Genomic DNA, 245,037 nt, shown 5'->3' with positions numbered 1-245,037 from the left:
GTGAGTGGGTGGGTGGGTGGGTGGGTGGGTGGGTGGGTGAGTGAGTAAGTGAGCGTGTGAGTGAGTGATCCACGTCATCGGGGTACGATGACACTACACGCCATCACACAGTGTTGTCATTCGATCTTCATTTAAATCAGACATGAGGTATTGGGAACCTGCTGTGGTAATTACATCTTTACAATTCGGTGTAAAACTGAGGAATACTCCAGCAACATAACAGCGAGCTATGTATAACAGATAGGAGGTATTATGATGTGAATAATCTTCACGAATGCTTAGTTTATAGTTTAAATAGTTTAACCGTCATTAACTTCATTTGGTCAAGCTCGTGTTTGATGCCAAATAAACCCCAGACATGCATCACGTATGAGAGAAACCTGTCTCACTAAGGGGGCGGTGAGATAGCCAACGCCGAAGACTCGGGTTCGATTTCCCACATGGGTACAATGTGTGAAGCCCATTTCTGGTGTCCCCCGCCGTGATATTACTGGAATATAGCTAAAAGCGGCGTAAAACCATACTCACTCACTAGAGAGACCCTTCCCAATTGTGTCTAAAACACTTGTCCACTTTTTCGTGATCTTACTTGTGACACTAAGCTGCAGAAGTACCTTTTATTTTGTAAATCATGATCAATGTTCAAATATTGATATAATTTTCATGTTTCATTTTCACTCCCAACAATTGTGCATTATTTGTGCATTTTCAACTTCACCCAATACTCTTCACCCAAGGGTAATTACTAATTAGGATTTAGACAACATGGCCAAGTGAGTGTTTTTAAGTTTTATCTTATTTAATACGCTTTTTTTTCGGATGGAATATTTCTCCGCCAACAATGACCTCAAGAAATATCGTTTTAAGTCCAGCGCCTGACTATAAGCGCAAAGGGAGACTACTCTTGGTACACTGTTATCACCAGGCACGTTGAACATCTCAAAGCACGCCTCCATGATGCATAGTGTACCCGTCAGCATTGAGCAAAGAACCAGTCCCGTCATTTAATCTATTGAAATTTAACATCGGACCAATAAAATTGAATGATTATACTAAACTGTTTAAAGGTTCCACGTCTACCGGTCAGTGTGACCTTTTTAAGGCAAGAATGTAGACACTATCGATCTCGCTAAGTAGCACAGCGAAAAGGAATAAGTTTTCTTCTTGATTGAATAAAATAAATAATCACGTATCCTCTGGGAATTGGAACTTTTATTGAACGTCATTCTGTGATGATGCGGCTTGATAAACCTTGATGTTATTGGGATTTACGCTTCTTGTGATCAAAGTGAAAGAGGTTTGTTTTTTTCTAAAATCAAAAGGAAAATAAAATATAAGACTGAATTGGCGTGGTGTTTTGGAGCGTGGGTGAATTTTGTTTTCTTTAACGTTGCGGTATTTCAGCTTTATCTCGTCAACCAGAAAACAATCGATCTGGGTCGTACAAACAGGTGGTTGATATTATGAGCAACGGCCAAAGCCATATGCGATGTTACACACTGGTCTGAAAATGTTACAACCAATCCATATTGAACAGATATCACAACAGTGAAGATCCGGGTTGGAATAGGTCTTTAGCAAACCATGTTTGTAAGGGACTAGAATATTGCGGCGTTCAACAACAAACACACAAAACAAAACCAACAGCATGGTTTAATAAATACTTATCCCGCCCTAGAATCAGCTGCAGGGATCGGTTGCACAAAGGGATTGTAGCTACGACCATTGTAGAATCCATATTTTAACATAGGGATACAACAGTACAGTCGCAGCGCTGAGCTCGCTTTGCGAGACTGGCCCCAGTCTTCGATGTATTTTATTGTATTGCTCAAAAGGAAGTTCGACCTTACGGTACTAAACGTGAGGCAACATTTGAGATTTGAATGATAATGATTTCATAAATCATCTGAGTACTCTGAGATTTGTCTTCTTACACAAAATATTATTAACGAAGTGTTCCAGTTCATCAGAGATCAGAGGTTTGTTCGCATCGGCCATCCAGACTCAATTGCTGCCATTCGGAGTCCGCAATCAGCTGACCTCATTCCCCTCAGCAGGTCCCCCATTGGTCAGACACCCATTTGACAGACAGCTTAAAACATCAACTTTTATGGTTGAGGGCACATATGGTGTGTGATATATTCCCTGAAATTCGAATAGACTAGTCCTGATGTCTAACTAAGTGTCTAACTTCTAAAAAAAACACAAAAAACAATTTATATAAATCAGTGTTTATTGTTGAATTGTTATAGCTTTATACTATGGAAAATATTGCACAGTTAAAGGATGTTTAATACATAACATATACATAATATATAACGATCATCAATCTGTGGAGTGAGTATGGTTTTACGCCGCTTCTAGCAAAATTCCAGCAATATCACGGCGGGGGACACCTAAAATGGGCTTCACACATTATACCCATGTCGGGATTCGAACTCGTGTCTTCGACGTGACGAGCAAACGCTTTAACCACTAGGCTACCCGACCGCCCCTCCACCAATCTGCGTAAGGACAGGAATAGTCTTGAGGGCACTGCTCATGCTAGGGAATGATTGTAGGAGATACGCTAGTTGGACCATCTCCGTGTGACTGTTCAAACAGCTGGTTCAGCTGCCTCAGTTGAATGCTTTTCGACTGTGTATACTACTCAAATAATGATACGGATGTCTTATTATTACATTTATCATGTCTTCAATGCACATATTAAGCTGTGTGGTATGAACCGTATCCTTAGCAACTATTGGTATCACCCGAAAAATGGATTGCAAACACCTTTAGGAGTTCCTCCCTTAGAGGGTCTCCAGATTTCGTCGCCATAGTGGGACCCAGTCCAATCTCATCGTCACGCCTATCGGAGGTCTGACCCGTGAAGATCCGGTGAAAATCATCAAACGAATTAAGACAGATGCAGTCGTGTGGAAAATAGTATCATACTAGTTAAAGAATATCAATACATAAACCGATACCGCCAGTGTTCCTAAAAACCTTACGTGTTCAAACTTATTGATTTTAGGGAAGAATAATTCTTTATTCGGAAACCGTCCACTGATTCTTGTTAAAGAGTTTATTGAACAATTCCCCTGGGATTACCTACAAGAATCAATTTAATTTAAAATGCATTTTATTTTGGTTAGTACATGTAGCTCATTAATGCACACGACCCTATGGATCCGGGGTAGAATAGGTCTTCAGCAACCCATGCTTGCCGTACAGGGCGACTATGCTTGTCGAAAGAGGCTACTAACGGGATCATTTGGTCAGGCTCGCTGACTTTGTTGATGCATGTCATCGTATCCCAATTGTGTGTATCGATGCTCATGATATCTTTCACTGGATTGTCTGGTCCAGAGTCGATTATTTACAGACCGCCGTCATATATTGCTGAGTGCTGCGTTAAACAACAAACAAACTCACACATACATCACAGGTCTGTGTTGAAGTATTGGAGTGGGGAGTATCCTTATCACGTTCAGTGGCCAGTGTTTCAACCTGAACAGAGCGATGCACGTTTGAAAATATTGTAAATATAGGTTTGTTGTTTTCCGACCCACCCATCAATAATCCACCTCTGCCATCGCGGCCTGTTAGTGATAAAGTCCAGGCCAGTTACCAGTGACAGAAAAAACGTGAGCAAAACTCCCACTTCCTAGCTTGTTGCATTCTGTGAGGGGTCTGTCTGATTTGATTATTCTCTTACGTATGCTTAATAATGTTAATAATTAACAAATGTTATATTTGGGACAACGCTTTCTATTTAAAGTACAGGTTCTCGTACTTTTTGGGTTGAGTCCCGTCCGGGATTCGAACCCTCACTGCCAGAGTGAGGCACCTAATCTCCAGCACATAAAGTCAGCGATAACCTGTACTTTACATAGAAAGTGTTTCTAAATGGCATTGTGTTTTTATAGCTTTCGGCCATGGGAGCCGTGCCAATTTACACTTGTCAGAGGGGTACACAAAATATGTGATCTAGACTACCAGTTGTCGGACTTTCATTTCTGGGGAAGTCTCGGTGGCTGAGCGGGTTAGGTGCCTCACTCTGGCAGTGTGGGTTCGAATCCCGGACGGGACTCAACCCAAAAAGGTACTAGAACCTGTACTTTACATAGAAGGTTTTATCCCGAATATAACATTTTTTACATTTGACCACTTTCTGAATGGCATTGTGTTTTCAATGATAATGATTGTTGTATCAGTGACAGATTCTACGTAAGGTTAAAAACCCGAACGAAAATAATTGTTCGAAGCGCATAAAATCACTACAGAACATGTAAGTATTTATTTGCCATTTCGCACTATCCAGTTGTCTCAAAGACACGACACAGCATGGCTCGTATTGGATCCTTGGCGATCCATGTACCCATCAAGTCATACCAAGGCATTGAAGTGTCAAATGTTGGCTTGAGATAGCCTCATTGGCTGATAGTTTATTGGATTATTGGATTGTATGATGCTGGTTAAAAAAATATAAGTCCAGCTAACCATGTCATACTTCTTAAGTCAGTACGACAGAGAGACCCGGACCCGGTTTAAAACTTAAGTGATACAATAACGTGTCATTAAACCTCCACCAATCAATGACATTGTGCTATTACATATGTGTGAAGATCCGGGTCAGAATAGGTCTTCAACCCATGCTTGTCCTGAGAGACGATTATGCTTGTCGTAAGAGGCGACAAACGGGATCGGGTGGTCAGGCTTGTTGACTTGTTTGACGCATGTCATCGTATCCCAATGCTCATACTGTCAATCACTGAATTGTCTGGTCCAGATTCGATTATTTACAGACCGCCGTCACACAGCTGGAATATTGATGATTGGGGCGTTAAACAACAAACAAACAAATAAATAATGTGCTACTAATTAACGTTTAATGACACCATCAGTACATTAACGGACCGTTAGCGTAATGGAAGTTTGTAGGCAGTGCCGTATTGACCAAGAACACCGTATGGCGAGGTTAGTTGGACTTAGTTAATTGTAGTTCATTGACGGTTTTGTTCAACCCACTTTAATGCCTCTATCAACTAATGAAACATTAAAACTTCAGTGAACCATTAGGGTTTAGTGTACCAAATAATTAATACGTGATTGTTACATCTGGTTACTGTGTTAGCTTATTCAATTGCATCTAAACGTCACACACACACACACACACACACACACACACACACACACACACACACACACACACACACACACACACACACACACACACACACACACACACACACACAAACTAACACATACATACATACATAAATCATACGCACGCACGCACGCACACACACACACACACACACACACATACATACATACATACATACACACACACGCACGCACGCACACATACATACATAGATACATACATACATACATACATACATACATACATACATACATACATACATACATACATACATACATACATACATACATACATTCATACATACATACATACATACATACATACATACATACATACATACATACATACATACATACATACATACACACACACACATCGAAGTCTCAGCGAGAAGAGAATAAAAAAAACCAAACCATTATTTTCATTTTGAGGGATTCTTTTTATCACCTCAGTGACACGTATTAAATCATGCTAATCAAATCAAATAATTAATGCGTGATTGTTACATCCGGTTACTGTGTTAGCTTCATTAATTGCATCTAAACGTTGGTGATATTTGCATGTAAAAGATTTCTTGGTGTAAAACCCAACACATCTAGCGCAATGGTTAATGGAGAATGTGGTAGATTACCTCTATTCATATATTCACAGCTGAAAGTTCTGGCTGAAACTCCTTAAATGAATTCATCGAGATACCCTAATGTTACAATATGATGATGTTATACGATACAAATGGAAAGACTAATTGAGTAACTTAAGTGAAAAAATGGTTATTCAATAGTTGTTTTGGAAATGCTTGGTATGATCAATTTGTACAATCTGAAAGTGTATTTACCATTTCTTTTCTGTTAAATCATATTTATCTGCAATCGTGGGCATTTTCATTGACATTATCGAATAAATGTTTACGTTATAGAATGTTGAAAACTCTTATATATACTGAACAGTATCTTTTTTATGTTAATATAAAGAAATACCGCAATTCATTGGCAAGATTTCGATGTTCATCCCATGATTTATGCATCGAGAGTTGGAGATACACAAAAACTCCAAGGTCAGAAAGATTATGTGAAATGTGTAATAGGCAAGATATAGAGGATGAATGTCACTTTTTACTTGTAAGTCCATTGCACTCCAATGTGGGAAAAAATTATATTCCTGTATACTACTTTAACGATCCAAATATTCTGAAATTCCGACATTTTTTAAACAGTCTAGATAAACTAATAATGCAAACGTATCCATGTACATATTCCACGCACTGTAATATAGAACTAAATCTGTAAATAATAGTTAAGATTGTGTGCAACATCTCTGTCACATGTTCTATAGGCCTGATGCCTCTTAAGTACTTGAATAAAGATTGATTGTTGCTGATTAGCCAGAAAGCCTTTTGTTTGGTACTTTTTAAATACATACCACGTATACATATGGAGATATCGTTTCTGTGCATATCATTATCCCCTTTTTGTGTGTTTGCGAGCCTGTGTGCATGTCAGCTCTGAGAGGTACATCCATTTCTGTTAATCACCTAAAATAAATTGACGGCCAAAAGAAACAAACAGTTCTTGTCGGTTTGCTGGAGGATGTGTTCGCTATCGAACACGGCGATCCGTGACATCCCAGAGGTGTTCTATGGCGGACGGCAATACGTTGACGTTTTTGGCTGCAAGGAAGATCTGTAAGATCCGGGCTGTATGGGGTCGGGCGTTGTCTACCTGTTGTAGAAATGGTAGGACAATTAGACGAAAATGTCGTCCATGTAACGCTAAGCTGTCAAATTTCTGTTAACGCTGACCAGTTGTGTTCTCTCCTGCCAACAAACTTGACACCCCCTCCACTATGCGGCATAACCTCCTGAACACGACATGCCACTCCATTCTCTCCTTCGGCAGTAAGCATGCTGTCTTCCATCAGATCTGAGCAGACAGAACCGATTTTCATCAGTGAAGACAATCCTATGCCAATTAAGTCGTACAATCCGGGCTCATCGCAATCTTTTACGGCGCTTTTGCGCTGTCAATAACTGTCCTCTGTAATGTCTGTAAGCCCTAATTCCTTGAGCCCTGAGACACCTGGCCACTGTCTGTCGTCTAACCATATGCCCCAAGGGATTCGTCGCTGATGACGTCACTGTCAGGAGTTGATTCCGGAGATGCAAAGTACGCAAGTAAAGGTCTGCATTGGGCGTAGTTACCCTGTTCGTGGCCTGTCTGATGTCTGCCCGGTCTGTCTGTAACGTTAGGTTAGGTACAGCAAAACGGGAGCTACCAAACGTTCTAGCAACGTATCACAACCAGGGCCCGCTCGCCTTTTTCGTGCGTCAATCATGGCATTTTTTTGGGTGTTATTTTTCATTTGCGAGAGTGTCCGACACGCCTTCCGTATCATTTATATACCCTTATTGCACTTGTGATTTCGGCTGCACAAACGGCACGTGTTTCCCACTTTTTCGCATTTTCTAAAACTCTCTCTCTCTCTCTCTGAATAAAGATTTAGAGAGAGAGAGAGACTCTCTCGCACGCACGCACGCACGCACACACACAGACACATACACGCACACACAGACGCACGCACGCACGCACGCACGCACACACACACACATACATACACTCACACACACACACACACACACACACACACACACACACACACACACACACACACACACACATACACTCACACACATCGAAGCCTCAGCGAAAAGAGAATTAAAAAAAACATCCATTATTTTCATCTTGAGGGATTCTTTTTATCGCCTCAGTGACACGTATTAAATCATGCTGAATATTCCCCCTAATCCCACGTGTGTATGCTATATTAGGAGCAGTGGCGCAAGTGTTAAAAAATAGTGATATTTCTTATCTCTGACACGCACGGAGACGGAACACCGTTACAAAAAGCCCGACAGGAGCTCGAAAATGTCCCAAAGCCACGGTGATCAAGACTGACATGTGACTACACACAAGTAACGCAAGTAAAGGTTAGGTAGATATTGCAAGATCAATTTTAGTCTTTAACACGTCCTGAATATTTGATATTTTCACAGCCTATTAACATTTCAACTCTGCAGCGGAAAATCAATGCTGGTTTCGCGCAACACAACGTATGCATGCTCTTAGCAGTCTATTCAGAGAGACAGGATGTATGGATTTTGTTTTGTTTGGTTGACTTTAATGTGGTACTTATTCCCCGATTATTGTGTTAACGGGGACAGTTATATCCAAAACACTCCGATGTCTGTCGCAGACGTTTCCACCCTCCATTGTGCAGTGCTGAGCAATAGGACATGATGATGAAGACAGCCAGTGTTAATTGTATGTTGGAGGGACTCGGGTGAGCAATATGAAAATACACCTTAGGGGATAATAGGCTTCATGTTGGAAACACCATGCTCCATCAGTGACGTTAAATTAGTATTCTCGTTAAATTAGTACCCCCCCCCTCTCTCTCTCTCTCTCTCTCTCTCTCTCTCTCTCTCTCTCTCTCTCTCTCTCTCTCTCAGCATTAACAGATCATGATCTCATTATGTAGTGATCCAGGTGTTAAAAGCTTTTACGGTTTACATTAGGAGCACCAATATTTGTACATGAACTCGATTAATACCTGCATGTTAGAACATCCACTGAATTAATAGCACTGAATATCCCTGGCCCCACAATGCGATGGACCATTGTGTGAAGTAGCAATTATCAGCTCACCCAAACAACGAAGCCGTAGTTTATTTGATGGTACATTTAAGTTTATACCTTATACCACAGTCACACATTTATATTTAATCAACCCAATTACGTACATAATAACATTGTTCGAAACGCACTTAACTGATCAGATATAAAACCATCAAGTCATCCAGAATTTGATTGGTTGATTAACACCCGTGAATGCAGATGGATTTCAGCAGAACTGTATGTTCAAATTTACGATTGCTTTAACCCTTCATAACCCCATGAATACATAACCTTCCGTGTACCCTTAGAATATATTCATATCGACTGCAACACTGTTTCTGTCCCACTTCTTGCCCTCTGCTGACAGCTAATTTCACGCATCAATGGTGGCACATAACAATGATGGCTGTATATTCCCGTCAGTGTTCACTGTGAGGTCGTACCTCCATGTACATACTTGTAGCCCCGAAGCACAGTTCACTGCTATGTTAATACTGTGTAGAACTAATAGTTGGGCAAACGCAGAGTAAGGTCGTGTGTATGGAGCTTGTAGTGTGTCGGGCATGTTGAATGTGAGGATGTCGTACTTTATGTAGTTTTATGCAGCTCCAGCCTTTGGTATTTACATTTCGCCACTTTTGAGGTACAATCGAGCATGAACTTTCTTCCAAGGCCTCAGTAAAGCTTTCAAAAAGTATTATTGTAGACAGATGAAGAACATTTCCAAATTTGACGCATTAGTGGTAGGCATAATGTCCGATGCAATTCCCTATTTTGATTTGTACCATGTGTTCCCGTGGTTTTCAAGTCAACAATTGACTTGCCTTTGCATGTATTTGTGATGGGTACTACCGGTTGGGTAGGATACGCTCACCTTTTCGCGAACACTTGGTATCATCACTATTTGATGGTGATTCATAAACACATGATCATATTGTAGTCGGAATCCTACACTCGACTGGCTTTTGGCAAATATGTCTTAAGCATATGGAAAGTGTTTTGTTGCTTTTATTTACTCCGAGATGGCCAATGAATGTCATCCCTTAATGTCTCGCTTATATATCTGTATTCTGAGAATTACATGTTCTTGAAGGACGTATTGTCTTTCATGGTCAGATATCAAATATGCGGACAATTGTCCGTCAGATAAACCATTTGCAGAGAAAAATGTCTCTTACTTGTGAAGGATGAATGTGCAGGATTGTCCTTTTTATTTCTCTGAATGTTTTAGTTTATATTTTGCAAATAAATTGCAGAATGTGTGCAAACATGCAACAGTTTATGTTTTAGTTTATCATTGGGTAATTTTGACATGTGAATGGCAGATTTCAAAACTTGCATCATAATTCAATGACACGATGTAAAACAATAAAGTAAACAGTATAACAATAGTCATTATCAAGCCTCAGACTCAAGATAGAATCATACTCAAAATCTCATAACACTTTATTACCCAAGCCAACGGATTCATCATATGCATTACATTTGCATTCTCAGCTCCCTGGGGAGTGTACACATAATAAAGGATGCGTTAAAAATGCATATCTGTATAGTGCAGAATATTCAACAGACTCAGAAATTCAGTCGTTGATTTTGGTTTAGTCTGTCGCATAACTTATGTCCCCCATGGGAGGTGAATAACGTATTACTGGCTTATATAACATTAAATTATACAGTAAAAACACCAGTACACCAGTCAATACACCATGCTCTGGAGGTGACAGCATAGTGCATGAACAACCATGTATAATGGCTGAAATATGACGTCATCTCCATAATCGCTATTAGTGGCAGACCTTAGATTTATAAATTTTACATTACAATATCATTTAGTAATGAGAGCCACGGTCGGCATATGTTGGGAGATTTTTACAGTCAGACAAGCACTTACTGTTCGTGGTCGATAAATATCTGAAATGACACCGATGGTCAAAGACTTTGTTGAACCAGTATGTCCCGTTGTGAATTAAGCATGTTTCATCCGTTGTATACAGCCACTTGATGCATCCCATTCGCAGTAATACCCCACGAAAATAGAAAACAGCCCCACTCAGCTTGTCCCCTAACATGACAATCAGTGTCCAGAATTGTCAGATCAATCTATTTAAATATACCAGATGCAATGTGACGTCAAGACAGTGTGATACATGATTGTTACATGGCATCAGTCCACGACTGCGTCAGACAGGACTAGAAATGGCAGAAAAGTACCTTTCCAGGTGGCTATACATAAGGTGAGTGAGTAAGCTGATGGGTAGGCATATACGCCGCTTTTAGCAACACTCCAGCCAGATCACACAAGAAGTCGGGTTCATGCATTGTAACCGTGTAGAGAATCGATTCTGGGGATTCGGCGTGTTAGGTAGGGAGAAGTTACGTTTCAGTGTTTTACATTTGAAATGAAATCACGGAAAAGTATATCATGGTCAGGATATCTAAACGTCCCCGACAAGTGTCTAAAGACGACAGCAACCAATTCCTACATACTCAGGACACCCCACTGAGAGTGTCACTCACGCCTTGTTCGTTCATCTTGTCCGTGTATTTCTTCTCCAGACTTTGCATCTTCTCCTCGCATTGGGTGATGAGCTCCTGCACCTTGCTGGGACCTGCGATGAAGAAAATATGCGTGGATGTATAGATGAAAGGCGCCAGAAATGTGTGTGTGTAAAATGTAATGGCAAAGTCTAACGAGGAACTCTCTTTAATTAAGTCCCATTGGATCCGCTCCTATTGCCTCCATAATTAATCGCCAGCATGAGGCGATATTCTCCCCGCAAATAACGTATCTCACACTATTTGTCAATCAGCATTTTACAAGGGAATATTCACAGCCAATTGATGAATCTCTTTCATTGAAAGCAAGATCTCTAGTCATTTGTTGAAACTGGCTTTCTAAACCCTCTATCCCGATGTACGTTCCCGGAGCCAGTTTTGTAAAAGTGTAAATACGACTGTCTGAGGAGTCGGCTTAAAAGAGCTAGACTTTCTTGTATTGACTGATATCTCGCCATTCCTCCAACAGTTTGAGTGAGTGAGCACGATCAATTTAACCACCTTCCCTCCAACAGTTTGAAATAATGAAAAGCAGATCCAGACTTGTGTACAACAAGGGTATGACTAACGCTTTTGTGATATATTTTATATAAAATACACCATTACTGAACGGGGATTTCCACATCACAAAATGTACCCTCCTTTTCCATGAAGCTGTATCCGCGCTTGCGTTTGGAAATGATGGCATGCCTTTTCTGAACCAGGCATATAAAGAAAGTTACTTTGATGTCATAAATAAAGATGTTCTTGTTGCGTTGTGATATTTCTTTGTATGAGGACGTTTCGTTGATGCTTCGACTTGATGACGAAAACATTATTTTGAGAAATAATATCCGCTCATTCCTCCAAATAAGGACTTACTCATCATGGTGACATTAGCGAATGTCTCCGGGCAGTGCACCAACAGTAATCTGTTCCCGGACCTGTGGAAGTGTTGAACATACCCTGAAACAGATACGGAATCATGTTAACAAGGAGAGGTCATCAAACATAAAGCAACACATAAAGAAACGGTGTTAAGTTCTTTACAATGATTGCAGTGTTTACATTATATGTCCCTAATGCCAACGCCCATTGTCCATTGACACAAGAAATGGGCTTTACACATTGTACCCAATTGGGCAATCGAACCCGGGTCTTCGGCGTGATGAGCGAACACTTTAACCATTAGGCTACCCGACTGCTCCCTTAATGAGATATTGTTTTCCCAAACTCGATGCATGTCTGGTGCCATAACCTTGAGCCTCACGTAGTGGTCCCTTGGTGATTATTGGTGTTCTTCATATCGGAAACGTTTATGCCGACCTTCAAGCTATGAACATGCTTCCAGATATACTACTCTACATTAATGTCAAAAGGGTTATCAGAATAATTCACTGGAAGTTACAGTCTACACCCCTCCTAAAATAAACACCATCCACCATCGTCATACCAGACAGGATCCCTGATGACCCCGTACCTCGTAAACACATCATACATGACTGGTGAATAATGTTGACCAAATGTGGAATTATTCCATGGAATAGCCTCCCCACATTTCCAAAGATAAGCTGTTTTGATTTCCCAATACAATTCTAATACCTAAATGTTCCAATGCTAACAATGGTGCCCCAGTAGATGAGATGGCAAGTTCCAATGACCCATGCGCCAAATGTTCACACAACCTTGTGATGAACAGGACATGACGATAAACCACTGGAGATTCAATTAGCTGCCGAGAGCCTCATCGATAGAGGAACACGGTCAGAACATCGATTGTTGAATGTAAAAGCCTTGGTAAGCCACAGGGCAAAAACAACAGAACCAGCACTTGAAACACACTGTTCAGGTTTTCAAACACCTCACATGTATGTTTTGTGTATCTTTATGATAACTCTCTTATGATATTGATGCTTCAGTTTCTTCACAGGAATCCGATTTTCTAGTTTAACTGTTAAAAGTATATCTTTTTTAAGATCAAACATCAATCTATCTATGTACAAACTCTATTTAGAAAGGGGGTGTTTGATGGTTAAAACGTATACAAATTCATTATGTGAATCAGAACTTCGGGTCCTGTGGATTCTCTTAAGTGGGGTATATACCAGTGAGTGAATTGGGTTTGAGTGAGTGTAAGCTTGTGTGGATGGTTTGCTGAGTAAGTGAAAAATGAGCTGTGACATGACATACTGACTATAGTATTATGAAAGAATCGGGTGGTCCTTAACTTCTGTTGAGTAGTATACATTTAAATCCGTAATCACCAATATCACAGGTGGTGCAAAGTGAAATTGATCCTCAAAGAAAACCCAGTGGTCAATATCATGAGCATCGATTCACGTCCTCGGGATATGTTGATACACATATCAAACCAGCCCACTGAGTAAGATAGCTGTTTCAACGGCCAGTGGATGAGTGAGTCAAAATTTCCCATTATATTTCAGCCCTACGGTGAGGAGAAAGCCAAGGGAGACAACTCCAAATAGAAAGAGACACACTTGAAGGTGCTAAATTCGCACTGCAGCTAGTCCATGTAATGCTGCTTATTTCCAAGTTTTAATGACTGATACTTCCTTTTGGTTAAACAGTGAAACTCTTTCGTCCGGAATCCGTTAATCTGAAAACTTGAAAGCTGAAAGGACCTAAATAAAAGCCATAAGCCCTATCAAATATATGCTTTAAAATATTCTAGTCTACATACAAACCTCTACAAATGGCCAACATTCTTTTCAGTTTCCAGCTCGGCCAATAATCAACACCAGCAACTAAAGCACGTATCATTTCAATAGCAACAGGCCTGAAACCTACCATTTCCAGGCCTATTACCCTGCCAAGTAACATTTGATAGTCCCTGCCTGCTGGTTCAGCGGATCACGCACTTCTTCTACGAAGTGGACGTCTTCATAGTCCAGAAACGTCTTGAGTCAATAGACTACCTGACATTAGATACCAGTCATCATTGCAGCACCAGACGCTGATGATCTGTGGTTGTGTGGACGCATACTCCGCAGTGCTAACTTTGGCGTCTTCAAAGAATATATCATAGGCTTCTGGTTTCTTTCAGGGGGTCTTGGCTCTATTAAATTGACAGTCCTTTGAAGATTGAGTAAATCATCTGAACACTATTATATATATATTAAAAACTATTAAAACTGTGTTCAATCATACTCCACTTATTTAATTATTAAATTTGCTTTTGTAGAATATATAGGGTCGGTAAGTTAAACACAACATTCTCTATTTTGTTTTTATGTGAAATATCACAGGAATGAAGTTTTTGATCCGCATTTAGAAGTTGAGAGAACGTGAATTCGTGACATTTTTTATGGATAGCAACTTCTATTATTTTTTGTCGGTCAGTACAAGGCTGCTATTCATACAAAGTGTAATGCATTCATATCACAGGAATGCTAAATCTGTATGTCAAAGCATCTTCCAGAAACAATCCACTCGCTGGTCATCCTCATCCTCAGCTTCATCTCTTGTAAAATGTGATGGACAAAGCTGCGGTGAGAGTTCCATGTGTTAACCAACGGGTGAATACCAACCAATGCAGCATGCATACTTCCAATGCAAATATTAGACTCAATTCTCCTATGACCGAGTGTCGTGATTTGGTATGGGACGTTGTTACTGAACTGTGACTTTCCTATGAAACTGTTAGACCCGAGTGTTGTGATTTGGGAATTAAATCAAGTACATAAACGTTATGTTCCTGTGCCATGTGGGAAAAAAGCGGTTGAAAGCATGCACAACATTACAATGAGTCATTAAACTTATCTCAGTTAGACAGGGTAGACATTTATGATTTTATGTATTCATAACTTGATTATCAGGCTCGACGTTAACAAGAACGCTTCAAACTGGAATTGTTATTTTTACTCTTTCCTGTTTATTTTAGTCGTAATCGAATTAATGTAGAAGTAACAGGGCTTATTAAATGGTCTTTGTCCACACCAGACATTGCACAGGCCGCATGGAAATACAAATTGCTTCAGAGTATTGTAATCTTGAAACCATGTTATTTATGAAAATGGAATGCAGGGAAAATGTTTCACAATCCCGGAGATGAATAAATATGTGAACCGATATGCTTTCTCTCGAGCTTCATGAGATGGACATTGTGCCGCAGATGTTCATTGTCTTTGTGACATACAATGTTTCTAAAGTGGACAAAAATGACGTTGGTATTTCTCTTAGCAAAGAAAAGAAAACATGCCAAAACCTTATATTAACAAACCAATAATCAATTTTGAGTTCGCTCCGGAACAATTATTCGTTGCACAAAAGACACCACTTACTTTGCAACCATGACAACGAGATTACGAAGTTAAGAATGTTGTTCCAGTATCATTACGCACACAACTTATCGTACTACTTTTCTTAACTTAAATATTTCCAGTTACCTTGAAGGAATATGTTTTCACATAACATATATATAACATAAGAATAAAAATGTCAGTTGATGCTACATACATATTTGTATGGGTTATTCTTTTTAAACAAACCATCAAGTACAAGTATTGTGCGTCCGTTTCTATTAAGTTATAAAACGATGGCGTCCAGATCTTTGATTGATAGACGCTTTCCAGAGCGTTACAACCTCCCGATTCAGCTCACTACCAGGATGACGCTGAAATCGATCAATAGTATTGTTAACTCAATCAACACTTTTTCAACACATTTCTTAGTTCCTACACTGCTTGTACATGGGGTTTAAGATGTACTTGAAAGAAAAAGGTTACAGTTGAAACCTGGTCAGCTTGCCAAGCCGACGGTTATCGAAACAGATAAGTCATTTGAAGTCAAAATGAATACCATGCACTTGGGCGTGGTGTTTGTCAAAATGAAATTATGACTAAAATTGTTTGATAGACATTACCTAAAAGTTGACGGATGGCAAAGTAGACACACGTTTTTGGATAACAAAGTCTTTATTTGAAATTACAATTAGTTCAGGAAACTCTTGGAAAATCGTTATTCAAATATATTGAGCCTAAAACATAAATTGCTTGGTTTGAATAATTTGATTAAATCATTCTGAAACTTATGAATGTCAGTCACTCCTAACACAAATACATGTAATTGCATGTGTCGAAAAATCGATTGGTAAGATACTCTGTATGGTACAGTAACCCCCGCCACCGTGCAGACATCATGCTCATTCTGTAACATGGCTTTAGGCCCTAAGTTGGATATATCTTCCACACTTATCCCCATAGCTGGTCATCTTCAGCTACATCTCTTGCAAAGTCTGATGGACAAAGCTGCGATGAGAGTTCAATGTGTCAACCAACGGGTGAAGACCAACCAATGCAGCATGCATACCTTTCATGCAGATATTAGACCTGATCCTCCTACGACTGAGTGTCGTGATTTGTCCTGATCTCAAGCCTACAAATGTCACGTCATCAAGTTGTTGTGCCACGTTGGTAAAGAGCAGCTGAAGCCATGCACAATAGAAGCCTTTAACCTCTCCATATATACGTACTCCACACGCGATCTGTGGCGATACAACCAAAGACAATTTACAAGTATTTATCTCTCAGTGTAATCGAATTCAACGATACATAACTGCGTTAGAGGTCAGTTACCGACAGTAGGGATACTTTCTGTCATCAAAGCCCAATCTTCATGCCATGTCATGCCGCCTTTGGACGTGTCTTTACACGCTGATTATTTTTACACCTATTTTTAGCCCTGACGCACAGTTCACTGCTTTGTCAATACGGTTGTGTAGAACTATTTGTTGGGAACACGCACAATTACATCGAGTGTCCGGGGCTTGTGATGATGTGATGAAAGTGGTGATAGTGTGTTTAATGTCGTGCAATATTCTTGCAGCTCCAGCCTTTGGTATTTACATTTTACAACTTTTGAGGTACGATTAAAGCATGGGCTTTCAACCAACGCAAAGCTTTCAAACAGTACTATTGTAGACAGGTGAAGAACATTTCCAAATTTGACGCATCAGTGACAAGAATAATGTCCATTGCAATTCCCTATTTTGACTATGTTCCCTATGTTCCCGTGGGTTTCAGGTGAACAATTGACTTGCCTTTGCATGTGCTTGTCACGGGTGCCATCGGTGGGACGGGATACGCTCACCCTTTCACGAACAACTGGTATCATCACTAGTAGATAATGATTCATAAACACATAACCATGGTATGGTCGGAATCGTACAATCGATCCTGCTTTCGGCAGATATTTCTTGTGAAAAGGAAAGTGTTTTGTTGCTTTTATGGACTGACTCGGAGATGGCCAGTGCAGGTCATCCTTTAATGTCATGTATATATATATGTATTTGTGAGGGATGAATATGCAGGATTGTCCTGTGAATTTCTGTAGAAATTTTAATGGCCGATTTCAAAATGATCTTAGACCTTAGATTTATAAATTTTACATTACTATACATTTAGTAATGAGAGCCACGGTCGTCATATGTTGGGAATTATATTCAAGTAGACAAGCACAAATTGTTCGTGGTCGATATATGTCTGAAATGACTGATATCTCGACATTCCTCCAACAGTTTGAGTTGGTGAGCGAATGAGTGAGTATGGTTTTACGGTGCTTTTAGTAATATTCCAGCTATATCATGGCCGGGGACACCAGAAATGTGCTTCACACTTTGTACCCATGTGCAGAATCGTACTCGGGTTTTCGTTGAGACGAACGAACAAACGCTCTAGAAACTAGGCTACCCCACCTTCCCTCCAACAATTTGAAATAATGAAAAGCAGATCCAGACTTGTGTACAACAAGGGTATGACTAACGCTTTTGTGATATATTTTATATAAAATACACCATTACTGAACGGGGATTTCCACATCACAAAATGTACCCTCCTTTTCCCAAAAAAGCTGTATTCGTGCTTGCGTTTGGAAATGATGGCATTTCTTTTCTGAACCAGGCATAAAAAGAAAGTTACTTTGATGTCATAAATAAAGATGTTCTTGTTGCGTTGTGACATTTCTTTGTATGAGGCCGTTTCGTTGATGCTTCGACTTTATGACGAAAGTATCATTGTGGGAAAGTTGTAAAAAATTGTAAAAAATTAGATTTGTCAAATTCACATTGCGAATCTAAAGTTGCGTAGTATATTACCCCATCAACCAATGGTCCGTTAACTGGTGATATCATCTGAAATTAAATCCCCTCCATCAAACAATTATTCGCAGGTAACTGATAGTATTATCAACAATAGAAATTGCTTAATATCAAGAAAATGAGATTATTATTATTTTAAGTTATGGCCTAATTACAAAACGTCTGACTCCTTGCTTAAGTTATCTTTAATGATCAGAAACAAATCACACGTTCAAAAGCCTAAAGTGATGAAGGCCTTTGATGGGAGCCACGAGCACAGGTTTGTGCTGACTAATCAAGAAACATAATCAGGGGGACAACTGATATTCAAAGCCACGATCCTAGGTTTCTGGCACACCTAAGGGACGCAACTCCAAATACGGAAATGAAAACCAAAAACCAATGAATGCAATCATCATGACATTAGAAAAAAAGATCTCCAATATCTCACTTTAGGCCTAAGGAGAGGTCCACTTTGGGCTTAAAGACGATTTTACATTGGGCCTAATGAGGTCAAGGAACGAGTTATCATTGTTTGATTTGACCTATGTCATGTCCTTGGGTCATCATCGGCTCATTCCTCCAAACAAGGACTTACTCATCATGGTGACATTAGCGAATGTCTCCGGGCAGTGCACCAACAGTAATCTGTTCCCTGACCTGTGGAAACAGATACGGAATCATGTTAACAAGGAGAGCTCCTCTAACATAAAGCAACACGTAAAGAAACGGTGTTAACACTTGTGTGTATTATTACCGCTATATCGACTTCATGATACGATGTTTCAAATTCTTTACAATGACTGCAGTGTTTACATTTATATGTCCATGACGCCAACACCCATTGCCTACTTTAAAATGTCGACTGGAAATGTTAGAAAAACTGAATTCATTTATAGCCTGTTCAACGAGAGATAGAGATCACATGCTTAAGGAGAGAATGAGTGTGTATTGCTTTACGACGCCTTTAGCAATATTCCAGCAATATCACTGCGGGGAACACCAGAAATGGGCCTCACACATTGTACCCATTCGAACCAGGCTCTTTGGTATGACGAGCGACCACTTTAATCATTAGGCTAACCCACCGCCCCCTCAGTGAGAAAGGTTTTTCCCATACGTGATGCATTTTCGGGGTTTATTTGGCATCAACCACGAGCTACACGCAATGTAGTCCCTTGGTGATTATTTGCATACTTCATATCTGAAACGTTCATCCCGACCTTCGTCCTATAAACATGCTTCCAGATATACTGCAATACATATTTGTCCAAAGAGTTGTCACAAACTCCCAGAATAATTTACTGGAAGTTACAGTCTCCATCCCTCCTAAAATAAACACAATCCACCATCTTCATACCAGACAGGATCCCTGATAACCCCCTACCTCATAAACACCTCAGGAAAATACATGACTGGCGAATAATGTTGACCAAATGTAGTTCATAACGAATTATTCCATGGAATAGCCTTCCTAAATTTCCTATTTCCAAAGAAAAGTGTTTAGATTTATCAATGAAATTGTAATACATAAATGTTCCAACACTAACAATGGTGCCCCAGTAGATGAAATGAGTTCCAGTGACCCATGCGCCAAATGTTCACGCAACCTTGTGATGAAACAGGACATGACGATAAAGCACTGGAGGCTGAATTAGCTGCCGAGAGCCTCATCGATGGAGGAACACAGCCAGAACATCAATTGTTGAATGTTAAAGCCACAGTAAGCCCCAGGGCGAAACAAGACAACCATAACCTCTTCTAGCACACTATTGAGGTCTTAAACACCACACATGTATGTATTGAGTATCTTTATAATAACTCTCTTATGATGATTGATACTTCAGTTTCTTCACGGGAATCCGAATTTCTGGTTCAACTTTTGAAAGTATATTATTTTTTAAAGATCAAACATTGACCTATCTATATACAAACTCTACTAAGAAGGGTTGTGTGTGTGTGTGTGTGTGTGTGTGTGTGTGTGTGTGTGTGTGTGTGTGTGTGTGTGTGTGTGTGTGTGTGTGTGTGTGTTTTGTGTGTGTGTGTTTGATAGTTAAAACGTATACTAATTCATTATATATATACCAGTGAGTGAATTGGGTTTTGGTGAGTGAGTGATTTTGTGGGAGGTTTGGTGAGTGTGTGATAAAGTGAACGATCAGATATTGTTTTACGCCGAATCATGGCGTAAATTATGGAGCTGTGATATAGTAGTAATATGAAAGAATCGGGCGGTCCTTAACTTCTTTTGAGTAGTATACGTTTAAATCCGTAATCATCTATATCACAGCTGGAAAACTGCAAAGTATAATTGATCCTTTAAGAAAACCCAGTAGTCAATATCATGAGCGTCGATTCACGCCTTCGGGATATGTTGATACACATATCCAACCATGCCACTGTGTTAGGTAGTAGTTTCATCAGCCAGTGGATGACTGAGTCAAAATGTCCCAACAATATTTCAGACAACTCCAAAAAAAAAGAAACACACTTGAAAGTGCTAAATTAGCCCGGCAGCTAGTCCATGTTATGCTTCTAATTTCTTATGACACAAACTTCTTTTGGTTAAACAGTGAAACCTCCTTAGTCCGGAATCCGTTAACCTGGAAACTTGAAAGCTGAAAGGACCTAAACAAAAGCCATATATGCACTATCAAATATACTCTGAAGAAATAGTCTCGTCTCCAAACAAACCTTTACAAAAGCCCAACATTCTCTTCAGTTTCCAGCTCGGCCAATTATCAGCTACATTAGCAACCAAAGCTCGTATCATTTCAAAAGCAACAGGCCATTTGCAGGCCTTTTACCCTGCCAAGTAACATTTAATAGTCCCTGCCTGCTCGTTCAGCGGATCACGCACTTCTTCTTCGAAGTGGACGTCTTCAGAGTCCAGAATCGTCTTGAGTCAATAGACTACCTGACATTTTATACCAGTCATCATTGCAGCACCAGACACTGATGATCTGTGGTTGTGTGGACGCATACTCCGCAGTGGTAACTTTGGCGTCTTCAAAGAATATATCATAGGCTTATTGTATCTTAAAGAGGATCTTGGCTCCATTAAAGTGACAGTCCTGTGAAGATTGAGTAAAATCATCTGAACACTATTATTATATATACATGAATCTAGTAGTCAGTGATTACCTAAGTTCCAGAGACAATGCCCTTCCTTCACTCAAGTCAGTAAGGACTTTCTTTTATATCGGTTGGTTTCCGAATTTTTCTCAGTGATGTGACTGTTCAATTATTTGTTTGCTTTTGTAGAATATATAGGGTCGGTAAGATAAACACTACATTCTCTATTTTGTTTTTATGTGACATATCACAGGAATGAAATCTTTGATACGCATTTAGAAGTTTAGAAGTGTTGTGATTTGGGAATTAAAATCAAGTACATAAACGTTATGTTCCTGTGCCACGTTGGCAAAAAGCGGTTGAAAGCATGCACAACATTACAATGAGTCATTAAACATGTGCCACTTATCTCAAATAGAGTTATGATTTTATGCATTCATAACTTGATTATCAGGCTAGACGTTTACAAAAACGCTTTAAACTATCCTGTTTTTCAGTCAAAATCGAATTCATATAGAAGTAAAACGGCTTATTTTATCGTCTATGTCCACACCTGACATTGCACAGGCAGCATGGAAATTCAAGTTGCTTCTGAGTATTGTAATCTTAAAATCATGTTATTTATGAAAATGGAGTGCAATGTTTCACAATACTGGAGATGAATAGATATGTGAACCGATATGGTTTCTCCGTAGCTTCATGAGATGGACATTGTGCCGCAGATGTTCATTGTCTTTGTGACATACAATGTTTCTAAAGTGGACAAAAATGACGTTGGTATTTCTCTTAGCAAAGAAAAGAAAAAATGGCAAAACCATATATTAACAAACCAATAATTAATATGAGCTCGGCCCGGAACAATTAATCGTTGCACAAAAGACACAACTTACTTTGCAACTATCACAATTAGATAAACAAGTTAAGAATGCTGTTCCGGTATCACTACGCACACAACTTATCGTACTATTTTTCTTAGCTTAAATATTTCCAGTTATCCAGAAGGGGGCGAAGCGGTTGACCGGCTTTCTGTATTCAGAATAAAAATGCCAGTTGATTATACATACATATTTGGAAGGGTTATTTTATTTAAAAAAACCATCAAATACAAGTATTGTTTCTATTCAGTTGTAAAACGAAGGCGTCCAGGAGCCTTACAACCTCCTGGTTCAGCTCACAACCAGGATGACGCTGAAGGCGACGTAATGCGCCCGCCGACGTAAATCAATTCACCAATAAATATTGGATCGGTCGCCGGGATCAGTACGGTGATGGGGACAGACCTATCGGTCTTCAACTCTTAAAACAGTAACCTAGGTATTGGCTATCGTATTTTTTCAGTTAGATTTTAGCTTGTAGTATGATCAATATTATTTTATACTCAATCAACACTTATTCCCAAGTGCCTACACTGCTTGTACATGGTGTTTCAGATGTACATGAAGGAAAAAACTTACAGTTGAGACTTAGGCAGCTTGCCAAGCCGACGGTTATCGAAAAAGATAAGTCATTTGAAGTCAAAATGAATACCATGCACGTGGGCGTGATTTTTGTCAAATAAAATTATTGCTAAAATTGTTTGATAGACATTACTTAGAAGTTGACGGATGACAAAGTAGACACAATTTTTGGATACCAAAGTCTTTATTTGAAATTATTACTAGTTCACGACACTCTTGGAAAATCGTTATTCAAATACATGGAGTCTAAAACATAAATGGCCTGGTTTGATTAATTTGATTCAAATTTTCTGAAACTTATGCATCTCAGTCACTCATGTGTCGAAAAAACGATGGGTAAGATGGAACAGTAATCCCCACCACCGCGCCTACATCATGCTCATTCAAACATCCCCATAGCTGGTCATCTTCAGCTACATCTCTTGCAAAGTCTGACTGACAAAGCTGCGATGAGAGTTCCATGTGTCAACCAACGGGTGAATACCAACCAATGCAGCATGCATACTTTCCATAAAGATATTAGACCTGATCCTCTTATGACCGAGTGTCGTGATTTGGGATGGATAACACATTCAGCGATACATAACTTCCTTAGGGGTCAGTTACTGACAGTAGGGAGACTTTCTGTCATTAAAGCCAAATCTTTATGCCATGTCATGTCGCCAGGGGACACGCTGATTGGGTCTTACAGTTCAGTTAGATAACAGTTTCAGTAGAAACACTGTGAAGAGAGGATACTGCCTTTGACAACGTGGCGTTCCTGGTTCTAACACTTCAACACCCTTTGAAACGGATATTGCATTCCCTTTTTAGGTAAAGAATTATGATCTGAGGCGGTTTTGTGCATGTTTCATTGTACAGTTTTTACTTGTCAGATGATTGGACAATAGCGCTCTGTTGATCGTTGATGAAGTCTGTTGTCGTTGATGTAGTTTGATGTCGCTGATGTAGTTTGTTGCTGCTGATGTAGTTTGTTGTTGATGATGTAGTTTGGTGTTGCTGGTGTAGTTTGTTGCTGCTGATGTAGTTTGTTGTTGCTGATGTAGTTTCTTGTTGCTGATGTAGCTTGATGTTGCTGTTGTAGTTTGTTGTTACTGATGTAGATTGTTGTTACTGATGTAGTTTCTAGTTGCTGATGTAGTGTGTTGATGTTACTGACCTGTTTTGATGTCACTGACGTCACTCTCTCTTTCACTCTCTCTCTTTCTCTCTCTCTGAAAGGTTAACACGGGGTATTCCGTACGACAATCTCTCGCGTCTATGGCATATACATTTGACGGAAGGGACTTTGCATAGCCGTTGGAAGTACTGCCATACCATCTGGGCCATCTATTACACATTCCAGAATGTTCTTTTGTCAAGAGTTCAAGATTTAAATCGAGAACGTTAAAATATTTTTTTCGGAAATGGAAGTCGCCAGTTTAAAACTCGTGTCGTGTAGCTCGAGAAAGCTGCTTTCTGATTGGCTCATGTCGACTTTTTGTCACTAATAGTCATTTCATTGGTCAGTCAAAGTTCACGAAAGGTCGTTCTGACATGACCTGTAATGGAATGTCCTCAGATCTTTGTTTTAGTGGTAGCGAACACAAAGACCTTGTTTTAATGAGACTGTCAGTTTCTTTGTCCAATTTTCTTATGGTATTAACCGCGGGCCGTAAGTTGCAAAAAGAACAAGCAGTGTATTGACAAAAGAATCACGAACAAGAACAATGCACAGCATGTTTCATTCAATAACCCTGGATGACTGGGGAGAAAGGAAAGCTCACAACACAGTCTCAGTGATATCTTATTTATTTCCGCATCCTGGCGATATATGTTCGTCACGCATGTGCACAAGGTTACAATACAATATTGACCAATATAAGCGGAAAGGCTTGTTTATTCTTATGTGTCGTATTTACTGTAAATATTAAGGGAATTTGCCAATTAGAGAACAAAAGCTGTCATTTTAACAATTTGGAATGGCATCTACAAATAAATCCGAATTTACATTTTATAAATGTACTACCCTGACAACGGTGACCAAGTTCAGCTCAACGATTGTACCTGTGAGTGGCATTGAATACCATCTATACCTTCTCAAACACTTATATACAAATGATATATAAACACCTAAACAACATGAACGTAATCCCATAAATCACTTTGCATGGACAGTGTCCATCCATCGCATCTACTAGCCTCATCAATGCTATGGTCACCGTGAACGTAAGAAGAGTCCTACTCGCTGGTGCCTAAGTTAATCTTTATCTTTGTGCCTGCATACCAGTACGGGGACTGGAGAGTGGTGTATGACGTAATCACTAACGCTGCCCATCAAGGCACGTCGGAACTTGCCGAGTCCGCGAGTTCCAGTGACGATGAAGGTGACATTGCGAGACGCTGCACATTCTACAATGGACGGACCTGGCTTCTCGCCGTCAAGGCGAGCAAAGTCGCCCTTGATCTGAAAACAAATAGCATAACATGAACCAATGTAGACTAATATTTATTCTCAGAAATGCAGTTATATTTAAAAGTATACATCTGTAAAATAGAACGAATAAAATTCAAATGGAACCCAGAAGAATGCTTAGTTTAGAGTTCAGGCAATCAAGACTTGACAAATCATTCAAGACTTGATTGTGATTCAGTTTTTTCCTTAATTCCTTAGGCTATTGGCGACAGACAAGAGCAAAGAAAAGAAGTGGCTTAGTGGTTAAGGTGTTGTCAAGTCGCGGTAAAAACTTGAATTCAATTCCCCACATGAGTCCAATTTTGGGCGTTTAATTTTGTGAAGATTGCGGTGTATATGCAGGTCAATCACTTTTAAAACTCGCTCGTTAATGCGTTTTGTCCTTTCTGATATATATATATATATATATATATATATATATATATATATATATATATATATATGTACAGTCATTCTACAGAAAGAATACATTGTATTTTACTAACATGCAAGATCGAAGACGGATAATGTAAACGACGGGCTAGTGAGTTAAACTTTTACGTTGTATTATTACACGACGAACAAAGGCATTCATACTAAGCCCCCTCATCGCTGTTAAACTTATTCTATTTCAGGCTTGTCTCAGTGGAAATATTGCATTTCTCATCCGTTTTCGACAATCCCCTTTGCAACAATTTAACACTGTGGGAGAATATTGTAATTCGTCACTGTGATAGCATCAAAAGGAATTGATGCAACGTTTATGTGAGTTGATAATTGTAAGTGTAATTGTAGAATCGACAAGGAAAAGCTATGAAACTCAACATTAACAGAACACAATATCTCACTGTGTATAGGGATCCAGGTGTTAAAAGCTTTTACAGTTTACATTAGGAGCACCAATATTTGTACATGAACTCGATTAATACCTGCATGTTAGAACATCCTCTGAATTAATACCTCTGGATGTCCCTGGCTCCACAATGCGATGAACCATTGTGTGAAGCAGTAATTATCAGCTCACTCAAACAATGAAGCCGTAGTTTATTTGATGGTACATTTAAGTTTATACCTTATACCACAGTCACACATTTATATTTAATCAACCCAATTACGTACATAATAACATTGTTCGAAACGCACTTAACTGATCAGATATAAAACCATCAAGTCATCCCTCAAGAGTTGTTCTGATTACAGTAGCGAATGCAGATGATTCCAACATAACTTAGCCTTGCGCCAAGGCTGTACTGAAGTCCATGGGCAAAAAGTAATTCTATCCTTATAATATGCAAGTCTAGAAATGTGGACAGAACAATAAAGATGCCAGTCTCTTATTGGGACAACTTGTTCTTATTATATTCATGAAATCAATAAATTATGATTTGAACGAATAATTATTGCCTTAGAGACTTGTGCAAGTCTAAATATAACTGTATGTTCCGAACTACGACTGCTTTAACCCTTCGTTAACCCTATGAATACTTCCGTTTACCCTGAGAACAGATTTGTCTGATAACACAATCCTTCTGTCCTCCATCCTGCCCTCCACCGACAGCTCACGCGTCAGTGGTGGCACATAACTCTGTTGATGGCTGTATCTTCCTGTCAGTGTTAACTGTCAGATCGTACCACCATGTACATATTTGTAGCACTTGGTATTTACATTTCACAACGTTTGAGTACAATCAAGCATGCTCTTTCGACCAAGGTTTCAAAGAGCGTCATACAAGATAAGATTACAACTTTCAAGGCCTCAGCAAAGCTTTCGAAAAGTTTTGTGGTAAATATGTGAATAACATTTCCAAATTTAACGCATAAGTGACAAGCATTATGCCAGATGCAATTCACTATTTTGACTTGTACCTTATGTTCCCGTGGTTTTCAGGTGAACAATTGACTTGCCTGGGCATGTGCTTGTGACGGGTGGGGCAGGATACGCTCACCTTTTCGCGAACACCTGGTATCATTACTATTTGATGGCGATTCTAAAACACGTACGAATCGTACAATCTGTTATTAGACAGGGATTTCTTACGAATATGGAAAGTGTTTTGTTGCTTTTTGTTCCGAGATGGCATATGAATGTCCCCCCTTTCATGTCTTGTTTATATATCTATATTATAAGAGTTACATGTTCCTGAAGGACGTATTTCATGGTCAGACATCAAGTATGAGGAAATTTTAAGTTAGATAAACCCATTGCAGAGAAAAATGCCTCTTATTTATGAGGGATGAATATGCAGGGTTGTCCTTTTCATTTCTCTATATGTATTAGTTTATATTTTGCAAACAAATGCCACTATTTATGTTTTAGTTTATAGTTGGGGAATTGCCGATTTCAAAACTGGCCGATTTCAAAACGTGTATCATAATTCAATGATACAATGTAAAACAATAAAGTAAACACAATAACAATAGTAATTATCTAGCCTTAGACTCCTGATAGAATCAGACCCAAAAGCTAATAACATTTTATTACCCTAGACAACGGATCCATGTGCATTAATTTTGCATTCTCAGCACTCTGGGGAGTATACACATTAAGGATGCGTTAAAAATGCATATCTGTACATCTAATAAATTCCTGTTGTTGAAATTGGCTTAGTCTGTCGCATAACTCATGTCCCCTGGGAATTGAATAACGCCTAACTGGCCATATAAACATTAAATTATACAGTGAAAACAACTACGGTAAATGCACAATGTATTGGAGGTGACAGCACAGTGCATGAACAACAACGCTTTGTGTTATCAACTCTCCATGAAAGTCGATATTAGCGGCAGACCTTAGATTTATAAATTTTACATTACGATATCATTTGGTAATTTGAGCTACGGTCGGCGTATGTTGGGAGATTGTCACAGTTAGAGAAACACTAACTTTTTGTGGTCGATATAAGTGTGAAATGACTTCGATAGTGAGAGACTTTGTTGAACCAATACGCCTGTTCTGGACTAGGTTTGCGGGTGTGCTTGTCGTATACAGCCACTTGATGCATCCCAGTAATAACCTACGTCAATGGACAACAGCCCTACTCAACTTGTCCCCTAACAAGACAATCAGTGTTCAGAATTGTCAGATCATTCCACATAAATACACCAAATCCAATAGGCAGTCAAGGCTGTGTGGTACATGTCGTTACATGGCACAGTTCACGACTGAGTCAGTCAGGACTAGAAATGGCAGACAAGTTGGAATTTTCAGAACCAATGTTTCGGTCGAGTCTACATTACCTCTACTGCAGGTGACTATTTCAGGGCGGGGAAGAATAAGTTATGGGTGAGTGCGCTGAATGGCTTTAACGCTGCTTTAGCGATATTCCAGTAGGATCTCACAAGAATTGGGTTAATGCTTTGTAATCATGTAGAGAATGGAACCTGGGTATTCGGCCTGACGAGCAAACGCTAAAGGCACTAGACTGCACCACCTCCCCTTAAGAAGGTATTAGTGGAATATAATTACGTTCTTATGTACTTCAATGTAAAAAAGTAAGTTTTCAGAAGTTGGGAAAAGTGATATTTTCATTGCACTGATATTTCACTGCAAATTGGCTCCCCTTATCGGGGTCATTTATGGGGTCAATATCAGTTCTTGCCAATCAATTGAGACTGTTCCTTTTGCAAAGGGCAATTGTTGTTACTTGAAAGTAAAGTACCAGCGTGTATTCTTTCGCTTCCAACTTCGGACTTCAGATTTCAAGAATATTTTTTGTTGAAGTTGATTTTGTATATAATCATATCTAAATGTATGAGAAAGAATGTGCTTTGTTACTTTTGTTTATATTTGTTTAGGTTTTCCAAACACGGAAACACTTTTTAAGTGGCAAGTACAAGGGGTGGTGAAACGCCCCTGTGTGTCAGGTAGGGAGAATTTACGTTTCAATGGTTTATATTTGTAATAAAATAATGTATTTTCCGTTAGACAACTACATGAAAAAGTACCAGTATATCATGATTAGGATATCTAAACGTCCCCGACAAGTGTCTAAAGACCGGCAGCAACCAATTCCTACACACTCAGGACACCCCACTGAGAGTGTCACTCACGCCTTGTTCGTTCATCTTGTCCGTGTATTTCTTCTCCAGACTTTGCATCTTCTCCTCGCATTGGGTGATGAGCTCCTGCACCTTGCTGGGACCTGCGATGAAGAAAATATGCGTGGATGTATAGATGAAAGGCGCCAGACATTCGTGTGAGTAAAATGTAATGGCAAAGTCTAACGTGGAACTCTCTTTAATAAGGTCCAATTGGATCCGCTCCTATTGCCTCCATAATTAATCACCAGCATGAGGCGATATTCTCCCCGCAAATAGCGTAACTCACACTATTTGTCAATCAGCGTCTTACAAGGGAATAGTCACAGCCGATTGATGAATCTCCTTAATTGAAAGCAGCATTTCTAGTCATTTGTCTTACTGACCTTGTATCCCGATGTACGCTCCCGGAGCCAGTTTTGTGAAAGTGTAAATACCCTTGTCTGAGAAGTCTGTTTTATAAAACTAGAATTTCTTATATTGACTGATATCTCGACATTCCTCCAACAGTTTGAGTGACTGATGAGTATGATTTCAGCAATATATCACGGCCGGGGAGACCAGATATGGACTTCATACATTGTAAGTCAACCAACGAGGACAAACTTAAAATAACTAGAAAATCTGATATTCAAAGCAACGATCCTAGGTCTCTGGCATAGCTAAGGGACGTAACTCCACACAGACTTGGCCATCGAAATACGAAAATGAAAAACAAATGAATGCAACCATCATGATATCAGAAAAAAGGATCTCCGCTTTTCACTTTAGGCCTAAGGATTGATTTCACTTTGGTTTTTAGGACGGTTTCACTTTGGGCTTAATGAGGTCAAGGAACGAGTTATTATTGTTTGATATGACCTGTGACATGCCCTTGGGTCATACTCGGCTCATTCCTCCAAATAAGGACTTACTCATCATGGTGACATTAGCGAATGTCTCCGGGCAGTGCACCAACAGTAATCTGTTCCCGGACCTGTGGAAGTGTTGAACATACCCTGAAACAGATACGGAATCATGTTAACAAGGAGAGGTCATCGAACATAGAGCAACACGTAAAGAAACGGTGTTAACACTTGTGTATTATTGCCTCCATATCTTCATGAAACGATGTTTAAAGTTCTTCACAATGATAGCAGTGTTTACAGTATATGTCCATGACGTCAACGCCCATTGCCCACTTTAAAATGTCGACTTGAAATATTAGTAAAAATGCAATTAATAGAGAGCCTGTGGCGGGGGATACGAGAAATTGGCTTCACACATTGTGCCCATGTGGGGAATCGACGCGAGTCTTCGTCGTGGCGCACGAACATTTAACTACTAGGCAACCCCACTGCCCCCTTAATGAGAGAGATTTCTCCCATATTTGATGAATGTCTGGTGCCTATTTGCAGTTACCACGAGCTTCACGTAATGTGGCCCCTTGGGGAGTATCGACCTTCATCCTGTGAACATACTTCCAGATATACTACTTTACATAAATGTTCAAAGAGTTATCACAAACTCCCAGAATAATTTACTTGAAGTTACAGTCTACACCCCTCCTAAAATAAACACCATCCACAATCTTCATACCAGACAGGATCCCTGATGACCCCGTACCTCGTAAACATATCATACACGACTGGTGAATAGTGTTGACCAAATGTGGAAATATTCCATGGAATAGTCTCCCCACATTTCCAAAGATAAGCTGTTTTGATTCCCCAATAAAATTCTAATACATAAATGTTCCAATGCTAACAATGGTGCCCCAGTAGATGAGATGGCAAGTTTAAATGACACATGCGCCAAATGTTCACACAACCTTGTGATGAACAGGACATGACGATAAACCACTGGAGATTGAATTAGCTGCCGAGAGCCTCATCGATGGAGGAACACAGCCAGAACATCGATTGTTGAATGTAAAAGCTCTGGTAAGCCACAGGGCAAAACAACTAACCAGAACTTCTTGTAGTACACCATTCGGTTTTTATACAACACACGTGAATATATTGAGTATCTTTATAATAACTCACTTATGATGATTGATACTTTCTTCAAGACCTCAGTAAAGCTTTCAAAACGTTTTATGGTTGATATGTGGAGGACATTTCCAAATCTTACGCATCAGAGACAAAAATGATGTCTTATTTTGACTTGTACCATATGTTCCCGTGTTTTTTCAGTTGAACAAGTGATTGGCCTTTGCATATGTGTGTGACAGGTGCAACCGGTAGGAAATGATACTCTCACCTTTTCGCGAACACCTGGTATCCTCCCTATTTTATTCATAAAAAACATGCCCATGGTATAGTCAGAAACATACTATCTACACTGCTTTATACAGAGATTTCTATTGGATATGAAAAGGGTTAAAGGGTCACTTTATTCACAGGATTCGGAATTTCGGATTTAACTTTTGAAAGTATATCATTTTTTAAGATCAAACTTAAATCTTTCTATATACAAACTCTTCTAGAAAGGGGGTGTTTGGTGGCTGAAAGGTATACACATTCATATATTAAGTTTAGTGAGTGAGTGAAAAAGTAAAAGAGTTTACACCATATCATGGCGTAAATATTCGATTTTATGAGCCGTGACATATTACACGAAATACTGACTATAGCAATATTCAAGAATCGGGTGGTTCTTCAGTTCTTTTGAGTAGTATACGTTTAAATCCCAAATCACATGTATCACAGCTGGTAAACTGCAAAGTGTAATTGATCCTCAAAGGACGCTCAGTGGTCAATATCATGAGCACCGATTCACGCTCTCGGGATATGTTGATACACAAATCCAGCCAGGACTCTGTGTTAGATAGCGGGTTCATCAACCAGTGGGTTAGTGAGTCAAAATGTCCCATCAATTTATTATCCCTACGGTGATGAGACAGTCACCAGAGACAACTCCAAATATAAAGAGTGTTAAATCACCCCGGAAGCTAGTTCATGTAATGCTTCTAACTTCTAATGACTAAAACCTCTTTGCTTAGCAGTGAATCCTCCTTAGTCCGAAATCCGTTAATCTGGAAACTTGAAAGCTTAAAGGACCGACATAAAAGCCATAAGCACTATCAAATATACTCTTAAGGATTATTCTAGTCTCCATTCAAACCTCTACCAAAGACATTCTATTCAGTTTCCAACTCGGCCAATAATCAGCTGCATCGGCAACCAAAGCACGAATCATTTCAAAAGAAACAAGCCTGAAACTGCCATTTCCAGACCTATCACCCTGACAAGTAACATTCAATAGTCCCTGCCTGCTCGTTCAGCGGATCACGCACTTCTTCTACGAAGTGGACGTCTTCAGGGTCCAAAAACGTCTGGAATACTGTGCGGGGGTAACTTTGACGTCTTTAAAGAATTTTTCATTTTTTTATTTGGGGGTCTTAAAGGGGTTCTTGGTACTATAAGGTGACAGTTCTGTGAAGATTGTCCTTTTGACACTATTATTATAAAAATATGAATCTAGTAGTCAGTGATTACCAAAATTACAGAGGTTATGTCCCGCTATCACTCAAGTCAGTAAGGCCTTTCTTTTTATATTAGTTGGTTTCCGGAGTCGTTAAGATAAGGACAACATTCTCTATTTTATTTTTATGTGAAATATCACAGGAATGCTAAAACTGTATATCGTTTACATGGGAACAGAAATCCCTGCCACTACGCCTACATCACGACCCCACTGCATTCACCATATACGTGGGATGCATCTTCCAGAAACATCCCACTTGCTGGTCATCCTCATCCTCAGCTTCATCTCTTGCAAAGTCTGATGGACAAAGCTGCGGTGAGAGTTCCATGTGTCAACCAACGGGTGAATACCAACCGATGCAGCATGCATGCTTTCCATGCAAATGTTAGATCTGATCCTCCTACGACCGAGTGTTGTGATTTGGGATGGATAACAAATTCAGACTTGTCCTGATCTCAAGCGTACAAGTGTAACGTCATCATGTTGTTGCGCTACGTTGGTAAAAAGCGACTGAAAGCATGCACAACAGAGCAAAAGCCATTGACTTATTGATCCCTCGTGATACAATCAACGTCACTTGCACAAGTATTTGTCTCTCCGAAATATACGAGAGCAACATTGAAGGTGAGTTAAGGACGTCACCGAGCTGTGACTTTCACATGCAACTATTAGACCCGATCTTCCTACAACTGAGTGTTGTGATTTGGGAATTAAAATCAAGTACACAAACGTCCCTGTGCCATGTTGGCATATAGCGGTTTAAACCATGCACAACAATACAATGAGTGATTATTAAGCACGACATTAAAAGTGATAAAGCATGTTCCACTTATCTCAGTTAGACAAAGAAGAAATTTGTGATTTTGTATTTCTAAACCTGATTATTAGGCTTGACGTTAACACAAGCGCTTTAAACTAAAAATTATTATTTTTACTCTTTCCTGGTTTTTGAGTCAAATAAAATAGAAGAAAGAGGGCTTATTATATGGTCTATGACTACACCAGACATTGCCCAGGCCGCATGTAAATATATGTTGCTTCAGAGTATTGTAATCTTAAAATCGTGTTATTTATGAAAATGGAGTGCAGAGAAAATGTTTCACAATCCTGGAGATAAATATTATGTGAACCGATATGCTTTCTCTCCAGCTTCATGAGATGAACATTGTGCCACGGGTGTTCTTTGTGTTTGTAACATACAATGTTTTTGAAGTGGAAAAAAATGGCGTTTGTATTTCTCTTATCATAGAAAAGAAAACATGTCTAAAACTTATATTAACAAAACAACATCAATCACTTTGCGCTTTCTCCGAAACCATTATTCCTTGCACTTACTTACTTTGCAATCATGATATTGTCAGATAAACAAGTTGAGAATGTTGTTCCGGTATCATTACGCACACAAATTATTGTACTGGTTTTTTTACTTAATATTTCCAGTTACCTTGAAGGAATATGTTTTCACATTCACATTCATATATACTGCATTTATTACTGCAAGGGGACGAAGCGGTTAACTGCTTTCTGTATTCAGAATAAAAATGCCAATTATGAAACATACATATTTGTTAGGGTTATTCATTTAAACAAACTATCAAGTACAAGTATTGTGCGGCCGTTTCTATTATGTTGTAAAACGATAGCGTCCAGATCTTTGATTTATAGGCGCTTTCCGGAGCGTTGCAACCTCCTGGTTCAGCTCACAAGCAGCATGACGCTGAAGGCGACGTAATGCGCCCGCCGAAGTAACTCAATTCACCAATAAATATTGGATCGGTCGCTGGGATCAATACGGTGATGGGCACAGACCTATCGGTCTTCACATCTTTGTTGAGGAATAGACCTCATCGATCTCTTACCAACGTTGGTGCCGTAGCCCTTAGAACACCAGGTTAACACGAATGTCAAATAGATTTCACGACCGAGATGTAATGAAGTCCTATATTTCTAAGCGGACAGGGACATATGATGAAGCGCGTTCATTTTCTGGAACAACAAAGGGTTCATATCGGATTGTGACGAGTAATACCACTCAAGAAACTGGTTCTTCTTCAAAGAACAAACACAAAATTGCAATTTACAGTAACTTCGGTATTGGCTATCGTATATATTCAATTCCAATTTTAGCTTGTATTATCATCAATATTATTTTTAACTGAATCAACACACATTCCTTTGCTGAACCCACATAGGTAATTGCCTAATTGTTTATACATGGTGTTTCAGATGTACACGAAAGACAACGTTTACAGTTATGTCTTAGGCAGCATGCCAAGCCGACGGTAATCGGAACAGATAAGTCATTTGAAGTCAAAATGAATACCATGCACGTGGGCGTGGTGTTTGTCAAAATGAAATTATTACTGAAATTATTTGAGAGGAATTTCTTAGAATTTGACGGATGACAAAGAAGACACAATTATTGGATATTATTTGAATTATTACTAGTTCACGAAAATCTGGGAAAATCGTTATTCAGATATATTGAGTCTAAAAAATAAATTGCTTGGTTTGATATATTTGATTTAATCATTCTGAAACTTATAAATCTGAGTCACTCCTAAAACAAATAATTGCATGTGTCGAAAATACGATGGGTAAGTTACTCTGTATGGAACAGTAATCCCCGCCACCGCGCCTACATCATGCTCATTCTGTAACATGGCTTTAGGCTCTAAGTTGGATATATCTTCCACAAACATCCTCACGGCTTCAGCTACAAACCTTGCAAAATCTAATGGACAAAGCTGCGATGAAGGTTCCATGTGTCAACCAACGGGTGAATACCAACCAATGCAGCATGCATACTTTCCATGCAGATATTAGACCTTGTCCGAGTGTCGTGATTTGTCCTGATCTCAAGCCTACAAATGTCACGCCATCATATTGTTATGCCACGTTGGTAAATAGCAGCTGAAGCCATGCACAGCAGAAGCCTTTAACCTCTCCATATATACGTACACCACACGCGATCTCTGGCGATACAACCAAAGACAATTTACAAGTATTTATCTCTCAGTGTTATCTAATTCAACGATACATAACTGCATTAGAGGTCAGTTACCGACAGTAGGGAGACTTTCTGTCATCAAAGCCCGATCTTCATGCCATGTCATGTCGCCAAGGGACACGTCTTTACACGCTGATTGGGTTTCATTGTTCAGTTAAATAACAGTTTCAGTGGAAACACTTTGTAGAGAGGATACTGACTTTGACAATGTGGCGTTCCTGGTTTTTACACTTCAACACCCTTTTAAACGGATATTGCATTCATTTTTTAAATAAAGAACTATGATCTGAGACAGTTTTGTGAATGTTTCATTTTACAGTTTTGACTTGTCAGATAAGCCTTCTGTTGATCGTTGATTAAGTCTGTTGTTGCTGATGTACGTTGTTGTTGTAGTTTGATGTAGTTTATATTGCTGAAGTAGTTTGTTATAGGCTGTTGTTGCTGATGTAGTTTGTTGTTGGTAATGTAGTTTGTTGTTATTGATGCAGTTTGTTGTTGGTAATGTAATTTGTTGTTGCTTATGTAGTTTGTTGTTACTGATTTACTTTGTTGTTACTGATGTGGTTTGTTTTGTTTGATGTAGTGTGTTGTTACTGATGTAGTTTGTTGTTGTTGATGTACTTTGTTGTTGCTTATGTAGTTTGTTGTTGCTGATTTAACTGGTTGTTACTGATATAGTTTGTTTTCGTTGACGTAGATCGATGTTACTGATGTAGTTTGATGTTGCTGACGTAGGTTGTTGCTGATGTAGTTTGTTGTTGCTGGTCTTGTTTGATGCTGCTTATGTAGTTTGTTGTTGTTGATATATTTTTATGTTGCTGGTGTAGTTTGATGTTGCTGGTGAATCTTTTGTCGTCGATGTAGTTTGTAGTTTGTTGTTGCTGAGGTAGTTTGTTGTTACTGATGTAGGTCGTGTTTCTGGGGTAGTTTGTTGCTACTGATGTAGGTCGTGTTGCTGAGGTAGTTTGCTGTTACTGATATAGTTTGATGTTGCTGATTTTGTCTGTTGTTACTGATGTAGGTCGTGTTGCGGATGTACTTTGATGTTACTGATGTAGTTTGTTGTTGCTGAGGTAGTTCTGTTGCTAATGCTATTTTCCGATTCCAGGTTATACCGTTGTTGTTGTCTTTATGCTTCGTATATACTGATGTATAGTTTTCGATACTGCAATGACACGGATTCATAAAGACCGCCGTGGTCTAGTGGTATCGCGGAAGGCCGGTTCGATCTCCGACTGCTTCACATTCCAAAAGGTGTTAATGATACTTGTTGTCGACATTAAGGGGCTTAAAACATGACTGGTCGGTTCAGGTTAGTATACTGTGTCTGCTTTTGGTATTTACATACAATACCACTGACGCTCAAATACATGTACACATATCCACTGTTGTCCTGAGTTCCGTCACAAAATACAATGCAGTCGGGTAGTCTAGTGGTTAAACCATTCGCTCGTCACGCCGAAGACCCGGGTTCGATTCCCAACATGGGTACAATGTGTGAAGCCCTTTTCTGGTGTCCCCCTCGTGATATTGCTTGAATATTGCTAAAAGCCGTGTAAAACCATTACCACTCACTCACAATATAAAATTTGGCAGTATCCCTTTACAATGTTGAGTGGTATATAATCCATAGCCATGGCGCGTTCGACTGAACCCTCTTAGTGGATTTTCACATTAAACGTCAGCTCTGGGCACAATGGCTCCTCTCATGATGTGTCACTGTCATCGCAATATGATTGTGCAACTCTCTGGGGTGTCTTCTACATCAAGGCGGTGCATTATCTACTTTTTGTGTGGCGCAAATTGTGTAACGTGAGCGGTCCTGATGTTGAATGTTTGCACCCCGGAGCGAGTGGGCGAGAACACCATACGGTCGACTATCAGCGCGATTCCTCTTTTTAACCATATCCATAAACAATAACCAACGGCCTTCGAACAGGCCAATCTTGATGCAATTGAAAAATGTCATCCAGAGTCTTGTGATGATCACCATTATCAAACGATGTCCGCAGTCAAGATAACTCTGATCCAGACCATCAACATGGAGCAAAGAAGTTTTCTAGCATACGGACCTATTGATGTGTTACCCAGAAGATAAAGAATGACCAGCAGCCTTCGAACATGCCAATCTTGATGCAATTGTAATATGGCATCCAGAGTCTTGTGATGATCACCATTGTCAAACGATGTCCGCAGTCAAGATAACTCTGATCCAGACCATCAACATGGAGCAAAGACATGTTCTAGCATACGGACCTATTGATGTGTTACCCAGAAGATAAAGAATGACCAGCAGCCTTCGAACATGCCAATCTTGATGCAATTGTAATATGGCATCCAGAGTCTTGTGATGATCACCAATGGCAAACGATGTCCGCAGTCAAGATAACTCTGATCCAGACCATCAACATGGAGCAAAGACATGTTCTAGCATACGGACCTATTGATGTGATAAAGCACACATGTGTTACCCTGAAGATAAAACCAATGGTCATTTGCACGTGGTACCTTCAGAATCAGGAATAGGAATACGTCACAATTCAGCGTAAATATTTATCTAATGTAAAAGTGGAACACAAACATTATGAAAACCAAACTGATAATATGTTTTCACAACAGCAGGCGAGGACAGGGCGAGTCTCCCGCTAAAATTGTTGCCGAAAAACATAAACATATCAAATGTAAATATTTACAGTTAGGAATGTTTTAGGAAATTGTCATATTACTTATATATATCGCACGACGCATATCACTATTCATTTGTGAGACAAAGATAAATTTTGAATTTTAAAAGTTTGGTTTCAGCCTTCTTATCATTACTCCTGCCCATGTCCCAATGTAATCTTCTCAAACCCGTGTGTGTGTGTGCGTTTGTGCGTGCGTTTGTGCGTTTGTGCGTGCGTGCGTGCGTGCGTGCGTGTGTGTGTGTTGTATAACGTCGCACTCAGCGCAATATACCTGTTTTGGGTTTTTTCTTCATCAAAGGGTTATATCATAACTTTATTATCAAAGGTGGCATAACGCAACACAACATTACGCATATTGTTTAATAAACTGTTATGGATTCAAAAAGAAATATTTCAATAGTTAATTTGACACCGATCTTCCGTGTGTGTTTGTAGCCAAGGTTGACTACAACACGTCCTCAAATCATACACTGCTGTTTTCCCTACAAAATTTGAAAATCAATCGTTTGATTGTCCAAATTAAGAATAGTTCCGTTAATTCCAAGAGTGCATTAAGTTAAATAGGGTTCACAGTAGTATCGGCATGAATAATTGACAACCACCTGTCGATTCATGAAATTTAATGGATTTTTTAAACAATAGTGTGACGTCACAGATGTTTCAATATTAACTTGAAAGGCCAACTGGAAATTGGGGTTTATCTGTACCCTGTGAATGAAAGTTGCAAGGTCCTCACCGACGGGGACGTCGTTGTCTGAACTTAATGAGATGAGTAGACCACGCGTAGACCATGATTAGACAGGAAGTAGACGGGACGTAGATGATAACAAGTTCGGATCACGATATAATGCTATAATGAGTAAATTTGGTGGTTTGTTGTTTTACGCCGCACTCAGCAATATTCCAGCTATCTGTAAATAATCAAGTTTGGACCAGACATTCTAGTGATTAAAATCATGAACATCGATCTACGCAATTGGGATACGATGACATGCACAGCGAGCCTGACCGCCCGATCCCGTGAGTCGCCTCTCACAACAAGCATAGTCGCCTTTTACAGCAAGCATGGGTTGCTGAAGACCTCTTCTAACCCGGAACTTGCACACTAAGTGATTGAAAGGGAATTCAAGCAACTATTGCCATTGGGAAATTACAACAAGTTATATACTCGATTTTCGCATTCAATACGACTAAGTCACTTGGAAAAACAACGCGTTTCTTAGGAAAATTGTGAGAGGATCTAATTTCATTAATGGGTTTTTATATGGAAATAGGCGGTGCATAACGCGATCTGGAATTGATCCCCAAAACTGTCTTTATTATGTCCACTTGTAAAATCTTCATTAGAAATAATCTAAATGTTCGAAAAAACACGATGTTGCTGGGAATCCGCGGAGGGCGTGACGTCACTGTACATTGACGCGTTTATAACGGAGGGAGAAAGCAGTCAGTCGTATAAACACCAAATGGAATGGGAATATCTTTCAATACAATGTTCACCAAGGCTTTTAACAGCTTTCTCCTCACCAAAGAGATACTCTGTTGATGTGAAATGGTCCATTTAGATGTAGTCAGCTGACAATGTCAATGTGATATATCAAGAACGAAAATTTGACCTAATATCCCGGACATTGGTGCCTCCAATCTTACACATCCTTCACTCTTACAGCTGAACGAATCAAGTGATTCTGGTTTGATAATTCATGAACACGTATGCATGTCCATGATCATTCGTCACCACTCGACACTTTCCGTAACGTACCCGGAATGACACGAGCGATTACGAATGGTCCACAGCCTGAACATTAACGCACATCCGTGTCGCCATGTTCTCTGCCCGTTCAAGGCTATCGGTTATTTGTCTACGACGTCCATATTCCCAAACCTAATTTGCAGTGAAAACAGACACCACTTTGCAGTATAGTGTTGTATACAATGGTTCAGAACATATTCTGAGTGGGTTGTCTAGACGAGGTGGTGGCGAGTGTTGGGAATGGATCGCCGCTACACCCATTTGCATTATAAACACTCCCGAGAACCATTCTGACCTAAGTAAACCCTTTGTCTGCAGGAACACGGAAGACTAACATATTGCTAGTTTGATGTCTGAGTCGCGAAATATGAGGAGAGGAAATATTGTTTATCATCCGGAAACGACACAAGAATTAATGTAACATTCCTTTCCTTGTAGAATGGTAGAATGGTAGAATGCACAAACTGAAAAAGGGGGAACCGAAATGGAACAAACCCATTCTGTCCCAGCCAGATGCCATTCAAAGTTTGGCTGCCCTACGCGAAAGTTTGTAGTTATCCCCACTGACAGGGCTTCAAATAACAACCATTATATGTAAGCATCACTACATGAAATGTTTGGTCATAAAAATTGGTTTAATTAACGTATCAAATAATGCCACATAGAAGGCCTGTATGTTAATAGAGGAAGAAATCTGCCCAAACTATGCATCAGTTACTGTACTGTCATCTTTTGACTTGGCTCTAAAACCTGAAGACATGACCATAACTCTTTTGTATTGGATTCCATAGCTCAATAAAAAAACTGTACCCCAAAAAATATATTTCTAGGTCCAGCAAATCCCTGTCTCAAAGACTAAACGTAATCCTCAATACAATCAGGGGAGGACGTTCTTTATTTTCACAGAAAGTATTTGAGACAAGCGGAATTAATATCATGTGGATTCCAAAAAACTCAAATGATTTGCTTGACTTTTTACAATCTCAGAAAAGAACCAGGCTGAGTTCTGACAAAATGTTTAATTTGTTCACACCACTATCCCAAATGAGAAATTTAAGGAAAAACTTCATCCCTTGACACATGGGGAATTTTTTTTCAAAAAGTGGTGACACGTGTATCTTCAGAGGTTCAGGTCGATTTGTAAAAAATGAAAGCCGGGATGGATTCTCCACATGGATAAAATGTGTGAGGCCCATTTGTGGTGTCCCCGCCGTGATATTGCAGGAATAGTGCTAAAAGCGGCATAAAATAATACTCACTCAGTCACTCAAACTGTTGGAGGAATATCGAGATATCAGTAAAAATACCATACTCAGTAAACCATACTCAATCACTCATTGTTAACATCTATAAATACCCAGACCCCTTCCTCTGATTTTCCCATCTGAACTGGAAATAGGAAGACCAACGAGACCGCCTCATGTTTCATATTAAGATCTATGCATAACGATTCAGAGTGATAAAACACTCTCCGCAAGACTGTATGACAAGACAGATGACTTCAACTTTCCAATGGTCAACTTTCCCTATATGTCGAGCAATATTCCAGCAGCTCCAGCCTTTGGTATCAACATTTCACAACTTTTGAGGCCCTATAGAGCATGCTCTTTCTAGGTGCAAGAACTGCACTGTTAGCAGTTGGAATGAAACGTTTTATGAATACCTTTATCGCTTATTACCTGCTTGATCACTCAGTAATATCGCTGAGTATATTTTGAAATGCAAGGAAACTTGGAGAAATATAGAACAATGAGTTCCACTATTCCACATTCATCCAGATAAAGTCAAAACGCCATGATGAAAACCTACTAGCTATTGCGGCCACTATACCAGTATCAAGGGCCACTGTGCGTGACAGAGTCGTTTAAATCATTCTGGGGATGAGAATAATGATCTACTCTACAATCCGACGAGATATAGTTATTTCATGATATCATGATTACTGGTGCACCAGCTTATTTTTTAGGATATTAATGCATTTAAGCTTAATCCAACAGAGAATTGCATTGTCTTTTCGCCTCATGGGGATATCTGGTTAGAATTGGTCCGCAGCTATCTATGCTGGTCGTATGAAGAGACGGGTGGTCAGGCTTGGTGAATCGTTGAGTGTGTGTCATCGTACCCCGACGGCGTGATCGTTGCTCACAATATCAATCATTGGATTCTCTGGCCAGATTCAATTATTTACAGGGGCAAGGGTGGCCCAGTCGTCTAAGGCGCCGCGATTTGCTGTGCAGAGTTGCGTCCCTTTTGGCAGGCCAGAAACCTATGATTGTAGGTTCGAATCCCGGTTCGCCCCGATTATGTTTCTAGGTTTGTCAGCACCATACCCGTACTCGTGGGTTTCATCGAAGTGGGAAACGTCTGAGACCTGCATCACTTCGGGCTTTCCTCCCACATTAAGCTGACACGCCGTGATATAACTGGAATACTATTAAAAGCGGCGTTAAACCCAGCTCACTCACTCACTCAATTATTTACAGGCAGTCGTCAAAAAGTTGGAAAATTGCTGCGTGCGGGCGGCTTTCAACAACAAACAAACAAGCTAACGGCTTGTTTCTCTCTCATAAGGTATTTGCAGTGGGTAGTCAATGAATAGATCAATAAAGTTGACAGTCACAAGCATTGTTATTTCAGGAGTTGCCACAGCAGACATACAGGAACCATGGTCCACGTTCAAGCTGTCGCGGTGCTTTGAGAACTGACTGATGGAAGTGTCAGAGGAGAAGTAGTTCGCAACCATTATGATTAAGTGTTTTGAACACTCGCGAATGATGAAATACGTTTTAGATAATAGGAATTGATAACCTGACTTTGTATTCATTGAAACGAACAGCGGATACGGCGGATCAAACGCACGCTAGGGGAATGATGACATTAAGTCTTTATATCCCAAATTAACATTAACAAAACCTTTAATTATTTATTATTTGGGATCAGAATTCGAATTGGCGTAGCTGCAGTTTCGCAATTCTGATACTGGTTGTAGTGTTACCGTATTAATGGCAATTCTCGACGAAGTCCAGGGTTCGATTTTCCGGATGAGTATAATGCGTGAAGGCCATTTATGCTGTCTCTCGTCTCTCTGTTGCTGGGACATTGCAAGAACTGGCTGAAGGCAATCTCACTCTTCCTTTTAAACGACTTAGTACGGTATAAAAGTTACAAAATGTGGAATTATATTTTAAGACTACTTTGGGTGTGATCTCAAATCGGCCTCAGCTTCTTTTCAATCCTCTGAATAAGTTGTAGCTACTCATCCTTCTCACGTCAACATCAAAACAATCTAATAAAAGTCGAACTATTTATTTCTGTAAAAACTGTTGAACATTCCGCTAACCACGTTTGCTCAATACGAGGTCCTTTTGAAAGACCGAGAAAGATCGATTTTAGACAAATCAATTTAGTCTTGAACGGCATCGGTTCATCCTTATGTACATTCACGCTGATAAAATCTGCAACGACTTTTCACAATCTCCTCGACGAGCACAGTGTTTACATTGTGAGAAGCTAGAGACAGTTACTGAGTCGGACCACTGATTAGATTTAAATAACCGTCGACCGACGTTTCTAAGTAATAGTTTTGCATCTACATAGAACAGAATTTCTGAAGACTATTTTGAGGAAATTACAAAAGAAAACAAATAAGATATCCACTATTCTCATCATTCAACGGTTTCAGGAAAATAATTGACGTGGACCACGTGTCTATTGCAGCTTTCAGGGGAAATATACTAGCCACATTAAGAAACTGTGCACGGAGAAAATATAGATATAAGGGCACACCGTCCATATATGAAATATAGGTTTGAACACAGCAATTATTGGAGACATTCAAACGCTCATGCACGTGCAATGCGATATGACGTCATTGATGGGGGCCTATGGACGTGCAATGTGTTACTGCACGTGCATCCTGTGCAGCTGTACACAGCATGTGCAACTCAAACTTCGCTGTCACTTTGGAAAGCATGATCTGTGGTCATTCGAAAATTCAAAACTTCTCAGGCGCAGACACAAGCATATCACAAGCAAATCATGCCTAGATTGACAGCTGCACAGCGTCATGAAGCCATCGGAATGATCCGAGCGGAAGTGAGGCAACAACAGGTGGCAACACAATTCCAATGCCATCGTCACACGATATCGGCATTGGTGAGGCGTTATCAGAACACAAATGACGTTGCCGACCACCCACGTTCAGGACGTCCCCGAGTAACGACGCCAAGGCAGGACAGATGGATTCGAGTTACACATCTCCGACACAGGTTCCAAACGGCAGTAACGACGTCCTAGACAATTCCTGGACTGCGCCGTATCCATCCCAACACTGTCAGGAATCGTTTACGTCAGTACGGGATTCGACCACGACGCCCTGCCATACGTCCCATCCTGACACACCATCATCGAGTCAACCGTCTAAGATGGTGTCGAAATCATGTTCGCCAACCTCGAATATGGTGGAGAAATGTTGTCTTTACAGATGAATCGAGGTTCAACATTTCCCACAGTGACGGGCGCCAACGTGTCTATCGGCGTTTGGGAGATTGTTATGCACGCAACTGTATTGTGGAGAGGAATCGTTTTGGAGGTGGCTCTGTGATGATTTGGGGTGGGATAACAGCACGGCACCGAACCCCTTTGGTGATTGTTCAGGGCAATCTCACCGGTGATGGCTACAGAGATCAGATTCTGAGGCCTGTGGTCATTCCTTTCCTGCAACGTCATGGCCCGGGATTGACATTTCAACAGGACAACGCTCGTCCTCACACGGCTAGGGTCGCAATGGATTTCCTTCACCATAACAATGTCATGTTACTGCCATGGCCTGCAATTTCTCCAGATGTCTCCCCAATAGAGCATGTGTGGGATGAAATGGAGCGCCGTCTGCGTCGTCTTCCACATCCTCCAGATAACGTCCGTGACTTGGCACAGGATTTGAGGAGGATATGGCAGGCCATTCCCCAGGCCTTCCATGCCCATTTGGTGGACTCCATGCGTCGCCGATGCACTGCTGTGATTCACGCACAGGGTGGTCATACCCGTTATTGACTTTGTGACTTTGTCGTATGACCCCCTACTCCATTTTGATCTTCTGACGTCATCGGAACAGATGTTGTTCAGGTCCCGTTGACATTTTCTTATGGTCCGATCATTCAGCTGCTACAGCGTCTGCATCATTTTGTTCTTGCTGTGTTGTATTTCAATCCAGAATATATTTTCTCCGTGCACAGTTTCTTTATGTGGCTAGTATACATTGATGTAATTAGTAATAAGTAAATTCAATATGACTCCAACAATGCCTCAAGAAAGAATCAACGAAGTACAGCGTTGTATTAAACACGTTTCTTGCCGAGTAGGACGGTATTTCAGGGGGAAACAAATCACATTACTTAATTGTACATGGAGCAACGAACCAACACATATCTCATGACTTGGGGGGGGGGGGGGGGGGGGGTCGGGTAGCCTAGTGCTTAAAGCGTTCGCTCGTCACGCCGAAGACCCGGGTTCGATTCCCGACATGGGTACAATGTGTGAAGCCCATTTCTGGTGTCCCCCGCCGTGATATTGCTGGAATATTGCTAAAAGCGGCGTAAAACCAAACTCACTCACTCACTCACTCTCATGACTTAGGGGCGCTGCTCAGAGGCGCCAGAAACAAACACAGCCACAATAACCCACTGATAATTCATGTGTCGGGAACTGTGTCAAACATATCATGAAGTACGACCTTTGCTCAGAGTTAACTTCTCAATGATAATTCATATGTAGAGCACTGAGCCACAAATCGTATCACGTCACCAGTGAAGATCCGGGATAGAATAGGTCTTCAGCAATGAAAAAAAATTACTAGTATGCTTGTCGTATGAGGCGACTAACGGGATCAGGTGGTTAGGCTTGCTGATTGATAGTCATGATGTTAATCACTGGTTCAGACTTGATTAATTACAGACCGCCGTCTTATAGCTGAAATATTGCTGAGTGCGACTTTAAACAACAAACACAAAATCGTATCATGTACAATCACGGGATAATATAATTCGAGAGAAATATTGAAATTCAATGCTTGTTCAAACACTCTTAAGATTTTTCCGCTCAATGCCTGTCTATATGCGTCTATATGGTCGGACTGTCAGTGTGTGGTCGTCATCGGAACAGCCCTTGGTCTGATAATTGATGAGCGTTCGATGCGTTCGTTACCAATGCAAGGCTTTGGGGGCGTTTAGCGTTCAGATCAGGGATCGGTTATTTGATGAAGGTTACAACATTCAAGGCTACAGTAAAGCTTTCACAGCATTTCATGGAATTCATGGGGAGAACATTTCCAAACTTGCCCCATCAGTGACAAAAAATTATGTCACATTTAATTCCTTATTTTGACTTGGAACATATGTTCTCGTGTTGAACAATTGACTTGAGACTTGTGTTTGTGACGGTTGCTTTCGGTAGGGCAGGATACGCTCACCTTTTCTCAAAACACCTGTGCCATCATTATTTGATAGTGAGTGAGTGAGTGAGTTGGGTTTAACGCCGCTTTTAACAGTTTTTAACAGTATTCAAGTTGTATCACAGCATGTCAGCTTAATGTGGGATGAAAAAGCCTGGGGTGATGGGGGTCTAAGACGTTTACCACTTCGGTGAAACCCATGAGCACGGGTATGGTGCTGACAAACCTAGAAACATAATCGGGGCGAACCGGGATTCGAACCCACAATCATAGGTTTCTGGCTTGCCCAAGGGAAGCAACTCTGCACAGCGAAGACGACTGGGCCACCTGTGCCACCCCTCTCCCCCATTATTTGATATTGTTGGAATCGTAAATAGATTTTTAGTAGATCTTTCTTATGTTTATGAATATGGTTTCTCTTGCCTTTAGTTATTTATATTTATTAATATAAGTATCAATATTTCGGGCGACAGAGACTGAGTACCGTTTTTGTCGTCTGCATTAGCCGCCGTGATATCAATTGCTTGAATATTGCAATACGCAGCGTAAAACAATACTCACTCTTCAGTTTTACAATACAGCTTTATCATCACTTAGGAGATAAACATACTGTGTTTTCAATGTAGAGCTAGGTTACCTGTAGATTTTGCAGTGTAAAGTAGAACAACTTTAATAGTTTGATTCATATGTGCAAATTGTGGAATATGAAACTCAGCTTGAATACTTACTTTAAAAAACCTATTCACCTGTACAAGCTGGTAATATTAGTAATAAAACATTTATGTTTTCATAGGGGCGGTCGGGTAGCCTAGTGGTTAAAGCGTTCGCTCGTCACGCCGAAGACCCGGGTTCGATTCCCGACATGGGTACAATGTGTGAAGCCCATTTGTGGTGTCCCCCGCCGTGATATTGCTGGAATATTGCTAAAAGCGGCGTAAAACCATTCTCACTCACTCACTATGTTTTCATAATGAGTAACGCTGCATACCGACTTGAAATGACAGATTAATATTTAATAACTTGGAATATAACACACCCTTTTGATAACGAATACTGTCCATACATCAAAATAACAAAATCACCTGTCAAAACACTTTAATATGAAATTATAATGACATTGTACTTGTTGTACACTTTGTATATTGGCACATTCAATAGTACTCATGTAACACCGGTGGTGGTTTTATTTGAGTAATAAACTTGTGTAATTAATTGGTGAAATATGATCCTGCTCAAAAGCTGTACTCAAGCTGACACCCATGACGTCATCGCCCGCGCATACCCGGTAGACAACAAGCTGGGGGCTGCAAGAGCACATCCCCGTCAACGCCGGATGGTTTGCCCATTGGCTATGTTGAGGTGGATGTCCTCGTAACTCTCCATACCTTAACAATAATGAAACAGAGGCCCCGCAGGAGCCGAGGCCAATTATTTTTAAGGAATGGAGAGTTACGAGGTTATCCCCCTACTTAAACACATCCCTACTTTTCCATTCTGATAAATCATTCTCCTGTGGATTTTTTTTGGAAAAATAAACCAGAACTCTCAGAAGCCTGTATTTATTCTGTGTGAGTCACCCTTGCGTGTTGCACGAGGAATGCTGTTACTGTTGCACGTGCACCAAGCTCCGTCGCGAGTTGATATTTACAATGCATGGTACATGGCTCTTCATAATTTTGCGAGGTCCTAAACCAGTATTACCAATCGTTTGCACGTTGTAAATACATGCTGATGGGTATTACAGTAAATAAGGAGCCCTGAACAAGGATACATATGTTGACCTGATTATTTTCTCGTCAAAGGTTTATCTTATTGCTGTGCATTTGAAATTTTTTAAAGGTAACCTACTGTAACACAACATTACATATAATTTATTATTTTTGAGCTTTTAAGGTTTATGCAATTCCAAGTATTTATACTCTTCCAAGTGCAAATTAATTACAACATTGTCTTAAAAAATAATGGAGCGTTTGAACAATAGAATGACGTCACAGATATGTTTTAACAGCAGAAGAAATGTAATAGGCAAGGTCGTGACAACCAGTCAGCACATATAGACTGACAAAGTCTTAAGATATAAATGTATAACTGTGCAAGAAAAATCCTAAGATTGCTTTAGTCCAAGATTGTTCGTAACAGGGCCGTTGCTCAGAGGCGCCAGAATATTTCTGTTGGAGATTGACGTTCCATAGGTCATCCTTCTTGAAAGGGAATTAGTAAAAATTGTATCTACTTCGCTGAAGTGTATTGAGATTGATTACAGTGACCACGGTCAGTAATGCATATTTGATTCAATCTTCTGTCCTGGAAGATTCACGCGATCTGGCAATCTATGCTGTCCGTCACGGCTAATGGCGATTGTCCGTAATACAAACTCTCCCGTAGACAGAAGGCCACGTGTAGAACGAATATTAGGAAACATCGTTCGCGATATATATGAGAAATTAAGTTGTCAGTACGTATAGACACAGAGGCCACTGTCTGACATACATCATAAAGTCAAGTCCTAGATCTCCATCGCAGATTATTGAATTATGAGTGCGTGAGTTGGGTTATCATGCCTTGAAAAGCAGACCAGTTATATTAGGGTTCGCCAGCGTGTGTTGGGGTGGTTTAATGAAGGATAACATAGTGTAGATGTGTTACACTGTGGAGAAACCAGCGAGCACGGCACGGTGCTGACAAACTAAGTGTCATGATCCCTGCGAATCTTTGATTCGAACCCACAACCATCGCATCCTTGCAAGGCTAAGGGACACAACTCTTCACTGTGATCTGCATGGTTCAAGAAACGGAGATGAGATGACATTTATAATCTGATTGATAAGTGCAGGTTACATTTTTACAAGTCTTCACGAAAACTGAATTAAAATCATTCAAAATGAATGGATTAGTTTGATGAGCATGTCTGTTGCAGTCTAATTAAATGCACATTTTCGGATTATTATTATTAATATTACTTAGACCGTTCTAAATTTGAAACAACAGTGGCTAAAATAATGTCTGATGCAATTCCCTACTGAGTGAGTGAGTGAGTGTGGTTGTACACCGCTTTTAGCAATATTCACACATTGTACCCATGTCGGGAATCGAACCCGGGTCTTCGGCGTGACGAGCGAACGCTTTTACCACTAGACTACCTCCCCCCCCACCCCCCCACCCCCCACCCCCCGCCTCCCACCTACTTTGACTTGAATCACATGTTCCTTTAGGTGAACATTTACCTTGCCTTTGCATGTGTTTGTAACGGATTGCGTCAGTCGAGCAGGATGCGAGTCATGAACACATGCTCATTACATGGTCGGAACAATACAATCGACTCTGCTCTCAGCAGAAATTTCTTATTATTTTGGAAAGGGTTAATTTTATTTAATTGACACTCGAAGAAAATAAAGAAAGGCATGTTTTGAAAAATCGATGGCCAGACGGTGACTGTGTGTTTAACCCTTCGACGTTCTGGAAAGTGTTCCTCGTTATTATTATACGTATATCGTCAACGCCAGCTAATAATCAGTCTTGTTTATATGTCAAAATCGGGTGGTCAGGCTCGCAGTGATTGACATCATGAGCATCGATCTACGCAACTGGGATACGATGACATGCATCAACCAAGTCAGGTAGCCTGACCACCCGATCCCGATAGTCGTCTCTTACAACAAGCATAGTCGCCCATTACGGCAAGCATGGGGTGTTGTAGGCCTATTTTAACTCGGATCATCACGGGTCTTTGCAGATACGGGTGAATTTCCAACATGTGGTAAAATAGTCATCTTCAGTCAGGAACCTGATCATAGTTAATTTGTCTCTTAAAATAAAGAATTCGGCCTTTTTCAGTCAGTTTTCCCCTACCACTGTATTTGAACTTGTAAGTGAACAAAAGAGGCTAATTGTCAGCCTTTGGAACGTGTCTGATAATTTCAATACACACGTTAGATTCAAACTGATTTTAGGAAATATAATTTCTCTGAGTAGGATAATACCGCTTTTGATTGTTCCACACCAAAAGCAGCTTTTTTTACTGTTATGTTCCTGTTACTTGTTCAAATGAAATACAGGCTGTGACCGACCACACAGTACAAGGATAATAGTGGTTTATTCTGTACCCGAAACATTAAACCCTCGAAGATTGTATAAACCATTTACGCTAATAGGGTGATTTGGTTCTCTCGACTGCAAGAATATTTCATGCTTGAACGTGTTTATTTCTGACTGATTTGCAAAAAAATCTATACATGTCTTGAAATATTCACAGAAAGTCTTAAGTGGTATCTTGACTGAAATACCAGTATTGATCGGTGTTGTCTGTAATACCAGAACTGAAATTGCCTAAATGCCTGTTAGCAGTCTCGCCAACACTAAATAGAACGTTGTAAACCTTCCAACGGCATCGATTACATGTAACATAGAAATATAATATTTGCGAAATACCTCTTTCCACAATCATAAGAAATATCTTCTAAGATGCAATTTACAACCAAATTGCCGTTGAAAAGAAACATACACTTGAAAATTGAATTTCACCTAAAGATACAAACGTTATCGAAACGCTACTAGTCTGACAACAGGCGCCGAATCTCTGCCTACTTCAGGTCAAAAACACAACTATGATACCCGTAGCTAAGACATCACCATCGAATAACTATTTCTTGTTTGTTTCATTTTTAGACATCACGCGGGACTTATTGGCCCCTATGATCTGCTTAATTTTTGAAAAAAAATTTTTTTTACAAAATTTGTTATGCAAATAATCAGATGAATTCATATGAAATATGAACATACTTTGCTTTTAACAACACTTAACGTATAGGTGAGACTAAAATGTTTCAATATTGCTGGATTTTTTGGTCAGTGTATCCAAGCTTAGGAGATACTTTGTTGTTTAACTCCGCACTCAGCAATGGTCCAGCTCTATGACGGAGGCCAGTATATAATCGGACCAGGCAATCCAGTGGTTGATATAATGAGCATCGATCCACGCATTTGGGATAAGATGACATACATCAACCAAGTCAGCGAGCCTGACCACCCGATCCCGTTAGTCGTCTCTTACGACAAGCATAGTCACCTTTTACGGCAAGCATGGGGTGCTGAAGACCTATTTTAACTCGGATCATCACGAGTCGTTGGAGATACAGGAGAGTTTCCAACATGTGGTAAAATAGTCATCTTCAGTCAGGAACCTGATCATAGTTAATTTGTCTCTTAAAATAAAGAATTCGGCCTTTTTCAGTCAGTTTTACCCTACCACTGTATTTGAACTTGTAAGTGAACAAAAGAGGCTAATTGTCAGCCTTTTGAACGTGTCTGATAATTTCAATATTTTAAAGTTGATATTTTCATTGGGCAAAGAAGGATCCCTTAGATGTGAGAGCGTTGTGGGAATGGGAGGTGTGTGGGTTGTTGGGTCGTATAGAAGGATGCGTCCATTGTGAACATTGTACCCAAACTAAGTAAATTGCGACATACCATTTCTAAACATTGTCGTTATTAAACCAACAGGTAACGCTCGACGTACATATTGATACTTTTCACAGATGGCCCGAGCTAAAATTTAAAATGAAGTAACATATGTCGAGTAATCGATTTGAGGTTGTCGATTATGAATTTTCTAAATTTAGAATATCAAACTCGTGACTATTGATTTTCATTTCAATGTTTCCTAATGAACTGAAATGCAGCCTTGACGGAATGGATGCTGTGTAAACATGGACTTATTGACCATTGTCATCATTCATAGAGAGCCACAGGCACTGCCAACATGTCATTGTCATAATAGCTATGCATAGTGTTTACACATGGATCGTAATTTTAAACTGTGGCACACACAGCGAATATTGCTCCTGCATAAAATACTTCGGCGAAATAGAATCCTCTGATAATTCCATTAGTCTGAGTATTGTTCCAGAACCAGCAATGGATATCAGAGTATTGTTTCAGATACAATATGTCCTCTTTTTTGTTTGTTGTTTAATGCTGCATCCAAAGATATTCCAGCTATATGACGGCAATAACATGTTCAGCGGCCCACACACGTATGCCATTATGAAGTTGTGCGTTGGACCGTTTTGAAGCGTCGAAGATGGTATTGCTTGCTATTACTTTATAGTGTTACATACAGAATTGTATAAGACTATTTTGTAGTGCCAGAGATGGTATTTTATAAACCGTATTACCCGATATTGAATTGGGTTCCTGACACCCTCGGGTAAACCCAGTTACCAGCTCATCTTGCAAGCTCAGGTTTTGAAGCGGTTCTCTTCCAAACCTAGGTTTTGAAATGGGTAACTTCTGGAATGTTGGAAAATCATGCCTCCTCGTTTTGGGTTGAAAATGGAAAGACGCAAGATGACCGAGTTACTTCCACAGATGTGTTGGACCATTTTGTACTCTCGATTTGGTATTCTAAAATATATCACTCATCGATTTCTGAACAGGGTAAAACATGTAAAACATATGGTATCCTTGAAATATATCAGTCATCTATATCAAAACATGGTAAAAACATGGTGAAACATTTCATTCCTTTATTCATGGAGTATTTGTCTCTGAACGTAGTGACCATCTGACTCCTATTTAGATCTCTACATAAATAGTGACGAAGACCTATCCACAAGACTGTATGACAAGAGGGATGACTTCAACTTCAACAGTCAGCACTCCCTTCATGGGGACCAATATGCCTCTGGTGTCTACTTTCACGACTTTTGAGGTACATTCAACCAAGCTCTTTCTGCGAAGATTTCAAAGTGTTCCATCCTCTTCATGCTCAAAAGATGTTTGCTCAAGGTTACAATATTCAAGACCTCACCCTTGAAATGCTTTCAAAACGATTTATAGTAGGCGTGGATGACATTTCCAAGTTAGCCGCCTCAGTGAAACACATCTTTACAATTCCCTATTTTGCCTTGCCTTGCATGTGTTTGTTACGCGTACGGGTGCCACCAGTGAGCAGGATACGGTCACCTTTTCGCGAACACCTGGTACCGTCACTATTTGATAGTGACTCATAAACACATGATCCTGATATAGTCGGAATCGTAAAATGGACTCTCATTTTTTACGATCTTTATGATATGGAAAGGGCTTTTAGCAAAGTCATATTGTTGATCATGTTTGTTGTTTATCATATAGCACGAAATATGCCGAAACAAGGCTCGAGACGAAACAAATCCAAGTTAAACAATACCGATGGCAAAAGGCTAAAAAGATAGTCCAAATTTATCATCGTTGTTACCATGGCTATTGTAGCATGAGACACTGAACAGATATTGTCACATGATTTCCATATATTTCTGAAGATAGGACGTCAGATGGTCCTAGTTTGTAAGCCATATTCGAACGTCAGAACGGTTCCTGTTATTGCAATGTCGCTGAACAGAAAGATGAGGTTATTGCGTAGCTGGGCGTCGCGGAGTCGCGCGGAGTCTTCCGGTCTATTTGATGTGCAATACACTGAGGGACGACATTATCACGTTCTTGCGATCCCGACCTTTGGAATCCAGCATGAATTACCAAAAAAAAAACGATATCAAATATGAGATTAGATGCGTAGTAAAGGTTATAATTCACATTGGAAGTAGTCAATTTCGTTCTAATGAGTATTTCTCATCATCCTCGAGGCGCTGCTTTCAAGGTCAATTCTGTGGTTTTCCATTTTCTAGTTCCTTAAGGCTGTGCGTGCTCGTCTGACAAGCGATGGTGTCAGTCTTCATACAGAACGGCTGAGCAGTCTGGGATTTGTGATCGTTTAGTACATGACTTAGTTGGAAAATGTAGGCGACCAGGATTTGGATATTTTCCAATGCCTACCGAATATTCACTGTCAAATCAGACAGTTTTGAATACAGACGTTATAGTAATAGTTTGTCAAAACAGCGTCACGTTCCATATAATTTTATTTGTTTGCCGTTTAACGCCACACTGAGCAATATTCTCGCTATATGCCAAAGGCATGTAGGTAATCGAGGCTGGTCCAGACACACTTGATTTTTTCAGTTGCCAGGCAAAAGGAAGTATACAGCTATGTTTGATGCTGGCTTAAAGTGAAACATACAACAATCTCATTAAAATCAGATCTAAATCTCGCTACGGCTAAACAAAGATCTGAGGACATCCCATTACGGATCACGTCAGACCGACCTTGCACAAACTTTGACGAACCAATGGAATGACCAATCAGAAGGCAGCTTTCTCGTGCTTTACGGCATTAAATTCAAATTGGCGACTACGCATCGAAACATATTTTGACAAATTCTCGATTACAAATTTGAAACCAGAATAAAAGATTATTCTGGAATGGCTAATGGTTCAGATTGTATGGCCATTTCTGGTGTCCCCCGCCGTGATATTGCTGGAATGTTGCTAAAAACGGCGTAAAACCATACTCAGTCAGTCAGTCAGATTGTATGGATTCAGTCGTTAAACCCGTAACTATCGTTCGGAATACCCTGTGTTAAAGTTTTCGAGGTTGCATGATTTAGAAATCACATTTCGACTGTCACTTTCATAATCTGGTAAGAGACGCTCTGATTGTTCGGATGAAAGGTCGTTCTGACGTGACCCCTAATGGGATGTCTTCAGATCTTTGTTTAGCGGTAGCGAGAACTAAGGTCTGGTTTTAATGAGATTGAACAAACAAGAAATGGTTATTCGATTCGTACCACGCCTTCTTGCAATGATGACACACAATCAACCAAGTCATCGAGCCTGACCACCCGAATGGACTCGAATAGTTTCGTTGTAGTACTAATGTGAATTAGATTTTTCTGCGAAGTTCTATTGAAAATATATCATTCATACTTGGTTCCACAAACTTTAAATGACTTATATTAAACATCACAAATAGCAGTGTACTCTTTCGTACGATGGTGACACCACTACTTGTCAGACGAGCAAACAGCCTTGAGGAACTAGATAATGGAAAACCACAGAATTGACTTTGGCAGCAATGACGGGGTAGAACGCATCGAGGAGATGAGAAATACTCATTTAGAACGATATCGACTACTGCCACTATCAACCAGCCTTTACCTCGAATCTACGTCTCATATTGGAAATCGGGAGAGTTTGCATTTTGGGCTGGTTTCCAAATTTCGGGATCTCGGGAACGTGCAAGATACATCAGAGTATTCAACGTCTGATATTAAAAACTCGCTTTTTCTTGCTGGTACAATTCACATAGTTAGCCCTGATTTGATAACCTTGGATTAGGATTCTTGCCGTGGTAGACCCGTGTCATTTTATGCATACAGGGAAGGTTTTTGAAAGGATAATATTCGAAGGGTTTCGATCAAACGGGCATCGTAACACACGACTTGATTGATAGGATCTACTTTTATTGTGACTATTTCGCTATTATACAGCCAGCCCATCTCAACCTCACGTTCCCTCTGTACGAGGTCGCAGATCTTTTATTCCAGTATTCAGATTCAATGACATAGCATGTAGCAGTCCGAGGGGACCATGTCCATACTTGAGACGCTTGCCAAAAGAACCCAATCTAATAATTCATCAGAAGCTAGATACGAAATCCTTCACTTTTGGCATGTGTTTGCATTTAATCCAATTCCAGCAGGTTGACATTAAATCGAAAGATATCCCGACTGCAGTTAAAATATTTAAACCTCACGTTAAAAACCTTTTCTAAAAATAGAACCGTGAGGTCACGCTTACAACTTCTCTTTCAAGTTTAATGGTTGTGTTGTATCAGATTACAGAGTAGTTTAAAAAATCATTGTAGGTAAGTAAGCATCGTAGAAGCAGAAACAATTGATCTCTGGAAGAAATTAAAATTCCTTGCCAAAATAGACGATCGGAATCCGACTAATTATTACTCAGCTAGGCACGAACTTAGTCGGATCCAATATTGACTTAGTTTAACCAGTCTTTGAAAATCCGCTTCAACGAGATCGTTCCTATGTGAGTCCACAGATGTCTGCATGCTGTTTATGCCCGATCCATCGTAATCACTCTGTCGTAAATAAGTAACGATGATCGACAATCGATGGCCCACAGGTCAAATTGGGTTCCATCTTCATGTTTTGTATTGATTTCACATTTAGGGTGAGGGTGACGTCTACCAGGAAGTGATCAAACGCTAGACAGGGAGGCAGGGTGCCATTTGGCTCGTATATTTGAAGGTCGTGAAACTGAAGCTCAATACAAAATGGATAATAGCTATTCATACACTGTCATTGTTTGGTATAATAACGACCGAGCAGAAGTTCTGAGAGTATACTTTACAAGAGATTATGATTTTCTGTGCAGTGAAAACCCCAGATTTGTTTAAGGTATAATCATAGTATTAATGGCGCGCGCTGCGTGCGTGTGTGCGTGCGTGCGTGCGTGCTTGCGTGTGTGTGTGTGAGGTGAGGGGTCACTCACGAATAAACAGGATTTTGGTTTATTTTCTTCCGGGATTCAGCCCTACGTTAGTTAATCCAGCATGTCGTGTGTGATACTACTATCGAACACATGGCCTCGATGAAAGAGACGTCAACGCTTCAAGACCAAACGTGCTTCTTCCAAGCAACAAAGATGCAGGATGAGACTTACATTCAATGTGGTTTGCAGCCTAATCGTTAAATTGCCCGGCACAAGCTATTATATCAAAAAATGAAGTGGCCACCCCATGAAACAGACACCCTCAATGGAACTATATCACATCTTTGTGCGTGATGTCAGGAACCAAGAATAAAGGACGTCTAACACAAATTGGAATATCTAAGTGGTTTGGCAGAAACGCTATGGTTCGACTGCAGAATACTAATAATGCACTTGAATTGGTTGGTATGGCTTTACGCCGCTTTTAGCAATACTGCAGCGGCATGATGTCGGGGACGCCATGACTTGATCTAGAATTGCACTCAAATTAGAAATGGGTGTTCAGGGTGATTTTATAACCACTTGGCAACCCCGTCATGAACAACGACAGACTATATACTGAGAACAGGTTCTTATTAGGCTGGGGATTATAATCTACATACATGCTTCAGATAACGTTGCTTGCCCTCAGATTTTACTTTTATTGTCAGTGCGTGGCTGTGCCTCGTCAGACAAAAACATAATCTGCATGTTTCCAATTAAGTTTCGATTTTCTCTCATCTGAATACAGGTCCAACAGAGTGGTAATTTAGTGCAATGCTCAGTGAGTGAGTGAGTGAGTATGGTTTTACGCCGCTTTTAGCAATATTCCAGCAATATCACGGCGGGGGACACCAGAAATGGGCTTCACACAGTGCAATGCTCAGACGAAACTTTTGAAAAATGTTGGAGTGCTTGCATAAAACTGTTGATTTACATTTGTCAAATGAAGAAAGAACTCCGAAACCGTCAAAGTTCACGTGTATCGGCACGTGTGATTGGCATTCTCGGAATGGAATCTACTAGATATGCCTATTTTCTTACTGTTTGAGTATGCGTGTATCTAATCTCATGTGGCGTCACTACATACATAACGCAGATTGATTTGGACATGAACGTTCGTCAACGAGAAAGCTGGTTAGGTTTTTTGACAGATTATTCTAAACGTGTCTTGATCAATGTCATTAAGTTCTGATTGCTGCATAATTTATTTAAAATGACGAAGAAGGAGTTTAATGAAAACTTTCAAGCATGCCTTCTATCACTCTCTTGAAATGACACGTCAATACCATCCAACAATGACTAGATTATCCAAGTGATGAGTGAGTATTAATTGTATTTGTAGTCAACAAGCGACAGCATTTCTGCCAGGTGTGAATTAATGTTTTAGTCCCGAGCCTTGAGGACCTTACAACATTAGTTCATTATGGACAGATCATCTGACATTACTCGTTGCCAAAAGGGTATTCTTTTGTAGCCCTTGGTAATTTTTTTGAGAATACTTAGAAAACAATACATTACTCGACTACTGACGCCGACATAAATTCCTTTGTGACATCGTGGACAATGATTGACTTCATCGTTATGAAGCAAAAACTATATATGTTCAGTGGGAATTATTGAAACTAATTTCACCTATATCAATGTCCCATGGGTCAGCATGATAAATTTTCTCGCCTATCACGAAGAAGGACACCAAAAATGGACTTCACTCAATGTACATAAATCGGGAAAAGATGTATGTTACGTTAATGTTATTTGTTTTAATGAAATACAGGATGTGACTGACAGCACAGTACAAGGATAATAGTGGTTTGTTTTCTACCCGAAACATTAAACCCTCGAAGATTGTATAAACGATTTACGCTAATAGGGTGTTTTGGTTCTCTCGACTGCAAGAATATTTCATGCTTGAACGTGTTTATTTCTGACTGATTTGCAAAAAATCTAAACCCGTCTTGAAATATTCACAGAAAATCTTAAGTGGTGTCTTGACTGAAATACCAGTATTGATCGGTGTTGTCTGTAATACCAGAACTGAAATTGCCTAAATGCCTGTTCGCAGTCTTACCTAGAATAAATAGAACGTTGTAAACCTTCCAACGGCATCGATTACATGTAACATAGTACTATAATATTCACGAAATGCCTCTTTCCACAATCATAAGAAATCTCTTCTAAAATGCAATTTACAACCAAATTGCCGATAAAAAGAAACAAACACTTGAAAATTGAATTTCACCTAAAAATACATACATTATCGAAATGTTACTTGTCTGACAACAGACGCCGAAACCCTGCCTACTTCAGGTCCAAAACACAACAATGATACCCGTAGCAAAGACATCACCATCGAATAACCATTTCTTGTTTGTCTCATTTTTAGACATCATCATATATGTGTGTATACTTTCTTTTGCCCGTCAGTTTACGTTAAAATATGAAATGGATAGATCTATGTAAGACTATTGAAGCCTAATCAACTAAATTAATGATTTAATACTGCACTTTGAACATACTTCGGTAGGAATACCTTTTTACGTTAGTCATTCGTTACTTAAAGCGGTAATCTGGAATAAACTATCATCGACTTAGCGTTATACTGATAAGAACAAGGACATGATAGAGCATAACTGAAGAATCGGGATCGATTGACCACAAGAGACAGAGTATGACGCGGGAATTATTGGCCCCTATGATCTGCTTAATTTTGGAAAAGAACAAAACTTACAAAAATCGTTATGCAGATCATCTGATGTACTCATATGAAATATGAACATACTTTGCTTTTAACAACACTTAGCGTAGAGGTGAGACTATAATGTTTCTATAACGGATTTTTTGGTTCTCAGGAGGCGCTTTTATTAAATATGAGGATGAGTCAGTGTATCCAAGCTTCGGAGATACAACTTTGTTTAACGCCGCAATGAGCAATGTTCCAGCTATATGACGGAGGTCTGTAAAAAATCGGATGAGACAACCCAGTGATTGATATCATGAGCATCGACCCACGCATTTGGGAAACCATGACATGTATCAACCAAGTCAGCGAGCCTGACCACCCGATCCCGTTAGTCGTCTCTTAGGACAAGCATAGTCGCCTTTTACGGCAAGCATGGGGTGCTGTAGACCTATTTTATCTCGGATCATCACGGGTCGTTGGAGACACAGGTGAATTTCCAACATGTGGCAAAATAGTCATCTTCAGTCAGGAACCTGATCATAGTTAATTTGTCTCTTAAAATAAAGAATTCGGCCTTTTTCAGTCAGTTTTCCCCTACCACTGTATTTGAACTTGTAAGTGAACAAAAGAGGCTAATTGTCAGCCTTTGGAACGTGTCTGATAATTTCAATATTTTAAAGTTGATATTATCATTGGGCAAAGAAGGATCCCTTAGATGTGAGAGCGTTGTGGGAATGGGAGATGTGTGGGTTGTTGGATCGTATAGAAGGATGCGTTCATTGTGAACATTGTACCCAAACTAAGTAAATTGCGACATACCATTTCTTGAGAGGGTCGTTATTAAACCAACAGGTAACGCTCGACGTACATATTGATACTTTTCACAGATGGCCCGAGCTAAAATTTTAAATGAAGTAATATATGTCGAGTAATGGACTTGAGGTTGTCGATTATGAATTTTCTAAATTTAGAGTATCAAACTCGTGACTATTGATTTTCATTTCAGTGTTTTAAATTCATCATGTCATGACCCCAGCTAGTCCATGCCGCACGTGGTTTTCTCTCGCACGCTTTGAGCGAATTCCTTTTATACCGCGATACACTGTATTGTTTCATTGTAAGCTATGTCGATGTTTTCTTATTTGTTTTCTGGTATTTCTTGAATTTAGACCGTTCATAAGTTGAATAAAACACGCCTCTTCGTTTTTGGTTGAAAATGTAAAAACTTTAGCTCGGGCCTTTCCCTCCCTAGCGGTTTTACTTTTTCAACCAAAAACGAAGAGGCGTGTTTTATCCTACACGTAAGGCACCAGATGATAGAGTTACTTCCACAGTTGTGTCGGGCCATTTTGTACTCTCGATTTGGTATTCTAAAAATATATCACTCATCGATTTCTGAACAGGGTGAAAAACATGGTAAAAGATTTGGTATTCTTACAATAAATCAGTCATTTATTTTTAAACATGGTAAAAACATTGTGAAACATTTCATTCCTTGATTCATGGAGTATTTGTCTCTGAACGTAGAATCCAAACTAAGTAAATTGCGACATACCATTTCTTAACATTGTCGTTATTAAACCAACAGGTAACGCTCGACGTACATATTGATACTTTTCACAGATGGCCCGAGCTAAAATTTAAAATGAAGTAACATATGTCGAGTAATCGATTTGAGGTTGTCGATTATGAATTTTCTAAATTTAGAATATCAAACTCGTGACTATTGATTTTCATTTCAATGTTTCCTAACGAACTGAAATGCAGCCTTGACGGAATGGATGCTGTGTAAACATGGACTTATTGACCATTGTCATCATTCATAGAGAGCCACAGGCACTGCCAACATGTCATTGTCATAATAGCTATGCATAGTGTTTACACATTGATCGTAATTTTAAACCGTGGCACACACAGCGAATATTGCTCCTGCATAAAATACTTCGGCAAAATAGAATCCTCTGATAATTCCATTAGTCTGAGTATTGTTCCAGAACCAGCAATGGATATCAGAGTATTGTTTCAGAGACAGCATGTCCTCTTTTTTGTTTGTTGTTTAATGCTGCATCTATTTGCCATTACTTTACAGTGTTAAATACAGAATTGTATCAGACCTTCTGTGGTGGCAAAGATAGAATATTTTAAGCCCTTCACCGTATCGCCCTATATTGCATTGGGTTCCTGACAACCTCGGGCAAACCTAGTTACCAGCTCATCTTCCAAACCTGGGTTTTGAAATGGGTCACTTCTAAACCTGTTTTGAGGTTTTACAATTAACGTTTCATAACCTTGCAATTCTGTGATGATTAGTTAAAAGTCACAATATGTTTTGAATCGAACTTGCAAACTCAAATGTCTTATTAAGTTTTGTAACCCACTGTTGTCCCACTGAGCTACCGAGGTAGGTGATAAGCAGTTGTTAAATTTATCATGTCATGACCCCAGCTAGTCCATGCTGCACGTGGTTTTCTCTCGCACGCTATGAGCGAATTCCTTTCATACCGCAATACACTGTATTGTTTCATTGTAAGGTATGTCAATGTTTTCTTTTTTCTTCTTCTGGTATTTCCTGAATTTAGACCGATGTAAAAATTTAGCCCGGGCCTTTCCCTCGCTAGCGGTTTTACTTTTTCAACCAAAAACGAAGAGGCGTGTTTTATCCTACACGTAAGGCACCAGATGATAGAGTTACCTCCACAGTTGTGGCGGGCCATTTTCAACTCTCAATTTAGCATTCTAAAAATATATCACTCATCGATTTCTGAACAGGGTAAAAAACATGGTAAAACATTTGGTATTCTTACAATAAATCAGTCATTTATATCTAAACATGGTAAAAACATTGTGAAACATTTCATTCCTTGATTCATTGACTATTTGTCTCTGAACGTAGTGGCCATCTGACTCCTATTTAGATCTCTGCATGAAGAGTGACGAAGACCTATCCACAAGACTGTATGACAAGAGGGATGACTTCAACTTTCCAACCGTCAGCACCCCCTTCATGGGGACCAACATGCCTCTGGTGTCTACTTTCACGACTTTTGAGGTACATTCAACCATGCTCTTTTTGCGAAGATTTCAAAGAGTGCCATACGGTTCATGCTCAAAAGATGTTTACCCAAAGTTACAATATTCAAGACCTCAAGCTAGAAATGCTTTCAAAACGATTTATAGTAGGCGTGGAGGGCATTTTCAAGTTAGCCGCCTCAGTGAAACACATCTCATGCAGTTCCCTATTTTGACTTGCCTTGCATGTGTTTGTTACGCGTACGGGTGCCACCAGTGAGCAGGATACGGTCACCTTTTCGCGAACACCTGATCCCGTCACTATTTGATAGTGACTCATAAACACATGATCCTGATATAGTCGGAATCGTAAAATGGACTCTCATTTTTTACGATCTTTATGATATGGAAAAGGCTTTTTAGCAAAGTCATATTGTTGATCATGTTTGTTGTTTATCATCTAGCACGAAATATGCCGAAACAAGGCTTGAGACGAAACAAATCCAAGTTAAACAATACCGATGGCAAAAGGCTAAAAAGATAGTCCAAATTTATCATCGTTGTTACCATGGCTATTGTAGCATGAGACACTGAATAGATATTGTCACACGATTTCCATATATTGCTGAAGATAGGACGTCAGATGGTCCTAGTTTGTAAGCCATTCGAACGTCAGAACGGTTCCTGTTATTGCAATGTCGCTGAACAGAAAGATGAGGTTATTGCGTAGCTGGGCGTCGCGGAGTCGCGCGGAGTCTTCCGGTCTATTTGATGTGCAATACACTGAGGGACATTATCGCGTTCTCGAGATCCCGACCTTTGGAATCCAGCATGAATTACCAAAAATATCCCGATATCAAATATGAGATTAGATTCGTAGTAAAGGTTTTATTCACAGTGGAAGTAGTCAATTTCGTTCTAATGAGTATTTCTCATCATCCTGGAGGCGCTGCTTTCAAGGTCAATTCTGTGGTTTTCCATTTTCTAGTTCCTTAAGGTTGTGCGTGCTCGTCTGACAAGCGGTGGTGTCAGTCTTCATACAGAACGGCTGAGCAGCCTGGCATTTGTGATGTTTTAGTACATGACTTAGTTGTTAAAGGTAGGCGACCAGGGTTTGGATATTTTACAATGCTTACCGAATATTCACTGTGAAACCAGACAGTTTTGAATACAGATGTTATAGTAATAGTTTGCCAAAACAGCGTCACGTTCCATACAATTAAATTTGTTTGCCATTTAACGCCACACTGAGCAATATTCTCGCTATATGCCAAAAGCCTGTAGGTAATCAAGGCTGGTCCAGACACACTTGATTTTTTCAATTGCCAGACAAAAGGAAGTATACAGATATGTTTGATGGTGGATAAAAGTGAAACATACAACAATCTCATTAAAATCAGATCTAAATCTCGCTAGGGCTAAACAAAAATCTAAGGACATCCCATTACGGGTCACGTCAGACCGACCTTGTGCGAACTACGCTTTGAAACATATTTTGACAAATTCTCGATTACAAATTTCAAACCAGAACAAAAGAACATTCTGGAATGGCTAATAGATGGTCCAGATTGCGTGGATTCAGTCGTTAAATCCGTAACTATCGTTCGGAATACCCTGTGTTAAAGTTTTCGAGGTTGCATCATTTAGAAATCACATTCCGACTGTCACTTTCATAATCTGGTATGAGACGCTCTGATTGGTCGGATGAAAGGTCGTTCTGACGTGACCCCTAATGGGATGTCTTCAGATCTTTGTTTAGCGGTAGCGAGAACTAAGGTCTGATTTTAATGAGATTGAACAAACAAGAAATGGTTATTCGATGGCAGTATATATGATACGGGTATCAAAGTTATGAGTAACGTACCACGCCTTCTGGCTATGATGGGGGCGGTCGGGTAGCCTAGTGGTTAAAGCGTTCGCTCGTCACGCCGAAGACCCGGGTTCGATTCCCGACATGGGTACAATGTGTGAAGCCCATTTCTGGTGTCCCCCGCCGTGATATTGCTGGAATATTGCTAAAAGCGGCGTAAAACCATACTCACTCACTCACTCACTCTGGCTATGATGACACACAATCAATCAAGTCATCGAGCCTGACCACCCTAATGGACTCGAATAGTTTCGTTGTAGTACTAATGTGAATTAGATTTTTCTGCGAAGTTCTATTGAAAATAAATCATTTATACTTGGTTCCACAAACTTTATATGACTTATATTAAACATCACAAATAGCAGTGTACTCTTTCGTACGATGGTGACAACACTACTTGTCAGACGAGCAAACAGCCTTGAGGAACTAGATAATGGAAAACCACAGAATTGACTTTGACAGCAATGACGGGGTAGAACGCATCGAGGAGATGAGAAATACTCATTTAGAACGATATCGACTACTGCCACTATCAACCAGCCTTTACCTCGAATCTACGTCTCATATTGGAAATCGGGAGAGTTTGCATTTTGGGCTGGTTTCCAAATTTCGGGATCTCGGGAACGTGCAAGATCCATCAGAGTATTCAACGTCTGATATTAAAAACTCGCTTTTTCTTGCTGGTGCAATTCACATAGTTAGCCCTGATTTGATAACCTTGGATTAGTATTCTTGCCGTGGTAGACCCGTGTCATTTTATTCATAAAGGGAAGGTTTTCGCTATTATACAGCCAGCCCATCTCAACCTCACGTTCCCTCTGTACGAGGTTGCAGATCTTTTATTCCAGTATTCAGATTCAATGAAATAGCATGTAGCAGTCTGAGGGGACCATGTCCATACTTGAGACCCTTGGCAAAAGAACCCAATCTAATAATTCATCAGAAGCTAGATACGAAATCCTTCACATTTGGCATGTGTTTGCATTTAATCCAATTCCAGCAGGTTGACATTAAATCGAAAGATATCCCGACTGCAGTTAAAATATTTAAGCCTCACGTCTAAACCTTTTCTAGAAATAGAACCGTGACGTCACGCTTACAACTTCTCTTTCAAGTTTAATGGTTGTGTGGTATCAGATTACAGAGTAGTTTAAAAAATCATTGTAGGTAAGTAAGCATCGTAGAAGCAGAAACAATTAGTCTCTGGAAGAAATTAAAATTCCTTGCCAATATAGACGATCGGAATCCGGCTAATTTTTACTCAGCTAGGCACGAACTTAGTCGGATCCAATATTGACTTAGTTTAACCAGTCTTTGAAAATCCGCTTCAACGAGATCGTTCCTATGTGAGTCCACAGATGTCTGCATGCTGTTTATGCCCGATCCAACGTGATCACTCTGTCGTAAATAAGTAACGATGATCGACAATCGATGGCCCACAGGTCAAATTGGGTTCCATCTTCATGTTTTGTATTGATTTCACATTTAGGGTGAGGGTGACGTCTACCAGGAAGTGATCAAACGCTAGACAGGGAGGCAGGGTGCCATTTGGCTCGTATATTTGAAGGTCGTGAAACTGAAGCTCAATACAAAATGGATAATAGCTATTCATACACTGTCATTGTTTGGTATAATAACGACCGAGCAGAAGTTCTGAGAGTATACTTTACAAGAGATTATGATTTTCTGTGCAGTGAAAACCCCAGATTTGTTTAAGGTATAATCAGAGTATTAATGGCGCACGCTGCGTGCGTGCGTGCGTGCGTGCGTGCGTGCGTGCGTGTGTGTGAGGTGAGGGGTCACTCACAAATAAACAGGATTTTGGTTTATATTCTTCCGGAATTCAGCCCTACGTTAGTTAATCCAGCATGTCGTGTGATACTACTATCGAACACATGGCCTCGATGAAAGAGACCTCAACGCTTCAAGACCAAACGTGCTTCTTCCAAGCAACAAAGATGCAGGATGAGACTTACATTCAATGTGGTTTGCAGCCTAATCGTTAAATTGCCCGGCACAAGCTATTATATCAAAAAATGAAGTGGCCACCCCATGAAACAGACACCCTCAATGGAACTATATCACATCTTTGTGCGTGATGTCAGGAACCAAGAATAAAGGACGTCTAACACAAATTGGAATATCTAAGTGGTTTGGCAGAAACGCTATGGTTCGACTGCAGAATACTAATAATGCACTTGAATTGGTTGGTATGGCTTTACGCCGCTTTTAGCAATACTGCAGCGGCATGATGTCGGGGACGCCATGACTTGATCTAGAATTGCACTCAAATTAGAAATGGGTGTTCAGGGTGATTTTATAACCACATGGCAATCCCGTCATGAACAACGACAGACTATATACTGAGAACAGGTTCTTATTAGGATGGGGATTATAATCTAGACATGCTTCAGATAACGTTGCTTGCCCTCAGGTTTTACTTTTTATTGTCAGTGCGTGGCTGTGCCTCGTCAGACAAAAACATAATCTGCATGTTTCCAAATAAGTTTCGATTTTCTCTCATCTGAATACAGGTCCAACAGAGTGGTAATTTAGTGCAATGCTCAGAAGAAACTTTTGAAAAATGTTGGAGTGCTTGCATAAAACTGTCGATTTACATTTGTCAAATGAAGAAAGAGCTCCGAAACCGTCAAAGTTCACGTGTGATTGGCATTCTCGGAATGGAATCTACTAGATATGCCTATTTTCTTACTGTTTGAGTATGCGTGTATCTAATCTCATGTGGCGTCACTACATACATAACGCAGATTGATTTGGACATCAGCGTTCGTAAAAGTTAACATCAACGAGAAAGCTGGTTAGGTTTTTGACAGATTATTCTAAACGTGTCTTGATCAATGTCATTAAGTTCTGATTGCTGCATAATTTATTTGAAATGACAAAGAAGGAGTTTAATGAAAACTTTCAAGCATGCCTTCTATCACTCTCTTGAAATGACACGTCAATACCATCCAACGATGACTAGATTATCCAAGTGATGAGTGAGTATTAATTGTATTTGTAGTCAACAAGCGACAGCATTTCTGCCCCGTGTGAATTAATGCTTTAGTTCCGAGCCTTCAGGATCATTCAACATTAGTTCATTATGGACAGATCATTTGACATTACTCGTTGCCAAAAGGGTATTCTTTTGTAGCCCTTAGTCATTTTACTGAGAATACTTAGAAAAAAATACGTCAGTTACTCGACTACTGACGCCGACATAAATGATTGACGTCATCTTTAATAATTTGAGACACTTTTGCTGTGGGCATCTTCACAGACAATGAAAACAATGGATCATTTCACTACTCAATCATTATGAAGCAAAAACTATAATGTTCAGTGAGAATTATTGAAACTAATTTCACCTATATCGATGTCCCGTGGGTTAGATTATCAATTGTCTTACCTATCACGAATAGTGAGTGAGTGAGTTTGTTGTTTAACGCCGAGCACTCAGCAATATTCAAGCTATATGACGGCGGTCTGTAAATAATCGGACAAGGCAATCCTGTGATTGACATCATGAGCATCGATCCACACAATTGGGATACGATGACATGCATCAACCACGTCAGCGACTCTGACCACCCGATCCCGTTAGTCGCATCTTGGGACAAGCATGGTCGCCTATTACAGCAAGCATGGGTTGCTGAAGACCTATTCTAAAGGTGAATTTCAGATGAATTTAAAACATCTGACAAAACAGTCATCTTCAGTCTGGAACCTGATCGGTCTGTAAATAATCGAGTCTTGACAAGAACGACACCAAGAATGGACTTCATTGTACATACATTTGGAAAAGAACCCTAGCTTTTTACATAACAAACGACAAAATGCTAACCTACCTCCCACTTGGCACAGTAGGATGTGTTCATTTTATTGAAATCAGTTGACATCTTTCCACACCCAGGCTAACCAACCTCCCACTTGGGCCCTGTAGGATGTCTTCATTTTACTGTTACTTGCCAACATGAAATTAGTTTACATCTTTCCACACCCAGGCTAACCAACCTCCCACTTGGGCCCTGTAGGATGTCTTCATTTTACTGTTACTTGCCAACATGAAATCAGTTTACATCTTTCCACACCCAGACTGACAGGCGGTGTTTTAATGCTATTTTGATTCTGGCCCTACAGTCTGTGTTGCAAATCTCACTCCAGAAGCAGATACACCAGCATGTAGTGTTCAGGAGACCACGAGGAAGGACCAGCACAGCCCATCGATATTCCGATCAATTTCTGCTATTTTTATGCCAGTCCAAATATACATTCTCACACCTACGTCTTCCTAACCCCAGTTCAGGTATTCCGTGCAGATATCATATGCACATGAAATATGCAGAAACATAATATATTTTTTGTTTTTGTTTAGCGCCGTACTCAAAACTATTCAAGTTACATGACAGCGACCTGCAAATATTCGAGTCTAGACCAGACAATCCAGTGATTATGACCAATGATCCAAGGTCGGGGTACGATGACACACAATCAATCATCGGGCCTGACCACCCGATTAATTTTGTCGCATACTCTTAATACCCGCACAGGTTGCTGTGGACCGTCACTAACCCGTATTCCCAATGGGGACAACATTATTATAGGTATAATATTGGTATAATGCTGATAATACTGCGAATTAGATAATGGAGGGGGCTACGGGGCTCGATCCCTTATCTTTTCCCTACAAAATATCCTCTATCCGCCTTTGGTATATCCGATTGCTGACAGGCCTGCCTAGCCTTCTGTCTCCTGCTCCCATCTACCTGGCGGTTCACATTTTGTGAGATTTTCTTATAAGATGAAATTTATTATGTATCACAATGCGGGATGGAATGTTCCTTTGCAACGTGTCCCTCGATTAATAATTCTTAAATACATTTATCTGATTGGAGTTATGGATGTTGTGTAAGGTAAAAACAAGCAAGAGGCTTGTGTATTTACACTGTTGTTGGGTTTCGTTGCTGCACCTTTAGCATGTATTATTTCTAAACACAAGAAGAAACGAAGTCGATTGGATCGTTAGTACAGAGCTCTTTGGATGTGGTTCAACTGGCCACAGGGCCAGAATCTATGGACTGAACATTGATGGCACATGGCTATGAGTCATCAGTGTAGGCCTATGGTGAGGTGAGGTGAGTTACGGTGAGGTGAAATGGGGTTTACCGCTGCGTTAAAGATTATTGCACTCAATATAGTGACGTGAATCAACTTGTGTGTGTGGCCGCTAGTACCAATCCGGACGAATGTCGTTATAATAGTGCTATCCCACTGAGATATCATGCCGCAGTTTAACATGGTTATCCAACTCAGACACTGAACTGACTCCGAGCCGAAAAGTCCTTGTTTTATCCTCATAATGCCGAACGCCAGGCAGGTGATGGCAAGTACCATCTTTAAGGTAGTTTGGTTTGACGAAGCCGGTGATCGAACCACGACCTTCTACTCTCCGGGAAGACGCGATGTCAACTAGACCACTGTGTGTGTCCTATGCTACATACATGTGTTAGACATGTATACGATAGACCATTATAGTTCATATATATCACATACTGATAACACTTATCTCTTCGCTGCACATATGACCACAGCCCACGTGAAATGAAACGTGACTTTGTAAACCCACTGATTGCCCTTGATATCCTCATTCACATCTGAACCACAAGAGGCTTACAACTTGGACTGATGCTCATACTATTGACCACTGGTTTCCTCACTAGATCCAAACACATACCACCTCAAGGCACACATCATTGACACTAGTGTAACACTAGTCATACAATGACTGGTCTAGAAGTAGAAACTTTGCATCTTCTTTGTTTGTTGTTTTACGCAGCAATCAACAACATTCCAGCTATGTGACGGTGGTCTGTAAATAATCGAGTCTCGACCAGAAAATCCAGTGATTGACATCATGAGCATCGATCTACGCAATTAGATTAGATGCATCAACGAACCTGACCATCCGACGCCAGTGGTCGCCTCTTAGGTAAACAAGGGATGCTGAAGACCTATTCTCTAATCTATGGGATATTGTTATGTAACATGTGTGAGTATGTTTCATGTCATGTGGATACCCTGGCCAAGGGTGACGTGACGAGATTACACTTCAACCACCCCACAATGCACGTTTACATTTCCGGGTCACATCCGTGTTCATTGCATGTACTACGCACGTAATACATTTCACTGTCGTACATTTCACATGAAACATCTGTTGCATCATGCATTTGCCCATCGACCTATTAAAGGGTTAATAGTGAGCTCACAAATACGCTAACGCTTTATCTCAGTGTCATTCTGGAGTACTTTGTCCGTCTCATTTGAGTCGAGCTGTATCTCCGAAGCTCACAGATGTCTCTAACTTTATCTAGCCTGTATCACTTGACTAGCGTATGCCCACAGCTGCACGTATGATAATATTAATTCATTTTGAAATGTTTACACCTGTTTACCTACGTTTTCAAAAAGACATAATATCTCTACATTCACCTGAAGTAAACCAGACCAGATGTACATTTAACATACAGTCTCTGTAAACACATCTGATTACTTGATAAAGGTAGAATACCGTTTACTTCGAAAATAAACATCTGGTATGTTTATTATCATACAAATCCGAACGGGAATGGTTTCATTGGTATCACAGTTAAGAAAGAACACACAAGTTTAAACACATCCCATCTCTCCAATTACACCGAGGCAAACCAGGTGCGGCTCCATTCATCAAGCACGATTACCTATGCGTTCGCCTTCTCAGCCACTGCAGGCGTGTTTCCTCGCCGCGCATTTCACAACGTTCTTTTTTACACATGCAGACAGTGTGATTATGTGTGGGGTAGAATATGTGTGGCTGTACTTACAGTTGAAGGCATATTCCGAGAATTCGCTTCCATCCACGGCTAAAAGAACGAGAGGTTCGGATGAGGCCATCTTACCGAGGCGCTGGTCACTGGTTGTAGTGATCGCTCTGATCGATACAGTGGAACGCGCTGTCGCTGGATGGCGGGGATACGAGGAGAGGGGGAGGATGGGGGATGAGGCGTTGCTGGGTGGCTAACGGCGACGATGAGAACTACATTATGGTTGTTATGGGAATGAGGAATTCGTAAGGTTGTAGAAACGACAAAGTGGTTCCGTTGAAGATAAAAACTGGTCAGACAAAGATAAAAACTGGGTCTGTCTTTTATCAGTGTTTTCAGAGTTTTTTATGGCGAGAAAATGCGACATGCATATATGCATCACCGTTATCTGTATATCGACTGTCAGGAAGGGCATGCCGACATAGGTTCCAAAAGAAATTAACCTCGTCAATGATTTATTTATACATAAGTAATACATGGTACAGTACAATGCAGGACTCTATTGATACATAGTACGGTACAATGCCGTACTACATAAATACATGATACAGTACAATGCCGTACTACATAAATACATGATACAGTACAATGCTGTATTACATAAATACATGGTACAGTACAATGCCGTACTACATAAATACATGATACAGTACAATGCTGTATTACATAAATACATGGTACAGTACAATGCAGGACTCTATTGATACATAGTACGGTACAATGCAGTACTCTATTGATACATAGTACGGTACAATGCCGTACTACATAAATACATGATACAGTACAATGCTGTATTACATAAATACATGGTACAGTACAATGCCGTACTACATAAATACATGATACAGTACAATGCTGTATTACATAAATACATGGTACAGTACAATGCAGGACTCTATTGATACATAGTACGGTACAATGCAGTACTCTATTGATACATAGTACGGTACAATGCAGTACTACATAAATACATGATACAGTACAATGCTGTATTACATAAATACATGGTACAGTACAATGCCGTACTACATAAATACATGATACAGTACAATGCTGTATTACATAAATACATGGTACAGTACAATGCAGGACTCTATTGATACATAGTACGGTACAATGCCGTACTACATAAATACATGATACAGTACAATGCTGTATTACATAAATACATGGTACAGTACAATGCCGTACTACATAAATACATGATACAGTACAATGCTGTATTACATAAATACATGGTACAGTACAATGCAGGACTCTATTGATACATAGTACGGTACAATGCAGTACTCTATTGATACATAGTACGGTACAATGCCGTACTACATAAATACATGATACAGTACAATGCTGTATTTACATAAATACATGGTACAGTACAATGCCGTACTACATAAATACATGATACAGTACAATGCTGTATTTACATAAATACATGGTACAGTACAATGCCGTACTACATAAATACATGATACAGTACAATGCCGTACTCAATTAATACATATTACAGTACAATGCTGTATTACATAAATACATATTGCAGTACAATTCTGTATTTCATAAATATATGATACAGAACAATGCAGTACTGCCTAAATACATGATACAGTACACTGCCGTATTACATTGATACATAGTACAGTACACTGCCGTATTACATTGATACATAGTACAGTACACTGTCGTATTATATTGATACATAGTACAGTACACTGTCGTATTACCTAAATACAGATACAGGACAATGCGGTACTTCATAAATACATGATACAGTACAATGCTGTATTACATAAATACGAGGTACAGTAGAATGCCGTACTACATAAAAACATGATACAGTACAATGTCGTATTACATATATACGTGGTACAGTAGAATGCCGTACTACATAAATACATGATACAGTACAATGTCGTATTACATATATACGTGGTACAGTAGAATGCCGTACTACAAAAACACATGATACAGGACAATGTCGTATTACATATATACGTGGAAGGGCACCATGTCTCAGTTCATTTAAAACATGGTACAGTACGACACTGTAGTGTGATAATGTTCTGCTGAGTAAAATACCGTACTTCAATATCTCATGTAGGCATGGTACAATACAATTTGAATTGTGCTTACGTGACACAGGGTTAATAAAAGTACACACATATTTTAGTGTCTGAGTAAGGGAGTCGGGCTGCCTGTCTTTAAAATCTCTGGCCAACGTTGCATACACAGGACCAACTATAAAGTGAGTCAGCGTGGGGGTGAGTTAACGCCGTTTCTAACACTACTTCAATCACATCACAGGGTTCGCTTAATGTGGACAGAAACTCAATATGGCACGCAAGTTGTAAACATTTAACACTTCTGAAAATCAGTAAAGATGAGAATGGTACTTCAACCCAGAGAGAACCTCAGAATGCTTTCTGTGTACGTTTGTAGTGAGTGGTCTCTCAAGTTGATTAGGCATTGAGAAGGCTCCTGTATGTTAATTGATGGTCAATCGGAAAGTCACGTCTAACCGTTATGGGCGGTATGTAGCTAACTGCGTCTAGACCATGCACATAGCCAAGCTTCTTACAGACGGTGGATCTGACTGCCAGTGTGTTTGACTTACCGTATTCGACGTAATAAGCGCTCAGGGTGCTCTCAAAATTAGTAATAGTGGGCTCTTATTAGAATATTATTTTGGTGAAAAAAACAGAGTTAAAAGATACATTTCGTGGTTTATGCAGACAGCCTGAAATGTTTATACGAGAGATATATTTTTCCAGAATTTAATTGCCCATAATTAAGGGTGCATAAAACACACGAGTGCGTATTATACGGGAATAAATAAGTCTTGTGTAAATTGATCAATCGGAAGGGGTGCTAATTTGGATTGTTCACTAGCCAATATCTTAGCAAATAGCGCCGTGGGCGCTTATCATAGCGGGGCGCTTGTTACGTCGAATAAGGTATACCCGATGTGAAGTGGGTGTAAAGACAGCTTGAGTTGAAAATAATAACTGGAATGCTTCCGGAGCCACTGGTCGAGGGGCAGATACTAGTATCGGGATAAGAACGGTATATAACTGTAATATGATATCGGTTCTCTCTTTACCGAGTTTATCGGGATAAGAACGGTATATAACTGTGTAATATAATATCGGTTCTCTTTTTTTCTGGTTAATCGGGATAGGAACGGTATATAACTGTGTAATATAATATCGGTTCTCTCTTTACGGAGTATCCGGGATGGAGAATATCCTGTGAAATACCCTTTTGTGTGGCGTTAATTGAAGATCGATCCGAGGTTCCGCGTTTTGTTTATGTGTTTCTTAATGCCGCAATAAACAATATTCTAGCTATATGATAGTGGTCTGTAAATATACGAATCCAGTGATAGAAATCATGAGCATCGATCTAGGTAATTGGGATACGATGACATGCATCACCCAAAACAGCGAGCCTGACCACCCGATCCCGTTAGTCGTCTCTTGCGACAAGCATGATAGCTGAAGACCAATTCTAACCCGGATCTTCATGGGTTGGTAGTACAGTTACCGCGAAGTGATTGTCTTTACCGAGGCATGTGTTCATGTTCCGGGCAAGATACGCTCAGAACCGCACGTGCCCCTGATGTTACAAGTACATAAGCTTATATTATAACTACCTAAAATGTTAAGTGCTTGGCAGGTATTCGTGTTTTGAGCCACAGGCCCTAAGGCCAAATTTCACACCACCCACCAACCCTCACACACACCCCGATGTTAAATGGCTACTTCTTTCAAACAAATTTGTAATGTTACAATCCAGATATGTATTGATAATGAAGATAATTACATTATCGCTGTATATAGGACGTACATGACTTATTTACCTAACAAACCTGTAATATTACATCATAGGTATAGGTACATTTCTGGTGTCCCCCGCCGTGATATTGCTGGAATATTGCTAAAAGCGGCGTAAAACCATACTCACTCACTCACTCACTCTAGCCTTGAAACAGACTCTGATTGATCAGGAGCAGTGGTAGCCTAGTGGTTAAAGCGTTCGCCCGTCACGCCGAAGACCCGGGTTGGATTCCCCACGTGGGTAAATGTGAAGCCCATTTCTGGTGTCCCCCGCCGTGATATTGTCGGAATATATATAATGTTGGTAAAAGCGGCGTAAAACCTCACTCACTCACTCACTCACTCACTCACTCACTCACTCATTCACTCACTCACTCATTCATTCACTCACTCACTCACTCACTCACTCACTCACTCAACCACCCAATACTCACTCACTCACTCATTCACTCACATGACCAAGTCATCTATATAATTAGTTGGAATATTACAACCAATGTGTTTATTGTATAATGAATAGCGCTGAATATAATGAACAACGCTGTACACAGGCTTGGAATTACTAATGCATTTGTACAAACTTGAAATATTACATAACCCAGTCCTTGCTTTTATTTCATGACTACTCGTGTGTATAAATACACATAAAGTAACAAAACGTGCTAGTGTGGAATGATGGTTTGAGAGACAGTTGTTCTCCAAACAAGATAATTGTAATCACGTGCAATCATCATGGGTGAAGAGGGAATGTTTCGATATGTAGGTTAAACATATAGCAGCAACGTGACGTGTTGTTTGCATTTGTTTTTACCTTAGCAGCTGTGTGCTGACCTTAAATCTCTGTTTGCTGTAATAGTGGACTGATAAGAAAGACGATGACGTTGCAGAGGGAGCCTTTTTCAAAGAGTGAGTGAGTGAGTTCGGTTTAACGCCGCTTTTAACAGTATTCCAGATATATCACGGCGTGTCAGCTTAATTTGGTAGGAAAGCTGGAAGTGATGCAGGTCTCAGACGTTTACCACTTCGGTGAAACCCACGAGCACGAGCTGACAAACCTAGAAACATAATCGGGGCGAACCGGGATTCGAACCCACAATCATAGGTTTCTGGCGTGTCCAGGGGACGCAACTCTGCACAGCGAATCGCGGCGCCTTAGACGACTGGGCACCCGTGCCCCCTTTTTCAAAGAGAAATTTTAAACCATTTCGGATAAAACATACTGTGTTTTGTTATTTGTAGATTTGATGGTGGTGGTTATTGTAATCTGAAACCAGTGACTATCAGAATCGAGTATTTTCCAATTTTAAATTGCCCCCTGGAAACGTTTCCCTATTATTTTGTGCCTTTACCATAGCTATCCTCAAATGCCCCTATTATAACCCTTGTTTTGTAAACAGCATATCTGTGTTCATGTTCACCATTGACCGTTCACAGGAAGTTGGTGATTATATATGTGAACAGCTCAGAAACCAGTGGAAGCTTTAAACTGATTGTGAATGTCATTATCACTCAACAAAGCAGGTGGCGGCTCCCTTTTCTCCTTGACAGGCATGTTTCTGAAACATTGTAGCGTTGTTAAGATCTGAATTCATTACAAACTGCCTTTGAACCATTAGCTGGGAGTCTTGATTGCTGTTCAACATCAACATGACTTAACAATATCTTGTTCAAAGTGTAGTAATTGAGAATTATCATCATATTTTACTTTGATATTTTCTATGTGGAAGTCCAGCATTTCATATTGGTTTTCAGTAAACTTCAGATGACACCACCTTTCATTTTTGACATATTGTTCCGAACCTTCAAACAAGTGATATAAGTACTAGTATATAGATGGTCACCAGGTCTCGTGACAAGTGTTCCATGGATTAAGGTATGAAGTTTTCCCTTAAGCTTGTCGTGTGGAATAGTGATGTACAAAGATAAAACATCAAATGATTTTTACATAATTGTATTGAGGTCTTTTCCGAGATAGCACAGAAGCAAATCCTTTGGGATTTTGAGAATTCACACGGTATTTATACAGATTGTCTCAAATACTGTGAATACAAGAAAATCCTCCTTTGATTGCATTAAGGATTATGGTTAATCTTTGAGACAGGGATTTGGTGGCACATTTGCAGGACCTGTAATTTCTCTCTCTTTGTACGGAGTTGTATAGAGCCTAGGGATCCAGTATCAAAGAGGGATGAGAATGTTTCAGGTTTTAGATAAAAGCGAAAAGCCCTTTCCATATTCATAAGAAATCGCTGCTAAATCAGAGACGAATGTACGATTCCGGCTATATAATGAGCGTGTGTATATAAATCACAGGTGTTCGCGAAAGGGTGAGCGTATCTTGCCCCATCGGCGGCACCCGTCACAAACACATGCAAAGGCAAGTCAACTGTTCACCTGAAAAATATGGTACATATGGTAAATCATGTCAAAAGTTGCTAGTACCGATGCGTGGTTCTGGCCGATTTCTTCCCCAGTAAACAGACTGGCTGTTATCAAAACATAAACATGACCTAATTAGTGACCGATATTTAGCTAGCTTTTTTTCTTTCAAGACATCCCTCAGTAATGCTTAGTAACATGTTAAGCTGTACGTATATTTGGGTTTCTAGATGTATATGTATTTGTGTACCATGTAATCGGGTGAAGGTGTTACCAACGCGAGTCAACGTCACCTAGATCAGTTTCGGGTGGACAGGCTCGCTGACTTGGTTGATGCATGTCATAAATCCCAATTGCGTTGATCGATGCTCATGATGTCAATCACTGGATTGTCTGGTCCAGACTCGATTATTTACAGACCGCCGTCATATAGCTGGAATATTGCTGAGTGCGGCGTAAAACAACAAACCAACCAACTGTGTGTGTGTGTGTGTGTGTGTGTGTGTGTGTGTGTGTGTGTGTGTGTATGTATGTCTCAAGAACCCGCGCAAACATGGCATATATAATATGGTGAATGTAGGTTGATTAACGTGATTGATAAGAAATGCTTACTGTCTACCATGGCAACACGCTGGCTGCCATGATGCGGTCTCCGTCCAGAGGTATAACTATTCACCAAAGGTTTGGTACGGATATCATAGTGGGAGATCATGCATCGATACAAAACAATTTAAGTGTAAATGAGGTTGTCATGGTTTTGGTTTTGTTTTCCGTCGCACTATATAGTGCTGAACTGTATTAATGGAATCTGGACCAGACAATCTGGAGAGCTTTACATTCTGACTTCTGTACACTTTCTTGTGAGTGTTTACGTAGGTTTCCAATGTGTGAAGCCAATTTCTGGTGCCCCCCACCGTGATATTGCTGGACATTCCTAAAAGTGGCGTAAAACCATACTCACTCACTCACTCACATACGTGGGTTTCCCGGCGAGTCTGGATGCGTTTATCTGTAAGTGAACTCTTGGTGCCATCACTATTTGATAGCGATTCATCAACACATGATGAAGTCGGAATGGATGCTGCTTTCAGTAGATATTTTTTTATGATTATGGAAACGGTCTTGTCGTTTTATTTACAGAACACAGACGTTGTTTATCACAAGCAGACGCATCTCTCCCCAGGACAGGCTGTATCCATTTACAACAAAACTAAACAGTATGTACCTAATAATCTGTTTACCACTAAAGCCAAAGAGATTAAAATTGTGTAGAGGATGAATGATTCGAGCCATCTTGAACACTTAAAAATCTTATTCTTAACAGTCAAACGATATGCATATTCAACATGGTGTGGTTCTATTGTCACGACATGCAACTCTTTGGGGATTAGGACCTGATGAAGAAATAGCCTTGAAACGTCACAAGAAAGAAGTATTAGTCATAACAGTTTTGTGTTTACGTGACTAAACTTCTTAGTGTCTATCTGACCGCCTCCATGGTCGAGTGGTAGAGCGTCCAGTCGGGGAGCAGAAGGTCGGGGTTCGATCCCCGGTCGCTTCATTCCAAAAGACGTTGAAAGGTTGCTCTGGTTGATACCCTGTCTGGCGCTCGGCATTACGGGCTAAAACAAGGACTGGTCGGCTCGGAGTCAGTATACTGTGTCTGAGTGGGGTATTCATGTTAAAACTGCGGCATGGTATCTCAGTGGGCTAGCACTATAAATCGGCATCAGTCCGGACTAGCACAAGTAGCCACACACACATGGGCATACACGCCGCTATATAAGTGCAATAACGTTAAACCCATTTCACCTCACCCCACAAGCACAGACACACACGTACACACACACACGTACACATACACACACGCATACACACGTACACACGTACACACACACACACACACACACACACACACGTTATATAAGAGCAATAATCTTGAACGCGACATTAAACCCCATTTAACCTCACCTCACCTAAATGTCTATCAACAAAAAAAGTTAAAATGAAATTCAACCTACCCTATCGACACGTGCAATTCATGTTTGACATGACACGTACGTAGAGGTATGCGGCAAACAACAATAAAAAAAACACATAAATACGCGCAACTTTAAACATAGCGTTCTCTTCCCTAAATTGTGACATTCGAAATCGTCATCAATTATCGAATACATGTGACATGTTCATGATGCACGCTCTCAAGAAATAAAAGACAAAAAATAAATAATCTCATTTAGAACACAGGAGTCTAACAAGTGTAACTTTGCGGTGGTTTGTAATGAGAACCGTTTCTAATAAATCACGACAAAGAATGGAAGCCGTTGAGATAAATTGCTAGTTTTCAACGAAAATAGCTACAGATGCTGTTGCTATGCAATTTAAATTATTTTGGAATAACGATAAGACATTTACATTACGGCATGAAGCGAGGGGGATGGAGTGGGGAGGATGGAGTTTGACGATGGTTATCTAAGTACAAACATCTACACCTGTTCAGCTCTCAGAAATATCTGCCAGAAAGATTGTTTCTCAGTAGAAGCAATGTTTTTGCACTGATATAGTTCCATTGACTTCATAATAATCACATCCATTGTTTGGGTAATCACCGTAAAATTCCAGGATTGTTTTCCGACAAGTGGCACCGAACCAGACTGGGATCCCTCCTGAGTAACGGTAGAATTATTGATCATCTAAAACCGGTCTTTCAGCAACCAATCAAGGAATGTTTGTCCCCAGCAAATCGATGCTAAGCCTCTGCCTGGTGAACTATAGAATCGGAACATGGGTGCTAGAGTGTTGTTTATTTAAGATGGGAATTAGCCCAACAGCGTTATGAAATTCATCTAAGTGGCTGGATAGATGTTGGTGTGCAGTTTTCGACAAGAGTTCTGTGGAGACCAAATTAAACAGAGGTGATTGCAGTTCTTGGATTCCACTTACCATTATTAGATCAGGTCACAGTGCTCTGCTACAACATCGTGCTCCGTTGGTGCGATGAGAACAGGAGTGAGACAACCTTGCCTCCACACATATCTGGGTAATCCTTATAGACAGTTCACACTGACATCGAGATGGTGGTACCAGTGGCGGTGGTACATATGTTAGTCTCTCTTTCAGTTGAGATGGTTTGTCTGTGTCAAATAATTCAATCTAGTGTTGGAACTATTCAAATCAGTACCATATAAATCAGAACAAATAAGTGCAATGTCAAATCAATATACTTTCACTTTGGTTTTAAATAAGTCTACTTGCTCTATCAAATCAATACGCTGGCAGATCAGTATTATACAAATCAGTAGTATTCACAACGAAATTTCATGTTATGACTTCAGAACTATATGATTATTTTTTGGTTTAACGCCGCACTCAGCAATATTACAGCTATATGACGGCGGTCTGTAAATAATTGGGTCTACACCAGACAATTCAGTGATTGACATCATGAGCATTGATCAAAGCAATTGGGATTTATGACATGCATCAACCAAGCCAGCGATTCCAAGCCACCCGATTCCGTTAGTCGCCTCTTACGACAAGCATAGTCGGCTTTTACGGCGAGTATGGGTTGCTGAAGACCTATTCTACCCCGAATCTTGACGGGGCTCAGAACTATTTGAAAGCAGTAAGATTTTTTATCGGTACAAAGCTGATGCGCAAACGAAACGATACCTCTCAGTTGCTTTTGTCATATGTTAATTTAGCGATATTATATCTATAAAATGAACCGTCCTTGCCCTTTGTCAGCACTCAAAAAATACTTCTTCATGGTTTGATGATTTAAGATATAATTTCAATTAAGACATTAAAAAAATAAAGAGATAAACAATGGCTAAGACACAGCTGCTGGGTGTCAAAGACATCTTATCTACATATTCTGCAATTTGTTCAGGTACAACCAAAGCAACATTTTGTCTATTTTTTTTAATGAAAACACAGTGCAGTCCGCGCGTTTCCCATCTGCAACATGTTGGCATGCTTTCAAACAGCCCTCCCACCAAATCATGCGATCTCAAATTTCTCCATTGCAGCTCAAGGAGTGTCACGATACGTCACAACCAACTAGACAGCGTTCATCACTCCTCTTCTTAGAAAGACAACTTTGGCCCCTAATGCACTGAATAACTACAGACCAGTGTTGAATCTACTGTTCCTTTCCAAGGTCATCGCGCGAGTTGTAGCAATCCAGCTGAAAGATCATATACTTACTACCAAACTGGATGGTATCACGTAATCTGCTTATCAAATAGGCCACAGCACCGAAACTGCCTTGGTCGGAGTCAAGAATGACGGTGCAGCAATTCTGGTACTCCTCGACCCTTCAAGAGCGTTTGACATTATTATCATGACATCCTACTCAACATTCTGCAATATCGCCTTGGAATTAAAAGAGATGTTCTGGAAAGGTTAGTGGAAATTCGTCGGCAAAACAGCAGCTGAAATTTGGAGTACCACAAGGATCGTTGTTTGGTCCTATGCTTTTCACAGTATATACCCTACCAGTCGGAGTCATCGCACGTGGCGGTGCTGTCCTCCAGAAATAACTACGCAACTGTAATTAGTTGTGTGGATAGCATCAGGGAATGGATGGCAACACACTTCTTGAAACTGAAGGAGCTATTGGTCATCTGCTAAAAATTCTCGCAAACTCATATTTTTGTCCCTGACTTTAGCATTGGAGAGAGAGTGAATATACCCTGATATAGCCTCAGAAACGTCGGCGTCATCATGGATCCGCTCTACAGCTTGGATATGAAAATCACAACCATGTGCAAATACCCTTCCCACTCCATGACATATACCGTATTCACAACCACGGACAAATCAGGAGATATATCAACGTCGAGGCCACAAGTTGTTGATCCAACCTTTTGTCGTCTCCAGGTTTGATTATTGTAATTTGGTCGATCAAAGAAGGGTGCGGAAAAGCTACAGCGTGCTCAGAATACAACTGGAAATATTCTGACAAGACCACCTAAGCGAGGACACATCACTTCAATATTGTCTGAACTACACTGGCTATCAATCCAACAAAGAGAGCAATTACTAATCACGCTGGTTTACAAGGCAATGCATGGTTTGGCTCCTGCTTACTTACGGGAACTGACAGTACCATACAAGTTAGAACGTCCTCTCCGATCAAAAGATTAACATCCGCTCGTGGTACCAAAGTCACGGACCAAAACACGTGGCGCATTGCTATGGAACAATCTGTCACAAGACATCCGAGAAACAGAAATAGACTCTCAAGACCTGTCTGTTCATGAGAGCCTTTGACTAGATCAATCATGGTCTGTCTAAGCGCATTGAAGGAGTTGTTAATTGGAAAATGCGTTGTGCAAATTGTTAATTTAATTTAACATTGTCAATAGCAGACATCTTGTTAGAACAGACGCTTATCTGCGGGTGAAATTGTTAGTGACACATGTATCAAGAATTGTCAAAAACGCGCTCTACAGATTCTTAATTCATTTAAATTTAACATTGCGGATATCAGACATCTCAAGACAGGAGCAACGCATCTCTTCGTAAAATCATAAGCAATATCAAGACTCACTTTGTTCTAAATACATCTGCTCGCATTGTATCCGAACTGGCAAATACTCAAATATTACATCAATTTTGAAACATCTGCACTGGCTGCCACTTCAGGTGATAACAGAGTACAAAATCATATCTCTGACTTACCAAAGCTATAAGGATAAACACATGAATATATCTCTGAGCTCTTAAAGAACTATACACCTTAAAGATCTCTCTGTTCTGACAACAAACTTAATCCCTGCAACCAGATTGCAATTGGTCAGAGAACATATTAGCCTTTAGTCTCTACACTATAGAACCAACTGAAGCATGTCAGCCACCATTCCATCTTTCAAGAGTGGTCTGAAAACACATCTGTTCAATACACACTACGGCCTGAATTTTGTTCATTACATGTACAGTAAACTACGTTTATAACGAACACGCTTAAAACGAACTGACGGATATGACGAACGTATTCTATTGTCCCTTTTATTACCTCTGTAGCGCTCTGAGCATCCACTTGTTAATGGAATTTAGCACAAGAGAAATGTATTTATATTATCTCTGAAAATCAATTCATGTGCTTTTTAGGCACAAATGTACAACATTTTAAACATGGTAGGGGTCATATGGATGCAAATTAATTTCTTACCCGGTCTTCATTGAATCAATTATTTTTTACAGAAAATTGACGAGCCACAGATTACTTTTTACAAACTATCGCAGGAATGAGTGATGGTAAATTGGACATAATCAAATTTAACAACAGTTCTTTCAAATTGTAATTACTTAATAACATCCGCTCGTTCGCCGAATCCGTACATGTAGTATGGGTGTGGCCCATCGCTGGCGTCTCGAGATTTGATATTGATGGAACGTTGCTGAAAGCGGCGTAAATCCTTAGTCACTCAAACTGTACAATCGATATAATAGCCCCGCTGTTAATGTTATTTTCTGTAGTGTGGCCACAAGGTATGATACGGTCTCCATCATTTCCGTTGTGGTCAGTGTATGCATGTGGCAGCTGGACACACTGACGCGTCAATGTCCACCGCTCTTCCCCATGACCCGATCAGGACAAGAGACCATTGTGTCATATTGATCCTCGAGTCTTTATCTCCCAAATCACGGCTTCAGCTAATGGTACAGATTGATGTCTGGAATCTCGTTACGGATAATGTTCCAGCTTTCTGCTGTGCTATAGACAAAGATCAGATAATGAACGAGAGCCAGTACAATCAGGCGGCTTATTCGGGCAGTTGTCTGGCTTCACGTATCATGACAGTCGGTACCACAACACAAGTATTATCTTCCTCACGATCATCTTCATCACATCATCACTATAATAAGATAACTATTATCATTTCAGTCATCGTTGTCATTTACACCATCAAATTTCAATGAAATCATGTTTTATCAAATATTCTTCATCATTAAAATGATCAGCATCTTCATGATTATTGTTACATCACCATAATTATCATCTTCATAATAATAATATCACTATAAATATCTTCTTGTAACAATAATCACATGACCAGAATTCCTTATCTTCATGATGTCAATCAATGGATTGTGTGGTTCCGTCTTGATTATTTACAGACCGCCGTCACATAGCTGGAATATTGCTGAGTGCGGCGTTAAACAACAAACAAACATCATCGTAAGCACATCACTATAATTATCATCTTCATCACAATAGTCATATCACTATCAACACATCACCAAATCAGCATCTTCGTCTTCAGGGGGCGATCGGGTAGGCTAGTGGTTAAAGCGTTCGCTCGTCACGCCGAAGACCCGGGTTCAGTTCCCGACATGGGTACAATGTGTGAAGCCCATTTCTGGTGTCCCCCGCCGTGATATTGCTGGACTGTTGCTAAAAGCGGCGTAAAACCATAATCAGTCACTCACTTCGTCTTCTCAAACATGACTATAAGAGAAGTATTCAAATTTACCGGGAGGCATTAAAAACGCCGTCTTACATTCAGACCAAGTTATCTTATTCAGACCAAGTTATCCTAATTAAAACTTGTACATTCGTATATAGCGTACAGAACGTTCAATCAGAAAATGCATTCAGGAACACGACACGGCGTGATTCAGCTGTGGGACTCGGAATCAAGTGAAGACGTCTGATGTCTGCAGTCGAGAACCGATTACATAGATGCAACAGATGTTTCTATCTCAACGTGGACTCTCAACACTCAGGGCAACATGACTACCACAAACCTGCACTGTAGTTTTGCACCGAGCACCAAGTCAAGATAGATCACTACCGACGGTGGCCTTACGCTGTGGACTTCCCGCATTCAATACGCCGATGGGCTGGTTCAACCCAAAACTAAGTGGTTGAATTTAGCTGAGAAATGCCCAAAGAACGGTCATTGCATTTTTAAGTACCTGGTACAGGTACACTGCACGTGTAAAAAACCTTGCAGTCGATTGCGTTTTGTCGTCCATGGCGTTTGTGTTAACATATGTGCCAGTTCTGAATACCTATGGCTCTAAATACTGATCTGTTATTGTTACACATGCTCACACATTTCATGTTCAGCGACAAGAACCTGACACACCTACCAATTGTAGCGTTGATTATGCACCCATGTATATGTTACACGGAACACAATTGATATTTGTCGTCAATGACGAAGCCAACACTCGACAGGAGATTGAGTCGAAAATGGACAGAACGTGCAATTGTGTTGGCATAACCAAGAGATGAAACGCCATTCATTAGCATAAGTGCCACAAGGCATCATCTGTATTAGAGGTGGGAGGATCCTAGATAACAGCCAGCAGGACCGCTGAGTACCTTAAGTGATGGGGTTATTATAAACCCCTATCAAAGCACTGTACTCCAGTCATTCAATCGTTGAGGTGGTTCAGCATCATTATGTGTACAATGAACAAATTAGCTTGTTGTAGGGGACGTTAAACCTTCTATCAAGACCTGAGCAAACCTGGTGTGGTCCAGTCGTCTAAGGCGCCGCAGTTTGCTATGAGTTGCGTCCCTTAGTTGTACCAGAAACCTTCGAATCTCAGGTTCACCAAGATTATTTTTCTACGTATTTTAGCATCGTATATATAATCGTGGGTTTCACCAAGCCTCGAAACCTGCATCATTCTGTATCTTATCACACATTAAGCTCACATGTTGTGATATCATTGACATACATTGACAGCGGTGGTAAAAGAAACGCATCTAAACAAACGGATGGAGTAGCATTGTGATCAATGGATTAGATAGGCATATGGTTACTTCTCGTATGGTTACGTTGTGTCCATTCTTGATCCCCTGCCTAGATATTTACTGGCGAGACAACATTGTGTACTTGACAAGCAATGCAGACAAGCGATGGACAAAGATGCACCCTTTCACACAGACAAGACAGACCACACATTGAACTACCCAATCCTCATTAGACGGATCCTCTGTGGGTACTTGCTTCAAAAGGCCAAAAAGGTTGTACACATGATCTTAAAACAAACTTCTAAAACGTTCGGTTGACAAGACAAAAAAACCAACAATTCGACAAATTCGACTCAAGATGTCACGAACCAAAGGGAACGTGAATCCAAAATGTGACCTTGATATGAGCATTAGCCTTCAAAGCTGTGGTCATTATTCTCCCGAGCCTTGATATTGTTGCAAGCAAGGCACTTGAGGAGACATCATTATGAGAAAGCTATAAGCATTTTTTATTCGTCGCTCTTTAGTTGTCGGTTTATCTCGTGATGGGGAAATTATTTATAAAAAAGTTGTCAGCCTAGAAGATTACAAATGACAAAATACGTTGTCCTCATGGATTTGGTCATTACCATATATGTATCTAATTCAAGAAATAAACCCTAGGACAATTACGTTTTTAACGTTAAAAAATATCCTACACTTGTGCAATGCATTTTAATCAAGCAGCGACTTTCAGGAACATACATTATTCCATCACATTGTCCAAGGATGCCTTGTGTCCAGTATGATTGGCACCAGAGAGAAGTCATCAGTGTATATACAACTATAATGCACAAGGTTCTTTGCCGTGATGAATGCGTTATACATAGCACTTTGTGTAGGAACAACCCCACCTTACCTCCTCCACGTTTTATCTCTGGTCTTAGTGAGATCATTGCAAGACGGACGCGATTTTCTCAGATGGCGCCATGGATATGGTGAAATCGTGGAACGCTGTTAAATTAATTTACTTGAAGGATATATTTAGCATGCATATACGTACATGAATAGCTAACGGAGGATAAGGTTTCTTATTTCTAGTGGCCCTTTACACGACCAGCATAAGTGAGTGAGTTATGTTCAACACCTTCCTTGGTGGCCTCATACACATGTAGATGCACTGTAACAAATGTACGAATGAGTAGGCGAGTGAACGAGTTATAGGTTTAATGCCGCGTTGAGATGTGTTTCAGTTAGATCACGTTTCAGCTTAATGTTTTCAGCACATCCCGAAATAAAGCGGTTCGTAGTTGTTTACCACTTGAATGAAACATGACAATGACTCTGACAAACCAAGAACCATAATCTAATCTGGGATACGAACCACCCAGAATCAGCGGATCCTGGTACGGTTCCCACTCTACACAAAGAAAGCCCCCAGTCCATCTATGCCCAAACGACCATCGGGTATCCATAATATTCATCAATGTAACCATGGCGTTTAATGTGAAATCACAGTGGCCATTAAATAATTTTGATGGCAAAAAGTTAATCAAGGCAAAGACGTTTACCACTTCAATCTTCATTCAGAGAATATGTTAATGTCGCAATCCCCATGAACTATTACTTCCGCAGATTACTATCTCATGTAACTGCAATGACTCAGTTGTCATGAATGCTTGGTTATACTCGTAGTGGTTCTTTATCACAAGCTGGAATTGTTATGTTCATCGGAAATATCCGTCTCGTATTTTCATGGTTTGCGGTGCTTTCCTGATCAGAAACAGCTATATTCAGCAACACTACCTGGCGAAAATAGAAAATCAATAATATCTAATCACTGAGATTTCATCAGTTGATGACATGTTACAGGCTGCTTTGAGAAAATTACCAAATATTTCGACGTCCGAAAAAAGTTCATGCTTCTTGAAACAATCGCTTCCTGTCAACAAAATCAACTAAAAAAATGATAAAAAGGGTTTTGGCCTATCATTTATTTTGTAGCATAATATGTATACATGTAGTTAAAAATGTGTGTCAAATTCATTATAGGACAAAATCCGTAGTGTATGTTATGTTTATATCATTGCGCATTTTTAGCACAAAAACATTATACAAGGAACTCTTTTACAGCATCGGAATTCCCCTCTGCCCCAAGAACAACAAGTGGTTGGCAGAATGACGTTATTGCCACCATACACAAACCATTGCCAAGACGTAATGCCATTGTAACGTTGTGTATGTAAGTCACCGTGAAGCAGCGAACATGACAACGACCGCGCATTCAGTGATGATGCAGTAATTGCTTAAAGCATGTCGTAATAATACCGTCAGCATGAAAAACAGGCAAAAACATGTGTGGGTAAGCACTAAGGATCACTTATCCTCCCAAAGGAAAAACTCATAAGGACACCTGGTAAATATACATTACACGGATACCTTAAACACAATATCACGAATAGGTAAAAATATGTACAACTTTTTGGATAACAACTTCTGGTTTATTGGATATTGTGACGTTTCGATGTAGATTCTTACACCGTTTTCAAGCTGGTGTGACAACAATCAAGTGCATGACATGTTGTGATACGCAGCGGATTAACATTGACAACAACAGGTAATAGATAACAAGTAGCCTACAGATATTTGGATGAAGACACTGTACACTAAGAATAACAAATAGCAAGCAGGTAATGAAGCACATGGGTAATGAAGCAAGATGTACCGTAGGGATATATACCTCTCCTCACTTGGTTGTAGTCACTCCAATGTAAGAATCTACATTGAAACATCTATATATTCAATAAGCCAGAAGTTGTTATCCATAAAGTGTACGTTTTCTTACTTACTAACCATCTTCTAGCTGCCAACCAAACAATTACGAATAGGATAAGAGCGAAGGACATCATATGTTCGCCAAAAGGATAAACATGGCGTGATCAAACATTTTCGCCCAAAGGATAAGGATGGCGTCATTGAAGATGTTCGCCGAAGGATAAGCATGGCGTACTAACAGAAATTCGCCAAGAGGACAAGCATATCGCAAGAAATAATGACGACCACGTCATAACAGTAGACGTTCGGTACAAGTGCGTGTCAGGCTGACCTTGGACAGTGTGTCGATGACCTTGTCCATAGAAGCAAAAGGTTGCGGCTTTAAACCCGGATAACGTTGAAAAGATAATGAAGTCAGTTTCAAATTAGTGACACCATTGATTCTTTTAATTCCAGCCTTCATGGGACAGGCACGAAACAGTGAGCAGGTACAGTGACACAACCACCAAGCCTTCCAACCATACAAACCAACGATCGATACCTGGATTTACATCCAGATTGAGTGCTGAAATATATCCATAATTAATACTTACAACTAAATGCGTATTCGGAGTGGGTACTGTTATCCACGGCCATTAACACAAGCGCAGGTCCCTTGTCCTTCGACATGCTCTTCGGAGGCAGGCTTAATCCAGACACTGACACAGATTCTAAAAACACCCTGAGTTCCTCGAGGTTTTCTGTAGCGTCCAAGACGATATAAACAGTGTTTGGAGCGCAGATAACTCAATATCGCTCCCACAGTCTTACCAGTAAACATCCCACCTCTCTCCGCCTTGCTGACTTACAGGCATCATCAGTGCAAGAGATCCTCCTGTTCGTTATAGCGTCTTCTCCTAGATACAGGTTGTATCACTTAAAATAAACACGTTCGCGCATGTTTAAGCTGGTTTGATGTGTATGAAGGATTGACAGGAAGATGTGTGTTATATCCCTGAGATTATTAGATTATACAAAAACATCCATGTTTCAGACTTGCCTGTCTGTTTACTGGAGAATTTAATTAAAAAAATGTGAAGCACTTCAAAAGAACGCGAATAGATTTTGTGAACTTCTCAGAAGGGACATTAGTCGTGGTGATACGGGCTCTGAAGGCTGGAGGATTAGGTTGCCCTTTTACAATCCGGAGCCTTGAACATGCTTCAAGTTTTTGTGAAACGTAAGATTGGAAAATAGATAATGCTAATATTTATTCAACCATGCCACGCGGCCCAGGTGGTGTTCGCTGTTGCATATTTCAGCTGCCTGGGTCTGTGGTTGTTTTGAAGCACGAATTCTTGATCGTTATTCGTTGGCACCACGCACTCGCTCGTTGGTTTCGCCAAAGCAGTAAACGCCTGTATCCGCCCTGAGTCTAATACTAGGCTGACATGCCATGAGTTAAATGACGTGTTATGTCAGCAGTATCAAACACACTACAATCATACGGCCATATTTCCAGGATATTTTTACTTAATACTTTTTGAGATGCTGCCTTCTTTGGAATGTGGTCCTTTTTAACATTATTCAAACCACATACAAGCAGATGACAATATTCATCTGACAAAGAGTATACCGGTACAACGGCACATGCTTACCCTTTTCAAGAACACCTGGTGTCATCATCAATTTCCAGTAATATATTCACATAAGTTACAGTACTATTTTGTCTTTTACGCCAAATGGATTCTGTTTCGGAAGAAAATCACAGACTGCACCCTAGTTGAGAATAAATACTAGATCTTCCGTGTGACAACGCTTTAACCTCAACGTTCTTTGAGGCACTGATGCACAGCTTACATACCTAACCATACACTGCAGAGGCCCAGGGTCATAGCCATTAATGTCTGTCCAGTCTGTAACATGAGCGCTTTCCAGAACGGATGCCTCTCGCTGTCTCATGTCAGAGAATGTTATTCCTAGAGCCATTTACCCAAGCCAATGTGACATAGCACGCGTTGGCGTGTTTATTTTAGGAACATATTAACACCTGATTCGCAGAAAATGTGGTGCTACTTTTTATGACTAACATGCTGAAAGAAGCCATTCTTTACCAAGCTTTGCTGACGTCTTCATGGTTTTTTATAACATTTAGCTTTGTCTAGATTAGGGTCGTGTATATGTAGGAGCTATAGAACGAATGTAACAGGGAGTCGGTTTTGATTATTGATTGCTTGTTCTTTAACGCCGCTCTCAGCAATATTCCAGACGGGTGTGTGTAAATAATCAAATCTGTACCGGACAATCCAGTGATTGATTTTGTGTGATATTGTTAGGTGGTGAGGTGAAATCGGGATCGAACTCCGGACCTTCCGCTCTCCGGGCGGATGCTCTACCACTAGACCACGGGGGCGGTCTTGTGGAATATTGTGTAGGGTGACATGCATGAACCATGTCTGCGGGTCTCATCACCGGTTGCTTCTTACGAGGTGTGTGTGTGTGGATGGTTGGGGTGGTGGGGTTTGTGTTATATTTCAGTCACCTTGTGGCGGGAGGGAAACACAAAGTGATGAAGGCCTTTACCGATGCTCTGAACACGGGCATGGTGCAGACACACCATGCATCATCACACTCATAGTGAATCCGAGATTCAAACCCGCTGTCATAGGATGATTGCCAAAAGTGACAGTGTATTTCTCTTGATGCTTAATCTATCGTATACGTTTGAGAATAATGAGGTATAGAAGAACATTGTGTCATGTTCATGGCAAATAAATCTGTAGAACTTGCTGTCCTACCCTATCTGTTCACTCTGCAACAGGGTGGTCAGGTAGCCTAGTGGTTAACGCGTTCGCTCGTCACGCCGAAGACCCGGGTTCGATTCCCGACATGGGTACAATGTGTGAGCCCATTTCTAGTGTCCCCCGCCGTGATATTGCTGGAATTTTGCTAAAAGCGGCGTAAAACTCTTAGATCGACATTCCTGAATATTGGACCAACAGCCAGTCTCTTAGATCGACATTCCTGAATATTGGTACCAACAGCCATTCTCTTAGATCGACATTCCTGAATATTGGTACCAACAGCCAGTCTCTTAGATCGACATTCCTGAATATTGGACCAACAGCCAGTCTCTTAGATCAACATTCCTGAATATTGGTACCAAGGAACACTCACCACGCTCAAACTGCATTTACCATCAACTGACATGCACGATCCAACCTGAAACATAGAAATAACCCATTCTCCACTTAACTGGAAGTGACCAATAACAGTTCTGAATACTGATACAATTAGAAACAGGTTTGTATAATTTTGAAGACTAGATATTTTTTTTCTGCTACAACTGCAAAACCAGAGGTTTTCTTCTTAAAATCCTTTAACCTAAATATTGTTTTGGTAAAAACACATTGCGACAGTGTAGGTTTTGTGGCAGACACTTTTTTCAACATTAGATCGCATAACTATAGTACTGCATTACCAGACTTGCGGAGAAGAGCTATAGACGTGTGTGTGTACAGTGGCCTTGAATCTTAAGGAAGGTCGCCCGAAAGTGTATATACCAGTAAACGTATTTTAAGGGTGCCATTACCGCATTTCATGAAATCACATATTAGTTCACCATTTTGAGAAATTACCTTGATAATTATTTAAATCATGACATAATTAATCAATATTTCAACATTGTTCCACAGAATGCCATTTCTTAAGACTTCGAGGTTTGAAAAAACATTGTTGGCGACAGTGGCGAGCAACCTTCCAAGCTGTCCGGTCTGAAAGAAGCTGCTAAAGTTCCCAGCTCTCACTGCCTTTGTTCCCATCCTCGGGAAAGACTGCTGCATGGAGGATAGGGTGTCAAGCAACAAGACCTTCAGGTTCTATGGAGTGTGAGCTGTAACATATGTGGAGGTGCCCCTTATACAACTCAGTGAAGAAATGATGAAGCTTCGAAATAGTCTACTCGTGTTTTGTTCGCGCGTGCATGTTTCTAAGTACTAATGTTAGTGGCCAATACTGGTTATAACGAATGTCGGGACAGTGTCCGACTGTCTCAGTGGCCATTGTCAGGTAGTTGATGACCACTGTGCGGTAGTTCGAATTCCGAGTTACCAATGTCAGGTGTTCACTGTCTGAGTGACCAACGTCACGTAGTTCACTATCTGAGTGACCAATGCCAGGTGTTCACTGTCTGAGTGACCAACGTCAGGTGTTCACTGTCTGAGTGACCAAATTCAGGTAGTTCACTTTCTTTGTGACCAGTGTAAGGGGCTCACTGTCTGGGTGACCAACGTCACGTAATTCACTGTCTGAGTGACCAATGCCAGGTGTTCACTGTCTGAGTGACCAACGTCAGGTGTTCACTGTCTGAGTGACCAAATTCAGGTAGTTCACTTTCTGAGTGACCAGTGCCAGGTGTTCACTGTCTGAGTGACCAACGTCACGTAGTACACTAAGTGACAATTTGTGAAATAGTCTACTATCTTAGTGACCATTGGCAACCATTCCACTGTCTGAGTGACAGATGTCAGGAAGTTCACTTTCTGAGTGACCAGTGCCAGGTGTTCACTGTCTGAGTGACCAACGTCACGTAGTACACTAAGTGACAATTTGTCAAATAGTCTACTATTTTAGTGACTATTGGCAACCATTCCACTGTCTGAGTGACCGTTGTCTGGTTATCAAATATCCAAGAGACCGCTGTAAGGCAGTCCGCTGTCTAAATAACCACAGTCATATAATCCACCGTCCAAGAATCGATGGTATATGGAGGTATATGCAATTGCAGGGTTCCTGAAGTCACTGAGTCTATTCCATTAATGTTCTTTAAAGAGTAAAGTAAATATTTACATTTCTGTTCCAACCCAACAACGTAATTTGATAGCGACAGAAGACGTATCCCGCTGGTACACCGGCTCCGGTAGTTCTTGAAGACCTGTGAATCCTAACAGCAGTTACAGCCCCAATGGCAATTTCCAGATTAATCAAGCAAGCTATTGAACCAATGAGGGATGAGACATTGAACCCTGGATGCAACTATAAACTGATTTACGACATAGCGGCAGCTCCTTTCCTGTCACTGAAATGCCAGTACGTAGTCCAATGATTCCCTTATCCCATCCTTTCCCCAGAGTGATTGGAATCCATCCCCGTAGGCAGCATCTTCAGAAGAGCGCAAACGGCAAAACACGAGACATAAGCTGGGCACCATAAACTGAAGATGGTCTTTCTGTAAATGTGCTCATGTTATTGGGAAGATCATTTATAACAGGACTGCTTGACCGACTATTCATGAGCGCATTGAATAGAATTAACATTCTTTGATGCATGTCAAGCGTTATGACCTTTCCTGACTACAGATCACGGTTTGTTAAACCTCCTTTCTGAAGCGGCTTTCTCGAAGTTTTTTTCCGGAAGAAAACCATGGATATAATCAATATTTCGAACAAAAAAGATGCCTGGCTATGGATTCCGTACCCCTTCCCGACTCTGTAGTGTTTATTGCGGTAATTCTGCTTTTTTTTTCTTCAATATCTCCTTGCTTAACAATATGATAAGGTCCCGTTCTGGTTCACAAGATCATTTTTAATAAAAGGCAAAAACCTTCGATTATGTTTATAGGTTTGTCAGCACCATACCCGTGCTCGTGGGTCCCACCGAAGTGGTAAACGTCTGAGACCTGCATCACCTCGGGTTTTCCTCCCACATTAAGCTGACACGCAGTAATATAACTGGAATAATGTTAAAAGCGGCGTTAAACCCAATTCACTCACTTAAATGTTGTTACTTGAGCAACACCAGTTGGAGAGTTTGGCAAAACAATGCCTTGGGAGTGATTTTAAGGGGTTTTCGGGAAGCGTTCTTCTAATAGATGAACATAAGTAAGCCTGTGACTCAAACTGATTTTAGGTAACAACACTTGGGTGGTTGGTTTCTTGTTTAACGCCGCAATCAGCAATATTCCAGGTATATGACGGTCTGGACCAGACAATCCAGTGATTAATATCATGAGCATCGATCCACGCAATTGGAATTGTTGACATGCATCAACCAAGTCAGGGGGCCTGACCACCGATCCCGTTAGTCACCTCTTACGACAAGCATAGTCGCCTTTTATGGCAAGCATGGGTTGCTGAAGACCTACTCTACCCCGGATCTCCACGAGCCAAATAACACAGTTCGAACTCGTGATTTTTTAAATTTTAGTTTACTAACTTGCTGATTGTTCGATTTTCTCTTTAAGGTTTAAAAATGAACACTTTTGCCTCTTCTTTACTGATCATGTCAGTAGTCAAAACACTTCGTCACATGATTACAACGTCGCATTGTTATAAAGAAGTTGTATATCCAGAGATATATATCCCTTGTTAAAGTGGTGACGGTGACTCCTTTTGCTACTGTTGGAATGGCTAGACCTGGGCAACCAATCGCGCCATCAGCCAGTTTAACTTCAGTTGGGACATTTCAAAGAATAAAAAGCTTATACAAGGGACTAAATTCGGCCACTTACAAGAAGGGTCTAGGTTGTCTTTAAAGGACTTCAGTGCCTGCTTACCAGTAATTTCCAGTACCACCAAACAACTTGGAAGAATTAGGAGCTGCTCTGGACACAGCATTGGACCAGATGTGAATCACCTCATTGACAGTATGCCAAGACGGATCATCCCCCTTGTCGACAGGCATGTTATTAAACTCTTTGATGCAGTAGATGAAATTCATCCCCATGTGACTGTTTCTGATTCATTGTAGTCTCGCACCATCTGGCATGCGCATGCGACTCAATTTGTTTACTCATACACGTAGTTTTCGACGTCTCCTGTCAGGAGTAAAATAACCCAATCTTAATCTAAAGATCTGTTTTGGGATTACAATAATAGTGTATATTGATATCCTACAGCGAAGTAAAACATGTTGGTCCTTTATGAACCTATTGTCTGCTTACCTCACTTCTGTGGATATCTGGGGGCACGGGTGGCCCAGTCGTCTAAGGCGCCGCGATTCGCTGTGCAGAGTTGCGTCCCCTGGGCACGCCAGAAACCTATGCTTGTGGGTTCGAATCCCGGTTCGCCCCGATTATGTTTTTAGGTTTGTCAGCACCATACCCAAGCTCGTGGGTTTCACCGAAGTGGTAAACGTCTAAGACCTGCATCACTTCGGGCTTTCCTCCCACATTAAGCTGACACCCTTGATATAACTGGAATACTGTTAAAAGCGGCGTTAAACCCAACTTACTCACTCACTCACTCTGTGGATATCCGTGCGTCTTAGGATAGGGACCGGTGAAGATCCGGGCTAGAATTGGTCTTCAGTGACCCATGCTCGCGTAAGAGGCGACTAACGGAATCGGGTGGTCAGGCTCATTGACTTGGTTGATGCATGTCATCGTATCCCAATTGCGTTGATCGATGTTCATGATGACAATCACCGGATTGTCTGGACCAGACTCGATTATTTGTAGACCGCCGTCATGTGACTGGAATATTGCTTCGTCACACACACTTTGTTTTGTGTGCGCTTCTGGTCTCTGTGTTTTGGTCCAGTCACATTCACATTGCACCTTCCCCGCTTCCCCACCCCCCACGTACCCCTACTCCCCGCCCTCCCATCCTGGCACCCCAAGCCCCTCGCCCACTCCTCCCCAAGCCCCAAAATGTAGGTGAAAAAGAATCGTTTCGGGGTAGGTTTTTATATTTTTCAGAATCAAGACAGTTGTTTCTGTGTCCAGTTGTGTAACGCATGTGGAGTCTGTAAGATGATTATATGTTCTCTTCTGTCAAATGTTCGCTCAAGAAACTGATCGACATTTTCAAACTGTGTGTGAGTCGAGTTTTGGGACACTGAAGCTCCATCAGTGAAGGAGTGGACGAGCTGATGAATAGGGTTAGAGTAGGAGTGGTCGACCTGTTGAAGTGTGTCAAATGGGCGAGCTGTTGAAGTGGGTCAGTGAAAGAGTGGGTGACCTGTTGAAGTGGGTTAGTGTCAAGTGGGCGAGCTGATGAAGTGGGTTAGTGTCAAGTGGGCGAGCTGATGAAGTGGGTTAGTGTCAAGTGGGCGAGCTGATGAAGTGGGTTAGTGTCAAGTGGGCGAGCTGATGAAGTGGGCTAGTGTCAAGTGGGCAAGCTGATGAAGTGGGTTAGTGAAAGAGTGGACTAGCTGTTGAAGTGGGTTGGAGAAGGAGTAGGCGAGCTGATGAGTGAGTGAGTGAATATAGTTTTACGCCGCTTTTAGCAATATTCCAGCAATATCACGGCGGGGGACACCAGAAATGGGCTTCACACATTGTACCCATGTCGGGAATCGAATCCGGGTCTTCGGCGTGACGAGCAAACGCTTTAACCACTGGGCTACCCGACCGCCCCGCGAGCTGATGAAGTGGGTCAGTGAAAGAGTGGGCGACCTGTTGAAGTGTGTTTGTGTCAAATGGGCGAGCTGTTGAAGTGGGTCAGTGAAATAGTGGACAGGTTGACGGCATGGAGAGAGTACTCAATCGGATGTTCGCCAAAATCCGGAAACCAATTTTTCGATGTATGCATTGGTGTTGAAGGACATCAAATAAATCATATATCTTTCTGGTTGGTTTTAACTTAATGCCTACTTGGAAATTTTTTTAAGAACCAACAAAAACAAAATCAAGAAATTTGTTGACTGCGATATTAAGGAAGTGGTCCGCTGCAGGAATATTCTTTCGCCTACGCGTGCCACGATGCATAGGAAATCAACAGATCACTATGCATGTAATATGTATTGGAGTGCATCAGCGGTTGAGAGATCAGCTGGTGCCAGGATTCGCTGAACGTCGGATTGAATCGCAGATTCGTTCCTCTTATGACTCTTGGCGTGTCAGAACCATGTGGAAATCTTCTACAATGTGCACCACTTCCACCCCTGTTATCCTGTCTTTCGAGGTGAGGTGAAATGGGGTTTAACATCGCGTCCAAGATTATTGCACTCATATAGCGACATGTACGTGTGTGTGTGTTTGTGTGGCTGCTTGTACTAGTTCGGACTGATGCCGATTTATAGTGCTAGCACACTGAGATACCATGTCGCAGTTTAATATGAATACCCCACTCAGACACTGTATACTGACTCCGAGCCGACCGGTCCTTGTTTTAGCCCCTTAATGCCGAGCGCCAGACAGGGTAATCACAAGTACCATCTTTTAACGTCTTTTGGTATGACGCGGCCGGGGATTGAACCCCGGACCTTCCGCTCTCCGGGCGTACGTTCCACCACTAGACCACGGAGGCGGTTCCCTGTCATTCGACTAAAATGCAGCTGAATGAGCTGACACCCAAACCCCCAGTTAACGGAATAAAGTTCACACGATAAATATGTGTCATCTAGGCGCTAGGCAACATTGTAGGCACGGATAGCCATTAAGTCTATATCGCCGTGTTCAATGTGAAGAGTTCCCTCCCTTTGTCGCACCAGGAAACAAGTCATCTAGGGTTTAAATCCAGGTTATCAACGATTATGACCCTTCGTCCGTCAGTACGTTACCGCCATTGTGCATTTCTAGACAGCATTGATTGTTTGTTGTTCCAGCTATATGACTGCAAATATTCTAGTCCATACCAGACAAACCAGTGAATGATATTAATAGCAACATCTCGCGCCGTCAGGATGCGGTGACACACACAGTCAACCAAGTCACCCAGTATGACCCTACGATCCATTACGTCGCTCGTACGGCCAGTTAGGCTGCTCGGGAACTAGTCAAACCCGAAATGCCTACAAGGGTCAACAAGGTGTTCCATGTCAACGACCTGGATAATGTGTATGTTTCCTCCTCAAGTTGTATACCGTTCTAGTTTGAAACCTAGCTCACTCACTCACTCCTCTCCATTAAGAAACATCCACAGTTGCACAACAATTTCATGTCCATCCGTCAACTATCAGTCGTCTCAGAAGGCGCTACCAAGCCACAGGCAGGGTGGAGGATCGGCCACGCCCAGGCGTTCAACGGGTGACAACAGGACGTCAGGATCGCTATATTGTCATGCATATCCTCCAACGTCGATTTCAGACAGCTGTACAGACTGCTAACAACACTATCGGAAGCAGAGGAAGATCCATCAGCAGTCGAACTGTGCGTCGACGTCTTGCTGCAGTCTTCAAATTATATTCACTCAGCATATCAAAGGGCGGTAGGGTAGCTTAGTGGTTAAAGCGTTTGCTCGTCACGCCGAAGACCCTGGTTCGATTCTCCACATGCGTACAATGTATGAAGCCCATTTGTGGTGTCCCACGCCGTGATATTGCTGGAATATTGCTAAAAGCGGCGTAAAACCATACTCACTTACTCATAGCATATCAATTTATCATTTCGGATTAACGGAAATGAAAACAGATTGTGCAACCCGTTGACGACTAAAACAAGAAAAAACACATTAAAAAACGCCAACTTGGTATTACGCAACTAACGAACCTGTCTGAATAACAGTAGTGATTCGATTGATCAGTAGGCTGACGGGGATCGATATATCGATCCAAAGGGGCGGCATACTACTGACAAGCAACGCGGTACATTGAATTTTCATTACAGATCAATAATCCTCAGCCAGTGAAATATATATCAATAACGATGTGAGACTGATAGCTAAACGTACGTCAATATGTATACAGTCAACATTAATACATTTGTATTTGGGCATTGTGAATGTATCCGTTTGTACACGTAGTGATTCTTTATTGTATTTGTGAGTACTATTTGACGGATGATCAACACAATGCACAGTAAAACTCGTTTTTGTAACTGCTCTCAATTTGATACTCTCTCTCTGTCTTTTCTCTCCCTCCCTCCCTCCCCTCTCTCTTTTTTCTCTCTCTCCCTCTCCCCCTCTCTCCCTCCCTCTCTCTCTCTTTCCCCTCCCCTCTCTCTCCAGTCTCATTAAAATCAGATCTAAGTTCTCGCTACCGCTCAACAAAGATCTGAGGACATCCCATTTGGGATCACGTCAGAACGACCTTTTGCAAACAGAAACTGACCGACAACTGAAATGACTGACAAGAAGTCGAAATCTGCCAATTAGAAAGCAGCTTTCTTGAGTTTCACGGCACTCGTTTCAACCTGGCGACTTCCATTTCAGCCTTCGCTTGAAAAATATGTTGACATGGTTCTCGATTAAAATTTTGAAAACTGAACGAACAAACATTCCGGAATGTCTAATATATTGCAGAGATTGTAGTGCTTCCCACATACTTTGCAACGCCTCCTCTATTCAAATGTTTATCCCAAGGAAGCGAGAGATAGACGACATTTTGACGGAATCAGTCGTTCAGGCCGTAACTGTCGTTCGGAATCACCCTGTGTGAACGTTTTCGAGGTTGCATGATTGGAAAACACATTCCGACTGTCACTTTCATGATCTGGTAAGCGACGCTTTCATTTGTCGGATGAAAGGTCGTTCTGACGTGACCCGCTCTCTCTCTCTCTCTCTCTCTCTCTCTCTCTCTCTCTCTCTCTCATACCATACTCTCTCTCTCTATCTCTCTCTCTCTCTCTCTCTCTCTCCAGAATATTTAAGAAGGCGTGCTGATAATCAGACGGACACCGACAGAAACATCCCATTGATGATATGGTATGAACATAGTCATTTCTTAATTTGATAATAAACCACTTTTCGAATTATATGCTTACTCCTTCATCAGGTGAAGAGGTAAGTGTATACACCGAAACCTTGTGTTCCTCGTGACAAAGAAGTACTTATACTTATTCATATATTTGAGTGCAAACTTCATTGGTTTTTTTAACTCGAACGACTGAATGCTTATCGCAGTGATTGAGATGCCGTGCTATTTTTAGACGACCCATGCTGAGCATATCATGCTACCGCAATGTACAGTGTAACTTGATACTGTGTCGTCTGCGTGCCTCAATTTCCTGTAAGAGAGGAGCGCGGCAGTATCTTCACTGTGTTAATCTACCATTTTGTTTGTGAGGGAAGACATCACAACTCTTTTCGTTATCTGATCGACTAGGTCGTCTACTGTGATATTGTCTTTGTAAAGCCAACTCGAGTTCAACACAGGTTGGCGGAACGATCAAGCCAAGAAAAGTAGGCTTGAAATGGCAAAGGTGGAAACTAGGCCTTGATGTAATTAAAAAATCGCACAGGCGAACAGCTTCAATAGCAGAAGCGATGTCATTTGATTGTGACATCATGGTAACAGATGACGTCACAATGTCCTGTAATTTATTGTAGCGACTGTGTTGACGCAGCTGGCAGTATTGTTGTCGGAGTGATCCCATGCTCCGTTGTTAGGGGCCATCGCCCCACCCTAAAATGGCTGCCACATTCCTCTCGCTCAATAACCTTGACTTCAACAATAGTGATATGTTCAAAAGTTCACGGGTATATTATGTGCGCTTCTCTATTTTATTCACTTTCTGTATTTGTTTAAAACACGCTTATTGTTTTACTCTTTCTGACCATAGAACATTAAAATCAAAATTTTATTATCCATCTTAACATTGCACACCATTACATCGGACATTGATATACCCAGGATGTATTCTTATCCGTTTATTTACATAACATCAAGTCTAATATTTTTCAAATTGTTTTATTCATATTCCATGTACACGGGATTACACTATTTATAAATCGCAATTCCTTACAGTTTAAAGACAATAATAGCACAATAGATAAAAGGTACCTGATGACCACTTGTACTAGACACCTAAAAGTAGAATACTAAATGTGGTCTCGTTAGAGTTGTCTCCCTTAGATTACATATCACAGGTTCACGCGCCGGTAGCCGTTTCTCACTCACATGGAACTATTTGTGTTGTTTGGTGCCTGGAAACAGATAATCAATCAGTATTTTATGTCTGAAAAATGTGTAACCTCTTTATTGGCAGAGTGCAACATATATGTAACAGCAGAACAAAGGAAAGTCTACTTCCATGTTTGATGGTGGATAAAAATATATATAAGAAACGGTTATTCGATGGGGATGTATTTCATATCTCCCCCTTTCCTGTCTGTCTGTCTGTCTGTCTGTATGCCTGCCTCTCTCTGTCTCTCTCTCCCCCTCTCTGTGTGTCTCTGTCTCTCTCTTTCTCTCTCTCTCTCTCTCGCCGAAGACCCGGTTTCGAAGCCAATTTCTGGTGTTACCCGCCGTGGTATTGCTGAAAAAGCGGCGTAAAAACATACTCTCTCTCTCTCTCTCTCTCTCTCTCTCTTTCTCTCTCTCTCTCTCTGTGTCTCTCTCTGTCTATCTATCTCTCTCTGTGTCTCTCTCTGTCTATCTCTGTCCCTGTCTCTATCCCATAACACATAATAACTGCCACCTCTCCAAGACAACAAGAAACCAAACCCAATCAAATAGCACCAAGAGATGGAAACATCTTTGATCAGATCACATATCTTTAATGTTATTTACATAGCGGCTAAATTGGTTATCGGAAATGGCATCTGCCACATGTTCTTTATCCGAGGCTGGTTAATGTAGTCAGTCGTTAATCAGAATACGCTAACAAGGGTCCTATAATACCATGATACAGACATCCTTTGCAAGCAGCCAAGTCATAATGACATTACCGGTGTTAACGTCATTGCCAGGCTGAGGCAGAGATTAAAAAAGGTAATATTACTTAGCACCTTTTCTGAAGTCTATATTGGCTATGTCTGGGATGACCACTTACACAATAAGGATCCGAAAGACTTAAGCCTTATTCTATAATAACACATAAACTTCCTATCGGTACAATGTGACATCGTGTTAACGAAAATATAGTTAGACAATATAGTTATGTACGTTTGCTACTTAATTTGTACGCGAACTTGCGATTGTGAACAAATAGATTATTTTACGTTGTAAATACGTTTGTATGAAGGAGATAAGAGAGTTCAGTTTTCTAATCATTTCTCATCATGTATTAAAGTCTAAAGGGATGCACGGCGTCGAAACTTGCTGTGCAGAGATGCGGGCCTTAGGACTGCCGGGATCCGGTTATCGTGAGTTCGGGTTCTCGTGGGTTAAAATGTTGAAAACCCATCCCACTGTTGACTGTCTGGTTTAGGTAATGTTCCAATACATCATAGTGTTGACACCAAGAATGGGATTCACACATTGTACCTATGTGCGGAATCGAACCCGATAATCTGCTCGACGAAGCAATGCTTAAACCACCAGGCTATCCCATCACATAAGTTTCAAATTGATTACTTCTTCTATAAACCCGTGACGATCCGGGTTAGAATAGGTCTCCAGCAACCCATTCTTGCTGTAAGAGGCGACTAACGGGATCGGGTTGATGCATGTCATCGTATCCCAATTGCAGAGGGTGCTCATGATGTCAATCACTGGATTGACTGGTCCAGACTTAATTAATTATAGACCGCCGTCATATAGCTGAAATATTGCTGAGTATGGCGTTTAACAAACATTTTTTTTCTATAATATGTAATTAGTATGAACAAGTTCAGAGATTTAGTAAACCGCCGGGCAAAAGAAAGTATACAACACAACATTTCATCAACAAATACAAACATTATCAAAACCTTACTGGGCTAAAACAAGAGACAAAACACACTATACAAAAGGTCCAAAAAACAACTGTGATACTCGTATCAAATACAAAACCCTCTTGTTTGTTTAATTTTTATCCACCACCAAACATGTTTGAACACTTTCTTTTGAGCATTTTAGTACAATTACATTCATAGCATATTAACATACAGTGTACATACATTCAACACACCAGTACCTAGGGCTCTTTGGCTGAGAAGCTCAACATTCTAACCGTATTCTCCCGTGGCAAATTGTGTTTAGTTATTGGTTGAATTGATTCTTTAAAATGAGTAAATTCATTTGGAATGACGCGACATCTGAAAACTCCCCCGGGATTTATTCGTTTGGAGTGAATGAGGGAATAAGTGGACTGGTTTTAACGTCCCTAAATGTTTCAATTGTGTCACCGCATGCCAACATAATTGCGGAGGAAAGCCCAAAGTGGTTTGGCTTGTACCATTAGGTGAGGAAAGCTCGAAGACCCGTTTAAATGCTCAACCAATAATTTTGACTTTTTATCGTGGTTGTGCTAGAAGTTTGGCAGCCATGATTTCCTTCTTTTCCATGATATGACACTTTGGCTCTGTCAATCCTACAAGTCTAATATCATGCTGTAACTGTATTCTTGCAGGAATGACTATCTCAAGAGCTGGTGGTATGACAGAATGTCACAAGACTTCAACTCTCCATACTTGTACTGAATTTATCTGATCCTGTTTTGATTTCAGATGTAATGATTCTTATTTAATAATTAATGCATACTTCTGAAAATAGTTGCGCCAACATTTTTCAGGAAATGAACGCCAAGTATCAACTCTGTACCACTATTGCAAACAAAAGCATCAGCATCATACGTCCTTTTTTCCAATGCCTTTGGTAATAATAGTTTCCCCAAATAGTTCACGTTCCTCTACATTTACTGCTTTGAAATCCAATCGTCAGAACTGGTGCACAACTAACCGAGTTTAAAAATCCTTAAACATATCTAACATATCTCCTACCCAGCGACTCCGAGATGTGAATGAAGTACAAGCAATGGAATTTGTATATTCATAAATGGTAAAGGGCCATGTAAACACAACAACATCAACACGTTTGATGTCCAAAATCCCACGTCCATTGAGAGCAGCACCAACACAAAAACAGTGGGCGATTAGAACAGTGAATTGACTTTACCTGCAATAGCCATGAAAACCTGATTTTTGCGAATATTGCTCATCCGGTAACACCCCACTCCCCGATTGAAAGAATCTAGACATCCGGCATTTGGCTTTTGCCCAGTGGAGACTGGTGTAAGTTAATTTGTAGTACATGTCAGTGGCAGCAAATGATTGATGTGCTGGTAAAATGTCGAGGGCTGTCGGCGGAAGCTATTATTAGAGTTATCTGCCCCTAGTTATGTTAAGGACAATGCCAGGCTTGATCGTTCGCGACGATTCGGGATGGGACAGTTTCTGAACAGCTGGCTGTACCTATAAAAGAGCGAGAAGAGGTCGATTCGAAGCCTTTTACAACCTGACTTGATTCTTATCTGCTGGGGAAGTGCGCGATTGGAAACCTATTTGACAACACCGAATACTTGCCAGCTTTCAACATTCTTCTGGTGTCAAAAACGGAGAAATGCCTGTTTCAAGACAGTGGCACAAGTTCTGAACATTCGTGGGTGCACCAGGCTACGTTCTACTGATGCCTCTTCTTTTACCCATTGTTGGGTGATTGTAAACCTAAAACTGTGTGTTTCAATGTATTTATTGATTATTCATTCATCTTGTGTGGCAATTTACTGATTTCTGATTTAGTTCTCTACGTACCGTTAATTTTTGCGTTTCGACATGGAAATCTCCTCGTAACACCGACAAGTCAAAACGTTGGAATTTAGCGAATAAGCAAAATTGGAGCGACTTAAACCTGTTATATTACTGCCCCCAATCGTCTTATTTTATTCAATTCTACAATTAATTGCACGTAGCTATTCAATCAGGCCTGGTTAGATTAATATTGGCAGAGATCAGTAATTGTCATTGTTGCTATATACAGTTTTCATGTTTGCATTACTCCTTTATACCTGATGGTGTTTTTATTATAAATGCATCATACATGTTCAAAATGCATACAGGTGTATGGAGCTGAAGAGTGAGGGAGTGAATATTGCTCAATGCCGCATCAGCGTTGAATGAAAGATTTCAAAGAATTACGTTGTGTTACATCTTTGCAGTTAAAGTAAGCATGATCTTTTTATCTTCATCATGATTTTGATGTTTGGCCTCTCAGCAGCATATCCACGTTCGCTCACCGACTCACTTATTTTGTGGTGTGTTGACATAAATATTACCAAAGACCCTGATGCTGTTGAAATAATCCTCAGGCAAAATAAAAACAAACATGTTAATTTTAAGGGTTTTTATTAATACCTGGAAATTGTAGAATAACAATGTTCACCAGTAGCAACCAAGCAATGTCTAGCTGAGAGGGCGGTAGCGAGAGTGCTCAATAAAGATGTATGTTGGAATAAAAATGTAGCTCATTAAACGTGGAAGTTCTGTAGAGCACCAGAACCTTGGCTCCGAATGCCCACGAGTATGAAACGTGGGGAATGGGCCTTCAGGTGTACCCTGAATATCTGCCAGTCAGACACACTTATCTCCCTTGTAGGATTTTCTGTGTTAAGGTAGTAATACTAAGAGAGGGATTTATGAAGTGGTTAATTAAAACAAGGATGCCATAAACACTATAGCAAGTCGACAGAACTGTAAGGCTCCAGGTGGTCTGGCCTGAGCAGTACACTAAGCGACCCTAATGTACAATGTGTGAAGAAAGAAGATTAAAAATTAAGAAAAACTACCAGTCGAATCTCAGATATTCTCCAGTAAATTAACAAATATTCTGTGAATTAAAAAAAATGACAAACAAAAAGCATATATTCTGGATGTGGAATCTAAAGTTAACACTACCGACAAAATCCTGAGATACACGAGTTAAAATGATCAGCTGTAATGAAGTAATCACCAATATAAGAAGGTATCATGTTAGTCCAGTCGCGGCCATTATTGTCAGAGTCACGTGACCTGTACTGAAATACAACCAGAAGCATGGGGTGATACGGAGGATGTTTTCTTCATCAGCCACGATGGAGACTGTGTGAATACACTTCATCTAGTACTCAGTACAAAACCGACTCGACCAGAAGCCACGATAAAACATGAAGAAAAAAAACTCACAACAGTAAGGTGCATAATATAATTCCTTATTTCCCAGGCTACTTTATGAAAGACTTTGTGAAAGACAATTAAGTGCAAAATGTAATCAAATACATATCAAATCTACAAAAAGAAAAACTCACAGTTTAATGCATTTTATGAGAAGTATGTTTCACTTAAGACTACTGTCAAGGTCAACAGCGGAACATGATCGTCTTCCCACGTGGTTGGCAGACTCTAAATTAGCTAAAGGGGAAGAGTTGGAGCAGTATAAATTAGGCTAAGATCTTATAAACCATTCTTACCATACAGACCATAACTTCATCCCATACGCTGATAGCATTCGTCTCTGGGAGAGGATGAAGATACGTGACAATCCCACACATACACAGTGGTAATATCAGTAAAAATGGTACAACATAGTTTTCCATTAGTTGGCATGAAAAACACTCTACCACCTACAATATAACAAGTGGTCTTATACTTGATACTGTTGTAATTAGAAAAATTGCTAAGCAAACCTTTGAATGAAGGATGATGGTATGTGAAGACCAGTTGAAAACTGTTATAAACATTAAATAACACTTGATCAACTATCGGTAACATTAGTCGGTATAACCGCTTTGTACATGAAGACAAAGATATGCAATCACAAATAGTCTACAATATTTTGTTTGTTAGACAATGAATCATAACATGTCATTGAATGTCTTTGTTTATACACACTGAACAAAAACAAGTTAAGGATCATGAATATTGTGGGGGATAATTTTATGAAATTCTGTGCTCAATCGTCAATACTGAAAAATACATACCCCAAAATATTCATGATCCCTTTCTGATTTGTTCAGTAAAGATGAACCGAAAGTCATTACGACCGTTTATTAGATTAAAGGTGATCCGAATAAAAGTTACTACTTCTGACAAAAATACTCACATTTATATACTGTAAAGGATGGAGCCTCGCTATGGGTATGTGAAAATGTCACTTTATACAAGTGTTACTGTACTCTGCTCGTTATGGTAATTTCTTGTACAAAACTAAAAAAAAAACGCTAAAAGAAAACATTGATGTAAAATGGATAATTTCATCATATATTGATAAACATTGTTCAATCATAAGTAGGTGGGTGTTTCGTTCTCTATGATACACATACGGGTGGTCAATGTAAGAAATGAGAATATTTTGTCCCTACCATCACTGAAATTAACAGGATATATTGAATGTCTCAAAATGATGGTTACAATATAACATAATGTACGAAAAAAAGAATAAACGAGTTCAAGAAGATTAATAAAAGCAATAAAAATGAAGCTGGCATGGATATAAACCATGAACAAATTTAATAAATGTAAACCAAGAAGCATATAAAAAAATTCTGTTTTGCTCCAATTCAAACATGGGGCGATCAAATTCCAGAAAATAAAAAAAATCCGAACAAATGTTTCTGAGTATTAAAAATATGATGCAAAATATATGAAATGAGAATGATACCAACGCCCATTACACACTGATTACAATTTACTTACTGGCAGAGGTTACACACTTGCGTAATCAAGCAACCATAACTTTAAAATCCGTGATTGTTAAGGGCAGCTATCAAGCGTCCAATACAAGCGCTGCACGTTAGATCATAGTGTTATTTTGAGCGTCTCTGGTTGTTTAAAACTGGTAGTTGTAACACTGGTGACGCGTGAAGAATTCCACGGTGACGTATTTGGGTCACGTGTTACTTTAGGTCTTCCACTCTAAATCACTCGCTTGATGTCTTCCTCTAACTACAGTAGTGTTCTATTGCTTAACAATTTTCGTATCACAAGTGGTGTTGAGGACTGAATAATGCCTCATGCCGATTCAATTAGTGTCTGTATGGTTCCAATGGTAACTTCGATCATTTTTACCATGAGAATATACTTTGAAACCTTACTTATTTTCCCTGATGGTTTACCAGTTTTTACCACTTTGAACGTAGGATTATTATGTCACTGGAGTTGTATAACGTCTTCATTTCTTAAAATAATTGAAAAAATAATTTCAATAAATGCCATTTCGTGGAAATAGTCATAGGACTTATTTAAAGAATCCATAATTATAAAATTTCAACTCTTTAACATTCAGTTGTTATGCAAGTGTCAATACAACTGTTCAATTATCATGTACAAGTAAAATGTCTATAATATGTAATATAATATTTGTCTAGCCCTAGGTGTAATCAATGCGTGTCTCATCACTGCAAATTGAGCGGTTTGAAAATATCAAAAACGTCTTTCACGTATTTGTCTTTATCTACATTAACGTAAGTTATGGTCATGAAAACCCTTTGTTCTCATTCCAGCAACTTTCAACACACATCCAAGACATCATAACATCACTAATACTTCAACAATTCATACAACAAATGTGTGGAAAAACTCAACAAGGGATTTTACATCGCACTGAGATAAAATGTGTCGTAAATATTCAACAAACAGTCTTGAAATTCTATTATACACTTAGGATGTACATCTGTTATACCCATTTCACAAATTTAATCTCGACTTAGATATACAGTGGAACCCGTTAATCGGGTAGCTTTTGCATTCAAATTAGGATTAACACATTTCCGGATTAAGGAATCATACGGAATTATCTCCATTCACCTTCACGCGGTCGTTCCCACGGTTAAATGTGTAGATGGTAAAGGACAGTGTTGTTATTTTTATGGCTCCTGCAACGGTGTTCAAACTGGCCTTAGTGTCCTATTGGTGTCTAGCCTGACTTCATATGGCATAATTACACCTGGAGAGGCAGCATGTTTTGTCTATATTCTATTTACCTGGTTATTATGAAATAATATAATTCACAGTGCAATGCAAACCTAGTCGAGGCAAGAATTAAATGTTCCTCACTTAGAAACACACGGAACTCTTTTCAAACGCATATTCTGAAGATAGATACCTGCAGGTTGTTTGGGGAAGATATATTTGCATCTTTCAAACTAGGACAATTCTCTTTCTTTCGAGTTTTGTTAATTTATTTGAGCAACCATGGTTATTAATTCAACTTTCTTGCTTTGCATTTTCGTGACACAGGCACTTGCTTCTAACAGAAGGTAAACGCTAACGTGTCTTTTCCATGTATTTACTTTTCAAACCTTTCTCTAGCAATGCCAGTTACAGATAGAGTTGAGCTATATACTTCTTGGTTTTCAAGGGTTTACGACCACGACATATCAATGTATCAATCAATAAGCAAGCAATACGTTTCAGGAACCTATTGGCCAGTTTATGTCCTCGGTATCTAAAGCTTTCCAGAATATCTATATTTTGATTAGTACGGTTTCCATGAGCTGCCGGGTCTGGAGGTAGCACACAATACAGTATATAGAATACGTTTTACATGGAATGATAAGGAATATCACTTTGAAGAAACCTCGCTTGAAACATAGTACGTTTTACCATCTCTGCCATAACATATCATGTCATACCATACTGTGAGTGAACTAATATATCATTTAAATCATAACGCAATAAAAAGCATTTATTTTGGTATCAGTACCATAATTATGTCGGAACTATATAATCATAAGAAATGGACGGTGCTGCATACAAATCAAATGGAACATAAGTATTTGCTCAGAAACCTACAAAGGTTCACTAACTTTGACAATTTTGTTTCGAATTTAATTACAGTATGTTATTACAATATACCAATTGGTTCTGGATACATATTATGACCATTAAGAACATTATATCATATCAGTTTAGAGCTAGACTTAAACCGTAAATGAGAGAGCTATCTCATCTATAACAAAGTGACAATGGTCATTCAGTAGTGAAAGATCTGTCATATTTCATTTATTAGAAACCACAATCTGACAATGTGTATCAACACACACTAGTTATTACACAAAGGCGTGAGACTTTTTTTAATTTCTGTAACCATAGATACCAGGTTGTTGCAACCACTTGTATTAATTTATCAACGTTGTTCTCGTGAATGTTTCTACATATGCAGACTCGGGAAGGACATATTTTATACAAAATTGTCAGCATACTAATATTTAAAATGTCATTAAATTCTTTTGAGCCATCCGAAATGCTTGATGTGATTTGAAATATAAACACATATTATTACAGCTTAGATTAATCTGTCATATTTTGTTCAGTTGGCGCAGCCATACACAGCAAAATGAAGAGTATGACGTTAAATGAATTCATGGTTACCATGGCGACAAGGTGGGTGCGGGGACGTTTTTGTAAACTTGGATTCTAACACCCCCTAGGACGAAACATTCCAGAGCAACAACACTCTTCCAGAAAACCTTCAATAGCAATTTCAAATTTAAATGTCACTTCTCAAAAAGTATAGTTTGCAAACTAATCTAGAATTACATATTCTGGAACCAAAGCAAGCTGTTCGAAAGAAAGAGCACTTGTTTCCATGTATACCAGAGGTTTGCAAATTCTACCTTTTGTTGTGTGGACGTTAATGTTAGTAATATAGCTTGTAGTGGAAATGGAAGATTAATAATATAAGCCCCTTTTTGACAATCCCGTGCCAGATTTCGGGCAGATGAAGATAAGACGATGTGGTTTCATGAGAAAGAATGAGGTATGCAATGTTTGTCAAGAAAATGAAAAAAATATGAAAATTAACAACAAAATGATATAAATCTGTCACTATGTTCAAACTGTTTGTGATATCTACACTGGGTGTGGTTAAAACTAGGTGAATACAAATAGACGCAGACGGGTGCATACTATATGGGGCACTAGGTATCGAAAACTCCTCAAGCAAAGAAACAAAGATGAAACCACTGCTTAATTATATTATGAAAAGACCTCTCCCCATCAAGGATAAAAACAATATTAGCACAAGCACAGTCGTATAGATTCTCATTATGTTAAAACGAGGGACATTCCCTGTGGTTTGTGTCTTGAAATGACTGCTTACATCCACCAATATACACGTTTCCGAAAATGGAAATGTAAACATGAAGGAAATTTACACATTACTGTACAGTGTTAAGTTTCCATTTAATGAAATGTGTCATTGTACATATGATTCTGCTATGTCATATACTCTCAATACATTTGGAAATCTGTATCAAATATATTTGCAATTAAGTTGAAAGTACACTACGTTTTATAAAAGACATCTAAAAATCTACGCTACAAACCTTTTAATTTGTGTTACACTGATTACAACAAATATACAAAAAATAGTTCAACGTACATTCTAGAATTGTATTCTATGTTATGTGAGCAAAAGCAATGGATAAACTAGCTGTAACTATAGATTTTAGTCTTAGCAGTAACGACCCCAAGGTTCTGTCGACCGGCAATAGTTCTGATAAGAGCCTGAAATCTCGTATACGCTCTGACAACAGTTTCGTCGACCATAAATATTTGATACAGATTTCCTGCTTTTCCGGGAGGCTACGGCCTGCATTGTACGTACAGACTCTGCAAACTGTACAGAACAGAATTTGTACACTGTACGGTACAGATTAAGTATCCTGCATGGTACAGATGATGTACAATTACGGTACATATCGCATATTGTACTATTCTACCTCTATACCTTCAGGTATAACCTTCGTACATTGTTTGGTACGAACTCCGTACACTGTACGGCACAAGCTCTGTCCACCATACGGCACACTCTTCTACACCGCACGGCACAACCTCTGTACACCGTGCAGTACAAACTCTGTACACTGTACGGCACAAACTCTGTACACTGTACGACACAAATTCCGTACACTGTACGGTACAAACTCCGTACAATGTACGGTACAGACTCGTGTTGGCAGGGACCGCCAGGACGTTGAGATCAGGATGCGTTACACATTAAAATGATATGCAAAAATTGTAAAATAAATAAATTAGAAAATATGTACAGGACACTCAACAGTTCAAACAAAGTACTGGAGCATTGTAAAGCTTAAACATTGCATCTCCGAGGACCGCCATGAAGGCGAGTTAGGAACTTGTAAACCAACATCCCATAATATCAAAAGTATCGCAATCACAATTGAACGCTCCCTTCGACATTCTATCCAATGGTATCCGACTTTGGGATTTTCGGTGCTCGTTCCTCGAGTGTGAAAATTGCAGCTCTCACTGGAATATCCGGGGTAGATAATGCATGAAATACACTTTTTGAAACTTCCACGTGGTAAAACGCACAGCCATCTTTGTGGTGTATCACGTGGTTAGTTGCGTACAAATCACATGACCTTTCAGTGGATTGTATTCAGGCAATAAATATCTTGTACGACCCATCAACACAGATCCAGAATCGTTCCTTTCTCATAACCACACACATATGCATGGTCGATAAGAATAGGTAGATCGTCATACTCCTCACTCAAATCATGTATTCACCTTGCTCAGTGCTGTATCATGGCTTGGAATCAAATTGTTTCCGATCTCATGTCTGGCTGATAAAATCTACAACTACTCCTCGGTAGCAAAAAGATACACAGTATCACCAATGGGAAGATAATTAAAGAAAAAGTCATAATGCTTACCATCCACAAGAAATTCAGTGACTCGCCTTGTATCACAATCACGCGTATAAACTTGAAGTTGATAAAAATGTCATAATAAACAAGGTGGTTGAAAATTTCTACTCTACATGGGAATGCCCAGAAATGCTGTTACAAGGTAGATATCCTCACAACTCCTGGGTTCTGAGATTGCGTGGGAGGAGACATAGTCCCACTTGTACTCTGGGTTTTTAATGATTCCGTCTCTGAGGTGGTACTTGGAGTGGGGAGTGTCACTATGGCTGTTGTCACGGTTAGAGTATTGTTAGATTTACTATTTGTACACTCAACAGCATTCAGGCTTGAGCGAGATGATCGGTTTATTGTGGGAAGTCGGATTTGAATGTCGTTCAGCTCTTCCTGCTCCAAGGCATGTCTATCGTGTGTTCGACCCTGAAAAGGAACGTAGTTTCAGATTGTTATTAAGAGCAAACATACACAATATTGTGCATAATGTAGAAAATACATAAAATACATGTTAAGAACGTGCATGTTTCACGGGCATCTCTTGGATAGAAGATGAATTTTGAGATTTCAGATCATCATCCAGAATGCAGATTGAACAAGATTCGTTGTAGCAAGATTCCAGTTAACTTAGAAGAACTTACCTTCTCACTGGGAACAAACTAAACTAGAAACTAAATTCTATCTAGGTCTACATTTGACATGGATTGATATTTACTATAGAAATTAAAGAAGAATCACTGTGCGAGAAATTTGTAAAGACGTGCGTATAATCAAAGTTGTAACTGAAGCAAACCGTAAAAAGCTACTCTTATTTTAATTACTTTATTTACAAGAAAGCTTCGATGTGGTGAAAACCTGCGTGCGCAGCAACCGGTAGTTCGCCGTCTCTGTAACGAGGCCAGGGAGGGATCGGGAGACGGAGGGGGGGTCTCAGATGGCTTGGTGGGTGCTCCATTAAATGTCATTTCCAGTTCTGTGAATTCCCGATCCTGTAGTGACAGAAGAACTTCTCGTCACTTGTATTTATCGTGGCCACTCCGAGCAGGGTTTTGTTTCACTAAGGTTATCTAGGCTCAACTCAACAACTGCACTTAGGGTAGGTTCTACAGGCTATGTATTAATGTTGGATTTTGTCTGCAGTCATTAAGTTGTCACAGCAGTTTGTCCTTTGTAGATTTGTTTTTAGATTATCCAGTGTATTACATCCCCATTCTGTTGGGATCAATAATATAAGTAGACCATTTCCCCACCATAGCATCGTTTCGGAAATACGTCATCTTCTTCATCATCTTCATTATCTTCATCTCTGACGTAAAGCAGAAGGTCTGTGAGTATCGTGATTGGACAGCTACTTTTATCAGGCTCAAAACAAGCTGTGGTGCGATTGTGTCCTGGGTATTGATCCTAATAGAATGGAGATATAATACACTGAATAATCTAAGATGATGAAAATTAGGCTATACCAGGGTTATATTAACAATGAGTGTTCCATCATGTGAGGCTTTTACGCCCAATGGTTATTTCTGACGTTGACGTTTTATATTTTGTGTTACAGGGTTTCATATTTTACCGACAGTAGATTCATAATTGGCTTAATCTAAATACATCACGTATGTATATAAGGTCATTGTTCCGTATTTTAAGTGTTTACCTAACAGTCAACTTGCTTATGTTACATCCAATTGCTAAACTTGAAACACTATTGCAAGTTATTGTACCGTGTCTGGCGACCTAATATGCATATATATGTTCAGGGTGAACTACACTTCATAAAAAAGTATGATTCAATTACTTGTCTTCTGGAAACAACAACTTCAAGACGTTACCTTTCTCAAGAAATCCCAAGACTCGTTCTCGTTCATTTTCTAGCCAAATATAACCAAGACTGGTTGCTTTCTTATTCATGATTCTTTTCTGGCTCAAACTAAATCTCCTAGACTGTATCTTTTTCATTTATGTCCCTCTTCAAAACAAAACAATAAGTTGTTGTTTTCGTAAATATTTCTTATGATTATGGTTAAGTTTTTTGTCGCTTTTTATTGTCTTTTTTTCGTTGTTGGTCAAAACAAAAAAATCAATATCATATGAATTCTTTTTAACATTTCGATTCTGGTTATCTCAAATATCTTAACAGTGTTTCAACTATTCATAATTCTGTTCTATCAAACATATACATCGTATATTTCTCTTCTCATATTTCGTTTCTTGTTTGAAGTGACTCAAAACAGTGTATAAAAGCGTTTCCCGTCAAATGTAATATCCAAAGATTGTTTCATTTCTGAATCTTATTCATTTTAATGTCATAAATAAACTTCAAATACATTTTGTTTCTTTTTCGTATTCCTTTTCTTGTAAACAATAAAATCCGATGACGGTGTCCTTTCCTACTCTTAAGAATATGTTTTCTGTGTATTATTGAAATACCTAGACTTCTTCCTTCTTATTCTTAGCTTTGTCTTGTCAATACTAAAATCCAAAGACCCTTCAGTTCTGATTCATAATGTCTCGGCCAAAAGTAAATCCCGAATACCCTTTTACATCCTTTTCTTGTGTAAACACTGTTTTATTTGTTATCATTTTGCGTGTCACACTAATATCCCAATAATTCATTTCTGTTCCCGTTGGGTTTCGGTCAAAAGTAGTAACCAATACTATTTCCTTTCGTATTTGTATTTCAGTTTTTGTCTTCTAGGGTTTTCAGCACCAAACCCGTGCTCGTGGGTTTCACCGAAGTGGTAAACGTCTGAGACCTGCATCACTTCGGGCTTTCTTCCCACATGAAGCTTACACGCCGCGATATAACTGGAATACTGTTTAAAGCGGCGTTAAACCCAACTCACCCACACACAGTTTTTGTCAAGCCAAAATTCAAGGATCCTAATCTTTTCCTGTTCTTGTCAAACTAAAATCCCTATACTATTTCTTCCTTGTTCTTATTTCTTTTCACAACTAATACCACAGCATTGCTTTCTTTCTTATTAAATTCTTGTCAAACTAAAATCCCAAGTTTTCTTTCGGTTGCTGTCAAAATGTTCTGTCCAAAGATTGTTTCATGTCTAGATGTTTTTATTCTATTGTCAAAAGTAAGATTCAAATAATCTCCTCTTTCTTATTCGTATTCCTTTTTCTGTTAACAATGAAATCCGAAGACTTTGTCCTTTCTCACTCTCAAGATTTGTTATTTTTCAATCGAACAATTAGAATCCCTGAACTATTTTCTTTCTCATCCATAACTTTGTCTTGTCAAAACTGAAGTCCAAACACTCTTTTCGCTGTCATTTCCAATTTCTAGTGTCAAAAGCAAATTCCCCAGATTCCCATATATCTTTTTCTTATTCCTTTTCTTGTGAAAACTTGACATCTCAACACTGTTTTCTTGTTATTCTGATTCTTTTCGTTTCACACTAAAATCCCAATATTTCATTTCTGATTCCCTTTTGGGTTTCTGTCAAAGGTAGTATCCAACATTATTTAATTTCGTAATCGTATTTAGGTTTCTGTCAAGCTAAAATCAAAAGATCTAAATCTTTTTCCTGTTCTTGTCAAACTCAAATCCCCATACTTTTTCTTTCTTGTTCCTATTTCATTCACAACTAATACCACAGCATTGCTTTCTTTCTTATTAAGTTCTTGTCAAACTAAAATCCCAAGTTTTCCTTTCTGATTCCCTTTCGGCTTCTGTCACAATGTTGCATCCAAAGATTGTTTCCTTCCTAAATCTTTTTCATTCTATTGTCAAAAGTAAAATTCAAATAACCTCCTCTTTCTTATTCGTGTTCCTTTTTCTGTCAACAATGAAATCCGATGACTGTCCTTTCTTACTCAAACAATTAAAACCCCTGAACTATTTTCTTTCTTGTTCCCACCTTTGTCTCGTCAAAGTCTAAACACTCTTTTCGTTGTTATTTCAAATTCCTAGTGTCAAAAGTAAAACCCAAATACTCTTATATATCTTTTTCTTATTCCTCTTTTTAAAAAAAAGGAAATTCCAGATCTGTTTTCTTTATTATTCCTACTTTTTACGTGTCAAACAAAAATACTAAATAGATTTCGTTTCTGATTCCCGTTGAGTTTCTGTAAACAACGTAGTATCAAACATTGTTTCCTTTCTTATTCGTTTTTCAGTTCTTGTCAAACTAAAATCCCCAGACTGTTGCATTTCCAAATTATTTTCCTGTTCTTATCAAAACTCATATCCGTATGTTCTTTCCTTCCTTTTCCTATGATTTTATTGTTACAACTAATATCTCAAACTTGCTGTCTTTATAATTCATATTTCTTTCTTCAAAACTAAACTGTTTACTCTCTAACTTGTAAAAGAACTGACGACTCGTTCCTTTCTTATTTCTTTTCTTGCCTAAACTAGACTCCCAATACATTGAAATAAACAGCTGTAAACATATAATGTCGATGTGTTTAAATGCGTGCAACTCATTCAGGTGTTTGCAAGGCACAACATCTCATACGCACAAACGTGAACAGTGTAATACGTGTATAGCTATTTCTAATCTGTTGATTCAAACCGTAATTATCCCTAGCGTTTAGTTCTCCACGGCAGGCGTCGGGATGGGGAGGGCGGGGACAGGGAGTCACACCCAAACTAGCGTGTGCAATAGCTTATTCTATTGCAAACATATTTTCTAACTGGCTGCAAAACAAAATTTTCAACCGACAATGCGAAGCTTTAGGTTTGGTTTTAGTGTTTTGTTCAAACATTTATCACGTGACAGGATGTCTCTCTGGACAACTGACTACTGAATACAGAGGACAATGTATATCGTATGAGACTCTATGGGGAAAAATATGTATAATACATATTTTCTGGAAATACGTCTTTCCATTTTCACCATAGAGTCTCACATTTAGGCTATTACAACATTGCAAATTTACAAAGCATGACAGCTGTCTCGAATGAAATTAATAGCGGGTCAGCATGTTTATACATTTCTACACCATTAGCAACTAAAGCAGTTATTACGTTACAGTTAAAAAGTATTTATGATACATGGCATTCAGGTTAAAAGTTGATGTTATTCATATGAAATGATAATCAAGGATTACTATACTCATTTAGAATGCGAACAAATGTACAAGCTTGTAAATCGTATATCACTGAGAATGATGGATAATATTAGAGACAGCTTTCATATAGATACCAGTCAGGTACACAATGCAGTGACGAAAAACAGATAAGATATTGTTCTACAGAGAGGAGGGAGAGGAGGGGTGCATATTGCCACTTCTAGTGGGTGTGACTCCATTGGCATTTTGAATATGGACCACCTATGCTGTATATGTGCAAATATGTGTCAACCTTTCTTAAAAGTTCATAATGTCAATATTAAATGAGTAATAATTAAACATATTGTAATAAATTATAGTGTCTTGTAATGATATATATTTTAAAACATTTCACCGGTATTACCACCGTTTGCATAATGTATTTAAAGATTTAAGTAAACACGATGGTGACCAGGTAATTGTAAGTCATTATATGAATTTCGTGTTCAACAGGTTTGCAACGTTGCGCATTGTCAAATATCTATATTATGTGTAGTGCCTTCACGCAAGGATGAAGATGAAAGGAAGAAATATACATATAAAGAGGAATCTAGTGCAATTAGCTAGTCTTGAGTGTTTTAGGACAGTATAAGGACTAAATCAAGCGGATAAGGGCAATACAACTAATAACGATTATTTTGTAGAATATTCAGATTAAATGGGGTATCTATGGGACTGTACTACCAAAACAATTTCACTGCACTCTGGGTAAAATAAAGGTAATGCATTTATTAATTTTTTAATGTCTTTTTTTCATAGTTCATAGTTCTCAAAAATAAAAATGTTCTGAGTCATTCGGAGGTTATGATAAGGTGATGAATAAATTATCACTGAAATATTTAACTTTTATTCATTTGTGCCTCTTAAAGATTGTCATGTTGTCTTCAAGTGTAGACATTTGTCATTGTTTTACAAATGAACCAATAGGTGTGTGTGTAAAATGATTACATATCGCATCAAAGGTCGAATCTATAGTCTCAGTTATTCTTTGTAAATTATATTGAATACGAATGTCCATAAATTTGTAAATTTATGTACATGTGTGATATCTCTATGTATTTGTAAGTTTTCTCTACGAAAATACTTGGACCACTTAGCAAAGTAGTATTATCCTCCTAGATTCTCCTGCCAGTCAATGAATAATTAATTGATGTGTATATAAAGGCCCAGGGTTATTTTAAAAAGCTTTTGTGATTGTTTTAATCTGTGGAGGTGTTCTTGGTTGGGTATGGTCATGTCTGATGTTTCAACATCATGCACGAGTATGTTAACACGGGTTGGGATCATGCGGGATCTATTCATGTCTAACATAAGCTATATAAACTATATTGCTGAAACGAACGACAAATATTAAACATATATATAAGTATATATATGTATATATATATATTCTGATTATACGAATAATGCAAATACTTGAAAATATCGTTTTCAATGTACTGAGCAGGGTTAAAAGGATATGATAAAAGGAATGGTTTATCAACATAGTTCACGGTAGGGTATGTTTTCGCAGTGACTCCACTGATAAGATATTTTCAAGTATTCATGTACATGTATATACGATATACTGTGGGCTACATGAATAGACACACACAAGGAGAGGATATACGATATATATTGCCTATGAAATATATTATATTGACACTACAAAATGTCTTAAAACTCAAGCTATGTTATATACTCATAATATATAACTATATTATATTATTTATAACATCATGGCGCTTTACAGAACCTATTTTTAATTATTCAAACATACGTGGTTTCATTATGTATTAAAACTGCATTCCATTCCAAAGACTAAACTTTCATCGACTGCAATACTAACATGCGTTTACATGAAAAAATGCATCTATATGGTTGCATACCAAAATAACAATCCATATTAAATTCTTTCACAGAGTAAACTAAAATTATTTCAGTGTCAAACATACTGAAATCCGCGCTACTAACGCAACTCTATGTTGAATTGTGTAATACAGAAAAGAAATTAGTCACATTAAAATATCTACAAAAACGAAAATAAATCCAAACACTCTGAGAGTAAATAGCGTTATTGTGAAGTATATCAGATTAGTGCAATACTATACTGTATGGACGCTAAAACAATCTTCAAGCATTGCAATGAACTAGACCTAGCCCTATAAACATATGTACGGTGCATTACACAGGCATGTTGAAATAGATATGTGTCTTTATGTTCCCCATACCAACACAAAAGCTTTTTAGTCCTAATTAAGTCAATGTCGACAAAAGACCTTTAAATTAGATTCGCCCTCTTTTACACGATACAAAGCATGTTTGTATTGGGTAAGTATAACGTGGGTATGGTATACATTAAAGACACATACCTGTTTCATGACTGACAGAAATGACTATATCACAAGCCAAACCAGATAGTACACACAAGCGCAGGATGATACAGTGGACAGGCAGTTTACACGGAGACCATGAAGCTATATGACTTATGCATACTGCAGGCTTAACTTACCGTTGTCTTCTCCAGACAGCTTAACAGATGGTGATGCTGCATCTCAAATATGTCCTCCTTGTATTCGTCTAACTCTAATCCACTTTCCCTTGCTATCAATATTTCCTCCGCTCGTTTCTTGCTGTTCAGGAAAGCAGCACCGCTAGCATTCTTTGCCATTCGAATGCGTGCCAACCTGGCTTTCTGTAATAGTAAACATAGAAGTGAATATTGCTTCCGCATATGTCCTTATGAAACAGAAAAAAGAAAACATTTTTTCCATGTGTATCCATCTGGATCGAAATAATATCAAGTGCAAGCAAGACACAATGCAAAATAAAAACGTCTCTTGCTCCATAATTAAATTGAAACATAAGGATTAGATGTTTAATAGGGTAAAATATTTTCGACCTGACCAAGCACAAACAAAGATGTATGTACCACTTGTACTCTTGGCCATGATGCCTCGATACCAAATAAACCTAATGCTTTGTCTTGTAATGACATAATCATTATCATATGATATCTCTACTGCAGGTCCATTGGACGATACCGTCTATATCATATCATGTGTTTATGAATCACTATCAAACAGTGATCATATCAGGTGTTCGTGAAAAGGTGAGCGTATCCTGCCCCACCGGCGGCGCCCGTCACAAACACATGCAAAGGCAAGTCAAGTGTTCACCTCCAGCTAATATTCATAATAAAGTGCTCATATTCGTATTCAATCTTTCAATCCTTCCAACATTCTGCATTATGCTCTATAAAACACATTTGATCAGTATGAAACAAATAGGAGACTTCGAGTCAATTAGATGTCATCAACGTAATTTTGAAATTAACTTGGTCCTTGAGATAATCGGAACAGGTGCTTATCAATATTTCAATATTTTGCTCTTGCTGTATGGATGCAATTACTATAAGATCTTTGTTTACCTTGTATTTTATTTCGAGGTTGGCAATAGTCATGTACCTTTTATAGAATACATTAAAAAGCTTGAACCCGGTACAAACAAACAAGCCACCCAATAGACTACCTGAAGTCCCTTCACCATAGAACAGTTGTGTTACAGAGAACATACTCGTCTATGGGGTTATGTGAGGTGAAAGGGTTAAACGTCACGTCCAAGATTATTGCACTTACATGGCGACGTATATGTACGTGTGAGTGGCTGCTTGTACTAGGCCGGACTGATATGAATTTATAGTGCTAGCACACTGAGATACCATGCCGCAGTTTAACACGAATAACCCATTCAGTACACTGACCCGGAGCCGACCAGTCCTTGTTTCAGTCCCCTATTGCTGAGCGCCAGACAGGGTAACAACAAGTACCATATATTAACGTCTACCTTTAAACCACGGAGGCGGTCTTGTCTGTGCAGGGATGAGGCGATTCATTTTCACGAGTCGAAAGTTACGAAAATGTTCTTTAATATGAAATACAGCCCTAAGTTCCTAAACTTAAAATATGTCCAAACGTTTAGACGTTGACCAAAACATTTTTAGTGGAACACATTTCAAAAATATACCAGATATCTTTGTAGTCTTATTTATGTTGTGTGAGTTGCCCCCGTTAGCTGCACGATAAATCAGCTGACGATCACGATGCACGAAGTCCGTAGAGAGTTGATCTTTATAATGCGTGGTTCAAGGTTCGTCAGTATTTAACGGGGACCTAAACGAACATTTTATCAATCGTCTGAACGTTTTAGTACAAGTTGATTGGGGTAAAGATAAAATAGAGCCCCGGAAGGACATAGATGCTTCTACTGTTTTTTTTAAAGATTTGTTTCATCAACGTTATCTGAATAATTTAAGACGACAATCGTTAGAGTTTACATAATTTAATACAGTTTTATATATGACATTGATATCTTTTATGCTTTTAAAGACGATACCAATATTTGAAAATATTCAATAGTTAATTTCACAACATTCTGTTACGTGGTGTCGACGTAGCCATGGTTGGGTTCCACGACCTCAAATTATAGAATACGAATTCGAGCCTTGCTGGCGACATGTTTTCCGAGAAAATCATTCAATTTCAGTTTCAGAATAGGAAATAGTTTCGTTAATTGGGTTCTAGATAAGGTACGTATGAATAACTGTCCATTCTTGAAAAGTAATAGACGTTTGACAATATAGTGATGTCAAAATGCGTTCTTAAGTCAAAGGATTTACAATAGTACAAATATGGACATAGGTTATCTCCCTTACTCCATGCCCCGAGAATCGAAGTCGTTTAACGTACGCAATTACCACCAGCGTATGATCATGTGATGTTAATAAACTCCGCATCTGTGGACATTTACTTACACGAGCTGCTGCCTAATGTAATCTAGTGCACAGAAAACTATAATCCTCGAGAGTAAGAGGCATTCTACACGGACCGGCAACCCAATTATGAGAGTCGAAATTTATTGACAAGTAATTGTTTAATTTAAAGGGAGGAAACAAGCGACTGACTAAACTCAATCACAAAACATAATTGAAAGATATGATTTGTTATGATACCACAAAAGTGTCTTCTCAGTGTTCACTCAATGGCACGTAAAGCGAAACGGATTTAATACTGAGAATTAACAAGGTGAAGGGTTACTCCCAGATCTGCTGACATGGCGATTGTACGCTTTCAGCAACCCATGGGGAACTGTCACATAATTTATAAGCTGTTCTGTGGCATTCGATTCACGATGAACACGACACTCTGCTAAACATGTTTGTTTGCGTCCAATTGTTCCGAGGATTTAAAATTTCATGATTGGGGGCGGTCTCGCTACCGCGCTGGCACCATCTGACAAGCCCCGGATCCTTGGAAACCAAAGGTTCCGGGAGGCTACGAAGTGGCAGTGGTGGCGCTGTTATCTGCCGTCTTCAAGAACTCCCTATTGTGTATGGTCTGTATTATACTAATTAATCTTATGAACAGAGCATTTTTCATCCTCGGCGCGGCGGGGATTTCCATCGTGACAAATACGTTTTGGGTCGTTCTTCAGGCCTAGCTCATTCCTGGAAGGACTGGTTAATTCTTTTTCTTCTTTAATTCGTTCAGCGTAAACAAGTTATGACTAGCTTTCGTTATATTGTTTATATTTTTGATTAATACCAGCAACAACACCAGAAGATAAAATGATTGATAATCATATTTTTTGTGTGTAAGATATTATATTTTAATTGTTTTCTTTACATTGTGTTTATTATACTATGCATTTAATTGTGTTTATTATACTATGCATTTAATTTGTTATACTTTCGCCTTAAAGTAGACTTATTATCTAAACCGATCCCTGACAGAAACTTCTGGCTATAGTCAGCTCTATTCTGGGTTTGACGTTTGAAAAAATGTTTTTGATGATGCGATAAAGTTATCACGTGACATGGTTATACAACGATGGCGTCATTTCTCTTTATCAACATCAAATCAGATCAGTAAAACTATTACTCCTAAACCCTGGAGCAAAGAGACAGGTTCCATAAAGTAATGTAACTAAGTTGATTAACGCCGTTTGGGGGAGGAAGACAAAAGGGACGTAAATATAACACGTTAACGCCAGGTAATAACCAGTCTCAGACCGCCTCCGTTGTCTAGTGGTAGAGCGTCGCCCGGAGAGCGGAAGGTCCGGGGTTCGATCCCCGACCGCGTCATACCAAAAGACGTAAAAAGACGGTACTTGTTGTTACCCTGTCTGACGCTCGGCATTAAGGGGCTAAAACAAGGACTGGTCGGCTCAGAGTCAGTATACTGTGTCTGAGTGGGGTATCCATGTTAAACTGCGGCATGGTATCTTAGCGAGCTAGCACTAGAAATCGGCATCAGTCCGGACTAGTACAAGCAGCCACACAAACACACAAACGTACATGCACGTCGCTATATGAGTGCAATAATCTTGGACGCGACGTTAAACCCCATTTCACCTCACCTTATAACCAGTCCCAATTATCCGCCAAAACAACTCCATTCGGCGTTAAAGGCAAAACAGTGGTGAAAACTTAATGGATCACTTAACATCAGTGATGACACCAGGTGTTCCCGAAATTGGTAGGCAAGACCTGACATAACAGTAGCACCCTCCACTCATAAAAAGTGGATAAATAACATGGTTGGTTGTTTTTTGTGTGTTGTTGTTTTACGCCGCCCTCAGCAATATTCCAGCTGTATGACGGCGGTCTGTCCATAATCAAGTCTCGACCAGACAATCCAATGATTGATATCATGAGCATCGATCCACGCAATTGGGAGCGATGACATCCATCAATCAAGTCAGCGAGCCTGAGCACCCGATCCCGTTAGTCGCCTCTAACGACAAGCATAGTCCCCTTTTACGGCAAGCATGGGTTGTTGAAGACCTATTCTACCCCGGATCTTCACGGGTCTAAATACCAGGGAATTTTAGAACACGGGTGTAGTTCTCACACACAAATGATCATAGCAATTGTGAATCTGGGATTCGAACCCACGACTAGTTGATCCTGGACGTAACTCGGCTCTGCCCAGTTAGCCAGACCTGACACGAGCTACAGTCGAACAGCGGATCTTGGTATCGACAAGGGTCGTAACCCTGCCAGTTAAATGTAGCGCGTAACACTACTTGGTTACCCGTGCAACAAACGCGAAATCGCGGCAAACTTTAGCAAATCTACATTTCTTGATCCTTGGGGCATTTGTCACAAAACATGGTTATCATTGATACAGTTACATCTTTGTCTTCAAAGGTTCAGGACCGCCTCGTGGTCTAGTGGTAGAGCGTCCGCCCGGTGAGCGGAAGGTCCGAGGTTCGATCCCCAACCGCGTCATACCAAAAGACGTAAAAAGACGGTACTTGTTGTTACCCTGTCTGACGCTCGGCGTTAAGGGGCTAAAACAAGGACTGGTCGGCTCGGAGTCAGTATACTGTGTCTGAGTGGGGTATTCATGTTAAACTGCGGCAAGGCATCTCAGTGAGCCAGCACTATAAATCGGCATAAGTCCGGACTAGTACAAGCAGCCACACAAACACACAAACGTACATGCACGTCTCTATATAAGTGCAATAATCTTGGACGCGACGTTAAACCTCATTTCACCTCACCTCAAAAGTTCAGGATAATTAGCCAAAAATGAAGGCATATGTCCTCCTAAGTTGTGGACTTCCTCATAGATGTGTATGCTAAAATATGGGGCCAGTACATTTGAGGGAAGAGGTAGGCATCCTCATGGGCATCAAATGCCCTTCCCACCTCACTGATCGGTTTCTTTCTGCATGTGAATAAGAATATCTGGTCCGATTGGCAAAATGAAAACAAGGGAATATGATCAAGACGTTTAACGTAAGCTTCGAGTATTTAATGACAATCTTATATCGTTTAATGGTGTTCAAATTGCAAATTACCTTCCACCCAAATGCCCACATGAATTAGAAATAAAAAATATTACATTTAGGTATACGCATAGATAATCAGAGTGTAATCATCCTATCCGCAAGACTATGAAATGACAGATGGCATTTCAAAACTTTGAGGTAAACTCGAGCCTGCTGTTAATGCGAAGTTCAAAGAGCGTCATACGCCTCGTGCACAAACGTTGTTTGTTTAAGCTTGCAGCATAGTAAGACAATTTATGGTTGACATGTAGATATTTCCAAATGCGAAGTATCAGGAACCTAAATTATGTTTCATGCAATTCCCTATTTTGAATGGGTTTTTTTTCAGATGAACGCTTGCCTCGCCTTGCGTGTGTTTGTATTTGTGACGGGTGACACCTGTGGGGCAGGATCTGCTTACCTTTCCGCGAACCCCTGGTATTGTCACAAGCGATAGTGATTCATAAACACATGCTTATAAGGAATCGAACAATGGACTCTGCTTTCAGTGGAGATGTCTTAATGATGTAGAAATGGCTTTATCGCGTTTAATATTGATATCCCTGGTTTGGTAAAGTGAACTTACCTTCTGAGCTTTCCTCTTATCGGCACGTTGATTTTGATGATAGATGCGACTAAAGTTGGACACTATAACTGGAACGGGCAGAGCGATCACCAACACACCACTGAGAGAACATACACCTCCAACTATCTTCCCCGTAATAGTGTTAGGCACCATGTCACCATAACTGGAAGAGAAACCCGGACAATGAGCATACGTGAAATGAATTCAGTTCAGTAATGCATTCTGAAAACAACTAGACGCACAAATGATAATCTCATTTAGTCACATATAATGATAAGTTCATTAATAATTCAACAATAGTACCCAGTGAAGCCATCAAACTGGCATATCCTGCCAATTTGGAGGAAATATACCGAGCGAAGAGAAACAACTTTCCTCAAATGAATGTCATCTAATGGCGTTTATGATGAATAACCCTTCCGAACGACTTATAACTGCCAAGGTTGTTTGATATCTGGAAAACTATCTCTAAAACGTGATATTATCCGACAACTACTTCCGTTCGTTATGTTTTATTTGCATTAAATATCTTGTACTATATTCGTGAAAACAAGACCAAAATATTAACATGAATACACGTGAGGCATGTCATCGTATTCCAATTACAAATCGATGCTCCTGATGTCCATCCTGTATTGACTAGCCCAGATTTGTTTTTGTACAGACCGCTGAATATTGCTGAAAGCTGCGTTTTTACAAGAAACAAACATATGGACATGGACGGAGTTAAGTGTTGTTCCATATATTCGTCATATTAAAAAAAACAAATAACCCAATGAAGTTTACTGCTTGTAACTTGTTTCAGTATACGAAGAGTAACAATAGCAGAAACTGATTAGTGAAAATGTTATAGGGAATAGTAATTTATTGGTACATGCAATAGTTAAACATATGACGTTCCATCTGTGCTATGATTCGATCTATGACGTTCCATCTGTGATGTGATTTGATCTATGACGTTCCATCTGTAATATGATTTGATCTATGACGTTCCATCTGTGATATGATTTGATCTATTTCCAATGAGCCAGCATGTGAGACTTGTATGCGCGTGTATATATATATATATATATATATATATATATATATATATATATATATATATATATATATATATATATATGTGTGTGTGTTTGTGTGTGTGTGTGGGCGGGGGGGGGGGGGGGGGGTGTGAGTTTGGTTTTACGACGCTTTTAGCAATATTCCAATAATCACGGAGGGAACACCTGAAATGGGCTCCACACATTGTACCCATGTGGGGAATCGAGCCCTGGTCTTCGGCGTGACGAGCGAACGCTTTAACCACTAGACTACCCAACCGCCCCGGATAAGTAGTGATTTGTTCAGACTGCATTACATGTGATTTCGCTATCGGACAAGTGACTCTGTGCAAAGGTTTCTTATAATTACAGAAAGTGTTCTGTTGCTATCATTAAGATATTAAGGTGAATGAGTGTGTTTTACATGTGTTTGATTGGTGCAGGTCAGGCCGATGTTGATAAGCTATTGTCAGATATGAACCAGATAATGAGTTGTTATATTACCGAGATATCTCGGGGACAGAGCTAATGCATGTGTATATCAATCAGATACAGCAAATATGGTAGACGGATTATGAGTGCGGTACGGAATACTTTCTTCCAATTGGCCATATTTCGGATAGTCAAAATAATCAGGTTAAGAGAATGAGTGAGGAGCGTATTACGCCAGCTAAACTTATCAATACGACGGCAGGTGAAGCACAATAACTTTATTATAGAAATAAAGTATTGTTCCGGTGTACGGTCTGGGGTTCGATCCCCGGCCGCGTCATACCAAAAGACGTCAACAAATGGTACTTGTTGTTACCCTGCCTGGCGCTCGGCATTACGGGGCTAAAACAAGAACTGGTCGGCTCGGAGTCAGTATATTGTGTCTGAGTAAGCATTGTGTTAAACTGCGGCATGGTATCTCAGTAGGTTAGCACTATAAAATCGGAACTAGTACAAGCAGCCACATACATACACGTGCATGCACATCGCAATATAAGTGCTCAAATCTTGGACGCGACGTTAAACCCCATTTCACCTCACCTCACCTCAATTCCACAAGCATGTATTGTTTCTTGATGGTTCGACATAACAGTGTAAAAGCCAACCATATGCATAGCAACAACCGTTTCCAAAAATATTATCATCGTTTTTGTTAAACAAATCTACTAAAACAATGGATGTTCTTGTTGCTGTTGGCAAACTTTACATATTCATACGTATCAATGGCTTAGGCAAGACACGAGACACTGTCTTGATTGTAATGTTCACTCTATCCCGACATCTGATTATAGAAATCTACAGCGTAATCAATTTCTCCAAACACGGTTACTATAGCAACCATAAAACGATAATGATTTGATTATGGGAAAACTACTGTCTGTAAGAAAACCTTATCCCCGAAGTAATTCAACTGACGCTGGTCTTTGAACCTATTCCAGGAGTGTTGGTGAAACTTGCGCTGTCATAACAAATCAGTGTTGATGAGTGAAAGACAAAGTTATGAAAAAAATGACTGGTGTGATATCATACAGTTATTTTCAACGCCAACATGTTCATTTCTCTACCAGAAATGCCATTTGAGTAAAACATTAACAGCCAGGTCCTTAAAAAAAATCATTGATTTCAATGCACCACAGCCTCATTCATACCACAAAAGGATCGGAGGTAATGGGCTCCTGCTTCTACACAAATGCCTGTTAATTCATGACACATAAAATTTTAACATTACAGAAATGTTCTACTTTGGGAGTTCGGAGAACGGTAAATACCATCAATAATTGATGCCACAGCCCGAGTAGACTGAAAGCAACGACAACAAATGGAATTTTGCACAGGATAAAAAATACCATTATTAGGTGCCACAATAACCATGGTAACGGTATAGACTTAAGCCAAAGCATGTAATTTCTTATATTACAGATGCATGTGTTGATGCATCTTTGACGATAACGATTTATTGCAGGTGAATAACAATAAGCATTGTCATGTCAAACAATGAGCATTCCCAGTGCACTTGTAACATGTATGTACAAGAAGCCCTTTCAATAATATTTAAAACTAACAGTGCCTTAAAAGTATTTATATTCATGCTATGTATCAACAAATTCTAGATGTACAACATTCAATTTCAGATGCAATGAACTAACAAATGTAATATTACAATTACACAATACTAGTTTTCCGTGAAAATAAAATAAAATAAAATAAAATAAGGATCGGGTAGTTACAGTGTGGGTACTATACCCCGAAACATTGACTGGCCTCATATCAACCACTGGTTCTCCTGACCCAGACTCTAACGCTTGCAGGTCGCCACCGTGAAGAACTAAAGTTCTGACTGCGGCGTAAAACGACATTTACACACTACAATGGTTGAGATGAGAGCACATACATTACATACATTGCCCCTTCACAACATAACGACTTTCTTGCTTCTACGAACTGATTAATTTTGTTTTGAATCTAGAACTTTATGTTTGGTATTGACATAACCATAATCATTGGTACCAATTATGGGGAGTTCCCAGAATATTTCACTAGCTGTGTTTTCGAAGCTGAATGCAAGGTAAGAACAAAGACAATGCATGAACAAGTAAGCTTGGCTATTGATTAGCTAACGATCCAACCATCTGATGGGGAGATATTTGGATATTTGTATCTCTCATTACCATATGATCAATCTACTGGCTCAGACGCCAGCAACAAAACACAACCGACGTATACAATGTCCCACTTAATATATTTTTTTTCCGGTTTGTTTTAACCCTCCTCCCAACTAGGAAAATAAGATCTATCATGCAGCATTGATGCCGATGCAGTACTGCTATCATTAGCTTGGTTAGGTCTTGTAAACTAAGCCGTATTTCTAACGGGAAAACCTGGCCTCCATCATGCGTTTCTCTCCAGTCTGGGTGATCAATGGATGAATTGCCATCGCTCCGCTAATTGCAACATGTGCCAGGCCGGGAAACCCAACCCCAGGCCTCTTGCTTGGAAGTAATGCAACTGATTAATGACGCTAAACAGCTGACAAAGAACAAACACAAGAAAACAAGGTAATTAATTGGAAACACTGATCCCTCAAACATACACTGTCTATATGTAGCAAACGTTTCTTTCTGAAAAGAACCAGCTTAACTTATCTGGACATTCACTGAATGGAAATCTTATCTGGGCATGCTGCACTTCGTAATGGCAACATAACGCATTTCATTATCAAACGAATTATATGCAGGACTTGAGACGCGTTAGTGTGAGGTAGTATGCTCGCCGTGATACTGTCAAAATCCATAACATGAGAAAAGCCGGAGAGAAATGTTTCATTAACAAAACCGAGCTTCTGAAGGAAATAAAAGAAATACCAGACATATAATACGTAGAACCCGAGTTCTTGTGTTACCACTCCCTGTGTAAGTGACACCATGAAAGGTCACAGTTTTTTGCATCCCCTCTCCTCATCTCAGGAACCAAAGTCAGCATCTGGGGAATGGTCTAACAGAGTACAACAATCCATATTGCAAGATTTACGAACAGAAAAAAATGAACACGTCAACCCAATATTGAGCTTAACCTGAGCAAGACACTACCCCAAGGAGCCCCTAGAATTGGTCATTTCCTCCAAGGCCTGTGTTCCCTTAAGAACCACTTGGACCATGACCCGATCCTACGCACCCACCGCAACTGTGAAGGATGTATGCTGTTAAATATAGTCTAGACTTTGTATTGATGGCGTACAACAGCGTAAAGACATCGTGCAGGGACAGCAAAGGCGTTAAAAATCGATAGTTATTATGTGTATAAACATACCAGTCTGGAAATGACAGGGAGATTGTGCTACACTATAGACATTCTGCGTTGGATCGGGAGGCGTGGATCTATAGATATTGCCGGATACTAATGCTCTGCGATGATATGTATTGATATTTCTATCCTTAAAACATAATTGATGATGATCTTAAAGATCACCGAGTTTTGCTTCTTTTTCTTGAAGGCATGTGGATTTATCCACATCAACATATTTACCTATTGCAATGGTCTGTGCGTTTGAGGCCGTAATACACGATTCCTTAATGTACAACTAGACTCCAGATGCATTTTCAGACTTGCAATTGTTTACTTTTTGTCTGCTTCTGTTTTATACAGACATGTATAAAGTAATTCTCACATTAGGAAACTTGTGAACATTATCTGTGCATGCTACCAACTATGGTGGATAGTTTGTGCTATCCTTGACGGATTTAGACCCAGCTAACAAGTTGGCATATTGCCCGTCACAGATTGCTGAAAGAACAACGTTTGACACAATGGATGTTGTGGCACCATTGATCGTCAATGTAGACTTTCCCTTTTCAGCCACTGCATCTCAACACGAGGTAGTCTTCAGATGCAGATCTCTCGCATCTCAACCCGTTAATGTCACAGCGCTACTTGTTTGAAAAAGAAAACCATGAAACTATTAACCGCTTGTCGGAGAGGAAGCTTGGCCATAACATCCCCACACCAAGAGATGATGAAGCAAAACTTAAAAAAACATGTTGACTAGTTGCCCGACGTACAATCCAATAGACACTTTAGTCAAAGACGCTGCTCTGGCGGTCATAAGGCCCTGCATGGGAACCCGACCATGTAGGTTGTTGCTGCAGCAAATAATGTTTGCACTGGAGTCCAATACGACCTGTTGTTCGATCAAACAGAGCTTGTTTTTGTGCGAAGAGAGCGAATGTGCTGACAGCAATGACCTAGAAGTTGGCCGAACTCGGCGGCTACGTGTCCAGAGAAAGGTTTGAAGTCATCAGACGGAGTCATCTAACGCCGATTGAAAGCGATGAAGGAAAACTGGTTATTGAATTATTCCGATCAGGCAGTTGCATGGCTTGTCGTGTTCCATGTACGAATCTGAGATTTATTTCTACTTTTTCCGAACTGCTCATCTTTAAAGGAAATCATGGGTTTTCCCTTGGGGAATCATGTATTGTAGTGTCGGATGCTTGATCATGCCCTATGGCTTGGTCTGTGGTCTATGTTCTTCAGTGTCCGACAACCGTTCGCCAAGACAGACATGATCGGGCAATTTTCACTTCTCAAACCAGTATGATGACGTCACGTTATCGTTCTTGTAGTTGATTCTGTGCCAGGAATTCACTGGCTATTCCGAACGTGCATTTTGGACAAGTAAAGGTGACGCAACTATAGGTCATCATGCAAAATTATAGAGAAATTATGTTTCAGCCATGGTTTAAGTCAGAGAAATTACTCGAACCTGTTGATTCTTTGAGTAAAATTTAAAAATCTATTCCCGAAATCAACAGATTCTCATGATTGTGTGAAAATGTGATAGGATTTTACACTTAATACATACTTGACTAAAACCCGCTGTATTAAGGTTTTCAATACTCATGAGAGGAGCAGTCGGGTAGCCTGGCGGTTAAAGCGTTCGCTCGTCATGCCGATGACCTGGGTTCGATTCCCGACATGGGTACAATGTGTGAAGCCCATTTTTGGTGTCCCCCGCCGTGATATTGTTGGAATATTGCTAAAAACGGCGTAAAACAATACTCACTGCCTCACTCACTCATTAGAAGGGTCTCTCTGCGCCATACCCTTTTTCAAACAGATACATAGCTATATCATTTTAATCTCACATTAATGCTAATACTTATCCTTGAGTAGAGGCATTTGAGTCTATAAGGTCTATATACCAGCTTCTGTCATTTACAAATGTTGGTCCACAAACAATCAAAACCTGTGAACACAATCCCTATCCCACAAGAAATGTATCTGGAAACAAAGTTGGACACGTTAGCAACTTGGAATCCGAAACGTAAATTATGGATTTCAAACAGCTAACTATACATCGAGCCTACATCAGACAGAGTTAAATAACTAAATGCATCATAAACTTTGCAATATACTTAAATATTGTAATACGTCGAACACCAACTGCTCGGAAGCATCATAATAACATTATAATCAATGAGGATATTTTGAAACTAAAAGCGTCTACAATGTACATCTATCACAGAGCTATCAGTGCCATAAATTCCAATTACCCAAATAATTCCCAACCGAAGCCTTTGCCTGCGTCACAAAAACCGCAGAGGGACATAAATCATCGTCTCCAATGTCCCTTTTTTACTACCATGCATTGTCAGATGCATCTGAACTCCGCACTCTGAAACAGACGCAACCGGGGAGAATACAACCCGAGCGTACACAAATCAATACGCCAGTCTTACAGTTGTAGAGCGAAATCTACGCTAGGAAGGAAGCACCAATATGAGACTGAGCTCCTCGCGCGTTGACCGTCTCCAAATCTAGGATAACTGATTTTCTTCTCCTTGAATGCACCACAAGCGCTTGTGGAAACACATTACACCCACGAGAAAGAAATATCCATGTGTCGGTTTTGCTAATTTGGAATCCAGTTGCTGTTTGGTAGCCTTTCTTATAAAGGATATGGATTAATTTCTTTCTCATTCCGAACTGGCAAATGGATTATATTGTATTTGGTATCGTTAAAAACCGATGGATGTCTGTTTTCGAAGATTCTAATAAGTAACTTAGACAATATGTAAGAAGTATTTAATTCATTTTTGGTTTATTTTCCTCATTATGTATTTGCAAATAGGTTTGTTTCCTCTTCACCAATACATTTCTACTAATTTCAATCTGGTACTTTAAACGATCAACAAAAAATTATTTCAATATTCATTTATGTTATCAATGCTCCCGGCAATACTTCAATTTAAATTTGCATTTTCAGAAACAAGATACAACTTCCTGAATAACTGTCATTGGTGCGTTGGCTGACTGCGTTTCAGCTGTTTCAAATGTATTCCGCCTTGGAATGTTTGTGTCTGGCTGGGTTTCATTACACCATGTGTCACTGTATTATCATGGCATATATTATCATAGATTTCATTGGCACCATTGAATTGTGTACTCTTCGTCTCTCTGCGTAAACCAGACCTTTAAAAAAAAAAAATCACAATACATCATCCTGGTGTTGAACGATCCCCATTGATGTTTACATTGACCGCGCTGCAGATACACATATAATGTTTATGATTTATAGTTCACACGAAAAACGGCTTTTCCATCGGAAGAGAGGCATGTCACATGACCGCAAAACTGACGTTCACACCCGTATGAACACAATTTGACGTTCATACGTTTTTCCCGACACCGTATTCTTGAAATGACGTCAACACTGACGGACTACTTCCACAATCCCATTAAACCCTGGAAATTCTCTAGCACGAATACACACATAAGCTTTGTTTTTGATCATTTAGACCCCTAATTTTAAACTCAGCGTTTAGCATACATTGAGAAAGGTTTGACAGCACGATCGTTCACGAATATCCCTGCCTAAACCAATCCTAGTGAACAAAACGTAGAAATGCACATCCACTATCGTAGTATTGACTCGATCCATGTCTACAGTTCCGGTGTATATCAATCTATGAAGTTACCTTAGTATCTATTTGACGCATCTTTACAATCATCTATTAGTGATCGGCCAACTGATTAATGATGACTAACACATGTAACCGCCACAGGTTCATTAACAAATTCGGAAATCTCTTCCGTCACGTTTATCGTGTGGGCCATTTTGACGTCTTGTACTTGATGTAAATGTATTACGACGCGCTGTCATTGTGACTGACTTAGTGAGGTAGTTCTTAAGAAACCTTTTACACCCAATGATGATATTTGTTTAATACATTTCGTTCAAACAAACTACAACAGATGTTCCTGTAAAGCAAGCTAAGCATACATAAGCTCATATCGCCTATCGTTTTGGAAAACTATAATTATATTCCGCGATACAGCTTTGCAACGCCGTATTGCGAAGAGAAGCAATCTTGTATTTCCTTCAAACATATACTCTCAACATCTTTGAAACATATATTGTATGTTCCCCCGGTCGTGAGCTACCCAATCTCACAATGGACGCAGACAGATGTTCCCATTTTGATCAGATGGTAAGGAAGACTCGCTCCGCCACAAACACGCCTCTAACTTCACATATGAAGTATAAATACAATGCTGCGATGTCTCGTCTCTCGTTATTACTTATCGCTACACTCTGGGTAGAGGTTTTTTGATCTCACTCAATCCCCGCTAACCAACAAACAAAGGTCTCAAGAAGCCCTTCCGAAGTACCTTTTGTTTATGTACTTGGAGGCTCTCTGCGTAATGCCACAAATACGCGAAACATGACACAAGCATATGGCACAAACAGTCCATATTTACTTATTTCATCTTAGTATACATATACAGATAGACATGTCCCTGAAGGTGTAAATGAAACATGTAGGAGAATTCGTGTCGTGTGTTTATTTTATGAGTTTCTTTAAATATGTGCCACTGTGAGGGTCACTATATATAATGTCAATCTTCATTAGTAATTCGACTTACTTAAAATGAAACATTATTCTATAAATTATTTTGCATTGTTAATGTGAAATGCAACAATGGACAACAGGATGGCTCACTGATATGTGTGTGAGTGTGCGTGTGTGTGTGTTAGTGTGTAAGTGTGTTAGTGTGTTAGTGTGTGTGTGTGCAAGCGTGCGTGTGTGTGTGCGCGCGCGCGCGCGTGTGTGTGTGTGTGTGTGGGTGTGCAGATCAAATGCGTATTTGCATATGTAAAGGAACTGAAGGAATAGTTTGCAAAGATTAATTAAAGTATGACTGAAACCAAAGAAGGGTTATCCCAATTGAACGTTCAACACAAGATAGCTGTCTCCGTTCATGAGTATGGAAAAACTCTTCAAGAAAACCAAATATCGCACGATAGTTTGTAAAATCAATTCACGTGGTACACCTATCAGTGTAAAATCCACTGCTGGTGGGATATTCAAAGACTATTTACTTTACCACAAATAATCAATTGCTTGTATAGGTGTTCAAAACTTATTTACTTTACAAAACATAAAGTGAGAGGAAAGAGCAGGTCAATTGCATAGAAGAACACATAACATTGACCGTTGCTGATATTTACCAATACAGTTAAGTACGGTTATAACGAACTCAAAGGGACTACTAATTTTAGTTCGTTATAACCGTAGTTCGTTATAAGCAGATATACAGCATAACTACAGCATATAGTCGGGACCAAAAAAGTAAGTTCGTTATATCCGTCAGTTCGTTATAAACGTGTTCGTTATAACCAAAATTTACTGTACATCCATATCTGGATATCTCCGCATCTAAAATCGAATTAATCCTTGTCCATGATTTAATTACAATCTCTTCCATCAACCACAAATGCAGGATTTCAAAATACTCCATCGAAAATAATGAAATCTTCCGCCACATGTCGACAAAGGGCATCTGTAAATACGTCTCGCTATTAAGACAGAATTCCTAGCATGCACATTAGTTCAATGCAGTTCAGAATGGTGGCAACCAGTGGCAATGCTATAGTTCAAACCGGAACATGCATAGAGCCCTAAGACAGTGTAATCATCACAGCAACTTGTCTCTCAAGTGCCGGTCAAATATATTGTCTGGCATTTAAATTAACAAATTAACAAGTTGTGATAGTTCTGGTAGTTCTATCCATAGAAAAGCAGCCATGTTATTGAAACATAAGGTCATATATATATATATATATATATATATATATATATATATATATATATATATATATATATATATATATATATATATATATATATATATATATATATATATATATATATATATATACACACACACACACACACACCAAGTATGAGATGTAACCTATTGTCATATAACACTAATCGGTTCGACAAGGTTTCCTTATATTTAATACGTACTAACGTTCTATTTCAGTGTTACTTTCCGAGTGTGTATACATAATGCATGTTATCGCCAGTGTCCCATAAGGTTGGATGACAGGTCACTGTATGTAAACATTTTAATATTGTTAACATTCATGTGACATTTAAATCCACTACTTCTGTCTGTCTGAAAAATAATATTTTCCCTAGAACTCACTACCAGTACAAACCGTGACATGACAACGAATAATGCATCTCATGAACTATTTTATGATTTTTTGTATCATTTCAAATAACATAATATCGATTGTTTCCATGGCAATTCCGATCACAGTATCTATAATGATGTATAACTACATATTGTAAAAGCTGTTGAATATATTTTGCATATGATGGAAAACTAATATATGTACAAATGTATCATCATTAAGATTTTATGTTAGAGGCCAGGTACCTTATAACCTTAGTACATTTCGATTGATACACACGCGCCATTGTGTGTGTAATGAAAGTCTTAAATGGACAGCTGCATATTGACCTATTAATATAGTACAATTTATTTTTTTATTGATGTATCAATTTTCAACTGTAATATATCATGGCTTTCCGTATTCATGTCTGTCGACTGATCAGGTCTTAATGTATAAACGCACTTATTCTCACTGTGTAAAGATGAATCAGTCTCTTGTACCACAATGGCTTTCTGTCCTGCAAACATTCCTCTTTAACGCAACGAACAAGGTAATGGAGAATTAAATGAAATGCGTTCTCAACGTGCTAGCTCTCGAAATCTATACGTGTTCAAAATATATTTATCCTATTGTAACTTTATGTTATTGAGTATAATGTACCATACTCGCTCTCTAATAATGTTCCTTCGTCTGTCAGAACCATTTCAGTGCTTTAAGATTTCACCAAAGTTGTACACGTCCTGGTCCAGAATCACTTTCTTCTCTTATTAAGCTGACACGCTGTCATATAACTGAAATTCTGTTGAAAGTGGCCTCAACCAAATTCACCATGACCCACTTTGCTCTCAAAGACGTTCAGATAGAACTAAAGTACTCCCGAACGCGATTATAACGCATGTCATCATATATGTGGATAACACTATTCCTTCATGTAAATGCAAAATGGTATTTCGTTTAATCAAAAGCAACACACACTGTTACAGTATCTCTATAACGTACACATATGGACAAACACGAGACATCACAAGACACCAATATAACCTACTATCAGCCTTTTATAATGAAGGTAATTACTACATAAAACAATTGCCTCACGAATGTAATGAATCCACCAGGCTCTCCGAGTCACTAACATCGCGGATGATGATTATAGGAGATAATTAAGCGAATACTATATCCAAACAATGGGGGATAAATGCTTGTTTTATCCAGAGTCCTATCAAGAACATTGTTTCTGAATACCTCATGTTGTTAATCGATTTAGATATTAATCCGAACTCACGCATGGGACGAGCATGGTATCTGACAAGCTACACTGTATTTATAATCATGTGACAGAAATACATGTTAATGTATTTCCAGTACACCAATTTAGGAAAATGCGAGATTTGCAGCATTTCCGATATTGGGAGTATGCCCATGGGACATAAACATGTCTGTGCGCTATTCAAGGTTGACATGGCCGCAGAGCCCTGATGACCGCACAGGCCGCATGCCATGTTCTAATTCACCCATTGACGTCACGACAGCGGCGCTATATCACTATGATAACGCGCCCAGCAGGTAACGCTGGCACGTGGATTAAATCCCTATGTCCATCAGCCTACCAATATAATAACTATTATCTGTGGTAAGCGATAACGTCACGACTTATCTTCAGATTCGTTCTCTGCAGAAGAACGCCCGCGGCCTTCATTAGCAGAGCACAATGCTACAGTAGCGTGCCAGTGCCAGTGCCAGAGTAGGGATGAAGTCGGGTGTTGTTAACGCACAAGAAAACAATATTGTTTAAACAGCTAAATTAGCCGTGTTAATAACTCCTGAATTATCCGGACAGTGCAAGAGGTTTTAAGAACAACGGTGCCATATTTGGTAGAACCTTTACTACTGTTTATAGTATTAGTATGTCTGGTTCCTGCTATGACTTGTCTTTTGTCCCATTACATGATATAGCAGAATACAAAAAGAGAATAAAAAACTCACTCCTTGTTATAATGTATTTTGCTTCTGGGTATTTATGCATTGGACCGTTAGAGTTGCGGTGGCTTTTTCATCCATATGATGTGCATGAGTATGCATTATATGTATAAACTGACTCATTCGGAAATGTAACATAACGCGTGTTGTATGCAAGCAATATTGTGACCATGATATCGAATGTCATTTATATTATGATTGTGAATGTTTGTATGTAGTGCATTCATGTATAAGGACTCGTATTCTGGTACGTTGTGCATACCAAGTCATTTTCCTTTGAATAATACAGATAAGCCAAAGGTGCCCTCATCACTTCCGGGCATTTCATTTGCAAACATTTTGAAACTTTAAGTGCATATGTAACTATGACGTATGACAAGGCGGGAAGTCAAAAGACGGATTGTTCCCCTGATATTTCTGTGGATTTCTATTATCAATGTGCATTCTTCAGTCAGAAACCAGGCGCATATGACACACAAGGGCATATTTTGCCTATTCCTTCACTAACTGCAATGTTGGAGATAAATATATTGCAAAGTTGACTGTCAACAGTAGCTGCCTAACAAATGGGTAGAACCGATCGATGCCCATTCCCGTTGCCATGGATATAAGGACACATAATACCTTGGCCATTACAACAGTAATGGCCATATTTTGAGATTCTGACATTCGTGAGCTACTAAAATGAACAAAACACTGGCCAAAAGCATAATGCAAAAGCAGACATCTTAAAACGATACAATAAAAAACAAAATTTTAATTGTGATACAGTAAGTGTGTATCTAACAGCGTATGTTCAATGTGAGGAACCAGGTAATCTGTCGTGACATTGCAACAAAATTGTTGAACAACGCATTAAATACCCAGCTTCTCATTTGTTTTAATACGACACTTCATATTTTTTCCCTACTTATAGAATCGAAAATTTAAACCATTTGCCTTTGCATGTGTTTGTGACGGGTGCCACCGCTGGGTTAGGATACTCTCAACTTTTCAACAAAACCTGGTATATTCCCTATTTGATAGTGATTCATAAACATATGGACTCGTACAAGGGACTCTGCTTTTAGTAGAGATTTGTTATTATTATGGTAATGTCAGTTATATTTTTAATATTACGAATCAACTAATACAGCGAAACACTAAACTACTTTTGCCCTTTTATTTATTTAATATGTACAAAAAGGCATTCTTGAAAATGCAGTGCTCCGTTGGATATAATTATTAACATTTATGGAATCATGAAAAGACCATCTCATATGTTCCATTACTTCAGGTAATTAGCACCAAAAAGCTGTTCCATTGTTTGAAATGGAAACTAGCTCAGCAACATCTGAATATGACGTGATAATTAGCTGCCAATACGGCACAGCTGTGTAGAACACTCCTTTCAAGCCAGGTTGATCTCATTATCAATCAATACACTGGCGTCATTATATCCATACTTTGATGAATTATGCGAAATAGTAACATTTGTCAGAGGGATATATCAACTAATCCATACTATTGAAATGGGTAGTTTTACTTGCCTCAAAAACATATTAATATTAATTTGTTCTTTCGTGTTTATACATACACTGAAGTTGGTTAGCTGTTCATGAAGGTCACAAGTAACACGAGTCTTATTATCATGTAAAGTTACTTTACATCTATACAGCGCCAGTGACTAATGGCATTGACGTCAAGGTCAATTCCATTCCATCTACAACTTACCGGTAATATAAATCGATATACATACATATTGATAAATCATATGCAAATATTGATAAAATCCATAGGAGTTTGAAAGGTGAGAACCTTGCATTCAGCAGTGTGATATTATATGCACTTGAACCATTTGCGTTTCCGAGCCATTGAGGTATGTTTCCGATTCTCACCGTACTTGTGACTGGCTTTTAGGTTAATATATTTGAGTTTGATGCGAATTGATGCGAAAATGATGACATGTGAAGCGAGAGGGTGATCAATTCCCATGTTCTTGAATCTCTTTAACATCCATACTTGCTTCCCACTGACAATTGTTGAGGCGGTACGAATCTGAATCCAATAACTCAACACCGTGTTTATAGACTGGATGAAACATTCCGTCATATACGCGGTAAATGTCATAACTAGGCAGGAAATGCATAACGACGTTAAAATATGAAATAACGTTCCATTCAGATGTCAAGTGGAGATTAGTGAATTGGTATATTCAATTACCATTAAGGGTCTTTAAGCTTAATTTCATGTGTGCATTTGCAGTGGCACCGGTTCTAAGAGCAAAATGTCAGAATTAATATCAAGAGTAACACATTTCCTGTCTCGATTTGAGAGTTACGACCTCAGTGACAGAAGACTTGTAGAATATGTTCTTAATGAGGCATTGAGTATGAAAGGTGAACATTGTCATGAACAGTTAACTGTAACAATATCATGTGAACGACCTTAACAGGACTTATTGTAACTAGCTATAGTTCATGTGAACGACCTTACCAGTAGCAAAATGTATATCTAATACTTATACATAAATAGCACAAAGATGTAATTATATGCCATTATTATCATCATCATAAACACCAACATCGTCATTATTAGGAACAAACTCTAAAGTTATTTCTTCAACACCTATAAACACATTTCATCGATGTCATTATCATCACCACTGTAATCATCATCATAATCATCATCATCATCATCATCATCATCATCACCACTATCATCATCACCATTATCATCCTCATCATCATCACCACTATCATCATCACATTATCATCCTCCTAATCACCACTATCATCATCACCACTATCATCCTCATCATCATCACCACTATCTTCATCACATTATCATCATCCTAATCACCAGTATCATCATCACCACTATCATCCTCATCATCATCACCACTATCATCATCACATTATCATCCTCCTAATCACCATCATTATCATCACCACTATCATCATCATCATCATCATCATCATGAGAAAAACATTCTAAGGTTGTTTAGTCACTACCGATTGAAACATTTATCATCTGGCATTATTCATTTTCAAATTAAAGCATCTTTCAGAATATTTCATAGAATATATTGTAGGATATACCCCAGATGTATCCTAATGTAAACAAGGGAACTGAACGATATTAGATTCCATATCCCATGCGTGATGAGATGTTCATGGTACAGACACAATCTTCTTACTCCTCAATGGATGAAAACCATCTTCTGTGTACATCCTTTGAGCAGTAACAAACTTGTGCCTGTACAATGATAATCTAATCACACTGGTACCCAACTGTGTCACAAGGTACAACACGCCGTATAAGTTGGCCTGATCGCGTTCACCTTGCCAGATATATAACACCCTACCAGTGAAGCATGTACGTACACCTGTCAAAAAACTGTAGATTGGAAATTGGTCAGGCTATAACTTCAATCACAGTATGAAATATTCATTGTGTAGCCAAAAATGAAACTGTGTACCCAAACTGCCCATTCTAACCACGATATCGACCTTCGTTAATTAGCCTGAAGCATGAAAGCCATCCTCCCCCACCCCCACCCAAGTGACTTGCTTTGCTGAATGTGATACTAGATACAACTAGACACCAGATCAGGGTGGGAACACACGATCAATACGACACTAGATCCCTCTGCAAAGACGTAGTCTGTGGTAGATCAAACAAATGAAGCCTTTCCGACTATTTCAGCATCGCAGTCCTTCTCGTCAATGTTACAAGACACTGCGTCTGCAACTTGCCAATTCCGATGCCAGAGTTACACTTGCCATACGACTGGTTGACCTGTTTGGTGATTGTTCTGCTCTCGGATGAGAGCATTGCTCTACTTGTAGGTTACTGGGTGGTAATTAGCGAGCATATTGTTTCAACAAATAATTGTGAAGTGAAAATACACAGTGTACTGCAATTCTGGAACTACATTCATTGCCTGGTTACAAATACACCGTTTTAAGGACAAAATGGCGCTGTGAGATGTGCGCATCTTTGATACAGCATTTATCCTGTCGTTAAGGGGACGAAAAACAAAAGCATCAGGGTATGAAAATATGTAAAATTTGTAGCGTGTGACAGTTTTAAAATATTGAACCTGTCATTGATATTATTAAAATGATTTAAGGATAACAACCTACACGTAAATAATGGTAATGCTTAGTAATACTGGATGAAAACACTTATTTGTAACATATTGTATCATCAATTATGTTTGCTCGAAGTGTAATGAAATCATGTTTTTGGAGCAATGGAATAAATTATCATGTTTATACAGCACGATTTCATAATTCATACCTAAGTTATATGCATGATAATCTACATGTTACATATAAAAGTATTAGTCAATGATGAAAAACTCGCCTGTGCACCTGGGGCCCATTTAGTAATTAATGTGATCAGTCAACAGTAAACAAGTTTATCTAAATGCAATAACGACATTTTGTAAAAATAAAATGGCAGTTAGCAAACAGGAAGATATCAAGGTTATGAGAAGATAACAGCATATATTGCAACTCATATGCTCATAGAATCCGATAGTATCTTCTCTTTGGCATTGCAATACGTTGACTCAAATCCAAGCATACAGCATTTTTGTTATTTGGAAATAATATTAATACATACGGAATAACATATTCATATCATAACAAAACATATGGTACTATTTGTTTTTAATGAGCGATTGTTTCATGTTGAAAATGCATCACACAACGGTGGAGATATTTTAAGGTTCTGATATTTCAAACACTAAACAAATAATAAAATACAAAAATAAAAATGAATTCAATCAAGCATCTCTGTATCGTAGTTGGATGTCTATCAACGTTGAGTGTCAACTTGGTAATAACGAGAAATGCATTTACGAGGGTAAACTAGTTTTCATATCAAAATCCGCTAATGGCCCCCGTTTCCACGGTAAGCTGCTAATGAGTAACGTATTAGAGTATTTGAATAATGCCAGTAGCGTATTGATCACATAATAGGAGGTATAAATAGCCGTAGCGGCATAAATAGCATGGAGATTCATTATCAGATAGCTTTTGAAACATCTTGTCATTATCCAACTCTATCATAGGAATTTCTCAAATTACCAAATGACTATGACCCATTACGCCATGGTTACCAAGCTGTAATCGAAATCCCCCGAGGCGCTGACCTGCTACTGGTGTTGGTTCTATGTCGACATATGTTCACACTATACCCTTAATCTACAGCAGAGGTTTACGGTGTCAAGTTGAATCATTAAGCAGCAATTATATGACAACTGGATGTGGTGTGAACATACCAGTGAAGTCAAGCAGAACTGCGACAAAACTTACGACATATCATCCTATTGTTAACTGTGTGGGCGAGATTCTCTGCTCTCAAACATACACAAAGACCGTTGTACCGTTATACAATGGCTATACGTTCTAAATATCGAAATGTCATGCAAAACGTATCCTGATCATTATAACAGGTTTGAGGATTTTAAAACAAGAAAACGTCAGACTAGTGTTTGCGTGTTAGGTGTTCCAGAAGATCTGACTGAAGATTTGTTTTGCCATTCCTTCCGATTGCGATTTGTTTTGCCATTCCTTCCGATTGCGTGTTGTAATTTAAAAGAGTCATAGACCGAATTAGAACAGTGTTCGGTGTCCCATAGATCAGGCTTAACTCATGGCAACGCTCACCCCAGACAGAGAATTTAACCAGATGTTCGTAAAAACGGTCTTGGTGCCACTGGTCTTTGTCATCGTCACAACTGTTGTTAAACAGTACATTTTACTAACAAGGTACAAAGACACCACAGAGGTAAATAGCACGAGAAAGGACTCTGTAAGATTCGCTGCCAAAGGTCAGGTGATTGAAAATTAAAGTGATCAGGTTTCGTGAGTGAACAGAATATGTGAATCTGTAAATGTATTTGTCATTCTCTGCGAATTCCGTTTTGATATTAAATTCAGAATCTGATTTGCAGCCGTATTATTATGATGACCTTCGTGGACTGTGGTACAATGTGTTAAATAATCCATCTTGTCCAATCTTGTTACTTTGTTTCCAAGCCCCATGCATCACGGGGCGTGAGTGAGTGAGTTTGGTTTTACGCCGCTTTTAGCAACATTATGGCAATATCACGGCGGGGGACATCAGAAATGGACTTCACACATTGTACCCATGTGAGGAATCGAATCCGGGTCTTCGGCGTGAGTTGACACTTTGACCACTAGGCTACCCCACCTTGAATGCGGCGTTAAACCAAACTCACTTCTGAAGCCTCAAATGTAATACGCAGATACAACGACGTGCAATGCCTGTATTGATTGGCAAAACTGTTCTCGATATGGACCAATATGTGCAACAAGTAGAAACAATGTCAGTCCTATCTATCCATTCAAATACAGCACAGCCGTTACATAAGTATTGACTCCATAACTCGGTCAAAAACTTCAGTTATGTTAACACGGTCATACCCTTAAATGCATATACAGTAAAATACGGTTATAACGAACACAAAGGGACCACTAATTTTAGTTCGTAATAACCGTAGTTCGTTATAAGCATATATACAACATATGGCCGGGAGTAAAAAATAAGTTTGTTATATCAGCCAGTTCGTTATAAGCGTGTTCGTTATAAAAGTAGTTTACTGTATTTATTGTTCCTCGGAACCAATTTGCAAAAAAAAAAACATAGAAAAAACCTGTATGGTTGACCTGCTTTGTATCCGTATGTAATTTGTCACAACTCGATGTCAACAAATGAGTCAATTTTATATCGACCGTTAAAGCTGGTTCGGGCAGTAAGCAATGTACCTATTGTGTATAAGCGTTGGATGGTGAAGTGACGTCATAATGTCAGTACAGAGTAAAACTGGCGCCGCAAATCACATGACCGCCTGTGACATCCGGGTAACAGCTGACTGCTGTGTATGAACATCCTCAAAGGGAAGGGTGTTAACTGATTATATCAGTCCAGTTTCCACCTTTGCCGAACTAGGCTGCAGATTATGGAGACTTTGAAAGTCAGTTAACACCCTTACCTCGGGAAGATGGTAAATGAACGGCTCTTCTGTTCTGCGCGCAACATTATATCGACAAACCGGTTTTCAACGAATTATGTTCCCTCCGAGTAAAGCGCAGTTGAGGAAAATCACTGGAATGTTGGGTCCAAATTCGATTATTTACAGACCGCCGTCATATAGCTGGAATATTTCTCAGTGCGGCGTCAAACAACAAATAAATAAAGCTAATTATTTGTGAATTGTTAATAAGGACATTTGTTAATATGGACGATTTCGTAGGGAGGGTACCTCCGGATTATTGTGGTTTCACTGTGTATAGAATTTGGGTTATTTATAACGGTCGAAACGCCAAATGCGAATTAAGTCCGACAAGGCGTCATTGATTTTATTTAATCAATGGCCATACCTGTATAATCACACAATGGTGTTTGCAGTATTGCGTATAAGTAGTCAATGGAATACCCATTGACAGTTGCAGTTTCTTATTTCATTTACAATGCAAATACCTGCTGTACATAATACCGAGTGAATGAGTGGGTGAGTGAGTGAATGTCAGCAGCTTCTAATGGGGTGGTCTTAATGACGCAGGTTGGGGTGTGTGGGGAGAGTCCTAATGACACAGGCTGTAGACATTTACATCTTAAGTCAAAACCCTCGGACATAATCATTATTATTCTCATTATGATGTATTGTTAAAATATTAAGATATTGTTGGAGACAGTAATAACAGTATTCATTTTTTTTCACTTCATACAAATCATAAAGAATTGTATCGTAACGTTATATCTAAAACAAGTATTTCCAAACCATATAAATATGGACAATGGACTACACGAACCTGTCCACTTTAACAGGGATGATTAAAGTAAGTGTAACCATAGATCATCTCAATTAGCACCATCGATCATGAAAGAGAACTGTTACATTGTACAGAACAAGACCATATTCCCTTAATACAGAGCACCTGTTGCCGGAACCATCCGGAACCGTTCTTGTGCACATTGCATCAGTAGCTTATGGCGTTGATGGGACTTTGTACTGGGCATGGTAACACTATCATTAGGTTACGCTCAACCATACCAGCGTTAACTTATTGCCATCGTTAACGCATAACACTTATGCCTTCTCCAAAAACATACCTAACGAGTCTTGTGTGCTTAAAATACATGTTTTTGGTTCACAAGGTCCCAAGCTTCAATGCGTCTGCAGGTAGTTTGATTAAAAGCATTCCACATAAGAAAAACCTTTCTACTTTGATTACGCAGGAGTTTTTTGGATTTTTCCCCCTTTTTATCCTTACAACAACATGATTATAAATAAACTGTGTTCCAAGACAGAACATTATAGTTACCTGTTAATTACCGATTGGCACGTAAGAGATAACTGGTTGCTTTGATCAAAGAAAATTGAAAATGTGTCAAACGGATCTTAGTGAAATGTGCATACATATTCCCAACTAAATCATCTTATGAATATTAGTGGCAGCATAAGTGTACTATCGTGACAGATGGAATACATTCTAAAAGGATCTATGCGAAGTTTCAGCCGATCCATATTCAAACTCTACCCAAATGTGATATTCTAGATGGAAATGAGAAGATTACCATTAAGGAGAAAAGGAACATCGGCTTTGGCATCTCTGGTCGTGTTATATGCACATATTTAGCAGTCAGGCAATTTTGCTCAAAACCTTGGCCAATATATCGTAAAGATTGGACATGAGCGAACGTCATAGGACTATCAAAGGGTCGTCATATTTCACATAAACGCATTATGTGCCTCAGAGATCTATTATATGTGTTTCTTGTGTTCTTTTGTAAATCTTTCTTGTGTTCTATTGTATGTGTTTCTTGTGTTCTATTGTATGTCTTCTTGTGTTCTATTGACCTTGCTGCCTCGATCAACATGGTCTGCCTGCTTCGGGTTCGATGGGGTGTGGTACCGAGGTGCCGGGAGGGAGAGGGTGGTATGGTCGAATTGAAAGGAGCTTCGTGTTTGGGTTGAATAGAAACAATACGTCCATATGGGAGATGTTACCCGTGTAGCACTTTGGTAAAAGCTAGGAGCACTGGTATGGTGCTGACAAGCCAAGAAACATAATCATTCGAAACCACGATCATTGGTTTGTGGAGGTTCTGGCGCTTAAGACGGTTGGTCGACCCTTAAGGTGATGGTGATGATGAGGAAGCAAAGGCTTTGGGGATGGGTGGTGATGGGTAAGGGTAGGAATGGGGTGAAACATGGCGAAGCATAGAAAGTATAGTTGTATTGAAATAGGCAGGGCGGGTAGTTCAGGTTCGGGTGTGGACAGACGAGAGTGGGTGGGTTTATGGATGAAGTACGTACTGGGAATGATGGAGGTAGAATGGGAGCCTGATGTTTGGTAAGAATAGAATAAAGGATTGGATGAATTAAAACAGGTGGGAGGATATTTTCTGAGATATTGAAACAGAACAAGACGGGTTGGCATGAATTTCATGTCAATATCTCCTCCATCGGGAGCTGAGATGACCATTGGTAGAGTAGGCGGAATTACGCCGGGATCGGAGTCATTAAAAGAGCAAACATATATCACCCTTTGTCTAGCGACATAACGTTGCAATTTCTAGCAGTGAGCTGTTGTTAAGTGTTGTGAAGCCCCGCGAATACTGTCTGCCATGGCCCATTGTTTACAGATTGCAAGCTGGTGGTAATCTACTCTGACATTAGGCAATGCGAAGTGGTGGTAGGCTGTAGCTGTTTCAGACTTAGATTTGTAATGAACTGTGATGCCAAACGATATGCAGATTGCGCTGTCAAGCCAATTACTGAATTAGGCTTTATTTATTCACGATCCTGTGGTGGCTTCAGAAACTAATCTGGAAAACTTGGACTGTGAAAAACATATCCCACTGACCAACAACGCCCGGGTGACGAACCTGCACCGGCATACCAGACACACATAGATTGATTTGAAACCAAAACAGTCTAAGTCTGATTGAAAAAGGAAAATAAATCTTGACCCCTCTAGCTTTACGGTCTACCATTCCTCAGATGTGGAAACTCTACTGTTGATTGCCCACGTCCAATAATATCTCCAATCCTTACCTTTTCACACACAACACATATGTATGCCCTGTTGTGGACCTATGACAGATTCGTTCCTCAGGAACAGGATTCAAATGGCACTAAAAGGTTCACCACTAAATCATTTACGGAGACACACATATCAATGAGTTGCCATTCAGGACCAGAAGCTAACGGGGGGACACGCTATAGAGTGGTTCTATTATGCAAGATGGACACGACCTTCCTTTGTCCCGAAAACGACGCCTGCCAGACAACACGAAAATGACACTGACGTCATTTCAATTCCAAAATTGTTTTTTCTCCTAATTAGCATGGCATAAGGAGAAATGACTTTTCAGAAACAGGATTACGAACCTGTTACTAGCTGGTAGGATACTAACAAAGCGCCACATTCGTCTATTCCAGAACAGAAGCAGGGCATGAATAATGAATAATGCCACGGCTCCGGCTATACGTTATTAATGAGTAGTTAATGGTATGTGGGAGTTAACATAATAAATGTCCTTAAAGCCACCACTTCAACAAACAATGTCACTGAAAATAGAAATAGATTACATCAACAGATATTCCAAATAAAACATCTCAAATGTCTCACATGCCAGAGACCTCGATTTTCAAGTGTATAAAAGTCAAATGGATCCATCCTATCCGATAGATATTTGATAAGTATTTGTTGGAATAGAACGGAGATATATTACCCTGGAAAATCGAAGACGCTATTGGGATCATGAGGTAAATGCTGCTTGAGCTGGTGGGCAATATGACGATATATAAATGTTTTAGTAATATTTTGCAAGCAAGTATGACAAGGATAAACTTTATATTTTATGACGCATTATTTGGATACGAAACAGCCAATTATACCAGAAAAGGACACATTTTTCAATAATATCACTGATACAGGAGCACAAAAACATATTTACCATGAGTCCTCGTACAAAAGGTATCGTTCTCAGGGAAAGCGGGTACTCATTGCTACCCCTCAAAATACGTTTGGTCTCATATATTAATCGTCCGGATTAACGAGGTCCGGATTAACGGGGTCCGGATTAACGGGGTCCGGTATAACAGTGTTTGCTGTATTCAAACATAACACCATTAATGGCAGTGCGTTGTAATTGTTGTATTTTCAGGTGAACCAAACGCGTGTGATTATGATATGATGCTACAACAAAGTACCAAAAGTCGCCTCACACATCCACCACCTCATCACATAACCTTACAATCCGAAATGCCGCAGACAGCCAAATGAGCTTATAATATCCCATGAAAAATCCATAGCCGGTCAACGGTTGAGGTGTAAATCGAATCATATTGAAACAGAGTTATTCTGAGTGTCAGGTGCACTTTGTGCATAACATGAACGCTGTTCGTTGGCCATAAAACATCACTTCCAGCCAACAGTCTCCTAAATGTTTCATATTGTTTACAGTTTTCGTATTATCACGGCAATGGCAATAAAATATTCCCTTATCTAGGACAAAAAAAGCAGCAGCAGCAACTCGCAACTGATTAATTTCTCTTTTGTTCGCATCCAATCTGAGCTCTACAGCTGGCGCTTCTTGCGCCTAGATCTATTAAAGTCGTAGGATCTACGATGAACTCGCCGCTGAACCTCAATAATTCATCTGGAAGCAAGTTTAAGTGGCGTGGTTCTAGTAGCACCGAGTCAGTGCAGTGATGGATGCCAAGGTTAGAGGTGGTATTTGGAGGTATAATCCCTGGACCTCAAGATTTGTAAAGGATGCCATAGACAATTGCCTGTAGAGTTTGCCTGATTCAAAATGCTGTCGGAAAGTATCACACCATTCTACGATTGAAGATGTTTCAAGTGTCCATTCTGAAGAAACAGGTTTGTTAAAGAATTCTGAACAAACAATCTCATTAAAGAATCTCACGAAGAAACAGGATCAAGGAATTTTGAAGGACGGTTCGTCACAGAATTCGGATGAAGCATTTTGATCAAATAATTTTCAATAATCAATAATTCTGAAAAAACATTTTCGTAGCGGAATATCGGTGAAACACTTTCGCAACAGATATATAAGTGAACATTTCACCCAAAAATCCAGAACGACATGATTTACTTGATAATTTTTTGAAATATTACAAAAGATATTACAATATTGCATATCTGATTGAGTATGATTAAGGTGTAGATGATGATGATGATGATGATGATGATGATTGTAGTGGTTTCTTTCTGCTGATGGCGGTGATGCAAATGCTGGAGGGGCGGTTTATGAATGGAGTCTGACCGATGTTGTTGGGGATGACGTTGCTGATGTAGGAGATGATGGCACCACGGTTTTACTTATGGAATTGATGGGGAATAAAGGAACCATTATTTCTTGAAAAACGTTTTTTCGATAAACAGACCAAATCTTATAACGATATTTTATCACCAAATTTGAACAAACAATCTACCCGAGTCCTTTAGTTTAAACAAAATAAAATATAACTACGACAATATCTTACACAGTTGAAAGTACCAGTAGGTAGAGGGATTTGGGGCAGTCTCGACTGTTCACTAGCACTGGTCCTACATCCAGATGACCCGTGCAAATCCCCAATGATCCTTATTCACCTGATAACCGTGTACTCAAGGAAATACCACTGGCGTTACAAAAATTTAATTTTCTCGCACTAAATGCTGCACATCGACGACATTTCCATCAATCAAGCATCTTCAGAACCCCGATTCGAGAATTAAGTGAGTTTCAGATGAACACAGAGAGGTTCGGATACATAGTTACAATCCAAATTACGGCCATATGGTGTTTCGGGGCTGACTTTCCACACTGATTACACGGGGGGAACCTTGGCTATCTGTTCAAACAGATCTACTACACGCTTAAGCCCACAAATGGGATTGCTAGAAGATTCCTGGGGACCCAGGCATTCAAGACGACTCAGAATATCATTAATTACAGTATGTGAAGATATATGACCAGGGTTACATCAAGTTTACAGGTCATTGTGTTTCGCGTGATGGCGGGAATACAGCTATCATTAGCCATTGGGGAACTAAATGTGTATATATTGTTTCACTATTGGGTTAGGTACTCGCTGTGACTATTCATGTAATTCAGGATAGTGGTCTAGCTCAGTACGTTTGTGCTTTAGTTTATAGCATAGGTTCTTGGTTTTAAAAGCTCTATCTCATCACGTGCATAGTGTTGTGCCTCATTAATCTGGACTTCGTTATTCCGGAAAAGAACAACGGATCTCAAGATTCTTTATGGGATGCTGATTTGTGAATCCGGCCCCTTATTCTGGATACTTTACGGAGGATCTACAGATATTACAGATGGGGAAGATAGGCTTCATCCATTGTACACGTGTACCTACATTTGGTTTTAGAACACAGTCTACACGTGTAAACCTTCATTGTTCTGGTCAGCGAGCGAGTATGGGTTGACGTTGCTTTTAGCAATATTTCAATAATATTACAGATTGGGAAATAAAAAGATAGGTTTTACCCATTGTACCGTTGAACTGGCGCTTGAAACCTCGAAAACTACAATGGAATGAATTATGGTGCATATTTTTTTAAAAATTAAAAAATATTTTAGCATATTTAAACTGTCAATTGTCATTATTAACCTTTATCCTGTCAATGAAACCACTGTTTAAAAAAAACTAAGCCTGGCCAATCTTGAATTCGAACCCACGAGTCCTAGCTCCTATCAGACGGGAAGGATCTAGGGAAGGAAAACCGTCTTTAAAAAGCGAGCTATGCCAGTGTGTGCGTGCGTGCGTGCGTGCGTATGTGTGCATGTGCGTGCGTGTGCGTGTGTGTGTGTGTGTTTTGGGGGATGGGGTGGGGGTAGTTTGAGTCCGGTTCGGCTCAGCAGTTGAGTTTAAAAGGGAATCTTCAACCCAAATCTTTTAACATGTAAGGGGATCCTCTTGTAAGACGGTGCTTACATCCTGTGTGCATTATGAGAGGATTCGCTGAGCGTAAACGTGGAAACCAGCAGATTTGTTTAGAGAGGAGGTTAATTGGCAGTTTATGAAGATTATTTAAACAGATTGGGGGCTTCTCGCTGACACGCGCTAGGAACTTTTCATCAGGAAATCAAGTCTCTCCCACATCCCTGAGATTAAGTCGATAGATGAACGTTGGGGAATATTTTACCTTCGTATTTTAGGAAATTAGGAGCAATTTCTTTCATACTGATACAATTTCCCTATGCATGCACAGTTCCATGTTAGTTCCGAGACTGTGTTGTGGTAGATAGGAACTTGAATGATGATAGGTAGGGGCAGTTGGCTCGCCTGGTGGTTAAGGCATTCGCTCTGGATTAATCCCCGTGTTGGATAAGATACATGGGTTAAATATCTGGGACCATTTTTGTGGCCACGAAATATGATAAAGCTGGAATATGCTGAACATGAATTCAATCACGCAGCATAGCAAACCCCATTGGGGTTCCGGGTGGGAATTGCCCTTCAGCAATTTATGCTGGTCTTAAGAGGTGACCATATGGATCGTGTAGACAGGCTCGGTGATTGCGTGCCTCGTACCCCGACGGAGTGGAACGGTGCTCATGATATCAATCACTTTTTTGTCTGGTCCATATTCCACGAGTTACATGCCGCCGTCATATAGATGGAATATTGCTGACTGCTGCATTCAACAACATCGATAAACCATGGATGAGGATGTGCACTTTTTATCAGTTGAAGCCCAAAGTTGTCATCAATGAGTTTCTAGTAAGTACTTATTGATTGGATAAACTGACAGTATGTAATATCAATTCACGAGGATATTGATCTCGTCAAAACCTGCTTCTCAGTCAAACAATATCAGCTCAGCCAGCTGACCTGGAACTGACTCCGCAAAGCAATCTGGATGCCACAGTACGACTCGTTCCTCATGTCTTCAGCTGATTGAACCACTCAGCGTATCGCGGACCATTCTTCTGATCAAATAACAAACCTTTGCCACAGAAAGCACTGGAAGACCATTCTCGCATGTTGCCCCGGAGATTAGTGTTGAAATTGGCCTACTTCAGCATGATAGCTTCCGATGACCAACTGAACGATTTCAGCATGGCCTTATCGAAGAATACTTGCCCTATAATTTTCACCGTGAATAGAAACATCTAGTATCGTATTTCAGAATGCGTCACCAGCTAACGAATTACAAAAGCAAAACAAATATTTTTGGAAATAGAAAATGAATATCACTGACTGGCTGGGGTTAATGCCAATGTTCCAATATGAATAGTAATGATCTCAAATTGTGTAATGGGCGAAACCCCGGATAAGAAAAGTATACTTTGAATAGATTGATAGTTTAGCGGACAGATGTTTCAACGCTAAACCTATGCAACAGGATATAGTTTCACACACGTATGTAAAAAGAATAGATACTTTACCTCAAGAACATTTTCTACAAGCATGCATGGTTTAGATGGTACCACATGTGCCATGGGTACCATTTAAAGACACCGTAGGATAACCGTAGGGGCTAATGGCAAGATCTTCAATTAGAAACTTTACGATAACAGTCTGGGTGATTTTGATTATGCTTCAATTAAGTTTTATGCGCCAATCATATTTAAAATGGCACCCTTGCAGCATGTGATCAATCAGTTTCATAATGATGACCCCGTTTTTGGTACAGGATGACACAGCCAATACAATAACCCATATCCGTGTCACTTCGACATTGCATTATTCAAAAAAGTTAAGACCTGTTTTTCTCATAAAACAAGCAAATTCTGCGAAGGGTTTGCAGAACCAGATTTGTTCTGTGATTGAAGACTCGGCTTCAGCAGCTGCCTATGAGATAAAAATAACCAACGTGCCAGGACTGCGCTTATTCCATTCCCCACGTTCATGTCTTTGGAAGAATTAATAGTTGAATATTTATAGTTATCGGATTGGTTGTACTTCTTCATGAAATGAATTTGGGGTTCGCGAGACGTCATCATTGACAGTATATTTCTTTCTGGAAATATGGTTTCTCTCTTATCACTTACTTTCGTGCAGTTAACCCACTTATAATGTTATATGATGTAAAAAGCACGTATATAGTCCAATATAGTTTTGGATCTAATACCACTGTTTAACTGTTTTATTGTATGTTCAAATCTAGTACACATCTATTCTTATTCTTAACAAAATAACGGGCGCTTAAACAAATGTCCTATATCTGAACTCTCAACCTAATGGTCAAATGCGATCAGGTCCACACATTACCATAGATCATCCCCTCAATAACCTAATACGACCCTGCATCTACCTCGGACATGAGACCCAATCACGGATCGTGAAACCCTCTATCTCCTTTATCAACTTGGGGGATTACTTGACAATATGGTGGTAGATTCCCAACTGTTGCTTGGACAATACAGTGGACACTGGTGGCCGAGAACGTCCATGATTGATTACAACTTCGGACACCAAGGCACTGGACAATAGATAGGCTTCATCATGGCTGTGTTGCCATTGGTCATCACAACGCCTGGTCCGATTTATTGATTGGGCTGGCTAAGTCTGGAACTGTTCTGGACAATAAGATAATGCCCACTGGTCAGTGTGACTGACAACTCCAACCGGCCATTTACTCAAAGTGGCAGAATTATATGTTTGAACAAATACAATCTTGAGCGGGGTTGGGGATTAGTGTTATAGGGAGGGTTGAGTAAGCCATGTAACGGGATAAACGTAACCGCCTTGAGAGTATATTCTACAGGCCAATGTCAAGTACACTTGTTTACGCTTTTGGCATTATTAGGCTAGATGTTTAGTCAGAGAATGAGTTCCTTTTACGCCGCTATTAACACTTTTCAAGCAATAGCACAGCGGGAGATATCAGAAGAGAGCTTCACAAGAAGAACCTATTGAGAATTTGAATCCGGCTTTCGGTGTGACGCGCGAACGCTTGAATTACAAGACTACCCCACTGTCCCGAATTGTTGTGATATCCGTATTTTCACATATATATCGAAGAGCTTTTAATAAAGTGATACAGACTTACTGATATCATAATTTTGTTTTATGTGTTCGCAAATGCTGGTAGTTTTGTGTATTTTGTAATTTCAGAAATAAAATAAACTATTATTATATAAGATATGTGTGAGAGAAAGTTAATAGTTTATCAGTTGTAACAGAAATTCAAATTCTTCAATGTTGGTGAAACCAAAATGCACACAGGGACTACAGATCATAGTCAGGACAAATGGGATACGGATCCTGACACGAGTAAGGGAAGTAAGCATGGACATCAAATGGAGGCATCTGGGCCATCCGTGCCCCTCAATAAAAAAATATTGGGCAAGTTTCGAACATTTGCTCCTTTACATTCAAACATAACATGAAGTTGTGAAATGGTTTGCCATGTTGTGTAATTCCTGCTGGGTGGATAAACGTGACAACTGCTGATGACGGTAAGTGTATAGAAACACACCAGGAATCAGAAATAATCATAGTTGGTTGTGAGTAATACCAGCAATTTGAAGAAATGTCAACTATGCGAAAAAAGCTATGATGGGAAACGAGAAGCCAGTCTTTCTGATACGCCACTACGTTTGGCATCTGATGTCGAAGGCTCGCAACCTGGTGCTAAGCCTATTGCCACGTACGATTTCAACCGTGCGTGTAAATCGCTGGAAATTATCCAAATGGTACTTAGCAATACTTTGATATTCTGCATACTCATTACAGACAGAACACAAATGTACCGATTGTCCTAGGTTCATGAGTGTACCTTGAACAAATGCCGTCGACAGCAGGAGTAGCTGTAAAATTATTTCCAAACAGCGGATGTAATCCTAGCGAAACATGTACATTTATTTAGCGCACTGGAATCGTTGGCTGTGTGATTGCAAATTAGCCTTGTGGACATTGCACATTGACGCTTCAACTACTCAATAGTAATGGCAATGCAAAAGAGGGATTAATTTCGGCCTGATCGCGAGCACTGTGGGAAGAACTGGCCACATTAGCTCTTAAGATATCAAGAGGGAGTGAGTGAGTTGGTTAACGCTTTTTTTAACGTAATTTCAGTTGTATAACGACGTTGCACCTTCATGTGTGTAATGGCCAATGTGACGGGTGTCGTAGACGTTGACCATGTTGATGATACCTTGGAACTGCCATGGTACTGATGGTCCAAAGATAATTATCTGAAATAAGACCACACCACCAGATCCTGACACAACAAGGGGACGCAAATCTGCAGTGTATTCTGATACCTTAAACCATTGGTCACCTGTTTCCCTAAAGATTAAAAGAACTGCAGAGCACATCAGCACATAGTTCACGCTTTAACTATTTAGCACTTATCTGTAAGTAAATATGACAAGATATAGACGTATCTAGGTAAAAGGAAGGGAGGAGGGTTCGCCTTGTGGGTAAAGCGTTGGCTCGTCACGCCAAAGTACGGTTCAATTCACGATTAATTCACCAGGTAACAGGAATGAAGATTATTGTACTCTACGTCTGGATATGAAAGAAACATTGGTCAAGTAAACCTGTTTTTCACTTTGGAATGTGGTCACAGCCTATTGCCTGAGTTTCCGTTGATGGCGTCTATGCAAACAACTGCTTGAGGTTTGTTTTAGTTCGTTGAAGACTGTAATACCTACCATCCATACCCAGCAAGATTCCATAGACTTTGATAAATGGTTCATGTTCGTACTTGAAAGCCTTTCATTCATAACAGTAGCGATGTGACCATCCTTAATGGATCTTGTTTGACTTATTGATGAGTATTGACATGTCGTAGAGAAAACCACTCTGGGTTTGTGACATTCTGGACATGGTGTGAGCTATAGCACTCACTGTGGTAAGGGCATGTGTATGGCCAATATAGACCCACTAATCCTTTATCCTTCATCCTTTTCTAGGGGTCACAGGTGGCCCAGTCGTCGTAGGCACCGCAATTAGCTGTGCAGAGTTGCGTCCCTTGGGCATGCCTATGGGCATCGTGGGATTGAATCCCGGTTCACCTGGATTATATTCCTAGATTCTACACCATGCCGTGCTCGTTGGTTTCACCAAAGTGGTAAACTTTCCTCCCACATCAAGCTGACATGCCGTAAGAAGCGGCGTTAAACCCAACTCACTCAAACAAATGAAAAGGAAAACGTGAACCCGTTACGTGATGGTATTTCAAGATATATAGCCACGAATTAATATAAATACAGTGTAATCCCGTTAATCCGGACGACACCGTAGAAAGTGAATGTGAGAGAGTGATTAGTATTTTACGTCGCTTTAAGCAATATTCCAGCAACTTACGGCGAGGGACACCAGAAATGGGCTTCACACATGTAAAGAATCGAACCCGGACCTTCGACGTGACAAGCGAACGCTTTAACCAGTAATCTACCCCACCACCCCTAAAGGATCTAGATCTGGTAAGATTATAAAGGCTTTTTACAGTAAGGTGAGGTTTCCGGATAAACGGGGTTGATATAAACGAGATTTCATTGCATATTTATAAACTCTCATTATACAGCACATTATGCTTCGGTATGTTGTAGATTTGCTTGTATGGCATTACAACTCTTTTCTTGACTACCGATGTTGTATTAATAGTACCAGGATTAAGCTATTTCTACATCTGGTGTGGGTAAGCAATCATTGAATTGATGCTCTATGGTCTTATTAAATCTACGGTGATTCCTGGTGTAATAATACACACTGATATAGCCTTCCTAATATGACCCTGCGTATTTATCATGAACTGTTTCCACCAGAATGGCTCGCGTCTGTCACCTTCCACCAGATACATACACACTACTGTCCACTCAGCCATCTGATCCTCGACATGTCCTCGACGGGACGACGTTGTCGGATGACAGTGACGTCAATGCCCACATCTCCCAGGACAATCCCCAGCCACAGTCTCGTCAGACATATCCCCACCTACTGTCTGGTTTGGCATTCCAAACGGTACCTGCAATTTACCGTCCCACCTTTGACATTTGTTCAAATGTCCATACATTGTACACTCCGTGGCAGGAGGAATCACAATCACTGCATGCAGGGTCTGGGAGCCAATGTGGTGGGAGGATGCGACGAGGATGACCACAAGGGGCTTCAGGAGCGACGAGGCAATCATAACATCACGTAGAAACAGTAGATTAGTTTAATACCATCGATACCATCTTGTGCATACGGTCTGCATATCAAAACGCTAATGGCCAAGGGTATTTATATCTTGATCTGTCACAATATCAGAATATATTTTTTAAAGCTGCACTCAACAATATTGACGATGTTCTGTAAATAAAGGCAAATAAAGTCTGAAAAGGCAATCCAGAGATTGATACCATGAGCATCGATCTACGCAATTTGGATACGATGACATGCATCAACCAATCCAGCCAGCCTGACCACCCGATCCCGTTAGTCGCCACTAACAAGCAGGGGTTGCTGAAGAATTCTAACCCGGAACATCACGGGAGCAGAAGAATAGAAACCCAAATGGAAAGGTAAATTTACGCTCACGAGTCACTGTAAACTAACACCAGGTGTTGACGATTGGTAATCATGTGGTGTCTGCCCGGTCAAACACCGCCATGGATGAAGGTCAAGCTCAACATACAGATGTTCGTGTGTCTACGATCGTTTCAGCACAGAAGCTGGTATTGTCTAACGTAATTTGAGACGAACGACATTTGCAAAGTGTGGCAAGTATTTAAAATAAATTAAAATCGATTTTCATCAGCTCATATGTTATATACAGTGTATGGGAACAACTCTATTTCCCTCTAAATCAGCCCACGCTTGAAACAGGGAAGTGTCGAGATGTATAACCTGGTTAAATGTCTAGTCAGCTAAATTCCCTTATCCATGGTGACCAGCAGTGTAAGACAAACCATTAGCACTGTTAGTACTTTGGTCGTCATTTCGTAATGAAGGACAAGATGTCAACGCAAGAGAGCAATCAGTCCCGACTGTCTGCCGAACCAGAATCCACGCGGAGAAAAAGACAAAATACAGTAAACTACGGTTATAACGAACACGCTTATAACGAACTGACGGATATAACGAACTCCTTTTTTGGTCCCGACTATTTGCTGTAGTTATGCTGTATATATGCTTATAACGAACTACGGTTAAAACGAACTAAAATTAGTAGTCCCTTTGAGTTCGTTTTAACCGTACTTTACTATAGCTGTGAAATTATATAAATGGAACACTGCAAATAAGTAATGGCACCTGGTGTTCGCGAAAATATATTCCTATGGGGTGCCCTATTTGGTGTCCTACTGGGTGTCATTTTTTGGTGCAATAGTGGGTGCCCGTTTGCCTTCCTTTTGGTGTCTAGATCTATTGCGCTGTAGCACAAAGCACGTTTATACCGCTTGAATTGCATAAGTATAGTCAGCAGTATCACATATATCTCCAACAAATCTCCTATAATGAACATATGTTCCATACTAAATGTTTCATCTGATAACGTTATGAGATAATGACCGACATTAATGTCTTCCAACGTCAAGCCGTTGCACCAGGTACTTCTCTCTCCACTACATCATTGCCTGTCGTTATCTAACGTCGATATACACCATCTCAACAGCTGAATTCATAGTACAGGTGATGCCTTCGAAAATCGATCTGTTATTTCCACGAATCCAAATCGATCATTAATTGATATATTAAAAGCAGTACACATCAATCAAATATTGCCTTTCCTGAACATATGCAATAAATCCACAATAACATCTTAGTGACAACTTTGCCATGATTTTACTTCTATAGTTAATACCAAATCGATACAAATTCTCGCTATTAATTTAGCTGTGTACAAGGATCTCATGGCACTACTCCCACACAATAAATTGTATTATACAACCACTGACATATCAATAACATGTCAGATACATTATTGATATATGTTTCTGGCATAATTCTACAATTATATTAATTAATAACATTTGGATGATGTGTAACTTAGTTACCTATATCAAATGGCAGAGCAGGTTATTCATCACAAAACTAACTTTACCTAATACTATTACAGATAGAACGGTGTTTGTAATGAGTGCATTGGTCTGCGATAATCTAACCTGAAAGTGTATCGTGTCCTTGCAGGTTGCCTTGTTATACTTCTCCATAAATAAGGGGCGTGTCACGTGAAATAAGGGGCGTGTCACGTGAAATAAGGGGCGGTGGAGTAGCCTAGTTGTGAAAGCGTTGGCTTGTCACGCAGAAGACCCGGTTCGATTCCAACATTGCTACAATCTGTGAATCCCATTTACTGGTGTCCACTGTTGTGATATTGCTGGAATATTACTAAAGGGGTAAAGCCATACTCATTCATTCACTCCCTGCATGTATAAATGTCGAATTCCACGAATCACCAATAAAGAATTACAAGAACCTGTTAAAGGAGGCATATTCACACCAGCTGCCAAGGGGTAAACATGATTCCTTAGTAACGTCATTTAAAAAACCCTGTTTTGATAATGATCAATATTACATACTGACAACAACAAGGTAGATATCATGATTTACTAATGAACCATTATTTTAATCAATCAAGATAAGTGGTACAAAGTAGCTTTCCCATTATGGCTTGACAGCGCTCATTTCATGAATTTCAAGGTCACTTACTACGATAAGATAAGATCAACGATAAAAAAACTCATTTAACTGTAACATTTAATAAAGTAGTTTCAGAATATGAGCATTTCTTAACTTACATAAGTCAAAATAACCTTAAAATTGTTCAAGGAAGAGTGGGATCGAAGCAAACAATTTTAAATATAGCCGTGACCCTCGCTGGAGCAACGTCTGCATTTTGTATGTCATTTACTGTGTTTTCATAAGCTTCCCGCACCTGCAATTCCGATTTAAACGTGTATCTAAACATCGACCATCGATCACGTGTCTGTCTGCTGTAACACCCACAAGTTTACGTAAACCCTTTGGTCGCCCCTTGCCAAAACGAGAACACTTCTGCTTTCTGAACCCATCTTCACTTACCCTGCTAGAACATTCTTTGAAAACCTGTACACTATATATCGTGTAACGTTCTAGCGTAAACAGCTCCCACACCTCGTGCATCACATTAAGCATGCTAAAGTTTCCTTCGTGTGCAAATCAGACGCCAGAAGCAGTCAGACAGGAGGCAGTGTAAAACTACAAAAATGATAGTTTTACCAGTTACTTTCAATTTGAGCTGTTTCCTGATTGTGAATGGGAGCCTGATAAAAGATGCGGTGGGAAATGTGAAAATGATGAAGGTTTTGTGTAAGTATACAAAACAGACATATTTTCACAGCTGTTGAAGACTTAACGTACTTTGGGTACAGCATGTCATGCTTTCTTGCTCTGATTTATTTAGCTAATGCAGCTCCTTATTAAACTATTACAAGCAATGAACCTTTCATGACCCAGTGATGGGATACTATGTTAGGAATATAAACATTGTGTTGCATTGATCGTGATTGTTTACTAAATCACTGTAGAACAAGCATAGTATCATTAAAAACTAATTTTACTTTCATGTTAAATTTGGAACATTCACCTAACAGTGATTGGTCCATTGATTTATAAAAATGAACTTACCAAAGATCTCATTAATACAGTCAAACATGTGTACTTGGTACTTATAACTTTAAGTGGGACACCTCTATGGTTGTATATGATGGGTAATTTAAAAACAGTTATTTTTAATTAACTATTTTAATTACTATTATGAATGTAAGGATTATCAGTCAGTTTGAAACCATGAACATTGACTGATTCACTATTCCATAAAGAGCAACTCCTATATGCGTGCATTAATCCACGTACAAATGCATCGCTATATGGCTGAAATAATGCCGATGCGACGTTACATTTTAAATTTTAACTCACACATTCACACATATCCATGCTACATTACTATGCTGTAGAACAACAATGTTTACATCGATCCATTTTTAAATGTAAATCTAAAATTGCATCCATCGAACCATCCATCCACTCATTTTCCTGTGAAGCATACTCAATAGATATCTGAAAGATCCAAAACACAATTATGATACATCACCGTCGAATAACCATTTCTTGTTTGTTTCATTGTACAAAGTTGCCCGGGGGTTATTATAAGCAAGGGAGACAATAACAGAATGTATATACGTTGAGATATGCCAGGGGTAACCTGATAGTGGCTGCCTCCTTCTAAATGTGACCTTACGCCAAGTGTTGATAACAATTTTACATACTTTATTATCGCGAGATATCTTACTTATCGTATGATGCGATAGGTAACATTAGAAAAACATACAACCTTCAGATTAAGACGCACACGTTACTTCTAATTTATTTGAAAACGTCTTATTAGACTTTGATAGGATATGTTGTGTTTGATAGATAAAAAGAGACAGCTATTACACGCACATTGAACGGAAAACAAACTCCTAAAATAATACTTCTATATGGCGACTAAAAACATCACAGTGTATACACTAGTGTACATTTCTGATGTACAATACGAAGTCCCACGAGTCATATATATTTTCAGCCTCGTCTCACACCCTGCAGGTAGCACATATAATGTTTAGTTTACTTCCCTGAAAAGGACAATCTTGGTAAATCTTTATTTACTGGCTCTGTTGAAGAACGACATGGTTAGGTTAGGTTATTTGTTGTTTAACGCCGCACTCGGCAATATTGCAGGTATATGACGGCAGGCTGTGAATAATCGAGTCTGGACCAGACAATCCAGTGATTGACATTGCCATTGATCCACGCAATTGGGATACGATGACATGCATCAACCACGTCAGCGAGCCTGACCCCCCGATCCCGTTTGTCGCCTCTTACGACATGGATACATAAACGTCTAGAATACAAGAACCTCATAATAGTCTGTGTGAAGACAGTCCCGTGTTGTAGATATAGCATTATATATACCAGAATATACTTCTTACAATACAGAAGGGTCGGAATTGAACAACACACATGTATGTATTGGATTTGAATAATGCGCGTAGTGATCATCCCAAGTAGAACGTTATGTTACAAGAGTGGAAACATATGCCAGTTAGAAGCCATGACGTACATTTCATACCTCGCTACCTATCACCAACAGAAGAAATTATTCACGAACATCATCACACTATGCTAAATGTAATAAGCTTAGTACTTTCAATCCCATTATTTATGAACAAAAGTCCAACACTTACTTACTATAATACCCTCATAACTAGAGAGTCCAAGCCTAGTGATACACTCCAGTGGAATATGACAGCTTGCTAACTCATTATACAGCTGCACGTACAAATTAATTCAAATGTATTCTTTAAGTGACATTCCTTCGAAAATTCATGTGCAGTATAATCAATACATATGATATAAAATATAAACATGTTACAAAAACACACTATCATGATTAGGAAACATTTGTAACCACACGCCAACATACCCAAGGAAATATATGTAACCACACGCCAACATCCCCAAGGAAACTTATGTAACCACAAGCCAGCATACCCACGGAAGCACGTGTAACCACAAGCCAGCATACCCACGTAAACATATGTAACCACGCGCCATCATACTAAAGAAGCGTATGTAACCACAAGCCAGCATACTAAAGAAGCATATGTAACCACAAGCCAGCATACCCACGGAAACACGTGTAACCACAAGCCAGCATACCCACGGAAACATATGTAACCACACGCCAGCATACCCATGGAAACATATGTAACCACAAGCCAGCATACCCATGGAAACACGTGTAACCACACACCAATATACCCAAGGAAACATTTGTAACCACAAGCCAGCATACCCAAGGAAACAAATGTAACCACAAGCTAGCATACTAAAGAAGCATATGTAACCACAAGCCAGCATACCCAGGGAAACATATGTAACCACAAGACAGCATACCCAGGGAAACATATGTAACCAAACGCCAAAATACCAAGGGAAACATATGTAACCACAAGCGAGCATACTAAAGAAGCATATGTAACCACAAGTCAGAATACCCAGGGAAACATATGTAACCACACGCCAACATTCTGTAGAATCCTATGTAACCACACGCCAACATACCCAGGGAAACATATGTAACTACACGCCAACATTCTGAAGAATCCTATGTAACCACACGCCAACATACCCAGGGAAACATATGTCAAAGTGCCATGTACACCCCAACTCTGACACAATATGAGTCCCTCAGAGGGATAAACTTGTAATAGAACATACCAAAATAAGCCAAACAAACCGTAATGAAGAAATCCTAGCCTCACTGAAAGGGAACAGCCTCCGAAGAGGAAGATGTTGCGAGTTGCATTACCACCGACTCGTTAATATGCAGTATTTGGAACTATTGTTTACCATCAGCGAGTCTGTCAAAAGAATGTTTACTGACGTTTTTTCGCCAAATTTTGCCATCAGAAATTGTCAACAAGAATTCATTGATTTCGTGCCATAACGCTGCCTTACCTATTCTACTCACGTTCTCACAAATGGGGCATTAGCGCAAGTCCATCGTGATTTCCAACGAGTTGATAATGACATTCACCAAGGGATCGACATGTTACTAATATCTTCTTCAATGGGAGCATTAAATATTAGTTTAGGTATTTAAGCCTAAAAACTGGAATATTGATGTGTAAGAAAGATTGATCGTACAATTATAGAAATATGAAGCTGTCGTTATCAGGTAAATACATGTAAACACCGGGGCGATAAGATATGATTATTATTTATGGTTTTATAGCTGTGGCATTGAAAGAAGTATGTTTATGATCTTTTAACACTGATTCTGAAATTGATGAATTGGTCGCGCGATAGCCCAACCGTCGTTTCTCATTTCAGCACGTTTTATTATTTCAGCTGTTGCCAAACTGGCAACGGTCTGGAAATATAAAACCTGTACACAATCATGGTACTGTTGACGAATGAAATGCACAATCTCTGTATCACGTTTCCTGTCGATACAACGCGGAATAAATGATAATAAAGGATAAAATAAACATTTCCATGATCATATGTGAGTGAGTGAATGCTGTTTTGCGCCACTTTTAGCAATATTCCAGCAATATCACGTCGGAGGACACCGGAAAATGGGCTTACCACATTGTGTCCATGGTATGAGCCGAACCCGGGTCTTCGGTGTGACGAGCCAATGCTTTAACCACTAGACTATCGCCCCTATAATCATGTTAACTAAAAGCAGTGTCCAGATTACGACTCTTTGGTGAACATGTGTTTATAAATTACATTCAAATGGTGATGGTACCAGGTGTTCGCGGAAAGGTGAGCGTATCCAACGGTGACACCTCCCACAAACACATGCAAAGGAAAGTCAATTGTGAATCATGGATGTCAACCATGTCAACAGGCTAATGAACATTTATAGATATTTTTCACCAGGTTTAATATAGTTACTCAATACACATAAGTAATATTATGTGTACAGGGGTTCCCTCTTTAGGACCTTGGGTCAGGGTTACTCAATATTTGTGGTAAGAGCCAAACAAAATCAGTATCCGGTGTTCGGATCTTGGATCTTTGCTTAATGCAATTAATGGCCCAGATTCGATAATTAACATGCGTCCGCCACACAGCTAGAATACTGCTGAATGATTCACAGATTCATTCAATGTGATACAGAATTCGTGTCACATCACGTATCCATTTATGTAGCTGCTACAGAGAAGGTTATCTGGAAGTAAGAGCATCAGTGAAAGTCCAAATGTTAAAACATAACTTTCAACACCGATGGACAGATATAAAAGACAGAACTATTTATCATTCAGGATATGTGGTGGCTACCCGAACATGATCATCTTTCAGTTTGTTTGTTTAGTTCAAATAAAGCATTTAATATTGAACATATATGTAACATTCTACAGCCGTTTCTTATATATTACTTATGCTGTTCCCATAGTATCTATCGCAATAAACTACTCGCATTGTTCCTCCCACAACATACCCTGTGGTTTATTTGATTTGTTTGTTTAACGCTATGGTAAAAATATACGTCGGAGCATAAACGTCAACTACTTGCAACCCGTAACGTTTAGCAATAATAATAAACATAATAAGAAACAATTCAATGACGTATTCATATCATTAAACCTACTTTAACCTTTCAAGGTTAAACCAACAGCTTCGCCATCGGCTAGCGGTTATTTTCCCAAGCGAAATGAATCCTGGATCTGCTTAAATGAACGTCCAACTCCAACACAGCAATTCGACTGATTATCTTTCAATTTAGGACGTGGACTTGTGATTTCCATGTTGGTTTAAGGATATTCCCAGAGTGCCTGACCAGAGTCGCTGATCAGGAAGCCAATGAGGCATCTCAAGATCTAAGCAAACACAACTACAGCTTCAGTGCTGGTCAGTCGTGGTCAGTTCCTTTATAGCAAACCGAGACGACAAGGGGTCCTCATCACAGAACATTGTCATCAGCAATACACTCCTCAAACTAACAAGCTGATTTGCCTTTCTGGGCCTGATGAACATGTCAGTGTTCTTGGAACGCCAAAGGTCAATGCAGGCCTCATGCAGGGATTGCGTCCAAGGATGAAGCTAACCTCGCTTTATGATCAACTGCTGAAGGTGCGGGTTTAGTGTCGTTGATGAGGTTTCCCCAGAACAGTTGGAACCAGTTCCCACTGCGATTCCATGATGGATACATTGATACGAGGTTATTTTAAAATACAGTTGGATGGTATCAGCGTGCTTCCTTGGAATAGATCCATACGATGCTTTCTCAAAGGGGAAATATAATTATATAGAAACCAATATAAACACCAGAGTCAATACACATTCGTACGAAGCACCTGTGTGATAATGATTTTGTGCATCTTAAAGAAGGGTGACGTCATTTAAACATTAGGTTTGACGTCATAAGTCATTATTGACGTAATGTATAATTATTTAACAGTAACATCGCTGTTAAAATATGTTAAAGCGGTGACTGATCGACAGCTTTTCATTTCTATAAATACTCATTATTCTTCACTTATTTTCGTAATAAAGACCCTAAATATTGTAAAAGACAAACTGGTACATAAGTATGTGCATCCTAAGATATACAGTTCACTAAGGTATACTGGTTATAATTCATTTCAAATAGTCCTGATATTTGGAATCTAGAAAGAATGGGGACCAGAGTAATAGTTCGACACATCGACGAGTTTGAGACAACGGTATTCGAATGCACTACAAAGAAGAAGAATATGCACCACTCTCATAGCTACATAGTTTCATGAATTTTTTTATGACATTTCACTGACACAAGCGGAAACAATCCTCACCTTCACTGAAACAAAGCACCTTGACCAATACTACATCCACACTCGAGTTAAATTAAAACATGTATTGATGTACCTATTAGGAAAATACAGTGAGCAAAGTAAACACCTCATAGTCAGGTAATGTCCAATGTCAATAGCAAAGCGCACATGATTAAACAGTGTCCGCTGGTCGAACAAAGCCGTATCTCCCTGTATAAACACACACCATCACTAATGATATGTAACGCACGCTACCAAGATACAGACTTGCGCACCAGCCGAGTGTTTTTGAGCAAACTTATGCGTCACATTACCAGTCACCGTTGCATTCATTATTGATACCACGGGTTTCAAAGCACGGGTAGCGTGAATGACAGATAGGTGTATGAATGCGTTTTGTCGCTGAAAATATCATATAAACACTGTCGGCCAGCAATACAGTTATCAGTCGATATGTGTATGGATGCCACACTCGACCAAGCCATCCAGTCGGGTCGGGTAAACATAGCTCGACGCTGGTGCTTGGCTTCGTTCCATTGTCATGTATGACAGTTAACACTTAATGAAGACGCTTTGTCAGATTAACGCCAAGCTGCTGGTCAATACTCCTACCTTGGTGAAAGATGCACGAAGTGATGTCGTGTGACCTTTCAGACTGAACATGTTAAACATGTGCTTGGATACAGTGACACCTCGTTAATCAGGACTGTGAGATTGTCCGGATATTCAAATGTCCGGATAAACGAATTACGGTGTCAATTAATGTTTCTTTGTGGATTATGTTCTTTAAACCGTCGTCTGGAGAGACAGGGTTCTGGAATAACGAGGTCCCACTGTCTTCAAAACTTTAGAATATGAATTTGAAGAGACCAACGCCTCAATGACAAAGATATTCATTCGATAGTGATTCATGATATAGGCTTATGGTAATGTTGGAGTCGTACGATGGACTCTGATCTCAGAGATTTTTTATGATTTCTTATTTCTTTGGAAACCTGTTTCCAGAGGTTGGGCATCTCCATCCCCCTTGTTTATTTAGGAAAGGGTTTGGTCGCGTTTATTACGATAAGCAAACACACGTAGCATATATGTGCAAAACACAACGGTCTCATCTTGGTAAATGGTTGTGGCCTTTGTTTCCTGGGAACTAATATGCTTGAAAACACCCACGCCTTCCATCACGATATTAGACTATACAGTCACAGCCCTGGGGTAGGGTTTGTCCTTCTGACCGGGAACCGGTGACATTTCCCTGTCGTCGACAGTCATAGCCTGGTCATCCTACTGACCATCCACAATGACATGACCATGCCATTGCATACTCACGCTCTACTATTAGATGCTAACACTGGGAAGTGGGCAATGGCTGCAAGCGGGATATGCTGGCATTAGTGTAAACCACTGTTGGTCACAATGTTGCAATCACTGGGCTTGCTTAAAGGTCATGCTGCCATGGCATCATTTCTGTGTTGGCATTGCGAAAGTGTTCTGAAACAGTGTTTTAAACGACGCCCAGTATGTTGATGTTGCTGAAACAACTGATACTGATCAAACAAGTCATACTGATCAAATAGTTGATACTGATAAAAGATCTGATACTGAATGGGCAACTGATATTCATTAAAACATTGACAGTGAAAGGAAAACTCATGTTAATAAAACATCTGACATTGATCAAATAACTGATACTGAATGGAGAACTGACATTGATCAAACATCTGATACTGAATGGCCAACTGATATTCATTAATAAAACTGAGAGTGAAAGGAGAACTAATACTGATGAAATAACTGATACTGAGTAAATAACTGATACTGAGTAAATAACTGATACTGAAAGGGCAACTGACATTGATCAAATAACCGATACTGAATGGAGAACTGATACTGATCAAACATCTGATACTGATGAAATAACTGATACTGAATGGACAACTGATACTGATAAAAACATTGCATTCTAATCCGAAACCTGATACTTATCTGATAAATAACGGTGTGTCAATACATGACAAAAATACAAAATAACAAATGCATCACAAACTCTCAAACGTTCTTACTCATAGAAGGACATATAAAAATAATTTGCAATTCAACTTGGATGTTCTGCTCCACTGATAATGTCGCTACCATACTGCTTGGTTGGATACAAATTAAAAACCACTTGCTTATTCATGGAATCAGCTTCTGACAGTCAAGTACACAAACGTTAAGATGCAGCAAATGAAAGAGAAGGAGAAAAGAATGTATGTTACACATTCTGAAAAGCCATGTTTGTCTCGAGTAAAGATATATAGGACATTACACACAACACTGGCTAAAACGGTGTATAGGCTTTCAAAGCTTATTGGAGTAACACTTCACCATACGACCTACAGTTGTCAATATATCAATGCATACATCGAATGCGATTCTACTGCTGCTATTGACAATGCCTATGAAACATCATATGTCAATATGTCTGGATTAAAAGGCTCACTATGTATCAACACTTAATGCCTGTACCATTTCTATACTTCGTATTTTCACCGGTAAGTACAAACGTAAATGCACATTTAACTAAATATAAAATGAAATATTCATGTCTTATAATTTCCGGCAAATAATTTCTAATAGTTGTTTCTCTTATTCACCTTTACCGTCAGCTGCACATAAATTTCCAATAAGCTCAGTCAACATTGTGTGTAGGATAAAAGCTCATCGATATCGATATACTATATTACACACAGAACAAATGTGGTACCATGGTTCTTGAGCACAATAGTGCTTAACATAATCTGAATTGATATAAGACGAAAGAAAGCGCAACGTTGTGAAAGCGTCGCCCTTGACCTTCAGTAAGTACAAAGCCGTCGTTACTTTACGGTAAGATCGACTCAACAGGAGGCTTGGTCCTATAATCTTAATTCCTTGTCAACATACAGAACAGAATGAGCTTATCTGCTTGCTCGGCATTCAACTAATGGTTTTGATCATCGATTTCGTCTTGTTTATTGGGTATCTGAGATACACAGTAGGCCATGACAGTCACGCTTGGTGTTTGTACGTTCAAGCAGACAATGAAACGTTAATTGATGCTTGGGACATGAGATTCATCAATTCAGGTTTTAATTAGCGAGCTAGTTGTGAATGGGTGACCTTGCTTATGAAGGCCATACAGTATTGGTATGCAATGTGATAGTATTTGTACGATGCCTGTTTGATGGCTTCAAATTGGCAACACCTTGTGTGTGCATGCCGCGATCATTAAACGCTTCTCATTAATCTACTTTTTGTTGTTGAACATGTATATATGCAGTGAGTGAGTGAGTGAGTGAGTGAGTGAGTGAGTGAGTGAGTGAGTGAGTGAGTGAGTGAGTGAGTGAGTGAGTGAGTGAGTGAGTGAGTGAGTGAGTGAGTGAGTGAGTGAGTGAGCAGGGGGCCAACGTGTCAATATGCTTTTGGTTAAACGGTATCAATACAAGAGCCATGCCATTTCAACACTGGGACACTGACCTGTCTCCCACGTGGGGCTGGGATGTTCAACGACCGATGGGCCCTGCCAGATTTTGAAGTACTAACATTATTAAAGTAAATTAGAATAAGGGGAATATATCATCGCTTGTGTGTTCTTTCCTAAAATGAGACAGTGACACTCTATTATATGGCAATTCCTCTACATTACCTGTCTGAAATGAAGGGTTTGAGTAACACAAAATGCAATTCATTGCCGTTCACGGAAGGATGGGTGGATGGATGGAGCACTATGTCTACTTCGATTGCTATACTTTCAAAGAATATGCATGTGTGTGTACGTGTGTGTATCTGGTTGTATCTGTGTATGTGTATGTCTGAGTATGTTTTATGTGTGTGTCTTTGTGTGTGTGTGTGTCTGTGTGTATGTGCCTGTCTCTGTGTGTCTGTATGTGTCTGTGTGTATGTGTGTGTATGTGTGTCTGTGTGTGCATGTCTGTGTGTGTGTATGTGTGTCTATGTATGTCCATGTGTGTATGTGTGTCTATGTATGTCCATGTGTGTATGTGTGTGTCTGCATATGATCACGTCCTCTTGTTCTTGTGGACTAGCATATGTGAATACCTCGAGTGATTATTCCAGAATGAAATTGCATTGTGATTATGTTCTCTTTAGGATGGACAATTATGGTTCAAAACAATTCATCTATTTTTCTTGATTAATCAAACAATTCTACCTCTTACTCGTCAGGAACGTCTGTTATAATTTTAACAACGATATGTGAACTAATACAAGAAGATTTTCACGTTGAATCGTTCATGAGAGCATGTGTTTAGATTCAGTATAAAGGTTTGAGGTTCAGAATGCCGCTAGGCTTAGAAAAACAAAAACTGTTTTCATCAACCTGTAAATAATTATTAGAACAAACATGACCAAATTGACGGATAAGTTAGTGCCTTATCGTGTAAATAAATCATACAAGCAGGCTTGCTCTCTACACGATGGGACCAAGCTGTTAAAATAACGTCCAAAATACACAATCTACAAATGTGTTTACGCCTTCCTCGTTATTACAATTTAGAACGATCTATAAACATAGAGTCCAATAGCTGAGAGCACCCAAGAGCAACGAGCAACATTGGAAAACAGCATGGTTTTCATTGAGAGTCCTCGACAAGGGTAGTACCTTTCCATATAGCCCGCTGTCATGTACCTTCCAAGATCAGTGTGGCTTTCATTAACATACTGTCATAGCGATTGAACACATGTGGCGAAATACCACTGTGGTCTATATATACTGTCAAGGTATGTAGAGAGATTGCCTGTGTCGGAGACATGACACTGATGTACACTACATCGCACCATCTTAAGCTTACAGTGACGGTGCGGACGTACATACATGTGTTCGTATATGCTGAATGCATGCCAAGCCATGCTTGATTGATCGCGGAATTCCATCTGGGATATTGGTACAAGGATTCCGTTTCTCATCTGCTCAGGAAGAGTAACTGGGTTCTCATTCTCTGATTAACCTAATGGTAGAATTGGTATACATTTACTATATGTAATAGGTGGACGTTTTAAACATCGAATCACTTTCAGTGACTTGAAATATTGTAAACTGAGAGGCAAAAGAAGGTTTGCACTTGAAAAATGGATTTGACCAAATATTTACAAACGTTGTCAAAACGTTGCTGTGCTTGAAACAGTCGCCAGAAAACTGAAAACTTGAGGCCCAAAAGACCACTATAACATCCGCATCAAATAATCACCATCGAATAACCATTTCGTGTTTGCTTCTTGTTTAACCACCATCAAACAAACATATATACTTTCCTTTGAAGGCACTTTACATGAAGTGACAGCATGATCGAACATGAATAATAAAGAAATGTTATTTTGCTGCAATATCAATGCAAGAGCATAACCAGTCTTGACTATCCGATGAAACAGATTATATTTGGAACTAAGAACTGACACACAATTTCTTAAGAATTGTTGATGTACATGTATTGAGACTGGTACACAGCACTGATGCATATCTTGGTTAGCCGTTGAAGATAATTCGCAGAAAAGTGTATATAACAATGCTTCAATAATGAGTTCTTAGATAAAAGGGAAGAGGTGGCAATGGTAGTGCTGCACCCTTAGCGATGCATGTTGGCACATGAGGATTCTGTAATTAAATCCAATCCCAGTCTTGCTACTCAGCACAGGAGGAGGAGTTTGTTGGGCAGATAACGATGGGCATGTTTTCACATTGGGTGCCAACAGTCGACAACAAGCTGAACGGTACATGACCTTGGGCTTTGACCTCTGGTATTTTTTCTTCACCCCTAAAATAGCAACAGACGCAATGAACAAGCCAGCGTTCTTGTAACAACGGCTCACGGAGATGAGATTGCTGGTGGGTTGTAGATGGTCTTGGAAAACCCTTTCCAATAAATATCCTTATAAAGATCCCACCATAGCCATAACTCCTGGTGCACTTCCTCCTGTCCATGGTGTAATAAGATTGCACTTAGCTCCCCCTAGACTTGTATTTGCACACGAAACACGTAGATTCGTATGAAATGTATCAACTCTGCGTTACGTATCCATCCAAGTACCAAATCTTAGCGTCTGCTTCCAATTAGTTTCGCGCCATTCTTGGCTCTTTTTGGTCACTAATCAAAAATTGATTATTAGATTCCTGCAAGTTCCCGGTTCCACATATCAGCTGCCAGTATGAGAATGGCCACGCTGTGAATTGGTGGGATAATACTCTGTTTGTAAGAAGGTAAATTAAATGGCTCAAGCGTCAATTAAGGGCATATCTGTGAATAGATTTTCATTATTAAAGAAACCAATTCCCTTTTTTGCTTCCAGTCACACTTGCTCCATAATCTCCCCTTGCCAAATGAAGCGTTCGCGAAAGTGGCTGCCTGGCTTCAGAGCATTGTAAAGTAGTTGTAATGAAATGCATACTGGACGTAATTCCTAGAACATATTAATCAACAGTTTAAATTGTTTGATAGGCATTACTTAGTTAAGAACAGATAAGAACTCTTCAAATATTGTCGTGAGATGATAAAATAGCATATTATATACACAATTACATAATATATCTTGCTATACATATATATCCAGGATATTCAAAATTTTGATATGCTGTTGTCAGATTTAAAATGAGTAATATTTACAAACGGCCCCAACACGGGAAACATAAGTGAAAATTTAAATGGCAAATGTACAAATACGTATGTTTAAACGATTTTTTAACTGTTAAAAATACTTACGCCGTGTAAATATAAGAAAACCTAGGACGTCATTATCACAGTTTCGATGCTGCTACTATGATCTTTCGTTTTATGAAGGTATATATAACAACAATATATACATGTAAATATTATAATGTCAAAAGTTTGATAAATACCATATCCAGAGAAGCGATTATTACAAAGGATTACGAACGCGTACATCCAAAGCAGTTGTTCTGAATGTCCATCGAAAGGTTTGAAATTATTATGGCAATAAGTAACTATAATTCATTGCATACCTTAGATCGTTTTTATAAATCAAGCATTGTTAAGGAAAAAGGTCGTCATTGACCTCACCACATGTAATGACGTAACCATTGTACTACAAGCTATGGCCTTCAGTTCAGAAACAAACACACCTATATATCAGTGATGTCAGGGGACGAGTATATCTGGTTCACTGGAACGATAACATGACCTTATACCTGTGTTTGAGAAACCTATATATAAAAACAGAATTTCTGGCAGGCGCGAACTAGGCCCCAAACCGTAAACAATGTTATAAATGCTCCCAAACCAGCAAAATGTTTCGCCTGCTATTCAAACGACGTCACGAACATCTGAAAGATTCCATTTTTAAAGGTCTGTTAATAACATGAACGCTTCAGGTGCCCCGTGTTTACAGCCATCATCATACATCATAGTGGCTGTGCATATTTTTATCGTCTGCAAAGAAAGCAAGTGGCCGGTGTTACCCCAATATATGTCAGATGGTTCTGGCCCCGGATAAAATTAACTCGGGCCACATCAAAGCAATGTTTTGGTGGCAGAGGGTCGGATCTTTCATTCAACATAGCACGAAATGTCAGGCCTCCGTAATGTATATGATAAACGAAGTCTTGTTTGCTCCAATCATTTTTCATTGAACACATGTTCTTAAATAACAATACGCATCATCCTTTATGTTTGTTTGTTTGTTTGTTGTTTAACGCCGCACTCAGTAATATTCCAGCTATAAGACGGAGATCTGTAAATCATCGAGTTTGGACCAGACTATCCAGAGAGCATCGATCCACGCAATTGGGATCTGACGAGATGCATCAACCAAGCCAGCGAGCCTTACCACCCGGTCACGTTAGTAGCCTCTTACGACAAGTATAGTCACCTTTTACGGCAAGCATGGGTTGCTGAAGACCTGTTCTACCCCAGATCTTCACGGGTCCATCATCCGTATTAGGACGCAAATGTAAATTGTAACGAATGATGCTGATTTTGTTTACTATGCATGGGGTAAATGCTTCCATTCATTCATCAGCCAGGTAAGCAACGTTGGTTGCGGAGAGTAGGTGGATGGGTGACCAGCCGCTCGATTCATGAGAGTTTCTAGGGCTTCGGTCCTGCCCCAAGCTAATGCCCTGCCCCACACTGAAGCACATGTAACATGTTTGAGATGGAGCTGCGTTAAGTCACTGATACAATTCCATGTCACTTAAAACCTTTACACGTTGGCATTACATCACGTGTTAATGCATAGAGACAGCACGCTCAACGGTCGGAATTTTCGGGCTATATACTGAGGCTGTAAATACTCAGCTCCGTATTATAAGGCTTGCATGCAAGCAAATGTCGTAGAGAATAAGCGCCAAGAACGTATTGGCATCGGCCCCGTTGGCAACTAGGCCGGTGTAAACACGCTAGTGCCACTACAGTCTGCACTATGTCTTCTGTTTTTTTGTACAGTCGATTGGTTTTCTCCGAACAATCTCTCGAGAGAGTATGCATATATTATTCAAAATATTGATTTCAACCAAAACCTGTGTTTAGGCATAAATCATTTACTGCTTTGGATATCAGGTAAATATTGACAATGCATATGTATGCGTGTGTGGGCGGGTTGGGAGAACTGGGAATTTGGGATTTTTCAATTGCAGCATTGTCGGTGGGATGACCACTCCCTCAACTCCTCTCTTTAACACACATCCAGGATACTCCTACCACCTTTCTTTCAAAGCCATAGGGGCGGTCGGGTAGCCTAGTGGTTAAAGCGTTCGCTCGTCACGCCGAAGATCCGGGTTCGATTCCCGACATGGGTACAATGTGTGAAGCCCATTTCTGGTGTCCCCCGCCGTGATATTGCTGGGATATTGCTAAAAGCGGCGTAAAACCATACTCAGTCAGTCAGTTCAAAGCCATATGTCACGGTAAATATGCACTCGAATTACTTTTAAATATGTATTCCCTGTCACGTATTATATTTCAAAAACTCGATTCATCGCCTGTTTATATGCATCATAAAGCATAATCAATATATTTATTTTACTGAGCATGCACCGGAAATAGGCAACTATTAACACCGTGCCCAAACACTTTCGGACCTATTTCTAATTTTAAATAGGATGCCGCAATGCAAGCAATACAAATAAAGTACCTGAATACTCATTCTCTTGCAAAACTTAATGCTGATTAACCAATCACCAACTACAAACGCACCATCTGTTTGTCCCTCCGCGGCTGTACATTATCAAACAGAGAGGGAATGTATTGCTATATGGCATACAGTGAATGCTGAAAGTGTATGACCCGCAACGTTCTTGAGGAATGTTCACCTAGAGGCATCATATTGCATATAATGCCAGAATTGAAAGACGAGACACAACTTTACGACCAATATACTGGGAATGTTTAGTTTGGGAACTATATGGTATATAACGGTATATAATGTAATGTGTCTAAGTCTCAATGTTACGTCTAACATACTCAGTGCCATACCGCATATTATGCAATAAATGGAATGTGAAACACAATCGGCACGATATATTGCATAGCAAGTCTGATATGTTTCCGATGTTAGCGTCACTACTTGCAGAGTGATGTAGCATGCTGGCTAACTGTACTATATAAAGCTGCTAATGAACTGATACATCACTTACACTGTTAGGAACCGACTATTTGATGTTCTGGGGGTTGGGGGGGGGGGGGGGGGGGGGGGGCTAGGATTTTATCGAAAAAAAGAAACTCTCCGCTAAAAGTATTGAAAAAAATAATTGTGCTTCGGAGTGTTAAAAAAAATGTGCCTGCCTCAAGCATTATATTGTTGCAAGGTTTTGGTCTTTTCAAAAATCAGGCTCAAATAGTTACAAAAAATATCTGTTGTTTGCTTTGCTTTAGCTGTAAAAATATCTATATTTACAGATGGCTAGCTATGCTATACAGACTGTTTGTATTTCGGTAGATGTGACTACTGAAGCCATTGGTTTGAAGGGAGCATATTGGTTTATACGTCTAGTGTGATAGTGTTAGGAATATAGAAAATGTGATTAGGGTGAACCAGAGGACTCTAAATTCAGTTCCAAATAAAACTGTATTGAAACCAACAGATTAAAGCTGCTACTGTCAAGTGGCCCCTATGGCCTTCAGAGTTCAAGAAGAACCTGTTACCGAGATAGCTGGATGATGGTTCATTGTCATGCTCCGATGATGTTACTGGCATCGTTGCCCCCGTAACTGATGTAGAAGCTGGTACACGCATTATGCAATGCTGCATATGACAAAACTCTTGACATAGAAAGATTACAAACTGAAGCTTCCACCAGAACAGAGGAGTGATTCTCGTCACCACTCGCCCCTTTCCGTAACCTGAAAGAAGACTCGTCCCCCTATCGCTGAATGTTATGTGCGAAAATACGACAAACCAATCAGAATGCACGTATGATTTCAAGTTCTTTGTCAAAGAATCCCTCAGAAATAATTTATGATTTTACATATGTCTTGCATCTAAAAATATACCCAAGATACAGTTAAATGTGTTCAATCATACTGTATAATTCCGTACGTCCCGATGTGCTTTAAATTGCATCCGAAATATATGTAATATATGGGGAAATGTATGTGAACCATTTCGCAACAAATTGACTATTGTTTTAGGTATGCCCGTTTGCGCTAAGACAGAACCCGGTCGCAAATATGGCCACGAGAGGGGCACGAGTCGCTATTCGGCTTGTCCCGGAATAACACGAGTTGGTCACGAATGCTCCGATTCACCAAGATGCATTTCCGCGATAACAGATAGTTAAGGTCTGAAAGTACTTGAGTGTATTCTGAAATCCCGTGTGTGCTGACAGGTTGGTCCTACTAAATGATTCATAGGCCGGTATGTTATTAAATAATTTGAACTAAGGTAGCCACGCACTACATCTAGGTACACATGACCGTACAAGATGCTCGTACATGAATACAACTTATGTATGCTTGACTGGTGTTCTGGTTACGAGCTCCCTACGTTAACATTAACACATCTAACATATTGCCTTAAAAGGAACAAACAGATAGTATATCTCATAATCATTCAGTTAATAATTAACATATTCATATTTTGGCATTATTACTTTCAAGGGGACATACAGTTTGTGAATACATTTATAATGAATATTCAATAAACACATGATCCGTTGTCATCATTACTTTAACAGGGCAATACAATTTGTAAAAGCATATATAATTATTCTTCAACTTTAATATGACGCGCACATGGTGTTTGTGAAGGCATCCGATTTAGTTATCTAAATAAATAAAGGCTACAAAACCCTTTCCATAATCGTAAGAAATCTCTGCTAAAAGCCCATTGTAGATTTCGAATATATCATATGCATGTGTTTATGAATCAATATCAAATAATAACAATACCAGACGTTCGTTTCCTGCCCCAACGGTGGTACTAGCCACAAACACACGCAAAGGCAAGTAAATTGTTCACATGAACTACTGATACAAATCGAAATAAGGAATTGCAAAAGACATCCTTTTGGACACTGATGCGTCAAATTTTTGAAAGCTTTACCAAAACCTGGAATGTTGACCTTGACCTATACAACTTAGAACATTCCTGATCTAAATATCGCTTTTAAGAGAGGCTTACATACCTATACCCATCCACAAATATACTATGTAAAGGCTGGAAGATGTGAAAGAAAAGACGCAATATATTGAGACGTTACGACGTAAAGTTGCCCAAACGCTCAGCCCACTAGCTTCCCATCCAGGGCCGCTGCAATGCTGTACTGGCTACTAAACATATCCCCATTATTTCGCCAATTATTCCCATGGAATTCCTGTCCGATCCTGCGTAAGCTACATCTGTCTTGTGGCCGCGTGCGTGCTTGCAACAGGTGTACCCAGCTTCCCTACTCCAATATCAGAATTCAAAATATCATTATCGATTTTTTCCATTTCGCGTAATGCTAAAATTGTAATGAAAACGAAGCGTTCCGTGTAGTGCATATACTGAATGCATCATGTAGTGTTCCTGTGCCTACACACGCATTAATGGCGTTGCCTAGCAATAGGTGCAAATTGAGCTTTTCTTGCATAATACCTGTTAATTATATGCCTGTGTTAATGACCTGTGTTTAGGTAGGTCCCAAGAGTTGTAAAGAATTGATTATGTACCAGCAAACATACGCGGCGTATCCGATCTATAGCCAGAGGGATCTTACACTTATAAGATGAGATTGGGTAACATTGCTTCATGTGTACATCTCGCTACATGATTAGTATGTTAGCGTGGAAATCAACGAACTGGGACAAAACGTTGTTTAAACGCTGAGGCGTTGCAATTCCAGTTTGGGGTAATAATGATTCAGAGTGTGCAATATGCGTGAAACAAGATTTGGAGTAACATCTGGCGACTCACGATTTATCGATAAATATATCTCGTCGTCCAGGGATTATATTATATATTCAACGACTAGGGTTTATGGGTTATGGACAAACAGAAGAAATTAAAGCGTGAAACATTGTATCTCTGCCGGATCGCAAAGATGATTGCATCAGTTTTGGTATTTTCTTTAAAAAACATAAAAATCTTTCAGGAATTCAGACTTGAAATCATGGATACAAAGGGCTTCATCGATGAATTAAAAATTAATTCCCAAAACTTTGTGAAACGTCAATGCTGGCGTCATGTATTGATGTATAAGGAGAATGCATTGGTGTATAAGGAGAATGTATTGGTGTATAAGGAGAATGTGTTGGTGTATAAGAAGAATGCATTGGTGTATAAGGAGAATGTATTGGTGTACAAGGAGAATGTGTTGGTGTACAAGGAGAATGTGTTAGTGTATAAAGAGAATGTGTTGGTGTATAAGGAGAATGTGTTGGCGTATAAAGAGAATATTTTGGTGTATAAGGAGAATGTGTTGGTGGATAAAGAGAATATTTTGGTGTATAAGGAGAATGTGTTGGTGTATAAGGAGAATGTGTTGGTGTATAAAGAGAATATTTTGGTGTATAAGGAGAATGTGTTGGTGTATAAGGAGAATGTGTTGGTGTATAAAGAGAATATTTTGGTGTATAAGGAGAATGTGTTGGTGTATAAGGAGAATATGTTGGTGTATAAAGAGAATATTTTGGTGTATAAGGAGAATGTGTTGGTGTATAAGGAGAATATTTTGGTGTATAAGGAGAATGTGTTGGTGTATAAGGAGAATGTGTTGGTGTATAAAGAGAATATTTTGGTGTATAAGGAGAATATAACATGCACCGCCATCGTGAGGGAAATTCAAGGTCATTGATAATATGCCCGGAAAACGTTCTAAAGTCAAAGCATTTATCTCTTCTGTACTGTAGGTTTTTAAGCATAGGGCCTGGGCACACGCGGCTCTGAACGCCACAATGTTATTAGAACATAAAGCAGCAGTGTAACATGACAGCGAGTTTATTCATTTATGTGGGCATTGACGTCATCCCCTACTGAAATGTGTTCATAGGCAACGTTCTGAATGTTAAGGACGTATGCTTTGTGGCTGCCTACTTTATTAAAAGTCTTCATCGACATAGTACAATGTTAAGTACACGCGTAATTACCATCTACGTATCTGCAAGTATTCACTGCCATAGTCAAACGTCGGAACATAACAAAATTATTACAATTCAACTGAAAGCATTTATCGACAGTCATGAACGCAAGACAACATAACAGTGTAACACAATGACATGCTACGAATTCCTTGGAATAAATATACACCTATTACGATGCTTGAGTTCAACAACGAAATGGATTCTGGGGTATTTGTGGACAAAAGCTCGAGATATTCGGGTTACATATCTCCAGGAGATCCTGGCACGGACCGACCCTCCATAAACCACAACCGTCATAGGTTGCCGACGTTTCATGGAACGATTTCCTCCCAATGAACAAGTCCCAGACGGGCTCCCGGTTTTTCTCATCAGAATTCCCCCTGGGAACGAAGCTATGCTAGAGCAGCCTCCAGCCGACGATGCGGGATTCAGGATAGATGAATGTCAGAAAGCATAAACCAAAATCAGCTTTCCCGAGAGGTTCTCCTCAGTAGTACAACACAGTCCGCGCATCCTTCAGGCAGTTTGTTTACATGTGGCATGACTTCCGTGAAATTGCCAAAAGATATCCCACATCCCCAACCTTTCTTTCCCAAAAATCAATACTTTTCAATTGCAAACTCGAGACCCAGACAACAGAAGCAGCGATGGAAATACAGCAAGTGATAAAATCCAATTCATGAACCGTCTGTGTTGGTTTCAATAAACGATAACATACACAACTGTTTGTAAACTGCGGGTAAAATGATACTCTGTGTTTAACGTGATTGATGTGCACGTGTGCTTAGATGTGCTCGCATCATCTACATCATATTGATGCACGTGCCACGTGCAGTTTAATGCATAAAACATGTTCGATTTCTTTCGCCGGTGGATCTATGCTTTCATTCTTCTCGCAAATGCACCAGCCATTCCGACTCTTCATTGCAAGATGGCGACCATGCTAAGGACCACCGCTGTGGCATTATTAGGACATGAGTGTGCGTATACATTTCATATACTTACACGGAACCACAGCTAATTCATACGTTATTATAACAACTGGTATTTCTACGATGTTGATTGTTTGATAATGAATAAAATTAGTGCATGCCTATAGCGTTATTACAAAGACCATTGCCAAAAAAGGCAAATGGCATTTATGACTGTCATTAGAAAGATACTTGCTAATTGTGGAGCCAGGCAAATGACAGAGGCGGTTAAAGGCTACTCAAGCGGTAGCGATTGGTCAATACGGTCATTACAGAGTCATTAATTAGCGCATTAACCTCCACTGTAATCATCTTATCTCCAGAAACAGGGATTGCTTTACCTTGGGTGCAGGACACACGTAGCTTGTTCAGAGTTGCTGACACAGACTGAGGTGATGAGGTGATGGCAACGCAGATTGATTTGATTAATGATATGGATTTCAACGTTAGTGTTGGAGCTTCTGAGCAAGGACAACATGACTCCACATGACGAACATATAAGTAAAGATGGCTAAGGTTAAAATGCGTTCAATGACTATTTCATGTCCAATGCAGTGGGTATTCTTTGCATTTAGCTGCCGTATTATCTAAAGCTTACTTTTGGGACTGTTTCATCGGCTGAAAGGGTTTTACTGAGAGACTCATGTTTTATGAATCACACAAATACCTGCATGATACCGTGAGGTCGGGCAGGCCATAGGACTCATTGGCATTGCAGTGCCACTGTCACGTCAGCCGAAAGAACACTAGGGAAAATTCACATAAACCACCTACGTTGGTTCACTTAGCGTGATTGATATAGCCACTTAGCTTGTCTCCAAACGCCCATGATTTTATAATAAGCAATTATGTTAATGACGGATCATTTGATGCTTTGAGAGAGACGATTAAACATATTCTACTTAGGGTATCAAGAGATTTGCTGGAACTCATAAAACCATCGCCAGTTTGATTGCAACCATTCCGAATCCTATTTATTGACACATATTTACCAATTATGGAAGTTGGTGGTCCATTTAGATTCAAAAATGAAAAGTAACAGAATTTAAAAAGGTAAAACTAGGTAGCTTGGGGGACGGTTCACTTGGGGCAATCATACATACTTCACAGGTGGTTTGTGGAGGAGCAAGCGCCACCTGGTGGTGTAATGTATACATTATTGTGGGTCATCTCTTTCCCCCTCACTGAGTAAAGCTGTACCCCACAGACGTCAGCCCCCCCCCCCCCCCCCCCCTTTTTGTGCACATGTTTGGTGTTCCCCTCATGTGTGTTCAGATGCTATATCCCCTGCCTTCTGTGTCAAAGGTAACTCGCGAGCCCCATGCGCGTTTCCTACGTAATGTTCTATTACATCTTTACGTGAGATATTTGTTATGGTTTTCGCATGCGTTTTCTGTGCGGGTGTTTATTACGTCAACGGCGTAGTGGCGTAGGATTGAATGAAAGGGTGTTCATGCAATGATAACGTGTTGGTTACTTGGCGTATTGAATATATGGATGCCTGCCTATGGTTAACATGACCTGACGTATTAAATATTTGGATAAACCTCTATGTTAACATGACTTGACATATTGAATACCTGGATATACCTCCATGTTAACATGACCTGAAGTCTTGAATATGTGAATATACCCCATGCTAACATGACCTGACGTATTGAATATATGGATATACCTCTATGTTAACATGACCTGACGTATCAAATAGTTGGATATACCTCTATGTTAACATGACCTGAGATATTGAATAGCTGGATATACCTCCATGTTAACTTGACCTGGTATATTGTATACCTGGATATACCGCTATGTTTAGATAACTTGGAGTATTGAATATCTTGATATACCCCGTTTTAATATGACCTGAAGTATTAAATAACAGATATACCCCATGTTAACATGACCTGAAGTTTTGAATATCTAGATACACCCCGTGTTTACACGAACTGAAGTATTAAATACATAGATATACCCGATGTTAACATGACCTGACGAATTGAATATTTGATATACCCCGTGTTAACATGGCCTGACATATTGAATATCTGGATATAGCCCGTGTTAACATGACCTGGAGTATTAAACATATAGATATACTCCATGTTAACATGACCCGGCGAATTGAATATTTGAAATACCATATGTTAACATGGCCTGACATATTGAATATATGAATATACCTCATGTTAACATGACCTGACGCATTGAATATATGGATATACCCCATGTTAACATGACCTGACATATTGAATATATGGATCCAACGCTATGTATACATGACCTGACATATTGAATATATGGATATACCTCATGTTAACATGACCTGACGTATTGAATATATGAATATACCCCATGTTAACAAGACCTGACGTATTGAATATGGATACAACATTATTGTAACATGACGCGATGTATTGAATGTATGTATACAACCCTTTAGTTAACATGACCTGACATATTGAATATGTGGATAAAACATTATGTTAACACGACGTCAAGTATTGAATATGTGGATACAATCCTTATGTAAACATGACCCTACATATTGAATATATGGATAAAACATTATGTTAACACGACGTGACGTATTAAATATATGGATACAACATTATGTTAACATGACCATGTAACACTAGAAACACCAACCTCGCTGTAACGTCAGACATGTAACACTATAAACACCAACCTCAGATATATAACACTATAAACACCAACTACGGTGTAACGTCAGACATGTAACACTATAAACACCAACCTCGCTGTAACGTCAGACATGTAACACTATAAACACCAACCTCGCTGTAACGTCAGACATGTAACACTATAAACACCAAACACGCTGTAACGTCAGACATGTAACGCTATAAACACCAAACACGGTGTAACGTCAGACATGTAACACTATAAACACCAACCTCGCTGTAACGTCAGACATGTAACACTATAAACACCAAACACGCTGTAACGTCAGACATGTAACGCTATAAACACCAAACACGGTGTAACGTCAGACATGTAACACTATAAACACCAACCTCGCTGTAGCGTCAGACATGTAACACTATAAACACCAACCTCGCTGTAACGTCAGACATGTAACACTATAAACACCAACCACGGTGTAACGTCAGACATGTAACACTATAAACACCAACCTCGCTGTAACGTCAGACATGTAACGCTATAAACACCAACCTCAGATATATAACACTATAAACACCAACTACGGTGTAACGTCAGACATGTAACACTATAAACACCAACCTCAGATATATAACACTATAAACACCAACTACGGTGTAACGTCAGACATGTAACACTATAAACACCAACCTCGCTGTAACGTCAGACATGTAACACTATAAACACCAACCTCGCTGTAACGTCAGACATGTAACACTATAAACACCAAACACGCTGTAACGTCAGACATGTAACGCTATAAACACCAAACACGGTGTAACGTCAGACATGTAACACTATAAACACCAACCTCGCTGTAACGTCAGACATGTAACACTATAAACACCAAACACGCTGTAACGTCAGACATGTAACGCTATAAACACCAAACACGGTGTAACGTCAGACATGTAACACTATAAACACCAACCTCGCTGTAGCGTCAGACATGTAACACTATAAACACCAACCTCGCTGTAACGTCAGACATGTAACACTATAAACACCAAACACGCTGTAACGTCAGACATGTAACGCTATAAACACCAAACACGGTGTAACGTCAGACATGTAACACTATAAACACCAACCTCGCTGTAGCGTCAGACATGTAACACTATAAACACAAACCTCGGATATATAATACTATAAACACCAACCACGGTTTAACGTCAGACATGTAACACTATAAACACCAACTACGGTGTAACGTCAGACATGTAACACTATAAACACCAACCTCGCTGTAGCGTCAGACATTTAACACTATAAACACCAACCTCGCTGTAACGTCAGACATGTAACACTATAAACACCAACCTCGCTGTAGCGTCAGACATTTAACACTATAAACACCAACCTCGCTGTAACGTCAGACATGTAACACTATAAACACCAACCTCGCTGTAACGTCAGACATGTAACACTATAAACACCAACCACGGTTTAACGTCAGACATGTAACACTATAAACACCAACCTCGCTGTAGCGTCAGACATTTAACACTATAAACACCAATCTCGATGTAACGTCAGACATTTAACACTATAGACACTAATCTCGGTGTAACGTCAGACATTTAACACTATAAACACTAATCTCGATGTAACGTCAGACATTTAACACTTTAAACACTAATCTCGATGTAACGTCAGACATTTAACACTATAGACACTAATCTCGGTGTAACGTCAGACATTTAACACTATAAACACCAATCTCGATGTAACGTCAGACGTGAAGCACTTTAAACACCAAACACGGTGTAACGTCAGACACGATGCACAACACACTCATCGTATGAAGTGAAAATGATCACCCTATCACTCATCGAAGATGAAGATCGATACATTTGACCTACGGCAAGTGGGCCCATCTACAGATTACAATAGAACTATCGATCACGTGGATGCTTTTAATTTCACATTTATCTACAATATTAGGCCGTGACATGGCCGAATTCCTCCGTAGAGTGGTGACAGGTGGCACGCATTCTGCACCAGCTGCGAATTGGAAGTAGGATGTGAATTAATATCAGTCGTAATCTACATATCACACACAACAAACTCCACATAACGATCATCGTCACTGCTGTGCGACAACGTTTTTTTTATATGAGGGACTATCAACCCCCGATTCTTATGTTCTCCCTTGTTTCTTTTCATATATATTTACATTTAAATTACGAAAAAAATAACCGTTGAATATTTCAGGCAATGACATAGCATTAAATGAATGTCTGTATCAAGTTAGTGTCCATTTACGTTTTGACTTTCTGGGTGAACTATTTTATATGGAATTGTTGTGATTTTGTTCCTTATCAGAAAACTGTTTATCTCGGGTTGAACGGCTGAAGCGACACCTTGTTCAGACAAACACCAATATCTCAAAAATGGTCTTATGTCGTCACTCCGTTTGTATCGAACTATATGTAAGACGGCCCCAAGACTTCGTTAGCAACACGACACTAACCACATGTATTCGTGGTATGCATAAGTTCGAGGTGGGACAGGATACGATCACCTTTTCTCGAACACCGGTTAGCCATACTACTTTTTGATAGTGATTTATAAACACATGCCCATGATATATTCGTAATCGTATAATGTAATCTGCTTTAGTGGATATTTCTATTTGGGAACACTATGAAAATGTTTATTGCAGCTTATTTATATATTACTTCGAGATAACCCATTACTTCAAGACAACTTCGAGATGGAGAACACCAGTCGTGCTTCTGCAGAGCTAGTGGTATGCACCATTGCACCTCAAGCCACAAACGAGGGGTCCCGGGCGATGATACAGTCTCGCCCACTGAACCATGGGAACTCGATCCAGCCAATGGTAAGAAACGCACATTCAAAATTAACGAGGCTCCTTTCAAAGTGTTTCCTTGCCGTTACGGACCACTGAACCCGGACAACAAGGCCTCGGTGTCATCCATATTTTACACGGCGTCTCGGCTTCCTATGCGCAATCAATACAAGGTAAGATAGTGTTGGCTTCACGACTACTAACAGGTATAAAGTAAGAAACTGCTGACTTCACAACTACTAACAGGTATAACGTAAGAAACTGCTGACTTCACAACTACTAACAGGTATAAAGTAAGAAACTGCTGACTTCACAACTACTAACAGATATAAAGTAAGAAACTGCTGACTTCACAACTACTAACAGGTATAACGTAAGAAACTGCTGACTTCACAACTACTAACAGGTATAAAGTAAGAAACTGCTGACTTCACAACTACTAACAGGTATAAAGTAAGAAACTGCTGACTTCACAACTACTAACAGATATAAAGTAAGAAACTGCTGACTTCACAACTACTAACAGGTATAAAGTAAGAAACTGCTGACTTCACAACTACTTACAGGTATAAAGTAAGAAACTGCTGACTTCACAACTACTAGCAGATATAAAGTAAGAAACTGCTGACTTCACAACTACTAGCAGATATAAAGTAAGAAACTGCTGACTTCACAACTACTAACAGGTATAAAGTAAGAAACTGCTGACTTCACAACTACTAACAGATATAAAGTAAGAAACTGCTGACTTCACAACTACTAACAGGTATAAAGTAAGAAACTGCTGACTTCACAACTACTAGCAGGTATAAAGTAAGAAACTGCTGACTTCAAAACTACTATTTGTACTTATTTCGTGGTTGAGAAGGAAGCAAACGATGGCTCTGTTGTACACGGTTCAGAGTACAGATAGCCCACATAACACTAAAATCATTCATTTTTGTAGTGGGTTTGTTTAACGTTTCTGCATAATCTTTCTCCATAAATGCTGCATACTTGTTTTATGTTATGTGCTAGAACATTAAAATGTATTAGTCGTAAATGATATGGTTATAATATATAGGTGAGAATAGACGGCGCTGAGAGAAATACGAGTTAATAAAGTACATGTGTACCAATAAATTTAACTTTTTTTGTTAAAGCACTTAAAACAATGAGAGCACCAATGTTAAAGTTTCCCAAAATACAATCCACAGAAAACACACAACACATTCTTTTGAATATCATGTTTAGTGCATAAACTGATCAATAAAAGCTGTTCAGTGCAGTCATGCTTTAGCGTCGGACTGTTGAATTCATAACTCTGCACTACATGATCCTTAGATCTATGTTTTCATTTTGTACGTGTATGCTTAAGATTTTTTAATAAACGCTGCTTTGAAAATCGATATTTCCCATTTCACCGTCAATCATAAAAAAAACGAGGATCCAATAATATCGGTCACTAATTCCCAGGTCACCGGTGTAAGGATATGTTCAAACTCGTTTATCCATTCCCTTCGTGACCTTTATATGAAACATTTGATTACAATTGCCTGGCCACGTGGTAGCGATTAGCCCGTGCAACATGTGTTAGCATGATGGCCGATACAAGAACCCACGTCAGGTATCTGACGCTGCGTGTACAAAATTTGTTTTGAACAAGGCGTAGGTTCATGAGACACATAAACACTTTTGAGGTATTTGCGAGTCAAATATTATAGTACGAGGCTATGATATGATACTTGTGTTACACCGAGTGTTACCGAATTCCTATAAGTTGATTTGGCCTATGGGTATGGCTTAATACAATTTTCTGTTCGGCGTCATTGCTGTGTAGAATTCAGAACGTCAAATCACCATGACAACTGCTTCTCTGCAAGTTTGACGAGATGGTATTTTAGACTATCGTATGGCAATGTTCTGAAGGCAGTCACGAAGGCAGTTCAGTCTACTAAAAGACGACAAACGCAGTGAGACAAACGCAGTGAGACATACGCAGTGAGACAAACGTAGTGAGACACACGCAGTGAGACACACGCAGTGAGACGAACGCAGTGAGACACACGCAGTGAGACAAACGCAGTGAGATTCTAGGCATGGCGGGAAAGAGTATTATTTTCGTGCACACTCTTTATACAGTAAATCTCCCTATATATGTATCATGATAACCTACCTATGTCTATAACATATCATGATAACCAACATATGTATGTTATATATCATGACAACCTACCTATGTCTATAACATCTCCCGATAACCTACATTTCAATAACATCTCATGATAACCTACATTTCAATAACACCTCATGATAACCTACCTGTAAATATATCATCTCATGATAACCTCTGTATATATCAAAAGATATCCTACCTATGTATATAACATCTAATGATAACCTTCATATACTGAGTACCTACTTACATGAGTAAAATATCACGAACACCTACATACGTGTGTAACATATCACGAATACCTACATAAATCTGTAACATATCATGAATACCTACATACATGAGTAACATATCAGGAATACCAACAAACATGTGTGACATATCATGAACACCTTCATACATGTGTAACATATCATGAATACCTACATTCATGTGTAACATATCATGAATACCTACATACATGTGTAACATATCATGAATACCTACATACATGTGTAACATATCATGGACACCTTCATACATGTGTAACATATCATGAATACCTACATTCATGTGTAACATATCATGAATACCTACATACATGTGTAACATATCATGGACACCTACATACATGTGTAACATATCATGAATACCTACATACATGTGTAACATATCATGAACACCTACATACATGTGTAACATATCATGAATACCTTCATACATGTGTAACATATCATGAATACCTACATACATGTGTAACATATCATGAATACCTACATACATGTGTAACATATCATGACTACCTACATACATGAGTAAAATATCATGAATACCTACATACACATGTTACATATCATGAATACCTACATACATGTGTAACATACCATGAATACCTACATACATGTGTAACATATCATGGACACCTACATACATGTGTAACATAACATGAACACCTACATACATGTGTAACATATCATGGACACCTACATTCATGTGTAACATATCATGAATACCTACATACATGTGTAACATACCATTATTACCTACATACATGTGTAACATATCATGAATACCTACATACATGTGTAACATACCATTATTACCTACATACATGTGTAACATATCATGAATACCTACATACATGAGTAAAATATCATGAATACCTACATACACAAGTCACATATCATGAATACCTGTTAACATAAGATCTGATAACATAACTACATATTTCTATAACACCCAACCATAAGGAAAGATATTAAAAGTTAAATATACTCAGCATCGTCAACACCTCAGGCCATTAACATTTAGGCCCAATTCCACAAAGCGATCTTAGCGCTAAGACGATCGTAACTACAATACAGAACATAGACTTACGACAGACAGCACTGAAACACTTTGTGGTAGGGGGCACTTAACATCACTACAATGTGCTTAGTTGGGTATAACCCACGACTAGTATACTGCCAAACAGTCACATAATGAGTCACGTGAAATAACTCGATTGAAAATATGGGCTATAGGATTCAGCGTAATGGTCTTGGCATAGGAGCACCTAAATGGAAACAATGAAAGTATTGATTGGCTTTGCTCATTTTGCGACATTTGGCAACATGTGGTTAATAAACACAGCTACTCCAGTGTGGAGGGTGTACTTAATACACTCCCTAACATCTCTGTAGAGCGCTGCTCAAAACAAGCTTGTGGGACGAGAACCGCTCTAGCATTGAAGACCATTCAAGGGTTATGTATTAATCATATATCACCTAGGTGCGATACATTTGTATATATGCTACAGGTAGTATGAATAGTAAGGTACAACTATACAATAAGGGTATATGAATAAGGTAGTGTGTATAATATATAAGTATAAGTATAATGTAAGTATAATAAGATACGATGTATATTAGGGTACTGTGTACACTAAGGTAAAATATGTAACTGGGTCATATATATGAGAAGGTACAAGTAAAATTAGGTAGTATAATCCCTGGATTATACATCATACTTCCATTGAATATATCCCTTAAGAGCTTGATATTGGCTTTATCGCATTTTTGCCAGAATCGTGATAGCATTGAATCGAAATAATCACAGTAAGTCCAGTTGAACATATATCGTACATTTTACAAAATTAGTAGACAAACGTCTATCTGACTATGTATAACTCTCTTGATACAATAGTCAATGAGAGAGGTTATAATGTATATCTATTTCTAGTTGCAAATATCGGCTATGATTTGATGTGTGAATACAGTGAATGTCATGTGACATCCATGTTGAATTTGGTTGGCTACAGTTTACTTAACCCACTAAGCGTAACATCTGTTGTTGATCAGCTACCATTGATTAACAAAAGCTTTCCTCCTTAAGATGTAACATAATGTGAACAGTGTGTCATACAAGTGTACTTACAAAGAAACCTTGTAAACTCGAACTCCTTTAAGTATATAAACCAGTTGAAACTGTCCAACCTCATGATCTCATGAGGATATTTGCACTATTGACCTATAGTGGCACCTCTTTTGTTGCGAACTACGGTTAACTCGATTAATAAACCATGGTCCGTCTGGCTTAGTGTTTAAGATGTTTCAAAGAAGGCGGTATTCTACAACTCATTATGAAATGTCACCTTATTTAATTTTCCTAATAAATAAAGATGGCATTTGGCGACTCAATTTGTCCTTAAAGTGCTGAAGTCGGAAACACACACCTGTACCTTCACCCATGGTGTTCACGCTCTCGGAAATATCAAGCAAAACATGACAAGCTCAGTCGAAAAGTAAAATTCGCACGAATAGTTTATAATAAAAACATTTGACTGCACAATGTGTTTCAGACAGATGGATATGAAGTTATGAGATACGTAAGCACTAAATAGTGAATAATTGCTAACATCTCCTACATAACCAGATGTAAGATATATCTGATACAGAGGTAATGAATTATATATCCCACTCCACAGTGCATGATTCCTTAAGCTGCGATATAACCAGGGTTATTAGATGCATGTATCTATGGAGATGATCAAAGACGTGGCGAGAAGTTAGCGAGGTCTATGCAGCTCTATATAGTATTTAGTTGGGTAGGCTTTATCGTTGCTCTGCTGGTGGGATCTGTGTGGCACTGTATGATATATAAGTTGTATCGTTGCTCTACAAGTGAGATCTGTGTGGCACTGTATGATATATAAGCTTTATCGTTGCTCTGCTGATGGGATCAGTGTGGCACTGTATGATATATAAGTTGTATCGTTGCTCTGCTAGTGAGAACTGTGTGGCACTGTATGATATATAGGCTTTATCGTTGCTCTGCTGGTGGGATCAGTGTGGCACTGTATGATATATAAGTTGTATCGTTACTCTGCTGGTGAGATCTGTGTGGCACTGTATGATATATAAGTTGTATCGTTACTCTGCTGGTGAGATCTGTGTGGCACTGTATGATATATAAGTTGTATCGTTACTCTGCTGGTGAGATATGTGTGGCACTGTATGATATATAAGTTGTATCGTTACTCTGCTGGTGAGATCTGTGTGGCACTGTATGATATATAAGTTGTATCATTACTCTGCTTGTGGGATCAGTGTGGCACTGTATGATATATAAGTTGTATCGTTACTCTGCTAGTGAGATCTGTGTGGCACTGTATGATATATAAGTTGTATCGTTACTCTGCTAGTGAGATCTGTGTGGCACTGTAATATATAAGTTGATTCGTTACTCTCCTGGTGAGTTCTGTGTGGCACTGTATGATATATAATCTGTATCGTTACTCTACTAGTGGGTCACGTGCAGCTCTATATGATATGTAAGCTACATTATTACTCTGGTAAGGATCTGTTTACAGCTGTTGCGTGTCTGACACTCGAACAGGGACTACTACACACCTTCATTCAACACTGTTGCATTAAATCTATAGCATGAACTACTGAATGTCATTCATTTATGCATTAACCATAGGTAAATATGGTGTAAATAAGGTATTTTTTAATTTCACGACTCATTAGAGCATCATCATCCTGGTTCGACACCGGTAACGACAATATAGCATAATCAATTTAAACTTGGCCGGAGCATGCCACCCTCATTGTAATGCATTAAAACCTCATGTTGCCTTGCACTTTCTGAAAATAACACACACGTGTTGGTTGTATTGAGGAATTGTGGGGATAATTGCTTTCTGTTACTCTCTTCCCATCGACAGGATTATTGGTCCAGGGAGGAGAATAGAACGGATATGACATTTCATTTCTGAATAACTTATACATACGAACATATTCAACATCGATATGTGACAGTCCCCACCACCCCCTCCTAGCCTATATGATTGCCCGGGTGGGTCAATATTCCATCACACATTCACAGTGTACAAGACGATACATACATACAAAATATAGACAATGCCATATTTGGAAGAACAAGCAATGTGCTCGCGCCCTCCAAGTAAACCTCGTATCGATTGTGACACTTACGGTGCCACAATGATAATACTACAAGCAGCCATAAGATTAGTATGACCTAATGATAGAGCTGAAAATGGAACCTATTTAGACAGAATTACGCAAAACGGTACAGAAAATGACGCTGTGCTAGCGTTATCGTAACCGGTGGATTGTTCACAAGGGTAATGGTTGATATTTTCGGCAGGACTGGTGAGAAGAATTAGTTGGGATGACAGCAGCAAGAGCGTGGGTCTGGGACATAACTTTCGTGAAATGACTTTCGAGTTTGGAGAGTTATGCACCATCCTGCACATGCTTTAGTCAAGAGCCTGTCTCACTAGGCACTAAACATGAGATATGATAATAACATTATTTCTATTTTTTTCAGAGCCTTCACGACACTATTTTTAGAACATCCGCGACAGTGAGTGGGGGCCATCTTGAATATACTTGTATTGGCTGGAAATTGATTGGTGAAATAAAAAGATAGCTGAGTGTTTTGTGGGATACACGTATAATTGACCATAGAATTGGACACGGGTTGCCGCCAAGTGGCCCAGGCCTGACTCGAATATCTGTGGACTCGTCAATGGCGGCTGTAAGCTGTGCTGTAAGGGTTTTGCTGTTGAAGGGGGTAATAATTAATGACATGTATTAGTGAAGAATTAATCAGGTCAAGTAACAAGAACTACTTACCCTAAGGTAGTCATGGTAACGATGGTGTACCAGAAAGCCGCTGGAATACTTGTGAACTTCGTGTTTGTCACATTCTTTTCTGCATAAAACATAACAGTAGCGAAAATTATGATTGCCATAGTGAGCGAAAACAAAAGGAAGCCAAGCTCGCTAGCACAACTTTTCAATGTATAGCCAAGAATGCGTAATCCCTGGGAGTGTCTGGAAAATTTAAAGATTCGGAATACGCGAAAAACTCGCAGAGTGACGAAAGCCCCACTAACGTCGTCGTTGTCGGTGATGACGAGTCCTATGTAGTACGGCAAGATGGCGACAACATCTATAATTGACATTACGCTACGCATAAATTTACATCTGTCCGGGGCGGCGTACAACCGAAGCAGGTACTCCGCAGTGAAGATCATCACACATGCTGTGTCCAAGCAGAAGAAGGCTATACGAAATTTGTCCCCACATGGAGGGTTTTCCTTCTGCCCTTTGACGACGCCACACGGCACCGTCTCCACGACGTTCGCAATAACAGACACGGCAATGAAGAATCCTGTCACGTAATAAAACACTAATGCCGCCGTTCCTATATGAGGGTTTTCAAACGCCCTCCACATACGTTCCCTGAGGTTCCCGGCCGGTATTGGATCACCATTCTCAGATCCCTTGTCGTCAATGAGACGTTCGCTATTTTCTCGCTTTCTATCCCTGTAATCCTCGTAACAACAGTCGCCGATAAGGTCCGGGAGAATTCCAAAGAACGCGAGCTCTTCATCATAGGCGCTGATGCACTCGTGCCTAGGGTAATGAAGTTTTCCTGTTCGGTAATAGTTTAGAATGTGCCGAAATATATCGGGATCCCTGTCAAAGAAAAACTCCTTACATTCCTCGTCAAAGAAGAATTCCCTCTCGTTTGACCCCAGAAGGGTGTCTGGGTATTTCTCGAGTGTAGTCCTCCAAGTTTCAAAGCGACGCCCGCTCACATTGATGCTGAGCTTTTCGTCCCCTCTCTTGTGGTCAGGTTGTACCCGTGGCGGGGGGAGCGGGTTTTGTGATATGGGCACCCATCCTATGGCGGATGCCCGGGCAAAGGGGAGCCACGCTGCCACGGACGCCATTGTATTCCCCTTGGAAGAGAAAAGATCTGTATCCTCTAGGAAAACAATTTTGAATTGTTAGAATGACAAACAGGGTGAAGGGTGAAGAAGAAAGAAAAAGTGAAGTGGTACCACGTCGCCTTACTCCGTCGGCATTGGTGAAGCAATAAGTACATATATCCGATCAGATCTACGGCGACAAATTCTGTCGATCTGGTTTACAGTCAATGGCCTTGCCTCCTGTGGACCAGCTAGCTTCACAGTGGCACTTTCAGCGTTACATTATCTGGGCTGTCCATTGTGTCCTAAAACCTCAGCTTAATGAACATCCCCGACTGCTATCCACGACCAGCAGACGACACTTGTTCACGCGCAGGCATTCACATCTTTGTCGTCTGCATGTTTAACCAGCACAACCCGACCGAGCTAGCAAGAGACTGTCTGCCAGTGAAGCGAGCAGGTCGCCATTGCTTCGGAGGCGGTACAGTCAGGCGGGAGGCAAGGAGTATTACAGCAGCACTAGGCGAACAGGCTTCATAGTCGTTCGTTGTACACTGTGCAGAGCGGCCGTATCGATCCTGGCTCTACTCGCCATTGGCGTGCTAGATGTTTGCATAATTAGTTTTCTCTCATACAAAATTCAATACCCGCCGCTATGGTGAAGCTCCAGATTCTGTCTTGTAGTAGGCCCTGTAGCTTCATTCGCCTTGGCCCGTACAGTATATATATTTACGTCACGTGTATAAGTGTATCGTTTTTCAAGACAGGCGCGTGCTTCCTCGCGAGACGGCGCACGTCAGAGTGTGGCGCGTTCTCTCACACAGAAAAATGGTTTGGTATTGCTAGTCTCTGGTCGTTACCGCTCAATTGCATTCTGATGTCGAGATATACAGGCCGTGCATTCTTAAACCGGATCAATATGGAGTTAGTGAGGGATTCCCCTCTACTCTCAAAGAAGCGGTGGAGACGGGCAGAGATGTACCGAGCCTGGTAGCATTAAGACACAGATTACATCCAGGCCGTTACGGAATCCCAAGTGGACTAGCGGCCCCTCTGCGAGCAACAGGTCGGTTGTGTCGTAATGGCCACAGCGTTATAGGATCTTGAGTGGACAGACTGCCCCCTTCGTGGAAATAGCGCCGTTGCATCATTCAATTGTCGGATCATAGCAGGAGAACCAGGAAGCTAATGAACCTCACAGCAGCAACAGGTTTTAGTCATCATGGATTCTCCTGGACGTGGGTGCCCCGTGACCAGGTGGAGTGTTGTGTTATAATCGGGAGAAATTACAATGTTTTTGATGGAAGGGTAGTACGACCTGGTACTCTACACGACATCAGCTCCACCCTGATGTAACTTCATAGCAACAGGTTGTGTTTGACTTCCTACGCCTTGGGGATTAAACTTAGTGAACCTAGCTATCATCAAGTTTTAAGTATCTTGGGGGTGCTGTGTTTTAAGGAGGCTACCCATGTAGTTTGCGGATTCTATCCTGCTGGTAATTTGTGACAAAAGATAAAATAACACCGATGTTTTTTAACCCCAAAATGCTACGTGAAAAAAAAATACAAATTCAGTTTTAATGCTTGATCTTTGAAGCGGGATTACTGAAGATATTATTGACGTACGGTTAAACCTTGCTTCCGTGTGTTGCCATAAATTGATGTATCTTTTTAAAATGATAAACGGATTTTCTTGAAATTAAAATAAACGTAAAATTTAATGGATACCAAATTTGTTTATTGCAGTAGCGACGTTTCGATGTAGATTCTTACACCCTTCTTAAGTTGGAACGTCGCTACTTGCAATAAACCAGAAGTTGTTATCCATAAAGCTGTACGCTTTCTTTTTTATCAGAATGCTAATCATATAGTTAAAAAAGAATCATCCATCAGTATTACCGGAATACACTTCGTGATATATTTTGCTAAGATGAGGAGGATCTCTTCACAAAGTCAAATCTTCGGCAACGTTTGATACCGAAGAACGTTGCCGCATATTTATATATCATTAAAGTAATCTAACAAATGTATTTATCATCAGAAGATTGAACAACTATTTAGAATGTACGTATCCATAATTCATCATTACCAGAGAGTAGGCTCTGGTGTGAACACCATGCATCACACGAAGAATGTCGTTCTCAGTTCACTATAGTGAACCTACATCTATCATACATCAGACTGGATTCGTCACTAGAGTGAACCTACATCTATCATACATTAGACTGGATTCGTCACTAGAGTGGACATGCATTTGTCATACATCAGACTGGATTCGTCACTAGATCAAGAGTGAATCTGCAATTGTCATACATCATACTGGATTCGTCACTGTAGTGAATCTGCATTTGTCATACATCAGACTGGATTCGTCACTAGATCTAGAGTGAATCTGCAATTGTCATACATCAGACTGGATTCGTCACTGTGGTGATTCTGCATTTGTCATACATCAGACTGGATTGGTCACTGTAGTGAACCTACATTTGTCATACATCAGACTGGATTCGTCAGTGTAGTGAACCTACATTTGTCATACATCAGACTGAATTCATCACTGTAGTGAAACCTACATTTGTCATACACCAGACTGGATTCATCACTATAGTCAACCTGCATTTGTCATACATCAGACTGGATCGTCACTATAGTAAACCTGCCTTTATCCTGCTTCAGACTGATTCGTCACTAAGGTGAACTTACATTTATCCTGCTTCAGACGGGATTCGTCACTATAGTCAACCTGCATTTATCCCACATCAGGTGGGATACGTCACTAGAGTGAACCTGCATTTATCCTGCTTCAGACGGGATTCGTCACTATAGTGAACCTGCATTTATCCCACAGCAGGTAGGATACGTCACTAGAGTGAACCTACATTTATCCCACAGCAGGTGGGAAACGTCACTAGAGTGAAACTACATTTATCCCACAGCAGGTGGGATACGTCACTAGAGTGAACCTGCATTTATCCTGCTTCAGACGGGATTCGTCACTATAGTGAACCTGCATTTATCCCACAGCAGGTAGGATACGTCACTAGAGTGAACCTACATTTATCCCACAGCAGGTGGGAAACGTCACTAGAGTGAAACTACATTTATCCCACTGCAGGTGGGATACGTCACTAGAGTGAACCTGCATTTATCCCACAGCAGGTGGGAAACGTCACTAGAGTGAACTTACATTTATCTTGTTTCAGACTGATTCGTCACTAAGGTGAACTTGCATTTATTTTTCATCAGACTGGATACGTAATTATAATGAACATGCATTTATCCCACGCCACTAAAGTGACCCAAGTGAACCTGTATTTATGCACTCTGTCCACTGAATTCTTTCCACTCTGGACATTTGGGAAGGGCTGGAGCTGATGTTTGGTTAACAGAGGTCAGGGTTATAAAGTGCTCAGAGAACATTCTTTCTGGATTAATGTGGGTACAGTGACTTTGGTTTCTTTCCAAACATAACGTTTGGGGGCAAATATGCGCCAAAATTCACGTGTTTGGTAGCTTATGTTCACCCCAGCGCGTCCAGTCTACACTCGCACAATACGATGTCAGCCACCATTCTCCGACCTCTGACCTCTGAATACGTGTCAGTTTCTGAAAGCACATTTCGGACATCATGTTCCTCTCTGAGACTTTCACAGAGCTGCAATTATTTTGTGGAAACTGCTGTGTGCCATTAACGCATGCCTTGTGTTCAGGCCTTCTTTTATGCACAGCCGCGCAAGAATACAACGGTCAACTCAGTATTGGAGACTAACCTTACTTTGAGAATGTTGACATTCAATTCAAAGCAGTCCCATCTTGATGTGACTTTTGCATTCAACAAATGATGCAAAATAAATGCCTTTTTAATTGTAACCTGTGATATAAAATGTATGACAGTAAATCCATCATCATCCTCTTACAGCTGTTTCCGTTCAATACACAGTATCGAAATCCATTGCGCCACCATTGTGCGAGGTGGGCGACACACATACAGGTCTCTCGTAGATTTTATCTGACCGCTATCTGATTACAAAAGTGAAGGATTCATGCACGCACAAAAAAATCCTCAAAAATATAAAAGTCGAAAAAATGTTACTCAAACATTATAATCCTTTTATTGAATAGCAATTATAAACTGAAAAATTATTAAATCGTTGACAATAAATAAGTCTGTAATGAAATACTACTATTATATGAAGCGATCGGATGTCGATTGTGGGAGTGAAATGTGTGTCATGTGTATATGTGAGTGTAATGTGTGTATGGGAGTGAAATGTGTGCCATGTGTATGTTAGTGAAATGTGTGTCATATGTACATGTGAGTGAATTGTGTGTCATGTGTACGTGTGATTGAAATATGTGTCATGTGTATGTTTGTTTGATTTTTTCATGTGAATATGTGGGAGAAATGTGTGTCATGTGTATATGTAAGTGAAATGTGTCCCATGTGTATATGTGAATGAAATGTGTGTTATGTGTATATGTGAGTGAAATGTATGTGAATGAAATGTGTGTCATGTGTATATGTGAGTGAAATGTGTGCCATGTGTATATGTGAGTTTAGTACGTGGCATGTGTATGTGAATGAAATGTGTGTCATGTGTATATGTGAGTGAAATGTGTGCCATGTGTATATGTGAGTTTAGTACGTGGCATGTGTATGTGAATGAAATGTATGTGAATGAAATGTGTGCCATGTGTATATGTGAGTGAAATGTGTCCCATGTGTATATGTGAATGAAATGTGTGTTATGTGTATATGTGAGTGAAATGTATGTGAATGAAATGTGTGCCATGTGTATATGTGAGTGAAATGTGTGCCATGTGTATATGTGAGTGAAATGTGTGTGAATGAAATGTGTGTCATATGTATATGTGAGTGAAATGTGTGCCATTTGTATATGTGGGTGAAATGTGTGTGAATGAAATGTGTGTCATATGTATATGTGAGTGAAATGTGTGCCATTTGTATATGTGAGTGAAATGTATGTGAATGAAATGTGTCATGTGTATATGTGAGTGAAATGTGTGCCATGTGTATATGTGAGTGAAATGTGTGCTATATGTATATGTAAGTGAAATGTGTGTCATGTTTATATGTGAGTGAAATGTGTGCTATGTGTATATATTAGTGAAATGTATGTGAAAGAAATGTGTCATGTGTATATGTGAGTTTACATGTGAGTGAAATGTGTGTCATGTGTATATGTGAGTGAAATTTGTGTATGTGAGTTTAGTATTTGTCATGTGTATGTGAATGAAATGTGTGTCATATGTATGTGAGTGAATTGTGGGTCATGTGTATATATGAATGGAATGTGTGCCATGTATACGTGAGTGAAATGTGTGTCATATGTATACGTGTGTGAAATGTGTGTCATTTGTATATGTGAGTGAAATGCGTGTCATATGTATATGTGAGTGAAATGTGTCTTATATGTATATGTGAGTGAAATATGTGTCATATGTATATGTGAGTGAAATGTGTGTCATATGTATACGTGAGTGAAATATGTGTCATATGTATGTGTGGTTGAAACCTTTATTTGTGTACATGAAGTAAATGTGTGTCATATGTAGATGTGATTGAAATGTGTGTCATATGTATATGTGAGTGAAATGTGTGTCATATGTATATGTGAGTGAAATGTGTGTCATATGTGTATGTGAGTGAAATACTGTGTCATATGTATATATGAGTGAAATACTGTGTCATATGTATATGTGAGTGGAATACTGTGTCATATCTATATGTGATTGAATCATTTGTTATATGTGTATGCGTGTGAAATATATGCCATGTGTGATGTGTGATGTGTGTGAAAAGTGTGCCATGAGTAGAGTGCATGCCATGTGTAGATGTGGTGTGTAATGTGTGTGAATATGTGACGTTCTAATGTGTGTCAATTCACAATAAACATGCATATATATTGACCTGTAGTGACACATGTACACTCGTGATGCTTTACATCTTTGATTTGCAAATGCAAGACACAATATCACACATACAATAAGCCACACATGTACACAACAATAATCATACATACCGCACATACAAACAAAACAACGAAATGACAAGGTCCCTCTTCACATCAAACGTGGCATAACGCATGGTTTCAAAACAACACAACCATGAAACTCGTTTCATACAATATCTCTCATGAAACATTCAGAACCTCTGACCTATGAATCCACCGCAAAGGGATATTTTCGCAATACAATATACGCAATGAAAAGAATTGATAAACTGTTTAATCGAATAATCAATGAAAGAGGGTGTTTGTTAGGACACCGTTAACGCTGTGAGGGATACGCTATTAGAGAGTAATCAGGGCAGCGACATTAATTGCATCATCGATGAAATATTACGCCAAAACGATATTACAGTCTAGTGGAGAAAAAATAAGCTTAACATTCTGTTCCATGGGTTTGATCAAGCGCGGGGCAAACACAAAATCGAATTTCTTGATCGGCAATTTCCTTGCATATCCGTAATCCGTATTATGATAATAAAGGAAGAGGGGGAAGTATACCACACAGACCGGTTTCATGACAGGAATTTGTGTCGGCATTGTGAATTCCGGCTACTTTCAATTCTATCGAGGACATTTACATGCACACACAATCAACTTGTTTCACAAATGGCCGAATAAAAGTGTATCGAATAAAATCGGAAATAAAACCAAAAATATTGTATAAATTGATATTCACGACTCACTATCAATAAATACACTGCCTTAATGTATAGAATAATGAAACGTTGGGTAAATATTTAAATTTCAAATATTGATTAAAATTTTAAGTTACATTTTAGTTTTAGCCAGTTAAGAATTGTTGGCACGGTTGCCTGACGAGGAGACAGAGGCACTGCGTGCGTGCGTGCGTGCGTGCGTGCGTGTGTGTGTGTGTGTGTGTGTGTGAAATAGCCTTCATATAGTTGGGTTTGATGGTTTGTTTGTGTGTTTGTTGTGTAATGCCACTCAACAAAGTTCACGGTCAACTACCGCACAAAAGCAAGTATACACTCATGTTTGGTGGTGGCTAAAAATGAAACAAACAAGAAAAGGTTTATTCGATGAGAACGTATTGGAGGTATTTTTGTTTTGTACCGATAATAAGTTTGCAGCGTTTCTGTGACTGTTTTCATCCTCGTAACGTTTTGATAACGTTTCTATTTCATTGTTCAGATCCAGTTTTCACGTGTATACGTTCTTTGGCCTGTGTTTTTTTGTTATATGACGGCGGTCTGTAAATAATCCAATGGGGACCAGACAATCTAGAGATTGACATCACGAGCATGAATCTACACAACTGGGATACGATGACATGCATCAACCAGGTCAGCGAGTCTGACCTCCCGATCCCGTTAGTCGCCTTTTACGACATGCATAGTCGCCTTTTACGGCAAGAATTGGTTGCTAAAGACCTAGTCTTCCCCGGATCTTCACGGCGGTGTGCTTCAAGTCACCTTATCAGTATGCATAAAATTGAGATAGGCAAGACGAGGATTACCCAGAAAAATATGTTTACTCCCATTCATTCATCACCTGGGGCGGTGGGTTACCTTGTTGTTAACCCTTCGCTCGTCACGCCGAAGACCTGGGTTCGATTCCCCACATGGGTACAATGTGTGAAGCCGATTTCTGGTGTCCTCCGCCGTGATATTGCTGGAATATTGCTAAAAGCGGCGTAAAACCATACTCACTCACTCACTTGGTCAGACATACAGCAGAGTGAGTGAGTGAGTGAGTGAGTGAGTATAGTATTTATACGACGATGGTTTAACGACGCTTTTAGCAATAGTCCCGCAATATCACTGCGGAGGACACCAGAAATCGGCTTCACACATTATACCCATGTCGGGATTCGAACCCGGAGCTTCAACGTAACGAGCGAGGCCTTAACCACTAGGCTACCCCACCTCCCGCATGCAACAGAAACGCTACAGAAATGTTTTAGTGAAATATTGAGGATTGTTATCATTTCCAGACAAGCCAAACACCTTCTGATAACGATAATACTGCAAGGGGCGGTGTGATAGTCAATTGGTTAAAGTGGTCGCCCATTACCCTCGAGGCTCGGGTTTGATCCCCCACCCATCCACTCACCACCACACACATGGGTACAATATGGGAAGCCCATGTCTGTTGTTCCAGGCTTGATATGGCTGTATTATTAATTTTTTTAAAAAGCGTAAAAACAATTCACATATTGACCCGCATCCGTAATGTCATCTAGATTGAAAGAAAGAGTAACGGCGGGTTAGTCTAGTGGTTGAAGCGTTAGCTCGTCACGCCTAACACCCGGGTTCGATTCCTAACATGGACATACTGCGTGAAGCCATTGTAAGTTGCTAGCATCGTACAGCACTCCTCTCTCGCCCACTCAAAGAATGAAATTATCAGCGTCCTATTACCCGTGTCAAACCCTGTGTCAGCAGGTATCTGCTCTCGTTGTTCCGCGTTTGGTCGTTATGGCGGCCATTAGGTGGTAATTTACTAATTATCCACAGCTCCAAGGATACCTGCCAGATGCCCCTCCTTGTCATCACCCCAGCGCCGCATCCACAACACTGGCACTTTCAAACGCAGGTTTCACAATAGGTACTTGGCAAAACTGCAAATTTTCCTAAACCGAATTATCCGACTGGAATACAACCCTCAACTGTTGGCGTTTAGAGAGAATTTAGCCATTTTCATTGAGCGTTGTCAGCATGTTAAACGGTATAGTTTCATTACGACGAGATGACGTCACCATGTTTCTTGTACTTGTGTTTACGTGATCTCTGGTTCTGTGGGCCTAACGTTCTGTTCTGCAATTTAATGGACGGCATGGTGTGAGGTTGTATGTGTTGGAGATGACTGAGGTTGCTGTGGCAGGAGGTAGGAGAGGGGAGATTGAGCAATGTGAGATGAAATGGGGTTTTACGCCGTAAAAGATGACTGTGCTTGCTGTAAGAGGGGACTATGCTTGTCGTGAGAGGCGACTATGCTTGCTGTAAGAGGGGACTATGCTTGTCGTGAGAGGCGACTATGCTTGCTGTAAAAGGCGACTATGCTTGTCGTGATAGGCAACTATGCTTGCTGTAAGAGGGGACTATGCTTGTCGTGAGAGGCGACTATGCTTGCTGTAAAAGGCGACTATGCTTGTCGTGAGAGGCGACTATGCTTGCTGTAAGAGGGGACTATGCTTGTCGTGAGAGGCAACTATGCTTGTCGTCGGTGGCGACTATGCTTGTCGTAAGAGGCGACTAACGGGATCGGGTGGTCAGGTTCGCTGACTTGGTTGATGCATGTCATCGTATCCCAATTGTGTGGATCGATGCTCATGATATCAATCACTGGATTGTCTTTTCCAGACTCGATTATTTACAGACCGCTGTCATATAGCTGTAATATTGCTGAGTGCGACATTAAACAACAAACAAACAAACAAAAACCAAGATTAATAACACTTTTATAGCGATGTGCATGCACGCTCGTATGAGTATGTATCTCTGTGTAAGTGTATGTGTGTGTATGTGTATTAGTATATGTGTGCACGTGTGTATGTGTATGAGTATGTGTGTATGTGTTTGTGTATATGTGTATATGTGTATGTGCATGTGTATGTGTATGTGTATGTGTATGTGTATGTGTATGTGTATGTGTATGTGTATGTGTGTATGTGTATTTATATAAGTGTGTATGTGTATATGTGTGTATGTAAATGTGAATTTGTGTGTATGTGTGTGTATGTGTACACTAATAATTAACAGGCACAAAATTAGACATATTGTTTAAAGCATTATAAATATACAAGTAAATATTAAACGTCCACACCAAAGACTAACCAGCCTCGATTGTTTGCCGAAACAGATTCCATAGGGCCTAACTGGCAAAATAACCGTGAAAATTATATGAATGGATGACTTATAATCAATGGACACCAGCTGTTCGCGAAAAGGGTACCCGTCTCTACCCGTAGCATCTGCCATTCACACAATGTGGGTAAGAAAGTGTTTGTTCGTTACATAACGCCACACAGCAGTGATCCTGTCATTTGAGGGCGGCCTGTAAACAAAGAGTCCACGCCAGACACACAGCATTATATATGAATGTTGCAATATGGATTTTATCCCTAGCTTGAATTGAGCATGTATGTTACCATGAAAGCGAGCGAGTTAAATGAATATTGTATTCTCCAAAATTAACGTGGGGACGTGGTCAATGAAACGACACGTCTACACCAGAGTATGGTGTTTGGCTGTTTACTTAGTAATTACAAACATGGCGAGTGTTTATCAATTTATGATATGCATCGTATATAGTTATAATGTATTCCAGGGATGACGTAGGTATATGATAGCACCTAATGATCTACAATAACACAGCCCGTTCGTAGAATCTTGAAATTACCTACATATTTTCTTAAACATGATTCCTTTAGTGGGATGTAGTGTTACGGTGGCAACTATCAATCAATACCGTAAACGCCTAGTTACACGCCCTGGCCCGTAGGGCTGCAAATCTAAAGGTGAGTATTGACTATTACTATATATCAGTGAAGAAACAGAATATTTTCAGAAAATATAACCTCGATATTTCACTCGAGGGACATAGCTTTAAACCGGGACTACTTTCAGTGATTTTGTCAAACAACTCGATGAGATTAACATCCTGTATTTGACAAGAAAATCTGAATACCCTCGATATATGTTCCGTAAATAAACAGATAGATATTTATGAGTGAATGAGGCAATTTAATGAATAAATGGATATATGAATGAATATAACTCGAAACATACCTTTACATATATTAAACACTTTTATACCAAATTATGCAATGAAAGAACATGATAATTAAAGTGATGCAATAATGATAGGGACAATGTCATTATTTACAATATAAAACTCTTTTATACCAAATTATGCAATGAAAGAACATGATAATTAAAGTGATGCAATAATGATAGGGACAATGTCATTATTTACAATATAAAAAACTTTTATACAAAATTATGCAATGAAAGAACATGATAATTAAAGTGATGGAATAATGATAGGGACAATGTCATTATTTACATATATAAAGCAATTTTATACCAAATGATGCAATGAAATACGTTATGACTACGGAAGTTATGATAACAATCTCCTCACTACTGAATGACAATTTCAGTATGCGCCAGTTGTATGACCTCTCCATTCCAAAGGCATTAAAATACATTTAATATACACAGAGAACAAGAGTTCTCTATATAACGCATACTTAATATAATTATTACAATACAATAGGTTGTTTGTGAATATATATTTAATGAGCCAGCGGGCGCGATCAATTAGAGAGGTGTGGCTTTTATATAAGTCCCTACATTTAAACATAACGATAAAGGCAACAGCTGGCTTTCTTGTGAAGCTTGATGGTGTGGTGAATAGGTCGTGCTGCATAAGATCTATTCAGTGTCACAACAGTTAAACACAGTGGGCAATCAAACACGCGTGCAAGTGGATATATAATATTGTTATAAAGGATATAATATTGTTATAAAGGAACCTCCATGCTCACGGAGTTTATGACACCATGTCGAGTGAATGTTCTATCAATAGTAAGAATGTCATTATAATATGTTCTGAAGGATCAGGCTCCGCTTATGGTGTTATGGCTGCTCTGACATATTTCTTTATATGGTAATTTGTAATCCGTTGAATAAACACAAAGTCCGCTCCAATTGTCTCGAAATTGATGTCTCCCATAGACCGGTAGTTGATACTGCATTCATATTTGCGATCGAGAACACGAGTCATGGATCACTGTGCGCATCGATCGAATACACGTTTTACGCCAACGTAATTATCTCGATGTCCCGAAGTCTCATATGAGCATAAATGTATGCCCCTATCTCGAATATGTGGTATTATTAAAATTCTCCTGTAACTATCATACCCAAGAAATAGTGAGAATAGCCTTGCTTTTCTTCCTGTTGGATTTAATATTTCCCCCAAGAGCCTCTCGTTCGGCAACATTCGCCCCTTTCCGTAACATTCCAAAAGACTCGGAAATACGTCAAACTATCTGAATGCACGTATGGGTTCTTTGGTTAAATAAATCCTTAATGCTTATCGTTTTCAACTCTATTTGTATATACATGTATAACAAATTGACAGTACTGAGTATCAGGTGGCTTTAAATGGCATCCGTTATGTTTTTAGAAAGATCCATGAAAAAAGTCCACAGCAAGTCTGATGTGGTTAAACAGGTGTGACTGTTTTTTATCGCTGAGCTTTTTGCGCGAAGACGGAACCAAATTGATAAAATGGCCACCAGAGGGACTAGAGTCGTCATTTGGCTTGTCACGGAATGAAACCAAATTGTCACGAATGCAAAGTACGACGATATATTCACGCCAAGCTGAATTCTTATTTTACAACGGATATTACGAACTGATATGACATCACTCGATGTTTCGCCCTTTCAAATACAACACTCACGCGCCTGTGTGTATTCGTGCGTGCGTGCGTGCGTGCGTGCGCGTGTGCGCGCGAGCTCGTGTGTGTGTATTCGTGCGTGCGTGCGTGTGTTTGTATGCGCGCGTGTGAAAAACATTTATTACGTTTTTTGGTAAGTAAATGTTATATTTGACGGAATATATTAATGGATACATATTTTGCCAGAACTACTGTCAGTCTGTTTCAATGACATAATGGTTTTTAGAGTAAAATCGTGAGTAACAGTAACAGATAATAATTGAAAGTTGTATTCAAATAATATGTTTTTCTTATCTCTGACCTGGAAAGATTGCCCTTGTCCATCGTGGCTCTTCTATTCATGACAATATCTAGTTTGTCACGTCACAAGATGGGGTGAACTTGTTACATGACAAGAAGTGCCAAATACCCACAATATATTATTCCGTTGTTAATGTTTTTAGACACTAGTGGTATCAGAATCCTCACTGTTCATATTACTGGACGCATCAAATCTAAATAATCGGAAGAGAGAGATGGAGAATGTATGGATGTTATCTTCTTTTATTTCGAGGAACACAAAGTTTCCTGGTACAGTAAACTACGGTTATAACGAACTCAAAGGGACCCCTAATGGTTGTTCGTTATAACCGGAGTTCGTTATAAGCAGATATACAGCATATATACAAGAATGGCCGGGACTTAAAAATAAGTTCGTTATATCGGTCAGTTCGTTATAAGCATGTTCGCTATAACCGTAGTTTACTGTTTGCTCCTTCATCGGGTGAATGAATGCTAGAATGCAGAGAGCAAATATGTGTACGACGTGGGGGCGTGGGGCGTGGGGCGTAGGGCGTAGGGCGTAGTAAAGTCTAAGCTTTAGTCTTTAAAGAGAGATGTGTTTCTCGAATCTAAAACTTAAAAAAATATTGATATTGTGAAACACAAAATTTAAATGCAGAATTTAAAACTAAAAATAGTAATAATATTGTGAAGTATACAATCTAAATGCAGCTTTTTTTTAAATAATGTGTTATAATGTATTTATGTATTGAACATTTTATTAAAATTTCTTTTATTTCAAAACACTTTTTCATTTGTGAAATTTAACTTTATGTCTTTGTGGACATGTGGTTGTCGCCGGTTCTTGACACGATGTCGTTCACAGTTGTCGCCGTGGCTGTACAGTGTTTGGTGGTGCAGTGCCAGTTGACAACGCCGTCACGTTTTGCCTTATTTAGGGGGGCGGTCGGGTAGCCTAGTGGTTAAAGCGTTCGCTAGTCACGGCGAAGACCCGGGTTCGATCCCCGGCATGGGCACAATGTGTGAACTCCATTCTGGTGTCCCTCGCCGTGATATTGCTGGAATATTGCTAAAAGCGTCGTAAAACCATACTCACTCACTCACTCTTATTTAGACTATATAAAACCTCCATTGACTAAATACCCCCTCTCTACTGGTAGGAAGAAATCTTACATCTATCTGCAATTTTTGAATGATTGAAAGGTTATATGTAATTTAAATTTTATAGCAAATAGATATGAGAAATAATTTTGTGACGATATTTGTCCAATAATTCTTAATAATTGGTCAGAATAATTAATCTAATTTCGTGAATTGTTCATTTTATAGCAAATAGGTATGAGAAAGGTTCGCTATAAATTATTGGTAATAATAGTTGCTTTAATTGCGTGAACTGTTTGATTGGTGTGGGGTGACGTCCATGCCTTAATCCGTTGTCAAAACAGATTACTTAAATCAGGGGATTAAGGTGTCGGTCTCCTGGGAAGACACCAAGTCAAACAAGTTGTCGTTTATACAACTTCTGCTAAAATGGCACTTAAAGATACAGACTACGGCTAAGTGCTTTCAACCACTTAATTGTGCGTAGAATTTGTCTTTTTCGGGTTTATATGAATTCGTGTTAAAGATAAGTTCCCGTATGTAATATGCTATTTGTAGAAATTTATATTCTGTCTGCAAATACCATTTCCGGATACCCTGCAAATCATCTTGGTATGACTGAAACAAACTGCATCGCACGCGCTACCCCATCCGCACTTTACTCGTTACAACAGCAAGAACCGCCGGTTGAGTTAATAAACGATATGAAAGCCTATTTTGATGTGATGTTATTTCTGACTTTCTCTTATGACGTTTGTTATGTGAAATGTCGAGTAATGTGGTGATCTGAAACAACCACTCCATTGTAATGAGTGGATTAGCGTTAACGCCCCTTTCTGGTTACATAGGGCCTGTTGCCTTAATGTGAAGATAAGCTTCGAGTGATGCAAGTCGGAGACGTTTTTATTAAATACTACTCACTTTATCATTGGACAAATTAAATACTGTCATTCTATTAAAGTATACACTTGACGTATTAGGAGAATGTGTATGATGAAAAGATAAAAAATATCAAAAGTGCGGTAAATATACATTGGTGCAATACGTATGAGGGTTTCAGACCGAAAGGGTCACTCGCTCTGCCAGCCATGTTGTTGGTTAAATGAGTGAGTGAGTGAGTGAGTATGGTTTTACGCCGCTTTTAGCAATATTCCAGCAATATCACGGCGGGGGACACCAGAAATGGGCTTCACACATTGTACCCATGTCGGGAATCGAACCCGGGTTTTCGGCCCGACGAGCGAATGCTTTAACCACTAGGCTACCCGACCGCCCCTTGGTTAAATGAAATTATACACTATTCTATCACTCTGAAACAATACGTATTCTACCCAGACACTGAGCAATTGTGTTTGTTTGTTGTTTAACGCCGCACTCAGCAATAATCCAGCTATATGACCACTGTCTGTAAATAATTGAGTCTGGACCAGACAATCCAGTGATCAATGTCATGAGCATCGATCCACGCAATTGGGATAGGATGACATGCATCAACCAAGTCAGCAAACTTGACCACACGATTCCATTAGTCGCTTCTTGCGACAAGCATAGTTGCCTTTTACGGCAAGCACGGGTTGCTGAAGATCTGTTCTACCCGGATCTTCACAAAGCGAGCGATAAGTATTCTCCTCACACGCAGAGCGATTGTGAGTCATGGCAATGCATTTCTCCCCTCTGACTGTATATAGACCGCCTCCGTGGTCTAGTGGTAGTGCGTCCGCCCGGAGAGCGGAAGGTCCGGGGTTCGATCTCCAACCGCGTCATACCAAAAGACGTTAAAAGATGGTACTTGTTGTTACCCTGTCTGGCGCTCGGCATTAAAGGGCTAAAACAAGGACTGGTCGGCTCGGAGTCAGTATACTGTGTCTGAGTGGGGTATTCATGTTAAACGTCGCTATATAAGTGCAATAATCTTGGACGCGACGTTAAACCCCATTTCACCTCACCTCACATCAGATGGTATATACAATTGACTGTATTGTCAATTGTCATGAGGCTCCTTTATAAACGTTTTACGTGAATATGTTTTGCGGATGTGTTTTTACGAATGGTACCGATTTCAATGGGATCTACACGTCAACAACTTGCCCTACCTTTCTCGAATGACGTCATGCTATTTTTATGTAGCAACATTTTAGAATATAGACACCTTTTTATGTACAAATAAATTTCATTATTGGGCATTTATCATAACTCTGATTATGTTTATTAACTATTCGAATGCCAGATTCGTCAAGATTACTTGTATGTTTTTCTATGTGTGTCATTATGATGAACTGGTTGATGTTCACACCAAACTTGTAGAGGTCTGAGACCTGCATCACTTCAAGCTTTCCTCCTCAAGGTAATACGCTGTGATAAAGCCGAAATACTCTTCAATGTGGCGTTAAACCAAACTCACTCACTCACTCGTGTAAAGACCTGTCTTTGTCTTCTAAAACATTCATTTGCATGTGCATCTCCTGTCATGATGAGGTGACTTGAGGACTTTTAGTGTCGTGCATGACGACATCCCCAGACTTCTAACGCGCACGCAGAAGGACCAGTCCCCACATTGGTAGATTGTGTGAAGCCCATTTATGGAGTCCCCCGTCGTGATATTGCTTGAATATTACTGAACGCGACGTAAAAACTCACTCACTCACTCACTCACTGTTGGTTGGTTCAGTAACTGTATACTGTAATTACTCCGTTATATGAGCGTATATGCTATGAAGACTGTGACTCTACATGTTCCTAAAATATTGAAAATATAATTATTTAGGAAAAAAGACATCCCACTCAAAACAACCACTGTATGTAACCATTGTATATTTCTGTAATGACAAGAAATTTATAAACAAAAACATTGACACTGACAAACTTAAATTGTTTAAACCTTTGCTAAATTATTTTAATTCTGTTCACTGTTTTCATTAAACAGTGTTTAAGTAAATAACAGTAAAAGTACACCGCACCTGTTAAAGGACAGTAAAAATACATTTTACTTCAAAGAAAAGAAGCCAATCTTTCTTTTCAATATATCCATCTAATGATGATAGCTTTGTAGATCTGCAATGCTTATTTAGTTACAATCCTTCTTATGGGGTCATAAACACGATCAATAGCATGTTGTATTCAACCGCAAGCGATCCCACCTACTGAAGAAACATTGCTTCCGCTACTGTGACGTTAAAAAGCTGAAACAATACGGGTCGTCATATATTATTGATGCAATACTAGACTGACTGGCAACACCTGACAAACTTCTAACAAAGCTAGACCTCGTCACGCTCTATTTGAGCGCCTGCTACCTTCCCACTTCCCTTGTTTCTTCACGACCGTTACACCTGGGAAAGCGAGCGTCACGGTGTCATGATGTCACGCTCCGAGGGTCTCTTGTCGATCCGTAAACAATACAACACGTCAAACATGTTGATGAGCATGTTGTTTGAAGTTGCCGCATGTGAGTTATGTCCCTTTGTCGGGCAAGGCTCTGGTCGTGTTTTTCTTTCATCACAACCTTGGGTTCCTCAAAGTGGCAAATATGGATAACAACTTCTTTATTGACAGTTCAGGGTTGATGGGCAAGAACAGCGGTTAAACAATAACGAAGTCACTCAAGTCACCCAAACACTAACACATACATATACATATACACTATACAAACGGGGGCACGCGTGGCCTAGTCGTCTAAAGCGCCGCGATTCGCTGTGCAGAATTGCGTCCCTTGGGCACGCCAGAAACCTATGATTGTGGGTTCGAATCGCTGGTTCGCCCCAATTAGGTTTCTAAGTTTGTCAGCACCATAACCGTGCTCGTGGGTTTCACCGAAGTGGTAAACGTCACGCCGTGATATAACTGGAGTACTGTTAAAACCTGACAACCTGACAACAAGTCCCACCTTACGAGCAACATTGGTTGCTGGGGACCAATTCTAACTCGGAATACCTACGGGAATGTACAGTGGTAGACCAGTGAGTTGGGTTTCACAGAGTGCCCATGTGGAGAATCCGGACTGGGAATCCTTCCGAATCACTTATCTCCCCCGGTATGCTTCCACATGCTTCTCTGACCGTGGCTTTCCTGGTACTTGGCAAACACACCACTGAAGTGAACCCACGCCTTTATTCTGGACAAGAAAATGGTAACAAAACGATTCATTACCCGCACTGCATTCTAATATGAGAAGAATACTTCATTATTACATAGTCCAGCAGACTTTGTGTCACTAAGTCCTTAAACTTAACCAGCATACTTAACGGATTTAAAAGACTGATTAAGGGATAGGCTAATAGCATCCTTGTGGCTGTGGCGGCCATCTTGCAATCTGGATTGGTCCATTTCTTGAAATAACCAGGGAATCAACACTGAAGATCAGGTCAAGTCTCATGTTCTTTACATTTCATCCACTTTCACGTTCATCCCCCGTACCCGTGCTCGCTGTGGTCAAGGGGTAAACGGCCTGGCAAGAATCCCTGCTGCATCCTGAATCACGGGCAGTGGTATATTGCAATGCTGCTTACAAAGGGCGTCAAACCTCACTCACTCATTCACAAAAATGTTGGAACTGGATAAAACTACGATGGCAGCAAATTTACCTGCCACAAACAGAAACGGCCCCATATATAATGAGCAAAGTAGTTTGGGATTATGAATATTATGAATGTAGTGAAGAATGAGCACACAATTTTATTTTAAAAAATACCCCCCAAAAAACATTCGTGATCTGTAACATGAATTGTTCAGTATGTATATGTATGCTTGTCTCCCTTGTGTGGATTTCGGGGCAGAGTAGGTCCCCTGTACCCTAAGCATGTTTCCCTTGTGGTGATTCCGGGGCAGAAAACGTCCCTGTGTCCCATGCTTGTCTCCCTTGTGTGGATTACGGGGAAGAGGTTTTCTGTGATCCATTGTTGTTTCCCTTGTGGTGATTCCGGGGCAAAAGGGGTCCCGTGTACCCCACGCTTGCCTCCCTGATGAGGATTTCAGGGCAGAAGAGCTCCCCTGTACCCTAAGCATGTTTCCCTTGTGGTGATTCCGGGGCAAAAAGGGTTCCGTGTGTCCCATGCTTGTCTCCCTTATGAGGATTTCAGGGCAGAAGAGCTCCCCTGTACCCTAAGCATGTTTTCCTTGTGGTGATTCCGGGGCAAAAGGTGTCCCGTGTGTCCCATGCTTGTCTCCCTTATGAGGATTTCAGGGCAGAAGAGCTCCCCTGTACCCTAAGCATGTCTCCCTTGTGGTCATTCCGGGGCAAAAGGGGTCCCGTGTACCCCATGCTTGTCTCCTTTATGAGGATTTCGGGTCAGAAGAGGTCCTTTGTAACCCACGCTTGTGTCCCTTGCGGGGATTCCGGGGCAGAAGAGATCTCCTGTACCCTAGGCTTGTCTCCCTCGTGGGGATTCCGGGGCAAAAGGGGTCCCCTGTACCCATGCTTGTTGTAAGAGATGGCCATTCATTTAGTTACCCATCCACTTAGGTATCCATTAGTTTGGCTATCCATCCATTCGTTTATCCATCCAATCGTGTATCCATCAATTTGTTTATCCATCCATTAGATTTTCCATCAATTTAGTTATCCATTCATTTCTTTATCCATCCATTTGGTTTTCCATTCATGTGGCTGTCGTGATGTAACACAGAACAATAAAAAACAATCTACGAACAAGATTGAACTATCAAAATACAAGAACATTTAAAGTCTTCCTATTTCAAATCAGGACATCCGAATTAGAGGCATGTACAGAACTCTAATCATAACCCTGGGCTTCGAGGGGCGCGGGTCTATAATTATCCAGGACAGCTCGAACAAATTGAATTAAGCCTTCGTTGAACACGATTCATCCCTTGCTGTAATTATTGTTAAAATCGTGATCAGCCAAAGATTTGTCAATTTACTGTCACGAATGAAATTAATGACAAATGCTCTATGTTCCAGTTGGCAGCGCACAAACAGATAAAAGGCGAACACAAGTTATTTTCAGATCATTTTTCGTGGTGTCTCTCGTCAGAAGTGGGTGTTGATGGAGTGTGTTAAAGGGGTACTTGGCTCAGGTTATGTGGGAGTCAGAGCCAATTTGATTCTAGTTTCTCAAACATTATTAGTTGTTCGTTTTATGCACAACAACCTTATTGTTTGTAATGATGTTTAATGGCCACTTCTTGCCCTTTCATAAGGTGAATACTGAGTAAGATATGGGTCTAATGTCCGTTTCTGAAGAACTCAGTTTCTTGGACGGACTTGGTAAGCAAATTGAATAGATTCATGTATACACGCTGGTATGTTTACGCAAGGTGGAATTAATGTACAAAGATAACGCCATGACAAGGACGCCAATGGAATCAACGGGAGACAACCCAAGTAAGGATTTCTATCGGGTGGTTGGGAAGATATTTTAAATGAATAGATTGTTCAGAAATATGCCCAAAATGAATAGTTTTTGGCAATGGTGAAAACAATGAATAGTTTGTTTTGTGGAAAAAACCCACACATCAACAGTTTGTTAATGTGTATGATGGTGGTTAGTAAACAAATATTTGGTTGGATACTGCGGGGAATAAAATAGATTGTTTAAAAATATATCATACCCACCTCACCCCTACAAATGAAATGGAAGCTTCCTTATGTACAGTAATAGTAACTCAATGTTTTAAGTACAATCCAGGAACTAGACAGAGAGGGGGCACAGGGCCATCACAGATCCCTCTACAACCGTGACAACAGTTCGTGATAACCGATGTTCATTATACTATTGTAGCCACAAATTTGACATGCCAAACTTTGTCATACCTAGAGTGTATGCAGTGTATATCCGGAGAAGTGTTAAAAATCAGCTTGCCTAATATCCCGACGCAGATAATATTTCAGGTGGACAAGTTATTATTCAAAGCCTCAACTACTTATATTACATAAGAAATGTTGATACTGGTTAAGGTGTCAGAATGATATTTTTACTTTTCTATACTTTGTTTTCACTATGCTTTGTTTTTTCCCACACACCATCTTACTCATTTACGTTATGTTTGTATCAACAATATAAAATAAATTAAACTGCCGGGCAAAAGAAACATTTAAGGTAGATCTGACCAAAATATTACAAACATTGTCAAAACGGTACACGAAACGTTGTAAATGTAAGGTCCAAAACACAACTATGATACCCGTATCAAATACATTGAAAAAAACATTTCTTGTTTGTTTCATTTTTAGCTACCATCAAACATGGGTGTATACTTTCTTTTGCCCGTCAGATTACATAGCAGAGATGTGGACATTCGTTAATCCGGACTAGGAGCATCCGGATTAACAGGGCTTCACTGAACCATGCATTATCAATAAATCAAAGACCATGGCATGTTGAAGAAAGAAATATGATAATAGACATAACCACCAGATTTAAATCGCATGCCATAAACGTAAACCAAAACTGTGTGATCGTTAGGATTTGAAATCCGCAACCAGTGCGTCATGGTTGAGAGTTGAAACGTCCTGCAAGAAAATTGCATTTGCTATTCCCGTCTCACCCAGTTTTCCTGACATACATACAGACACGTGTGTTTATTCAAGCATGCGTCCCTGATCATCAAGAAGTGTATTCGTTCTAATAAGCCTAACGGTAATGGTAGAGGACGTGAACGGAAGACGACCTCGTGAAGGAGTTTTAAAGAACGGCGACCGATATCGCCAGCAGCGTGGGACACAGAGTACAGACTATCTCATCTGATTTTAGTAATATGAAGATTATTGATTTAGCAGCGACGGTGGTCAAATAATGAAATAAAATGTTCTTATCAAATTGTTGCGGGAGAAAACAGCTCCCGATATGCGCTTATTTCATATAAAAATCAGTAACGAATTTTAATTCGCATAAACTCGAATTTCAAATGCACATTGTGATACTTTAACCCCATAGCGATAACACAATATTCAGTTACCCCTTACAGTGCTTGTTCTAGATTAGGCAACTAGGAAATGTATCGGTTTTATTTAAACGCTTCTTACCACCCCTGTGCCACAGCTTCATTTAAGAAACGAGATTTGTAGAAATGTCTCAGCCATCAAAATGATATATCGAGGCGCGATGACAGTCAAACAGTCGCTCTCAAAGGTTGCTATGGAAACTGTAGTAAACCAGCTCATGAATTGGCAGATAAAGCAGGTTCTTATTGGACAAAAATAAACTATTTGTTCACATATTGACTGGCGTCATCGAACACTAGATCTGGTTAAACATAGCCAGCTTTGGATATAACCAACGCATATGGCTCTTCGAGTTCAGATTGGGATTAACGAAGGTCGTTATTAATACAGTAAAGTTATTTTTTCGGTGATACGAATGTTTATTTGTTGTTTTACGCCGCAGTAATTCCGTATATGGCGATGTCCTGTCTGGACCAGAAAATCCTGTGATTGATATTATTGGCAGCGTCCGACACTCGATTCATTCAGTCGCCCCGTACGATAAGCATAGGTCTACATCGGCCGTCGAGGCAATAACATCATTTGAAACTTTGCTTAGCATTCGTCACCACTCGCACCTTTCCGTAACCTGAAAGAAGACTCACCCCCCTACATTCGCTGCCTTTCCTTAACCTGTCCCGATATAACATGAGTTGGTCACGAATGGTGTGCGTAGTTGTGCGACTAGCATTGCTCCAAGGCTGGACTGAAAGAAACGTCCATGGATATGTAGTAATTCTATCCCCCTAATAGGCAAGTCTAGATATGTGGACAGTACTAAGGACTCAACTCTCTTATAGGGACAACTTGTTCTTATGATTTACATAATCTAGAAATTATTATTTGAACTAATAATTATTGCCTTAGAGACTTGTACAAGTCTAGTGTGCGATGTTTGGTTTGGGGGAATTTGGGGAGGGGAGGAGGTGAACGGTTGCAGTGATGGAGACAGGATGGCGGATGGGAGGTGACGAGCTATAATATCTGAAATATAAATGTTGATTTGATGGTTAACGCCTCCCTCAGCAATATTCCAGCTATATGACAGCGGGCTGTAAATAATCGAGTCTGATCCAGACAATCCAGTAATTGATATCATGAGCATCGATCCACATTATTAGGATACGATGACATCAATCAAATCAGCCTGACCACCCGATCCCGTTAGTCGCCTCTTACGACAAGCATAGTCGCCTTTTACGGAGAACATGGGTTGCTGAAGACCTATTCTAACCCGGATCTTCACGGGTCTCTGAAATATAAAGAAGTTGGACATTATAAACCTAAACTACCGATGGGGCGAATTCGAATTCTCAAGCATAATATAGAGCTATTGTGGAAGCTCAAGGCATGCTAGCTGTGGTGATTTACACTGAGACAACACAGTTATGTTTTGTACAATCCACGCTGCTCCTCTTCTGGGACAGATTATGGAGATGGAGGCGGATAAAATTGGTATTGAAATTCTAAAACGTCCTCAATGGTCATGTTTGTTTTCGACAGGTGACCTCGACGGCATTGTGGCGAGTCGGTTAAACCACAAAAGACTAACCATGAATCATAGATGCATGTGATATTTGAAAATGATATGATCACACGTCCTTCAAATTTGATAAGGAGTACGACCGGTGAAGTAGATTGCCATTGGTGAAGTTATTCCCGCCTGTCCATACATATTCATAGTTTGCTTATTGCTTTACGCCGCAACATTCCAGCTATATGACGGCGCTCCGTAAATAATCGTGTCTGGACCAGACGATCCAGTGATTCACATCATGAGCATCGACCTACGCAATTTGGATAGGATGACATGCACCAACCAAGTCAGCGAGCCTGCCCTCCCGATCCCGTTTGTCTCCTCTTACGACAAGCCTGGGTTGATGATTAATTCTAACCCGGATCTTCACGGGCAAAGGCAATTGGATTTGGATCTAAGAATTTATTTTAATACATGCGTTCGATGGTCATTCAATTGTGACGTCGACGCCAACATATAAAGCAAATTTTCCTAACCCCCTAACCTTCTTTAGGCCAGTATATGTCATGTTAATGTCATATGTTTGAACGGGTGGCCTAGTCGTCTAATGAGCCGCGATTCGCAGTGCAGAGTTGCGCCCGAAGGGCACACCAGAAACCTATGATTTGGGGTTCGAATACTGGTTCGGCCCGATTATGTTTCTAGGTTTGTCAGCACCATACCCCTGCTCGTCGGTTTCACCGAAGTGGTAAGTGCATCACTTCGGGCTTTCCTCCCACATCAAGCTGACACGCCGCGATATAACTGGAGTACTGTTAAAAGCGGCGTTAAACCAACTCACTCACTCATTTGTTTCATGCATACGTCATATTACTTTCTTGTTCTGTTTAATTTTAATGGATCCATGGTTTTCAGCCCCATTGGGAAACTGTCATTTTCTCCACCGCACTAGAAACCTTTGATAAAGTATTTTGTTTAGAATAGACAAGCCCCGTGCACATAGGTTTAAAACATGCATGGCAGGAATCAATTAGTCAGTTCGGTGCAATAGAAACCTGGTCTCGTATTGATCCCGGTACCGACAGGAAAAATGGCCAGTGTTGCTGCACCAGTCTGAAACTAGCTACAGACCACAGAGGTTGCAAATGTGTCTTTAAATCTTTTCTGTAATGTCTACACGTCATCATCATTAACATACCCGTGCTATCATTCACGCGCCCAAAGGTCACACTGTTATATGCATTGTACTAAATCATGAATTTACTTTGATATACTTCTAAAGGTTATGTCCGGAGGAGATTTACTGACTTATTTTGATTTCGTGGGTAAGTCAGCGCATTCAAATCAGGACTGAACAAGCCAGAAGCTTTGAGCGTAAGCAACGATGCCCAGTTTGAATTACAGGATACTCAAACAGCCTAGTGTTTGTTTGTTTGTTGTTGATTTTTTTGTTTCAGCCGCACTCAGCAATATTCCAGCTATATGACGGCGGTCTGTAAATAATCGAGTTTGAAGCAGACAATCCAGTGATTAAAATCATGAGCATCGATCCACGCAATTGGGATACGATGACATGCATCAACCAAGTCAGCGAACTTGACCACCCGATCATGTTAGTCGCCTCTTACGACAAGAATAGTCGCCTTCTACGGTTGGCCCATTCTGTCCCGGATCTTCATGGGTCTCAAACGGCCCAGAGCAGCGTTTTTCTTGGTGCACTACTGATATCAAACAGACATTGTGGCTAACTGATCCATACTGTAAGTCGTTTTACGCCAATCTGGGGGTACTAGGGCCCTTTCTGGCACGAGTTGCGTGAGCGCCATGTTTGTCTTTGTTATTCTGTAGAACTATTTAAACCAATGACAAACTAGAACAGAGACACACTAAGGTCTTAAACAAAAGATCCAAAGTCACGCTTGCATCCCAAGTACCAGGTTGTCCCCATTGTTCTCGGTGCCTTAGGTTTGGTACCTCCCTATCTGTTGACTGACATTGGGAGAGTGCCCGGGTTTTCTGCCAAGAATACAGCCCTTTCAACAATCTGAGCTATGCAGTGTTGGGGAGTCTTCACTTTCTCCAAAAAGTTCTGGGTGGGTTTGACAATGCAGCGCTTCCTGGGAGAAGTCCTATTTGTTGTCTGGGCTGCGTGTAGAGGGGGCAAGGGCCCCGAGCTGATGATGAGCCTAACCAGCCTGACTGTGCCAGGATCACCGAAAGCCCCTTTATTGCATTTTTATTTTAATCTGTATATTATTATAAAGTATCCCAAGCCTCATGGCCCAAACCCTTCTTGCTGCATTTATTTATTTTAATCTGTAAAATATAATAAAAATGATAAAATTAATAATATTGACTACGGCGATGATGTTGATGATGATGATGATGATGATGATGATGATAAATTATTAGTTGTGTGTGTACAATTTCAAAATCTTTACCTTCATCACATTTAACTACAACACGTATTATATCTGAACATTTAGTTCGGTGTTCGAAACAGTTTTAAAAGGCAATTCCATAATGTCAATACATTCGGTTTTATACCAGTGATGTTGGATCTTCACGAAAATAGTGTATTGAGAGTCACGTCTTTAGGATGCCCCCGCGGGGCGGCCGTGGCCCATGCTGTCAGTTCAATACTGGCTTTGTTGGGGGATCAATTGCAGTAAATTTCACAGACGAGTATATGAGGAAAGCAATACCGATCGTGGTATACGCTCCTCCAAGAGACGACAGGCACCCTGTATTTCCTTTCAGCACTCAGGACCACCCCAATTGATTAATGCACAGATTGAACCAGTCCAATATTTTCATCGTATTTGCAATTTCTCTCCACGACCTTGACCTTTCACCAGAAGGTCACGTGACCCGTGCAAATGCCGTTATGTGCTCAAAGCCTGGCATGGCCTCGATTTCATATCCTGTCAATTCTAGTCAATTAGTTATCAATTGATCCTCAATCCGAGCAACGGACGACTCGTCTTCGTAATAACAGACGAATTCAAACAGCTGCCACTACTTTCAAGTTTTGCCCTAATGCGATACGCGGAGTTTTCTAAAGACTTTCATCAAAGATGTCCAAATGGTATTAATGGCTTCAGATAATAGAATAGCATGGTCATGGATAAAACAGTCTTGTTTGGAGCCATTATCGTGGTGTGCCGTGTTGTGCAGATAATTAATGGACATTTTGCTTTTTTAATTTCTGTATATTTATAGACCTAATCATCGACATCGACAGATAACCATGTGATGTCAATGATTAATTTGAGATGATTAATGTGAAATAAATATATAAGCAATTCGCTTGTATTCTTGACGGGCGTGGCACTGTTTGACAGTCGCCATGTGGAGTACGTATGTGACATGCTTGAATCATTCTAGTTCCATAGTACATTTTCTGCCTTTTTGATAGAAAAGCGATGCAAGCTGACATAGAAAAGTAGATTTGGCCATCGATTTTAGCACCAATAACCTCGTGGGAGCTATAGATGGGTACCTCCTTCGCTAGTCCACCATCCTAGTCGATGTTGAGGTGACGCCAACATCACGTGACCTTAACCAGGTGACAGTGACCTTTACCTTGGATCCGACAGGGGCTTGTGTCAGTTTATTTGGGAAACACATCAATGGTTCTTTTCGGGCAAAGGGCGCCATGACTTCCAAATCAATACCAGCTATTTATAACATACATGTATACAACAAAGTTAGTACCTTCAAGTATACAATTTAAACCTGTGTTAAATCATGGATCCGGAATTTACAATAAAATATGTAACCGTTACTGGACACACAACCACTGCTATAAATTGTTCATGGCATTATCACATGTTACTTGCGAAGGAGTATGTATTTCGAGTCAGATGGTTTTCGCGGTGTTTTTTTTAACCTGCCACTTGAAACGTTTTGTTAGCTTATCTTTGTGTAAAGACCTATATATATACCTTTTTATCAATAGCTCTTAGGCGCTTGATTTCTTATTGGATTTGTGCAAGTAGTTCTTGGGGTTTTTCACTAAGGGATGACATATTTCGGGTTTTTTATAATAATACGTAAAAACATCGTTAGCTTACTGTTTTGTCGAGAGTTTATGGTGATGTTATATTTTCTTTTAATTATAATTTGTAAAAAACTTTGGTTATGAAGGGAGGGGGAGGGGAGGGGGGTTGCGATTCGTGTTTTTGGTCTGGTTGACAGGATAATATGAACTACGTCTCTGTGAGCATTGTACGCTATTACCAAAATATAGTTTCGAAATTTTAGCTAAATACTCAGTATTGGCCATTTTCTTATCAGTTAGATATGACATTTTCCCACTGGGACATGCCAGCACATGTTCATCTCACTCGGTCGCGCCATTACAAACATGAGGATTTCAATATTTAACAGAGCCTCACCTCTTCATATTTCAACGCGATAACATTATGTCCTTCTGTTTGCCTTCAACTTTCATCATTTGCAGAACGTGTGGTTTAATGCCAAACTTTATAATCTAGTCATCGATATTCAAATTGTGTTATTTTCGTCACCTTTGGAATGGCCAAATCAAAAGCAATGCTCCAAATAATACCCTCGATCCAAGCGCCCTTACTCTGGTGTTAATTAACTACTGGAGTGAGATGGAACTTGCAGTGTGCGGATACTTATTTCGGTCGTATTGTATCACGGACCGAGGGCATGCTGAAGGACAATAGACTAGCAACACTCCCAGACTCCGCCTGCTTGACTCCCCTTCCCTCTGATGGTATGGCACGTTCTCGCGCCATTTTAGACCCCTTCTAGTGCCAAGGGATCAATCATTTAACAGCCTCAGTCACTCTTCTCTATCAGCTTCTACCGTCATTTCTTGTTCAATGACAGCTCCCTACCTTTATCAAGCGTGCATCATCAATAATGGACGTTGTTGCCTACAAGCACATGAACAGCAATTTGGACTGATTCTTGCTGTTGTTATTTAGTGCTTAAGGTTTAGCTGCTGCTGTTGTGTGTTTGAAAACAATCGAGACGGGACCAGCATCCCGTCTTCTGACCCTTAATTGAAAGCCCTAAGATGTGTAGTTACAGCTGCTTCGCGCACCTGACTGCACGTCTGGTTAGATGAATCATCCACAGGATTGCTAACTGATATCTACTGATCAGAAATTAAGGCACTTATTAGTCACTGTTGCTCTAGAACACGCATACCGGTATCAGGCGACATCGGAAGCATATTGAGAGAAGTATGGAAGATGTCTGCATATGATACGCAGACCGGACCTGACTTCGTGCTGGATTAAGATCACAGATAGGTGATCTTTTGACATCCGGGCACCGTCAATAAGTTGCATATTAGGGAGGTATGCATGGACTGACCAGTTTGATTTCTTCACTAGAGTTCAACGTCAAGCCATTGTGTCCCCATTAGCTCACGCCGAAGGTCACACTGGACAATGAGGGGGGTGAGTGAGTGAGTATGGTTTTTCGCCGCTTTTAGCAATATTCCAGCATTATCACGGAGGTGAACAATGAAGCTTTTTCTGACGGAGGACTAATGGACCATTTGCCAGTATTTTTTACGGCAATCGTTCGGTTTAAACATGGTTTCGAGATTGACCGAAAACACTATTGGTCCATGATTAAATTCCTTACCGACGAACAATCAATTTAGTAGTTCCTTAAAGCATAGTATGTTCGAGATAAACATGGTTACATGATACATGTAGGCCGTATTGGATCACAATGAGTTCGCCAATGTAAAAATAAGGAAACGACTTAAAATTACATTTTGAAGATTTTGAAAAGTTTTTAAATTTTTATAAAATGTATAGAAAATAAATTGCCATAATATTTACTGGAGTAAATTATATAGTTTGGTAATCTTTATCAGAACATTTTATCAAAATTCTATATATTTTTCATTGTGGGTTATATTAGATGGTTTAGGATATATAAATATATATCATAACGAAGACAAAAGCGTCCTGTATATATATTTAGTTCATAACTACACAGAACAAGGCGTTTACTTTCACCACCTACCGCTGTCTACGTCACGGCAAGTTACATGAAGCTTAAAAAGATATATACGTCACTTATTGAATTGACACCGGGAGCGTCGACTTGCGTCATTCGGGGAACGCGATCAATTTTTTGGCCTTTAATTTGTCCCAGTCGCTGGCACGTGTCTTCTGTCGGTCTCCCGAGGGAAGACTTGAAGGTGGGGACACATCACTTTTAGGACAGGCTACGAGGGTGAAGCTCCGTCGCGAGGGGCCTTTCGACAGTTCGCCATGAAGACAGATCTAGCTGCGGTCCCACAGATGCTATTTGTCATTTGTGTTTAACAGATTCATGGTTTATGAGAGAAATAATGCAACTACTGAAATGTTAGGAAGTCATTGTGATGAAATGGAGATACTAGATGTGATGGGCATTTTATGCGTTATTTAGAAAAGTTTGAACGAGAATTGTCTTTAGCTAAATAAAGCGCTAAAAGTGAAAATGTTCATGCCAACTTTGAGTTGTTGAGGCACCGATAGGATAATGTCATGTTATTGCCTGTGGTCCCGTGTTTTTCACTTGAACCATTGACTGCCTTTGCATGTGTTTGTAGCACCCCAGCCATCGAACACGCAGACACGCAATGACCGAGCCTGACCTCTCGATATATTAGGTCAAAGGTTACCAGGACCTAATTCTGTCCTGAAATTCCAATGAGGTGACACAGCATTATGACCCGCGAACCAAATAGCGGGAAGCTATATAGAGTTGCGTCCCTTTCCTTCGCCAGGATCTGATAACGTCTGCAAAGCTGACACACGTATTTATGGAACTGACATACTGCTCAAATAACTCACTCATTGAAAACCCAGAATTATAATCCTTTACTTTGTGTTATGAAAGCGCCACCGCGTTGCCCAAAGGACCCGGTCAATACATAGTATGCTCGTTTGTGTAATCACCATTAAGGCGATGCCCTGACGGGTCAATATAGGTCAGATTAATGACAGACCTGGTCGCCCAGACTTTTTCTTCCCTGCTCCTGGTTACGTAGGTGTAAATGATCTGTTTAATCAACACCGCACCGTACACGTGTTTAATCAGGGACAGTTACTGTATAACCAAGGTGAAACAGCTTCTTCCTTCACAACTCTGGTTTCATCACCTGCGACGACAGGGCCGGAGCAAGAGCTGCCCCCTGGGCTGTGTCGGCAACAGCGTGTGAAAGTGTAGGACGCAGATGGCACAACTCAAGTGGTAATTACATCCTCCGATAGAGTCTACGACGCAACTACAACAAACACCACCACAGAAGCGACAACAGACAACGTTCCTCTATAATTGCTCTGTACTGTAGAAAGTGAATTTTAAAGAAGCCAAACAGAAAAACAACAATGAATCAACACAACTGTTGATATATTATAATTCATTTGACAGTAAAATCTGTAGGGAAATTACTGTATTTTCAGGTTTGTAGGTGATGTCTTTGGACAACATCTCCCTGTTCATCCAGGTCCTAGGCGCCTCAGCATCAGCAGCAGAGCTCAGGAGCCAGAATCAGTTTATTATTCCAGCTCTGATATAAAAAATCTATATTTTAAAATTCGTATCTGTGACGTAAACTGTTTAGCTTAACGGCGCCATTGACCATTAAACTTGGATCTCCGAGAAAGTACAATGGAGACAGAGTGAAAGCTATGTTGTAAAGACCGAGGCTGGTTTTTAGGAAGAATGCTTTGCTGCAAGAGTGAATAATTGATATGATCCCTATTCTGGAAGGGCATTTAATGCTGAGAGCTGTGATGATGCAACTCGTCTAACTGTCATTGCTTAGTGTTGAATAATGTCGACTCCGTATTCTTCTATATCCATGCGTCCGCCCGAAGAGCGGAAGGTCCGGGGTTCGATCCCCGACCGCGTCATATCAAAAGACGTTAAAAGATGGTACTTGTTGTTACCATGTCTGGCGCTCGGCATTAAGGGGCTAAAACAAGGACAGGTCGGCTCGGAGTCAGTATACTGTGTCTGAGTAGGGTATTCATGTTAAACTGCGGCATGGTATCTCAGTGAGCTAGCACTATAAATCGGCATCAGTCCGGACTAGTACAAGCAGCCACACACAAACACACAAACGTACATGCACGTCGCTATATAAGTGCAATAATCTTGGACGCGACGTAAAACCCCATTTATCTCACCTCAGATATATATATATATATATATATATAGATATATATATATATATATATATATATATATATATATATAAAAGAACGTTTTGACTACTGTTTTCTTTAAATATATCACTTATCTCGACTATTGCTTTAATCGACAATAACGTTATCTAACAGCTTCCTTTTTGAACTTCATTTTGACAAATGATTTTCTCGACCGAATCTGTTTTCTTCGACCATAACGCTTATTCTATTTTACTACCTTTTCCAACATTAAGTTAATCGTGACTATCATCCTTGTCCATAACGTTTATCTAATAACTGCTTTTTCGAACATTCGCTTATCTTTTTTACTTCTTTTCTCTAAACACAATGCTTATCTCGAATATTATAACTTGGGTTTTTTCTCGAACATGACTCTGTTTTTTTATCGAGAGTATATGATTTTATATATCTATATTGATAGCTAAATATTTATTCTCCAAGTAACGGAGAGATTTTGAGGTGTTAATCACCGTGATATTGATGCAATGTTGCTAAATGTATCTGACTTCCCCACTCATGCGCTTTGAGGGCACGTGTGGCCCAGTCGTCTTAGGCACCGCGATTCGCTATGCTAAGTTACGTCCCTTAGGCACGCCAGAAACCTATGATTGTTGGTTCGAATCCCGGTTCGAATCTCGTCGAAGGCGCCGCGATTCGCTGTGCAGAGTTGCGCCCCTTGGGTACGCCAGAATTATGTTTCTGGGTTTGTCAACACCATACCCGTGTTCGTTGGTTTCACCGAAGTGGTAAACGTCTGAGACCTGCATCACTTCGGGCTTTCCTCCCACATTAAGCTGGCACACCGTGATATAACCGGAATACTGTTCAAAGCGGCGTTTAACCAAACTCACTCACTCACTCACTCACTCACTCATGCGCTTCTACCCGATACGACCGCCTCCGTGGTCTAGTGGTAGAGGGCCTGCGAAGACAGCGGAATGTCGGCGGTTCGATCTCCGGCTGCGTCATAGTATTTCCTTGCGTGGTGCTAGGCAATAAGGGGCTGGTCGGCTTGGAGTCAGTATTCTGTGTCTGAGCGGGGCATCCATGTTCAACTACACACGCACTCGCGCGCGCACTCACGCGCACCTTGCTGATATATCACGGCCTCGGTGAACGAAAAAGTGAGCCAATCCTGCCCACCGATGGCAACCGTCACGAACACATGCAAAGGCAGGTCAATTGTACACCCGAAAAACAACATTGGAACATATGGTAAAGTAGTAAATATAGAAATTGCTTCTAATGCGTCATCTTTGGAAATGTCCTCCACATGTCTACGATAAAACATCATTTCACCTTACCTTACCTTACCTTACCTCTACCCCATAGACACTTCAAGTAGACTAAACAAAGATAGGGAATGTTTAAATGTGGCCCCGTCTCAACCTTTGCATTTGACTTACATTGTGATTCAGTAGGTGCGCAGGTTTGAACGTCTAATGGAGCGTCCGATTATTGACTCAGGTGGTACATGGTTTGTGTTGGAACTAAAATTCATTGATCTCCGTTTCTGTCTGGTCACCCAGCTGACTCCGCAAACAAACATGACTAGGATTACAATGTTTAGTTTTATTGTTTCTTTGGGCCATATGTGATCCTGAGTGAGTGATTGTTTTTTAACGCCGAAAACAACAATATACCAGCAAAATGACCACGGTCTGTAAATAATCGGGTATTGGGCAGACAACCCAGTGATTGACGTCATGAGCATCGATCTACGCAACTGAGATACGATGACATGCATCAAGCAAGTCAGTGAGTCTGACCACCCGATCCCGTTAGTCGTCTCTTACGACAAGCATAGCCGCCTCTTACGACAAGCATGGGTTGCCTAAGATCAGTTCTACCCCGGATCTTTACGGTTTTTATAGTGACTGAGTGAATGTTGTTTTCTGCAACGTGTAGGTGCATATTCCTTTCATCATAGGAGACCCGAGGAACTATTCCAGATACATAATGGTGGCCTTCAAAGAATCGAGTCAGTGGTTGATAGCATGAGCACCAATCCGTCCCGTCAGGGCGAACAAGGGGCTATCCGGTCATCATTCCTGTGACATGAGGTGTACGTGACCTAGTCTGACCTGGAATCCCCATTAGTCCTCCTCATATCAGTAACAGTAGGAATCAGCGTTATTATTTATATCAATGTTTACGATGACGTGCATCAACCAAGTCAGCGCGCCTGACGAACCAATGCCGATAGTCACCTCTTACTACAAGCATAGTCGCCTTTAACAGTAAGCATGGGTTGCTGAAGACCTATTCTACCCCAGATCTTCAAGGGTAGAATTAATGTTTGAGTGAATGAGTTAGTGAATGAATACTGTTAAACATCACATATATATAATATGCCACATATTTCACACCGGCCTACAAAAAATCAAGTCTGAAGTCAGAAAACGGGTGACTCAAAACACGAACAATGATCAACACCATGGGTTTACGGTGACAAGCAATTAAAGACTGACAAACCGACCCCATTTTAATCGTCTCATACGACAAACAGGAGTACTAGGGTCCAATTCTGGCCCAGAATCCCAACAGGAACTTTTGTTAAGTACATGTTTTGTCGGCAGCCCGTGATATTTCGAGAACTGTGAATGAATGTAATACGTCAATGACACAATAACCAGTCGCGATTTTCCGAGGAAACAGATTCAATTGGACGTAAAATGCAAAACAGCGGTGAAAATTGCAAGTATGTGAAAAATGTGAAATGTTATATTTAATTAGAAATAGAAATCAAAATTGTTTTTTACGCTTATGGACATTTTAAATGATAAACATGAGCACCTGAAGTGTCAATATTTATTTATTTATTTATTCATTTATTTATTGTGATATCACTTTGTTCCACTTTATATGTATCGCATATATATATATATATATATATACACAGAGACGGTGGGTAATGGTGTGAAGATGGAGTTAGTGCGACACCAACAACCTCCACAGCATCCCGGTGATATCACGTGTTGCAACACACACAGAATGGTTTTAATACGATACGCAACATGTATAATTCATCCGTTATTGTATAGCCCGAGACTGAGCTCCTATACTCAACACACGGCTCTGGTCACAGGGTATGCTCATTGACGTCATCAGTCAGTCACGCTGTTGCTATAGCAACGGAGATATGGTTATGCCTTGTACCCTCGTGGCTTAGCGGAACGTTTTCTACTAGCTTGGAATTCTTCAGAGACATAATTATTTCATGCCTGGAGAAGCGTTCAAAATGCGAACCCTATGTCGGGCTGCAATTATTCATGCAATTTGAAGTATTGGGATTAAAACAGTTTCATTTTGAGCTATTTTACTCGCGACCACACATAAGTGGCCAGTACGATATATGACCACATCAATACGTCCAGAACAAGCCGACTAAACGCATTCAGGGACTTATACTTAGAGATTGTGAAACCAGAATCCAATCCTCTGGCATTGCATGTTTGAGAAACATTATAGCAGAATGGAACCCCCAGCTCATCTTGGGAAATACAGTTATGGCTCCCGAGCGTTGAAAACCTCAACCGTTTTACTTCAATACGTCTTTTTGTCGTAATTAAATCACTGAAATATTGTGTGCATATGGCGGCTCAAATCCCTGATTGAAATATTCTGTAGGCATTGTATGCAACAGAAAATCTTGATCGCTTGAAGCATGCGAGTGTAAAGTGCCTCACTATTCAGCTTTTAGCGCGTATGTTATTAAAATAATATCGCATTATAACGCCGACTTATTACATACCAATCCAAGGAGACGGTGTCTGTTTCTTCAGCATTGTATAACGGTAAATAGTTGAATTTACTGTTGAAAGCAATGAGTGCCATGCATATTTATGTATTTATTCATTACTTCTGCACATTTAAAAAAATGAAATCTATCTGTGTTGAGGCTCCTGATGACGAGCTTGTATGAAATAATTGTTAAATATTTTCAAATTAGTAATTTTTATGTTTTTGCTTTAAAAACCGTTAAAAAGTGGTGACCCATTCCATCGCATCCGGTAACCGACGGGAAAGGCGTCATGTTAAACAGCATTATTTTAGATTATGTAATTGTTAATATTGTGTTGAAAAAAATAAAACATTTACAATGCATAGGATCATATATATATATATATATATATATATATATATATATATATATATATATATATATATATATATATATATATATATATATATATATATTATGAAGATATAAATATGAGTACTGCAATCGATGCATGTGAAAACCGATGGAAATGCATGGTACATACTTGATTGCTTACAGGGCGCCGTCATATAGCTGAAATTGTACAACAATTAAGTATGATCAATCTAGAGAATTAAAGCGTTGATTGAATGACCTGTGAATGAGTGAGTTGAGTTAACGCCGCACGGCGTGTCAGCTTAATGTGGGAGGAAAACCCGATGTGATGCAGGTCCAAGACGTTTACCACTTCGGTGAAACCAACGAGCACGGGTATGGTGCTGACAAACCTGGAAACATAATCGGGGGTAACCCACGATCACAGGATTCTGGCGTGCCCAAGGGACGCAACTCTGCATAGCGAATTACGGCGCCTCAGACGACTTGGCCTCCTGTACCCCTCGACTATGGATGAAATATAGTATGTATACTTTTTATAAAACTTTCCAGAAACATAATCGGGGCAAACAGGGATTCGAACCCGCGATCATTGACGGAAGAATATTTCGATAAACGTGTCAAGACATCTTCATCTTGCGTTTGTGAAACATGCGATGAAAACAAACCGGATGCTAATTTTTTCGAGACTATCGTTGTTCGATATATCAGGGACATTTTATAGTCTAATAGACCAATAAAGTCTAATGCTAAGTTTGATTTTCAGATAATCCAAGTATCATCGAGGTAATATGATGCACGTGTTGTCTGCCACGTGCCACAGCCAACTATCGCGGTTTTGGTCCTTTAACTTGGCAGTACGTACTGTAAACTACGGTTATAACGAATTCAAAGGCACCGTTATCTTTCGTTCGTTATAACCGTAGTTCGTTAAAAGGATATATAAAGCATATATTCAACAAATGGACGGGACCAAAAACAGTTCCTTATATCCACCAGTTCGTTATAAACGTAGTTTACTGTATAGACATACATACTCTGATGTTGTTATAGTCTGAGGTCGTTTGATTATCCTGCTGTCAAATGCCTGGTAAAAGAGGCTATAAATAGAACGTCGACGTAGACTGGCGTTCATTTCGTGAGGTGATTGACCCTCGCTGATCTGCTCAGGACAATAACACTAAACCAGGCTCCTTGTCTGCTCTACGCTATCTAGCCTTTTCGGGAAATATAATTAAGTTTGTTTTGTGTTTCAAGAAAGTTAGACATTTCAGGAACAGGATATTTTTACGATTGTTTAATTTGGGACTGGAAGTCTTTAAAAATATATTTCCGAAGTGAAGTGGAGGATAGGGGCTGTATTTAATCACCCTTGGTGTGCTTTCAAGAATTTGTTCAATTTTATTTATTCTTGACATTTTAAGATTCTGGTTCGAATCATGAAAGTATACATACTATATTTCATCCATAGTCGAGGGGCACGGTAGGCCCAGTCGTCTAAGGCGCCGCAATTCGCTGTGCAGAGTTGCGTCCCTTGGGTACGCCATAATCCTGTGATCCTGGGTTCGCCCCGATTATGTTTCTAGGTTTGTCAGCACCATACCCGTCCTCGTGGGCGTCACAAAGTGATTAACGTCTAAGACCTGCATTCACATTTAGCTGACACACCGTGATATAACATGAATTCTGTTAAAAGCGGCGTTAAACCCAACCTACTCTCTCATTAATCGCCGAACGTGTATTGAGTTAAATACGTTTTATTCATTATCTACGCGTTTTTTCTGATATTGCAAATGAATTATTTGACCAAATGGCTGTCATAATTGTTCACAAATTGTTTGTAATTATTCCAAATATATCTAACGTGTTTATGCATATCTTGCATTTTCGTGTCTTGAAAGAGCCCCTTTAAATAGCACTATAAGCCATTACTTTACGACATATCGAAAATGGACAGTTGAAGTGGTCACTAGTAGTTTGTATCTTTGTATGTTTGTTTGTTTGTTTGTTTGTTGTTTAACGCCGCCCTCAACACTATTTCAGCCTTATGACGGCGGTCGGGAAATAACTGAGTTTGGACCAGACAATCCAGTGATTGACATGATGAGCATCGATCCACGCAATTGGGATAAGATGACATGCATCAACTAAGTCAGCGAGCCTGACCACCCGATACCTTTAGTCGCCTCTTACGATAATCATAGTCGCCTTATACGATAAGTTTTGGTTGCTGAAGACCTATTCTACCCCGGATCTTCATGCGTCGTATCACTACTAAAGTCACTTTATCCGTTTTTTCGTTATCTGATTTTGTGTAACTGGACTTGATCGTATCGTAAACTGATGTTTCTAAATAAGTGAACGTCATGAAAAGGAATATGCTTTCAACCTGACAGAGATCGAAAGTAACCGAGAAGCCATATCAGATCTTCGTAAAGGGACAAAGCTTTATTAATGGTTCCGTTATACCAGATAATCCAGATTTGCAATGTTTGCTGTGTCAGACTGTCCCAACTAGCTCATCTCAACATACTCGTGAACACTCGGGTTAGAATTGACCCATACTTGTTGTAAGAGGCGCAGACGGGATCGGGTTCTTACGCTCGCTGACTTGGTTAATGCATGTCATCAAATTGATGCTCATGATGTTAATCACTAGATTGTGTGGTACAGACTCTATTATTCACAGACCACCGTCGTACAGCTGGAATATTGCTGAATGCGGCGTTAAACAACAAACCAACAACATCACACAACAGCTGATTATTAACTTGTGCAGGTCGTGCTTTGCGACAAATATGTAAAAGTTTCTTCAAAGACATACGACCAGATAGTGTTGAAATGGCCCTAAGGGCACATATGGAGTATCAGACTAGACTATCTAGACTACAACATACTCAGGATGTGTTTTGTTTATTGTTCCTCGGATGACAGATCTGGGGGTGGCATCAAAGACTTCCTCAGTCCAATTGTCGGAATGAAACAATCCATGATGGCTTCAAACTACTAGAGCCGGGTGTGTTTCTGTTCAGTCATCCACATCTTCTATTCTACTTGGCGGGGCAGTGGGGTAGCTTAGTGGTGAAAGTGTTCGCTCGTCACGCCGAAGATCAGGGTTCGATTCCCCACATGGGTACAAAGTGTGAATCCATTTCTGGTATCCCTTGTCGTAATTTATTGTTAAATGCGGCGTAGAACAATACTCACGCACTCTTTCACTTGGAAATATGAAGTTGTTAGCAAACAATAACTGTTATCTCAGTGCGCCAAATACAGTCGAACCTATTTGTGTCGAACTCGTTGGGACATGGAAAATGTTATCAGGGGAATTTATTCTTAATTTGGATACTTGGGACACATCCAAGTTCGATACAATGAGGTTCAACTGTACATATATAATATGTGTGTGTGTTTGAGAAATAAGTCATCTGTTTTCTCGATCCTGGATCATTGATAGTTAATTCTGAAGTCATTTGTCACTTGTAATCCACTCTGCCATATTCTATCAGTCATTGTAAAACCTGAACTATAGTCACATGTCGATGGTGCTACTACTGGTGGAGTATTAGTCACTCCTCGTCCGCCCTTACAACACGGGACCGCCTCCGTGGTCTAGTGGTAGAGCGTCCGCCCGGAGAGCGGAAGGTCCGGGGTTCGATCCACGGCCGCGTCATACCAAAAAACGTAAAAAGATGGTACTTGTTGTTACCCTGTCTGGCGCTCGACATTAAGGGGCTATAACAAGGAGTGGTCGGCTCGGAGCCAGTATACTGTGTCTGAGTGGGGTATTCATGTTAAACTGCGGCATGGTATCTCAGTGAGCTAGCACTATAAATCGGCATCAGTCCGGTCTAGTACAAGCAGCCACACACACACACGTACATGCACGTTGCTAAATAAGTGCAATAATCTTGGACGCGACGTTAAACCCCATTTCACCACACCTCACATATATCCGACAGAACGTTTTGACTACTGTTTTCTTTAAATATATCACTTATCTCGACTATTGCTTTAATCGACAATACCGTTATCTAACAGCTTCCTTTTTGAACTTTATCTTGACAAATGATTTTCTCGACCGAATCTGTTTTCTTCGACCATAACGCTTATTCTATTTTACTACCTTTTCCAACATTAAGTTAATCGTGACTATCATCCTTGTCATCCATTTTACTTCACCTCACCTTACAACACGGAGTCATGATGGTCCGTGTACTATTCCATTAGAAGATCTCATTGTCTGAAAGTTTAACACACATACATCGGGGTATGGTTGTAAATAAGGAGCTAAAAAAGGGTAATAGGGACCTTATGGGCTCTTGGATACAATTGTGCTGTGACGTCATAGGGACCTAATGGGCTCTTGGATACAATTGTGCTGTGACGTCATAGGGATCTAATGGGTTCTTGGATATAATTGTGCTGTGACGTCATAGGGATCTTATGGGTTCTTGGATATAATTGTACTGTGATGTCATAGGGACCTTATGGGCTCTTGGATACAATTGTGCTGTAACGTCATAGGGACCTTATGGGTTCTTGGATACAATTGTGCTGTGACGTCATAGAGAAAGACGTTTGACGTCAACTTTCTTCCGTCAAAATCACCATGTGCGTTGACTATAAAAAATGTCGTTTTTTTCTCTCGTCAATAAAACCATTATTTCAAAGCATTTTAGCATACATTTCTACTTTCAATTGATCAGACATTATCCTAAAAACTGATTTTTTTTACATAAACAGTCAAAAGTCTGAAAATTGGACTTTGCAGAAAATTAGTCCAAATGTTTGACGCCATGTATCTGTAATAAACATGAAATGAAGCTTATGAATTGTATTATTGTGGCCCTACGATACTGTGATTTCAGAATAAAGTAAGATGTCAAAATTGATTTCTTTCACACATAAGGTCCCTTATCTCATGGTTGGTCACATATAAGCATCGCCATTTCATGATCTGGAGATCTCCAAGACTCCACTCATTTACCGTTACATTTTGTCCCAAAGGAATGAAAACCCATCACAATTCTTATTTATATACATGCGTTTCATTAATACGTTTTGGGACCGTATACAATGCCTCTGAAAGGTAATGTTGCTTTTATTGCCATATCGACGGTACAATCACATCTGTATTTACGGGAACATATGAAACTTCCCACGACAAAACCCGATAAGCTGGAGTAGAGACGTGGCCTGCATACAGACGATGAACGATATAGAGCTCCATCTGATGCACCCTCAGGGTGCTTCAACAAAGGTGATACATTTATCCAAAATGGCGGTAGTGAAGCTGTGTGCTCTCTTCACAGCTCGAGTGACCGGCAAGTCCATTTGACGTTGCTGAAAATCGTTGTCATCCATTGATTGTAAATCTAAAAGCACCCGTGGACTGACAAGCTGTCATTTATCTTGGCTGAGGAAGCAATCGCGGACCAACGGTACAACTGAAATTGGCCCAACGAAAACTGTCATCTCGTGGAGTGGTTGCAACGGGTGATATGTGTAGCGTTCTCCGACTTGATAACGGTTTGGAGACATTGGCCACTTCATGAATCCCAAACCAATTGGCACATCATCAGAGCTCAATGGGGCTACGCTGAGCGCTGTGTGTAAATAACAGAGTCTGGTAGGAATCTTACTGCCAGACTACACGGTCTTCAACGTCCGCCATTTCCTGATAGTCAACACCTCTGTATTTATATTGTTCATTAATTAGGGCTCCAAGCCGAAAGGCTGTAGAGCCCTATTGTAATCGTTCGATTTATTATTATTATTTATTATTATTATTATTATTATTATTTATTATTCCGCCGATTTTTGTACCAGGCCTAGCAAAATAACCACTTGCCTGATTGTGTTCAAATTTTGTATGTGTATGTGGACCGTTGGGTACTAGTGCCCGCCAAAAATCCAAGGCCATAGGCCCAAAGGCCAAGGGCGGATAACTGAAAAACAAGTATTTTTTGACGATATATTTTGCCCTGCTGCTCCACAACCGTATGTCCGTTTACTTTCAAACCTTGCATGTATCTGCTGCTTCAGTTCTTTAATATTTTTTGTTCTTTGACTTTGGTCATTGGTCACGTGGTTTGGCAGCAATATTGGATTCAAGGTTTTGCCAAGGTTTTTTGGGCACCTGTCTTCAAATACTATCTCCTCTGAATCCACTGCATGAAATGATTTCAAACTTTCTGAGAATTGTCTCCATACAGAACACAACAAATTAGCATAGCCGTTTTTTTATATCTTTTTTAGTTGCGGCCATATTGGATTTTGATTTTGATAAATTTTTTCACCAAAATTTTACTTAAAAGATCATATCTTGTAAGGTTCTCCACAGAAACTATTGAAAGTTTGCATGAAGTTTTGATACTATATGTACCTCATTTTTTTTCTGGGTTGCATACTGAAAGCACCACCGCTTGGTGGTATTACTTCATTTTAGTAAAAGTTATTGAGTACAAATTGACTTGAGTACAAATACTGAAGGAAGCGCCTCATAAATCTACTATAAACCCCCATTCACTGGCTTTGCAGATACTCAAGCGTTCTCCACAGTCTTGTTCAATATTATGTGTACTACCCTTGACGACCAGAGTTAGAATTGGCCTTTTTCAACCGATGCTTGTCCTAAGAGGCAATTATGCTTGTCACAGGAGGCGACTAATCGGATCGGGTGGTCAGACTTGCTGACTTGATTCTTCATTTCTCAATTGCCAATTACTACAGTACCTTATTTTTGACGGCGTTGTTAAAAGCAAACCAATTGCGGATTAGATTATGGGAAACTGTGGCACACGCCAATTTGGTAGCGGCAATGTCCTGCAAACGGTGACTATCTTTTGACGGAGTTGGTACAACCAAACCATGTGCGAATTCGAACATGGTCGAAGTCAAACTTGGGTTAAGAATACACTGGGACACATGTCATGATGTCTCACAAGCGGTTAGTTACATTTAACGGCATTGGTACAAGCAAACCATTTGGGGATTCGAACATGGCCGAAGTCAAACATGGGTTAAGAACACGCTGGGACACGTGTGGTGATGTCTCACAAGCGGTTCATTACATTTGATGGAGTTGGTACAAGCAAACCATATGCGGATTCGAACATGGTCGAAGTCAAACATGGGTTAAGAACACACTAGGACACGTGTGGTGATGTCTTGCAAGCGGTTCCTTACATTTGATGGCGTTGGTACAAGCAAACCATATGCGGATTCGAACATGGTCGAAGTCAAACATGGGTTAAGAACACACTGGGACACGTGTGGTGATGTCTCACAAGCGGTTCATTACATTTGATGGCGTTGGTACAAACAAACCATATGCGGATTCGAACATGGTCGAAGTCAAACATGGGTTAAGAACACACTGGGACACATGTTGCGATGTCTCACAAGCGGTTCATTACATTTGAGGGCGTTTGTACTAACAAACCATTTCAGGATTCGAACATGGTCGAAGTTGGAAATTGGTTAAAACATCCTGGGACACCCAGGTCAATTTAGTAGTGGTGATGTCTCACAAATGGTTCTTTACATTTGACGGCGTTGGTACAGGTAAACCCTTTGAGGATTCGAATATATGAACGAGGTGGGAAACAGATTTAGCACTTTACCTCAGCAATGCGACAGGAACCCGGGGCCCGGACGAACGCAGAACGCTAATCCGTTTGACTGGAGCCCAACTGACAAAGAAGTTACGGCCTGTTAAAGAGTCACCAAGCCGAAAGGCTGAAGAGTCCCAGTGTCAGCGTTTGATTTAATATTATTATTATTCCGCTGATTTTTGTACCAGGGCTAGAAAAATAACCACTGGCTCGATTTTGTTCACATTTTGTGTGTGTATGTGGACCTTTGGGTACTAGTGCCCGCCAAAAATCCAAGGCCGTAGGCCCAAAAGCCAAGGGCAGATAACTAAAAGAACAGAATATTTTGAAGATGTATTTCGCCCTATTGCTCAGCAACCGCTTATCCGATTACTTTGAAACCTTGCATGTATCTGATGCTTGAGCTGCTTGACATTTTTTGTTCTTTGACTTGGGTCATTGGTCTCGTGGTTTGGCAGCCATTATGGATTCAAGGTTTCCAGAGTGTTTTTGGGGTACCTGTCTTTAAACGCAAAGAACTCCGAGTCCACTGCATGAAATGCTTTCAAACTTTTTGATAATTGTCTCCATACATAACACATCAAACTTTAGTAGCCGATTTTGGAATTCTTTTTAGTTACGGCCGTATTGAATTTTGATTTTGATCATTTTTTTTCATTGAAATTTTACTATAAATATCACATCTTGTAAGGTTCTCCACAGAAACTATTGATTGTTTTACATGAAGTAAGTGTGCTATATGTACCTCATTTTTTGTTCTTTGACTTTGGTCATTGGTCACATGGTTTGGCAGCCATTTTGGATTCAAGGTTTCCGCAGTGTTTATTGGGTACCTGTCTTTAAACGCAAACAACTCCGAGTCCACTGCATGAAATGCTTTCAAACTTTTTGATAATTGTCTCCATACATAACACATCAAACTTTAATAGCCGATTTTGGAATTCTTTTTTAGTTACGGAAGTATTGAATTTTGATTTTGATCATTTTTTTCAACGAAATTTTGTAAGGTTCTCCACAGAAACTATTGCAAGTTTACATGAAGTTAGTGTGCAATATGCATCTCATTTATTGTTGTTGGTTGTATGCTAAAAGTAACACCGCTTGGTGGTAATATTTGATTTATATTTGGGACACCCCTGGAACACGCCAATTTCGTAGCGGCGATTTCTGGTGACTATCTTTTGACAGAGTTGGAACAAGCCAGCCTTTTATGGATTCGAACATGTTCGAGTTCGGAAATGGTTTTAGAACAGACCTGGACACCCTGGCACACGCCATTTTCCTTGCAACAATACCCTGCAAGTGGTGCCTACATTTGACGGATTTGGTTCAAGGAAACCGTTTGAGGATTCGAACAGGGACGTTTGGGCACAGTGTCACTTGGAGCCCGCCATTGCTGCTTGCAGCTTTAATTTTTATTATTATTATTCATTAATTCTCATGAACGTAGCTTGTACTGATTAACCTTTCATGAACCTGTTAAGGTTTCTGTCGCAGATAACCGTCTTCGGACACAACTGTTAGATAGTTTGCATGCTATACCTATTAGTGCCTGTGTATGTCTGGATAACAACGAGCCAGGATGAACGCAAAGCGATCAACGGTGGCACGTTGAGACCACGCGTTTGTATTTACGCAACCAAAACAGCTCGCGCATATGTTTGCCCTACTTCAATTATACGAGGGGAAAGTGGCATATTTTCCACACGCTTAATGCCTTATCTTCTGCCTAGAGCTAGATCGCACGTTTTGTTTTGGATGAATCAGATTGAGTTAATTGAATAATGGCATATCTTCCATTTGTTTCACGTCGTTCATCCACTCCGGGTTGCCCCCGGCACCATACGTAGGAATTCTGTTCTAATTCAGTCGCCAGTACTGAATTGAGTACGATGAATCTTAAACAGGATCTGATATGTTGAATGACAGGCCAGTTAACTGATATTGTCTCATACTAATGATATTTGATAAAGTAAGGTCTTATGTTTTGGGTAGGTAGCCTGTTGGTTAGGCGATAGCACTTCGGGCTGAATACCAAAGTTAGTTTCCTAAAATGATTCAGTGTTTGAATTCATTGTTTGCATTACGGCCATGTCCTATTGAAATAAAGCGACAAAACCCTTTCAATATTCATTAGAAATAATTTGTTTGGTGTTAGAAGCCTGAATAATCTATCTAGACCTTTTGCAGACATACAAATATAAAGCGAAAAAAACCCAGTTCCATTATCATACGAAATCTCAACTAAAAGCCAATGTCCAAAGTACGATTCCGATTACATCATTAGTATTTGTTTATGAATCACTATCAAATAGTGATGACACCAGGTGTTCGCCTATGTGTGAGCGAATGCTGCCCCACAAACATTTTCAAACCATCTCTCACTGAATTTGTGTTTTGATTCATTTCAACTCTGGAGCAACACTTGTTTTTAGTTAACTTTGTGATTTAGTTTATTTAGCAGATCAAGCAATAACTTAGGTAGCAGTACATAGTTCATCTTATATTAATAGGTTGGGAGTTGGTAGTGTGTTCGTATTTCATGAATAAATACACAAGACCGCCTCCGTGGTCTAGTGGTAGAGAGTCCGCCCGGAGAGAGAAAGGTCCGGAGTTCGAACCTCGGCCGCGTCATACCAAAAGACATAAAGATGGTAGTTGTTGTTATTATTGTTGCTGGGCTAGCACTATAAAAAGGCATCAGTCCGGACGAGTACAAGCAGCCACACACACACACACACACACACACATACACCGCGCTATCTTGGACGCGACGTTAAACCTCACTTCGCTTACAAATAGAAAAAAGCGTCTTCAGAAGTGAGAATGGGCTGTAAACCAACGCCCAGACTTTTCATCTGTTCCCGTTCCAGCCTAGCTGATTCAGATCTCAGGGGCAGTGTGCATCGGGTGTGCATGTTCTTGCGAGTCGCCCCAGATAAAACCTTTGAACGCTCATCCGTAGCCGTCAACGTCTTCCATGAATATTTATTAAAGCCGTCAAAAGTAAATGTATATTTGTCCGTTATTTAGGGTAAAAAATCGACTTAATCCTCATCTTTACGACTTTCCTCCCGACTGACACAACGCGGAAAAGTGAGGCTCGTTTTACATTGACGTAATAATTGTTATGTTCAAACGGCGCTGGGCAAACATGGCGGATTGCGTCAGCCTTTCCGTGTTGGGTGCATGATTTCTTTCAATTACGACGAAATTGCCTTCTTACAGACGCAAGTAAAGGAGAATATTTAGTATAAGGTCCACCTCTTAGCTCTCGAGGATGTGTTTGCGAGTCAATATCAGACGAATATGATCTTGGATTTAATATGTGCATGTATTGATCAACGTTTGTTGGCGTCTACTGGTTGCCAGTGAACTGAGTCATGTCAGAGGTCAAGGTCAGCAGTTGTTGATTCACGCCCATTGACGAATACAAACTATACCGTCACTACAGGTTTTTTGTGCTGTAAATATTTTGTGGTGGGATAGGTAAATCTTTTAGTTTATGTCATACCGTGTTTATTGTCATACCGTCATATACCGTAATTATACCGTTTTACCTTATTTTAATCACACCGTGTTTTTTGTCACGAGGGCCCGTTTCATAAGGAACCATCGCTCTACGATTGTCGTAAGTCTGTATTAAAACATACATGTTACGGCAGCTGTATCATATTATAATCGAAAAACGAAATATTGTTAATATTGACTTCTGTGAGCAGAACAAGTCATTCAACAAGTACATTCTAAACTGTGGTGGGCGGACGGGTAGTCTAGTGGTTAAAGCGTTCGCTCGTCACTCCGAAGTCTCGGGTTCGATTCCCGACATGGGTACAATGTGTGAAGCCCATTTCTGGTGTCCCCCGCCGTGATATTGCTGGAATATTGCTAAAAGCGGCGTAAAACCATACTCACTCACTCATTAAACTGTGGAATCGTGTGATAACCATGTCTGACTTGGTTCAACGTTGCCCGACTCGATATCATTCATGCCGCCATGATAAGACTGCCATATTATGTTGTGCGCGGCATAAAACAACATTCACTCATTTATTGGGTCACGCGTGGCGTTGGTACCTATTTGCCCGCGGACCGCATCACAACGCGGTCTTAGCTCTACGGCATTCGTATTTTCACAGCTTAAGTCAGGCGTTGCACTACGTGGTGCAACCAGACCCTGAAATTGGTAACGATGCCTCGAAAACTAGTCCTCAGTATAATTATGTACTCACTTTAACTTATTCCATGCAAGGT

General features: G+C 39.8%; 2 protein-coding genes across 6 annotated transcripts; both read right to left on the bottom strand.

Annotated features, from left to right (window-relative positions):
- Positions 1-24,763: 24,763 nt before the first annotated feature.
- On the bottom strand, positions 24,764-90,217 carry LOC139445044 (universal stress protein in QAH/OAS sulfhydrylase 3'region-like). Of its 2 annotated transcripts, none has more exons than XM_071226106.1 (4): positions 89,893-90,217; positions 30,370-30,453; positions 29,468-29,559; positions 24,764-25,429 (listed from the first exon to the last, which is right to left on the bottom strand). In XM_071226106.1, exons 1-4 carry the CDS (start codon positions 89,966-89,968, stop codon positions 25,223-25,225), a joined length of 459 nt encoding a protein of 152 aa, XP_071082207.1. In that variant the 5' UTR covers positions 89,969-90,217; the 3' UTR covers positions 24,764-25,222. The 2 variants fall into 2 exon arrangements, with proteins under 2 accessions (XP_071082207.1, XP_071082209.1); XM_071226108.1 differs by lacking the exon at positions 89,893-90,217 and adding an exon at positions 71,612-71,898.
- Positions 90,218-106,189: 15,972 nt separating this feature from the next.
- On the bottom strand, positions 106,190-198,701 carry LOC139445980 (potassium voltage-gated channel protein Shal-like). 4 transcript variants are annotated; one of them, XM_071227231.1, is made up of 5 exons: positions 196,515-198,696; positions 126,961-127,123; positions 121,051-121,233; positions 114,320-114,487; positions 106,190-113,924 (listed from the first exon to the last, which is right to left on the bottom strand). In XM_071227231.1, exons 1-5 carry the CDS (start codon positions 197,618-197,620, stop codon positions 113,643-113,645), a joined length of 1,902 nt encoding a protein of 633 aa, XP_071083332.1. In that variant the 5' UTR covers positions 197,621-198,696; the 3' UTR covers positions 106,190-113,642. The 4 variants fall into 4 exon arrangements, with proteins under 4 accessions (XP_071083332.1, XP_071083333.1, XP_071083334.1 ...); XM_071227232.1 differs by having other exon boundaries at positions 114,329-114,487; XM_071227234.1 differs by having other exon boundaries at positions 113,802-113,924; positions 114,354-114,487; positions 196,515-198,701.
- Positions 198,702-245,037: the final 46,336 nt, after the last annotated feature.

Source organism: Haliotis cracherodii, unplaced genomic scaffold (assembly GCF_022045235.1).
Source record: "Haliotis cracherodii isolate W230 unplaced genomic scaffold, xgHalCrac1.p SCAF_6, whole genome shotgun sequence".
Classification (NCBI taxonomy): domain Eukaryota; kingdom Metazoa; phylum Mollusca; class Gastropoda; order Lepetellida; family Haliotidae; genus Haliotis; species Haliotis cracherodii.
Note: the sequence above shows the minus strand (reverse complement) of the source record. Positions and strands in the feature narration are given on the sequence as shown.

What these genes read in the sequence shown, in the direction of transcription:
- LOC139445044 (XM_071226106.1), bottom strand. Translation starts at nt 89,968, where the DNA reads ATGTCGAAGGACAAGGGACCTGCGCTTGTGTTAATGGCCGTGGATAAC. An exon ending in CTCCGAATACGCATTTAGTT is followed by an intron (nt 30,454 to 89,892) that starts GTAAGTATTAAT and finishes TATCTGTTTCAG; the next exon opens with GGTATGTTCAACACTTCCAC. An exon ending in ACAAGATGAACGAACAAGGC is followed by an intron (nt 25,430 to 29,467) that starts GTGAGTGACACT and finishes ATTTGTTTTCAG; the next exon opens with ATCAAGGGCGACTTTGCTCG.
- LOC139445980 (XM_071227231.1), bottom strand. Translation starts at nt 197,620, where the DNA reads ATGGCGTCCGTGGCAGCGTGGCTCCCCTTTGCCCGGGCATCCGCCATA. An exon ending in ATAAGAGGAAAGCTCAGAAG is followed by an intron (nt 121,234 to 126,960) that starts GTAAGTTCACTT and finishes TTACTATTACAG; the next exon opens with AAAGCCAGGTTGGCACGCAT. An exon ending in GCTGTCTGGAGAAGACAACG is followed by an intron (nt 114,488 to 121,050) that starts GTAAGTTAAGCC and finishes CTGTCACTACAG; the next exon opens with GATCGGGAATTCACAGAACT.